The 288,358-nt window shown below is 31.4% G+C and overlaps 3 protein-coding genes and 1 long non-coding RNA gene across 7 annotated transcripts in view; all 4 read right to left on the reverse strand.

Annotated features, from left to right (window-relative positions):
* Positions 1-666: 666 nt before the first annotated feature.
* LOC145319615 (cell adhesion molecule Dscam2-like) lies at positions 667-194,933 on the reverse strand. 4 transcript variants are annotated; one of them, XM_080161875.1, is made up of 53 exons: positions 194,622-194,933; positions 191,738-191,951; positions 167,402-167,508; positions 166,950-167,026; positions 155,221-155,308; positions 154,860-154,917; positions 153,169-153,257; positions 149,358-149,478; positions 146,537-146,630; positions 140,969-141,065; positions 140,354-140,429; positions 126,180-126,271; positions 121,402-121,485; positions 110,586-110,730; positions 107,810-107,869; positions 103,632-103,723; positions 103,115-103,225; positions 100,844-100,936; positions 100,267-100,335; positions 99,344-99,631; positions 95,558-95,677; positions 94,907-95,006; positions 91,637-91,716; positions 89,361-89,605; positions 88,531-88,582; positions 87,500-87,628; positions 84,286-84,332; positions 79,151-79,255; positions 76,604-76,681; positions 71,107-71,183; positions 67,215-67,283; positions 66,875-66,920; positions 66,469-66,532; positions 65,954-66,128; positions 63,436-63,505; positions 60,636-60,705; positions 43,616-43,654; positions 41,720-41,798; positions 39,383-39,459; positions 38,838-38,890; positions 32,225-32,389; positions 23,381-23,451; positions 13,521-13,603; positions 12,734-12,882; positions 12,067-12,349; positions 11,543-11,616; positions 8,747-8,871; positions 8,346-8,422; positions 6,682-6,784; positions 6,221-6,403; positions 2,649-2,727; positions 1,842-1,921; positions 667-946 (listed from the first exon to the last, which is right to left on the reverse strand). In XM_080161875.1, exons 1-53 carry the CDS (start codon positions 194,653-194,655, stop codon positions 832-834), a joined length of 5,451 nt encoding a protein of 1,816 aa, XP_080018001.1. In that variant the 5' UTR covers positions 194,656-194,933; the 3' UTR covers positions 667-831. The 4 variants fall into 4 exon arrangements, with proteins under 4 accessions (XP_080018001.1, XP_080017979.1, XP_080018010.1 ...); XM_080161853.1 differs by having other exon boundaries at positions 94,907-95,009; XM_080161884.1 differs by lacking the exon at positions 99,344-99,631 and adding an exon at positions 99,735-100,019.
* Positions 194,934-233,881: 38,948 nt separating this feature from the next.
* LOC145327534 (uncharacterized) lies at positions 233,882-251,320 on the reverse strand. Its single transcript, XM_080171082.1, has 17 exons — positions 251,228-251,320; positions 250,659-250,770; positions 249,939-250,083; positions 249,592-249,634; positions 248,857-248,934; positions 248,443-248,510; positions 244,651-244,766; positions 244,012-244,111; positions 243,709-243,789; positions 242,897-242,991; positions 241,354-241,493; positions 240,933-241,036; positions 239,320-239,636; positions 237,615-237,709; positions 237,319-237,353; positions 237,044-237,120; positions 233,882-234,067 (listed from the first exon to the last, which is right to left on the reverse strand). Exons 1-17 carry the CDS (start codon positions 251,318-251,320, stop codon positions 233,994-233,996), a joined length of 1,773 nt encoding a protein of 590 aa, XP_080027208.1. The 3' UTR covers positions 233,882-233,993.
* A 4,302-nt stretch (positions 251,321-255,622) lies between these two features.
* Positions 255,623-260,623, reverse strand: LOC145316193 (uncharacterized). Its single transcript, XR_013878497.1, has 3 exons — positions 260,456-260,623; positions 259,822-259,886; positions 255,623-255,742 (listed from the first exon to the last, which is right to left on the reverse strand). It is a non-coding gene; the product is annotated as an uncharacterized LOC145316193 (long non-coding RNA).
* A 26,948-nt stretch (positions 260,624-287,571) lies between these two features.
* LOC145319626 (uncharacterized) overlaps positions 287,572-288,358 on the reverse strand; it is a 6,103-nt gene continuing 5,316 nt past the window's right edge. Inside the window, exon 6 of the mRNA XM_080161896.1 lies at positions 287,572-287,745. Within this exon, the coding sequence (XP_080018022.1) occupies positions 287,659-287,745 (87 nt within the window). The 3' untranslated portion in view covers positions 287,572-287,658. The remainder of the gene's footprint in view (positions 287,746-288,358) is intronic.

The following is a 288,358-nucleotide window of genomic DNA, read 5'->3' on the forward strand; positions in this document are numbered from 1 at the left end:
TCAGCTGACAATAAGCCGCCATTGCCGACATCTGGATTTTATTCAGAAAGTAATTATATACAACTTATTTAATACAATTTTTGTTTTATTGTCCTATGTTTTCTTTAAATTGTAAAATCTTAATAATCATAATATATTTTTGGCAGTATTTTCAAAACTTTATGTCTTTCTCATACTTTTCTTATAAATCATAACATTACTTTTACTAAAAATAAATAATTCTGGCCATTATTTGGCATGCTTTACATTTCTTTGGCATATAATTAACAACAAATTAATATCTTTCACTGGTTATAACTGTTCTTGTTCACATATTGGTTTGAAAATTGATTCAAAAAGCCAATAATGTTATTTTTTCCCACTGATTTTCCTTTGTAAATCTCATGAAATTGAGACACTTTAAAGTTTATTTTGGCAATTTTTTTTACAGTTTATCTTAATCTTGAGTTTTGAGGGGATGTTCAGAGGTTGAACTGAGCCCTGTATCTGTCCTAGACCGGGTTCAGAGGTTGAACTCAGCCATGAACCTGTCCTGGTCCAGTTTTAGAGGTTGAACTGAGGCCTGTAGCTGTCATGGTCCCAGGTTCACAGGTTGAACTAAGCTCTGTACCTGTCATGGTTCGGGTTCAGAGGTTGAACTGAGTCCTATAGCTGTCCTGGTCTAGGTTCACAGGTTGAACTGAGTCCTGTACCTGTCCTGGTCCAGCTTCACAGGTTGAACTGAGCTCTGTACCTCTCCTGGTCCGGGTTCACAGGTTGAACTGAGCTCTGTACCTGTCCTGGTCCGGGTTCAGAGGTTGAACTGAGCTCTGTACCTGTCCTGGTCCGGGTTCAGAGGTTAAACTGAGCCCTGTACCGTAGCGGATTGAACCTGTCCTGATCCAGGTTGTTGGCTGACTCTGTCCTGCTGTCACTGTCACTGTCGTACTCTTCACTTTCACTATACCTGAAATAAAAACAAGGATAAGCATTTCCATCAGGTGTATTGTACAACCAATTATTTTAGCCAATTTCCCTCTACTTGCCCTGTCGAGAACATTTTTAACAACCCCTCATTTAAAAAAATGAAAATAATTGTTAGATTATACTTTATTCAGGTCAGATTATATTGGTGCTGGGTAGCCATGTAGGAGTTCAGTGCTCGATACGCACTTGGAGGGAAAACACCGAATTTTATCATAAGAATAATTCTTTTGATTATTTACGAAATTTTATAAAATTAAGGTTGACAGTTTTTATGCTAGAAATAATTTTCTTATAGTTTGTAATAAATTTATTTTCACAAAAATGACCTAAATTATTATTTTAATCAGTATCCCTCCTCCTCGCCCTACCAATCTTCGCTTTCCTCCCCCCATATTCTAAAAAATATATAAATTTATGTTTAGTTAATATTAGTTGAAAATTATCAGGAATAGGTACAACCAACAAGCAAAAAAACTAAAATAATATTTGAGGGGCAAATGGGGAGGTCGTCAATTTTACTATGTGTTGCCCCCCAACGACAGGTGAAAAAACACGTACAGGTTTCGTGAATTAATTTCATTGTTGGTATAAGCTGGATAATTAAGAGTTAAGCATTATTGTAATTATAGTGGTTGCAGGGATGGTGGGAACATTGGACTGTAAATTATACTGATACTATGAGTTTTATAATCATGTTAGTTAGTTATCTCATTCATTGGCCACAGAACAGACAATTTTGTTTATCCTAATTGAAATTGCACATTTATTTATAACCTATTGTCCTATCTCTTAAGATCCCTGAGTGGTGAAAGGTAATCGACCTGCAGACCAACCCACAACAACTGTTACTTAGCTGCTATAACAGATAAGTTTACCTTCTTCTATGGCCTCTACTGGAAGTATCAGCTCTTCTCAGAGTGCCTCCCGTACTCACAGTACCTCGTCTGCCCTTCTCCTATAATATAATAGAGATTACTTAGAATAATCATTTAATTGATATATCTTTGGAAATGCTCCTCTTAGAGTCCCGATCGGTCAGTAATCCTAGTAAGATGCAAATCCAAAATAATGTTTTTAAATAAAACATGCTAGTAAAGTGGCATAATTTTTATTTTATTGATATAGATAATAGCTTATAACGTAAAATGGCGTTATCCTCTTAGAAATTTTTTTCTTCAATTTTTTTCAATTTTGTACCCCCCCCCCCGCTACCGACGAACAACTATTTTAGGTTAGGTTTTAGGCTAGGGAGCCGAGCGCTGCGGCTAGGCAGGCAAGGGGGCCGAGCGCTGCGGCTAGGCAGGCTAGGGGGCCGAGCGCTGCGGCCAGAGTTCATAGTTCGCTGTCGGGGGTTGGGGGGGGGGGGGTTGGGGGGGTACTCAAATTTTTAATATTGAAAAAAAAATTTCTAAGAGGATAATACTCGTAAAATAAAATCAGATTTAAATCTTTGTTCATTTATGCCATGGAAATTTCATTTTTAATTTTAACATCTTTGGGGGATATAATCTTGGTGGACGACTCAACTCCCAGCCATTTAACCTAAAACATGTCCTAGACCAATACCAAGCATTCCTAGAAATTCTAGACTGTTTGTAAAATATTAATGAATAAACACATACATACTTCCAGCAACTTTGATATAAAATATTTTTGTTGGTGTAAATCTACTAAAACTGTACCTGTAACTGTCTAACCCTAGCATCCGTCATTCTACCCATAGTCCCGCCAGGATAGTCGGTCATCCTCATCGTTTCTTTCCTAAAAAATTTCATCTGATATAATTATCCTATTAATCTGATTTTTGGAACACTATTATTACTTATTACAACAAGGTACAATGGTATAAGCGAAGAATATTTTTAATCAAGTCCTAAAAATGTAAGTATTTCCTTAAACAGTATCCTGTATTTCTGCACTTTTGCTATAAATTGACTTACAATTTCGTTTAGACTTATGCATTTATATTCTGCTTTTTAAGTTCTGACAACCTAAAAATGTTATTGTTCGTTTGTTCTACCGTTTCAAAGCGTCGCTTTTATGGATGTTGTCATTCTTTTTAATACTAGTTATATTTTCATTTTTTGAAAAGTTAAATCTGTTCCAAAATATTGCGAAATATAAATTCTAATCTTTGAATGAAAGATATTTAAATGATATTTAAGATTCAGACAGAAAAATGTTGCTAAAAAACATATGCATATTGTCCGTTTGTTCATATGTGCGTTAGTCCGTAACACTATGGTGGAAGTCTGAATTTATGCTAATGTAGAGATTCCCTTTTCAAATAACATTTAAAAAATCTCACTTATATTGTCAGTCTGCAAGTTATGCTACAAAAAAACATCATTTTTCTCTTATTGAACATATGCTCTGCAACTCACTTTGTTTGTCTATCCATGAGTTTTAAAATGATTCTTTACTTTTGGATGTCCTTGGTTACAATACATACAATATTAGAAAATATGAATGTACAAAAAATATGACAGAGATTTAGATAAGGAAGCCTTTAAGGTTAGCATCCCTTATAACATCAGGGATCTATAGACATCCCTAATGATAATACACAAAATTATCTTCTTCTGTATATTACAATTAGTGGTTGAATCAACCAATCAAATACAGTTAAAGTCCCCAGAGTTGTTATGCCAACGATAAAAAAAATTATTACAAAACTTTGAAGACTAATGTAAAAAACAAACCCACTCCCTTCCTGACATCGTCATTAATTTACTTAAACTAATTTTTCAGCTAATACTATTTTGTAAAGAAAAAAGTATAAGTTCTTTTAGCTATAATTTTCTTTATGAATTGTGATCTAAGTCTCTGTGTATGTATTTCTTTGTATGATGCATCATATGTGAAGAAATATAGCATAAAACCAGGGGTTGGCCAACAGAAAATTAATAAATCCCCCACAAAAATCAAAATGCGCAGAATTTCACCAATGGTATATTACATTTATTTGGGTAAAGAAAGGGTTGTAGATCAATCTAATCGTCATTGATCTCTTCCTCCCTGATCTTACACATACAACTTTTATTTGAATAGATATTTCTATGCCTTAAATATACAAATAACGGGTATAGTCCCTTTCGTAACATCGCACCTTATGGGGCGATTCTTCGTATTTTTCACAGTAGATTTTCTCCTATTTCTAGCCCCTGCGGGGGGCTCTAACCCTGCGGGGTTAATTACCTAACCCTGTGATGCAATCACCTAACCCAATATAACCTAACCTAACCTATAAAAATATATTTTAAAAATACGATGAATCGCACCTTATGGGGCGATGTTACGAAAGGGACTATTCCCCAAATAACACATTCCACTTAGGGAGAGGAAAATGGGCTGTTTATTACACTAGTCCCCAAAGTTTTGTAATAACGTTTTCTTATTGGTTGCTTTGGAAACTTAAATTGAATTTGAATGGTTGGTTCATTAGGTTCAGTGTCCAAATGTTTGAACAACTTATTGTAATATAAAGAAAAGGAAATTTTGTGTATCATTATTTGGGATACTTATAAATTTATCGTCCATTGTCTTGTACATATAAATCCTTGAATAGAAACACAAACAATTTTGCTTGCAACCCTGGCAAATGTAAATTCAAATATACGCTGCAAAACACATCTTGGCGAATAAAAACCTGTGCAAAATATCTTTATGCAAATTTTGTTGCCATTTAAATGGAAAATATAAATGCTTGTAGGGGAAATGTGTATGGAGTAAAGAAAAGATTACAAGATACAATTGATTGAAAGAATTTAAATTTATTCCTTGAATATTTCATTTATTTCTAACTAGAAGTTGTGTTCCTAGTTTTGTATTTTAAGGGTTAGGGAGGGAGCATAAAAATAGCCTAAATCCGTCCAGAGAGATAATTTTAAAATAATTGTAAATTGAGTTTATTTTATGAAAGAAGTATTAATGTTTTAAACATTCCTGATACGTCTACAATATGTCGAATATTATAAATGATTCTTATCAGAAATCTTGTTCAACAATGCAATGATGATAATGAAACTATAATCATTGTGTATAATATCAACAATGAAGTTTGTAGGTATAATTTGGAAATAAACTTAATTAGTCTATGGTATAGTCAAATTGTTAAATTAATAATCTTGAATAATTTCAAAATTATGACTTTAAAATTTTAAAACTATAGGGGAAAGATAAAGATTGTAGATTATTTTTACATCCATTGCCCACTACCTCCCTGTATAGCTTTATGATACAAACAGCTTGGATATTTTGAATTTTAATTTCCTTGGTGTTGTACAACAAAAACAAATGAAAATGTGCAAAGCATGTAGATATGCACAAACACACACACACACACGCACGCACATACACATTACACACACCACACACACCTTCAAATATAGTTTGATAGAATATAAATTTTAGCATGCAAAATCGCATATATGATGATAAATATTGAATTTATGCAAAATTTTGAAAGGTGTAGCTGTAATAAATAAAAGCTCAGCAAGTGTGGTTTCAAAATGGATATAGAATACACGTGGATATTATGACAGGGGAAAAATTTGCGTCAATTTAGGTTGCTAGCATTAATATCACTTAATAGTCAGTTTGTTGATCAAGTAGGAGGGGAGAGGATGGGGTAAATGGAGTGGACGTGGGGATCGTTATTTTAACCAGCTACAAGTTTTTATTAGAGTACATGATAATCTGCTGTGTAAGATCCAGGTAATAATATATCCATAGGTTTTACAGGAGAAGATACAGGAATGAGGCATAGGCGACATTGAATCAAAATTTTGTGTATAAAATTCTTATTTAAGGTGCTGTTAAAAAGTGGGCGAAAGAAAGTATTGTAGAATAATTAAACCGACATTAGGTTTATACCCCCTGGTTTTTTTTAGTAAATTGAGGTTTTAGAAATACAAACCAGAATTTTACATATTTTAAACATATTATAATATTTTAATCAAAAACCTTTTTTGTGTGGAGTTTTCAGTTATATCTGAATTCACTATGGAGATTATAAACAGTATCCGTATTTGCAAATGAATGTCATTGGAACTTTCACATATTGGACATGAACGTAGTCATGTAGCAACATGACAACCATTTCAAAAATAATTTTGTCGACCTTAATGTCTAAGTTAAACCTCTGAGAGGCCCTAACTAAATCTAACCAAACGTAAAGAGTATAAGTATTAATCTAAATATGTTCCATTCTTAATTGAAGGGATATTGCTGCAGCTGTAAAAAGATATTCTACCTGCCCAACGTATTCCGGCCAGCTGGACCAACTGGCAGCGTCTGCAGGTTCGATGTTGCATACGGCGATATCTCATTGGCTGTCTCGGGGATTTTCTCAACTTTTGATCTGACCGCTCGTTTTAGCTGCTCTATCGTGTCCACCTCGTACCCGCTGGAGAATGGTGTTAAGGCTGGAGTTTTCCTAAAATAATGATTTAAATCAAAATGAGCAAGGATGATTGTATGTCTCGCTGTACAGAAATATCTAACTGACCAATACTCTTTACAGTAAAGTCTTATAGTTTCTATTAGGTTTAAACTATTTTTCATTAATTAATCCATAAAAAATGTAGGGAGGTGTCCCAAACCCTTCGTAAAGAAGACCTTAGAGGTAAGTAAAAACAAATATAACTCATTCAAGTTAATTTACTTGATAACCTAACTAAATTGTTGAGCATCTTCACTAATAGTAAATAATACCTTTGAACAGTGGCATAGAACTGTTGATCAATATTTTGTCTGTTTTCCAGAGTTGAAGATTTTGGTATCTCGTCATAACGGCCAGGACGCTTGGACACTTGTTCTAAAGAATAGATATGAATCAACAGTTTATTCTGAACTTTTAACTTATTATATTATGAGACAAGCAGACTTCTGGGCCTCTCGTCCTCCTTTACTTGTTTTTGGCAATATTTTTTCCTCTTACAATTACCAAACTTAGTTATACTAAAAAGTAGCTGCACTACTTAAAAGTACTAATGTTTCAACAACAAAGAAAACAATTTTTATTTCGCAGACAAAAAAGTCACTAATGTCTAATCCTTGCCAAGAAAAAATTAGCTAACTCAGTAAAAGTCTGTGCGGTAGATTTTCAACAGCGAAGCATTTCAATAATTTACAAAAATTCGTGATTTTCAACATTTATCTGAATGAAAATAAGAATTTCTAGCAATCGTAACAATTTTTATAGCCATTTTTAGTAGCCAAGCTACTGCATAATTGTGTTATGTCCTGTCGACCTTCTAATAGACCGAACAACATTACTGTATTTAATACTTCGCTCATATAAATAGTCTTGTTCTTGTTCTTCTTGAAAAGCTTATCAATACAATTAATTTAAAACAACACTATGAACCTCAAAATAACTTAACATGAATTTTTGTGATTGTATCTTTAACCCTATGTCCCTGGGTTGCCAGAAAAATGTGTGAGATTAGTGGAGACCTGTGTACATTAATTTCTCCACTAATCACTAACATTAATCTTTTAGGAAGAGAAAAAATTGTAGGAACTTTAATTACTTAGAATTCAATTGATGTCTTTGTTAAAATACTAACTGTTTCATCCTTATCCTTAGGGGGGGGGGGGGTAAAGGGAGGAAGGCCAGTAAAATTGCCTGAAACCAATCCAAGATATTTATATAGCATTCATGAACGTAAAACCCATTCGGATTTTCTGAGATCTTTAGCATTAGGCATAAAACTTTACTACTTTAAATTAAATAATGTATGAAAAACAGTCATATAAGGGCATGGTTTTAGTATTAGATCCATGTCATTGTCATAGATTAAATTTTATTCTAATAAGACATTCATATTTAGAGTTGAGGTTTTGTGAACTCTAATCATTATCCTCTAGTGCAGAAAAAAGAAAATTCTAAGTAGATTAGCACAGCATTTACTTAAATTTACCAGCGCAGGTTAAGTTAGTTTGTTTTAAGTGTATACTTTGTATGCAATATTAATATTGCAGCTGCGGTATAAAAATGGTCAAATGATTTAAAAATTTCCAATTGAGAATCACTTCAATTTTAATGTACAAATATACCCAAAGGACTAAATGAAACCATAGAGAGAGGTGGCATTGGGCTGTTTATTACTATTTCTGGTTTATTGCACAAGATAAAATTTTACTACATATTAGTGCATGCTGTAATTGTTACCAAAACAAAATATAGGGATAATTAAAACAGAAAGTTTTTTGTTGATCAAATAATAAATGTATTAAGTATTATAACCCAGACAACTACCTGGATCCAGAGTTCGGACTTTTTCGGCAAGGGGTCCACGAGGTGGGGACACACAGTTATCTAACCCCTTCCCCCTCTATTGTTTTACTCTAATGATAAAATTTGAAAATCTTACTTTTTCTAATACAGAAGCAGACGCCAAGTGAAGCCAGAATAAGACAGATTACAGATATCAATATGGAGATAGAGGTCCTGAATTCATAGATAACTATAGATAGAATTACAAGCTGTTTAATTCATTAACTATACCCTCTTAAAATTTAACAAATAGATTACTTTTTCAAACTGTTAGACTTCAAATGAATGTTAGGTTAGGTTTTTAGTCAATTAATTTTATTAGTACATAAATAACTTGACCCTTTTATCAATAGAATCCCAAATCTGCAAAATCTTAAAATATTAATTGATATCAAAATTAAATTTAGATAACATTGATAAGAGAAGTTTGGTTGATTTTTGATTTCCTATTATGTTATTTCCCCTAAAATATTGTTATTATTGTATAGTTATCAATGCCTGAAGCCAAGTCCGGACAGGATAGATGTGAGCCCGCCCCTCTGAATAGGGGTGGAGCCTAGACTGTCCAGGGTCATGAAGTTGTAGACACGTGTAGATGCGCCTGCATGGTTGTGAGCAGTTACCTAAACAAAATAAACAGATTAAATAATTCTAACAAGGAGATTTAAAAAAAGCAAGATAACTTTTAACTAAAGTATACCCGTTAGTCTGTGCGTCAATTATCATCCACACAACTACTACTACTACTGACTGAACCCAGTAATAGTGTCGGACTGATTATGACGTAAAAAAAAATTAGCCAATGAGAGGCCATTATTAACCAATTGGTAAAACTTATAGTGGCCTCTCATTGGCTAATTATTTTTTTACGTCATAATCAGTCCGATACTTTTACTGGGTTCCTACTGACTTTGTCTACAAAGAAGTTGTATCAACTTTTTTTTTTATAGCTAGCCGGTTCTTTTAGTAAGTAGTAGATGTAAAATTTTTCATAGAATTCAGATATGCAATCGGTTTTTTTGTAGACCTCTTATTTTTTAAGTAATTTAAGTTTTTTAAAAAAATAATTAAGTCGGTTTTAAGGTACTAAAACGCAACAAAATAAAAGAAGAAAATGGCCAGTAAGAACAAAAATAGTAAGATCTTTAATTTGACACCTTACTTTTAAAATTCTGTTGAGTAATTATTGAAAAAATCTATTTTTTTAACCTCGGTATAATAAAAACTTTAGACCTAAATATTTTCTCAAACAGACATAAAAAACATGGGTTCATATATACCTTCAGAATCAGAAAAATATTACGAATCCATTGTAAGCAAAATTGAAAAAAATTAAAAAATTAAAAAATTAAAGAAATGGCCAATTATTTTTTTTGTTCTGACAACACTATTGTCTTCCCTTTTTTACCCCCTCTTTACCCCCTCTTTACCCCCTTCCCATTTTTATACTCAATTGAAGAATTAAGACGTTGCCTGTACAATATAATATGATATTTTCATATAATTCCTTTTATTGTAGTTTATATACTATATTGTAAACTTTTTTTTTCAATTTTGCTTACAATGGATTCGTAATATTTTTCTGATTCTAAAGGTATATATGAACCCATATTTTTTTATTTGTGAAATAATAAAATTAAGTTCAAAGTTTTTATTCTCGTGGGTTAAAAAAAATCGATTTTTTCAATAATTACCTGACAGAATTGAAAAAGTAAGGTGTCAAATTAAAGATCTTACTATTTTTGTTCATAATGACCATTTTCTTTCTTTTTTTTGTTGCATTTTAGTACCTTAAAATCGACTTAATTTTTTTTTTTTAAACTTAAATTACTTAAAAAATAAGAGGTCTACAAAAAAACCGATTGCATATCTGAATTCTATGAAAAATTTTACATCTACTACTTACTAAAAGAACCGGCTAGCTATAAAAAAAATAGTTGATACACCTTCTTTACATCTATATAGTATAATACATGAGCTGAATCTTTAAATGTGTAGCCGTTGGCGTGGCTGTAGCCGTGGCCGTAGTCATGGCTGTAGTTGTAGTTGTAGTCGTTGTCGTAGGCGTAGCTGTGGTTGTAGCTGTAGCCGTAGTCGTCGCCACAGTGCTGCTAATAAAACATGGATTTTAAATGATTTTACAGAAGTGCAATACCGGCTATCCTAGAATTATGGATATCTAAAATCTTTTATGGCCCACCTAAAAATAAATTATTTTCATCAAAGAAATGAAATTATATTTTATACAAAATTACTATTTTAATAACACATTTTAAATGTTTGTAATATTTACATATTATTAAGGGCATGAGCCAATGTAGTTGGTACTACGGCTGGTATGGCCTATATCGTGCCGGGGCACGGCACAGCACGACATTGCACGCACGGCCAATTGCCCAGCACGGCTGGACAGACAGCCACTACACACAAGACAAAGGGAGAGTCCAATAAATTCAATATAAATAAAAAAATACATTCAATTACTAAAATTTAAAAAATGTAATCATATTCCAACCTTATCAATAATATTGCAGTAATAAATCCCCAAAAGAATTTAATTTAATTTAAGTATATTTATAGTTTTATCATATTAATTTCCTAAAAACTGTCTCTTTATGTAACACAGGCAACATACTTTATTAGTATTACCCAATACCCATACGTGACGGTTCAATATTAACAAATCATTCCATGCCCGTACGTTATTTTATACATCATATAAATAAACTACATCCTAACTTTTATAATTTACTTTTATTTTATTATTTATAAAAACCACAATTAAAATATTTTTATGATAGTTTTTAAATAAAATATTCCATGCCCGTACAATTATTCATACATTCATTTAACAATTATAATTTACGTTTTCAATAGTTTTACATTAAAATTATCAAAAGCAGCTGTCTTCGTGGCTTTAGCAACGCTTTAGCCACACCAACGGACTGTGGTCACTTTTAGCGGGGTTAACCACGCTACGATTACAACTACGCGTTGTCAATATGATTTAAAGATCGCATTTTTTTTTGTGGCCACGATTACGCATGGTTAATATGATTTAAAGATCGCTATTAGGTTGGTGGCTGTAACTCTGACCACGACTACGGCCACGGCTACGCTTTTAAAGATCCAGCTCAGTACACCCCGAGTCATGGCATGTTCATGTTTTTTATCATAAAATTGTCTATTTTATTCGCTTACTGTTCTTTTTCTATTTAAAGTAGATTTAGGTATTTAACATTAATTCTGGTCAACTGTTTCTAAACTTTAAGAACCTCCCAAATAAAGACATACCTTTAAATCATAGGCAGTGGCTTGATTCAATCCTCTGATGCTGTAGGTGTCTTGAGGCTCCAAATTATTAGTCACTAAAATATTTATCAAATTTGATTTTATGATATTTTAGGAGTGAGGTTTTGACATTTATTGTATTTAAATCACTTTATAAGACACATTTTTACACAGTTTAAAGCTTTTAAAATTCGCTAATAAAGAGAAAAATAATAAAGAGTAGGACTCAATGACATGTGGATAGAGTCTAATCATAAGAAAGATATGGTATTATCAGGGAGTGAAGGAATATTGGACTGTAAATTACAATAGTACCCAATGTTTTATAAATATTATAAAACTTTGGGTACTTTTATTGAATCTTGATTGATTGGTTCATAACTATCAGTGTCTATGCGTTTCAACCAATAACCTAAATAAATAACAGAAGGAGTAATTCTCTTTGTCATAATTTTTGAGTGAAAATAAATTTATAGTCCATTGTATTGTACCTTAAAAATTCCTGAGTACTAAAAGAAAAAACTCACCTACAATCCAATTATCATCCGAGGAGAGTTTATACTCAATAACAAAGTACAAAACTGGACAGCTGTCCTGCTCCCAGGCGTCCAGCAGCAGGATGGCCAGGGTTGAATTCACCACCAAGAAATTTTCGGTTGGCGGGGCTGTCGGCTTTTCGCCGACAGTTTTGGTGTTGATGATTTGGCTGGGGTCGGACTCGCCGATATAGTTTGTCTGGTACATGACCATGTGATACTGACGGCCGCAGTACAGGTTCTGCAGCGTGTCCTCTTCAGCATAGAAGCTTACCTGAAAATTTTATATCTAAATATTTTTGAAAAAAAAATGTTTAAAGACTTTTTGATCAAATAGTAAAGTATTTTACTATTCTTTTCTCATATAAAAATATTGTGTTTGTGGCTTTGCTGCTTATAAATTCTAAGTTTTCTTATTATAGACAGCTTTCCGCGAATATTAAAATAAAAACTTAAATAGCTATAACCAGTTTTGTTGTCCCCGAGAGGCCCGGGCTATTAAACTGATAATATTTTAATGATTTTTATTTTAATATTCTTGGAAAATTGTCTGTTATACGATGCAAAACATGATTTTTTCAGTATGGCTGAACAAGACTAATTCAGCGGATATTAATCGGTTTTGAAGCCATACTGGAAAAACTAATTCGAGTATTACCTTTTTCTCCATCCATTCTCCATAAGTGATCTTGTATCTGATTCTATATCCCACAATTGGGGAGTTACCAATGTCCCCATTCGCCCATCTCAAGGTTATTGAGTTAGAGGTTACACGGTGCACTCGTATCACTGGTGGTCGTGGCGACACTGAAAATAATTATTTACATTCTTAAGTCTCTAAATTTAAGGGGTACATTGTGATAATTGTAACAAAATGAAAAATCAAAGCTAGAGGGAATTATATCACTCTAAAAAAGGAAAACTAATTTTCATGAAATGGCTCATCTTAAGGTCCTTTAGACAAATGTTGTTAAAGGGTTATATTTTGTTGGAAAGTTAAAACTATTCCACAAAATATTGAATTAGAACCAGAATATTTCCTAAATTACTTTTTTTCATTTAAGAATAGCATCCACTAAAGAAAAAATGTTTTGCGTACCAATATTCATTATTGTCACAAAAACATTTACAAGATTAAATTTACACTACATTAACCTTTAAATAATTTACTTTGTTGGGAGCAAGTGTATAACCTTTATTGAGGTTTGTATAAAATTACAAAGTTGTTACAGAGATATATCAAGAACAATGGATCAGGTCTCTGACAAACAATTTTTAGTAAAATTTCTCCACAACCTGCCTCACTTTTTCTCCTCTTATCACCCTCTAGTTTCAGCTCAAAACAAGTTTTAAGTCAACATTATGCATACTAAATATCCAAATTTTTAGCAATTTCAAATGTAATTAATTTGCTGAATTACAGACCCTGGATAATTTTAATTTACCTTGAACTTTAAGGCTGTATGAGATGGTATCCAGGGTATCTCCATTTTCTACCACACAGGTATAGTTTCCAGAATCTTCAGTCCTAAAAATTATCAAACTTAATTAGCGTTCAGACTATCAATAAAAGAACAAAATTGGTAATGAAGGTGTTTTTCCTTATGCCTAACCCCTGTGGAAACTAACTGCAGCATCCTAACCCTATTCATTAAAACATTACTTGACATAGCTTAATGTAAAACATTATCACACAAAAATTTACTCTAATTGCAAGTTATATAAAACTAGGGGTTGGCGACTAGATATTGAAAGAAACCCCCAAAAATTTGTTTTTAGTCAAAATCAAATCTAATACAAATCTAACATTTAATTCTAAATATTTTTTACAAAATAGAGAAATTATTGCTAAATGGCCCAAGTATTCAATGAATTTAAAAAAATGAAAATTATAAAGGAAAATTTTTCTTGTTGTGGTGATATTCTTATTTCGTTTTATTTTATTTGGAAGAGAGAAATGTCCAAGAAATCTTTATTATTTACTAACCCAGGACAAGACAGTTTGTGGTCAAAGGATTATTATCTTTTGTGTTGAGAAATAAACAGATCTATTATCATTCTATTGTTAAAAGCAAATAAACTTTTTATTTATATATTAGATTTGACTTATGGGAAGATTATTTAAAGCAGGAATCTGCAATTTTTAAAGAAACATAAACAAAAAGCATTGCGCAAAATATATAATGATTACAAATATTTTTTTTGTTTTAACATTTTATGCTATTCAACTGCAATTTTAAGAAATGACTTGATTTATCTTCTGCTTGGTAAAATCATAGCAATCCTAAAATACCCAATCTTATTTCTATCCTCCTTGATGTGGCCCAACAGACATAATTGAATTCAGACCAAAAACAAACAATGTCAACCTCATTTTTAGAATTCTTCACACACACCCAAACACACACACTTCAGGAGTGTTAACTAAGGAAGAAGAAATAGTTCTAATAGATACTGAACTTCATACTATTTATAAGTTATTTATTGTCTGTAATATCAGTATAATAAAATCATATAATGTCTTAATACAACTCTAGCAGTTAAGCAGTTACTTATTTTTTGCTTGCCCTGGGGTCTTCAAAGGATTACCTAAACCCAAAATAACCTGGCCATATATGACGCTTACTGAAAAAGAACAATCTGGAAAATACACAGATTTAATTAAACTTTTTATTTCAACAATGAACAATGAATATTACAAAGAAATTACAGATGGATTGTAAAATTTACCACACAAAAGAGGTATATAATTTTCTCTTAACAAAATCCTATTTCAAATTATTAAAAATTTGCTTTAGGCAATATCAGTAAGTTTCTAACCTCTATAGATAACCTTGCCTAAAACAAAGAAATGATAAATCTTTTTACAGCTTGAGAAGGACAGAATTTTGTCGGTCATATGTAAACAAATAACTTTATAGAAAATTTTGACAGATTAGATGGAAAATTAAATTAGAATTCTCACACTTTCTTTAAGATATAAAGTGTGTTACCTTTTTTTATGTTTTATTATTATTTGGCCACAACTTGGTCAAAAATGCTCACAAATCAGACCTTTTTCGACCGAAGATGCTCAAATGGTTCCTTTACAAGACCAATCAATCAGTTTTAAGATATCTTTATATTTCAAGGAAAATTGATGAAAATACTAAAAAACGGCAAATTTGGGTGTTACCTTTTATATGCACAGATACCATAAAATCAACAGGAAAAATACTTATTTTTACTTTTCTGTCATTTTTAAAGTTTGATTCTGTTAAATTGGCTATTCTTGAAGGGATTTGTGCATTGATTATACTGAAACATAATATTGGACAGAAATTAATGTATTTCAAAGAAAGAAATTTTGGAAAATAAGAAATTCGACCTCTATCACTTCAGAGGACAGATGCCAACCTCCAGTAGACAGGATATAGTTTGATACTTGTTAGCAATAATAATTAGCCCAAAAAGTAAAACAAAAAGTTTTTTAATATGGTAAAAAAATGATAATCTAAATCTTAATTTTGGGGATGATGATCTGAAGGACGCTCTTACTGTTGGTGATGATGACCCAGATGGTATCCAAATACATGAGCATTATGACAACTTATCTATTAAACTATGGTCCGATTTTTGTATTTGTAGCATTCTCCAATCAAGAGAAATTCCAAAACATACAATCATGGTTTTTAAATTCTCCAATTCATAACGTAAATATAGTAGTTTTTAAAAGATGGTTATATTTCTTGTTACAACTTTTAATTGGAGGCTGCTACAAATACAAAAATTGAACCATAGTTCAATAGATGAGTTGTCATAATGCTCATGTACTTGGATACGATCTGGGTCATCATCACCACCAGTAAGAGCGTCCTTCAGATCATCATCCCCAAAATTAAGATTTAGATTATCATTTTTTTACCATATTAAAAAACTTTTTGTTTTACTTTTTGGGCTAATTATTATTGCTAACAAGTATCAAACTATATCCTGTCTACTGGAGGTTGGCAGCTGTCCTCTGAAGTGATAAAGGTCGAATTTATTATTTTTAAAATTTTCTTTCTTTGAAATACATTAATTTCTGCCCAATATTATGTTTCAGTATATTTCAATGCATAAATCCCTTCAAGAATAGCCAATTTAACAGAACCAAACTTTAAAAATGACAGAAAAGTAAAAATAAGTATTTTTTCTGTTGATTTTATGGTATCTGTGCATATAAAAGGTAACACCCAAATTTGCTGTTTTTTAGTATTTTCATCAATTTTCCTTGAAATATATAGATATCTTAAAAATGATTGATTGGGCTTGTAAAGGAACCATTTGAGTATCTTTGGTCGAAAAAGGTCTGATTTGTGAGCATTTTTGACCAAGTTGTGGCCAAATAATAATAAAACATAAAATAAAGTAACACACTTTACATTGCCATTTAAATTTGCGGATCATGGAAAGAATACGAAGTTGCCGATTTCATCGTATTTTCACAGTAGCTTTTGAAGGGTTATTTTAGGTTAGGTTAGGTTAAGTAAATGTTAATTATTGCCCCGCAGGGTTAGAAAATATGCCCCGCAGGGCTAGAGCCCCACGCAGGGGCTAGAAATAGGAGAAAGGCTACTGTGAAAAAACGACGAAAACGGAAACTTCGTTTTCTTTCCATGATCCAAATTTGCTAAATATATGAATTCAAATTGAATACAACTTTTAATAACTATTTCAGTTTTTAGCAAGCTAAGCAAAAATTTGACTGCTTCATAATATCACGAATTCAAACTTGGTTACATAAAATAATCTTGGCATGAAGTAAATCATAAATAATATTTGTTTCTGCAACAAATAATTGTTTTCTTAAGCAAGCTTGTCAAAAAATTCAGAGATTTAAGGGATAAGACAATGGGCAATATATGGATGTAATTTCCAATGATGATACACAAAAGTACTCGTGATGTAGATTACAATTTGTGATTTAAACGTTTGGACAAAACAAAATTTGTTAAGAAACCGTTATTATAAAACTTTGGGGACAAATGTCCCCTTCCTCCATGCCAAAAATTAATGTAGTAAAGTTAGTTTGTCCTTGCAACTATCTGAACAATGATGGAATTTAATTAATATCATATCTTTTTTTGCATACTAACAAATTACTATCATTTCTAATAAAAATGTTCAAGAAAATATGCATATTTTTGTTGCATAGTTGCCCTAAAAGTATTTTATTTAGTTTATCCTAACAGTTGTTAGATTTTTAGCCGGGGAGGGCGAGTACATTAGACTGTAAATTGCACTGGTACCCAAATATTCTATGATCACTTTATCTTATAATTGGTTCTAAAACTTTTGGTAGTTTAATTAGTATTTGTTGTTTCCAAACTAGTAGTGTCCAAACTTTTCAACCAGTGATTTTGATCTGTAAAAGAAGGTAATTTTATCAAACCTCACTGGAGATGTATATTAATTTTTGTCCATTGTCTTAGCCTTTAACAGTTAGGGAGTTGAATCCATTTTTATAGAAGCAGAAATATAATCTATGATTAATATTATGGTTTGGACCCTCTAAAACTGTAATCTACCTTTCCACTTTCCCCTCTCTTGGTGAAGATATCTTCAACGCCGATACGATTTTTTAAATTTAAGATTCCACTTTTGCCTCTCTTGGTGAAGATATCTTCAACGCCGATACGATTTTTGAAATGTAAGATTCTACTTTCCCCTCTCTTGGTGAAGATATCTTCAACGCCGATACGATTTTTGAAATGTAAGATTCTACTTTCCCCTCTCTTGGTGAAGATATCTTCAACGCCGATACGATTTTTGAAATGTAAGATTCTACTTTCCCCTCTCTTGGTGAAGATATCTTCAACGCCGATACGATTTTTTAAATTTAAGATTCCACTTTTGCCTCTCTTGGTGAAGATATCTTCAACAAGAGAGACAAAAGTGGAATCTTATATTTCAAAAATCGTATCGGCGTTGAAGATATCTTCACCAAGAGAGGGGAAAGTGGAAGGGTAGATTACAGTTTTAGAGGGTCCAAACCATAATCATAGATTATATTTCTGCTTCTATAAAAATGGATTCAACTCCCTAACTGTTTAAAATCCTTTTTTCTCTCTCTTCAAAAGTTTGTACATGTTCATTCTGGTTTGAACAATGTGCAATGCAACTAAAGTGGTAAAGTAGTTGATAATAATTTGCAAAGGGTTGAAGAAAAAAAAGTTTTGGCGCTAATTTGCCATTCTGGTTTATCCATCCACGTCAGTCAGGGATAGAGGAATAGATGGGGAGGGAGGAGACATTGGGATCTTTATTACACTATGCAGATGGGTGAGGTCCTGACCTCGCTGGGCCTAACCCTTTTAGGCCCCGCAGTACCCAATATAACATAAACAACCAAATGGAAAAGTAACCCACTATATTTTCAACTTATTAAAAACATGAGAGGGAGGGTTATCGGTGCTCAACAAGGTACTTTGTGCGAAACTGCCAAATTTACTGTTCTTTCTGTTTCCAAAATCCAGAGTTTAACTTGGCGTTTTGTTATATAGTTTAGTTATATAGCGTGGCCTTGCGAGATATATATTTCTATTTAGTTCTTATAATCTAAACTTTTCATGCATTCTTTCTTTTCAGGGATAAAGAGATTGGCCATGGAAAGATAAATATTTCTTTCCCTAATTCTGTTATTCAAATGGAGAAAAAAGTGCAATGTGGATGATTTTTATCTTCAAAATTTATAATTTTTTTTGCTTCTTTTAAACATGTCCCTTCTTTTGTATACTTTTCATAATCAGTTTTACATATAATACTTATAGGGAAAGATAAGCCAATGGGCTATAATTTAGTATCTAATAGGTTATGTTCACATGTTTGCTTTTGAAAGCTTGCCATGGATAGGGGTTAGGAAGAGAGGGGGTGGATTATTTTTAGATTATTTTGACTGTCTGGTGGATTTTATGAAGAACTGAAAAGAGGTTTGCACTGAACGTGGACTGAACTGATAGAGCACGGATTAAGTTTTTGTTTGGCTTTTAGCTGCTCTTATGTAACTTTACAGCTATTAGTAAGATTTTCTCTTTTATAATTTGGTTTTTAAAGAATTTTTTAAAAAGTGACTTTAGTAAAGATTGAATAGTTCTATTGAAGTTAAATTTTACAAAAAGGTTCGTTTTTTTTAATGCTAGACTAGTTATTGAGATTTTCAGTTAAAAATGATGTTATCAGTGTTCAATGATCATTATTTATTTATATAAATTTTCTTCACAAGCATACACACGCATTGTTAATTCCAAGCTGAATTTTGTGCAAAATATAAAAATGAATGGGCTTGTTTTTCGTGTTCTGATAAGAACACTCAAAATCTAAAATTCTAGCTTTTTAATTTTGCATGGATGGAGATAAGAATCATAGAAATTTTCAAGATGAGAAGTTTCATTTTTTTTCATGTAATGTATACGTTTTAGATATTTATGATCACATGGGTTTAAATATTTTTAAAATGAGCTTCACAGCTGGCAGTATGATGGTTAATTTGGTATTAAAAACATCAACCTTGGGCTAAATATGACAGGTTACCTAATAACTAATGCACAAGGGAAATAATTTTTTAATTTTTTCTTAGTTGCTGAAAGAATTGAATCATCTACCCAACAAACTTTAGCATTAGGCATTAATCACAATAAATTATGTGACTTTTTCTAAAAGTAAGTATTGACGATGACTGAGAAACTTAAGACCATCCTTTTTTCTCCCAAATACTTATCCAGCTCTTATAATATTTGTATTTTTAAGTTTCAAGGGCAGATTTACATAATAAAAATCATCCCTTAGCTTTTCTTAGAAGAAAAATGCAGTTTTTATGAAGTTATCATAATCTTTTTTAATCAAGATTTATTTAACTTAAGCTGCATTTTTGTTAAAACTTTTTAGTTTAACAGAGCCTTGAGTGTTTGCTTACCCTTGAAAATTAATTTGATATCACGCCTTTTTGCTAATAACTTTTAAATAATATTAATTTTTTTCATCACAAAATTTTGGTTCATAAAAAAATAATGAAAACACCTTTTCTTTTCATTTTAAATTGGATATCCCATAAGCCTTTTTTTTCTTCAATTTCTTGAGATTTTGTTTTATAAACAGCGGACATAGAAAAATTAAATCTTCAAATTATAAAAGATGAAAAAATAGCCTTTTCCTCCAAAATTGATTTTGTTTTTAATTAAAGTAAAAAGTAATATGTATTAGTTTAGCTGTATAATATTAAAGTAGAATACTTTTATTTGTTTACTGCAAATAAAAACTAGGATAACAACATCCAGAAGAGTTAAAACAAAAATGAGAGAAAAATGTTGATAAAAATAACAAAAAGAGCCATTATGGGGAATTAGATGAGGTATTTAATTTGAAATATAAGACATTTATCTCTATTGGAAGCTAAATTTCCATGTTTACCCCATGGATTTAAAGGGATAAGGCAATGGCCGATTAACTGATGTAAGTTACCAATGACAATACACAAAATTACCCCTTAACATTAGATTACAATTGGAGGTAAAAATGAAGGAACACTTAACTTTCAATAAAAGTCCTAAAAGTTGTCAACGAATAATAAAACTTTATTATAAAGCTTTGGGGACTAGTAATAAATAAAGTGAATAAACATTCCAGTGTCCCCTCTCTCTCTGATCTTTACCACTATTTAATGGACGGAAAGTAATTTGTTAATAGTTATGAATAGCCAAAAAAAAAACAAAAAAAAACAGACGGACAAAAAGTAAATTTATAGAAGTAGCACTTTGTCTAAAAACACAGACATGGGGGAAAACTAATTTTACACTGAGCAGTAAAAGTAAACTAGGTGCATGCCTTCACACTTGCCCAGAGTTAGATTTGGGCTTTATTGAAAATGTTAAAGATTGTATTTTAAAATAGAATCAGCTATTTCAATATGATTCTTAAGAATGAATTTGACATAATTAAAAAAAATACATATAGAGATTGGAAAAAAATATGCTGTAGATTATACAAAAAGCAAGATTACTATATTATACCTGCTAAAATAGTTAAATATGATTATCAAATGCTTTGTTTTATTCAAAGTGTCATTAATAATTAAGATTAGTATTTAGTTTGATGCTGATTTTCAACCCATTGAATATAATTCTTAGATGAATTCTAACCCGATTTATTCCTCTTTGTAATAATATAAAAATGTAAATTTACTAAGATAATCCTTTTTTTTTGAAGAAATGTGTGAATTTTGCAGGATATATTTTGTCTGTGGATGTATGTTAGTAAAAATGTTAGCTGTATAACGTGACACACTGACACAAACAAAATTAATTAAAAATTCATTTCATAAAACCTAAATTCAATTTAATAGAGCAAATTTTTTTTTATAAATATTTAATTAAAATGAATAAAGAGAAAGTTTACATGTTACTCAATAAAGAGAAATAAGAACCTAATAATAGCAAACGATAGAGGCTACCTAATTCTTAATCATATTGAGTTCTCAACTTTAAGGCAGCTTTGCATAGGCCCTAGGATGGTTTTAGGCTATTTGATTCCTAACCTATCCCTTCTTGTACATATCTCCTTAAAGCGTTGGACGCAGCCGCCAATAATTATAAATCCTGTCCTAACACCGCTTGATAAAATAGCTACCTAATTCTTTATCTACATACTAGCGGCGGCTCTCCTAGGAACTAGGAGCTCTATAGTCGAAGAAGTAAGAAAAGTAGGAAAATAGCCAAAAGCCAAACTTATATATTATTATTCACTAGCCTAAAACCATCCAGGCTTCCATAAAAAAAGAGACTTCAATCGGTTCAGTAAAAAATCTAGCAGCAAACAAAAAAATCTGGGTATAGTTCCTTATGGGGCGATTCTTCGTATTTTTCACAGTAGCTTTTCTCCTATTTCTAGCCCCTGCGGGGAGCTCTAACCCTGCGGGGCCAATTACCTAACCCTGTGGGGCAATCACCTAACCTTATAAAACCTAACCTAACCTAAAATAACCTATAAAAAGCCATTTTAAAAATACGACGAATCGCCCCTTATGGGGCGATGTTACGAAAGGGACTATTCCCAAAAATCCTTACAACTTTATATAATACCTAGGAGAAATATAATAGTTATATCAGACCCAACTAGACAAAATAGCTTTTCAATATTTTGTATTAAAGTTTGGCATGTGTTGTTAAACTAAACCAAAACTTTTATCCCTTGTCCGTCTAAAGTTAAGTTTTGTCAGGGTTTAAAGGATAACAAAATAATTTAAGTCAAATTGTTATTTATTTAATTCTATTTTTGAAATATTATATATCGCTTTTAGAGAAGTTCATATAACCTCAGGTTAGGAATAGGACTCTTAAATCAAAAGAAATCATATAAAATAATACACACAATAAGAAAAAAAAACAAAATATTTATGAAACCCTTGCCTTAGAAGTCTATACATATAGCAAAGTTTCGTACCTTTAACATCAAGGTACAAAGTTTTGCTAACATAAAAAGTAACTAAAAAACCTAACAATGTCTTGTCCCTTTAACCATGATGAAAAGTTAAGTTTTGTAAAATAATTACTCTAACATCAGACCATATCTCACAGAAAACTTTTTTCATGTTCATATTACTTTTAGTTTTCATTTAACCTAGAACCATAGACGTCCAAGGGGGGGGGGTAATGGGGCGATTACCCCCCCTATTTAAAATTTTAACCCTGCCAACAGATTTCAGGGGGGGTAATTACCCCCCCCCCCCCCAAGCAAATTTTACCCTCGGGGTAAAAAATTTTTTTTTGGGGGGGGTAAAAAAAATTTGCGGCGCGCTTCGCGCGCCATTTTAACCCCCCCAAAATAAAAAGCTTGGACGCCCCTGCCTAGAACGTCATGAATTTTATTTAAAATTTTAACTGGAAAGGTTAATTGTTTATTTCTTATTAAATAGATATTATTTTTTTTTATACTAAATACCCTTTTCTTCATCTACATACTTTATCGAAATATTTTTTCTATGAAAGCAATTTGACTTTTTTTTAGTAGCGAAGCTACTCTATAAATCGAAATGTCCGTCCGCGAGAAACGGAATATGAGAAACATGATTTTCCCGGCTCCTATCCTATATGAGAGCATATTTATGTATTCGACATCAATAATATCAATCATAATTAAATTTCCCGTTATTCCATTTTTTTTTTATATTAATATATTCACTCGTGATTTATTAAAAAGAATTGTAGTTTAAAGTGTGTGCCGGCGTGACTTTCAAGACAGAAAAAAAACCTGACAAAATTCTTGTGCGCGTCCCCTAATTATCAAATGTTACCTTGCTGATTCAATACTGAGTTGACTTGTTCCATACGTCGATGCTTGGTTCACCCAGTTAGCCTCTACTCCCTAAAATGATATGATAATTATTAATTAGTTTCATATGTTCAGGCATGGGTTACCCAGTTAGCCTCTACTCCATAAAATGACATAATGATTATATCATAAGTTCTATACGTTGATGCTTGGTTTACCCAGTTAGCCTCCACTCCCTAAAATGACATAATGATTCATTCTCAAGCTTCAGACGGACAGAGAGCCCGATCGTACGAGCTTGGTTTTAAAAAAAGGAGAGAGGGAGAGACCAATCGTAACTATATTAACATTTATCGGCTATAATTATAGTGGAAGGTTTAATTTATCATCTATTGTCATATCCTTGTTTGTAAGACTATGACGTCACCAAACCAAGAATTTTACTTTAATTAACAACAAAAGTTTTCAAAGAAGAAGAAAATCTTTACTTTTCTCTTAACATTTGAAAAACTTATATTCTTATTTAAAGCTGGATTGGAACTATTTAGGATTTTTGTTCAAAGCGTCGCTTTTCTGTATTTTATCCATCCATTCATAAGCAAAAATCACTGACCGTTTATAAGAGGAGGTCTGAAAAGTCTGACTTACAAAATATAAAATGTTGGAAAACATTATTCTAATTGATTATTTTTGAAATTTAGGAATGATTTGATAAGAGTAGGATCTACTTTCAAGCTAAATATATAGTAATGTGGTATCCGCCTAGGGTAAATGGCAGACACCAGAGTTCGAATAAAGACTACGGCAGTGTGAACAGACGTGGACACCTATACTATAGAGAAGCTACGCTTCTCTAGCAATCACTAAATAATAAACATAGTCTATTCAGTTGTTTCTTTATTGCTGGTCTAAGGATAACTAAACTTGTACAACATAATATAAATACATATGGATTAGGAATAAAGATAGTTAAAGATAAATCATACAGTAAAACATAGATAATTGCAATGGTTAGGTAGATGGCTATCCCTGTCTGGGGCAGGCAGGATAGCCCATGGAACAGCACAATAGGTAGATAAGCATAGAGGGGTTGAGTGGTAGGTCTGGGTACTAAAGAGGGAAGGTTTGATGATTACTTGTGACAACAACAGTCTGTGTGGGGGTGATTCTATCAGGTGAGGGAAGGCTTAGATCCTTTATCCTCAGGGTTGAGGTGGTGCTGATAACTTGGTGGTTGAAGGGGAAGGTTCCGGTGCTTAAGATGGGAGAGGGAGGGGTAACACCCCTCCCTCCATTTGCAGGACAACTGAGAGATGAAAACCAATACCGTTATCTGACATATTTTCAGGTGGCTTTACAATTGTATAATAACAGGATTTAGCTGGGTGCGTAGCATCACTATAATGTCTTGGTTTCTGCATGGTCCAGAGGTGCCGCATACCACAGTAAGTCCAAATATCTGTACTTAAAACATAAAACTAATTTCTATTTTCATTCATAAGCGTGCGAGTGTAAGGGATTTTTCAACACCTGCAGTGAATTAAAATCCAAAAGACCCTCCTTAAGAATTAAATCCCCCTGAAAAAATCCAGCACTCGCAATTATAAATTCCATTTTGTTCTAAAATTCAAGTTAGTGTTATTTATATCTGTATTTACTTCAAAAATTTAAAATGTAAAGATGAAGAAGAAAGGAATATAGTACATACACACAAGCCTGGGCAGATAATTTGGTTAGGGCAATGAACACACACATTCTAATCTGGGAAGGAAGGGACATTGGACTGTTCATTACACTAGTTCCCATGGATTTATAATCAGATTTTCTTGTTTGATGGCTTAAAAACTTTTATTAAATTTTGATTGACTTTGACTTTTAATCTATAGAAGGGGATATTTCATTTATATCAACAATGGGGATGTACATTGATTTATCGCCTATTGTCTTATCCCTTTAGATCTGTGCACTTTAAGACATTCTAGATGAACACAATCATAATTTACAAAAATATATTCTTATATCTCAGTGCAGCTATTTTATAGATAATGTTTGTCTTATTAAGGGCCGGACTTCCAAGCTTTTTATTATTAGGGGGAGGGGGGAGAACAAGGATATCTAAGATATTGGCAGGTAATAACTAACACTCACACATATATTATAAATTTACAACCCTTTCTTCACCTAAAATCAAATGAAATAAGACAATTAGGGGAATATTTTTACGTATCGTATTATAGACAGCTCTCCGCTGATAATAATATGCAATATATGCAAGATTAAAGCAAGTTTTTTTAGCCCCGAAGGGCTATAGGCCTGGGCTAACAAAAATGGTATTAATATTATGATCTTCATTTTAATATTCATTGAAAGTTGTCGTAATACGATGCTATACATGTTTTTTATTATGGCTGAGAACCGGTTCTAACCCAGCGGATATTAGTCGGTTTCGACGCCATAATGGAAAGATACTGAACATATTTGTAAATAATGTTTATGTAAATAATATTTTATCTGATATAACTCAAGATCAAAGAAAACTTCTTCCCTCAAAGCACACAAATATAAAAACAAATATAAATACACAATATTTATAAATGTATGTTTTTTTTACATAAATTAAAAACATCAAATACACATGAACTATTAAGGATTTTTTGTCAGTCCGTAAGGATCTTACCAACCACTAAAACGAATAATATTTTTGCTTTAAGTAAGCTTTACAGAAGTCCCTGAGGTCCCTCTTGGGATATTTTTGGGACTTTTACTGTTTCCTCCCACCCTCCTTTCTAAAAATTGTAAGGGCGAAGCCGCTAGATTGATTACCTAAAGTAGTTTTAATATCTGTTGCTTATTATATTCAGCACTGGTCGCCGGAAGGGAAAAGCAGTTTTTTGAAAGGGGCTATCTGAGATTATTACAGATTCTGATTTATACATATATAGACAAATAAAAAATGCAAAAAACGAAATCAAAAGCGTTCCTTCTTGGGAGAAAATCCGGGAAAAAGATTTTAGCTATTTTTAACCTAAAATTCACATTGGGAATCCTGCAAAAAAATATACAAATATATTAAACATGTCATTGCTCAGCACTTAGAAGTGGTAGAAAAAAGCTATGTATACCATTGGAAAGCTTATAACCTCTAGTTTTCATAAAGATATAAAACGTTTTTGTACTATTATTAGTTTTGAGTTATCCTCTAAAGTATACTCAAGTTTTAAACATGCAGTTTTTTAAGGAATTTCAAGTTTGATACTAGTTACACAAACCTTTTTAAAATTATATTGCTTAGCACTTAGGAGTTATATAATTATTTTATATAGGTACATTTATATATTTTGTGTAATTTCAATTTTAGCTTAATTAAAAATTGTCGTTGAAATGCGTATAGTTGTAGTAAGAACCAAGGAGGGAGGGCGGAGTTTATACACTTATAGGTAATGAAATGCAGTATAAAATTTTGCCCTGGATGTTTTGGGCAGTTGTTATAGTTATTAACCTGATTATTTTTGTAAAATTACATGATTAAATATACCAGTAAAACTTTGAAAATTGAATTTTGGTACTTTACTTCTAGGGGCTAATGGGGTAACCCAGCCCCTAAGACACTAAAATCTAATGTCTGAGCTTATTTTTTAGAGATATCAAGCTAATTTTTTTAATGTAAACCTTTTTTTGCATAATTTAGCTAGGTAGTCACTAAAGATTTCATTTTGGAACTTTCCTTCTTGGGGCTAGTGAGGTATTTCACCCTCCAAAAACACTTATATTTAAGACTTGAGGTTTTTTTTAGAGATATTAATCTGATTTTTTAATGTAAATTTTATCACATAATTGAGCTATGTAGCAACTAAAGATTTCATTTTAATACTTTCTTTCTTGGGACTAGTGGGGTGAAACAACCCCCAATTATTAAGTTATAAAATACAAGGAAGGGGGGGGGGGAGTTTATACACTGAGAGGAAATGAAATTTAGTATAAAAGAGGATTATCTTCAAACAAGAGCAAGTGATTCTAAGCATCATCCAGCATTGACCAATAGTATTTTTTTAGTAAATATACTAGGTTTATGTTTAATATTTGCTTTATCGACCAAAAAGTTAGGTTTCACCATGGTTTTATGTGAAAAAAACTTTGAAATGTTAAGCATTGTTTGGTATAATATAATCAAATGTTTTGATGAGTTCAAACTGTTGTTTAAAAGCTTTGACACAAAATAAATTATTGTGATTAAAAATGTATATTTAGAAAAAGGGTTTGTAACTTGTGAACAGTTTAATTCATGTACTTTTGCAATTTACAACATTTGATGCTTTTCTGCAGTCATAGACGTCCAAGGGGTGATTACCCCCCAAAATGAATTTGGGGGTGCACCCCCAAAATTTTGGATTTTCAATTTTTACCCCCCCCCCAAATAAAAAAAATGCCTCTATGAAATAAAGATAACCACCCCCAAAATTTTTATTTTTAAAATTTTACTCCCCCCAAATAAAAAAGCTTGGACGACTCTGTCTGGAGTGTTATTTTATTTTGTCCTTTGAACTCAACAAAGCATTTGATGATATTGCTTTAAAAATTGCTTTACATTTCATAGTTTTTTTTCATATAAAACCATAGTGAAACCTAACTTTTTAGTCAATAAAGCAAATATTAAACATAAACCTAGTATATTCACTAACAAAATACTACGGGTCAATGCTGGAAGATGCTTAGAATCACTTGCTCTTGTTCGTGGATAGTCCCCTTTTGCTCTGAATGTTTGGGCTAGTTGGTATATTAACCTGATTATTTTTGTAAACTCTTTTATATGATTAATTATCAATAAACATTAAGTTTGACATTTTCCCTCTAGTGGCTAGTGGGGTAAAACTTTCCCCAAAACTACTAAAACTTTAAGTTCTTGGCTTTTTTAAAATATTGGGCTGATTTTGTTAATGAAAACTTTTTTTCTTCAATTAACTTAACTAAATAATCACTTTCAATTAGGCACATCTTTTAAGGACTAAATTTTTTTTTCTATGATGTGAAATAAGTTTTTATTAAAGTTCAACATGAAATCTTTGAAAATAAGCTCAGAACTCATAATTTTTGTATTTTGGGGGTGTTTTACCCCACTAGCCCCTAGAAGGAAAGTGCCAAAATCCATTTAAAGAGTTTTACTGGTGAATTTAATCATGTAAAAGATTTTACGAGAAGAATCTGGTCAATAACTAAAACAAAAACAACCAGGGCACAATTTTATACTGCATTTCATTTAGTAGTGTATAAACTCCCCCCCCCCTTGGTTCTTACTAAAAACTATACACATTTCAAAGCTTAAAATGAAAGTACCTAAAATATAGAAATATATCTATATAAAATAATATATATAACTCCTAGGTGCTAAGCAATATAATTTTAAAAAGGTTTGTATAACAAGTATCAAACTTAAAATTCAAGAAAAACTGCATTTTTAAGACTTGTGTATACTTCAGAGGATAGCTCAAAATATAGTACTAGTTATATACTTTTATGAAAACTAGAGGTTATGAGCTTTCCAATGGTATGCGTAGCATTTTTCTACCACTTCTAGGTGCTGAGCAATGACATGTTTAAAATGTCTTTAAATTTTTTTCAGGCTTTCCAATGTGAATTCTAGGTTAAAAATAGCTAAAATCTTTTTCCCGGATTTTCTCCCAAGAAGGAACGCTTTTGATTTCGTTTTTTGCATTTTTTATTTGTCTATATATGTATAAATCAGAATCTGTAATAATCTCAGATAGCCCCTTTCAAAAAACTGCTTTTCTCTTCCGGCGACCAGTGTCAGGGAAGATTATTTTCCTTTCATTTTTTGGCCAATAAAAAAATAATGTTTCAATTATTGACTAAAACTTTTTCCTTTGAAATAGCAAAAAATGTTAAGATTTTATTTTTTACTTAGGTACCATTTTTAATCTATTCATATGCTATATTTAGATAATAGATATATCAGAATAAAAAAAGTTTATCATGTATAAAAAATGAATATATTATTCAAAAATAAATATATTATTCAAAAATATTTGGAGAGTATATGTTTATAGAACCTTTCACCTTAATTAATACATATCTTCATTAGATACCAGAGCAAAAATAATTAACAGTCCCAAAGGGAGTATATCAGGGGATTATAGATTTTTTTATTTTATTTTCAAATTAAAAATTTATTCATTGCCCGCTTGTCTGTCTATCTGTGAACTAAGTGAACTTGAGCATGTTATAATCATTCTATTTCATACTTTGTATAAAGATTCCAAAAATAAAAAAAATTTAATTATAAATTGATGCAACTCTGTAATCAAAGACAGAATGTAAGTGTGTCCTCTAAAACCTTATTAAGATTATAAATATATCAGTATTATTTTTTAAATATTTATTCATTTAATTATGAGGCTTATAATTATATGCATCACGTCAAATCTTGTACATGAATTACTATTTAGAACACTAGTCACTTCGCCCTTAGCTTTCAGAGGATCGGTATAGTAATAAGGGAAATAAATGAGTCAGAAAAATGTCAGAAAATCTGTATTGATATGATATGAAAAGGACAAAATATTAAATCAGCACTAAATTAAATAAAAACAAGGATGTTTATATCCAAGAGTTGTTTGTCATATTAAAATAACACGTTGCAATATTTTTAAACAATAGTATATGTATTTTTATATTATAAAGATCTTAGAGATAAATAAGATTACCCTTTATAAAGAAAAAATTTATTGTGTAAAAGCTTGACCATTGTTTCTTTGTACCACCCAACTAAGATTTAATATAACCCTAAAAGTCTTTAAGTCAAAAGTAATGCAGCAAGTCAGTTCAATTTTCATTCAATTGACCTAGCACTCAATTTATTTGGACAGTTATCGTCAATTTGTCATTTTAAAGTATTGGTAATATAAATTAAACATTATTAGAATTTAAGCTGAGCGACGTTCTGAATTTAGAGAAATGTAGAGTAGCTTCGCTACTTAAAATGTTTTGGTGATGATTTTCTTTCATCTTTCCCTCGCATCAACTTATGTTTACCAGGGATGGAGGTGAAAATAGTTAAAATAGTCCCCAAAGTTTTATAATAACAACTAAGGAGACTTTTATCAAATTTGATTAGTTAGTTTATTAAGTAGATCGTCCAAACGTTTTAATTACTAATAGTAATCTAGAGAAGGGGTAATTTTGAGTATCATCATTAGGAATGTATATCAATTTATCGGCTATTGTCTTATCCCTTTAGATCCCTGTATGTTTACTCAAGACTTAATAGGAAACCCTAATCTTGTTAATTCATATATTTACAGACTAATAACCCTCTTTTCATCCGCCTAATATGTTTAGGTTTTTCATAAATCCAGTAAATATACTGATTTAACTGTAGGAATTTTTAATTTTGGAGTTTTAATTTGAGTTTTGGTTTCTTACCACTATTTCAAAAGAAGTTGTATCAACTTTTTTTTTTATAGCTAGCCGGTTCTTTTAGTAAGTAGTAGATGTAAAATTTTTCATAGAATTCAAATATGCAATCGGTTTTTTTGTAGACCTCTTATTTTTTAAGTAATTTAAGTTTTTAAAAAAAATAATTAAGTCGGTTTTAAGGTACTAAAACGCAACAAAATAAAAGAAGAAAATGGTCAGTAAGAACAAAAATAGTAAGATCTTTAATTTGACACCTTACTTTTAAAATTCTGTTGAGTAATTATTGAAAAAATCTATTTTTTTAACCTCGGTATAATAAAAACTTTAGACCTAAATATTTTCTCAAACAGACATAAAAAACATGGGTTCATATATACCATTAGAATCAGAAAAATATTACGAATCCATTGTAAGCAAAATTGAAAAAAATTAAAAAATTAAAAAATTACAGAAATGGCCAATTATTTTTTTTGTTCAGACAACACTATTGTCTTCCCTTTTTTACCCCCTCTTTACCCCCTCTTTACCCCCTTCCCATTTTTATACTCAATTGAAGAATTAAGACGTTGCCTGTACAACATAATATGATATTTTCATATAATTCCTTTTATTGTAGTTTATATACTATATTGTAAACTTTTTTTTTTCAATTTTGCTTACAATGGATTCGTAATATTTTTCTGATTCTAATGGTATATATGAACCCATATTTTTTTATTTGTGAAATAATAAAATTAAGTTCAAAGTTTTTATTCTCGTGGGTTTAAAAAAATCGATTTTTTCAATAATTACCTGACAGAATTGAAAAAGTAAGGTGTCAAATTAAAGATCTTACTATTTTTGTTCATAATGACCATTTTCTTTCTTTTTTTTGTTGCATTTTAGTACCTTAAAATCGACTTAATTTTTTTTTTTTTAAACTTAAATTACTTAAAAAATAAGAGGTCTACAAAAAAACCGATTGCATATCTGAATTCTATGAAAAATTTTACATCTACTACTTACTAAAAGAACCGGCTAGCTATAAAAAAAATAGTTGATACACCTTCTTTGGAGTATATGTTGATTGAATTCTTTTGACGATTAGGCATATTATTTTATATCGTTTAGATCATTAGGGACATGTCCACACACATCCTGCTACTATTTATAATACAAGAAGTGTTTTCAGGATAAATCTAGGATAAATCTAGGATTTCCGTATTGAAAATAAACATAATATAGTAATATCTGAATGGATATATTGACAGGGGCAATTTAGCTTTCAAATATGGATCTTATTTAATGGTCACTTCGTTTATTCAGAAAAAGGGGAAGGGATGCGGTACAGGGGGTTGATGGAGGAATACGTTATTTCATTCAGCTGTGAGCATCTCTTTATGAGAGTACATAAAAATATGGTGCAACATCTAACTAATAATATATTGATTCATACCTGGAAATACCATCTAGTGATGGGTGTGGGAGTGCCAACATGCCTGCAGGGCAGGTACACAGGTGTCCGCCAGGGCAGGTGCACTGTCTCTCCCAGGCTGCTGATCTGAGGCATGGGGTTCATCACCGGCGTCTTGGTCACTATTTGGGAGCTTCGCCCCTCGCCCTAATAATAAAATACATAGGTTAGTAAGTTAAATTAGCTCTAACCCTACAATACAATATAACCTAACAAAAACTTCCAAAAGTAAAACACACAGATACAAAACCTTCCCATTTACTTTTATTGAAAAAAATAAGTGGGGAGATTCCATGTGCTTGACTAGGAACTTTGAGAGGATCCATAAAATAATCCTATAGTAAGACCTAGCTACTAAATGTATTGTTTTTGTAGCATAGCTACTCTTTAAATTAATAAAGTACATTTGTCTATTAAGACTTTCTCTTCATCTTTGTAATAAGGTTTAAATCTTTACCTAAACCATTCCAAAGCATATTATAATTGTAGAAGTACAACACTTTAGGGGGAATACCTTGACCCAACAATTAAAAGTTCAAGAAATCAAATGGTCTTTTTAAAATCAATTAACAGCTCCAGTCCAATCACACACAGTTTTGCGGCTACCTTGCTCTTATGAGTATGAATATGCATATGGAACATATGTTGAACAAATCTATTTACATTTCTACATGAATATATGAAGGCAAATGATGAATTGCTTGCTATGCGGCTATTTTTTCACAAAAAAACATATTAATATTAATACGAATACATTTTCTTTGTAGGAGTATAAAGGGGGCAGAAAAATAGCATAAAAACATACCAACGCTTTAAACTGAAAATAAAATAGCCTAAAACCACCCAGAGACGTATGTGAAGCTTCCCTAAGAAGAACAACTCAATAAAATCAGTACTTCTAAAAAGACCACACTACATTATGTATTTATTAAGATATACTGGTTTTCTAATTATAATCAAAAATATAATTTCATGTTAAATAATTTAAAGATAAAATTAAAAAGAATTTCACATAAAATTCGTTTGCTTCAAAGACCTCTTATTTCTTCTGTATTGACGGACAGACAAATATATTTATAGAGCAGCTTTGCTAATAAAACATATAAAACCCAGTGAACACCATTGTAATGGAATAAATATATATATTGTGTATGAATAATAATATTATGTCTTTACCATGATTGATCAGTATTTTATGCAAGTCTATATCATAATTGCAACATTTCACCAAAAACCGAAGGCCAGGGCCATTACAATGATTTTATGATTTTATTTTAAATTGTCTGTAATACGATGCAATAAATAATTTTTCAGTATGACTGAGAAACGGTTCTAATCGATATAGATCGGTTTCCAAGCCATACTAGAAAGATAATTGTTAATTCTTTAATTTTCTACAACAAAAAGGTTATGAAACATACAGCCAGACAAAAATAGATAAAACTTAATGTGATGTAAAATAAAGAGAGAGAGACAACGCTGTTCCCCCAAGTAATCAAAATATTTTATTTTAGCAGTAAAAAACTGAAATGGGTGAAGTTTAGCGCAGCTAATATAATACTAAGGTAAGTCCGTCCGTCATTCCGTCTGTCATAAGTGTACTTTAAGTTATTTACAAGGTTTTTTAGTTTGTTTAACTCAATTACATTTTCATAATTTAACGATCATGAAAATTATGTTTTTAAAAAACAGTTTACTGCTTTTTTCTTGTTTATTATCGATTTTCTGCGCTGCTTATAAACATGATTGTCCTTATTATTCAACTTTGTAAGATTGTGTGAAATGAAAAGGTTTACATTTAATTGACCAATGATAGGCTAGTAGCCTAGTATGACGTCATTTTTTATTGGTACAATAAAAAGCTTTCTCTTTTGAATTTTAAACAATTAGATATTAACAAAGCATTTGATAAACATAATTTTGATTCTAACCTATAAATTTTAGAGAATTTTTTCTATTTGATTTATAGATATTTAGTTCTAAAATGTCTTGATTAAATTGAAGGCTAGCGTGAGAGAGAGTTGAGAACCATATGGAAATGAAGAAAATTCATTAGAACTGACTTATATCCGCACTTTAAGAGGAATTAATCCTGCCGAGTTTTAATTAAACTTTGGTAATGGGGTGCTAAAGTTTAAGGGTGATTAAAGCCTGGAGCTCAACAGCTCATACAAATGGATATATTAACATTCTTCAAATATTTGTAAAGAGAGACTTTTCTACATGTAGCGTTTGTCAGGACGTTTATAAGTATAGTATATTCTTGTTGGATATATTAATTAACATTCTTAAAATAATTCTAAATAGGAGTTTTTCTGTTTGTAGCGAAAGTTCGTAAATTTCATAATACACAGTAGCTTGATGTCTGTCCGTCTGTCCGCCTGTCCCTTAAGATCTCGGTAACCAATGAACCAATCGGATTCTACAGGGTGTCCCACTTAAACTGTTTTTTTTTGAAACGCTTATTACTCCCTTAATATTTGAGCTATCTTCCTAAAATAAAAAGTATTTGGCAGACTACTAATGACCATTTAATGATATAGTGATGAAAAATCCGCAAAGTTGACAGAAAAAAATCTACAAGGTAATACATAACAGGCTGATTTTAGTGAATATAAGACTAATCCACAAGAAAATTATGCCTTAGTTAACTTTAAAAGCAGCTGGTGGTCAAACGGTGGATCACAAAGACTTACTCAAGACATTATAAGAACTGGCATTGTAGTCTAATAAAAAAATCTGGTATATTTCAGGTTTTTGTGTGCATTTAAAGCGAGCTCACATGAAAGATTAACAATATTATGCCTATTTTTATATATTGTTCATTTATATTACACTTCAGATTCTTTAATATTGAGAATTTCTAGTATGCCATGTCAAGATTGTTCTATTTTTGTGCTTAGAAAGTCTGAGCGACTAGCAGTTTGGACCCAAACTAATCTTAAAGTTCACAAAGCAAATATTTTCTTGTGGGTTAGTCTAAATTCAATAAAATGAACCTCTTATGTAATACCTCGTAGATTTTTTCCTGTTTATTTTGTGGATTTTTCATCATTACCCTATAAAATGGTCAGTAGTAGGCTGCCAAATACTTTTTATTTTACTAAGATAGCTCAAATATTAAGGGAGAAATAAGCGTTTAAACAAAAACAGTTTACGCGGGACACCCTGTACTTTTCAGGGTTTATACCTATTGGTCCTGTGGTGGTTTTAAGCTATTTTAAGCTAACAAAAAATCCCCCTCCCCATTTTTTTAAAAAGAATTTGCTGAAGATTTCCTTAGTCCTTTTACGAATTTCGCCTTAATTTTTTTAAAATCACCTCTTGGGGCAAAGCCCCTAGAGGCTAGAGCGAAGCCGCTAGTAGTAAATATTGCACTAGGATTTGTGTAACTATTAAGTATATCCTTGTTTAAGAAAGTCAGTACATAAATTTTATAGCTTAAATGTCCTAATCTCGCTTAACAAGGAAGATTCTATTGGTTCATGGAATGTTCATGATCATTTTAAGAAAGGTAAACACACCCTAATAAAAGAAATCGTCATTGAAATCCCCCCCCAAGATAATAAGTTTATTTACTTTAAAAAACTAAAATATAAACCGGAGGGTCGACGCAATCCTCCTTCTTTCCCTAAATTGCCCTTAAAGGCCTCTAGGGGCAAAACCGCTGGTAAATAAAAGGTCTGTAATAGTTATTTCTCGCATTATAAAGTATTATAGACAGCTTTCCGGCACCTCTGGGCTAAAAAAACTAGTTTTAATCTCATAATTGTACATTTCTATATTCGTAGAAAGCTGGATATAATACGATGCTAGACATAATTTTTTCGTATGGATAAGAACCGGTTCCTATCCACCGGATTCGAATGAATACGAGAAAATCTCTTACAATATCTTTTGGTCATATATTCTAAGAATAGATAGAACATCAGCAGGTGGCAGATTAGGTTTTTTTCAAGTAGCGAAACTACACTATAACTTACTTTGAGGAAATTTCAGATTGTCCGTCTGTCTGTCTTATTGTACAGATTTTTAACAGCACCTTCTCTTCTCTTCCATTTCTTTTATTTATAATTTCATAAGGTAAATGCAGAATATGATATATACTTCTTAAATTTTAAAATTATCACAATGGCCAACTAAAATATATTGAGTAAATATTCTTCGATGCTTTGCTACATGAAAGTTGTCATTCTTGTTCATTTACTTCTCTTTTCTCTAACATATTTTTTAATTTAAATTTTCAAATTTAATCTCATATAATGAGGGGGCGGATGATTTTAACACTGTTTTCTACTGTATTTTAACTCAAAGATTCAACAGGATTTGATATTACTTTTTTCCCCGCTAATTTGGAACTTTAAGTTATATTTTTATTTAGATTTCAAAAATAGAAAAGAATACTAATAATTGTAAAATATGAATATTATATCAGGCGAAAAATTGTCTTCAATTTAGCTTGCTTTTTCACCTGTCTTTTATTGGTCTGGCCGTTCATCTATTAGGAAAGTAGTTGATGGTGTAAAGAGGATCTGGGTAAATGGGGGATATCGTTATTTAAGCCTGCTACAAGGTTTACTTTATGAAAGAATAGAAAAACTGGTTTAACAATAAACCTATTAGAATGCTTTAATAAATGAAAAGTAAAAAAAATATGTGAAATCTTTTCAGCCATGAACATTTTAATTGTCGATGTACGAATATATTTAACACCAATGCAATGGATATGGGATTTACGTGAATTTATTGACAAGGAAAAATTTGTCATCAATTTAGCTTGTTCATTTGTTTGTAAGTTCGTTCATCCAATAGGAGAGGAGGGATGGGGTAAAGGGTTCATATTGAAGGTATTGTTATTTTAGCAAGTTGCGAGTGTTACTTTAAATACATTAAAATCTTGTGCAACATCCAAGTAAAAATATATCGACTGCAAGCCCAATAAATCATAATTTCAAAGATATAATGTAACTCTATGTTTCTTATCCCTTATTCCCTGTTTATATATGATGCATGTATGTGTGAGAAGAAAGACAATACCAGTCCAGGGATCTTATAGGATAAGACACTAAATGTTAACTTTAGGTGCATACAATATTACACCTTTTGTTTTTAGTATTATTGGTTGAAAAGTGTGGACACTTTTAATAAGAACCAAAAATCGGGAATAAGTAAAAGTACCCAAAGTTTTAAGATCAAATATGAGGGGGAGTAATTATAAAACTTTGGAAATCAGTACAATTTACAGTCCACTGTACCCTCCCTCCCTGACATTATTCCTTGGGATATAATTTTGTTTTTAAAATTACTTTGTCGGCCATTTCATTCCTACTTTGCTCATACTTTAGTTTTAATGAAAGTCTGTGTACTTATATGGGATAAAGAGATAGTTCAATACTGGATAAATTCATCTTAATTATTCACCCAATAAATGCAGGGGGGAAGGGGAATTGGGGTGTTTATTACACCAGTCCCGAAAGTTTTATAATAAAGTTTTCTTATTCATCAGGGAACTTTTATTGAATTTGGATTGGTTAAATCAAAAAGTATAGTGTTCAAACTTTCAACTACTAATTGTAATCCACAGAAGGGGTAACTTTGTGTATCATAATTGTGGATGTACATCAATTTATCGGCCATTGTCTTATCCCTGCTAAAACCCTCCGTAAGATAAACACAAGGTTGTGAGACACAGGAAGAGATTTGTTATGCAAATGAATAAAATTATCAACAAGACTTAGCTCCACTTTTTGTACAGTGTACAACAAATCAAAAACTAATTGTATAGATTAAAGTATAGAGGGGGCAGTGTTAAATAACTTAATTACGGGTTGGGGACCCTATGCCCACTTTCAATTAGGTCTTTGAATATCAGCCAATAGCGTCAGAAATATTAATACAGCGAAGTCACTGCAAAAAGGTTCGCACCACTGGAACCAGATTGTTGTCTGGGTTATACATCTATATTCATACATTTATTTATATAGTATTATGTTTTATGTATAAATATTTTGCGTTTAATAATAGTATTAGATGCTCTAAAACTTATTTATCACTTTATATTGACGTTCTATCCGTTTCATACAAAGTGATCTAAAGAGATAAGACAGTGACCGATAAATTGATTTACATCCCCACTTAATCAAAATTCATAAAAGTCCACAAAGTTGTTAAGCCAACGAATGAGAAAACGTTATCAAAAACTTTGGGGTCTAATGTAATAAACAGCCCAATGTCCCCTCCCTCTCAGAAAAGACAAATTCTACTGTACAATACTAGGAAATGAACCTGTATGTGTATGTAAATTAACTTGATGGTAAAGGCAGTAACCCTGAACAGTACTGCACTGTACAAAGTATGCTGTACGTACAATACTAGAAAATAAACCTGTATGTGTATGTAAATTACCTTGATAGTAAAGGCAGTCACCCTGAACAGTACTGCACTGTACAAAGTATGCTGTACAATACTAGGAAATAAACCTGTATGTGTATGTAAATTACCTTGATAGTAAAGGCAGTCACCCTGAACAGTACTGTACTGTACAAAGTCTACTGTACAATACTAGAAAATAAACCTGTATGTGTATGTAAATTACCTTGATAGTAAAGGCAGTCACCCAGAACTGATGTTGCACTCCTTCCCGTAGACCTAAAACATTCATTATCTTAAACCAAATGTTTTTTTTATGCATCAAAAACTGTATTTTCATGGTTATTTGATTGGGCTAGGTTAAGCAAAGTTTAGATAGCCCCGCAGGGATACTATTATTAAGAGTGAGGCCCTGATGGTTTGAGCACCCTAAGAAGCTTTAAAGATATTTTGTTAAAATAAAAATAAAATGTGATGGGGTTCGGTGGTTAAAAAATGGGTTTAGTGAAACTTAAAGCATTATTTAGAATTATGAATTTTAAAACAATTTATATAAATTATAAGGAAATGTAATTATAACAAATTTAGGGTATAGTCCTTTTCGTAGCAACGACTCTTAAAGGGCTTTTCGTCGTATTTTCACAGTAGCTGTTGATATATGACAATGAACGTTCAGCCGTTTGGCAGATAAAAAATAAAAGGTTTTAAAGTTCATAAATGTTTGGATCCAATTTAATTGTTTTTATTTTATGGTAAATTATAATTTATTACCTGTTACATCAAAGGTGTTAGAACTGGCTGGTCTATCATATTTTGTATGACTCTTCTCTCGTCCGAAATGAATCTCCCTGAAAAAAAACGATGTTTATTGACTAATAAAAATAAAACAAGTAGATATTTGTGACAAAATCTAAAGTTTCTGGAAGGATAGGACAGTGAACAATAAATTAATATACATTCCCATGATATAAAAAACTAACCCTTCTGTATATTAAAATTATTGGTTGTAAATTTTAAGATTTTCTGGTACCAAAATCCTAATTTTAAAATGTCTCCTCGCTCAGGTTACAAATTTAATCGTATCTGTCTTACTTTTGGACATTTTATATGTGAATCACACATAATCTCATCCTTGTTTTTCAACATTTGTTGGATTGCAAAGCTTTGAAATGGTTGTGCTCTAAATCAGGGCTCGGCAGCCTCGCGTCAGCAGCGACATTGACTCAAATTTAAACCCGTATGGGTGCATTGATTTAAAAAAGCTGAATTACCATTTTTAGGTCATGTATAGACATCCAGCTGATTTTTTAAATTGTAAAATGTTGATTTCTGTGAGGCTTAAAGGCGGCTGACGCGCAGCTGCCGAGCCTTTTCTAAATTGATGTTATGAAACTTCACTTTACTTTACAACAACAAGTATATAACAACAGAATTAAAGTATTTCAAAGTGGGTAGTACAGCAGGGATATAAAGGGATAAGACAATGGCCATAAAAATGATGCACATCCTTATTTATGAACACAAAATTACCCTTTTAATAGATAACAATTGCTAGTTGAAACATTTGGACATTCAACTTAATAAACCAACCAATTTAAATTCAATAGGAGTTCTCAAAGTTGTTAAGTCAACGAATAGGAAAACGTTATTCTAAAACTTTGGGAACTAGTCTTTATGGGTAGTACAGCACCCAGAAAGAGTTAACGCGGGAATGGAGATTCCAACGAATGGTGCTCTTATTTTGAAAGTAATTTGAAAATACAGGGAAGGGAATAGTTTTTCTTCATGACTAACTAACTCATTATAATTAATAAACAAAATTGTTGTCTAGACTTAAATGACAAAATATTTCTCCATAAATTCTAAGCTTAATATCCCTGACTATATATAAATGAAACTCTGTTTGTATAGCCTACATAAGAGAGAAATATATATATACTATAAAGTACATATAAGTTTGGAGATAACTTTACTGCTCAAGTTGAAGATGCTTAGTTTATTTATACTTTTTATATACATTTTAAAAATAATTATAAAAAGGGAAGCTTTCCTACATTAACAGATTTTTATATAATATAAATGCTAAAGAGTATTATATATTATTGTGAATATAGCCTACATAACAGAAATATATGTATATTCATATATTATGAAGTACATATAGGCTTGGAGATAACTTTACTACTTAAGTTGAAGATGCTTAGTTTTTACTGTGTAAATTATTTATAAAAGCAAAGCTATTCTACATTATAAGGGTTATGTAAGGACAAGAAAATAGTAAAAAATATTGCTTTGAAATTAATTTTATATTTTGGGCAGCTTATATGAGGGCTTATTTACAAAAAAGGATTTAAATTTGTTAGAAGGTACATAAATAAGATCAAAAAATTATCTTTTAAGATACTTCCCCCCTTCCCTCCTACAGGATAATCTTATAAAACTAACTATCTTTCAAGAAGACACAGTTTTAGTAAATAGATTTGTTAATACCCCATTGAGGGAGATAGTATACAACTTACTTAGACATAAAATAGGATAACATGTAAAAAAGTAGAGGTATAATTTAGAACAGTTTGACTTTTGTAAAGCGTTTAATAAATTCTGAATTCTTATGGGTAATTAAGCATTATTAGATCTTAAACTCTGAAGCACAAATAAACTAAGAAGAAAAACAAAAAAGAAAATAATTGAAGTTATAATATTTTTCTTCTAATTTAACAAAAGCTGTATTGTTTACTGGTGACTGCGCCCCTAGCATGTATGTGCTTTGTATTCGGTTTAGTAAGAATGGGGCAGAAAAATAATCTATAACAATCCAAAGACAATTATCTGAAAATGAAATACCCTAAAATCATTCAGGAATCTAAGGGAAGGTTCCCTAAAATGGAGAAATATATCAGTTTAATGGCTACTTTTTATATAATAGTAAAAACATATTTAATAGTTAATAGTTAAAGAGTGGCTGTACTACTTATAGACAATTAAAATATTACCTTTGATAGACTCTGTATTTAAGAATATCTCCATTAGGATGGTAAGGGGATGACCAACTTACAACAACTATAGTTATAGAGTTGCTGTACTACATATAGACAATTAAAATATTACCTTTGATAGACTCTGTATTTAAGAATATCTCCATTAGGATGGTAAGGTGATGACCAGCTAACAACAACAGAACTTCCACCTGTAATTATAATTTATTATTAGATTTTATTACAAGCACGGGGAGAAAGTCGCTAAAAAAATCAGCATGTGACGTCATAAAAAGGAGAGAGATGAAAGAAGAAGTGAAAAAGAAAACCCCTAAGAAGAAGATGGATAACCCCTCATTTTTATGCTGATTTTTTGAGCGACTTTCTCCTCGTACTTATTAAAATAATCATTCTATTCTAATAATGAAAAGTGCAGCTATAACAATAGCAATATAAAGTGTACGATAAATTTATATACATCCTCAATGATGATAAACAATTTACCCATTACATAGATTAAAATTTCTAATTGAAAAGTTTGTACTAACCAATCAAAGTTCAATAAAGAACTCAAAGTTTTTAAGCCAATGAATGCTTTAACGTGGTTATAGAAAATTATAAATCACAATCAAATATTCTCTTCCTCCCTGGGAATAATACATTAAGAAGAAAGATAATTTATAGAAAAAATTTAATTAATTGTTAGGAATCAAACGATCAAAGTAATAAATATCTAAAATGCGTTGTCAAAAAAGATCACTGAAATCTCAACAATTTACTTAGTCAACAACAGAGACGAAAAGACCATTTCTATCTACTAAAAATCTATAAAAATCAAAGCATTTAAAAAGGACATACTTATAAGAATCTGTACATATACAGAATTCTTAACCTTCAACTATACTTTAGTGTATATAAGTATTTAGATAGAATACATTCATGAATTTTTGCAATAAAGGTTGTAAAATGACTCGTTATTATTAGGGCAATGCTTTGGCTATAAAACGGGCCTTATTCCATTACATATCGAGAAAAAACGATTTATTTTTTCAATTTACAATGACCTACTCCTCATTTTTAGGTGGTATTTTGTGCCCTTGTTAGGTTGTAAACATTAGGGAGAAAAAGGGTTGTCGAATAATTACCCTCTCTCTCAATGAGTTAATACTTTGGACAAAAGTTGAACAATGAATAGATGAAAGTTGATTTTGGCGTCTATTTACAATTATATGTATGTCCAAAATAGCTTTGAAACTTAGTTTTAACACCTGTAAGAAAATAATCCTAAGCAACCATTATCACATATATGTAGCTGAAACTCCACTAACCTAACTTTATACAATTTCAAGTATTTAACTTTCTAGCTGTGTTGCTAAAGAGTTTACTTGCCGAGTTCAGTTGCTGACAAATAGATATAAAGTAGTAATAGTTATTTCTCGTACCGTATTATAAACAGCTTTCCGCGGATATATAATGTACAATTATAAGATTAAAACTAGTTTTTTTTAGCCCCGAGGTGCTTAAGGCACCGGCTAAAAAAACTGGTTTTAATCTTATCATTGTACATTTCTATATTCGTAGAAAACTTGATATAATACGATGCTAGACATAATTTTTTCGTATGGATGAGAACCGGTTCCTATCCACCGGATTCGAATGAATACGAGAAAAATTTATAAATTCTTTAATAAATCTAATTCTATTTTAGATGATGAGATTGGTGTTACTTTTATTTAATCATAAAAAGTCAATATTTGGAATTTAATAAAAATGTTAATAAATTTACACTTTACTTTTTTTTACCCTTTACTGAAGTAATCAAGAAACCTTGGGGGGGGGGGGAGGGGACAGTGGGCTGTAAATTATACTAGTACCCAAAGTTTTATTGACACTTTGATATTGGTTACTTGATTTATTACCTAAAAGTTTATAACAATCCAATCTATGATTCTAATAAAGAGAAGGGGAAATTTTGTTTATCATCATCAATTGTATTATAACAAATTACTACAATAATAACAAATTTTACCTGAAACTGTAACTTTTATACTCTTGGGCGGTCCAGGAACTGAAATAAAAAGAATATAATTAATATTGCGCAGCCATTTCATACTTAGGGTATGTTCGCACGTCACTCTGTTGCAATATTAATCCTTTAAATGCCAAACGTCTAACTATGTTATGAATACATTCTGTTTTATTTTATAACTTTTTTTCCTTTTCATTTCTGCCACTTTGGATGTCTTCTAAGAGAGACTTTTCAAGATTTATAACAAAAACTAATACATAGAAACAAACCAATCTAAATTCAATGCCAAAAGTTGTTAGGCCCACGAATAAGAAAACGACATTATAAAACTTTGGGGACTAGTGTAATAAACAGCCCGATGTCTCCTCCCTTCCTTCTTACTTGCTATCAAAATTTGAGGTTGGTCGGAGATGATTTAGTTTGGTTCTACTCACTTTAACAAGATATTTCACTTTACACATCATACTGGATGTATTATTACTTGGATCTTACACCAGATTTTTATGTTCTCTAGTAAAGTGAAAGTTGTAGCGAGCTAAAATAACGATACCCATCATTCACCCCCTTTACCCCATCCCCTCCTCTCCTACTGATGAACGAACTGACCAATTAGAAAGTTCCATGTTAGCAAATTAAATTGACGACAATTTTGTCATAATATCCATGGATAATCTATATCCATTCACATTATAATAACCTTTACAGGGATACAGGGATAGATAAATTAATATTACCTGTAGTTTTTTTAAGTAAAAATATTATTTTAATAGATTTTAAATACTTGATAGAAAAAAGGTTTGTAGATGAAATTAACAGACAATATTCTCTTACTCCCCCTTTTCCTTTATACACTAATCTTAGAGTCGGGAGGAAGAAAGTTTTTACCTCTCTTAAAAAGATATTCTATTAAAATTTGCAAATGTTGATTATTCTTTTTATCCACATATTATATACCTAATGTAATTAACAGAATGGTGTTATATAGTAAATATATGTCCTAGACCTAAAATACAGAGGGATTAGACAATCGACGATGAATTTATGTACTTCCCCTATGATCATGGACAAAATTACCCCTTCTTTAGATAAAAAGTATTGGTTTAAAGATTGGACACTACTAGTCTGGAACCAAGAAATACAATTACCCAAAGTTTTTGAGCCAATGAATAAGATGAGGTTGTTAAAAAGCTATGTGTATAAGTGTAATTGCCAGTTTAATATAAGAAAATAATCCCAGCTTCCCAGCAGTCTTATCTGTACCTCTCATTCGCTTTACTTTGATCAAACTTATCATACAGATTATGTACTTAATAGGACTTCTAGAAAGGGAGAGGGCATTGGCTGATAATCAAATCTCCTTCCCAACCATTACAACGTGTCGATTAAACAAACAAAATAGCCTAAATTGATAAGAATAGTTATTTATCGACTCGTATTATAGACAGCTTTTCGTGGACAATTGTCTGTTATACGATGCTATGCATAATATTACAGTATGGCTGAGGACAGTTTCTAATCCAGCGGATATTAATAGGTTTCGAATCTATACTAAAAAAGAATTAATTAATTTTGCCTTTTTAAAAAATCAAAATTATGTTTAGACTTTTCTGGCAATATAAGAATTTTCTGTAAGTAAAGCTTTTATAAAAATTTAAATAGAAAAAATAAATTTTAGTCAGAGTTTTAAAGAAAAAAGTTGAGAATCAGGAAAACAAGAAAGTTTGTATGAAATATTAAACACAATGTACCAAAGGTCCATTACCCCATAAAGAAGTTCTTATGCTCTGAAGTTCAGTGATTCATGGAAATATGAATTGAAGATAAAACATTTCTCCTTATATTTAAAGGAAAAATTTGTGCAGTTAAAAACTTAAAGGCCGATTTTTAGGAATATCGTTTAATATCTTTCATGGCCAGATCTCTGACACACCCACACAATACTTTGAGCCCTGCTAAATTAGTTTATTCTCCATTATCCAATCCATGTATCCCTGAATATATAGAGGCGTCATCTCTGACACACACACAATACTTTGAGCCCTGCAAAATTTAGTTTATTCTCCATTATCCCATCCGTGTATCCCTGAATAGATAGAGACGTCATCTTTGATACACAGACAATACTTTGAGCCTTGCAAAATTTAGTTTATTCTCCATTATCCCATCCCAGTATCCCTGTAAGTATGAGGCGTCATCTCTGACACACACACGACACTTTCTGCCCTGAAAATTCATCGACACAATCTTAATTTACTAAGATAATGGGCATAATCCTGTAGGCTAGCCTGAAGTTAAGGTTTTATAGTTCTTACTTAATCTTTTATGTTTATGTTAGGCCAAGAAAACCATAACTCTTAGGCTAGCCAAAGTAATTTAATAGGATTTGGCTCAATAATTCAAAATTCTTTCTCAATATTTACAATTAGAAAGAAATTTTGCTCGGGCTTATCAGTGTAGAATTTATTCCCCAACTCTGTATTCTAATTATTTAAACAATTATGAAAATTTATATTTACAATTATTTACAAAAAGTATATATTGTTTTAACCCCTTACAGTCGGGCCCCTTGCCGCACCTTAATCAGTCAGGGGGGGGGGCGTTCAACGCCCCCACCCCCATGTTACTCAGTTCCTATTAAAGCTAGAGGGCTAAAATTTTTTGTGTAAGTCCCCTGTGTTATGATGAACTTCCGACCTTAAGTAAGTCAAGGTCAATTTTCGCTTCCTTCACCCTTTTATTTAACAACCTTTGTTTTTAGGTCCTTTTTCAAACGGATGTAATTTTTTTATTTTTAAAGCTAGAATAAAATTTTTTTTGCAGAAAATGTTAATCTTTATGTAAATTTTATATTTCAAATATCAAAATATAAATTTCAGCGGCCGCAGCTGTACTTGGCAGCTGCCAGCCGCCGCAGTCGGCGGTCATCGGGAAAACGGCAGTGGATCTTTATGAAATTTTAATACGTTATGTAGACATGTGAGAAAAGCTTAAGTTTAAAATTTGAAGTCTCTAAGTCAAAAATTGCGGCCACAGGAGCCATTTAAAGATTTCTGGAGACCTGGAGGATCAGGAACTGCAGGATCATACCTGGAACCTGAAATTGACTTGAACACCTGTATTTAATATTAGGATGTACTACTAGAGGATATTTTAGTATTTTGGTAAGATAAAATGCTTTGTTTTAGTCAAAAAAATAGTTTTGCTCTTTACCTGGATGACCTTGCCAGGTTTGCTGGCATCCTGTGCCCGCCAGGATGGAGATATTCAAAAAATTCTAACTCTCGGTTATGTGTCATACCCAAACTTAAAAAGTCACGCAGTTTGGGCTCTTTATCTTTCACACACAGAAAAAGAGATAGAAAAAACCGGATGGGGGGGGGGGGCGTTTAACGCCCCCCCCCCCGACCGTAAAGGGTTAAATGCACAGTAAAGTTGCATGAAGTAAGAAAAAAATCTTGTCTTATTTGACTAGAGAATGTATAAATAAGTAAAGCATACTTTGTATCTACATGAAAATAGATTTGAAGGTAAGATTGATGTTGTAAGGTGATGTTGCCTGCCAATACACTCCCCCCGCCAGGTTCTACTCCACCTCCCGCAATCCAGGGAGGGAGGGGATATTGGATACAAGTCCCCAAAGTTTTTTAATCATGTTGGCTCAATAAATTTAGGGGCTTTAATTGAACTTTGATCGGTTGGTTCATTAAGTTGAGTGTAAAAACATTTTATTCACTAATTGTAATCTACAGAAGGGATAATTTTGTGTTTAATTCTTGGGGTATGCACATCAATTTATCGGCCATTGTCTTATCCCTTTAGATCCCTGTTCTTAATCCCTACTCCCATACCTCATACTTACCCCAGTAGATTATCTCCCCCCTTCCCCCTCTCTCTCCACAAACCAAAATCTAAAAGGATATTTCCCCCCCCCTTTTTTTTTTAGTGTTAAAATCAGGAATGTAGGGTAGGTCCAATTAGTCAAATTGTAATTTTTAACAAAGCGTTATTTAATAAGATTTAATTATTATCATAATATTGAGCTATACAAAGATTTATAAGATAACAATTATGTCTGTGATTTTATTATTATAATTATTGGCAAATAAATCTACAACCCATTCTTCCCCTACTATTTACAAGTTCCTAGTAAAGCAAGATCTGTAAAACGATTTTTTACATTTTTCTTTAATTGGCCAATTAACGTATTGGGAATCTTATCAAAAGTTTCAGTTGATCTTATGACAAAAAAAATAGTTATCTTTTCCCGTATCGCTTTGAAACCGAGTAATCCGGTGGATTGGAACCGGTTCTCAGCCATGCTGAAAAATTATGTCTAGCATCGTATTATATCCAGTTTTCTAGGAATATAAAAATGTACAATCATAAAATTAAAACTTTTTTTTTTAGCTTCGGCATCTCGGGGCAAAAAAACTGGTTTTAATCTTATATTTATACATTTCATATCCGCGGAAAGCTGTATATATCAAATATATATATGGTTGAGATAGATTTATAACTGTTAAAAGTGTATATATTACGATGCGAGAAATAACGATTCCCTTTACTCTGTGGTAAAGACATAATCCCATATCTCTTTTTCCCAACGCCACACTTGCTAACTATCCTGGAAGACTTTTTTTTGCATTTATTGCAGGTGCTATTCAAGATCACTGTCTTATTTTTTAATAGGTGTTTAAATCTATAGAAGAAAAGATATTTTAAAGCTTTTTAAAAAAGTTTTTAAACTCCGTTTTTTTTACAAGGTGTGATTTCTTTTGGGAGGGTGGAAGTACCTTCATCTAAAAATAGTTAAAAACCTTCCCTGGACCTATAAGAAGAACTAAAATGGTCAAGCAGTTAGCCAGATCTTAAGTCACACAAAAACAGACAATCAAGCACACTGTGGGCTACAATTGAATCAAGACAAAAGTAAGTGCCGAGCCCTGGGACCTATGTAGGGTGAAAATAGACATCAATCCTTGATGATTCCAGGTGGAGACAAAATATTTCAGCGGGGTCTTTTGGTTTTTTTTCAATTTTAAGTTCTGAAAAAAAAATGAAAAAAATATGAAAATCTTTAATAAAAAACAAACAAAAAATAATTTTCAATATTTTTTTTCACAAAAAGATACAAACAACTTATATAAATACTATAAGCTTTAAAAAAATCACAATTTTCAAATTTAGACTTTCAATAAAAAGATTTGTAGAAAAAACCTAACAACAAATTCTAACATATTTCTGATCAACATAGCAATAAAACATCTTTTGCAAAATCTTTATCATCAAAAATAAATAGCACTTACTAAAGACTTTTTTTCATTTAAACTTATACTTTTCACATTAATTCACTTTAAAGATTGAATTTTTTAAAAAGAAAGGTTGCGTGATTTTTTTATTCATAATTAATTGCCTAATTTTGAGATTCAGATAAAAAACTTTACTGCTTTATATCATGGGATACTCTACTAGCAGCGGCTACGCCTCTAGAGGCATATGAGGCCCTTAGGTTGGGGGGGAAGACGAACCCCCCCTTACAATTACAGTTTTTTTAATGAAAAAGTTAAAAACATTTATTTTTGAGAGTTAATTCTCTTGGGATAGTGATGGTACCCTTCCCCAAAATAGTAATAAACCTTACCAGGACATATAAGAAGCTACCATGTAAAGGAGAACCATATTGGTTCAGTGGTTAGTGAGATCCCTTGGTGCACAAAGACTCACATAGAACCTGTTACTTTATTATAAAGATACATATATACACAGAAACTCTACAATCAGAGTATGTCCGTTTGTTCATCCGTCTGTATAAAAATATTACAGAATATATTTATTTGGTACTAGCGGCTACGCCCCTAGAGGCCTTTAGGGGCACTTGAGAGGGGAAGAAGTGGTTGAATTCTACAACTAGATTTTTATTTTAGACTTAAAAAGAAAAAGTTATTTTTTGTGTGTGAAATGGGGTCCTTTTTTAGGGGTTGATTTCTCCTAGGATGGTGGAGGTACCCTCCCAAAAAAAAGTTATAAAACTTCCAAGAACCAATGAGAAGCTACATAGAAAAAAAAGAACCATTGATCATTGTTAATTACTATTCAGGGATCTAAAGGAATAAGACAATGACCGCTAAATTGATTTACATTCCCAAATATGATACATGGATAACCCTTCTGTATGTTTCAGTTAATGGTTGAAACGTTGGGCACTTAATTTAATAATCCAACCAAACAAAAATCGCAACAAGTCCCCTAAGTAGTTAAGGCAACGAATAACAAATTGCTATATTAAACTATGGGGACTAGTGTAATAAACAGTCCATTGTCCCATTTCGCTCTGATTAATATATCTTTGCATCTGTATATTACATTTGCTATTTTCTTTATTTGTATTCTTTTAAACTTAACAGCTTCACTAATTATGGATGTTGTCTTTTTCCCTTGTTAAATCCAATTACCTAATTCTGGATATTCTTTGAGGTTGATAATTACAATTATATTTTATTAAAAGGAAAAAGAACAATTTAATCAAAATTCAAGATAAAAATTATTTTATCACTAGCGGTTTTGCCCCTAGAGGCATCTAGAGGCCCTTGATAAGTGGGGGGAAGTTGACCCCTCCCCTACTTTCAGTTATAGTATGTAAAAGAAAAAGTTTTTTTTTAAATGTTGGGTAGGAACTCATTTTTTTCTAAACTCAAAACTTCTCAGGACCATGAAAAGCTGGAACCAAAAGTAGAACTACATCAGTTAAGCGGTTACAAAGAATCTTCGGTACCGACAGACACCCTCACACACACACAAACAGACAGACACAGAAACTGTTACTTTTATATAAGGATTAATAGACACTAAACTACTCCTTAATATGTTGATCCTATCAGTCCAAAAGATAGGTCAATAAAGAAGAACTAAATTGGTCCAGATGATATTTCTCTCACTGCTTTAAAGCACTATTTATGATACAAAATAGATTGATGTCTGTTTGTCCATCTTTCTGATGCTTAAGAACTAATATGGTTCTTTTTTTACTTTACTATGTAGCTTCTCATTGGTCCTTGGAAGGTTCATAACTTTTTTTGAGAAAGAGAAGAGAAATCGCCCCTTAAAAAAGGACCACAACACACAAACAAAACTTTTCCTTTTTAAGCCTAAAATAAAAATATAGTTGTAGAATTAACCCCCCCTTCTTTCCCTCTTAAGTGCCCCTAAAGGCCTCTAAGGGCGTAGCCGCTTTAGCAAAAAAAATATATTCTGTATTGTTTTTATACAGACGGATGAACAAACAGACATACTCTGATTGTAGAGTTTCTGTGTATATATGTATCTTTATAATAAAGTAACAGGTTCTATGTGAGTCTTTGTGCACTAAGGGATCTCACTAACCACTGAACCAATATGGTTCTCCTTTACATGGTAGCTTCTTATATGTCCTGGTAAGGTTTATTACTATTTTGGGGAAGGGTACCATCACTATCCCAAGAGAATTAACTCTCAAAAATAAATGTTTTTAACTTTTTCATTAAAAAAAAACTGTAATTGTAAGGGGGGGTTCGTCTTCCCCCCCAACCTAAGGGCCTCATATGCCTCTAGAGGCGTAGCCGCTGCTAGTAGAGTATCCCATGATATAAAGCAGTAAAGTTTTTTATCTGAATCTCAAAATTAGGCAATTAATTATGAATAAAAAAATCACGCAACCTTTCTTTTTAAAAAATTCAATCTTTAAAGTGAATTAATGTGAAAAGTATAAGTTTAAATGAAAAAAAGTCTTTAGTAAGTGCTATTTATTTTTGATGATAAAGATTTTGCAAAAGATGTTTTATTGCTATGTTGATCAGAAATATGTTAGAATTTGTTGTTAGGTTTTTTCTACAAATCTTTTTATTGAAAGTCTAAATTTGAAAATTGTGATTTTTTTAAAGCTTATAGTATTTATATAAGTTGTTTGAATCTTTTTGTGAAAAAAAATATTGAAAATTATTTTTTGTTTGTTTTTTATTAAAGATTTTCATATTTTTTTCTATTTTTTTTCAGAACTTAAAATTGAAAAAAAACTAAAAGACCCCGCTGAAATATTTTGTCTCCATCTGGAATCATCAAGAATTGATGTCTATTTTCACCCTACATAGGTCCCAGGGCTCGGCACTTACTTTTGTCTTGATTCAATTGTAGCCCACAGTGAGCATCATATTACTTTTATAAAATAAAAGGAGCGAGCAAAGCTACTAGTTAAGCAATGTCAAGATGCATCTTTATTCTTTATTATTTGTATTTAAATCTTCATATGTCTCCTTTAAAATTATAACTCTCGTAAAAAGTATTAATACATCACAAAAAAAATTTCCTTAAATTCAAACTGTGTTTACTAAAAATGTTGATAGGTTGATAAAGTTAAAATTATACAAAAATAATTAAAATCATCTCAATTTTGAATCTAAATCATGAGTCCGTATGCATCCATAGTTGTGTTTTCAGAAAAGTATATCAATTTCGCCTTGCATACATTTTTTCATATATTTTCTAAATACAATATTTGTATTTCTTCATATCTATTGGCCGTGTTCGATTAAATACTATAAATAGTAATCCTATTCATTCTTACTTCAGCGATTGTTGCATTTCAAATGTGTTTTGAAAGTGTAGATAACAAAAACTACTTATAATTGGATCTTACACCAGATTTTCATGTTCTCTAATAAAGTTAAATTCGCCTCCCTTCCTACTGTATGAACGGACTGACTAATTATTGACAGGAAAACAGCAACCTAAATTGATAAATTTTTCTTTATCATAATATCCCCTTATATTCTACATAATTCTTATAATAGATTATTTGAATTTTTTATGTGTAACTTTTAGTCTTTACATAGTCTTTTGATGTATATTTCTCTCCAAGTTTATAGAAAGGGTATGAGTTATGACATTTAGAGATTTTAATTATGTACTACTTGTGAGTATTATTAAATATTGAATTAAACTTGCTGAACAAATACCCCTGTGCCTAGAAATGATAGTGTATGAGAAAATTCTTTGTGGATGTAATGTAAAACACTTCTTGTAAAAGCCCATGAAACAGGGATAAAGGGATAATTAATGCAATTTAAAAATATATAATAATACACTTCTTGTAAAAATTCCATGAGACAGGGATGAAGGGATTAATAATGTTATGTAAAACACTTCTAGTAAAAAAGCCCATGAAGCAGGTAAGAAGAGATCAGTAATATAATGTTAATTATTTATTGAAAAAAGCCCATGATTCAGGGAGAAAGGGATTCGTAATGTAATGTAAAACACTTCTCGTAAAAAGACCACTAACCATGAAGGAAGTGATCAGTAATGCAATATAAAACACTTCTTGTAAAAAGCTCGTGAACCAAGGAGGAAGAGATCAGTAATGTAATGTAAAATACTTCTTGTAAATAGTCTATGATAACACATGTTATTTGCTTCTTACTCTATTTATTTTCTTGTCTATGTGATTATTCTTTGATCCATGGCGTGGGAGAAATATTTGCAGAAGAACTAAAGATGAGGATTAATGTTTCATCTATAAATAGAATTTAACAAACATTTAGGTGTAATATATACCCATGTATGTATTTTCTAATTATTTCTATATTTATTTACTAGAATGCATTGCAGACTCAACTAAAATATATAAAATTTTAATTTAGTTCTTCTATATAAAAGATCAGTAAGGAAACCACCATTTTTACTAAAATTCCCTCTTCAGGACCAATCCCCCCCCCCCCCGCCTTATTTTTAAAGAGCATGGTTAAGAACCCTCGTAGGGACCGGTCAGAAGAAAACAAGGATGACAACATCCATAAGTAGAGAAGCACAAAATTTCGTGGATAGGACTGACGGTCATTGTTGTTTTCTTCAAACGACGGGAAATTTAATTTTGATATCTTTAACTGAAAAAATTTTGAAAATCGATTAATAAACACCAAAGATATGGGGGAAAATGTAAAAAATATAAAATAGCCAAAAACCTGCAAAAAAGGCAGTCTGACCGTCATTGTTGTTTTCTTCAAACGACGGGAAATTTAATTTTGATATCTTTAACTGAAAAAATTTTGAAAATCGATTAATAAACACCAAAGATATGGGGGGAAATGTAAAAAATATAAAAATAGCCAAAAACCTGCAAAAAGGCAGTCTGACCGTCATTGTTGATTTCTTTAAATGACCGGAAATTTAATTTTGATATCTTTAACTGAAAACATTTTGAAAATCGGTCCATAAACACCAAAGATATGGGGGAAAATGTAAAAAATATAAAAATAGCCAAAAACCTGCAAAAAGGCAGTCTGACCGTCATCGTTGTTTTCTTCAAACGATGGGAAATTTAACTTTGATATCTTTAACTGAAAAAAGTTTGAAAATCGGACCATAAACACCAAAGATATGAGGAAAAATGTGGAAAATATAAAAATAGCCTAAAACCTGATAAAAAGCAATCCGACCGCCATTGATGTTTTATACTTAATTGTGCTCCTTAATAATGGGAATGTTGTCAAAAAATTTCAGCTTTCTATCTTTTATAGGAGCTGAGTAAATCCCATTTCCCCCATAGCGTTACGGACGGACTGACGGACAAAGTGAATTATAGAGTAGCTTCGCTACTAAAAAAATATCTTTTCATTTTTAAATCTAAAATAATATTGGGGGAGGGGGTTTACTGTACTCAACCCAGAGTCTTACTGTGAAAGTAACAAAAAAACTTTTAACATAAATCAAATAATCATGATAATCGATCTTTTGTTGGTTAAAATGTATTTCATCAATACAATTTTCAAATATTTGATAACAATGCATATTTTACTTACTTTACTTTCTGTTGAAGGCCTAAATATACATAGATTTAAAAGCCATTAGCGTGTCTTTGCAAACATTCTTTTGTGTGCCTGCCTTAGCATACATGTTTTTCAGGGAAGGGGACAAATAATAAAAAAAATAAATTAATTCATATTAAAAATTAAATTGTGCAGCTACTATTTTTAGGGATTGTCCAATGTCCATAGGATTGTTTTGTGATTACACAATAAGCTTATTCTTTTTTTTTTGGTTGGATGGTTTTAGACTAGATAAAAAACTATCCCCTTTTTCCTCTCCCTCCTAATTTTTTCTCCTTGAAAAAATAATATATATGCAGGTGATAATTAAACCCTTGCAGTTGCAAAGCCAATGGACAAAACAAATTTAATTGAGAGCGATTTAATCTAGTTATCATGACCGTCCATGTCCCTGCTAGTACTGATTTATAGTATGGCAAAAGTAAGATAAAATATTGGCATTGAATATGAGCCTCAATACACCTTCCAAACTACAGGAATATAGGACAGGACAAGGGCAATAGAAAGATGAAAAATTGGCATTGAATATGAGCCTCAATACACCTTCCAAACTCCAGGGATGTAGGCCTATGACAATGGCAAAAGTAAGATGAAATATTGGCATTGAATATGAGCCTTAATACACCTTCCAAACTACAGGAATATAGGAAAGGACAAGGGCAATAGAAAGATGAAATATTGGCATTGAATATGAGCCTCAATACACCTTTAAATTACAGGGATACAGGGGTGGTACAATGGCAATAGAAAGATGAAATATTGGCATTAAATATGAGCCTCAATACACCTTACAAACTCCAGGGATGTAGGCATATGACAATGGCAATAGAAAACAAATATTGGCATTGAATATGTGCCTCAATACACCTTCAAATTACAGGGATACAGTGATGGTACAATGACAATAGAAAGGTGAAATATTGGCATTGAATATGAGTCTCAATACACCTCCAAACTAAAGGGATGTAGGCATATGACAATGACAATAGAAATATGAAATACTGGCATTGAATATGAGCCTCAAAACACCTTCTAAACTTCAGGGTACAGGGATGGTACAATGGCAATAGAAAGATGAAATATTTGCATTGAATATGAGCCACAATACACCTTCTAAACTTCAGGGTACAGGGATGGTACAAGGGCAATAGAAAGATGAAATATTGGTATTGCAAATTTGCCTCAATATACCTTCTATTTTCTATCCCTTATCCCTGAATTTACACAAAGATTGATGAAACTGAAGGTACTACCTTTTTACCATGGAATATGGTAGAAAATAAGCAAGTAGTTTATTTTAATGAAGGCTGACATTAGTTAGAGCATAATCACATGTTAGTTTTAAAGATTTGATTATGTACTTTAAGCAATCGATGTTTTAAAAAGATTGAATTGATTTATTAAACTTTCTAGGAAGATTTTATATTGGAGATTTTTTTTTATTCTTCAACTGTTAAAAAAAGAACACAGAAATTCACAAGCTTCACAATTGCAAAGTCTATTAATCTATGAGTATATCATATAATTTTATGTAACTTTCCATAAAGTTTACTTAAAACTATGTTTATTGAAAATAAAGAGTGTTTAAAGGAGTTTTATATCATAGAAAAGTTAAATATATCAATTATATGAACTAAGTTTTTTCTTTCTAATTTGTATTTACAAGGAAGAATTTTCTAATGGTTTTATTGGCAATGTATTTAAACAAGACATTATGAAAAGACATACTATTACTTAAATCTGTGCATATAATAAATTTTGTTCTAATAGCTTGTTAAAAAAATAAGATATTCAGCATAGTTTTGACGAGAAATTTAAAATTAGGGAAAAAAGTGGTTTCTCCTAAATTGTCTCAAAGATCTGACCCCTTTTTTAAAAAATGGTTTAGATAAAGAAAGAACCTAATTATCAATAAATTTTTTAAATAAGTGGGGAGGGTGATTCTATGACCAATCAGCACTTTTAGGATAGCACTAAAAATAATCCTTTAACTGCTCAAATTAGAGAAGTTTAGTCTTTATAATTCACAAAACTTTCACTCAACTAAACTTTGTTTTAAAGTTATTCAAGAAAAACAAGGATGACAACATTCATAACTTATACCAAAACTAATAAAAAGTTTAGAACAAGAACAGCTAAACACAGACGAATAGACAAAGTGGGGTTTAAGTAGATCATGGGAAAAAATTCACAAGAAGATTATTATGAGTTATGGAACACTATCATTATTATTCGTTTATCTTACATTGAAGCCGAGTAAATCATATCTATCATATCATAACGGATTGAATGATTTAAAAAGTAGCGTTGCTTCTAATAAATGATACACAAATTCTTCGCTTCAAAATTGATTTTCCTAAAACCATTAGTTAGGCTCAACTTTATGCAAGACAAAAATTCGATAAAAATAATTAATTTCGATTTTGAAAAGTAAAATTATTTTGAAATTCTTTTCTGTCTTTCTGTCTTTCTCTTTCTCTCTCTCTCTCTCTCTCTCTCTCTCTCTCTCTCTCTCTCTCTCTCCTTCTCTCTCTCTCTCCTTCTCTTTCTCTCCTTCTCTCTCTCTTTCTCTTCTTATCTCTCTTATTCTACTTTTCTTTCTTTCTCACTCTTATCTTTAAGATTAGAATTATCTCTCATTCCATTTTTTACTCTATTTATCTAACTATTTATATTTCTTTTTCTTTTAATATCTCCCCCCTCTCTCTCTCTCTCTCTCTCTCTCTCTCTCTCTCTCTCTCTCTCTCTCTCTCTCTCTCTCTCTCTCTCTTATTATCTATCTATCTATTATCCTCATGAATTGTCTATTACTTGGCTATATAACATTAGTAATCTAGTTATTGGCCACTAACACTCTTTATTCCTTTTTAAAAGCGAAGTTTTTCTGTAATCAAGGTCGGTCCGTCCGTTAGTCCGTAACGGTTGGCTCTTTCCGTTAGGTATGATTTAGGAAGCGTAGTAACTCTTTAATCGTTACCTTAAAGTTCGTACGTCCATTTGAAGCATGCTGATTTTTTTCTCTCACTTTTTAGCGATTCTTAGGAAAACAAGGTAAATTATTATAGGCGAGGCTATAATTAATTCCTCAAAAAGAAAGTATGTCCTTTTACTGTGTCCTATATTTGCACAATTTTGCAACAAATTTATGTACTTAGAAATTAATATTCTGCTTATTAAGTTCAGACACTCTACAAGAGTTATTGATCGTTTGTCCTTCCTTCTGAGTTTAGAGCTTCGCTTTTATGGATATAGTCATCCTTGTTTATTTACACTCTCTATTTCTCTTTCTCCTTTTCTATATCTATTTCTCTTTACTTTTACCAGGATATAAGGTAATTAATATATGTTAGGGGGAAGAAAGAGTTGTTGATTAGTTCAGCAGTTACTTTATTCTCTCTTGATTTAAAAATAATTCTTCATTGGCAAGTTTTGTCAGTAAGATATATTTATCATATTTTCAGCCATTTAAAATTATTAATATCTTCACAATGATATCAATGAATTGGGAGGCACAATACTTTTTTTTATACAGATGTAATATCCCTCTTATTTATTTCCTACCCACCCTGATTAAAATGTCTCTCTTGAGAATGTAGATAGAGGAAGTGTGTGTTAATGTGTGTGTTATCCAGGGTTGTTAAGGGATAAGACAATGGCAGATATATCAATAATACCCTCCAAAATAGATAAACATGTTAGTGGAAAAGTTTGGATACTGCTAGTTTGTAACCAGCTTCTACCAATCACGAAACCTATACGTGTTTTTCAGCTGTCGTTGGGAGGCAACACATCGTAAAATTGACGACCTCTCCATTTGCCCCCCAAATATTATTTTATATTTATTTTGCTTGTTGGTTATACCTATTCCTAGTTTGTAACAATTAATCAAAATTAAAAGTAATTAAACCATAAAATGGGAAAGCTTGTTTGTAAAACTTTGGGTACCAATATAGTTTACAGTCCAATGTCCTCTCCCTCCATGGTATGTAAGAGAATTAGATTAGGTCAAGAAATTATGCAGGGATCATAGCGGTTTCTAAGGACTTTACAACAATTGTATAACATTACCTTTACAGGCAGTATAGGTAGAAATCTAACTGTGAAATCAAAATTATATGATCATTAGGAACCACCCAAAGTGTTGATTTTGTGTGCAGTGCAAATTTGATTTTAGGCTTAACATACATATCAGGAAATAAATATTTAAAACTAGTTAGAAAAAAGTTAAATTACATATCCTGATATAAAAAATAGTAGGTTTTTTTTTGTCTGAAACTTATTTTTTTATAACTACTGTAATGATTAAGTTTTCCTTTTTCGGAAAGCTTCACATAGGACCAGGGATTGTTTTAGTTTAAAAAAAAAATATTTTTATGTGGTTTATTTAATTTTAATGCTGATAGACTGTTACCTGATAGACTGCATTTACCCTCAAAGATTTTATTTTGCATATGGAGATTGTAAAGGAGTATGCTTTTTTTCCTTTGCAAAACCCATGCAACGCCTGTACCTGATGTATCCTAACCCTGCCAGACAACCCTTAACTAAATATGACCTAGCCTAACCTGACATAAAGTAAACAAAAACACAAGAAAAACTACCCTCATCTCTTATTAACAATCTATTTTAAAATAAACAAAGGGAGGATTTCAGTGCTCCACAAGGCACCTTAAGGGAACCCGCCATAATTTCTATGAAGAAATGATAATAATTAATAGAAATTTATGGTTTTCATTGATATTATAAGGTTGAGATAGTTGATAAGAAACCAGAGGTTATGATTAGAAAAGAAATAGGAACTAATGAAAACTTTTGTACCCCAACATTTTTGGCAGAGGGCCATTTGCGAATTCCTTAGTGAATATGGTACAATCATATTACAGTTCATCACCGGTTGTCTAAAGGAGATATTATACTGTAATATTAATTTTATAGAACCTATAAAAGCTTCCTGGTACAACAATAAAGCATATGTAACAAGACTAAAGGGTGGAAGAGGAATTAATGTTAAAACAAGGAGATTAATTTTCATAACATTCTTTACCAGCTATTATTTTGTAGTTGTCTTCTAAAAGAAAGAAAAAAAATACTGCTGATTTTAAGTTAAGTTCTAAAAAAGTTGTCGAGAAAATATTTTGAAGTATGGCTTCGTATTATAGACTGATAATTGCGTGTGTGCATAAATTCTTTTAAATATTCATTATATTTTAAAGGCACAATTAAGTATTCAATTTTCCTTAAAAATGTCAAACGAGAAATAGTGGGCGATTTATAGATGCATGGAATACTAATTAGGAGTAGTGACTTTATTTCTTGTGGGTATTAAAATAGGTATGTAAAGGCACTATTAAGTATTGAATTAACATAAAAATATAAAAATGAAAAAGAGTGAGTGATTTTTAGAGATAAAGAATACTTATTGCGTGTAGTGACCCTATTTCTTTTGAGTACTAATAGGTATGTAAAGGCACTAATAAACGTTGAATTACCCTTGGGAACCAATTTATAGGGCTTAACACAGTTGGGCGGTTGACATTATTCTTCTATCTTGAAATTTTTTATCCAAAGAAGTAATGTAGAATATATTTTTTTTAAACTTACGTTTTAAAGAGTTATTTGATAGCCATTATCGTCAATAAAAAAATCCACAAAAAATGTACAGGTCATTAGGAAAAGATACACTTTTTCATCCTATCAACTCTAAGAGTTGATAATTAATACGGCTAATGAAGATAGTTAGATATAGTTAGAATTGATAAGAATAAAGGAAAAAGAAAAAGTAGTGTAACTTATTTTTTTTTACATGGTTTAAATATTTTTTTGTTGTTCTATTAATGGTCTTATGAAATGAAGAAAATAAGCCATTAATCATTAAATTCTGATAACTATAAGTAGGGTAAAAAAAGTTCTCTCACTTTATTTACGTTGCCTTGAAAAATCTCTATAAAGACATACTTTTCTGTTTATTGTTTATATCAGGGTGGTCTTTAATGGAGTGTGTAAAGGTTTCAACATCTACCCCCCCCCCCCTCCCCCCTAAGAATTAAAATTTGATTTGAAATTCAGCTAAGTAAGCAGTAAGAAGTTTTACCATTTGTTTTAAAAAACCTCTGAAATTTTGTCCATTAACTAAATCCTTAAAAGATTAAAGATAAGAAACTTACCGTCCTGTTCTGTTGAGCAGGTTACTGCCGCTGAAAATTGTCCGTCACCGGCAGCTGTGTACGCCAATACCTGAAAATCAAAAAGATAAAATGGTTAATAGTAAAAGAATTATATAAAAGCCAAATTTCGAAAAGCAAATATCTTAAATTTTCAATAGTTTATTTAATATTTGAAAAGTTTCGTCTATTTTTATATTTTTAAGTGCGTACATTTGTTGTCATTTTAAATGACAATCTTTGAGATACCGATATTTATGTTGCTGCACTAATAAAATGTGACACTGACTTGAATATACGTCCAAGGGGGGAGGGGGGAGTAAAGAAATGTTTACCTCCTTAAAATTTTTAAAAATACATTAGATTACTCCTATCAAACCTTTGATACCCCTTATTTTACCCCATTGAAAACAAAGGGCTTAGACTTCCCTGCTACCCAGATAAAAGACAGGTATTGTCCTAAAATATCCATATTTTCACAACCAGTACATTTACCATGTACATTTACCCAGTGAAGGAGGGGTTACTGGGCTGTTCATTACACTAGTACCCAAAGTTTTATAGTAAGGTTTTCTCATTTGTTGGTTTAACAACTTTTCGGGACTTTTATTGAATTTTGATTGGTGGGTTCTTTATGTTGGATGTTTAAACGTTTCAACCATTAAGTGTAATATACAAAAGGGTAAATTTTATGTATCATCATTTGGGATGCACATTAATTTATCGGCCATTGTCTTATCCCTTTAGATCCCTTACATATACCACGACCATTTAATCAAAAAATTGGCAGAGAGGTCATACTGTCTTTATAGAAATTGGTTGACCTTACATAATAATGGATACCACATTCATTTTACATTTAGGTTGATTAAAAGGCTTTCTTAGGAATTAATCTACTCTCTTTTGTTAACCATAGGTATTACACAGTCACATGATTAACGAAGTAACACGTAGCACAAACGCTCATTGTCGGAAAGGAGATCTCGGCCTAAAACTTTGTCATTACTACAGATTTATAGATGGTTCCTTCTGCTGCTATGTCTGGTGCGCAAGATAAATAGTTAGAGCAGGTGATCGCCTTGACTTAAAACAGGCGCAACTCATTACCATGTACAATAAGGACTTTCAGACAATGGTCGTGCAATCAATCGCTGATTGTCTGAAGGGCATTTGGCCATATAATCATGTACTTCAATAAAGCAAGAGTTGGTTCAGACATAAATCAAAATATCCAGTTCTCATTAGTCTACCTTAAGGCTAGCTTAATTTTATTTTTATTTTTTAAATTAAACAAAGATAAAATCATATGTTTTTGCATGTTATGGCTGGCCATATACGAGATTGTTTTTCTTTAAAATAATTGGCCTTGAAAAACTAATAAACATACATAAAAATAATTAAGCATAAAAAAGCAATATATTCATTAACACCATTAATAGAAAACACAAATGGATTTATTATTACTTGGATCCTACATCAGATTAGCATGTTCTCTAATAAAGTAAAACATGTAGCTAGCTTAAACTTCGACCCAATCCCATCCAGCCCCTTTTGCGGAGTGGATACAAAACGGCGAATAAAAAAACGGCGAAATTACAAAACAGCGAATGTTACAAAACGGCGAAATTACAAAACAGCGAATGTTACAAAACGGTGAAATTACAAAACAGCGACTGTTACAAAAATATAACTATGTAGGTATTTCTTTAATTTATTATTCAAACAAAGAGAAAACAAATTATACATTAAATCAATGAACAATTTATGTATCCAAAAACAAAAAACAAGTGAATTTTAAACAGTGTCCTGGTTTCCAAATAGGAACTATTTCATGTTTTCTGGCTTATAACTCTGGAAACTTGGAGCGAGCCAGGGCATCCTCCTCATTCATAAACCCACGGATCACTGAGTAGATAAAGTGGTTCATTTTTCTTTATATATAAAAGAACAAAAATTGGAAGATTTTCTTTAAATTTTTTTTTTTTGATTGTAGATTTTTTTATAAGTCCTATTTATAGTATATTATTTTTCGCTGTTTTTTCGCCGTTCTGTAACATTCGCTGTTTTGTAATTTCGCCTTTTTGTAACATTCGCTGTTTTGTAATTTCGCCGTTTTGTAACATTCGCTGTTTTGTAATTTCGCAGTTTTGTAACATTCGCTGTTTTGTAATTTCGTCATTTTGTTTTTCGCCGTTTTGTATCCACTCCCCTTTTACTGGATCAATGAACTGTTCAATAAATTATGTCCATTTTAGCAATCTATATGACAACAATTTATCCCCTGTCATAATATCCACGTATATTCTATATCCATTAAAACACATTTACTCAAAGACCCATAGAAATATTTACAAATGTAATAATTGTTTTATTATAATCAATTTGTTGTATTCATTAGTATTTATTGGTATGAATACAAGATTAATTGAATAATTTATATTTGTTTATTAATTTTATTGCCAATGTATGTTTCTTAATAATTATTTTCTTTTATAAATATCATATTGTATCCTACAAGTTCAGCACCCTATCCTCTAAGAAATTTAACCATAAGAAGTTAAATATTATCTTTTAATGGATATTGAATACGTGGATGCATTGACAGGTAAGAATTGGTCGGCTGTTTAGGTTGCTAATTTGGACCTTATTTATTGGTTAGTTCGTTCATTCAGCAGGAGAAGAGGGGATGTGGTAAAAGGGGTTGGATTATTATTTTGGCCAGCAGGGAGTATCACTTTATTTGAGTACATGATAATCTGGTGTAAGATCCAAGTAATAACACATTCATTAAACTAAATAATACCTGTATACTATAATTCGTCATGGGAGCAAGGCCTGACAAAGCAGTAGTAGTTCCTATCACGGCACTCAATCTAAACAGATACATTTTAAATATATAATAAAAAAATTAGTTAATGACGACACATTCTCATACTATAAATCCAATCTAGTTGCAGTGCCCTTATCCTCTGGGGACACAATGTATTTTTAGAAAGAAAACCCTGCCCATTCACATTTGGTGCAGCTGTTAGCGTGATCTTAGCGGACAGACAAATAGAACCTTACTAATTTATATTATTGTAACGTTAAAAAAGAAAAGGATATAGTCCCTTTCGTATTTTTAAAATAGGTTATTTTAGGTTAGGTTAGGTTATATTGAGTTAGGTGATTGCCCCGCAATTGGCCCTACAGGGTTAGAGCTCCCAGCAGGGGCTGGAAATATGAGAAAAAGCTACTGTGAAGAATCGCCCACTTAGGGGCGTTGCCACGAAATGGACTATACCCAAAGAAAATAATTGTAAAAGTATATATGAGTGTAACTAAAATTAACAAAATACAATAAAATATACATTTTAGAAAAATCTTTAGAATTATCCTAATACTATTTATCAGCTGAGAAAACTTGTAAGCTTCTTTTTCAATATCATGAAAGAGTACAGAGATGACAAATATACTTTTGTAAAAATATTCTCAGCTATTTAAATAAAAATTGATAAGCAAATTGGAAGCTGAAATATAAAAGATACATTGTTATTAGAGCTCATTTGCTTGATATATACGTAGACAAAATGACCGAAAGTAGGCATCACCTCCAAAATTTTAAAGTGAATTTATCTATATAAAAGGATTGTGTTTTGTTGATATAATAACAGTACAAATACTAAATTATGTTTCCCTTTATCCATGCATATTAACAGAAGCTAGCGAGGATTTAAAATTATGATTATTTATCCGTTTATCCGTGCATATTATCGTAGGTAACAGAAGCTAGCCAGGATTTAAAATTATGATTATTTATCCCTTTATTCGTGCATATTATCATTGCTAACAGAAGCTAGCCAGGATTTAAAAGGATGATTATGTATCCCTTTATCCGTGCATATTATCATTGCTAACAGAAGCTAGCCAGGATTTAAAAGGATGATTATGTATCCCTTTATCCGTGCATATTATCATTGCTAACAGAAGCTAGCCAGGATTTAAAAGTATGATTATGTATCCCTTTATCCGTGCATATTATCATTGCCTACAGAAGCTAGCCAGGATATATTATCATAGGTAACAGAAGCTAGCCAGGATTTTAAAGTATGATTATGTATCCCTTCATCCGTGCATATTATCATTGCTAACAGAAGCTAGCCAATATTTAGAAGGATGATTATGAGAAAACTTTTGATATGTGTTGACATGTGGTTGAATTATTATTTCCGCATAAGAACCCATTTTAACATTCACAAAAATAATAATCGCAAAACACAATAATGTTAAATATTGTCATAATCATGGAAGGGGACATTGGACTTTAAATTGGTACCCAAAGTTTTAAACCCGCATTATATGATTCATCGGCTTAACAACTTTGGGTACTTTTATTGTGCTAGACGATGGTTCCATACTATTAGTGTTTGAAATTTTAATCTACATCGGTGGTAATTTTATTTAACATAATAGGGGATGTAAAATGCATTTATATAGGGGCTATTTTATGTATTGTAATTTTGGTGTACATCAAAACTCAAAATGCTTCACCTCATAGCAATTCTTGATAAATAAGCACTTTTGATGTTGTTAATATTTAAAATTGTATAAAAACCGGTTATCTGATTTCTATCTAGAATAAGTCGATATGATAATTTGACAATGATTTTTGCAAATTCTAATAACTAGAACACAAAGAATTATGATTTTATTTTTGGGTCAGTTAGCGGATATGATAGCGCACTGTTGACATTTCAGGGAAAGTTATATAGGAAATAGGGAAGGTAGACATAAGGAAGTAATACAAAATTCAGGGATTTTAAATAAAAAGACAATGGACGATAAGTTGATGTATGTACAATTACGATTAACAAAATAACCCCTGACGTAGATTATATTTATTGGTGGAAGAAAATAGACAATTAATGATCGTACAAATTGAGATTAAATAAAAGTGCCCAAAGTTAATCCCTCGAATGAGCCCAAACATGTTTATAAAACTTTGGAGACCCTGGTATAACTTAAGCCCAATGTCCCCTCCCTCCCTTTGAAGAAAATTGTAATAGAACTTTTTAGTCAAACTTTTCTTTCATTATCAGATCAACATGTGAATAAAAGGCGTGCAGTAAGGGGTAGGGGGGGGGGTGTTAGCCTTACCCACCCTTTTCAAAACAAGATATGAGGAAGGACTGCATTCACTCCAACATGAATTTAACCCCCTCTTCCTATCCCGAAGAATCGAAGTGCACGCCACTCGATAAGACTGTAATTATCATGTTACTTTCAATGTTTAATTGTTTTGAGGAAAAATTAATTCTGGATACAAAAGATAAATTTTTTACCTGGCTGTATTTAGCCTAGCTGGTACTTCATTCTGTTCTGGAAAAGGCACATAGAGGACTCGGTACCCACGGATTTGACCGTTCCAGGTATTGTGGGGCGGAGCCCGCCATTTCAGGTGTACACCAGTTGAGGACAACGGCAGGCATTCAACTCCTTCAGGTGCACTTTCAGGGGCTTCAAATAAAAAAATATCATTACAATTTTTATTAAAAAATAATAGCTTTTTTCTGTGTGTTAGAAAGAAACAACCACACTCAAAAACAGAAATTGTTAGTGGACATTCGATCCTTCTCTAACACCCCACCGAACTTTTCAAGGAGGCCTACATGTAGTCTTACATCTTACATGACATGTAATTAAACCCAAAAGAAGATTTTGTTCTTTTTGTACAGATTGAGCTTTAGTTTTCTAGTAGATTCTTATTTTTGAGATATACAGAAGCACTGGCGTGCATAAGGTTTGGCTAAATGGGCGAAGAAAACTTAAACAATAAACTTAAAAATAAAATATTAACCTGCTTCTTGTGTTTGTCCAACAACAATATCAGATAAAGGTCCTTCTCCATGCCTATTCACAGCCTAAAAAAAAAAAAAATATTTTTGATAATTCTAAATCCTCAAAAGATTAACTGAAGTTTGCTGATCAGGGACCTAAAGGGATAAGACAATGACCTATCAATCGATGTACATCCCCAATGATAATACTTAAATTACCCCTTTTTGTAGTTTTAGTTTAATTAGTGGTTGAAACAATTGGACACTAAACTTAAACAATTCAATCAAAATTCAATAAAAAACCCAAAAGTTGTTAAGCCAACGAATAAGAAAACGTTATTATAAAACTTTGGGTACTAGTACAATCCAATGTTCTCTCCATCCCTTCTTGGTTTTACATTATCTAAAAAATGTTCAATATTATACCTGTACAACGATCTCATACTTGCTGTATTTTCTCAACCGTCTTATCCTAGAAGAAATTAAACATAAGGATAATTTGTTAGAAAAGGTCTTGTAAAGATCATTCACAAAAAGCATTATATTGACATTATTTTATCAGTAAGGCTTCCAAACCGACTAATTTATATTAATTTGTATTACAGACAATTTTCCACATATATTTTTAAAAATCATAAAATTAATACCAGTTTTGATAGACCGAGCCTACGGCTGATAAAATTGGTTTGAATCTACTATTTTTTTTGTATTAATATCACCGGAAGCTGTCTAAAATACGATGCGATGAAAAACTATAATAACTTACTTGAATCTATGCCTAGTTTTATCCCAATGGTATCTGTCAACATCAAAGAACTGATATGGTGTATCTCTCCTGAACAAAAAATGAATGTAAAAGTAAAATAGTTTTTTACTTAGATTCCAAAGCCCAGACCTGAAAAACTTCAAAATTATTTGTGTAAAAAAATGTATGATGCCTGTCTTTGTGTATATCACAATAGACATTTTTGTTCTCCTTAACAGGAAGGATTCTTATAGATCCTGAAAAGTTCTTAGATATTTGGAGCGGGGAGGAGGGGACATTGAGCTGTTTATTACACTAGTCCCCAAAGTTTTATTAAAACGTTTTCGTATTCGTTAGCTTAAAAACTTTTGGAATTTTTATTGAATTAGGATTGTATGGTTCATTAAGTTAAGTGTCAAAACATTTCAACCAATAATTGTAATCTACAGAAGGGCCTATTTTATATTTAATTATTTTGGATGTACATTAATTTGTCGGCCAATGTCTTATCCCTTTAGATCCCTGTATTTGGAGGTATGATAGACTAACCACTCTTCGATAAAATATCCCTTGAAATTATTTTTTCAAAGAAGAGCTTTTTATGTTTATTTAAGAATCGAACTCTACTACATCAAGTCCAGACTTTGATCAGACTTTGAAATTCTGAATCTTTTTCCGTTCAAAGTAATTTTTACATTGACAACTTTTAAACTTAAAATTTTCCCCAGGGAATTGAAATATAAATATCCTCCAAATAAAGTTTTCCAAAGATTTGAAAATTAAATTGTCAATAAAAAATCTGTAGTTGAAATCTATTTACTTAGGCTAAAAACGCCTTTTATCAAGTAGAAAAAATAGTATTTTTTAACAACTTTACATTAACAATAACAATTAAAGAATGGTCAATATATCCCAATAGATAAATGGATTGATTTAGTTTTTGCATGGTTTAATTCCTATTTTATCTATACGTCAATTTATCCATGTATCTGCAAAGACTTTTTTTCACAATGTTCCATGGCAACAAAACTTTTTTGAAAAACAATATTGAACTTTTTCTTCTTGTAGATACTTTTACAATAATATTTCTGACACGGTTTATCTATATAATTTTACATTGTAGAAAAAGTAGCCACGGCCGCACAAACCTGCTATACTAAATCTAGTAAGTTTTAGCAATGGATATATTATTACGTGGATCTGACGCCAGATTTTTATGTTTTATAATAAAGTCAAAACCGCAGCGGGCTCAAATAACAATTCCTTTACCTATCCCTATTACCATAGTCCATTCCCTCCTACTGGATGAACGAATTGTCCAATAAATAAGTTCCTTGTCAGCAACCTAAGTTGACGACATAATATCCATTATATTCTGAATCCATTTTTCTAGCTGCTAAATCCCAATATTTGAACAATCTGTAGATAAAACAGCTACTGATATCTGCGAAAAGACAAGGAAATTCACAACATCTTAATTTTTAAATAAACCACAACTAAGCCGCTTTTTCTCAAACTAATTCATAATTATGTAGCTAGGCAGCAATAAAAATTTGCAACTGCCGAGCCCTGACAAACATTTCTCTCCAATTTATCTTATTCTATAGACCTATATATTTATATAAATAATGTAATGCTTGTTTCTTATAAACGGCCAAAATTTAGCAAAAAGCGGGCAGATAAAAGTATGTACGTATAAAAAACAGATGTCTGTATATATTTTCCCTAATGTATCTTAGAGTAAATGTTCATGTTATTCTTCATTATGTGTAAAATACAAATTTCAAGTATCAAAAAAGTAAACATCAATAATATAATTTTAAGCAAGCTAACCGTGACCTAGATTTAATAAAGATGCGGTTTAAAATTTTCAGAGAACCTAATGTTTTAATGGCTAGACACTTTGCCCAAAGCCTGTCTTTTTCGTCTAAATCCCATACACTATAAAAGAAACCTTTTAAATGTTAAGAGCATGTTTTAGCAAAATTTGACATTACTTTAGAGTAAGACATCTGTCATACAAAATGAGGTTTGGGTTAGGGCACTCCTAACATGGAGGGATTGGAAATTAGATTGTTTATTATGCTAGTCAATAACGTTTTCTTATTCGTTGGCTTAACAACTTCGATGACATTTATTGAAATTTGATTGGTTGTTTTATCAAGTGTCTCAGGGATCTTAAGGGATAAGACAATGAAAGATACATTTATGTACATTCAAAATGATAATAAACAAAAATACCCCTGTTGTAGATTTAATTATTCGTTGATAGGAAACTGTTGGTTTGAACCAACCAATCTAGATTTAATAAAATTCCCACAGTTTGAAACCAAAGAATGAAAGACATTATAACAGAACTTTAGATACCATATTTGTATATAATTAAATGGTGTTAACGAAAATTTTAATAATAAAATGCCCTTTTACCAATCAGTGTATGAAAATGTACCTCATAAATCATATGAGAATAAATTCTTAAATTTAGATTTTATCGCTTTTTTTACAGTATATTCAGGCAATATTAAACTGTATGGGAACAATAGAATACACATGGTCAAGCCTTTACAGTCATAAAGGGTTAGCAAATCTATCTTTATATGATATACCTTTTATACAGGCTCTAAAGGGTTAAGACAATAGAAGAATCAGAAAGATTTTGTCGACTTACATTTCAAGGGTTTAAGTCATAATTACTATACTAAAAACTTATCTTTTTAAGGTCGATATTTAAGCTCTTAAATAATAACCTACATTTTAATAAAAAAAACATGAAACTATAAACTGTAATTTATTTGTTAAATGCGTTTTAAACTTGAATTTTTAAACAATGTCTATAACAAAGATCTTCTCGGCTGCTTACAATTTAGATAACTGAATATTAATCTATATTTTAAGCACATATAAGACATTTATAGATAAAACAATCCATAAACTTATCCACTTATTACTGATCTTCATAGATGGAAATTATAAGATTTTACTGGCCTGTAAATTTTCTCCCAGGGTCAATAAATTCTCTGAGAGAGAAAGGATAGTAAGATGTGCCTATTTAGTCAGGGATCTTAAGGGATAAGACAATGCCCGATAAATTGATGTACAACACCAATAAGGCCACACAATGTTTCCCCTAAATTATACAATTACTGTTTGAAAAGTTTGGACACTCAACTTAATAAACCCCCAAAAATATTAAGTCAACAAATAAAAAAACGCTATAACAAAACTTTGGATACTTTGTAATAAACATCCCAATGTCCCCCCTCCCTGCTACTTATAGGATGAGATATCACACATTTTATTTTCTTTCCCATACTTTTACTTAATGCTGGAGGGTGCAATTTTGTGTGTTTGTTTGTGTGTGTGGGTGTGTGAGTGTATGTGTGTGATTGTGTGTGATTTGTGTAAAACCAAAGCTTTTAGCTAAAGATATTGCTATGCAGTTTATATCTGTATACATTTTTCAACCAAATATTTTTAAATTTATAGAATACTATTTGTTTGGTAAAAAACAACAATTTTTTCGCACAAACTTTTCATATATTTTAAAATTTTAGTAATATTGCAAAATTAAATTTTTTACCTTAATTCAACTTTTAAGATATTCAAAATAAATTAAAGAAAAACTTACAGACACACATTCAACTACCATATTAATAAAATATTTGTCAGTATTGCTTCGAAACCGATTAATATCCGCTTAATTAGAATCGGTTCTGATCTTACTAAAAAAACATAGCGTACTACAGCCAGTTTTCTACGAATAGTAAAAAAATAACAATACTCAAACCAGTTTTGTTACTTAGGGCCTTCGGTGCCTCCTGGCTAAAATACCTGTTTTTAATCTTATAATTTTTATTTTAATATCCGCGGAAAGCTGTTTATCAGACGATATGTATACATAACTAATACTTACCCAAATTCTCTGATGCCAATGTTATATCTGATAATAGTTCCATGACTCATTTCTTTATCCGGCTGATCCCACATCACCTAGAATAATGGATTTATTATTATATGGATCTTACACCAGATTATCATGTACTCTAATAAAGTGAAACTTATAGCTGTCTAAAAAAACGATCCATCCATCCACTTTCCTTGCCCCATTGCTTCCCCTCCTACTGAATGAATGAACTGACCAACAAATTATAGCATGTGAGCAACCTAAATTGACTACAAGTTTTCCCCTGTCATAATATGCACGTATATTCTACATCCATTCCTAGAAAAAAATAGTAAGTATGTTAAATGCTTTGTTTAAGTCTAGCTGTATTAAATTACCTATTGAAAAATTATTATATTCTTTTATAAATGTGTTTCTGTCCTACTATCTTTAAATATTACTCATCTCTTTATCAAGCAATTCCCACACAAGTATATCGTAGAATGCTTTGCGTAAGTCTAACTGTATTAAATTACCAATTAAAAATGCTTATATTTTTCATAAACAGGTTATAGTCTATGTATGCGTGTCTGTCTGTCTGACTATCTTTAAGAATACACTTTTTTGGTTGATCCCACATCACCCACAAAAATTAAGAATAAAGTCAATGCTGTGCTAAAGTCTAGCTGTATCAAATTACCAATTTAAAAAAGAAATTTTTATATTCTTTTTATAAAAGAGGTATAGTGTAAGTATGTGTGTCTCTCTGACTGACTATCTTCAATATAAATTCTAAATACATCAATGAAGGCCACTTAATGTTTTTAACAAATAATTGTTTAAACTAACTGAATTAACAAGGAAAACTAACTTATCGCCATTGTCCACGTTTCCCTGGAATTATAATCCAGTGATCATGACCTACTAACTGTCAGTGTCAATATAAATTAGGTTTCATTCAGGGATACGGGGATAAGACAATGGGCGATTAATTAATCTGATCCTTAATTACAATGTAAAAGTTTGGCTGGTTTTGATGGAAAGATAGGCTTAAAGAATAACTTAAATATCGTTGACCTCTCCCTCCCTGGGTCTAATCTTATTACTGAAGATATAAATCCGACATATAATTCAGTCAAGAAAAAAAGAAAATATAATTTTTCTTCTTTTCATTTTTTATTTTTAACTGATGTTTTGTGCCTTTCTTAATTGCAATTTTAAATACCAGAGTCAACAAAAGAATTTTAACAAAGGTGAATTTACTGAGCTGCTATGTTTGATAGTAGTATGATGTCCTAAACCTGTATTTTCATTAAATGCATTATCCAGTGCTCAGATGATAAATTTATGTCAGAAAATATGAATGTTCTATTTGTTTTGAGTTTAAAGGTACATTTTTGCTTATGTTGAAGATTTAAATTCAATCAATCCCAAAGGTATAGGTTCACTGACGCATACAATCACATTAACATAGTTTTTCAAATTTAAACGAAAAAAAGATTGACAAAAAGTTTACTTTTTTGGGGGTAGGTATAATAATTATTTCCAGTCCAATGTCCCCTTACTACATGTTCAATGATTATAGTGGTTTAAAAATAGGGTATTTGCGGTTATGATTATTTAATAATGCGGACATCAATCCACTTCAGTCTTACAAACAATATAAAATGTACAATATGATAAAGACAATTAGTTCCATGAGTAGGGCAGCATAAAAAAATCACTATTCTTAACGTGAAGTAACAGGATGTCTGTCTGTCTATTTGTACCGAAGGATCTCGCTAACCGCAGAACCGAAAACCATATGAACCATATGGCGGCGACAAAAAATAATTTGGTAAACAGCTGATTTTAACTTAGATTGGACAGAAAAAAAAAATATGTTCCCCTAGCCGCTAGTATTATATAAAACAAGTAATGAGAAGGGAAGGGAAGGGGAGAAAGAAGGAAATAATGAGATTGAAAGTAATAAGGAAATAGGAGAAAGAGAAAAAGAACAATGAGAAAAAAGAGAGAATAGAAATAAAGACCGACTATAATGAGTTATAGAGAAGCTTTGCTTCCAAAAATATACATTTATATTTTATCTTACGTACGTAAGCATGTTTTAGAAAAAAAGAAATATGTCGGATATTCAGTTCAAAATAAAGTGGATATGTTGACCTTTAATAGAAAATTTCTTTATTACATACATTTCCGAAAATTACGAATAATATTAATGCTTAGTTTTTTAACAAATATATTTACAATTCTTTTTTACATTATGTGCAACCAACGGCTGCGCCCCTAGCATCTAGGAGCTCTGGACTTATTTGAAGCTTGCATAAATGAAGAACTCAATCTGTTCAGTAGTTTTCCGAATTCTTAAGCAACACACAAAAATAGCCATACTACTTATGGAATAGGATAGACTTAACTATCATTGACGCTCAAAGTATAGTCAAATATTCTTCAAATGCCTGAAAATGTTGTTAAAAGTAGAACAGGATAAAATTTACATTAATTTATCAACGTTATGGTTCTTGTTTAAGCTGTCCTTTCCGTCCTAAACAGGGACAAGGACAGGTTTTTACCTATTCATAAAATTGTTGTGTCCTTCAGGATTGATAGGGCAAAAAAGTATGAATTAAAATAATCATATTTCAAGAGATCTGAAGGGATAAGACAATAGGCGTGAAATTTATATACGGGCCCAATGAATATAAACAAAATTACGCTTTCTGCATAAAAAAAAATATTTGCTAAAAATTTAAAGTTTTGAATAAACCAATAAAAAATGTTATTAATTGTTATTTCTCCTTATCTGTCTCTTTACCAAGATCTTTCCTACTTTTTTCTTTTCCCGACAATAATATATTACATAATCATAAATAAATAGTACATACATACATTATAAGTAGACATACATATTTTTTCATGCGAAACTACTTTGTAAGTTTAACATATTGATGGGCCGGATATGAAGATTTGATACTGATTTAAATGACAATACAGCCTAAAATTATAAGCTTAGAAACTATATAAATACGACTCAAAAGACAATAAAAAGTAATTAATTCTCGATAACTATGAATAATTAAAACATTGCTACTTCTAAAATTGACCTGTTGCATGTCCATATAACTTTGTATTGGCTAAAAAACTTCGCTGTAAAGAAAATAACTCGTCTTTGTTTCCTTATGTGGTTATTAGACAATAGCTAGACATATCTATCTACGTATGGTATTGATAAGATATTGCTAGGACTTAATCAAAGAACACTTATCTAGTATGTCTTTTCATTATATAACAAGGATGCTAACTTTCAAATAGTTGATTTTGTTAGATTATAATTGCCAAAAATAGAGCCAGCAATGCCATAAATTACTATAGTTACTTGTTACTAGTTGATTTTAAGAATTTATGTTTTAATTTGCAAAATCTGTCCAAGAAGTTACAGGTTTTGTAGGTTGAGATAATTGGTGGAAGTTTTGACACTTCTAGCTTACCCAATCAAAATTTAATAAAAGTCCACACAAGTTTTGAAGTCAACGAATAAAAGAATGTGTTTATAAAACTTTGGGAACCAGTAAACTTTACAGACCAATGTTCCTTAAATTTGTAACTTTCATTTTAGTTTTAAACGATGGTTTATAGCGAAGAATCTCCCTGATCCGATATGGTTCTCCTTTTAAGTAAAGCTTCTTATAGGTAAAGAAAGGTTTATAACTATCTTTTTTGGAAAGTATCTCCTACCCTCCGTGCAAAAATTGTACCTAAAAGAATATATTTCCCCCAATTGTTTTTCTTTTTCAAAATAAAATTAAAAGTAACAGGTCGAGTTCCCCCACCGCATATTCCTTCATTGTCCCTAGAGGCCTCTAGTGGCGTAGCCGCTAATATATTAAAAAGAACAAAAAAGAATTATATTAGCATAAACTAATTATGATAAAACATGTATTAAAAATAATAATAATGAATACTTATGAATATGCTAAATAAATTACTATTAGGACAATGGATATATTTTTACTTGGATGTTACAACAGATTTTCATGTTCTCCAATAAAGTGAAACTCGCAGCGGGCTAAAACAATGATAACTCCAAACACCCCCTTGACATCCTTCCCTTTCCTACTGGATTAACGATCTGACTAATAATTGAGTTACATGATAAGAAATTAAATTGACGGCATTTTTTCCCCTGTCATAATATCCACGTATATTCTATATCCATTATTAGGATAAGCAACCAGGGGTAAAGGATAAATAAAATTACTACACCTGTTAATTATGTGCAACAAAGGTTTAAAAGAAATATATAAAAGGGAGGGAGTGCATATTGGACTTGAAAAACTTCTAGTACCCAAAATTCTATAAGCTCATTCGTTTATTGGAGTAAAACTTACAGTACTTTGAAATAATCTTCAAACCAAAGGTGTTCAAATTTTTCAACATGTAATTTCAATATACTAAAGTGAAAATTATGTTTATCATCAAGGGGGAATATAAATCAATTTATTATCTATTAGTATAAGATCGCCGACGAGTATAGGATAAAATATCTTTTGTGTGCATAATTAAAATGATATTTTTATTAATGTAATTATCTTTTTATTTCCACAAATAATATTTCTATATATTCCTGCATAACTGGTGAAGAATAATATATGAATAACAAGATCGATTACTTTCATAAAAAGCAAAAATAAAAATAATAATTTAGTTTAAAATACTTTATCCCCCCTCCCCCTACCATCTACTCAATGAACAAACTGAAAAATAAATTTTTTTCTATGTTAGCAAGCTAAATTGACGACAATTTTTCCCCTCTCTTAATATTCGCTTAATTATATTCTAAATCCATTCATATTATTTACTTCAATAGTTAATAACATATTAAGTGAAACGAAGCTCTATGGAAAAAGACTTACTTATTTATATATTATTATACTAAAGACCTTGGAATATTAAGATAAGTAATGAGAAAATATTATAAGCAAAACCAGTAACCTTGAATATGTATAATACAATAATTTGTAGGCATATCTCTCCAAAGAGGTATATTTACATTTTATGAAATTACTAATCAGTTTTTTCATATTATTTCATTGAAAAAATTAACAAGCGAGTCTGTCACACGAAGGAAGGGAACAGTGGGTTGTTTATTACACTAGTCCCCAAAAATTTATAATAACATTTTCTTATTGATGGGCTTAACAATGTTGGGGACATTTATGGAAATTTGATTGGTTGCTTCATTCAGTTGAGTGTCCAAACGGTTCAACTACTAATTGTATTATACACAATGGATAATTTTGTGTATCATAATTGGAGATACACATTAAGTTATACTTAAGTTTTTTCTAATATATACCCTGCCTACCTCTAGTTCTGTGAGGGAGAGGGGACTGATTCTGATATTTCTGGCATCTTAAAATAATCTAGAATACAATCCCCTACATACCTCTAGTTCTGTGGGGGGAGAGGGTCTGATTTTGATATTTCTGGCATCTTAAAACAATCTAGAAAACAACCCCCTACTTACCTCTAGTTCTGTGGGGGAGAGAGGACTGATTCTGATATTTCTGGGCACGCCCTCTGGTCGCTCTCCATCCGTTATAAACTGAAATAAAATAAAAACTGAATTAAAGCTTAGAAATTATAAGAACAAAATATAAATTACTTTAACAGACAGACAGACGGACGAACAAACATTAAGCCATTTTGTAATATAGATATTTATATCAAGAACAAATGAGGGAACCAAGTTAAAAAGTATTAAGACTTTTTAAAAAATCAAATTAAATCTTAAGTCTCAGAGAAGAACACGTATTTACATTAAGGCTAGGCATAAGCTTTAAATTAAAACCCCATTTGTGTGCTTAAAATTCCTTTTACAAATGGATTGTCTGTTTTTGAACACGCGGCTGCCGAGCCCTGTTTTAAATGGAGACCTGATTTTGGTATTTATAGTGTTTATGATTTATGTTGAAGACAGAATTTCAAACAGATAAAGAGTTGGAGAGCATTGAGCAACAAGAAAAGAAAAGTATTTATATTTACAAAATGTACAAAATACGGATGCCAAATTTAAGTCATCTGCTAAATACACCCGGAAAAGGGTCAGGTTAGGGAAACAGGATAAGAAGTCAGGGAGGGAGAGGACATTGGGCTGTTTATTACATTAATCCTCAAAGTTTTATAAAAACGTTTTCTTATTCGTTGGCCTAACAACTTTGGGACTTTTCTTGAATTTTAATTGGTTGGTTTATTAAGTGTCAACCACTAATTGTAATTCATTTTAGGGGCAATTTGGTGTATCATCATTGTATATTAATTTATAAGACTTTGTCTTATCCCTTTATATCCCTTCTTAGAAGTATTAATGGGAGAAACATAACGAATACAGGAATAAGACTTTTGACTATGAAATAAATTAAGAATTCATTTGTTGTTTAAGTAAATTTTTTTTATAGTTTTTTTGGGGGTGGGGGTAAGAGATAAGATTTCAATGCCATTGTTCTTTCCTTCCCTGGTAAAACCTTCATTCATGTATATTTAATCAAAGCCTGGGATAAAATAATAAAAAGTAGGGTTTTATTCTTTAGTCCATTTTAATAAATTTTGTATTACATTGCAGTTTTGGTGATAAAAATAATTTCTAATAATACTACATAAGTAGAATTAAGTGAACCCGTACTTTGATATAATATTTAATGTATTTTAAAGCCCCTTTCCAAGCAATAAATGTACAAGACAAGATGTAAAATCCAAACAACAACCTGCTCCAAATGGCAAGGACTATTTATGTCTGTTAGCAAATTGCTTTTGTAGGGACCCTGAAGGGATTATATTTCCGACGCTATTGGCTGATTTCAAAGACTTAAAAAAATAGGGATAGGATCCGTGCCTTGAGGGGAGAGTTACATATTGCTCATGGTCTTTATATTCTGTTACTTTTTTACTCTTTTTATTAGAATATCAGGTATAAATATAAATTTTATATTTGACACCCTTAAGAAATTGTTCCTTGATTCTCAGCCCCTCGGAAAAGTTTTCCAGCATCAGCCAAGAACTTTGTATGTGTCATCTTTTCCGCAAAAATATCCATGTTTTTTATAAGATTACTTTAGCATACCCACCCTCACATGCAATTTTAGTTTTAAAAAGAAAAAGGAAAAACTTGTTTCTTTTGGGGGGTCAATTTTTTCTATGGGGAAGTTACTTTTAGTACAGTGGTGTAACCCTTACTCAAAACCTAGCAGAAGCTACATCCTTCGTTACAGACAGACAGACAAACGTACATCCTTCTACTTTAGAATATAGATTACAGGTCTTACCAAAGATAGACCTAATTCTTAAAATGATAATTTTATGGCGTTAGTTACTATGTAAATTTTGCGTGAGCAAAGTCACACTAAACTTTGGGATAAAATTACTTCAGATTTTACATCCATTACAATTTTTGCAGGGTTAAAATAAAGTTTGCAACCTTACAATCAAGGGTAGACAAGGATAAAAATTAATTAGGGATCATTAATAATTTTTTTTAGCTACAATTAAGCTATAAATAATTCATCTACAACAAGCCCAGAACAGTATTGACGAAGTAAACCAGTCAAAGATATCTAAAACAACTAGAATAGTGTTCTTGTGGGAAGGTATTGGGCTTTTACTGAGAAGTATATATATCCTGTTATATAAAGTATATGTATTTTGCCTGAAGATTTCAATAACTAATAAATAAATTTAGATCTTCTTTTTATGAAAGCTTTACATAGGTCCCGAGAAGGTTTTAGGCTTTAGGCCAGTAGTTGCTAGTGGCGCAAGTAAATATATATAAATAAATTAAATAAATCTCAAACTGGATAATTAAATCTTACGAAAGTTTTGAATGTATATTTAGAATCTTCTTATTATTTTTCTGCAAAAGATGAAACAATTGTATTCCATAAATAAAATGAGAAAAAAATAACATATAATATTATTACAAATGGAGCCTTTGCTCCTTTTATATTAAAAGGCTTCCCTTAAAAGCAAAGTTTCATTGTTTAGTATTTATATGTTATGATTAAGTTTTTGATGACAATACCTGCAGAACTCTTCCTTCCTTGCTGCGTCCCAGCTCGTTTTCAGCAAATACTCTGACTTGATACAGCATGGCTGGTCTCAATCCAGTTATCAAGGCTTCTTCAACCTAAATATTAGTTATTAGTTATCAGCAAATATTCTGACTTGATACAGCATGGCTGGTCTCAATCCAGTTATCAAGGCTTCTTCAACCTAAATACAATAAATGATAGGAACCGGTTCTCATCCATACGAAAAAACTATGTCTAGCATCGTATTATATCCAGCTTTCTACGACTATAAAAATGTACGTAATCATAAGATTAAAACAGTTTTTTTTAGCCAGTGCCTTCGGCACCTCGGGGCTGAAATAACTGGTTTTAATCTTATAATTGTACATTTTATATCCGCGGAAAGCTGTTTATAATACGATGCGAGAAATAACTATTATCGCATCGTGTTATAGACGGCTTTACGCGGATATCAAAATTAAAAATTTCCCGAGTTGCGGAAAACCTGGGCTAACAAAACTTGTATAAATTCTTATTTTATTTTAATAGTCGTAAAAAATTTTCATCATTACGATGCTATACATGATTTTTCGGTATGGCTGAGAACCGGATATTAATCAGTTTCGAAGCCATACTGGTAATATATGTGAATATATATAGACTAAGAATCACGTAACATACTTCATAGGCGTCCAAGGGGGGGGGTAATGGGGCGATTACCCCCCCCCATTTAAAATTTACCCCTACCCTGGGGGTGCCGTAGGCACCCCCAACATTTTAGGAGGGGGTATTTACCCCCCCAAACAATTTTGGGGGGGTAAATACCCCCCCCAAAATAGAAAATCTCTAACAAAAAAAATGTCTAATACTAAATTTTTGATAAAATTTAAATTACCCCCCCCCCAAAAAAATTTTACCCCTGCCAACAGATTTGAGGGGGGGTAATTACCCCCCCCCCAAGCAAATTTTACCCCCGGGGTAAAAATTCTGCGGGGGGTAAAAAAAATTTACGGCGCGCTTCGCGTGCCATTTTACCCCCCCCAAAACCGAATTACCCCCCCCCTTAAACAAATTTTACCCCCCCCATTTAAAATTTACCCCTACCCTGGGGGTGCCGTAGGCACCCCCAACATTTTAGGAGGGGGTATTTACCCCCCCAAACAATTTTGGGGGGGTAAATACCCCCCCCCAAAATAGAAAATCTCTAACAAAAAAAATTTCTAATACTAAATTTTTGATAAAATTTAAATTACCCCCCCCCAAAATTTTACCCCTGCCAACAGATTTCAGGGGGGGTAATTACCCCCCCCCCCAAGCAAATTTTACCCCCGGGGTAAAAATTCTGCGGGGGGTAAAAAAAATTTACGGCGCGCTTCGCGTGCCATTTTACCCCCCCAAAAACCGAATTACCCCCCCCCCCCTTAAACAAATTTTACCCCCCCCCAAAATAAAAAGCTTGGACGCCCCTGACATACTTTATGAAATTCTGACCTATATTCAACTGATTACAGTATTACATAGTTTTAATCAAATTCAAATATTCTCATTTAATTTCAACATTGGAATCAGCCATTGCTAATTGAAGTTTGGAAACATTTCAGATTTTTAAAGGAGATTTTGATTTTTAATCTTGAAATTATTTCTAATTTTACAATATAAACTAAATGAAATCTTGTTTTAGATACTCTAAACAAATGATGTATAATAAATAGTATCGGCGATTTCCCTTAAAGTGTTTAGTCGAGCAAAGAACAATCATGTAAAGAATCGTTAACAAAAATTTTCCACGAATATTAGGATAAAGAACAATTACCAACTTTGTTATTCAGGGACTTTGTACCATCGGGTTTAACAAAACTGGTTTTAATAATTCAGTTCAGTTCAGTCGCGTCTCTCTTTTGGACTGTGGAGTCCAGAGAATACGGCCACCCTGCTCCTCCATGAATTCCTTTTTTTGGCAAGTGCTTCAGCTTCTCCCCATGTTAATTTCAAATTAAAGAGGTCCTTTTCAGTGCTCCGCCTCCAGGTCATTTTTGGTTGTCCCCGTTTACGTTTACCAGTGGTGGGGTTCCATTTTAAGCACTTTTTTGGAAACCTATTTTGTTCCATTCTGAGCACATGTCCTAGCCATCTTAGTCTTTTAAATTTCACTTCTGCTTCAATACTATTGCACTTGGTCTTAGCATACAGCTCAATGTTTGATATTTTGTTTGGCCAGAATATTTTGCAAATTCTTCTTAGGCAGCTATTGTGAAATGCATTAAGTTGATTTGTTTCAGTTTTCACAGTTCTCCAGCATTCAGCTCCATAAAGAAGAACTGATTTTACATTACTGTTGTAAAGTCTGATTTTTGTTTTCAGAGCAAGTTTCTTTGAATTCCAAACGTTGTGTAGACTGTTGAAAGCAACCCTAGCCTTATCAATCCTGGTTTTAATATCAGCTTTTGAGCCATTTTCACTGCTGATAACACTCCCCAAATAGGTGAATTTGTTGCTTTGTTTCAATTGTTCACCATTTATTGTTATAGTTTGATCAGGGTTTGTAGGTATATTCATAATTTCAGTCTTCTTGACATTAACAAAGAGCCCGACTTGTCCTGCGTATTTGACTAGTCTATCAGTCTTAGCTTGTAGATGTTTAATTGTTTCTGAAATCAGTGCCAGATCATCAGCAAAGTCCAGATCTTCTAGGTGTCCTAGTATGCCCAGCTGGAGACCACGTTTTTTGTCCTCTGTGGTTTTCTTCATCACCCAGTCAATGACCAATATAAATAGAATAGGTGATAAAATGCATCCCTGTCTAACTCCAGTGCTTATTTTAAAGAAATCAGATGTCTTATTGTTTCCAACTGAAACACAGGCTTGAAAGTTGTCATAAAATTTAGTTATCATAATTATCATCTTTTCAGGTATACCATAACTTCTTAGTATTTTCCAGAGTGTTTGTCTGTGTATGGAGTCAAAGGCCTTAGAGAAATCAACAAAATTTACATGGAGTGGCTTGTTAAATTCAACACATTGTTCAATAACTGTCCTAAGGGTGAAAATTTGGTCAACACAGCCTCTTCCAGCACGGAACCCAGCTTGTTCTTCTCTTAGTTTATTGTCAATTTTCTCATCAATTCTGTTTAAAATAACTTTACATAGGACCTTGCTTGGGATAGAAAGCAGCATAATTCCTCTCCAATTATCACAATTGTTCAAATCTCCCTTCTTAGGTAGTTTTATGATTATACCTTTAGACCAGTCAGTTGGTATCTTTTCTTGTCTCCAAATTTTATCAAAGAGATCAGTCAGAGTCCTAGCAGAAAGATCTATGTCTGCCTTAAGCATTTCAGCAGTTATCAAGTCAGGTCCAGGTGCTTTGTCGTTCTTTAGACTATGTATAGCAGCTTTAACTTCTTGAATAGTTGGTGGTCTTGTGTCTATGTCTATTTCATGTCCTGGTTCTGGTTCAGCAGTAATTTCAGGTTCAGGTCTGTTCAACACTTCTTCAAAATGCGATTTCCACCTTTCAGCAACTTCTTTTTCTGTAGTGAGTAATTTACCATCTTTAGCCTTGATAGTTTCACCACTCTTTTTGTTATATTTACCACTTAATTGCTTGGTTATGTTGTATACTGTTTTCATGTTACCGAAGTCAGCTGCTCTCTGGGCCTTTTCAGCCAGATTATCAATGTAATCTCTCTTGTCTTTCCTTGTGCGCTTTTTGACTTCTTTGTCTTTAGCAGTATATTCAGCTCTTAAATTGCCCATGTCAGCCAAATGTTGAGCATTATGAATTTTGTTTTTAAGATTCTTTCTCTCTTCTATTTTGTTCCATGTTTCTTCAGAGATCCAGTCCTTTTTCTCTGGTTTCTTGTGTCCTAGGATTTCCTTAGCAGTAGATTGAAAGTTTTCTTTAATTGAAGTCCATGTGATCTCAGTCTCGTCATTTAGGTCCTCTAAGACTTGAAATCTATTTCTGAGTTTTAAGACAAATTCATTCTTTATCACTGGGTCCTTTAATCTTGAAGAATCATATTGTCTGCCAATCTCACTCTTTTTATCATGGCCAGTACGCTTCAGCTTTAATTTAATCTTACTGACAACTAGTTCATGGTCACTGAATATGTCGGCTCCTCTATAGCTCCTACAGTCTTGCATTGATTTGACCCATTTTCTATTGATCATAATATGGTCAATCATGTTTCTTGTTTGTCCATCAGGTGTTGTCCAGGTATATTTGTGAATGTTTTTGTGTTGGAATAATGTACCTCCTACGACCATATCATTATTTAAACAGAATTCAAGTAAAAGTTCTCCATTTTCATTTCTTGTACCTATGCCAAAGTGTCCCATTGCATTTTCCACTCCAGTCCTGTCAGTTCCTACTTTAGCATTCATATCTCCAAGAATTAGACACATGTCATGTTTGGGTACTGAGTTTCTGATTGATTGCAGTTGATCATAAAACTCTTGTTTTACTTCTTCACTTTTGTCATTTGTTGGGGCATAGCATTGGATAAGGGTCAACTTGCAGTGCCTTGATTGGAATCTAGCCTTAATTATTCTGTCATTCATTTCTTTAACTACTTGGGCTGTTTTAGTTGACTCATACATTGTTCTAACATTCCAGGTTCCTATCTTACAGCTTTGCTTAGAACTTATTGGTCCTGTCATCAAGTTGATAGCTTCCTTTCGGGTTTCACCATCATCTTTCATATTCTCAGTAAACTGAGCATCAGTTCCAGCAGTTCTTGTTTCATGCACACCTCTGGCTGTGTTAAAGCCATAAGTGTTTGAGGTTTTGTGGGTGGTTTCGCTAACTGTGATGATTTTTACAGGTAGGATAGTTAGTCCTACGCAAACCTTTCATATCCCTGGAAGGAAGGGTGACTGGTAAGGGGAGGGACGTCAATATCCCCCAGTACTTCAAGAATTTCAAAATTTCAATATCTGCGGAAAGCTGTCTAAATATATAATACGATGCTATAATTAACTATTATAACACATAAAAAATTAAAATTACTTATTTTTAAAGAAGGTTGGAAAAATTTTCTTAAGTTCCATACAACTTTTCATATGTCCAAATAAGCAATGTGTTAATAAAAATGTACCAATCTTGAAAGTAATCTTTAACAACCTAGAAATAAAAAAAACTAACCTGTCCGTATAAAGTTTTATCCTTGACCGTTGCAGAGTCCCAGTTTTCTAAAATAAAAATACAAGGAATAATTTTACTTTATTTGTATTCAATTGCACAAATTCGCGGATTTTTTTCCTATGCAAAAAGCACAGCTTTTTAATACTTTGTCTACTCTATAACTAATATTGTTTGTACGATCGCAACAATTTGAAATTTGGGTTTATGACTTCGACTTTCGAAATTTCTTGTTAGGATTCTCTAGATTAATGAGCATCTAGTTCAAAGAGCAATTCTTTTACATATTGCGAAGTGAAAGTTAGTATAAATATGGTATATTTTTCTAATGTTTATTTTAAAGATATCATTGGCCGAAAGATGTCTACTATTTAACTCAATTTCCAGTAAGGCTTCGAAACCTATTAATACCCACTAGATCAGAACCAGTTGTCAGCCACACTGAAAAATCATGTATAGCATCGTATTACGAACAATTTTTCTCGAATATTAAAATATTAATCATAATTTTCTTAGTCCGGTCCTTCGACCCCTCAGGGATAACAAAATTGGTTTTCTTATAACATTTCTTTTTTTATTATCCGCGGGAAGCTGTTTATAATACGATGCAATAAATAACTGTAATCAGTCGGATTATGTGCCCTTCTGTCAAAATTAATTTACTCGTATTCTATATGGGATAATCTTCTGAAACTTTGTATGTCTGTCTATTCTAATGCCTATTGATTTCTAGGCTGTGGTGCTTATGAATATTATTATCCTTGCTTAAATAAATATACATTTATTTAGATAGAATGAAGAAGGATAGCTGTCAAAATGTTATCATTTTTCCAGGGACATAGTCATTAAACTGCTAAAAACTGCAATTTTTGTAATGCTAGGAAATTTTTTTTTATTGCTAACAAATGACAAAAATATTATAAGTAAGAATGGTATAATTCATAATTGTTTAGAACTTTTTCTAAATATTTTTAGTACAAAATCAATAATATTGTATAAAGATTCTTTCTTTTCTTTAAAACCCTGGTCGTTTTTAATCTTGAGATATGGATGTCTGTTTATGGGACAATTCGTTAGAATTTAATGTATTTAGGGTAATATTATATTCAATGTTTTCCTTTCGATGCAATGCATAACTCATACAGGGTGTTATATTGATTTTGATATGATACAAAATTCCAGGAAGGGACGGGACAATGGGCTGTTTATTATACTAGTCTCCAAGGTTTTTAATAACGTTTTATTATTCGTTGGCTTAACAACTTTGGGGACTTTTAATGAATTTTGATTGGTTGATTCAATAAGTTTAAAGAATGTCCAAATGTTTCAACCAATAATTGTATTCTACATAAGAGGGATTTTTGTGTATCATCCTTGAGGATGTACAGTAATTTATCCCTGAAGGATTCAATGTCCTATCTGTTATTTGAAACACATCTAATCTAGGCACCCCAATTAATAAACAAATCTTAACAAAACTTAGTGAAAATATGTAGAATGTAAAAAAAATCTCTGCATGAAAGTTTCAGCCTATTATCATGAATAGGAATTGAGAAAATCACTAAAACTTGAAAATCTAGGAATCGATCTAGCACCCGAAAATAACAGATATATGGACAAAACAATGTATAGATTAGATGGGCATATGTCATAGGAATCTTCACTAAAAATTTCAGCTGTCTACCTTGAATAGAAGTCGAGAAAATTACGTTTCCCCCATAGCGTTACGGACGGACAGACAGAAAAAGTTAATTATAGAAGAGCTTCGCTACTAATAAAGTTAAAACACACTGTATTTTGCACATTAAGATATGCGTTGTTTTTACTCTACTTATCTTTTGGCACTTGATGTGAGAAAAAAAGACTATAAATTAAAACAGAAGAGTTCTGATAAAAAAGTCTTATTTTAAGATTATTTTAAACATTTTAAGGTCGGAAAAATTGACTTAAGAAGATATATTTCTTTTTAAATTGTCACCTGGTATACTTTTTGCAAAACAAAACTTTTAATAATTTCAGTTAGATTCATGAAATTGAAGATCCTTCCAAAAATCGATGTTTTCCCTCAAAGTGCCTTGTTGAGCACCGAATCCCCATCCATTTTAATTAATAATTAGGGGGAAGGGGATTGGTCATTTTTTCCTTTGTTTAAATACTTTAGGTTTGGTAAATTTGGTACTTAGTAGTCCTGCATGATTAGGGCCCCTGCATCGGTTGGGCATATCTCTTAAAATTATATTTAAAAAATGGATGGAGTGTAAGTGCTAGACAGTAATTTGAGTAAGAGCACCAAAACATGTTGGTATTATAAGGTTTTTTTTACTTCTACAAAAAGTTGGTAGCAATCTTAAAATTCTGCACAAAAATTTCAGACATGAACCCTTACTAGTTATAAAGAAGCTACGCTACGACTCTTATAATTAATTATTATCCCTTTCTATTGTTGACATTGAGGCGAGGGTAAAAGTTAATTAAACTGTAATTAAACATGTTGAGTGTATATTTAATGTATTACATGCGGCCAAATTTTGCAAATATACTGCAACACACAAATAAACTTAGGTTGTATGGTTAAGTAAATATGCGAAAAAGGTCCATTTTTGAAAGAAAGTAAAATATTGTGATACTAATTCTCATATATGGGCGTTCCAACGCATGATAATATGTTTTTTTTTATCGCATCGTATTATAGACAGTTTCCACGGATATTAAAATGAAAAATTATAAGATCAAAACCAGTTTTGTTAGCCCTTAGGGTCCGAAGATTTCTTGACATACTGGAAAACTAATTGCACAGTATTTTCTCTACTAAAAAGGTAAAATTAAAGGTCTTAGCGCAATTTTCATTTTTAAATTTATCCATAATTTGTATCTGCATTTAAGCTTTCAATAGTTTGATAGGATATCTACCAATTTAGCTCTTTTACCTATTTCTATGTAAATGAAGGATGCAATATATACATGAAAAAATTACTTGTCATTAATGAACAACTTTTGCTTGCAACTATTATTTTTATTTGGCTTGCTTACTGTTGATGTGAAATAGTTTTATGTTTATCTAAAATCTTGTAATAATATTATTGTATGACTCCTGAGACCGCAAAGTTAAAAGGATCTCCAAAATGTTTCACCCAAAATTTACGCATTTGTGTAAAAAATCTTTGAAACAATTTACTACCAAAAAAACATAAAATTATGCATAATGGAAATCACTTACCATGTTGATTTTTCCATTGGACAGTGAACTTTTCAATCTTAGGTTTAGCCTGGCTGACCGACCAGGCTATTCTGGCAGTCCTGCTGGTTACACTCGACAAACTCAGGTTTCCTGGCGAGGCTGGGGGCTCTAAATATTAACATTGTGACAATTATATATTTTAGCTACTCTATAATTATGTCTGTCTGTCTACTTGTTTGCTTTTTTGCTTGAGGTTTTACAGCTATTAAACATACCAATACTTTTAAACAATAGTAACACACAAGCAAGGGAGATGACATTTGTCTGTAAATTACTCTGGTATCCAAAGTTTTATAGCCACGTTATCTTACTGGTTGTCACAAAAACTTTGGGTAATTTATTGAATTTTGATTGGTTTGGTCCAAACTTTTGGAAACACATTGTTTATTCTACAGTAGAGGTAAATTTATACATCATCATTGAGATTGCACATCAATTAATTGTATGCTTTGCAGGATTATTAAACTTTAATGACAGATTATAAAAGTCATGATTTTCAAAAATCTGTCCTACACACACACACACACAAACACAAACACACATACACAAAGACAACACAAATTCAATTAAATTCAAATGACAAACAAGCTTAAAACTTTTATTATTAGGTTGAAAACTTTTCAGAATTCAGAGAAATAGAGAAATAGGATCTCATTTACAGTTTTGTTTTGCTCAATGGTGACATGACATTTTTAAAATTTACAAAGAAAATCTTAATCATGAGATACACGTCTGAATTCTTTTATGTGTAAAACTTTCGCATAATATCACAAATATTTCATATATACTAAAAAATATGATAGATAATAGAAGCAAATGTAAAAGAGACACAGTTTTTGCTATATTAATTACTAGCGGCTGCGCCCCTATCATCTATTGGCTTTACATTCGAAAGGATAAGAAAATACAGAAATTAGTAGCTTAAAACCCCTCTAGGATTAAAATCTAATAGTAAAATAGCATAAATCCATACTATAAGTTTAATATAGTCTTTGTAAAAAGTGACTTACCCCAAACTTGAAGTTGAATATGGTAGTACGATTTTCCAAATGGATTGTATGCCTAAAAAAGTAAAATGAACAACAATAAGCATTTAAAATTAATTTGTGTATGTCAGAATTTCTGTTAATATGAGGACGAGATTGGATTGTACATTTTATTGGTTTTCAAAGTTTTATAGTTCTCTCATTCGCGTGCGTATAAACTTTTATAAAATCGTGATTTAATTTCACAAATTAGGAGTGTACAGATTTTTTCAAAAATAACTTTAATCTACAGAAAGGATAACTTTGTTTATAAACATTGATTGATTGATTAGCCATAGTCTCTTAGGGTTTGGACCTAAGTAGTCATGGAGTAGGCTGAGACACTTTTGTATAGCCACTAGGGCTATCAAGCTCCACGTTCAAACACATTATGACTTGACCCGCTATCTCATGAGAGCTACTCATTATTACCTCACCCTCGCCAAGTATGGCAGGTGTCCCAAATTATGTCACCGTAATGAATGACGCTCTCCGCAGAGGAGCTTGGGATAAGGGTAGTACTGATATTATGTACTTGACTATTAAGTATTCAAACTTACTCAATAATCCCCTTCTTACACAACCAGGGGAAGTTGCATGAATGTATTCAGCTGAGAAATTCGAGTTGCCACATGGGGACTAGAACTCGAACTCTCATCATCGTAACTCAGTGCGTTACCACTGAGCTACGACACCCCTTGTTTATAAACATTGGGGATATATTGTATAACAAGTAAACGTCCATTTTCTTAAGAATCCTGGTAATGACAAATTGCGTTTATTGGCAGATAAAACTGGATGACAACACTCTTTACCTGACACTCATATCTGCCAGAGTCCGTCTGTTTCGCATCACTGATCTCTAGCCTGCTGCCAACCTCCCCCACCTCTCGCACCACCGTGACCGTCGTCCTGCCCGGCTCCACCCGCAAGTCTGCCCCGCCCTTGCGCCATGTAATGGAGATGGGCTCGTCGCCACGCGCCCGACACTCTAGCTGCACGGATTTGCCCTGGTGGACGGATAGCACGCCCTCGCCATCCATTACAAATCGGGGTGGGGCTAAAATACAAAATAATTTGTCAACTAAAATGCTTAAATAGTATATTAATATCTTTATTTTGGATTCAAAACCGATAAATATCAGACGGATTAGAACCAGTTCTCAGCCATACTGAAGCATAGCATCGAATTAAAGACAATTTTCAGCAAAATAAAAATGAAAATCATGAAATTAATACTATTTTTGTTATTTTAAATTTTAATATCCGTGGAAGGCTGTCTATAATACGATGCTTCTGGTTATTAAAATATACATAGATATGAAAATATATCTTATAATTATAAATAGATGATAAGCATGAAATATAACAATACTAGAGTTGGCTCGATATAATTATCTCCCTATTGGCTAGTTTTCTATAAGCATATCTATTTCTCAATAAATCTATTTTCCTCACCCGGCATTACTATCTAAAAGAAAGTAAATATTTAATAACTTTAATGATTTTTAAAAGATTTTTTTAAATTATATTTTTTTTTTACATTACCATCACCAAAGGGTTAAAGATGATGATTACAATTTTAGTTTAATATTTGAACACACAAAATGTCGCCACAATCGAATTCTTTTAAAACATAGTTTTCTTAAATTTATCATATTATAAATTTAAATTTTCTTTTTTATGATTAGAAATTAAATACATCAATATAAGGTAAATAGCAACATGAAATGAAAAAAATGAATTTATTTTTAATAAAGTAAAATAATGGGTCTTATCGTTCTGGGCAATGAGAGTTTATTATGGATTATTGGAGCACTATGAGTTTTAATCATATATTCCTTGGAAAACTTGAGCTCGTTTATAGACATTTATTTCCTATATAGATCTGACATGGATCTTGAAGCAATTAAGCAGGCCGTTTTGTACATGTTAAAAAAAAGTAATCGCAAATATACTTAGTAAATAAATGCTAACAAGCAAACCAATTAGTACAATAATAATATCAATTTACGTGGACAAGATCCTTTTTAATATATTACGATTTTTATGTAACACATATATTTTTAAAAACGAAGCTTTTCTATAAGTAGGGTCGGTCCGTCCGCCCGTCGGTCCGTCACACCCGGATAGCTTTTTTCCGGTAATTTAGGCATGTTAGAATTGTCCTATCGATTTCAAACTTTGCATGGTTTTTCTTTAGTAGTTAGGTACGATTTATAAAGCGTAGCAACTCTATAACAATTACAAAAATATCCGTACGTTCATTTTAAACATGTTGATTTTAAAATTTTTTTTAACAACAAATTTTTATGTGATCTAATCATCCCATTGATCTGATTTTTGGTATGTTGATTCCTGGGACAACAAAGTTTAATGTTAAAGGCGAAGCAACTCTATAATCAAGTCCTAAAAATGTAAGTATGTCCATATACATTATCCTGTATTAAGAAGTTTTTCAACAAATTTACTTACAATTTTGCTTCGACTCTTATACATTTATATTCTGATTATTCAGTTCTGACACTACATAAGTGTTAATGTCCGTTTGTCCTACCGTTTCAGTGCTTCGCTTTTATGGATGTTGTCATCATTGTTTTTTTGGCAATTAAAAGAAATTTCTTATAATTTATGAACAAAAATGCTATGACTTTTCAATAATCTAAACTATATTATTAAGATGAGGGAAATGCCTTGGCCAAGACACAACTCATTACTATGTAATGTGTTTAACCCTTAACAATCGGGCCCCTTGCCGCACCTTAATCGGTATTATCTCAGTTCCTATTAGAACTAGAGGGCTAAATATTTTTTGTGCAAGTCCCTTGTTTGATAATGAATTTCCGACCTTAATTAAGTCAAAGTCAATTTTCGCTTCCTTCACCTTTTTATGTGGCATTTGTCTATGTCTAAAAGTATTGCCTCGCAACTTTATGTCTAACCTCATGCAATATGCTTTTTTAATAGGCGTTAAGTAAGAATATTTCGAGTCTTCATTCACTACTTTTTCAAAACAATCCTGATCAAAGAGACTGATCTTTTAAAAACTCGAAGAGAAGCACTTTTACTATAAATACTAAATAGTTCTTACCATTAATGTTCAGTTTGACAGTTTTTGTAATGGCTTCGCCCACTCCATTTTCAGCAGAGCACGTATATTCGCCTTTGTCTCTGTATTAATTTATCATCATTTAGACTTTGTTTACCTTTCTGTGGACAATTTAAGTACATATATGATTATCTGTCCGTTTATTGGCGTGAACAGGATTTTGCCAACAATACACCCAACAATTTTGACACTTTCTTTCAACCAAACTTGGGGGAAGTTTGAGTTTTAGAGGAGTGTAATTTTATTGTCAAGGAGATTGGATATACTCCCCCCCCCCCAAAAAAAAAAATGATGTCCATCCACCTTCATACATAATCAAACAAGTGACTTTAAGGGGGAGGTTACTATTTTAATTAAATTGGCTGTTTTAGATTGGTGTTTCGGGGGGTTAGTGTAGTATACACACATCGAATGCAATAAACATTTTTTTTAATTAACTAAATTAATTTACAAATCATTTTTTTTATAAATTTTAAAATACATAATTGGGTTTCTTTAAATTTACGTCAATATCAAAATCCTTTTTAAAAAATCTAAAATCAAAATGTAAAGAAATATTTCAAATAAATTTTTTTTTATATCTTTTTATTACAAAAGAATTTTTGAACAAAATATTTAAAATTTTAAGATAAAATTCCACGCAAAATCGGTTGAGGGGGGGGGGGGGGAGGGGGTATGATGGCGGGTTCCGGATTTGTCAATTTTGTACTCTTATGTTATACAAAACAAAATCATGTTCATAATAGTAGCATGCGGCTGGGGGTATAGAGAGGTGTTAAAATTAAAATTTGTAAGGTTTACTTCCTCTTTTTTCACCCCCCCCCCTCAAGTAAAACGCTGTGCAAGTCTTAATTGCACACAGACAGACGAAGGCATATAAAATTCTTTAAGTAGCTTTAATTACTTGTTCTTTTGTCAAAGTACAGTCATAGTGTATTTAGTATGAGTACAAAAAGTACAAAAAAGGAATAATTTTGAAGAGAAACAGAAAATGAATGCATATTCTAATGAATTTTTAATTAGGAAGGGATCACAGAATTTTAATCAAACATTTAGTTTTCTATCATAAAAAATCTATTTATTAGTTAAATAGATTTTTTCCTTTTTTATACATGATTATATAAAATCTAAACAACTGCAACTAGAGAACAGAAAACACAAAATACTATTATTTTAAATGAAAATGCTTTATAAACTATTTACTTAGAGTAAAAACCATGACACTTATGTTCATAAGCAGCACAGCAATAACAAGCTTTTTAAAAGTCATTTTTATTAGTATTTATTGACCACTGACTGTGACTAGTTAGGACAAACACACTACTTATGGAGTCGTTATTCAAATATTAAAACTATTTTATTTTTTATCAATACTATCTGCTTCGCCTCTAGTCTTTAGTTACAGAGAGAGTTAGGAAAATAGCATAAAACCGCTCTTTTAATTGATAAAGTTTTCCAGAAAAGCAAAACTTCATCAGATTAGCAATAGCCATATCCAATATCTTACACTTAACTTCTTTTTATTATAGAATTAATCAATATAATTATTAAGTCCTTGTTTAATTACTGAAAAATACTGATAATTACACAATTAAATCATTATTTCTTCATGTTGACACAATGCCAACAAATTAATGGTTATTTCTAAAAACTTTTCCGAGTCTACAATAATATAAAAAATCAATTAAGAACATTGGGTTATATTTCTAGTGTTATTCCATAAATCTATAATTTTTAGAATGCTTTTATTAGGTATCGGCAGTCGCGAATTGTTAAAAATTGCTGCTTACACAATACACATTTATGAAGGATTCGACGGCTGCTTAACACTTTTAGTCGTAAGGCTTCGACTGAAGATTCTCCTAAAATTGTTGGGAATAAGTAGGGCTGCTGAACACGACTGCGGTTAGGGCTGCCGAGCCCTAGTTGTTACTGCATTGTTTGGCAGCCAAAATAATTTCTATTTGAAAATTTGCAATTATTGGAAATGTTTTTGAGAGATTGTAAAACCTATTATCATTGTTCCTTAGTTTCCGCAAGAGTTCATTCTAGCCAGATGACATAGGTCAGCATAATCAATAGTAAGGCAACATATAATGAGAATAAAGAACCCTTTAGCCTTTCAGGAAGAGCTCTAGTGGAATGGAAAATAGCTTAAAACCAGCCCAAACTAACTATAACACTCCACTTACAAATGCAACCAATCCGGACCAATCTAAGATCTTTAACTTCAGACTAACTACTTTTTAGTATAAAATTTGAACTGACAAAAATTTGGACAATAAAACGAAAATATGATTTATGCGAATATTATCGTACACCCCTATCAACACAACACACAATGATTCATCAAATTTAACCTTCCCTTGTTAGCTATTTGTTGCAATAATATTTTTAAAGGCGAAACTTAATAATGATTAGGTCCGTACGTCGGTACGGCAGAACGGTTGGCAGCTGGACATGAAAAATTTGTCAATGTATTTTGTAATATTCTGACGTTTTTTTTGTCCATTTTCAAGCAAATGCATTATTTTTTGCACTAGGCATTCAAATTTTATTGTAATTATTTTAAGGTTCCAGCTTTTTGGCTATAAAAACGGTAGTTTCTTTATAATTCCTATAATTCAATATTTGCGGAATTCTATAATACTATGAGATAAATAACTATTCTTATCCTATAACAAAAGTTTCTTCCTTGATGATGATTAGTAAAATTATTTTTTTTTGTAAATAAATTATTGATAAAATCATCCTTGTATTGTTTGCAACAATTTACCTTTACTGTTAACTTTAAAATGACAAATTTCATCATGAAATCAAAAATAATTCTTTTTTTTATAACACTTGAAATAAATTGAAATATTTTCAAACTATTAGCTTGTTTAAGAGCTCTAATGTTAATGTATTATGAATTTAAAACGGCGAGGGAAGTTTTATCTGATGAAAAACATGGAACAAATATAAACTTGGATATGCATATTGTTTAAAAGGCTAATGGATATCGTTAATAGGATTATTTCCAGTATAGCTCCAAAGAATCAAAACAAATTAGTATTCGCTGGATTAGAACTGGTTCTCAGCTACATTGAAAAAAAAAACATGTTAAGCATCTTTTTTTAAGACAATTATCTACATAAAAATCTTTTGCCCCTCAGGGCTAACAACAATAATTTTTACTTTTACTTTTCGCGGGAAGCTATCTATAATACGATGCGAAAAATAATTATGTTTTTGAGTCTAAATGATAATTTCCTTAGGGATGCTCTCCAAATGATAAGAGTTCCATTCTCCAGAAGTTTAACATCCTCTCCCCGCGTGGATAGCCCCGTCAGGCTGTAGGTCTTGTCCTCACCTTCTAGCACAGAATTATTTAGCTTTATTGTTACCATGAAAGACATGTCCCAAGAAGTTTTTTTTGAAATAAAAGATAAATAGGATGCATTTTTGTTTGTACAGAAATTCTCGCTAACCGCTGAACCGATCGGGTTCTGCTTAACAGGGTAGTTTTCATAGGTCCCAGGAAGTTTTATAACCCCCAACCTCCCAAGAGAAATCCCCCATAGAAAAAACTGGGTGTGTTCGAATCCCCCCCCCCCAAAAAAAAAAAATAAAAAATGGGTTTTGGGATTCAACTCCCCCCTCCTCAAGTGCCTCTAGTGGCCTCTAGGGGTCGTATCCGCAAGTATCCGATAAATTAATCAAATCTGAATTGTTCTTCATCATAGTATTTAAATATTGTAGCATTAGTTTCTCAACAAACCTCATTCTAAAGATATCAAAATCTAACATTAAAACTAATATTGTTTTTCCTTTTATTTACAAACATTTATTTTACCTAAATTAAGGATATTTATAATTTTATTAAAGATCCTAATGCTATGAAAAAAATCTGTTGTTCCGCACCTGATTTAACGGTCCACTTGACCGTTGGGGATGGGACGCCGCGGACCATACAGTTGAAAGTGACCGCCTGACCCTCTACAGCTGATTGGGTCACTGGCGCATTTACCCAGGTTGGAGGCACTAATGGGCAAAAGTGGTATTAGTATTTTTTATATCTTTTTTGATTATCTCTCTAGAACTTTACTAAATTTAAGCATTAAAGATTTTAATAGATATGTATAAAAAGTAAAAAGTTTTTGATCTATTAATGGTTACAGTTTAGTAAATTCTCAGTTTAATAACCAAAATCTCTTCAAAAACATTAAAACATTTAATGGCATTTATATAAAAGTTTTAATAAACATTTTTAAAAATGTTAAAGTTATAAATTACATAACAAAAATTTTTTAATAGGGTTTTTATAAATGCCATTAAGTCTAAATTTATATTTTTTGATGTAGAAAATTTAATTAATATCCATTAAGGTTAGTTTTTAAATATTTGTATTTCGTAATCCTTAAAACAAGTTTAATTAAGCAAGACTTTCCATAACTCTTAAAAAACATTTCAGGAAGCAAAGCCATCTCACAACTAACTTCGCCTGTATGTCAGTCTGTCGGTAATTATAATTTGATTTCCTCTGAGGCTGAGAATAGTCAGTTTTTTTGTGAAGAATCCACAGCAAAAAAAGGGGTTTCAAATATAATATATTGTCCTTAATCAAAAAGTAGATGTGATTTAATAATATTTATTTCCCAAGATTTTCTACTATTGAATGTGTAATATTAAGAGTTATAGTTTGTCTTAATTCCGAGTTTAATTTTTTTAACAACCTTATATATATATATCAGTGAAGTTAATTAGATCAAATTAAATCTCTTGAAGCAAGTCTTTCATGCAATTAAAAATACCTTTTCTATGACCTTATTTTATTTAACTGAAATCGAAAAACTTCTTTTTAATTGTCAACCTCACCTCTTGACTAATTAGCTTAGGATTTACAAGTATTGAAATTTAATCACACATAAGACTTGCTCATACATTAGGGGATCCACGGATCTTTGTCATATTAGAGTTAAAAAACATGATCACCAAGTATAAAGGATAAATGCTCTACATTTGGTAGGGTTTTATAGATCCTATTTGTTTTAATTTCCAGTTCAAAGTGCTTAAGGGTAATTTGATTAGCTTTGGAACCTTAAATTGGACTGGTTTACGTTCTGCAAGGCCAAAATCCGCGGGTCCCCTAACATTCGTACATACATATTCTTAGCAAAATTTGTGCACAACTAGCAGTGGGGTGTGTGTGTGATGTGCGCTGTGCTGTGCAATTTTGTGCTAAAATATAGTGCTACATGCAAACTTAAGTTGGTGCAGTAATTGTGCAGATAGGCATCAAATATAATCAAATATACATACATAAGATATGTACCAACCAATGTATGTATGCAATTTTCTTCATATCAGAGACAGGAAACATTATTCACTAGTTGTAAAAGACTGCCAAGATTTTATTTGTTCAGGGAGGAGATTTAAAAAATGTCAAAAAGGAATTTCTATGAAAGGATAACATTCCCCTTCCCTCAATCACCCCATTAAAAAAAACTTTGATTAAAAAGACATAACACATAATTGGAGTGGAAATAAAAATGTTCTTATTCAAATGATTTTATTTCATTTTTTTATGGACATTAATTTTCCTTGTCTCTGATGAAACGGGCCTATAGGGATGTTCACTTTACACAGTTACCTTTCCATGGACCCCAAGTTTGAACTATTCGAAACATCTCAAACATTTCATTTAGCTATAAATAATCAGTTTAGCCCCCATCCCCACCACATACAAAAATAACATTTTCCAAATTAGGTAATTTTACAGAGTACAAACTCGAGTCCCATGGAGGAGTGTTTAGAGGAAATCCAAATTGTTTTAAAGTATTTGACTATATTTGATTGGCCTATTTGTGCGTTATTGGGTTAATGGGAGAACCTGTTAATAATTATTGCGCCAAAATTTTCACTGGCCACCCGATACAACATCTTATAATAAATTTGTGTTATCATTTCATTTCAAGTGCAAATTTTGCTGTTATTCCGTCTTTTCATATTTTATTAAATGTTTAAAACAAGGATTATTATTTCCACAAGTACCGCAGTAATATCAAGTTTAGCCAAATTTGTATAGTGTACATAAAGAATTGCGTTTAAATAAATCACAGAATACGAAATGCTTTTATATTCTAAATTTTTAAAATCCGCATAAAAATTAGAAAGTTTAATTGCATAAGTAACTCGGTTATATGGACGGACGACGTGTTAATTAAAGATTCTAGGATACTTAGGATCTATTTGTTTATTCTCATTATGATTTTTCGGGGAGGGATGGGGCATTTGGCTGTTTATTACACTAGTTCCCAACAATTCTTACAATCAGTAACATAAAAATTAAAATTAAGTCATGGGTAAACCTACAATAGTATCTATTATACAAATGTAGTGCCATGATCTTCCTAGTTATATTTAATATCTTATTATTGCTATTGTTTATTAAGAGATATAAGTTTTCCGGAATTGTAATGTAGGGAGTAGATTTGAAATCTGCATCAAATTTTAAGGATTTTTTTATAAAATTCGTTTTTTGTATAATTCTTTATCTAAAAGTGGAAATACAAATTAAGTTAATTAATTTCGGCATCTGTGATTGGTGGATTTAAAAAATCTGCGCTCTGATTGGATGTCGTACATCATTCAACCAATTAGAGCGCAGGTAGTTTAAAATCCACCTATCCTATTGGTCAAAATTAATTAACTTAAAATGTATTTTCGCTTTTAGATAAAGAATTTTACAAAAAACGAATTTTATAAAAAATCCTTAAAATTTGATGCAGATTTCAAATCTACTCCCTACATTAAAATTCCGGAAAACTTATATCTCTTATTGTTTATTCAATGTAATGAACTTATACAAAAAAAATTTGTTATAATAAGTGGAATTAATAAATATCTATCTAATATTGTCTTATTTGTTGGCGAAACACCTTCGGGGACTTTTACAGAATTTTGATTGGTTGAATCATTAAGTTAAGTGTTCAAACATTATGGGAAATTTTGTGTATCATTATTGGGGATGTACATAACTTAATCGGCATTGTCTTATTCCCTTAAGATCCTTGATAATTTTGTGTTTTAATGGAATATTTAATTAAAAATCTAAATAGTTAAAAAGCAGGTGAAGTGAGTGTTCAATTAACTCAAATCAATTTTTGGATGTTTCTTTTAAATTCTACCGTGATTAGTGATAATAACTGTTTAGTGTTCTAGCAAAAATTAGTAATAATTAAAAATAGACATTGACGTTTTAATTGCTTGATTTTTTATATTTATTTTGGTGTTAAAAATCCAAAGATTTTTTATCCAAGTTTTTTTAAGCTAAAACAAACTGATATATTAGAGCCAAAAAATGAAAAGAGAAAGAATGAAAGAGGACATTTTAGAAACAAATTTTAAGTTATAGACAGAAATGTTCAAGTAAAAACTTATTTCTGGAAATAGTTTTGCTCTAATAATATTTTGACTATGAAAAAAAATTTAAAAATTTAAATATAAAGAAAATTAAATTGACAGCCATAAACAAAGACAAATTAATTGACAGTCATAAGTGCTTTAAACCCTAAAGTATTTTTATTTTTATATTTTGTGAAATGTAACTTTTTTCTAATGTGTGAAAGGCGCTTTTTAAAATCAATGACTAGAAGCTTTCTATTCAAAATAAACGATCTCCCATTGGAACCCAAGTAGTGTACTCACCTTTGACGAGCAGCGTGGCCGTCTGGGCCACCCTCGCTACCTCGTTCTTCACCACACAGGTGTAGTTGCCTGAGTGGCGGGACTCCAGGTCGGAGATTGCCAGCATCGAGGTCAACGCGTCGATCCGCGTCACCCGCACCGAGTCGTCGAGGCCGAGGTCCTGCCCGTCCCGGAACCACGAGACGAGCAGCGGCGGATCGCCCTCGACGACAAAGCAGGTTTGGCGGATGCCTTTCGAGCCCTCGACAAGGTCGCCCAGAAAGCTGAACGGTTGGATTCTTGGTGCGACTAAATAAAAATGTGCTGGTAAGAGACAAAAAATATACAGGTCATCTCCGTTACAGAGATATCAAAGGACATTTAATTGCTCCATGGGAGGTGGGGCACAAACCTTTAACATACAGGCTGAATGATATAGAGGCTGCGCCTGCAGCGTTATGAGCCCAGCACGTGTAGTTGCCAATGTGCGCCTCGCGCACCCTGTTCATCCGGAGGATGGAGTCGTGCCCGACCCTGTTCACCTCGGCGTCCAGGGACCGGGACACGTTCTCGCCGTCCTTGACCCAGTGGATGATGATGGGCTCATCTCCCTCGATGACGGAGCAGAGCATGGAGGCGCGCTGGTGCAGCGTCAGAGATCGGTCAGTCTGACCGGGCTTCTGGATTTTAGGCGGGACTAAAGAAATGTTAGTGTATATTCATAAATTTACAGATTTTTTCCCCATTTTTCATCTTTCTCTCATATATTTTTCCTTTAAAGAAATGCATTGAAAAATATTTCTTGGTTATTAAATTAAATTATAATCTTTAAAGGGCATTTTTAACTGAACAAATTGAAAAACTTTCATATTATTTTTTCTGAAAATTATTTTAAAAACAAACAAAACTAAACTATGCGGAGTTATTGTAGCTGTATAACCTACCAATGACCCTGAGCTTAGTTGACTGTGTAGATGCTTGTCCTTGTCTGTTAGCTGCTGTGCATGTGTACGTTCCTGTACAGCAAAATACATTTTTTAAGTAATTGACCAAAAAGTCAAATTCAATAATATTATCCAATCGGGAAAAGTTTTTAATATAACTAGCGAAGCAGGAGCAATCTATTTTGATAGTAAGTTAACTAAAACTTGTGTAAAATGTAAGACAAAATGTATAGACTAGCTACTATACCAAAGGTCCTTTTTTCACAATCTGTTTATATGTTTATATATTAAGTTCCTTTACCCTGGGAGGGAGGAAACATTGGACTATAAATTATTTTAGTTTCCTAAGTTGACTTGAACTTGAATCTTGTAAGGGATATTAAAACTTTTTCACCAAAAATTTTAGTTAACAGAAGGGTAGAGAAATACATCAATTTTTTGTCCATTGTCTTATCACTTAAAGATAATGTCCTTTTTTACCTATATTTTAGTTCCTGAAGATTTATAATAATTTAGGTGTGTGTGGGGGTAGGAGGGTAATAAATGGTCCAAAATAACAGACTAATGTATTATTGTATTCCTGTATCCGCACTGGAGACTGGGTTGATGACCATTGTACCATTCGTATACACACGGATTTTACCCGCGTCAGATCCAAGCTCCTGACCATCTAAATATAAAACAGAATAGTTATTCATTGCATCGTATTAGAGACAGTCTTCCGTGGATAATAAATTAAAAGTTTAAAGATTAAAACAAGTTTTGTTAGACCCAATGGGCCGAAGACTCGGGCTAACTAGAAGTGTTTATGGCAGGTATTATCAAGGTACATTATGAATATATAACTTTCTACTATAATCATTTAGATTATTGTGCAACCTCTAAAAGGCAAAAAAGTTTGTACATTTACAGAAAAAAGACATATATTATGGAAATAATATTCACAGATTATGAAGAAAATTTTTTTTATATTATGCTATGGTAATTTAGTTATATCGTTATTTTAGCCAGCTACAAGTTTCACTTTATTACAGCATATTATAATCTGGTATAATAATAAATCCATTGCTATGATAAAATTGGTTTAGGATAACAAAAACTGTGAAAGAAATATTGGTCAATGCAATTATTAAAGACCATTTTTCTTGAAAGGGTTAAGGCACCCTCCCAAAAAATAATTATCTTCTCTAGAACTACAAAAAGCTTCACTGTTGTTGTAAAACTAAATGGATGTATTATCACTCGGATCTTTTAACCCATTCCCTTTCTCCCACTGGATAAACAAACTGACCATAAATTATGTTCATGTTAGCAACCTAAATGGTATGGTAAGTGATATAATAACACGACACAAGATAATTTGTCACTGTTCTTGGTTTCTAATCAAAGGGAAAGAATAAATTTGTATTGCAAGAAAAAGTTTCGCATTTTTGCATCACTCTCTCTTTCTCTTTTTCTCTCTCTCCCTCTCTTTCTTTCATTCTCTCTCTCTCTCTCTCTCTATCTATCTCTTTCTCTCTCTCTCCCTCTCTTTCTTTCATTCTCTCTCCTCATCTACTTATCTCTTGTTTCGCTGTTTCTCCCTCTCTCTTATTCTCTCTTTCTTCCTTGTTCTCCCTTTTTACTTTTTTCTCTCTTTCTTTTTTCTTATTTCTCGCTCTTTCTATCTTTCTATTCTTGTCTTTTTTCTCTTTTTTTCACTTTCACTTTCACTTTTCTCTTCATCTCTTTTTATCCTTATTAAGCAACGGATAGGTAAAAGTATTAATTATATTTGCTTAATCATTATTTTGAAAATCTAGAATTTTTTCTGATTTTGTACAAGATTATATTTAATAAGATAATTAATATCATCAAATCAAAATTATTTTAGAACTTGTCTTATATATATCATCAATTTATGGAAGTTGATAAAAGCACAAATAAACAAATATTCGTTAAAAGATTCATATCTGATAAATTATTAATGTCATTTGAAGACTTGATAGATTATAATGTCAGTTTAAAAATTTGATTATTTCATACTTTCTCTCTGAACTTTCACAAACGGACAATCTATTTACTATCAAATTAAACAGTTTTTTCTAGTTGTCAGAGAAGGGGAAGATGGCGGTTTCCTTTAAAGTACCTAGTCGAGCACAAAACCCCTCCTCTATTATTACCAAATAAATTGAAATTTAGACAGTGGGATGGGGTCTTTTGTTTGTTTATTACATAAGGTCAGGTTAAGTTAGGTTATAATAGAAACCGCATGTTAATATCGGTTAGTTCTGCAGGGCTACGGCCCTCGAAGTGGTTAGACATGAGAAAAAAGTACCTCCCCCCATATTTTTAAATAAGAGGTTGGAGGTTCAGTGCTCGATGGAAACTTAAGGGAAAATACCGGGAAGGTAGTTTTTGCAATTAGCAATGAAAGTTTGCTTGGAGGTCAATTTTTGACAGCTGGCTAAATTAGAATATATGTGTGTTAATCTATCTATCTATAATCAGGGTCCGTCGGTCCATACGTCCGTAAGGTTACCCCTTTCGTTAATTTTGACATGTTAGAATTGTCCTATCGATTTCAAATTTTAAATGATGACAATTATGTACGATTTAGGAAGGGTAGCAAATCTATAACTGTACCAAAAAGTCATAGGACAATATGGTAAAATATCATAAGCGAGACATCTCTGTAATAAAATACTAAAAGTATTTCTTTTTACCGTATCCTGAAAATACACAATTACAAATTAATGTTTTGCTTTTTAAATTCTGACACTCTACAAGAGTTATTGTTCTTTTGTCAGTCATTCTGATTTTAGAACTTCGCTTTTATCAGATATTTAAAAGATGTTTTTAAGCTTACCTTTAGACCAGATAATTTTATCCAGAGGATAGCCACTAGCAGGACACATTACATACACGGCACGTCCAACCACTGCTTTTACGTCAGGCATTGGATGTACATGAGGGGGGCCTAAATAAAGCATAAATAAAGTCTTTAATTTTGATAGATTAAGTAAATATGATTGATATAACATTAAAACTAATCTTTATTTCTTTTATTTCCCCAAATAATCATAACCTTCATTGTGAAAATACCCGTATTCTCCTTTAGTAGGAGTGCAAACTTTCCAAAATAGTAAAATACTGTGCTTGCCACTAAAGATACCTTACCATTAATATTATGCCTAGAAGAATGGACAGACCTCCAAATTCTTTTATTGACACATGAACTTTCTTTAGATGTAAAGTAGCGACGATAGTAGTAATAGCTAACTATAAAAAATAATTCTAAAAGATAAACATACCTCCATATACTTTTTATTGGCGTATGATCTATCCCTTGTTGTAAAGTAGCAACACTACTAATAATAGCTTACCATAAATATTAAGCCTGGCAGAATGAACAGCCACACCAGCCCTGTTCTTAGCAGTACAGGTAAATAGACCTCCATCCTCCACCATGGCAGAACTATGGGCGCGTTAATCATCAAATTCAAGTACATCAAATTAAAGAAAAATTAAATGCATAGTACATGGTGGATGCATAACCAAAAATATCTTTTTTACACTCCAAATTTTTTTTGTTATTTACAACGTGAAAGCGCCAATTTCAGAACAAAAAATGACACACCACAATAAATGTATAATCCAGACAACTACATGCCTGACGTAATCGAGACCCTTTTTGTCTGCTAGCAAATTGCTTTATGTTTTTTTTTGTAAGCGAATTGGCTGTGTTAATATTTCCGACTCTACTAGCTGATTTAAAAGTCCCCTACAAAATCGGGACAGGATCCCCACCCTGTAGGCAGAGTTATTTACAGCTCATATTGACCCCTCTATTCTTTTTCTTTAATCCCACCCCTCAAAAAAATATATTTAAAAATGTAATAACCACATCAGTCCATAAAGCTTAAATACAGACTGACAAAAAGTAAATAATATACACAAATAGTATTTTCCAAGTTATTTTAGTTTTTCTATATAATTGTAAGGTAAATAAACAGTACTATACATACACTCATTCGTAGGGATAGGACAATGGTAATGAAATAATTGTTCTCACAATTCTTATGAAATTGTGCCTTGGATACATGATAAGGAATGCGGTGAAAAAGTTCTTATGATTAATTTTCATTGTCATGTCCCAACCCTCCCTGAACAAAGGTAAATAAGTCTCCCGACCTCTTTGCCTAAAAAAGTTGAGAAGCTTACTATAAAATGGTAAGTATGGGTAAACTTATATTTCATTTGTTGCAAAACCTATTTTTAGGAATCTTCTTTTCAAGATATGCTGTTTAAATTTTTAAATCAGATTCCATAAACAAAAAATAATTTACTCGTAAAAATATTTGTTCATTTGTTTGTCTGTAGTTTTGTGTGTTCCCCAACTGACCAATCAACATAATTAATACAACAGAAATATTCCCATACTATGCTAGTCTAAATTCAGATCCCTAACTGACCAATCAACATAACTAATACCACGGAGATATTCTCATACTATGCTAGTCTGAATTCAAATCCCTAACATAACTAATACCATGGAAATATTCTCATACTATGCTAGTCTAAATTCAGATCCCTAACTGACCAATCAACATAACTAATACCACGGAGATATTCCCATACTATGCTAGTCTAAATTCAGATCCCTAACTGACCAATCAACATAACTAATACCATGGAAATATTCCCATACTATGCTAGTCTAAATTCAGATCCCTAACTGACCAATCAACATAACTTATACCACGGAGATATTCCCATACTATGCTAGTCTAAATTCAGATCCCTAACTAACCAATCAACATAACTAATGCCACGAAAATATTCCCATACTATGCTAGTCTAAATACAGATCTCTAACTGACCAATCAACATAACTAATGCCAGGGAAATATTCCCATACTATGCTAGTCTAAATACAGATCCCTAACTGACCAATCAACATAACTAATGCCACAGAAATATTCCCATACTATGCTAGTCTAAATACAGATCCCTAACTGACCAATCAACATAACTAATGCCACGGAAATATTCCCATACTATGCTAGTCTAAATTCAGTTCCCTAACTGACCAATCAACATAACTAATGCCACGGAAATGAGGAAAACTTTTAGTAATATTCAGGGATAAAGATAGACAATTATTTTTGTTAGAGTAAATAAGGGATTAGACAATGGACAATAAATAGATGAACACCCCTAATTATAATAAACAAATAATCTTTTTACAAATTTAAACTGGTAGAAAAGTTTGGAGTTTGCTTGTTACAACCCAAACAAGATTCAATTTAAGTCCCCAAATTTTTCAAACCAACGAATTGAATAACTTGTTTATTAAACTTTAAAATTTAATCTACAAAAGAACTACTAGGGTTGCATATAATTTTTTTATTGAACAATACTTTACTTTGTTTTTGATAAAAGAGTTTGGCAACGATTCATTTAAAAAATAACCACTTACACCTCTTTTTCTTCAAATAACTATCTTTTTGCCCCTGACTATTATTACACTTAACGAACCATTAAGTTAAAACATTACAGACATTTACTCATTCTATTCACATAAAAACATAGTATTACCAATGTAAATATGCAAAATTACTTCTGTTAGAAGTGGAGCTACTCTACAAGACGGTATATAAGGATGTATTTTAAATAATGATTCTGAGGACGATAAGGACCTATATATATATATATATATATATAAGTGATGTCTTTAAAAATATTCATGTAATCAAGCAATTTTAAAACTTATAACTAAAGGATTTTCGTTTTGACTTCTAGGTAGCTTTTTCAGTTGAAACTACAGTTGAAATAATAGCAATAGTATTTGTTAAGTGGGTAAAGTAAAAAAATAGAGAGGCAGGGGTTAAGTAACTGTATGTTCACGGGGTGGGGATCCTGTGCCAACTTTCAATTGAGTCTTTGAATACTAATCAATAGTGTCGGTAATATTAACACAGATAGGTCGCTAAAAAAGAGCAGAACGCAATATGCCAGCACACTAAAATGGTCCGCAACACTGGATCCAGGTATATATCTGAGTTATATATCTATACTTATATTTTCATTATTTTATGGATAATATCATCCCTGTTATATTAAATTGCATACTTTTATGAATGCATGAATGTGCAAACATATTCATTTCCATATGAATGAATACTTTTATACGATTTTTTATAAGTGGGTACTTTAAAGTTGTACAAAAAAGGTTAATGTACTTTTATGTGCTTCATTGTTTTTCTTATCACAGCTACTTAATATCAGAAAGTAATTTTGTGTCGATAATAAAATAGAAATTGATGTTCTTTTAAACCGTCATTCTATTTAAGCAAAATAATACAGATGCCTCAAGCTATTTGAAGCTCTTCCAACGGAGTGAGGACCCTTTGTCAAATTTCAATTGAGTTTTTGAATATTAGCCAATAGCGTCGGAAATATAAACACACTTAAAACACTACAAAAATAGAAAGCAATTTGCTCGCAAACGGAAGATGTCTCCAATGCTTGGGCCAGGTAGTAATTTACATCAATACACAATACACATACATTTATTATACTCAGAGATTCTAACTTTAATGTCTTACACATAGGTAAACTATAATTCCAATTGTTTTTTACTCAAGCAGTTATAATTATATAAGTCTTTTATAGCAAATTTTAGTTATTCATAAAATACACAAGACTATAGATGGCAACATTAAATAGATGTTAGTAAATTGTTCTCTATTTCTGAATAAAATGCTAACCCAGGAAAGACTAACAGAATAATATGAAATTATATTTATAGTAGCTTCGCTTCTGGGAAAACCAAAATAGAAATAAACACTTATCCTTCAATTAAAGTGTTATATTTTTATGTTTTTCCCGATATTATAAAAAGGTGTTTTTCTTGGAAAATTGGGACTCATTATCGTTCATTAAATGTGCCTTTAACGTCAAATAATTGATTTTCTTTAAATATATATATTTTTTGACTAATTAATTTATACAATTAAAACTAATTCTTTAAAAGGGTTACTTAAATCTTTGTTTTCAAAAAAATAACAGTCATTAGAGTAAAACAATATAGTGGGAAGGGGTTAAATAATTGTAGGAACCAAACCCGAGGACCCTGTGCCAACATGTCTACATCTATATTTATAAATTTATTTTATAGACAACTAAATCTTTAATTGCTAGGTATTTTGCATAGTTTGAACTTGCATGTAGAAAAAATTATTTGACGTGATTCTTACGCAAATTCGTATATTGAAACAGGGGGCAGTCGCGTCGGGTTCTTAGACCTCTACATGCACCTTGAAATATAATCCGCGCTTTATAACTGCAATGTAAAGAGTCCAGCCCGATAGACAACCAACCCTTTGATTGCACTGTCCTTGACTGGAAGTCTTAACTGTGCATGGTTATGATTTGCGTCTGTTTTTGAGCCAAGACATTCACCTACTCGAAACTATACATGTCACGCGCTTGTCATAGCAGCAGTAGGTACTATTTTAACGTCTCTAGTATAAGCAGGACTAAGATATTTGATAATTTCCTGATGTTGACGTGGCTGATAACTTCGCTGTGTGGTGATACATACTGTCCAATCATATACCTAAAATTAAATTCTATTATATAAAGTAGTAAGGTTTTTTTGTCTTTAGCTTCAGATATTGATAACTATAGAACCGATTGAGTTCTCCCTTTTAGGAAGGCTTCGCATAGGTCCTTTGATGGTTAAAGGATAATCAAATTTTAATTTAATATTTAGACTGTTTCTAGTTTAATTGAAAATCAGCGTTATTATTAATTTCTTACCAAACGCGTTGATAAAGTCAATAAAACATAAATTGCAAAAAAAATCTTCGGTTTAACAAATTGTATATTGACTATAGTGTTTTCATATATAGGAATTTGTTTTATGTAGAAATATAAATTTGTAATTATTCTTTGTAACTCATTGAACAACATTGAACAGAACACATATATATGTATCAGATGTATCAGGGGCATAGGCATAGGACAATGGACGTTTAATTATAATTCCAAATGTTTTCCCCAAAAATTATTGATTTTAAGAAGAAATAAAAGTACAATAATAGAAGGTGCACGAGCTTTTTGTAAGTGTAATTCTAACCACGGGATGAGTATCGAATTTCAATTGAGTGTTTGAATATTTGCCAAAAGTGTCGTAGATTTAACACAGCCAAGTCACTACAAAAGAGTAGAAAACAATTTGGTAGCAGGTAGTTGTCTGGGTTATACATCTATACTTATACATTTATTAACACAGATAGAGATTAAGAATTTGATGTCTATTTTCCTATTCCTGTATTCCTGCATACATGTACAAATGATTAATAATTGTATTTCTACTCAGACATAAAAGGATAATGATGTTCATGTTTTTTAGAACAAAACATAAAATATCCCCCGCCCTTGATATAACTAAGCACTATCCTTACAATTCACTAACCTAACATAAAATAAGTAAAAAATCTAGTGGTTCATATGCATATGCAATGTGGGGGGAACAACTTTTTTTTATATATTGAAACTTATACTGATAAATTGACTAAATAAGATATCCCATCCACCCTTGTTTTAACTTTTAACAAGGATGATAACATCTATAATAGTGAAGCTCCTAAACGGAAGGACAAACAAATATTAATACGTTTATACTGTCAGAACTGAATAATCAGAGTATAAATAGATACTTGTAAAAAATTATAATTAAATTTGTTACAAAAATGAATAAATACAGAATACAGAAGGATATACTTTCCTTTTAGGAAATGATTATAGATTGGCTTTTGATAAAATTATCTCGGGCCCCTACAGAGTGCAGCTTTCCTGCGAGACAATACCCTAAATTTTAACTGACCTAAGTAAGCTTAAAAACTTATTTTCTACATTTTTTAGTATAGTTGATACTCTTTTATCTCTGGGGCTTTGTGTTCTATGAATATTAAAGTCTCTCTGTTGATACAATTATTCAATTTATTACAATCATAATTGTTCCTTTGTATTCTAAACCACATATACATATTATACACATACATATACACATACACACACCATAGATAAATATAGATGAAGGTTCAGGTATATGTTGATACAATTATTCAACTTATTACAACCTAAACATTACATAGATTAATTTAGATGAAGATATATTTTCATATATTCTATAAAATTAATTACTCAACACATACACACACACACACACATCTATACCCACACACTCACCCTCACAGAAATCCTCACACCCATTCAAAGAACAGGACAACTTTACATTGAATTCAATAATTTGAGAATGGAATTATTATTGAAATCTTATTATAAGTTTGTAAGGATTCTGGGCTGCTCAGGGAATGCGAGGACATTGGACTGTAAATTATTCTGGTACCCAAAGTTATATAACTGCGTTATCTTATGCTTGGCTCAAAAACTTTGGACACTTTTATTAAAATTGATTGTTTATTTTCAAACTAGTAGTGTCAAATCATTTCAACCAATAATTGAAATATACATAATTGGTAATCTTGTTAAATCTTATTTATAAATTTATCGTCCATTGTCTTATCCCTTTAGATCCCTGAGTCGACTGGGTGTGTGTGTAAGTATTGGAGTAGTAAAAGAGCAGTATTTTTTATTAAATCTTTCATCCTGAAAACCTTAAAAATATCTTTAAATGCAACATAATAATAACTTTTCCAAAGCCTTATGTTTCAAAGACCTTTAATTGCTGTATTTAGAAGCTTTGAGGCTAAATTAGTCCTTACTTTTTCCACAACAAACCAGTCATATTATTTTTTCAATACGATAAATAGAAAAGCTAAATATTAATAGTTTGGAATCTTATGTTTAATATATTTTGAGTATTTTATGCTTTTAAGTTTTCTATAGCTAAAGTGACAGCTCTTGTCTAACTCTAACGCATATGGTTGAAATCCTATTAACAAGTACCCCTCAATAGATAAATTGGAAATAGGATGTAGGAAATATACAAGCAGATTTAACTCAATAAAAAAGTATAATCTATATTTCAAATATTTTTGTTAAATACTCTAAACAATTTGATAAGATAAGCTTAGCTATATTCAAGTCTTAAAATGTAAGTATGTCCGTATTATGCATCAAATCAAATAATTTGTGGTTAGATTTACTCAGATTTTTTTTGTTTAACACTTTTAATTTTTAATTTATCATGCGTTGTTATTTTATTTTTGTTAGTGTTCATTTGTAGAACTGATTGTTTGACCTTCGCTGTTATAGATGTTGTCACCTCGTTTTTTTACCATAAAATCAAAAAAACTTTAAATTACCTCGGGGAGCTTGGAAGCTCCAGTCCATTTTTTGTCCAGGAAATTTCCGGAGGTGGAGAGCCCTTTGATGAACACTTGAGGCATACCGGAGGTCCAGGTTGGATAGTTTGCTCAATAAATTCGTACACCAGGTAGGGCTCAGCATCTGAAATAGGAAGAAAATTTTTTCTAAAAATTGTTGCAATAATGAATATATAGAATATATATGTGGATATATTGACATGGTAAAATCAATTAAGATTGCTATATGGATCTTATTTATTGGTCAGTGCGTTCATCCAGTTCGAGGAGAGGAGATTTGGTAAAGGGATTGGATGAAACGTATAGTTATTTTAGCAAGCTTTTAATTTATTACACAGTACATGAAAATCTTTACAACGTAATAATATATTGATTATTGCAAACTTTGCTTAAGTGGTGATGGGTTTGAATCTAGGCAAAAAGCAGCAATTTTTACATAAATTCTTATTTTAGATTTGTAACATTTATTTTTTGTAAAGGGAAATATCCTATCACATAAACAGGTTATTTAGCTTATTATAATACCTAGATAGAACCAAAAAATCGAATGATATCTATCACACAAATTAAAACAACGCCTGTCTGTCATTCTAGAGCTAAAGATATGAAAAACGGCTGGTCCAGTTGGATTCTATTCTTTTAGAAATATAATTACAAAATTATCTTAGGTGGTAAAGATTAACCTACCACAAATTTGAAGGTTTAAAAAAAGCCCCTAGAAGCTAGAAGCGGCGCCACTATCCCCTACAAAAATCTAGAACTTAGCATATAGGTAGAAACTGACCAGAAATTAGCATAATATTACAAATGCAGCAGAATATTTGATATAATTTTATGATTTATATTGCAGATTATGTTAATATTCTGGAACTAGAAACTATATATATATTAGTTGACCCACGGATTTTAACATGTTGGGGAATAGAAACCGAGTCACTTAATATGAGAAAAAGAAAACTAGTTTCCAATAAAAACTTAGGCTTCTAATGTGGAGCCCTCATTTGATTTGTAAAGTTTTGCTTAAGTTAAATATACTTGATAAAAAAGCATTACATTTCAATCAATTTATACTATTTTTCATTTGGTGCTTTCGCAAAAAGAGCCTGTTGAGCACATCCCTCTTATTTCTTAAAAAATAACTTAAAAATAGAGGAGGGGGGCAATGCTATAATGTACTTTGTGTAAAGGGTCCTTTCATTTTCTTGGGTCTGGTTTTACTACTTCAACATGACAAAATTCGTCGGTTTCCTAATATACTATACATACTACATTACATATAATATTATATTACCTTAATAAAATGTCCGCAAAATACATTGGTTTCGGGGATTTTTACCATTTATTAATTATATTTTTTAAAAATTTTATATTATATTATTAGGAAATAAAAATGTATTAAAATTGTACTCATATAAATAATATTGAATTTAAGTATTTAAAATTAATATTATGTATTGTTAATGCCTTTTAAAGTCTTTTAGTTTGATTGCTTAAGAACCCTAAAACGGCAAGCCATTTTGAAATATTCTATCCTTAGAATATCTCTCTGTGCTGCAATAGGAAAAAAACACATTTTCTATGCTGATGAACTTATAAAAATTCTTTTTTTTTCATTCACTCTTCTATCAGTCTAATAGTGTATAGAAGAATTTTGTTAGACAGAATAGTCTTTTTAAATTTTTTTATGATGTTTAAATAAATGAGTTTCTATTTTAAAACTCTCTTTGTCAGTCGAACTGTCTGATTCATTAATTCTAAAAGTAACCGATAAAAATAACATACATTACAACCAGAAAATACATGTACGTAATCAAAGACGCCCAAAGATAGGGATAAAGGGGTGTTTACCCCCCTCAAACTTTAAAACCCTTCACTTTGCCACCCTTTAAATTTTGAAAAATAGACTTGATAACCCCCGCAAACCTTTGGAAACCCTCACTATACCCCCCTCAAATTAAAAAGCTTGGATGTCACTGCATGTAATCTTAATTTGTATTGTGCATGAAACTCTAAATGAACAACAGTATAAAGTAACCAGGAATAAAGAAATTGAACTATGAACCCAAAGTTCTTATTATCAAGTACTTTTATTAAAGATTGTTTAGTTGGTTCAAACTACAATTGTCCAAACATTTCAAAGAATAATCTAAATCTACATTAGGGATAATTTGATTTATCAAAATTGGAAATATACATTAATTTATCGTCCATAGTGCCTTTTCCTCAAATTCAATCTTCTAAACATAAGCTAGAGATTTAGATAAATGTCACAATTTGTAATTAATTAACAATATCTAATAAAATTGCCATTTCTATTGTAAATTACTTTACCAAAAGCTGATCATAGTTGTTCTAAAAAATACACTTACAAGTTACATTTGTTAAAGTATTAATTTAATTTCTGGTAAATTTAGCCAAACTACAATTTCCTTTCCCCCTGACAAAGCGTAAACTCTCCACAATACAATAAAGGACTTTATATGAATGTTCTCTATGTTCATCAAGCAGCATAATAAAAGTATCAAGAATTGTACAGCAAAAATAAAGATGAATTAGATATTATACAGTTAGAATAAAGTAATCTATCTATGATATGGCATAATTATGATGCATAGACGAACAGGCTAACCATGGACATATCTAAATATGTACTTTAAAAATAAGACAATAATGTAAGCATTTCGAATATTACTAAAAAGTACTTGGCGACCAACTCTCAATATTTTAACATAATGTACAAATCCATTTATCTTATAAGTCTTAGCGACCAATTTCTTTCGCATGAGGTTTGATTAAAACACTGTACAAAAGCTATAAACAAGTCTTAGCGACCAATATGTTCTGTATGCATGTCTATTTATATGATGGCTAAATATAATAGGCTGTACAAATCTTTATAGTAAGTCTTTGCGACCAATTTATTCTGTATACATGACCAATCATGTAAAGTTAGAATATACTACACTGTACAAATACTAGTATCAGATCTTGATGACCAATTTGTTCTGTATGCATGAACATTCATATGAAGTTAGAATGGAATAAACTAATTAAACACATAAAATCAGGGAAGAGGAAGGATAGTGGAATTTAATTAATTAACAACCTTTCATTTTACCTAATGTATATAAGCTACAATGGCATAATTAAATCTATATAATGATTTTTGGAAGACTAATTAACCATCGATTGTCATACCCTTGTCTTCCTACATATATTACACATTATTTCATTTAGTTTATGCGCTCAAGGTCACGATGAAAGCTTGTACAGCAATGTTTAGTTTTTTCTCAATTATTTTTCTTCTTAAAACCTAATAAAAGACAAATATTAATCAATAAAATGATATTTGATAAAAAAAAAGATACATTATTTGACTAAATTAATATTAAAATACATTGTGTATCATGTTCATCATTTTGATATTGGATTGAAAAAAAATCAGTGAAGCTCAAAATGAAATGCTTATATTATTAAACTTACAACTTATTTATAATCAGTTTTTTGGCTGTTTACGTCAAAAATAACTTTTACTTGGAAGGCCTATTTATTTGTTTCACTATGAAGATTTTTTATCCTTTTTTAAAATAAATGTGTATTTTCATATTTCATATTTGTAAACTTTGCAGTAATCGATATATTATTAATTGGATGTTGTACAAGATTTTCATGTACTCTGAGGTAACACTTGCAGCTGGCTAAAACAACCATTTACCCTATCCCCTACTGCTGGATGAAAGAACTGGCCAATAAATGGGGTCCATATTAGGAAGCTAAATTGATGACATATTTTCCCCTGCCAATATATCCACGTAAATCCTAATCCATTTTTGCAATATTCAATAAGAACAAGTGAATCCATTAATAATTTTTGCAGCACAAAAACTGCATTCACTTAATAATGAACTCAGCGATAAAAATGAGCAAAAAATAATGTCTTACATGTGAGGATAAAGGCATATGTTTATTTGACCCCAAAAGGATAAGATTTTTTTTACATTTTAATTTTCGTTTCTCAAATTTTGAAATTCCTTTACAAGAAGAAAAGTTTGGGACATTTTAATTCAGTGGTAAGTTGCTTTAGCATTTATAGAGTAACTTTAGTATTGAAAATTTTATATTCTTTTGTCCCTGATAAAGTTTTCTGGGCTTAGCTTTGCTTGAGTTTGGATCGGAGATTAATTCAGGGTTCAATTTTGTACAGTACAACACAATTTATACAGATTTACTCGAAATTTAAAAATTTTGTATGATATAATTATAATATTCATCTGATTTTTTATTCCTAAAACAACAAGGTACAATATTGTAAGTAAGGTATCTTAATAATTGAATCCTATAAAAGTTAAAGTATATCCCTTTACTATATCTTATATTTACGCAATTTTTCAATTCTAAGTACAATTTTGTTTAGACTTACAAATTAATGTTCTGCTCATTAAGTTCTGATACTCTAGTTGATGTTCGTTTTACCTTCCTTCTGATTTTATGATGTTATCATCCTTGATTATCATTATTTATTAATTTTTCAAACTTGCGTGCAATATTTGGTCTACTGGGTGTCTGTCATCTTGTTTGTTGTAAGAAGAAGAAGCTCTTACAATGAATTATTACCTAATCTAGGTATTCATGTATGCCGGGGATCTAGGGATAGGACAATAAATAGCTCATAAATTATCATTGTCATCAAATTTATGTCTGTTATGCCCTGCCTTTATAAGCTGATTTATTACTAGAAAAATTATCCTAAAATTGATTTAATTCAAATTGTCGTATCCCCAAATTCCTGCATTTATGCACATATATTCCATCCTATGGTACTATTTTAGTCACAGCACTTTGACTAAATTTTATGCTTCTAAGATATTCAATTATTAAAGTAAAATAATAGAGGGAGCTTGAGCTAAATGTAACTCTCCTCTCAGGGCAGGGGCCCTGTCCCGACTTTTGATTGGGTCCATGAATTTAGCTTAAAAAGTCGGAAATATAGAAAAAGACGAGTTCCTACAAAAGGACAAAAAGCAATTGCTAGTACACGAAAGGGGTCTATGCCACTTGGGACAAGTAGTTGTCTGTATTACACATCTATACTGATACATCTATTATTCAACGAATATTAAGTTTTCACAATTAAATAGACTTTTGATGATTACTAAATATTATTTTCTAAAAAAAATGTAATTTTAAGAAAATGTCTTTAAAAGGTTTCTACTAAAAATTCCTGGAGCATCCTTCTTTATGTGTAGGAAAATTATGTATACATGAATATTAATGGATACAAATAGGCTTAGACGTACAAATTTACATTGTATCATACATTAAAAATATAAAGTGCGTGACAGTATACTTTAAAATCTTCTTTAAAAAAAGAATATTTTAATTTTGTTAGTTTCCTATTGGTCCTAAACAGGTTCAATGCTGTTTTTTTAAGGTGGGGGGAGATACAAAATATAGAATCTCTAATAAGTATTCCTCTAAAAAAGCATTAAAAAAAGAATACTGTCGTTTCAAGTAAAGACATACAAACCTTAAATATATAGAGATTATATTGCCCTCTAAAATCACATCAAAATTAATTAAAACTATCAAAAAAAGAACCATTCTTCTAGCCCTATTATAGCCAAAGTTAGAGGTTTTGCTAACTTACTAAGACCGACATACTAATGAGACAGAAGTGTCCTAGATTGATTAGGATCGGTTAGACGATTTTTAAACTGAAAGAGTTTTTTTTGCTGGCATACTTAGACGGACGGATAGACGTAAGGTTATCTTTCTTTTTTCTGCCCTACTTTATTTTCTCCAGTTGTGCTTGTTAAAATATTATTAACACAAACACCATACTAACCCTAACCCATGTTCGCTTTTTGGTTTAATTTCTCGCATCGTTGGTTAAAGAACTCTAAGTATTTCCTACCATTTTGTGTATCATGTAAAAACATACATTTTTAAAGTCTATAATGATGCGCTAAGATTAATGAATATAAACAGGACAGTTTATAATGGATGTAGAATATACGTGGATATTATGATAGGGAAAAAATTTAGTCTGCTAATATGGTCAGTTAATTCATCCAGTAGGAGGGAAGGAGATGGAATAAAGGGGGTGGAAAGAGGAAATCTAAATTTTAGCATGCTGCCTGTTTCAATTTATTAGAGAATAGAAAATCGGGTGGAAGATCCAAATAAAAATAAATCCATTCGGACAGTTTATTCAGAATTTTATCTTCCGAGCTTTAAAGTTAAAAAAATTATTTCTTTTCTTCTACTTATGATTGTATAATGTTATATAAGATCTCGGAAACAAGCTGAATAAATTTCTCTAAAATTTTCAGATAATGTTTGTTACGGTCCTGATCATTTAGAGGTATATAACACATAAAAAAAACAATACATGTAAAGAATAACTTTAATTTTCACGTAGCAGTTCTTAAAATGATGTTCTATTAAATATAATATGTATATTGGTTTCCCAGATTTTACAGGACACGCACAATCAGGTAGACAGCCTATTACTTCAGTTAACAGAAAATGTTCATGGAGTATCTTTTAAAGAGTAGATTAAAGTATATAATATTCCTTATATGATAAATTATGTTATAATATGTTAAAATATTGCTTTATCATCCTTTTATACATGTATGAATAAATGTTTTTGGCCGCTATGCATTTTCAAGTATTGCGTATTACTCTGTTTGATAGTTATCCAATAGTTCGTCCCTATTTTCAATTAGTTTTAAAATTTACTAAAATCTAATTTTCTGAATATTTAATAAAGAAAATAAGATATTATTAATTTCTGACAGAAGTCAGTGGGTTAAATAATACCATTAAACAATAAAAATAACATACTGTTGTAAATTGTTACCTATATTTAAGGACCTTTCTTTATTACCATAAATGTCACGCTTCTGACATAGCGCCAGAATAAATTTTTTTAAAGACAGGTCAATAATGAAAACGTCCAACACGATATCCAGCGGGTGCGCTATGACACACTATCTTTGGAATTTATAAAGACTCTTACCAATGCTGCACTTCACTTTGATGAATCTTAATTTTGATGAAAATCTCTAAAGGGGTAGTTTCACGAAATGCATTTGAACTTTATTTAGTGAACCGCATATTTTTTGATAGTTAATGGGTTAAATTATATTTATATGGCATATATTTGAAAAAATTTTAATTTTCTACCACGTAGTTTTGAAAATATCAAGACTTGAAAATCGTCTTTTTGTGATATATACAATTTAAAAGACAATTTTCAAGTCTTGATATTTTAAAAACTACGTGGTAGAAAATTGAAATTCTTTCAAATATATGCCATATAAATATAGTTTGTCCAATTAACCAGGAAAAAATATGCGGTTCACTAAATTAAGTTCAAATGCCTTTCGTGAAACTACCCCTTTAATTTGATTTTGAATTATTCTGGTTTAATTCAAACTCTTATTTTCCCCACAAAATTTTAAAATTCATTCAACCCTTTGCTTGAAAATCTATCCTTTTTATTTTTGCTCTCTCTCTCTCTCTCTCTCTCTCTCTCTCTCTCTCTCTCACCCTATCTATGTAGTCCAGATAATTCAATCAATTTTGTTTGATGGATTTTCAATCCCAAGTCTTTTGTACTAGGCCGCACACTAGCTTGCAATAAGACAAAGCTTGTAAAATCAAAAACACTTTAATTTACTATTTTTCCAAACATAAAAAGCTATACTTCAAATTAATTAAAAAATGAATATATTTAATATTTTCGACACTTTAAGTGTCATAAATGGTGTTCAAAAGCGCAACTTATTATAACGCACAGTTCAACCATACAGATAAAAGTTGTGCAATTAAATGGTTTGTTGTCTGCATTGGATTGTTGAACACTAATGTCAAGATCTGGCTCTTACTTATAACCAACAATCCCCCATTATTTTGCAATAAAGAAATAAAACAAGCTTTCCGTCTAAGTCATACAGACAGACAGACAGGCCACATTTGAAAAAAAGTCCTTTTTTAATCAATTGTGATTTAATGAAAAAATAGAAAAGGTTTGAAGAAAAGTGCTTGAATTCTTTTCCTCTTATTTACTTAGGAATAATTTAACAAATTTTAAGAGGGGAAAACTGAAAGGGTTAGATTTAGTCTAAATTTGATTTCTACTCCTTTTGAATTGAAAAGTGGTGAAAAACTCAATTTAAATTCTTTAAATTAAGGTAAGAAAATATTTAGAGGTTTATATTTAATTCTAATCCTAGTTAAATTTTGATTCAGGCCTGATGAAGGTTTTTTTTCTTTTGTAAATGTTTAACCTTGTTTATATACAATTCTTTTATCATGCCTAACTTCCACAGAAAAAAGTAAATGATATAAAAAAGTCCGGGAAATAAAGCAACTTATATAAAAATTTAAAAATAGAAGGAAAAAAATCAAAAAGCAATTCACTTTGTGTTAATATTGAAATTGCTTTACTTAATGAAATGTACAAAAATTTTTTTAGAAATTGTCTCTTACTACTTATGTAATATAACCGTTTCGAGATATTTTTTAACTTTAAATTCTAAAATTCTTGTTTTTGATTTGACAGATATCATTTAACCTTCAAAAAGAAATCCATGTAAAACTTAAACCTATTCCATATTGTAAATGTGGTCTTGGATACAGAGATAGGACATTGGGGGAGAATTTAATCTTCCCCCAAATATTTTTTGGGGAACTTTTTCTTTTGGAAGAGCATAATCAATGGTAAAAGAGTTGGATGTAGATTCACTTAAGTGTGATTGTCATATATCTGAGTCCCTGGGTGGTATGTATTGGAAGAGTGGTTTGCAAAGCACTCAAAATGATGACATGAATCAAAAGCCTTCGGTATATCCACAAACCTTATTATGTTGGTCTACACACACTCACACGCTATAAAGGAATACAAAAATAGTACACACACACAGATACACAGACACTCAAAATACACATAGAAATATTTTTCATCTAAATGGAGTGAAATTTAGATAACAAAATGGATAAATAAAACAAGGAGAGTGGCCTTCAAAAGGAGGGGAGGAAGGTGAGAAGGACAGTTAGATTAAAAAGACAGAGGGAAAAGATAGAAACAGGGAGATAAAGAAAGGGGAAAAAGAGAAGTTAAAGGGAAATGAGAGAAGCATGAATGGGGATTGCCTTTAATAAGGGAAGGTAAAAAAATCTTTGAAATAATGACAGACAGTCAGACATTAATTACTTGTAGGGTAGCTTTTCTTTTAACAATAAATTTACTTGAGTATATAAAAATTTGTAATTGATAGTATTGCATGATATAATAATGTAAAAAATGAAATATTAAAATACAATATATTGTAATTGCACATAAAATATAAAAATATTTTTATAAATTGCAAAATATTCTTATATGTATTTTTAAAATCACACTGCAAAACAAAAGTGCTATCATTAAAAAAAACTACAAAGATATTTATAGAAAAGTTTTGCTACAGAAGTATATCATTTTCAGTAAATGTCAACCTAGAATTTCCCCCCAGGATTCTAAAGGAATAAGAAAATGGCTAATAAATTGATGTACATATATCCCCAATGATGATAAACAAAATAAAAATAAACAAATTTCTGTATATTACAATTAGTAGATAAAACGTTTGGATACTTATCTTATGAACCAACCAACAAAACAAAATTCCGTAAAAGTCACAAAAGATGTTAATCTAACTAATAAGAAAACGTTATTGTAATAATTAACCCAATGTCCCCTTCCTCCCTGAGATGTATCACAGAGTCAACCTAGAATTTCACCCATACGGGGTGTCATCTATATCTACAGAACATCTATTAATTAGTTTATGTTTGGTTAAGTTATGTTGGTTAAGATTTCAAAAGAACTAAACCTCCAAGGGGCTAGGATCTTGTTATCTGTTAATGGGTGTAATCCCGTAGGGTTTTATTATAATGGTACCCTATTCAAGGAGGGGGGGGACATTGGGCTATTTATTACACTAGTTCCAAAGTCGTAAATTAACGTTTTCTTCTTTGTTTGCTTAACAACCTTGTGTGACTTTTATTGAATTTTGATTGGTTAGTTCATGTAGTTGAGTGTCCAAAGGTTTCAACAGTAAATTGTAATATACAGAAAAGGTAACTTTGTGTATCATCATTGTGGATGTACATCAATTTATCAGCCATTGTCTCATCCTTTTAGATCCTTGAACCCCATAGCACATATAAAGATGACAATAATAATATTTTACTACAAAGAGAATAAAGGAATAACACAAAAGGCAGTACAAAAGTAGTACATTGACATACATATTCATATTTATATGGCTTACTTTATACTTTATATTTTTTTACTGAAAGGATAGATCAATTGAATATAGAGTAATCTTATAAAAGAAAATATAATATTTAAATTTATTATAATGAAGAAGTATGGCAATCTATATTAAATTGATCTTTATCTAATTGCCAGTGTTACATACCACTATTAACATAAACACACAATTTTGCTTTTCTTTCCATATAACTATCCTTGCTCTATCCCTTCCTATTTAGCCCAGTGAGAAAGGGCACATTAGATTGTAAACTAAAATGGTACCTAAAGTTTTCAATGCTCATTTTCTTATTCCTTTGCTTAAAAACTTTAGATACAATTATTTAATATTGATTGGTTTGTTAATGTTCAATCTTTTCAATCTTTTATTTTAACCTTCAGAAAGAGTAGTTTTGTTTTTCATCATTAGGGTTGATATGAATTTATCGTCCATTGTCTTATCCCTTGTCTTAAGTTATATATGTAACTAACCTCCAAGTCTAAGTTCAGCAGAAGCTTGTAGTTCTAGGTTAGCTCGGGTCACAAAGCACTGGTACATCCCATAGTTCTCACGTTCTAGAAATATAAATAGGTTAGCTCATGTCACAAAGCACTGGTACATCCCATAGTTCTCACGTTCTAGAAATATAAACGGGTAGCCCAAGTCACAAAGCACTGGTACATCCCATAGTTCTCATATTCTAGAAATATAAATAGGTTAGCTAGGGTCACATAACACTGGTACAACCCATAGTTCTCACGTTCTAGAAATATAAATAGGTTAGCTCGGGTAACATAGCACTGGTACATTCCATAGTTCTCACGTTCTAGAAAAATAAATAGGTTAGCTCATGTCACAAAGCACTGGTACATCCCATAGTTCTCACGTTCTAAAAAAATAAATAGGTTAGCTTAGGGCTTATAACACTAGTACAACCCATAGTTCTCACGTTCTAGAAATATAAACGGGTAGCCCATGTCACAAAGCACTGGTACATCCCATAGTTCTCACGTTCTAGAAATATAAATAGGTTATATTGGGGTGGTAAAGGTGGGTGTTGTTTTTTTCCCTTTGTTTACATGAAAGGTTTTATACCCTTAGCAATTTGCTGTGCCAGCCATTTATTCAAAATAAGCAATGATAAGAAATATAAAAAACCTCTATGGCTTTTAATTTGCTATAATACTGGGAGCGATTTTCAGAAAAATCCAAATTTCCAAGAAGGTATTTTTTGTTATATTGTGGGGGTTAAAGTTGGGATAAATCTTGTATTAGGATCTAACTTTAAAAGAATTGTATATTAAGGGGGGGAATGAAAAAAGTTGATTGATTAAAATAGACCCAAATCAATGTTTACCAAAATCAAGGTTCCTATTCTTTTATGTTGATTTTGGCTTTTTTATTATTTAATAAATAATAAAAAAGATAAAATTAAATTCTGTATTAAAATATCCTGACTATGAATTGTTAAAAAATTGAAAGAATTGTCTAACAAATATCTGACATGCAATAATTTTAATACATTATCTAAAAAATATTTTTTTTTCATTTTTACTTGAAGATAGTTTTAAAACGGTTCTTCTATTCATTAAAAATGTTAGTATGGCTTTTTTCTGTATAGTTACTTTTTCCATGAAAGCGAAACCCTTAATCATAATCTACATAAACATAATACAATACAAGTTTTTTTTAAATGTAAATTGCTTCTTCGCTTGTAAATTAATTACAAAAACAAAGTATTGACTTAAGTATACATAAATTCTACCATATTTTTAGTAGCGACTACTCTATAATTTGAAATGTCCGTCTGTCCGTATGTCCGTCTTAGTTTGGGGGAAACGTGATTTTCTCGGCTCCTAAAAAGATAAAAGGCTGAAATGTTTTGACAACATTCCCATTATCAAGGAGCACAATTAACTATAAAACATCAATGGCGATAGGACCGCTTTTGTATTTTTCACATTTTTCTCCATATCTTTGGTGTTTATGGTCCGATTTCCAAAATTTTTTCAGTTATAGAATCAGAATTAAATTTCCTGTCGTTTCAAGAAAACAACTATGACGTTCAGACTGCCTTTAAGCAGGTTTTAGGCTATTTTTGTATTTTTCACATTTTTCTCCATACCTTTGGTGTTTATGGCCCAATTTCCAAAGTTTTTCAGTTTTATATATCAAAATTAAATTTCAAGAACACATCAATGGCGGTCAGACTGCCTTTTTGCAGGTTTTTTGGCTATTTTTATATTTTTCACATTTTTCTTCATATCTTTGGTGTTTATGGTCCGTTTTTTTTTTAAATTTTTGTAGTTAAAAATATCAAAATTAAATTTCCCGTTGTTCTGAGCATCCAGTATGTAATTTACTTTGACCGTCAGTCTGTTAGTCATAGTACTGAAATATAAATTAATATTAAGAAATTAAAAACAAATGTTGAAAAGGTTTCGTGATTTTTTCCTAATATACATGCTTATTTAATTATTTATGCTTCGCTACTTATGGGTGTTGTCATCCTTGTTTCTATATATCCTCATGCTTATAAATAAAGTTGCATTTAATAACAGACATTCATACAAACTCAAAGTGTAAAAAAGCTTTTCAACTAAAAAGTAGAGCACAAAATTGAAGAATAAAATTGAATCCTATTTTATTTTGTATCTCTCAGTAGCAAAGCCACTGTAATGTTAATATGTCCGTGCGTTTTTATCAAGTCGGTTGATATGCTTGGTCGATTTTAATGGGAAACGTCTGAATAATTTGTGATAATCCATCTTGTTACTTGGTCTTCCGTCCGTACAAAACGTAGCACTTTATGACACATTAAACTTAAAGATTATTGACCTGTTTGTATTTTTACAACGCTTCGCACTATATTGTAATGTATGATGTCATCCTTGTCTATTTTGTATTTGTTCAGTATGAAAGAGGTTAGTGAACCTTACTCAAATTGCATTGTAAAGCAAAATATCATTTGGAATTTGTATTCTAAAAGTTACAGGTGTGGCTCTGACATAGCAAGATATCATTTGAAATTCGTATTCTAAAAGTTACAGGTGTGGCCCTGATATAGCTAGATATTTTAAAACAAAATATCATTTATAACATGTATTCTAAAAGTTGCAGATGTTGCTCTCTCATAGCCAGATACCACTTAGAATTTGTATTCTAAAGGTGTGGCTCTGTCATAGCTAGATCTTGTAAAGCAAAGTATCATTCAGAATTGATAGAGCATACTAGAAGCAGAGTTAGGTATTGTAGAACAAAATATTTCTTGGCAGCCTTTTCAATATAAAGTATATAAGTTCATATCTATCTAGCTATTTTTAAGCAACACTAAAGTTTTGAAAAGATGTGAACTTGAGTTCGGAATACATCTTCCTAACAAAAGACTTTGCCATGGATTGGGAGATATTGCATATTTAAAAATTTATTTTGTTTATCCGTACGTCCGTTCGTCAGTCATTTGCGCTAAGGGAAAAATGTAATCTTTACAACTGCTAATTAAAGTAAACTGCTGATTTTGTGAACTCACAAAACGCATGATTTTCTAAAGGTTCTGTGATTTTCTAAAATTCATCATATACTTTTGAATTTTTCTTTATCTATGACAACTAAACATCTTCTCTATTACTCACTATGTTTGTTTGTCCATCCATGGTTTTTGTGCTTTACTAATTATGGAAGTTGTCATCCTTGTTTTATAGAATTGTGTTTGTACTTTCCCTATATTCCTGAGTTTGTAAAGTTCCAAGTATTTATCAACTAAATACTTTTTAGTATTCAGGGGACAATTTTCAATATATAGACTTCTTTTCAACAAGAAATAAAGATGATTTTTTCTATTTGTATTAAATATAAATGGGTGACTTTAATATTTTACAAATAAAATCTTTTTACTAGAATCATATGATAATAAAAATCATAGACACATTTTTAAAATAACTATATTGATTCCTGGGTATAATTTACAAATTTTTAATAAAAAACTTCCGTTTGTTGATTAGTTAGACATTTAACATTTATTATTTATATGCATGTAGTTCTCATAATTTGAAAAGGTTGATTCTTAGGAAGATTAGGCATTGTATGACAAGCAGAGCATCTTTATAATCAATAAGATATATAAGTTGGAAAGAATTTTAATGTTAGAGGGAGATTTGAAATCTGCATTAAATTTTAAGGATTTTTAATAAAATTCGTTTTTTTTTTGTATAATTCTTTATCTAAAAGCGGAAATACAATTTAAGTTCATTAATTTTGACCAATAGGATTAGTGGATTGAAAATTATCTCCACTCTGATAGAAGAAGCTTAAGTGTCGCACATCATTCAACCAATTAGAACGCAGGTAGTTTCCAACCCACCTATCCTATTTTATAAAAAAAAATCTTTAAAATTTGATGCAGATTTCAAATCTCCCTCTAACATTAAAATTCATTCCAACTTATATATATCCTAATAATCAAGTCTAAAAACGTTAATGCATTGATATAAAATCTATCGTATTTCAGCATTTTCAACGAATATTTATTGTTTATATGAAAACCAGGGAAAACAAAACTGGCATTATTTTTATGATTTTATTACAACATTCGTAGAAATTGTCTGTTGTAAGAGTCTATATATTATTTTTCCCTATGGATGAGATTCCTTCTTAATCCAGCGGATATTATTCGGTTTCGAAAGAAACATTCCGGTTCCTTAGCATCAAAACTCAAAAGTAAAGTCACTCTAGATTTTTAAATGTTGGCTGTATTATATTAGTATTGTCCAGAAAAACAATTCTTTTTGACAAAAATGTTGCTAAACTATAACAAAATCTAAACATTTATTCTTTTCCCTAAACAGAGAACTATAGTGAAAACTAGCCAAATTGAAGGAAAATGGGAAGCAATTGATAAGATTGGTATACTTATTATACAGAGGGAAGAAAAGAAAATTTATTTTAGAGCCTGCAATATAGAATCACTTTTAGGGTTTATTGTATGAATTTACATCACATTTATCTCGGCAGACAACAACGAATTTTTTCTTTCACCATTTTATAATTTGTTTATATGTTATAATTAATAGAAATGAATTATAATATTTCTTTTCTTCAATTCAGAGCAAAATAGTATGATAACATGGTAATTTATAATGTTGCCAGGCATTAAATATGTTACCTATATTATCAAATATCTTTAGACTTCGTCTGTTCTGAAAAATACTTAGGGAAGATAAGCATTGTAAAAAACATGAATTATAATGTTGCTACGTCTAAAATATGTTACCTATATTGAATATCTGTAGGGTTTGTCTGTTCTGAATGATGTTAGGAGACGGTACAACCAATTCTCCATCTTTTCTCCAGATTATTGAAGCTCTAAAAACATACATTTAAAAATATGGATTCATTAATACTTTGATCTTACACCAGATAAACATGTACTAAAATAAAATGAAATCTAAAGCTGGCTAAATAATAATCATTTTAATTAAAAACTTTAGTTATAGAACAGATTTGCATGTAAAACCCGAGGTATCTGTATTCTATTGTAATGTAAATGAAGATAGAATACGTGTACAAAAGTTTAAACTATTTTATACAACATCTCTCAGCGGTATTGGTGACATGTATTTAGAAAATTAGATAATATCGAAGCCTTTTAAGCTATACGATAATATGGCAGTATTAGTGATTCAATTGTGAGAAGGCAGAAAAAAAGCCTCAAATCATCTGGACATGATTTTTTTACTTCGCGCTCTCACACAAAGTACTCTGTTGAGCTCTGAAACACCCCCTCCCACTATTTTAAATAAAATCTAATGTAAGGGGGGAAGAGGGTGTTCTTTGTTTGTTTGTTTTTTACTTAAGTCATGTAATGGTTTCTTATATTGGTTACTTGGTTGTTAGTTAATGCACTGCAGGTGTATAGGCCCCACATGCTTAGAGCCCCCAGATAGGCATTGGAAAAAAACACCAGCATTCAACTTTTAAAAAAATAATAGGGAGGGGAGGGTGCTCGACCTTTTAGTTTCCACAGCAAATATCAACAGCTAAATTGATAAATGTTTTTCCTAATATAGGTCTTACTCTGTGAGCACGTATATACAAAGTTTAAACTGTTTTCACCTATCTTATATTGCCCAGGCCCCAGCATTACAGGGATCCAAAGGGATAAGAAAATGGCTCATAAATTGAAATACATACTCAATAATAATGTACAAAGTTACCCCTTTTGTAGATTACAATTAGTTGTTTGAACGTTTGGATCAAATTCAATATAAGTCTTCAAAGTTGTTAAGCCAAGGAATAATAAAACGTTATTATAAAACTTTGGGGACTAGTGTAATAACAGCCCAATGTTCCCTCCCTCCCTGCCAGCAATAGCAGCCCAGACAAACTTTTTTTGCTGAGAAAATAGTTGATCCACTTTTTACTTCCGACAATTTGAATGCATTGATCCATCTTTAGTTTTTTTTTCCAAGGATTGTAGGATTTTATAAACCAAAGACAATTAAGTCCATGTAAAGTAGCCGCAACGAACTTCGAATATTATCCTATTATTAAAGTAGTACAGTTTTTTTCCCCTTAGCTTAAGATTTCTATAACTAATAACATAATGAGTTTTTTATTTTAGAAGTTTTTAAAGTTTTAGGAGCACCGTTAGTTGTTGAAAAAATAGAAACCGGTTTGAAGTGTTTGAAGTGTATGTGTGTTTTAACTAAGAAATATATTGACGGACTGTCCGATACATCCAAGTTGTATAATAACTACGCTACTTCCAAAGAAAATGTTATTTTCCCTTTTATCCTTGTGTTTGTATGAGATAGAAGTGTACGTTTTTATTGTAAATTTCTCCTGTATTATATAATACTGCACTATTTCAAGGAACTATACAATTTCATTCAAATAGATTCCACAGAAATAATGGATAGATTGGAACAATTCATATTCTATAGTAAATAAATCAAATATTTTTATGTCTTCCGACTTCATTTAAATCATAAATGTAAATTACGCTACTGAAAATTTTAGTAAGGGACAGGGGGCCTATCTTAATAAATTTTACCAATGTGGAAATTAAAACATTGTTTAACCCTTAACGGTCGAGGGGGGGGGGGGGGAAGGGGCGTTGAACGCCCTTCATCCGGTTTTTTCTATCTCATTAAAGAGCCCAAACTGCTTGACTTTTTAAGTGTGGGTATGACACATAACTGAGCGTTTGAATTTTTTGAAAATCTCCATCCTGGCGGGCACAGGATGCCAGCAAACCTGGCAGGGTCATCCAAGTAAAGAGCAAAAATATTTTTTTGACTTAAACAAAGCATTTTATCTTACCAAAATATTAAACTATCCTCTAGTAGTACATCCTTATATTAAATACAGGTGTTCAAGTCAATTTTAGGTTCCAGGTATGATCCTGCAGGTCCTGATCCTCCAGGTTTCCAGAAATCTTTAAAAGGCTCCTGTGTCCGCAATTTGTGACTTAGAGACTTCAAATTTTAAGCTTAAGCTTTTCTTACATGTCTACATGATGTATTAAAATTTCATAAAGATCCGCCGCCGTTTTCCCGCCGACCGCCGACTGCGGCGGCTGACAGCTGCCAAGTACAGCTGCAGCCGCTGAAATTTATATTTTGATATTTCAAATATAAAGTTTACATAAAGATAAACATTTTCTGCAAAAAAAAATTTCTTCTAGCTTCAAAAATAAAAAAATTACAGCCGTTTGAAATTTTTAAGTAAAAAAGACCTAAAAACGAACCCGGTATTAGTGTCTTAGAAATTATCTTAGTGACGTAAAAAAAATAGGATGTGTCGATACTACTAGGATTTTTAAGAATTGTTAATAAAGGCCTGAAATCAAGATTTTTTGTGCTTTTAAAAAATATTAAAAATATTTCTAAAAATTATTTTTGCTCACTTTTAAAAAACAAAATCAACTTTTTTTTATTTTTTTTTATAAAATTATCTTTCAAAATTGAAATAAGATCTATCAGCTGATATTGTACTTCTTACATAACTCAAGAGTTGACTTACAATGTGTAAATATTTTATAGATTATTTAGCAAAATAATAAAAAACCTATATGTAATTTCGTGATTAATAATTGGCTTAATCTTACATTAAACATTGAATGATTTTAAATAATTTTCAAATATTTGCTTTTATAATTATACTTATTGTATAAACACCTCATAAGTTAGCGCAAAATGCTATATATTTTATCACATATGAGCTATTTTTTAAGCCAGCTTTTTAGTCAAAATTTCAAACCAATAACAATTAAATCAAAAGATATTAGGTTAAAACTATATATAAACGAGAGTAAAGAAATAAGATATTGCTATCAACAACAACAAAAAAGGGTTTTGTCTAGTTTTTGGTAAAAATAACGCATATTTATCATTTTAAATTAAAGCTATCTTTTCAAGATTACATCTATAAATTCGTCTGTATTTTCTAACTTATACCTGTTACCATGAAAAATCAATTGATTTTCCATAATAATTTTATTTCTATATTAAATTTAGAGACAGCTAATTTTTCTTTAAATATAATGAGATGTTTATCAGAAATTTTTAATTAAGCATAATAATGTATATAAAAAAAAGACAATTACGAATAAAATTAAACAATCAATTATTAGATTATTTATATCAATAAATTTAACGGAATTTGAACGTAATTGTTAAAAAAGCTAGCTTAAACAGTTTTGCCATTAAAAAATAACCTTCTTTATGAATGGTACATTCTAACAAGGGTAATGATATCCAGTAGAGCAACATATTTAACAAATATGTCTTTAAATAATCAGTCTATTTAACAAATATCTTTTTAAAATGCATAAGTTATATTACCTCTCACAAGATTGTTTAGTCCTTTGACACTGTACATAATTATTATTTGATTGATCTATCCTTAATTTTTATTCATATTCAATTTTATTGTTTGTATATAAATATTTAATACCTGTATTATAATACGGTTATTATTTTTTTTTTGCTATGTTTTTATAAAATAAATATCTAAGCAAATGTTACCAATTCTTATAATTATCTGGAATTGAAAAGAATTACTTTCATTCGGTTGCTAAAAAGAGGAGAAAAAGAAATGTATTGAGTCAGATAGTAGCCTTAACCTGTACAGCTTTACATTTATTTCATAGATAAATTGAAATTGAAATTAGATAAAATTATTAATTGATTTTAGATTATTAAACAAGACATGTTAGAATTATCCTATCAATTTCAAACTCTTCATGATGATTCCTATGACAGTTAGGTATAATTTAGAAAGCAACTCTATCATTGTTAACAGAAAGTCAGTACGTCCATTTAAAACATGCTTTGTGTGTTTTTTTGGCTGCTATTGAAGAAAAACAACTGAAATTTTTAGTGAAAATGTCTTTTAAGGGGTGTTTTAATGTATTTTTTTTTACAGTAGCTTTTAATGGATTATTTTAGGTTAGGTTAGGTGATTGCCCTGCAGGGTTAGGAAAATGGCCCCGCATGGATAGAGCCCCCCCCCCCCCCCGCAGTGGCTAGAAATAGGATAAAATCTACTGTGAAAATACCAAGAAACGTCCCTTAAGAGGCATTGTCATGAAAGGGACTATACCCAAGATATATGTGCATCTACTTAACGACTTCCAAAATTTGAGTGTGCCCTCAAGTAATCACCCCTTCCCCCCCCCCCCTGCATCTACTCTATACATTATTTTGTCTGTCTGACTGTCGGTCATGCTTAAAAAACCTTATTGTTGGAGAAATGTTATTTTCACGACTGCTTTTTTAGATAGCCAGCTGTAAGTTTTAGTCAAGATACCTTATATTTATACAGATCTGCTCCATATATTTATTGTCTGTCTGGCTGACAGATATACTTAAAAGGACAATTTAGTTTAAAAATTAAAAAATTTAAAAAATGTTGGTGGTTTTTTTTCTAAGCGCGTGAGGGTGAAGGTACCCTATCCTAAAATAGTTATAAACCTTCCCATGACCTATGACCTATGTCCCTGCAAAGGAGAAGCATATTAGTTAGGAAGATCCTTCCATATAAATAGACACACACACACACAAACATTCTTTTACTTTGATATAAGGATTAGCATTTTGTTACTGTATCCTATTACTAGCGGCTACGCCTTAGAGGCCTCTTGGGGCACTTGAGGAGGAGAGAGTCCAATTTAATAAACCAATTTATTTTTCTAGATTTTAAAAGAAAAAGACAAACAAACCAGGGATAAGGGATGGGAAACGTAGGAAAATATTATTTCAGGCCTATTTCAAGCCTAGGCCTATTTCTAGCCTAATAAACCAGTTTTGGGATGGCGCAGTGCTTCGTATAAAACGCTAATAAAAAAGCTGTGTGTGTGTGTGTAGATAAAGTATAGAATCAAATTCAGGTAGCTAGTTTAAAGTAAAAAACATAACTTTTTATAAACCTATATATTAATGGCTTTTGTTAAAATGAAGTTTTTTCTCTCCCAAAATTTTTTTATCTTTTACTTTGGTAATTTGAACTGTCAGAAAGCTATCGTTGGGTTTCCCTCAGATAGATTTTAGTTTGTATTATTTGCATTTTTATTAATGAGTAAAAATTTTATTTGAAAATTTCATTGCTAATTAAAATTCAAAATAAATAAATTAATATGCACTTGGGTAACATTCTATCAAGTATTCTTTGGGTAGTGATATATTTGTACTGTGTTGTATTGTGTATTGTACATATATTAGGGTTAAAGTGTTGTATCAATTTCGTATTAAATTTTTAAAATTCAAAATACAACATCTAATTTATAAACTACCAAATGAAAATTCGTAGCTACCTCCTTTCCAAAAAATAATCCCGTTATTTTTGTTTTTTTCTATATGGCCCTTTTTTAATGTTTAACTCTAAGCAGATTTAATAATTAAGCTAATGTGATCTAACACCATTTATATTTATTTTTTAGTAGCAGACGAAATCATTATTTTTTCTAACATTGTCTGCTTCTAAAATTTTCGCCAATTGGTGATTGGTTGTTAAAAACAGGCCGATTCTTATTGGTTTAGAGCTATAGCTACTTGGGAGCGTCCGCCAGTTTGATAGTAATTTGTAATAGTTGCAATATCCCTTTAGAATCTAGGCCGGGACCTAATTAATGGCCAGGTTTCCTATCCCTTATCCCTGCAAACAAACAAACAAAGAGACAGACAAACAGACATCCTGTTACTTTATTATATCCTATTATATAAATTAGTAAGCTAAGCTTTTTTTGACTGTAGCAACGGATCTTGTTAACCGCTGAACCTAAAGGGTTCTTCTTTACAGTGAAGCTTATTATAGGTATAGAGAAGTTTATAACTACTTAGGAAGAGGGCTCTCCACTCTCAAAAAAAAATAACACTTATAAAAAAAGTACCATCTCCGCAATTTTACTTCTTTGTTTTAAAACTTAAATTGAAAATTGGAAGAATGAACTTTCCCCCTTACCACCCTAAAAGCTTCTAGTGATGTTACTGCTAGTGATAATATATTATAGTTTTTATCAACATAATATGCGGATTTTAAGAAAAATTTAATCAAATATGCGGACTTTTTTCAACCTTTTTTTGACAACATTTATTAGACATATTAGAATTATACTATTGATTTCAAATTTTGCACGGAAGTATGTCCTTTTACTGTATGCTATATTTACGCAATTTTGCAACAAATTTATGTGCAATTTCATTTAGACTTCAAAATTAATATTCTGCTTATTAAGTTCTGACACTCTAGCTATTGTGCGTTTGTTCTACCTTCTGATTTTTGTGCTTCGTTTTTATGGATGTTGTCATCCTTGTCTAGAAAATACAAATTTATTAATCTATGGTAGAAAGTACAGAGAGTATAAATTATTTCCTACATTTTCTTTATCAATTATCAATTATCAATCACCTCTATTATCCATCTCTTTTTTAGGGGTTACCTTTCCCACCTCCCCTCTAATCCCTCGTTTTTAGTTACGTCACTAAGATAATTTCTAAGACACTAATACCGGGTTCCTAAAAACAAAGGTTGTTAAATAAATGGTGAAGGAAGCGAAAATTAGCTTTGACTTACTTAAGGTCGGAAATTCATCATAGCACAGGGGACTACTAATACAAACTTCTTTTAAGGATTAATAATGTTATATCTTTTTGACTTTTCGTCAACTAAAGGTTGGTTATTACAGATCTCCCTTATCCCTGAAAGGAATATATGTAACTTCTTGTTACAAGAGAACAAAAGAGACCTACCTAGTTTCAATTCAAAATAATGGATTCTTGCAAAGATAACTTTCAAAGAGAATATAACACATTCTTCTTACAAGTTTTTTTTTGTAGCAAAGCTACAATATAATTAATTTCGTCAGTAAGTAAAGCTATGGGGGAAATGTAATCTCATCTTTGGTTTTATTAGACTTTATACAGAGAAAGCTAGTGTAAAGATAAAAAAGTATATATTATTCTCATTTATTTTAAAAAATTAAATTACTTAGCTGGGATTTTGGTTATACAATAACTAGCGGCTACGCCCATAAAGGCCTCCAGGGGCGCTTAAGTTGAAGGGTAGGTCACAACCCCAGTTTTTTTTTAGTTTTATATTGAAAAATGAATTTTATGGGTAGTTTGATTTATCCTAGGAGGATTGTGGTGCCCTCCCCAAAAATAGTTACAAATCTTCCAAGGACCTATTAAAGCTACAATATAAAGGAGAATCATATTAGAGCGGCGGTTCGCGAGACAAAAATCCTATTACTTTTACACAAACCTATTATGGTAGTTGGAAAGAAAAAAAACACTACAAACTCTAAATCTATTGATCCGTCACTATTAAAAATAAAGTTTCTTTATGACACTGTCAAGTTTGAAGTTTTGCATTTTTTTTGTCTCTCATTTTAATATTCCTGATAGAAATAACCTTGAACGTCAATTAGAAATTATACAGTCCTTATCCAGAACCTTGCAATGTCTTGAAGCTTATATTAAAATTCATCCTAACGACTTACTCATTACTGAATGGATTAATGATTATCAGCACCAATTTATTAACATGTGTAATAACTTTCCACCTATAACATACTTTCTAAGATATGATTCCCTTTATGAATATGATGCTATCCTTGAAAGTTTACTTAATACTATTAAAAATACCACTATCTCTTTTCAAGCAAATTATCTGAAAAATTTAAGAAAGGAAAAACTCTTACTATCAAATGAACTTGCAGTATTGCGCAATAGCAACAAATTTTTTACCCATCGCTTTAAAATAGTTGAAGAAAAGTTGTTACACATGGAGCATCAAGAAAATCTAAGATATATTGAAGATAGTAGATACTTCTCTATCCTAAATTGCGAAAAACCGACAAAAAAATTTTCTGAACTTTTAAAAAATGAAAAAAATTATCATTCGCTTTCAAATATTAGGGACTATGATGGTAATGAGATAAAGTATGATACCGATAAGAAAAAGTTTATTTCTGACCACTTTAAAAAACAATTTAGTACACCTGCCTTCTCAGAAATTTCTATATCTGATTTTTTAGGTTGCGATATTAATGACCCCTCGTTAAACTCTTATAAACTTAATGCTGATGATAGGGATAGATTGGAACTTCCAATTGATATTGCTGAAGTAGAGGAAGTCCTAAAAAACGCAAATCTTAATAGTTCTGTTGGTCTTGATGGTATTCCTATGAAAGCTCTTGTTGTTTTTTGGGAGCTTATAAAAGATATTACTGTTCTTGCTTTTAATTCTATGTTTGATAAATCTAAATTAAAAGGACTGATGAATATCAGCAAAATAAAATTAATTGAAAAAGGGGGGGACAAAGATTTTACTAAAATTGGTAATTGGAGACCTATTGGTATTCAAACTAGTACATATAAACTTTACAGTGGTGTTATCAACTTAAGACTGAACTCAGTTATAGATAAAATTATTCATCCCTCTCAAAAGGCTTATTCTAAAGAACACTTTTTACATGAGTGTCTTATTAATATCTTTGAAATGATATCTAAATCAAATGCTACCCACTCCCCTCTAGCATCTTTAATCATAGACTTTAGTAAAGCGTTTGATTCAATTTCTCATTCATATATAGAATCAATACTCAAATTTTCAAACTTTGGACCAAAATTCTGTAGTCTAGTCTCTTCAACTTTAAAAAACCGTAAGGCATGTATTTGGACAGAATTTGGTATAACACCAAATTTTGATACCGTAATAGGAGTCATTCAAGGTGATCTTCCCTCTCCAAACTTCTTTAAAGTTGCTGTAAATCCTTTGATTATCAAACTTTGTAAATCAACTGTTGTTAAAATACCTCGTGAAATTCCATATCGCTTCGACAGGAACACACATAAAGTCCCAGTAGTGAATGCTTTCGCTGATGATATGCAAAATTTTATGTCTCCAAAACCTAATGTCCTTCAAGAATGTTATAATATATTAAAGAACTTTGGCAAACTCTCTAACCTTAGAATAAACAACAATAAAACTACTATTGTCATTACTGGGGGTTTACCAAGCTTAGACTTCTTACGAAAAGTCAATGAACTTAATTTCACTTTAACAGATGAATTCTGCATCTTAGGTCTAAAACTCCATAAGTCTCTAGCAAATATTAATAATCTGTGGGAAAATACTCTTCTTAAAATCTGTCGGATTAGGAATTTCTGGAACATTTTCAACCTAAGCATACCTGGTCGTATAAATATTATCAAAACATTCTTCTATTCGCAGCTTTCATTCTTAGGAGCAATTTTTGAACCACCAGAAAATTTCATTAATGAATTTAAAATATGTGTCATTAACTTTTTAAAACAGGGAGGTAAAATTGCTAAAGATAGGATTTTTTTAGAAATTGATAAAGGTGGGCTTGGATTAGCAGATCCTTATGAATTCATATCAAGTTTAAAAGTAAATGTCTACATCAAAGGCTTGAAGTCCACTGATAGTTGGGGCTTGGAACTTAAATCCTTTTTAGCAAATCCTCTTGTCTCCTTTTCTACTCAAATTAATATAGTTAATAAACCTACTAATCCTATACTTTATAATCTGATCAAAGCTTTCATTAGATTCTGTCAATATTATTGGCTTTACCAAGGCAACATTCTAAATGCTCAAATAGTCGACAACTTTTTCTTTCTAGATGGTAATAATGCACAAATAAATAACTCTTTCTTCAACCCTAACACTTGGAGGCGTTCTCAAAACAATATTCAAAGTCTTGTAATTGCTGACTTTTTTGAGCCAAATGGAAATCTTTATAACTATGATGACTTTTGTCTAACAAACTCTGTCTTTATCACCCCAAATGAATTTATTAGGTTAAAGTATACACTTAGAGCGGCCATCAAAAAAGGCAGAAATAAAATTAATCTTCCATCCAATTCTATATTAACATTCCTTGCTAACCCCAAAAACAGAGCAAAAGATTATAGGTTATATTCTATTCCATCCTCTCATAACATTCAGAAATGTAAACCTATGAAATCCAGATATTTGTGGGCTGAACTACCAATAGATATTGATAGAGAAAAATTTTTTTACCCTATGTGGGGAACATCTTTTCTCCCGATGAGTATAAAAGACTTTGCTTTTAAAATAATAAACAATCAACTTAATTTTAACGCCAACCTATCAAAATTTAGTACTACAAATATTGATCCCTCTTGTATTCAATGTATTTTATCAAATACTTTACCAGCCCCAAGAGAAACATCGCGTCATTTTTTTCTTTTTTGTCCTACAAATGTTAGAATTATGGAAACATATTTTAATAGTTTTCTTCAAAATCGATTAATTGCATGGGATTCATCCTTTTGTTTGCTTGGAGCTCATACAAATTTACCCTTTTTTAAAAAACTGGTATTAAATACCGAAATAATCTTAGTTTCTTATTTTCTTTATGAATGCAGGAAAAATAAAATCACTCCCCTTTTTAACAACCTATCCAATTTTACTGATCTATACAGGGAAACCTTTCTAAAATTTCCAAAATATTTGAAATGCTGGCAAAAATGGAACTCTACCTAAAATATGGATACAAAAACTATTAAGCACTTGTCAATAACCCTTTTACATTCAGGTGTCAGAACTATTGGTTTTTCTTCTAGAAGTTTAACAATATTTTCTTTTACAGGTTTTCCAGAGGAGTAAAAATGCCTTACCCACACCCTTTTACAGAAAATGTTCAGTTAAATGCATTATCCTTTCATCTCCTCTTTTTTTTTAGGAAATGGTGCGAGTAGAGGATTCCAGGGAAACCCCTACAGACCAGTTAACACCTACAGACAAGCTCACTCGTATGGTCCTGCGCACCCCATGCCATCCCACAGCAACCCTCGCTACAGGCCTCCCTTCCCTATCAACTCTCCCTCTCAAAGGTTTAAAAGTCCCTTCCCTTTAAATAGAGGTTTAAAGAGATCAAGCAGCCCTTTAGTTTTGGATCATAGTAAAAAAAGTAAGGTAAATAACAATGCCGTCAAACCTGAGTTCTGGGGCGTACAGAGCATTTGTATAAAGGAGGAAGGTGGGGAACTTTTTGTCTGCAACTCCAGGTCAGCCCCTCCCTGCTCCCCTATCCTGTCTTCAGATCCCCGTTCATCAAAAACTGCTATTTCTCTCCCCTCAACAAAAAAGTTTCCCTTCTTTGACAACCTTCAAAGTTTCTCATTGTCTTGTTCTTTTTTTGGAAATAACTGTACTGCTTGTAATCTTCTTAATGGTAATCATTCAATAGCCAAACAAAACGTGTTTCTTTTAGGTGACCAATTTATCCCCCCAATAGTTGGAAGTCAAAAAGAGTGTGTCCCTACTATTAGAATAAGTAACCCTACCTTTGAAACTCTTAAAGAGTCCTTAAGAGCACAGAAAAAAAACGGGTTGGGTAAAAATGAGGGAGGGGTTGCCCTGGTATCCATTCTTTCTTATCTAATTAATGTTGGGGCCACTGAATATTTATCTAAATTGGGTGAATTTTCTGAGTGGGTTAAAGCAGAAATGGGATGGGAGGTTGTCCCGTTTGTCACCCCCTACCCCCACGGATTCCCTGAGCACGCCCTCATTACTATTCAGCAATTTTTGTCTGTAATAAAAGCAAAATTTTTAGGCGATTTTATGGGTGGTGTGGAAAACAAATTTTCAATGTGGAAACCTTTCTCAATTGCTTGCAGGGAATTAGGTATGGACAAAAAAATCTTGCCTGTCCCCCCCATCTCCTTTATCAAGAATAACAAAACAATCACAATACAATGTGATAGTGAAGTTTTCTTAGGCTCTACCAAACCAAATACTTTGATAGAATCTACTTTTCTCCCTTTACTTTTTAACCAATTGCGTTGCGTATCTCCCCCTTCCTCCCCCCTCACTATCCCAAGCTCTGACGCCCTCTTGGGTGGTTTCTCCGGTAGTACAAATACCCCTCCCATAACTAAAACAAAACTTGTTCTTTTGGGCACCTCAATTCTGAAAAACTGTGTTGAAAAAATTAAGGATTCTGCAACTAACTCGGGTTTTGACGTCATTGATTTATGTAAAGGTGGAGATTTTTTTTAACAATATTAAGGGGATTAAATTACCAATATCGTCCAATTCAAATGACACTTTAGTTTTACTCTTTTTGGGAAATCATATTTTTAGCAAAAGTAACCATTTCAAGAAAGATGGTGTTTACCATTTGGAAAACCCAAAATTTTTAACGGACAAACAAATTAATAGTCTTATTGCTGAAACTTGCAATCTTATCTCAGATATACAGTTAGGTTTTAAAGGTAAAATAAAGCTGTTTGGTCCTTTGCCTCGTTTTTCTCGCAACTGTTGTTCAACCCTTCACCACCTTATTACCCCCTCCTTCCCTTTCGATTCCACGGGGGAATATCTTCTTTATTTAAATAAATTTATGGCTTTTCATCCCCTGTTAAAGATAGAGAAAGTTGAATTCATCCCCCCAACTGCAATTTTTGGCCGCACCCTTCCTGTTCCATTCACCCATGACCTGGTCCACCCCACAGTAGCAGCCACGAACACCCTATCCTCCTATCTCAAGACCATCAGCATCAAGCGGGTCACCTCTCTACCTGTCATCAACAGGAAGGAATCAGAATCTTTCTACAGCTGGGTTACAGCCTTAAAAAAACCAACCCTGTATCACACCCCCTCATTCTGCTCAACTATGATCCCAACACCAGCCTGCACATCATCACCCAGTAATCAAACACGGACCTTGACATCAGGCACCTCAACCAGTACCGTCAATATAGATGACTCATCACCTTCAACACCTCAAGCATCACATATACACCACCCGTCAACTTTCCCCGATCCTTCGCTGCTTTCGGACGATGAAACCTCCGATATGGAGCTAAGCAAAGAAGACCTCGCTGCAGCATTGGCATCACTAGACATGTCTTTTGACTAAAAATTAAACTGTAATTTTAAACTGTAATTTTAAAAGTTATTCAAAGGGGACTATCCACGAACTCCTCTTTTAAACTCAAAAAAATCATATTTTCACTGTATGAAACCTTGTATATTCTTATATTATTATTTAATTTTTCTTTGTTGTGAATTATCAATAAAATACATAATAATAATAAAAAAAAAAAAAAAAAAAAAAAAAAAAAAAAAAAAACTTTTACATAAGGATAAACATTTTGATTTTATTGTTGTGCTCAGAGATCATATGTTCTCATTTCTGTAAAAAAATTACCTTCACAAAATAGTTTGAGAAAAATGGATTTATTATTACTTGGATCTTACACCAGGTGGACATGTACTCTAATAAAGTGAAACTTGTAGCTTGCTAAAATAATGATCCTACCCCCCTACTCAATGTACGAACTGACCAGTAAATGATATCCATGATAGCAACCTAGATTGACAAAAAAATTTCCCTGTCATAATATCTATGTATAGTCTATATATATTTTGAGAAATATGATATGAAAAGTTTTGCCATAAAAAGTTAGATAGCTCCGACAATGTTGGTAAATAGCAGAGATTACAAGTTCAAAAGTGAAATTATCAAGTGAATAGAAATCTGCTGAATATACAACTTTTTTAAAACTTGAATTTCAATATGAGAGAAAAAAACAGTGGAACCTATAAATTAAGCTCGCACATAATTTTAACCGACTTAAGAAAGGGCTTTACTTAATCTGGAATATCCAAGATTCAATGATGTACAAGGAAAGCTTTTCCAGAGAAAAAACCGTGACAAATAAGTCTTTCGCGCATTTAAAGGTTCCACCGTTTGGATGTTAGCAGCCATCAGAGTTTATAGATTTTTGAAGTTATTCGATACCAGGAACATCGCAGCGTAAACTGCATCAAATCAACAAAAAGCATTCTAGCCTTGCATGAAGGCCAAACTTTGGGGGCAGATTAATAATTTGTAATACTTATAGGATTTTGGGGGAAAGATTCACTATTTAAAATCATATTCACCTGTCCCTTTCTTCAGTTAAGCATTCCAGCCTCGCCTGACGGCCAATGTCAATCACTTGTTCAGGTGGCACAATATCTAAGATAAGATTAGTTTTAATTTAAATTTACGCCTTTTAAACTAAAGGTCTTCAGGTATTTTTTTTAGATATTCTTGTGTGGAAATGTATAGAGAACAAGGACTAATGCTAATTTAGATGATATATTAAGAAATAAGAGCTATAGATCCTAAACTACTTTTTAAGGGGTCATGCTGTATGTAGACAGAAAAGAATTGAAATTATTAGATTACTTAAAGCCATTTTCTTTAGATAAAATTAGATAAAAAACAGAAAAACTTTTCCAGTATTGCTTCAAAACCGATTAATATCGGGTTCTCAGCCGGACTTAAAAATCTAGTATAGCATCGCATAACTAACAATTTTCCACGAATATTAAAATAAAAATCATAAAATTAATACCAGTTTTGTAAGCCTGGGCCTTCAGCCACTCGGGAAAAACAAAAAAAGTTTTAATCCGCGTAAAGCCTTCTATAATATAATACTATGCGATGAATAACTGTTAGAGACCATCTTAGGGATTAAAAACCTGTCTTTTTAGAATTCAACTCCAACTCACCAACAATTAAAGGAGGTTCAACTTGGAGATGTATTGTAACACTGGTCTCTCCAACTTCATTCCTAGCTGTACATCTGTACTGTCCACTGTCTGATTCCTAAATAATATTTAGTTAGTTGAGTGAAAATTGAAAAAACATTATTGAAAAAGCAATAAAAAAACAATTGATTAGTTTTATTTTAATTAATATTTAATATTTGCAAATGGGTGCATTCCCTTAAAGTTCCTGTCAAGAACTGACACTCCCCCTTCCAGATATCTTAAAAATAAAATTAAAGTAATGAGGGGAAGGGGGAGATTTTTTCCTATGTCTAACCTTGTAAGGAGCTCTAATCCTAGTACAATTAAGTATTTGAAATAAAGGGGGAATGAGAGAGAATCATCTTTTTTTTCAAAAAGAAAGTATAACAAGGATGACAACATCCATAAAAGCGAAGCTCTGAAACGATATGACAGACGAACATTAACTTTTGTTGAGTATCAGAACTGAATATACAAAATATGAAATTATAATATTTGAAAAAAAATTATACTTAAATTTGTTGCAAAACTTCTTAAATACAGAATTCTGTTTAAGGACATACTGACATTTTTAATACGTGATTATAGAGATGCTTCGCTCATAATCTTGTACCTTATTGTAATAGTAATCAGTAATCAAAAAATCAGATCAATCGGATGATTTTATCACATAAAAAATTGTTATTAAAAATCAACATGTTTAAAATGGACGTACGGACATTCTGGTAACGATTATAGAGTTGCTACGCTTTTTAAATCGTACCTAACTACTACAGAAATCACCATGCAAAGTTTGAAATCGATAGGACAATTCTAACATGCCTAAATTAATGCATAAAAGCTAACTATCTCGGACGGACGTACGGACGGACGGACGGACGTACGGACCGACCCTAATTATAGAAAAGCTTCGCTTTTAAAAAGAATAGAAAAATAAATTAATTAAGGCAAGGAAGAATTTTAATTAAATTATCTTATGCACAATTTGCAGGGAGGGAAGGGACAATGATGATTAACTTATTCTACATTTGCTTTGCCTCTTAAATCTTTACCCAAGATATAATTACATACATAGTTACGGGGGGGAGGGCGAATCTAATGTCCATCGCACTATCCCTGGATCCCTGGTTATGCATCTTTGATCCCACAAACGGATATCAGAAATCATATATTCATATATACATACATATATAGTTATAGATTATTATAGAAATGTGGATCAGTAAATAAGTTAAGAATTGTTTAATAAGATCATTAAAGATTATAAGATGATATAACATGTACTTCTTGTATGTTTTATTGAAACCTTAAATGAAGAAATTGTCATTTTTTGCAACATCTAAGCCTAAAGTCTAAACGCCAATAATAATTTAAATGTAATCCATTTAATTCAAAATGCGAACATTTAAAAATATTAAAGCGCTTAAAGTAATGCTATAATTTTTTATTGAATTATTGAATATTTATAAAGTGAAGCAAGATAAAAATCATGATGCATACAATTTTTAGCTATTTTATCAAATGTTTTCCCCTGATAAATTATAGAATACTATAAACAATAAGTTTATATTATATGCATCTGAAACAAAACAAATTAGTAGGCCTCCACAAACAAACTTTAACCCTTCAAAATTTGGAAATTCTCAAATATTTTCAAAAGATAAAAGAAACAAGTCATAGAATATAATTGTTGTAGAAAATTGTCTATACTTTATCACATTTTCCCCCCATGGCTCTATGGACGAATGGACGTTAGTGAAGATTATCTTTTTTAAAAGAAGTTTCAGAAGCCTATCGAATATTAGAGCCTATTAAAATTATATCATTGCTCTTAGATCAGGAGCACTCAGAATCTCGTTTTTTTTGGATGATATTTTATGACGATTTAAGTGTTAGTTCTAGGCCCCATTTAATTCTAATAAATCAGGTGAATTTTTGACATTCCTTGTAAAGTTTCCATTGTCCATCATAAATTGTTTTTATGACTTTTATGACCCAAAATGAAATACCTAAACTGACTTCTTATTAATTAATTCAATGAAATGAAAGGAAAATTGGTAAAATTCAGACAGGCAAACTTCAAAGGCAAAGCAAATAAAGAAGACAAAACTCAGTAAAAGAGACAATATTTCTTTAGAAAACCCATTGAGGGAGGGGACATTTGACTGCTTACTACACTAGTCCTCAAAGCTTAATAATAAAATTTGTATTCGTTGGCCCAACAACTTTGTTGTTTTATTAAGTTGAGTTTGCTAACGTTTCAATTCCTAAATTTAATATGCAGAAAAGATAATATTGTGTATCATCATTGGAGATGTACATCAATATATCGGCCATTGTCTTATCCCTTTAGATTCTTGAGAAAACCAATGTTTATGTTATCCATGTATTTATTTCTAAACTAAACAGCTAAACATATAATCCATCCTCTTTAAATCTTTTGGATGATAAAATCTTACAAAAAAGTTTGAACTGTTGCAAAATATGATTTTAAATTAAAGATTAAATTGCTTTGCCACTGCAACAAATTATTTTACTATCCACGGATAACTGTCTAAGAAGAGATGGGATACATAACTATATGATTTTTTTATCTTTTAAAAAAAAGCTTTACTAAGTGTTTCAAAAATCAGCCATCTGACGTTATAAAAATGAGTGATTATCTATCTCTTTTTTAGTGGTTTTCTTTCCAACTTCTCCTTTCATCCCTAAGACACATGTTAAAGCTTCTTTTAAAAATATGACATTGATGTTTTACTTGTGTCTGTCTATCCATATATACTTCATATCTTTCTGTGTATACTGTATACAAGTGGTAATGATTATTGCACTCTTTATATTAGCGGCCATACTGAAAGGAAATAACCAGAAATGAATATGGACATTATGTATACTAATATATGTGAATATGTACAGACGTACAATATAAAGTTTACATACATAGATACATTTTTTTAAAAAATATGTTGAAGTCCTGTTGTCTCAATCCAATTCAGATTTATTGCCAATCGATCTCTATTATTTAAATCTATTGTATGTATGTATATAGGCTTTAACATAATCATTAAAACATCTCATCAAATCATAGCTAATGATACTCTATTATTTACTTCTATTGGATGTATGTATACAGGCTATAACATAATCATTAGAAACATCTCATCAAATCATAGCTAATGATACTCTATTATTTACCTCTATTGGATGTATGTATATAGGCAATAACATAATCATTAGAAACATCTCATCAAATCATAGCCAATGATACTCTATTATTTACCTCTATTGGATGTATGTATATAGGCTATAACATAATCATTAGAAACATCTCATCAAATTATAGCCAATGTTACTCTATTATTTACCTCTATTGGATGTATGTATACAGGCTATAACATAATCATTAGAAACATCTCATCGCATCAACAACTTATTCAACATGTATATATTAGAGAGGATATCTAAAACAGGTTATGTTCAAATACAGAAACCTGACAATAAAATATGGAAGATATAAAAAAAGAGACAAAGCTCTCGAAAAATATGCATTATTTTTTATATAAGACACTCTTTAATTGAAATTTGACCCATAAAGGCAACTTTAATTGCCTATATTAAGTCAAGTTGCATGTATTAACCTTTCCGTCATCATACTACATATAATTATAATTTTATGGTAGGGCTTTATACTCAAACATGGTCGATTTCAGCGGTCCCTAATATATGTATATTCATGTATATATAAATGTATTTGTACTGAAGATAAGGGGAAATAAGATTATATAAGTTGGTCTTTTTTCCTGATTGTCTATACTATTAACATAACGAATTAATATCAGATGTGTTTTTGCCATTTTTTATCTGAATAATTTATTCTTTTTCATTGATTTTATAATTTTTTTTCTAGTTTTATCCTTATAAAAAAGTAACAGGATCCGTGTTTGTTTGTCTGTACCGAAGGTCTACCCGATATGGTTCTCCTTTACAATGTAGATTCAGATAAGTAACATGAAGGTTTAAACCTATTTTGAGGAAGGGTACCACCGGCACCATCCTTTTCGCACACTGTTCTGGGGAATCAGAGCTCCTAGATGCTAGGGGCGCAGCTACTATGTTGTTTTATAAAGGGTTAGGTTAGGGAATTATATATCAGTCGCTTTTTTTTACTATTTTTGGTTTATTTGATGCAGACCTTTAGTTTTTACATCTAGTATAAAATGTGATTTGTGTAGGTTTGACTTTAGCAAAACAATTGATGATCTTTTTGTCCTTGATTTTCAGGACAATTGAGTATTTTCTTTCTTAACATTATTGCAAACCCAAAAATAAAGCAAGGGTAAGAACTTTAAACAATAAACATATACTTCAATATAATTTATATTTTTAAAAGCTAAGATTTTTTACATTTACATATGTTAGAACCATTCAACCGATTTCAAAACCATTCACATGTTTCAATAACAATTTTCAAATTGAAGCAATATTGCAATTATTGTTTGAAAGTCTGTCTTTAAACCTTTTTATTATTTTTTCTCAAATTGGCAATTTCTAGGCTATGTAGACAAAACAGGATTATAATTAAGCGCTTTAAATTTATATTTATTATTGCAAATTTGTCAAATATCTGATTTGTCAACATTCGCATTAATGGATGTTTTCATCCTTGTTGATAAACCCAACCCGCTGACTGAGTGTGCTTTATCGTAGGGAGGGAGAGGACATTGTGCTGTTTATTATACTAGTCCCAAAGTTATATTATAACGTTTTCTTATTCGTTGGCTTAACAACTTTGATTACTTTTATTGAATTCTGATGGTTAGTTCCATAAGTTGAGTATCCTAACGTTTCAACCACTAATTGTAATCTACAGAAGGACATGTACATTAAATTATCTGCCATTGTCTTATCCCTTTAGATGCTTGACTATATCGATTGTTCTGCACAAATATTTGCCTAATGTCTTGTGGAAGGCACAGTCAATTGAACATCATATAAATGAACTGGAAGGATTCTTTTTTTAAAGTAGCAAAGCTATTCAATAGTTATTAATAAAAGTCTGAAATAAGTTTAACTGCAATTTAAAATCAGTAGCTGAAAATTTCTTTATGAATGTTCATCTACACAATAACCCATTTAATCTGTTTGTTTGTTATGATGCTCATAAAGTTATGTTTATAATTGTTATATTTATTTTTGATTTGCTATTATGGCTATTGTTATTCTTATTTTGGTAAAAGTGAGAGAGGGGAAAAGTAAGATTAATACTCTGCTGGGTCACTAGTTAGAGGAGAATAGTCGGTCTGGGTCTGTATTTGTCTGAAGTTTATAACTAAAGTAGTTTATAAGTATGGTTTTATTTAAATACTTTGAATTAAGAACTATAGTTATATGTTTTTTTTTGGATTATTCTAATAATTTGATAGCTCGTATTTATGGTTAGTTTAACTCAACTGCTATGTAAGATAGGAGTCCGAATTTCGAGTATATTCTTAAATCTATTAAATAGAGGATAACAATTTACAAAGTAGCGCAGCAATAATTAATTACCTGGGTGTCCATAATGACGAGAATGTGGGAGGCTAAGAAAATTCTTGATCCTTGGTTCACTGGTTGTAACAGGTTACTTCGCACATTAAACCAACTATAATAGATAGATAGAGAGATAGATATATTTCTAGATATATAGATAGATAGATATATTTGTAGATGTATAGATAGATAGATATTTTTGTAGATGTATAGATAGATACAGAATAGCAATGTCCAAAGTTTTCTACCATTAGTTTAAATCTTCAGTAGGTAATTTTATTTATCATAATTAGAGATTTTATCATCCATTATCTCATCCCTCATGATACATGATTGTACGAAATCATTTATTTTGCAAGGCTTTTTATAGGAAATAGGTTATTTAGGCCAATGACCTAATAGTAATCAGGAATAAGATTGATCTTTATAGATTGTAAAGGCTAAAGGGTATTTATAAGTCTTTATTAACACAGTTTTTGTGAGGATTCCGCCCAAATGTATTCTATAAATTTTATTTCTAATACTTAGAGTTCTCATAATTTTACAACATACAAATTGCAACCAAAAAAAGTAAATTGTAATACAGTAAAAATAGAGAAAATCTCAATAAAAATTCTGTAATTTTTTTTATATGATAATTTTAAAGGGATAAGATAATAAACGATGTATACTTGATGACGATGTGCTAGTTTTTATCAACCAATTAAGATTTGATCAAAGTACCTTTAAGACGAATATATAAAGAACTTTTGTATAAACTTAGATTTCTAGTCCAATGTTATGCACGATAGCAGTAGGAGAGAATGTAGTACATATGTATATATGTAGAAAGTGTATATTCTTTATGACGATCGGACATATATTTCAGTATAGCCACGCTACTGAAAGGTTAACTGTCTCTGACATACAGACTTGTGTTATGTACTTGCTGAGAAGTTCTTTATCTTTATTTTACATAAGATGCATAATCATATAACATATAGATTTATATAGATTTTCTATCAACTGTCATTGATAGAGAGATATTAAAAATGACTATGATTCGTTTTCCCTAGGGATCTAAAGGGATAAGATAATGGCCGATAAATTGATCTATATCCCCAATTATGATACATCAAATCACACCTTCTGTAGATAACAATTAACCCAACCAAACAAAAATTGTTAAGCTAAAGAATAAGAAAATTTTAACATAAAACTTCTGGGACTTGTGTAATAAACAGTCATTCTTCAAATAAATATTTTTGTTTACGTTTATCCCTGTAAATGATAAACGTAAAATATAAATGTAATATGACATTATCATACTGAAGTACATTACATATAATATTGATAAGAAAATCATCACTTATTATATCTTTATGTAACTTGATCAGACAGAACAGTTCAATAAAAAAAATCTTAATACAGTTTTGTTTTTTTACATCGTGAGTTTAAAAAATAAAACAGTAAGTATCGACAACTAATTCCTATATGAAGTACTAGCGGCTTTGTCCCAAGAGGTTTGTTAAAACTAATTTTTCGTATTTTAGATTAAAGAAAAATTTAAAAAAAAATTATTTGGGGGGGGGGGTTAGGGGGGCTGATATTTTTCATTTTTTTTGGGGGGGGCGTGAGGGTGTCCTACCCCCCAAGATAATAGTTATAAACCTTCCCGGGACCTATGAGAAGCTACCCTGTAAAGGAGAACCCGATCGGTTCAGCGGTTAGCAAGATCCTTCGCCACAAACAAACAGACACACAGACAGACATCGTTCTACTTTTTATTATAGATATTCTAAGCTGTTATCAAAGATAGACTTCTAATATTGAAGATTCATGACCACTGAAAGTCTACCTCACAACTATTTAAGTTATTCTGTCTGCCTGTTATGCTTAGTTTTCTTTCTATCTGCTAAGCTACTTATGTTTATTGTTTTACATATGGGTGTTATCATCCTTGTTAAATTTATGCATTATATCTAGAGAAAGAACTGTGCTTCTTAAAGTTTAAGCGTGTAAAACCCCTCTTCCGCTAAAATTAAAACTAGGAAGCCCCTCCCCTGCTTTAAACCCCTCAAGCTATACACCGCAAAACCCTGTGCACGCCCATATTTACCTGAGAGAAGGTGGTGGGAATGACTGTATCCTGCAGGACAGTGCCGCAGTGTCACTCTGCTTCCTGTGCACGCCCCTAGTTGAAAGTGTTACCTGAGATGAAGTTGGTGGGTATGACTGTATCCAGCAGGACAGTGCCGCAGTTTCTCCCTGCTTCCTGTGCACGCCCCTAGTTGAAAGTGTTACCTGAGATGAAGTTGGTGGGTATGACTGTATCCTGCAGGACAGTGCCGCATTTTCTCCCTACTTCCTGTGCACGCCCCTAGTTGAAAGTGTTACCTGAGATGAAGTTGGTGGGTATGACTGTATCCTCAGGACAGTGCCGCATTTTCTCCCTACTTCCTGTGCACGCCCCTAGTTGAAAGTGTTACCTGAGATGAAGTTGGTGGGTATTACTGTATCCTCAGGACAGCGCCGCATTTTCTCCCTGCTTCCTGTGCACGCCCCTAGTTGAAAGTGTTACCTGAGATAAAGTTGGTGGGTATGAGTGTATCCTGCAGGACAGTGCCGCAGTTTCTCCCTGCTTCCTGTGCACGCCCCTAGTTGAAAGTGTTACCTGAGATGAAGTTGGTGGGTATGACTGTATCCAGCAGGACAGAGCCGCAGTTTCTCCCTGCTTCCTGTGCACGCCCCTAGTTGAAAGTGTTACCTGAGATGAAGTTGTTGGGAATGACTGTATCCTGCAGGAAAGCGCCGCAGTTTCTCCCTGCTTCCTGTGCACGCCCCTAGTTGAAAGTGTTACCTGAGAGAAGGTGGTGGGAATGACTGTATCCTGCAGGACAGCGCCGCAGTTTCTCCCTGCTTCACATTCACGTAGAACTCCTGGTCAGACATCTGCTCCGGCCGCGAGGGGGCGTTCAGGTCTGAAAATAAAGAATCTTTATTTAAACCTCTAAAGCAGGGTTGCTGTACATGAGACTCAAACGCCAGGTCCAACAACCCAGGATAACTAAGGGGTTAGGGGAGCCAAACACAACTTAGTTAAGTAACACAACAGACAACATTTTTTTTGATTGTACGACCTTTGTTTATGAAGTCCCAACTGTGCATGGTAATAAGTTGCGCCTGTTTGGGCCGAGGCATTCCTCCAAGTCAAACTTATGTACCAATTAAAAATGTGAGAGAGTTAAAATTAGGGATTTTAAAGTTTTTAGGGGGGTAAACATTCCCCCCCCCCCAAAAAAAAAAAAAAACTCCAATGGTCCAAACCAATTTTCCTATAAATCTTAGAATACAATCAATCATATTATAAGAATAAAAACACAATGGAAATTAATCCCCCAACATAGAGAAAATTAATCCCCCAAATATTATTTGCATATTAACAATAATGAAATAAGATAAGAAGATAAAGAAAAGAGGGAAAAATGGTGATTAATGAAATATTAATTTAGGGAGGGAGGGAACATCGGGTTGTTTATATGCTAGTCCCCAAAGATTCATTATAACGTTTTCTTAATCATTGGATTGACAACTTTAGGGACTTGATAGGTTGGTTCATTAAGTTGAGTGTTAAAACGTTTCAACCACAAAAAGAAGGGGTAATTTTGTGTATTATTATCGGAGATGTACATCAATTCATCGGCCATTGTCTTATCCCTTTAGATCCCTGCATTAAACAGGAATAAGGTTCTACAGTTTTAAATGATACAGTAATATGTTGAAAATTTGAAAAAACATGAGTCAATTTTAAAAAAAGCAGCCTCTCAGATCAAAATAAAGTACAAAAAAGTATTGGAGCCATCATACAATATAACGTTGGCTACAAAACTTTACGAACCAGTGTAATTTACATCCCAATGTCTCCTACCTTCCTGAGTGTACTCGAATAATATCATGTAATATATGCATATAATCTTACAATAGCCAAGTACATCTTCATAAACAAAATAGGATTTAGAAAAGAAAACAATTCGATCATACTTCTATTGAAGATAGATATTTATTATTTTATTGTTAATATTCCCTTAACCAATTGATATGTATATTATAATTGTTTTAACTCGTTTTTAAATATAAAGTTTATTGGAAGAAAAATTAATGTGACATTTTATTAATCTGATTTCATTAGTAAATAATAGGTAATATTTAGCCAATATTTCTGCATGTTGAGACAAAACAATATAATATTATTAACTATGTCCTAGTGGATGGGGGGGGGGGGGGGGGGGGCAATACCATGTTGGCAAACCAGACAATATCATTATTCATAATATAAACCCGGGATATGTCAATAAATACACACACACACACACACACACTGACTTACATATACACACATATATAGCAGGGATCTAAAGGGATAAGACAATAGTCGACAAATTTATGTACAACCCCAATGATGATACACATACCCCTTCTGTAGCTTACAACAAGGGCTTGAGTTGTTTGAACACTCAACTTAATAAACCAAACAATCAAAATTATATAAAAGTTCCCTAATAGGTTGAGCAAAATAATAAGAAAACGTTAGTATAAAATTTTGGGGACCAGTGTAAACAAATTAATGTACCCCTCCCTACTTGCATATAAAATACACACAAAAATTTGTGTTGGGCCTTTCAAGAATACGATAGATCAATTCGATTTTTAGTTCGGAGGTTAATTTATTTATGTCTATTACTTTTTTCTAGGTTTAGTTCATACAATATATGTATATTCAATGATATAAAAGAATATCCATAGACACAGTGTTTCGCCCTTTTAAGGCTCATCAGTATGGCTCAATTCATCAGAGTTAATTTTGCAAGTGGAGGGGCTTGAACAGGGAACCCTTAGATTTTCAGGCCAACACCCTATCCATTGAGCTATTACCCTATGACGAGTAAGGAATTAATTTTCGACCATAAGATGTTTTGCAAATATGTATTTATATTTGTCTGTCCATTAAGATATAATTCTCCATTGAACATTGCATTATATTTAGCTTCAAGGAAGCTTTATATTGTTCCTGGAAAACTTCCCTGCATTCTATATGTAGGCCTGTATATTAGTTGTGTACATAATATGTGGTTAATAGAGGACCTCTAACATGTGACCTCCTGTTAAATTCAGAAACCAGATCACAAAATATACAAGATTATTTTTCATGAAAAATGATGCCTTTTTTAAAATTAAAATAAGATTACTGTCCTGTCGGACAAACAAATTGACAGGAGGGTCTGTAGAGTAATAGATTTAGACATCAAGTAAGTGGTGTTACCTTTTTAATATTTTTTTTTATATTTTGTAGTCCGGTTTTTGTAATAGAACATGGCCCATTTCTTAAATGCTGTATTGTTTATTCTATATTTGTTTACCATATTTAGCACTATTTCCTCATCATAAAAGGCTTTCTTGTGCCTGTCAATATTCATACTTTTTACAGAAAATATTCTTAATGATAATTTGAAGAATAAATGTATAGGTATAGATGTATAACCCAGACAACTATCGGATTACAGTGGTTGGGACCTTATTCGTATGCTAGTAAATTGCTTTCTGTCTTTTTGTACCGACTTGACTGAGTTAATATTTTCGACTCTATTTGCTGATTTTCAAAGACCCAATTAGAAAACGGCAAAGTGTCACTACCCCGTAAACATACAGTCTATTAACCCCTATTTCTTTACTTTATTAATTAAAAGATGTTTTGTGGGAGGCATTGTATGATTGTCAAGCATAGCCCTCCTCAATCTAGTCAAAAAATATCTTACAAACTAGCTTTTTATAATTAGTGGTATCAGATAACTTATTGGACACACAAACATAAACACTTCATGTTACTTTAGCATATAAAATAGCAGGAAAAATATTTTGAAACTTTTTCAATTGTTAAATTTCAGGTTTCACTTTACCGCAAAATCTTAACTCAATTTTAGAGCAAAAAGTATTTTAAAGATTATAAATGATTGAATTTATGTCAAAAATGTCAATATCTGACCTACTTTTAACAGATTATATATATAGTACATTCTTCCATCTAATAATAGTGTGTGTTTTTTAAGGAACAAAAGTGTATCTTAATTTAACCCACTTACTATTGACAGAAATTAATAGTCAATATCTTTTTTTCTTAAAAAAAACTACATATTGATTTTAAAATCATATATGAAACACTTAGTGCAGATTACACTTTCTTTCCAAATAAATACTGCAGTTTCCTACTTAAATTAAAAAGACAAACATACATTATCTATAATACAAAGTAGAATGATGTCTGTTCGTCCGTCTGTCTGTCCGTATATCCCTTAAGATCTCGGTAACCACTGAACCGATTGGATTCTACTCTTCAGGGAATATACCTACTGGTCCTGTGGTGGTTTTAGGCTATTTTCTTGGGGGGTTTTAATTATTTAAAATAGTGGTGGAGTGGGGGATCTTCAGGTAATAAAAGGTAATTATACCTTTTGGGGCAAAGCCCTTAGAGGCTAGGGGCGAAGCCGCTAGTCTTCTTATAAAGTAGCTGCACTATTACCTCTGGGTGTAAGATGAAAGGGTAGATTCTCCTGGCTAAGAGCAGGCACATATACACTTTGTATAATATAGAGTAGCTGCGCTACTGACGTACTTACCTCTGAGTGTAAGATGAAAGGGTAGACTCTCTTGACTAAGCCCAGTTTCTGTGTTGCGAACTATGCAGAAATAAGGGTGGTGGGCATGTCTACAAATTTTAATCAAAATCAATTCTGCATAATTTTTTGCTTATTTCTCTTGTTTTTTTCCAGGTAGGGAGTTTTTATTAGACTGTGAATTATACTGGTAACTAAAGTTTTAAACAAAACACTTGTTATTTTAGCATATATTATTAATAAATCATTGCATTTTCCCCCAAAATCTTGTCTTATTTAATCAATTGTTTTTAGAATCCATCAATAAAAAAGGGAATTCTGCAACTTCACTCCAAATGAACATAGATTATGGATACAGGATAAAATTGTCCTGTCAAATTAAAACTTTGCATTCTATTTTGAAAGTTTTCCAACCATTACTAATTTTGTAAGTATATTTTACACAAATTCATAATTTATATTGAGCCGGTATTTTTGAATAGTAATATATTACATTCAAGCAATATCTCTTAACTAAGCAGTGGACAACTTTTGTTCGAAAAAAGGCTTATCCGTATATAAAAGTAACAGGGTCTAAGTCTGTTTATGTTTGTCTTTACCGAAATGCCTCTATAACCACTGAACCCCTATGGTTCTTCTTCACAGTTTAGCTTCTCATAGGTCCGTCCTGGGAAGGTATGTGTTCGCATACAATTAAAGAAACTATTCCCATACTTTCTACTCATAGTTGTATAAAAAACTTTGTTTGCCTAATGATAAATTTAATCAGGTATGAATGGACAGGTATCCTTTGTTTTCCAGTATTGTGTCCGCTGGATTAAAACCGGTTCTCAGAGATAGAGAAAATTACGTATAGCATCGAATTGAAGAAAATTAACACCATCCTAGTTAGTTCGGGCCTTCTACCCCTTGGGGCTAAGAATATGGTTTTAATTCTATAATTTTTCATTTTAATATCCGCGGAAGGCTGTCTATAATACGATGAGATAAATAACTATTATGATACAACAATGTCATATCATCGACATTATGGCCGATAGTAGAGTACCATATACCTTAATTTTATTTTATGAAATGGATGTATTATTACTTGGATCTTGGTTCCATGTTAGCAATCTAAATTGACGACCATTTTTCCTGTCATTATATCCACGTATATTGTACATTCATATATTTATCCATAATACCATGAACATTTTACATATTACTATTTAATAATGCTTTGAATTAGTAATTACATAAAAGTAAAAGGAAAGGAAACTTTTTACAAATTTAAAGAGAAAGGACAATGAACGATAACTTTGTTCATTCCCGTACTTCATAAGTGTAAAGAAAAAGCTAAATAATTATTTAACCATTCTTTGCCATTTCGCCTATCATGAATTTGTAAAACTATTGCTTATTACAAATGTAGTACCTATAATGAGAATAATTATGCATGAAAATATGTATGGAAAAGCATTAGGGGAGGCTGTAAAACTTGCGAAAATGTTTTTTTGTTGTTGTTGTTGTAAATAAATGAATTAATTTCATTTACACCAAACAAGATTTCAAAGAATACTAGATAACTAATAAAAGAAAGTGTTTTAAAGTTTTGGGTATCAGTATAAATTACAGTTCAATTTACCCTCCCTTTCTAAATTTTACTTGTATATGATGCAATAGTCCTTGTTTACTATAAAATTGATTTATTCCTGTAGTCTGCAGATGTTATGTGAAGCTCCCCATTTGGCACCATCACCAGATCAAGACCTTAAAAACATGAAACAAGTCTCATTTTGTTTCCACGGTAAAATTATTTTAGAGGCACTGTAGAAAATACTCTAAAAAGTAAAAATAATAAGTTTCATTTTCTCATTGGCTGCCGCAAACAATCCGCCATTTTCAAATTTACGGAAATTGTCTGCAATTATTTTTCAGAACGACTGAAAACTGGTTCTATTCCAGCAGATATTAATCGAATTCAAAGCCATACTGGAAAACATATAGAAATTATTTATTGTGAAAATTGCCAAATAATGAAAATGCAGATATGATTAGAATTATCTAAAGTACCTGAATTCCAATTTTTAGTTGGGTATATGTAATTGTTACCAAACTTCCATGACACTACTTCTGTCTGGTGCCGTAAGGATACTGGAACCTGAAGTAAACATATAATTGATTTAAGATCTAAATTCTTTAAAATGTCGGGAAAAAATGTATTAAGTAACTATCTGGATCCAATGTTCTGTGGGGACCTTCTTATTCTGCTAGCAAAATCTTCTCTCTTGTAGCGACTTGGCTATGTTGATATTACCGACGCTATTGCCTGATATTCAAAGAGCAAATTGAAAGAGTCTACGGGGTGGGGACATGAAGTTATTTATCCCCTTCCATCTCTATATTTTACTTTAATTTTATAAAAGAAATCCCAAATAACCATAGGGATGTTGTATCTGGCTATCGTTCTTAATATCAAATCTGAGTTAAATAAATACTAGTAGGTGCGTCACTAGCATCTAAGTGCTTTGTATTCTGCTAGGGGTAGGAGGGGATAGTAAATCATCGTACCTATAAAATCAATTTACTGAGATCTAAAGGTACAAACAAACAATTATCCTTACTACGTTGTACGTATTTTTTGATATAAATACAGCTACATTTTGATTTTATTATCTAAATAAACAAATTTAAATCTTTCATACTAAAGTAACAAGAGGTCCAACATAGAACAAAGGTCATTTTTGAACATCAGGAAATATGGTGTTTTCCCCTTAACAAGCAAAATAAGGTTTTATGCATTTTGCTGGTTCAGCATTGCTAACAGAGATCAGGGAAATGTTACCTAAGCAAATTTAAGGGATAAGATATTCAATGGTAAACAGATGTACACCCACAATTACAAAAAAAATTACTTTTATTAATTAGAATCATTGAAACTAGCTACATCGAAACTAGCAGAATATCCCATGATCACAAAAGGTTATTAAATTTGTAGTCTTAATGTTCCTTAGTTATAAAAGCAATTTCTTTTTTTGTTTTCGCTGTTTAATCAACTATTTTCTGTTAGCAACGGTTTTTGACCTTTAAATGCCTAAAAACTAAACTCATAAGAAATAGGAAAAGAAGCATACTTAAGAAACTGACCCAGCAGATTAAACCGCCTCTTTAATGCCAAAAAATCGACTTTTGGTATTGATCTGGGCAGGTTTTAGGCTATTTGGTTGAGGTTAGCTCAACCTCTACACGTTATATGGCCATACGTTTCTTCCAAAATTTTAGTTATGAAATACCCTAATAGGCTTCACCAATTTTGCCAGATCTCTAGCAAAATGGATTTTATAAAAGAATATAATTGAATAGAAATATTGACATGTTTCATGCTTTTTTTTCAGTGCAATGCATTTTTACCACTTGCAATATCACGCATGAAAGGGATCGAACTTCGGATTTTTTTCAATAAATATCTAAACCTAATATATTAGAATAGTTGTAAACTTATTACATTTTCTGAATATATCATACGGAATTCTATAAAATCAAAAAAAGCTTTTATTGGATTTCATTAGGTTGAGTGTCCAAACGTTTCAACAATTAATTGTAATCTACAGAATTGGTTATTTTGTGTATCATCACTGAGGATTACATCAATTTACCATCCATATTCTTATCCCTTTAGATCCAGGGCTTATTGGAAAAAAAACTTGTAAATGTGATAATATTCTATACATATCCCTTTAATCCCTGATGGCAAATATTTTTATATTTGTATTATAGGTAAAATGTAATATTGTCAAATTGCATTAAAGGGTAAAACCTATTGATATTGGACAGCCATTTCAAATACTCATTTTTTTAATGTTCTTAATTTATTATTGTTTTTTTAAAATAGATTTACAATTTATCAATATACAGGTGACTTTGCAATTATAAAAAAAATTATGTATAAATCAGTAATAATCGATATATTATTACTTGAATGTTGCATCATATTTTCATTTTCTCTGATGAAGTGAAGCTCGCAGATGGCTAAAATAACAAAACCCCCCAGCCACCATCTTTACTCCAATCCCTCTCATTTTATTGGATTAAAGAATTGACTAATAAATGAGGCTCATATTAGCAAGCTATGACATATTTTTGCCTGTCAAGATATCCACGGACAGCCTACATCAATCTCAGTTTGATCTAATTTGAACAATCTTATTCATATAATTTATCATTTACACACAAAAAAGGTTACATTCCGTATGACAAACATAACTCGATGTACATACTATCATTTAATTTACAGTCAATGCCCTGCCCAAATATTTTCAAATTAAACTTTCTTGTATAAAATAAATTTGTACTTTCACAGTTTTACCTAATATAAAGAAAATCTAGGAAAAGTTCAGCCTTGAAACAAAATGATAAACCCAATCCCAGGAGAGCAGAAAGAATGCCATTTATATAAATGTAAAGCCACTGACTGTATTTTATCAGGGATATAAAGGGATAAGACAATGCCCGATAAATTGATGTACATCCCCATTGATCATACACAAAGTCACCACTTCTGTAGATAACAATTAGTGGTCAAAATGTTTTGTCACTCAACTAAAAAAACAATCAATCAAAATTCATTAAAAGTCCCAAATGTTGATAAGCTAACAAATAAGAAAACGTTATTATAAAACTTGGGGGACTAGCGTAATAAACAGCCCAATGTCCCCTCCCTTTCTGAATTTATATAAATGTAAATCCACTGACTGTATTTCTGTATAAAAAATGTGGCATATTGAAAAGTAGGGCATTCTCAAAACTGCAACTCTGTTAGAATAGTATTAGTAGGTGTGCCGCCATTTCCGTATTAAAGAACGAAACCTATGATTAATATTATTTTGCTGATTTGGACAAACCAAGATTTTCGTGAGTAAGATAATAAAATTAATATCATTTTAGCTATGCGTTTGAAATCTCAAAATATTTTTAAAATGCAAGCTATTTCAAAATAGCTAAATACATTTTTCTATTACTATTATTTGGTATTTTTAATTTCAATATAATTTTAGCTAAAGGTTTCAAACATTTGATTCCCTTATCTTTTGAATTAATCTGTATAACAAGGGATGTTATTAATTTATAGGGAAGTGGTTCAGTTTTTGGTTTGTTTGTAACTTTAGTTCATTTTAGGTTAGGTTATATAGGGCACTGGTTTTCCCCACTTGTTAAAGGCAGATAAATCAACTTAACCCGCCTCTGATTTTCAATTCATTTAAAAAATAAGGGCAGGGGTTTTGTGTTGGATAGGCACTTAGAGAGAATTTTAATTCTCATAATAGTCTAGATATTTGGTGGCGTCTATATTAAACTGATCTTTGTGTGTAGGTGATTGCACATAGTATTAGTGGTATAGACCAGAATATTCTACAGGAATAAAGGGAATAGTTAAAAGACAGATATGTGGAATTTATTGTAAGGATTCCATTGGCTATCAGGCATATATACTCTGTAGCTCTAAACTATCCTAATAAAAGTTGGCCCTAATAATCATAAAGTCGCCTTAATATTTACAATTCTGGTAATTTTTTGGATATTTCACTCCCCAAAAACATGTTAGTTGCTTAAATACCCCATTATTTACCATTTAGAAGGCCATTATTATTATAAGTTTGCCTTTAAATATGCATAATGGTGGCTTTAATTAGAAGCTAAGATTTTCTGGCTTTTATATAAAATTAGCCTTTGATTTGGATAATGTATAATTCACTTTATTCATATGTTTTGTATTTCTATTCAAATCTTGTTGCTATTATAGTTTATTGTTTAAGAACAGCCTATTGTCTATCCCCCGTAGTCCCTGTGCATATGCATCAATACAATCAAAACAGTGGGGAAACAATATTTGGGGGGAAAAGATACATTTATTTCAGGCTATTATAGGGGAAGGCAAGACATATAGGTAGCATTTCCCTTTCATAAACATAAATGGTTTTGGCTTTCTTTAGAGAATATAGGCCTGTATCTTAAGCTTTATAGCTGGCCCAGCAGCCATATCAGATTACATTTTTAAAAAGTGCATTTTACACAACTTTTTCTATCTTTTATTTTTCTAACTTTCCTTTTCAATATTTGTTTTGATAGATTTGGGGTATCTAAATGTTATCCAACTTGTGACACACATAATAGTTATTTATCTAATCGTATTACAGACAGCTTTTCGTAGATACTAAAATAAAAAATTCTAAGATTAAACCAGTTTTGTTAGCCACAAGGGGTCGAAAGCCCGGGCTAGCAAAACGGGTATTAAATTAAGTTTTTTTTATTATTCGTTGGAAATTTTCTGTTATACTATGCTATACATAATTTTTCAAGATGATCTGGGACCCGGCTTTAAATCCATAACAAACCTATAAATTGCATTATTTCGTAAAAAAAAACCTAATGGGTAATGTCTTTTTAACTTTTATAATTTTAGTTTGCAATGTACTCAATAAGAAACAAAATATTATGTTGAATTAAATGCAATTGCTATTTCATTTCATGATATTTCAAATTACAATTTGATTTGAAAATAATATTTTGCGGCAAAGTTGTTTATTCATGTTTTTCAAGCCTCAAGAAAGTTTTTATTGTTTGCTTTTGATGGTAACAAATTTTAATTGTTAAATATAGACTATTTTTTGGTAGTCAGGAAGGGAGGGTACAATGGCATAGAAACTATTGTACAGCCATTTATGTATCGCAAAATTTAAGGAAATGAAAGTTTAGCACATAAAATTTGGCGGAAGATTAAATAATCGCCCATTATCCAATCCTTGTAACCTTGTACATGAAGGAAAACACAGGGACATTGGGCTGTTTATTGCTCTAGTCCCCAAAGTTTTATAATAACTTTTTCTTTTTCAATGGATTAACATTTTTGGGGTTTTTATTGAATTTTCATTGGTTGGTTGATTAAGTTGTCTAAACGTATCAACCACTAATTGTAATCTACAGAAATATTTTTCTCGTATTCATTTGAATCCGGTGGATAGGAACCGGTTTTCATGAATACGAAAAAACTATGTCTAGCATCGTATTATATCCAGTTTTCTACGAATATAGAAATGTACAATCATAAGATTAAAACCAGTTTTTTTAGCCGGTGCCTTCGGCACCACGGGGCTAAAAAAAACTAGTTTTAATCTTATAATTGTACATTCTATATCCGCGGAAAGCCGTTTATAATACGATACGAGAAAAAAACTATTTTTGTATCATCATAGCGAATGTACATCAATTCATCAGCCATTGTCTTATCCCTTTAAATCCCTGGAAAATAAACACAAGCAATAGCAAATATGTCAATTTTGACACAAGTGTTAAGAAAATGCTTGCACATAAAACCAATTTTTGAATCAAAAACTTTTTACTTGAGAATCTACTCTTATCGTTTGCTTAGAAGTCATTAACTAACTTCTCAGTGTGGCATTAAAATCCGCTGTATTAAAACCGGTTCTCAGCCATACTAAATATTTATGTATATTATGCTTTTTTACCCCGAGTCTTTGGCCACTCTGGGCTAACAAAACTAATTTTAATCTTATAATTCGGAAGACCGTCTGTTAGTCTGTGATGCATTTTAAAATATGACTATTTAATATATAATTTATCATTTGCTGCTATGGAACGAATATTCCTTTAATTTACAATTTTTAAAATTTACATCATGTTATCTGTTATGTTACTCCAAAATATTTTTAACAAACCTAATTTTAATCTGTTTTAACCTTGATAGAACATATTACATGAATTGCTGTACTTATATTTTTAGTAGCAAAGCTACTCTGCGATTTTAAATGTTCATTTGCCCTTTCTGTACAGCTGTTTTTTAGTTGGAAATGAAAATGGGTAATTTCATGCTCTTGAGAAGTATTCATTAATAAATTTGTTTTGGTAAAATATATCTGTCTTATAATCATCAAATCTGTGAATTATTTTAAAGCATCTTTGGCTACTCTTTTCATTTCAACTAGGCGTTTTGTATTGTAAGGAGGAAAAAGTGCCAAAAATAGACTAAAACCATACTTAAATAAAATAGCTGTATACAATCGCAAGACTTGTGTGAAGCTTCCCTAAAATTGAGAACTCATTCGGTTAAGCAGTTTTCAAAATATTACGATCTACATAAAAAAAAACCTACAAGAATTTTAATGAGATTTTTTTTATTTATATACTCAGCTTAAACATGTTTTTGTCTTCCTTGTTAATATATTTATATATATTTACCCTAGTATGAAGGTTATTTAATTTTACTACCATTGGTCGGCAAAATCTATTATTGACATACATTTTACAACCCTGTAATATTTATTAATCCATATTTGTTGTATTACATTATTTGTATAGCGTTACTACTCTTTAACTTGACTCCATTTGTCCATACGTCTGAAAACTTTAGAAAATATGACTTTAGCTTTATTCTCCCCAAAAATAGACATACACCTTATCGGGACCTATAAGAAGCTACATATTGAAAGATAACCCAAAGCACTAAACCAATAGCCGTCTCTGATTCTTTGCTGAAAAAAAATGTTGCATTATCCTATTATATAAAGTAGTAAGCGTTTTTTGTCTGTCCCGAAGGATCTCGCTAACCGCTGAACCGATATTGTTTTCCTTTACAGTGAAACTTCTTATAGGTCCTGGGAAGGTTTTAAATCATTTTTGGGGAGGGTGTCTTCACCCCCCTCCCCCCCCAAAAAAAAAAAAAAATTTTACTCTTTTAAAACTCAAATTTAAAATGGGATGAGGTCGACTTTTCCCCCTCCTAACTTAAGTGCCCCTAGAGGCTTCTAGGGGGCGTAGCCGCTAGTATTTATAAATAGAAATGTGTATAAAGTTTAAAATAAACCTTTTAAACTTAAAATTCCCCTTGATGAAAAAAACTCGATATATTTGATTTATTACCACAAGCCCTTTTGTAATATTAAGATTATTTTATGTAAAACTCAAAACATGTACTCATAACCTTATCAAAAAAGTAACAGGGTGTATGTGTGTCTATGTTTAGCAAATAATCTGGCTAACTGACGGACCGATATGGTTCTCCTCTAGCGGCGTAGCCGATAGTTTACATTAAAGAAAGAAAAAAAAACAATAGCATAAATTGTCTAAATACTAAATAATTTGAACTCATTGCTAATGCACAAATCACAGGAATATAGGGATAGGATAATTGAAGATAAATTATATTCCTCCTAAGCGGTAAGTTTGCAAAATTATTGGGGGAAGAAAGGGTCGTAGTTAACCTACGGAAGATGGGATACACCACGAGATCTTATTTTGGTGTATCTCTAAATTTTACTTAATGAAGTGCATGGTTATATGGTTAGTAAACGTTCTTTAGACAACAAACGCTTTGATTGCACGACCTTTGACTGGGGTATTAAAACTGGTTTTAATCTTATTTTTTTTTAAAATTTTAATATACCCGAAAAGATGTCTATAATACGATGCGATAATTAACTATTCCCTCTCTGGGAGTCATGACAAGGCTGAAATAATTAGCAATGCATCGTTGCGACCTCAATTTTTTTTTGCACTAAAACTGAAATTGGCAAACTGTTTAGTTTTATAGTGCTTTGTTAATTTTTGCAATAAACAGTTTAATACATATTTAATATCTATTATGAATGAAAGATATGATAAGATTTTAAAATAGTTATTTATCATAAAATACCAGTTTCTATTTTTTTAAATAAAAAGCCTACTACATAACCTCGAGTGCTTTATGCTATTTTCCATCGCAATGAAACAACCATCACAAAGGTTACTATTAATTGTAGGCAAAACACTCCCCCCAAAATGGTTATAAAATTTCCAGGATATCTGAGAAGCTACATTGTAAAGGTGAACCATATCTATTCAGTGGTTAGCGAGATCCTTTGTTACAGACAGACACATAGATAGACACAGAATCTGTTACTTTTATATAAGGATGAAAAAATTGCAATGGAGCATAAACAATGTAATAAGTTGAGATACAGCTGAGCTGTTTGAGTGAACGTTAAAATTTTGCAAGGTCATACTGTTTTTATTATTTATCAACTTCTAGGCAGATATGAAGGGACAACTTTTTCTTTATATGATTTTTGGGACTATAAACTATTTGTTTAACACAAAAAGCATCTTTCATTATTGGTTAAAACAGAATGAAATGTAGAAAAAAAAAACAATGTGTATTCTAATTTTTTCCAGTATGGCTTCGAAACCGATTAATATCCACTTGATTAGAACCGGTTCTCAGTCATACTGAAAGTTCATGGAAGGCATCTTATTAAGACAAATTTCCGCAAATAATAAGATAAAAACTATAGAATCAACAAAGATGGTTTTAATCTTATAATGATCCATTTTAATATCCGCAGAATTCTGTCTATAATACGAAGTGATAAATAACTATTTAATTCTTTTTTTATCTGAAATTTTCTAAAAGACTAACTAAAGTTCTGCTTAATCTGCACAATCTATCTTGTTAATGTATTTATTATTACTTGGATTTTGGACCAGATTATCATATTCTCTAATAAAATTAAACTTGTAGCAGGCTTAATTAACGATACTCTCCATCCCCCCTTTTATCCCACACCCTTTCTTTCTACTGGGTGAATGAACTGACCAATAAGTGATGTCTATTTTAGCAAAATAAAATGACGACAATTTTTTCCCTGTCAGAATATCCACGTATATTCTACATCCATTTCTATCTCATTGTAATTCTTGAAGTGAATTGTATCATTTATTGAGATTATTTTGTCCGGCTTTTCATTCGGTGATTAAAGAGTTACTTTTCTTCAGTTACACAAAGCTCGTCTGTTTGTACCATGGTTCAGGGATAGGACTTTTGATGATAAATTTTTGGTATACTGATTCCTGGGACAACAAAGTACAATTTTATAAGCGAAGCAACTCTATAATCAAGTTCTAAAAATGTAAGTATGTCCATAAACATTATCCTGTATCAAGCAGTTTTTCAACAAATTTACTTACAATTTTGCTTTGACTCTTATACATTCGCATTCTGATAATTCAGTTCTGACATTATACAAGTGTTAATGTCCGTTTGTCCTACCGTTTCAGAGCTTCGCTTTTATGGATGTTGTCATCCTTGTTCTATTTCGTTTACTTTCGTTATTGATTTTCACACAACAATTCTTGATGGTATGTAGCCAAGCATAGTTTAGATCTAATAGCCGAGGCTAAAATTAGGTTTAATTTTCAAAAATTATTTAGATGCCAAGAATTAGGTTTGTATGAAATCACCACCTTAAATTTCTCAAACTTTGCAACTAAATAAAATTAGTCACTATAATGAAAACAAATTTCTCATGAATAGAATAATATAATGTTTATTATTATGTATTATCTAGTTTATCTGTATTTCATTGATGATCTTTCTCTATATCATCTCACTACAAACATCATCAATATGCACAATAATCAAGAATAAAAATATTATATGTTAGAATAGAATATTTTCACAAGTGTCAGGAATATTAAAGTATGATAAATTAGAAAAAAAACCTAAATAATTTCTATTTTCAAAGATATAAAGATATGGTGCATAATTAGTAGATTTGATAATTATTTGATAAATATTGCATGGATTTTAGGGATAAACAATGAATCATAAAATTATATACATCCCCCATAATAATTAACAAAATTACCCTCCTATAGATTACATTATTGGTTTAAACGTTTAAACAACACTAGTTTTGAACTAACCAATCTAAATTTAAAAATTGAAAATTTTCTGAGTCATCAAAAATATATAAAACGTTGGGTCCCAGTGCAATTAAAAGCCAAATGTGCCCTGCTTCCCAGATGTATTGCAGATTACATTACGACGTTTAAACGGACTGACATACCTTAGTTATAGTGAAGCTGTGTTACTAAAAACAAAGGACCACCGGAATTATTTTCTATCAATTGTGGAAACATTTGTAATGGTACACTAGCTACAAACATATATTTTCACATTATTGTATAATTTACTCTGTCTGTCGGTCTGCCATTCCGTCAGTCCGTAACGCTCTATTGGAAGTGTGATTTTCTGAAGATAAACAGATGAAATTTCAGTAAAGATACCTATGACATATGCATATTATCTCGATTTCTTATTTTTTTTTATAACATCTTCTCTATGACTCAACTTGATCTTTTGGCTGTATAATGATTAATTTGAGCTTTGCTACTTATGGATGCTGTCATCCTTGTTTCATTTATAACTTAGTAAGACTTGAAAGGAATGGTGAAGGCTTAGGTCTATAAACGGATGCAAATAATGGCTTTATTTAGGTAAGACCAAAAAGCAACGAAAATTAAAGACTGTATATCAGTAATTTTTTTATCTTGTATAAACAATAAGGTGTAGTTTTATAAGAGGTCGAAAACGAGTCGATGGGAAAATGAGGTTATTTCTCACCCCAATGTAATAAACAATCTATATATGTATATTGAGTGATCATGCAGAGTATGCAGAATAGAGCACTTTTTTGGCGATGCTTCGAAGGCTTATAATAAGTAGAAAACCATTATGAGGTAAACAATATATGAAATGAAAAGCAGAACATCTTTGAAAAATTTGTATCATTTCACATGAAGAGCAATAGGGCTCTAAGAGATTTTATATTTTTACAATGAATAGTAATAGTTAATTGTAAATCTATTCTTTTAGTCTATTGGTTGTAATATAAATGCATGTTTTTATGAAGACCATTTGCACATAAAACAGTATTAGGCCTCTAGTGCATATATATTGAATCATATATATAGTGCAATACAAAAATAGTCTATTATAAATCTCAATCTAATTTTACAATCTCAAGTAATCTATTCTTTAAGTCTATATATGTAATATATATATGCATGTTTTTTCTCTTCCGATGATTTGCACATAAAAGAGTGATAGGTCTCTGGAGTATTATAGATCTCTATAAAAGCATAAACAAGTAAATAGAAAAATAGACTATTATGCAGTTTTAGTGATTTGGGGGATATCATTGGCATATAAATCAATTTCGTTATCCTTCATTCATTTTACCCTAATGTTCTACAATTTCTAGTAAAATACTAACAATAACAATATAAACAATACTAAGATAATAATGGTTGTACCTGACGCTTTAGTATTCTAGTATTAAGCCTGACAACAGCTAGTAATAATATTATACAAATTCTAAGATAATACTGATCATACCTGACACTTTAGTATTTCAGTATTAATCCGGACAACAGCTAGTAATATACTATCCAAATACTAAGATAATACTGATCATACCTGATATTTTAGTATTCCAGTAGTAATCCTAACAACAGCTAGTAACAATAAAATCTAATACTAAGATAATACTGATCCTACCTGACACTTCAGTATTCCAGTATTAAGCCTGACAACAGCTTGTAATAATACTATCCAAATACTAAGATAATACTTATTTTACTTGACACTTTAGTATTTCAGTATTAAGCCTGACAACAGCTAGTAAGAATACTATAAACTACTAATACTAATTTTACCTGACACGTTAGTATTCCAGTATTAAGCCTGACAACATCTAGTACTAATACTATACTATAAACTACTAATACTAATCCTACCTGACACTTTAGTATTCCAGTTTTAAGCCTGACAACAGCTAGTAATAATACTATCCAAAAACTAAGATAATACTTATTCTACTTGACACTTTAGTATTCCAGTATTAAGCCTGACAACAGCTAGTAATAATACTATCCAAATACTAAGATAATACGAATTCTACTGATCTAACCTGACACTTTAGTATTCCAGTATTAAGCCTGACAACGGGCTCCCCGACCACTTGTACCAAAGTACTGCTCTCCACAACTAAAACAAAACAGCAGTTATTGTCAATAAATCTCATGTAATGACAATTTGTCAGGTATTTTACTTTCTGTTTTTATGTTATTAAATATGTATGTAAGTTCCTTTATAGATATACCAATTCAGAAGATTTTTTCTAAAGATTATAGCATCTGGCTATTAACAAAAGATTAGGAATGTGCAGAAAAGTAGCCTGAAACCATCATTAGGCTGAAATAACCTAATCAAACATTCGTCCAAAGTTAAATTTCCCTAAAAAGGATAACTCAATCGGTTTAGTAGTAAATATTAAGCTAAAGAAAAAAAAACTTAGTACTTAATAATAAAGGATATAATCGTCCAAAGCTACTCTATAACTAGTTTACAATTAAGTCTCACCAGGTCTGATATGAACTAAAGAGGATATGATGGTGCCATAAGGATTGCTGGCACGACATCTTAACTGCAGGTCGAGAACATCTAGATCTCGTGTCTCCCCACCAAATCTAAAACAAAATGATTATTTATTGTCATTTATTGGTCAGTTCATTTATCAAGTAGGAGGAAAGGAAATAGGGTAAAGGCGAAGATGGGGGTATTGTTATAATAGCCTGCTGCGAGTTTAATTTTATTAGAGAACATGAAAATCTGGTATAACATCAAAGTAATAATACATCCATTAATGTAATATATAAGTAGGTATACAATGTCCCTTATTTCCTTTTTTGGAGGAAGGGGGGGTTCCCTTTAGATAGTTAATTTACCCTTCCGAAAAATATCCAACCAGGCCTTGTTTAAACAAAATTTAATTATAAGGATAAAAGCATAATTAGTATTAAATGCATAATCTAATAGTACTTGTTATTTTATAAATAACTGAAGACTATAATCTGCAGAAAATGTTTTTTTTGAGTTCATTAAGTGCAAATTATAAATTAGAAAAAATAAAACTTAATTTACATTAATTTTCATGGGGGGGGGGGGAAGTTCTTCAAATAATCATTTTTCGGTGGGGGGGGGGGGGGGGGGTGGCGAGGGTGTAGAATGCCCCATACATTCAAAATATTTTTGTAAAGATTCCTTCACCAATGAACATCAAGACTTTTTTTTGTCTATCAGTCCGTCGGTAGGAATAAAATTCACGTGGCTGCAATATAAGATAAAAGGCTAAAACTTTAAAAAAGATTTCTCTTGCAAATGTGATACTACCTTATAAGTAGTTTATGTTGGTCAGTAATGTATTTTAGTCTTTACTTACCCTATTACTTAAGTCTAAATAGTGTTTTTAGGACATTAAACTTTTTATTACACTAGTCCCTAAAGTTTTGAAATAAAATTGATTGGTTGGTTTATAAAGTTGATTATCCAAATGTGTAAACTACTACTAGTAATCTACAGAAGGGTGAATTTGTGTATCAATATTTGGGATGTAAGTCAATTCTTTGGGACATTAGCTTATATATTTATATCCCTGGCTTTGTGCCGTACCCTTTTTTGGTGTCATGTTAAAGAGTCATTATTACATAAATCTTTACATCAATTATTAATGTTTATGTGGTTATCAAAGACAGGAAAAATATGCTAGAGAATAAACCTAATCTAAAAAGTCTGTCTGTCGATCTGTCTGGAATGAACTTAGAAACTCAAAAACCGCTGAACCGATTAGGATTTTTGGTTCAGAAAATATACATTCTTGTCATTTCATTGTGTTTTCTTGTTTGAGGGGGATTGCGGGGCAGTATGTAATAACTATAGTCTTTAAAAAGATGCTTTATCTGCCTTATTTTAATTATAATCAAATTTAATGTGGAAGGGGGGAGGGGTATTTTCTTATTTTTGTAGGGTTTAAAATATTTGTAAGTATGAATAATATAGATTTTAAATCATCTACAAAATGAGCTCAGAAACAATGGCATCAGTAATTTTTAATGTATAGATCTTTTTTATTTTTCAGAAAACATAACCTTGCCATTTATAGTAATTTAGTAAGGAATATTAACTTTGGCGAGCCATAATATAATGCATGTCTCACATTATAGAACCATTAAACATTGAACAATTTTTATACTTTTAACAAGTACAATTATGTCAATAAGTATATCAGCAAAAGAAAAATAATTAAAAAGCTTTATTATTAGAAAAAAAAGTTAATTAAAATATTATATTTAAAATTTTGGCAATCAAAATATCAAAACATGATTTAATCCTTATCTAATAGTAACATGATGTCCGTCTATTGGTAGCGAAGGATCTCGCAAACCACCAAACTGTTATGGTTCTCTATAACAGTTAAATTTTCTATTGGTTCAATTAAAATTTTTAGTAATTTTTGGGGAAGCCAACTGTACCCTTCAAAGAGGAATCGACCCAAAAAATTGACCATTCGTCAATTTTGGTTGCTAACATGGACATAATTTATTAGGAAGTAAGGTGTTGAATAGGGGGGAATCGTTATTTTAGCCAGCTAAGTGTTCAACTTTATTAGAGTACATGATAATCTGGTGTAATATCCAAGTAATAATAAATCTATTGACTATACACTTTTCTTGCCAAAATATTCTACACGTAAATTAAAGTAAAAAGTGGTGTGAGTAAAAATACTGGCTACGGATTATAAAAATGGGTTAATTAATCTGGGTTAATCAAAATCATTCACATTAAAAGCAAGGCTACAGGGATGGGTCAATGGGTAAATTATCAGTAAAATCATTTTACAATATGGCTTCGAAACCGATTAATATCCGCTGAATTAGAATCGGTAATTAGCCATATAAAAAACTCATGTATAGCATAGTATCATAGACAATGTTTTGCGAATGATGAAATAAAATTAAAACAAAGGCCCTGGCTACCAAAACTATTTATTATAGGTTAGGAATGAGGTAAATACTAATTTCAAGTGTCCTTGATTTTGCTGAAAAATCAATGATTTATTTAGCAAAAAAGCTAAAAGGCTCTATAGGACAATTGTTTAACAATATTTTAGGAAGCCTTACAAAGTGTCTAAAAAATCAGCCATGTGACGTCATAAAAATAAGGGTTTTCTTTCCACTTCTCCTATCGTCCCTCATTTTTAGGACGTCACATGGCTTATTTTTTAGACAATTTGTGAAGCTTCATTTGTTCTCGTTTTTTAATAAATTTTATATTTACTTGTCTCTTTATCTGAGCAATTAACCAGTTGATTAACTGTGTTGGAAAATTGTGCACTAGATTAACAGTAACTGCTAGTTTTTCACAAGATTTGTATTAGGTACAATTTTTAGTCTAGTTACCTTTTTTTTACTGTCAATGACATAATATTTTGTTTCTTTCACAAAAATTGTTGTTTTTCCCCCTACACCTTACATTTACAGGGTATAACCCTGTGGGATCATAACTAATAACTATACCCGCGATACCCTAACCCAGTGGGGCTTGCAAATGCCTTCAAAAACTAAGGAGGTTATGGGGCACGTACATCGGGTTTTGCTATGAGTGCTTAATGAGGTACTTTGTAAGATATGCAACATAATCATTGATAGCTAAAAATTATTAAAATTATCAAGTTGCATAATTAAAAACACTTAAAAAGCTTCTAAATATAGATTTACATTTGAAAGGGGATTTTTACCTTTTTTTGCTAAATAAATAAAAAAATTTCTAATCCTTACCTAGGACAAAAATGTCCATAAGAAGCACATAAAAAATACATGGAATATTGTTTAAGCGCAAAGAGAGTTGTGTACTTTGTTAAAGAGAGAGAAAAAATACGTTTTTTATATAAAATTTTTAGTTATAGAGTAGCTGCACTCCTAAAAATAAACTTGGCATACATCAAGATATTTAAATATGAAAACTCATGCTAAAGAATCTTTTAAATTGTTTGCATTTGTTCTTCAAAGTTAAGAGGCAACCTTCCAACTTCCCAAGAAAAATATTTTAAACTGTTTTAATTGGTAAGGAAGACAAGAATAAAAACATTCAAAACAAAACCAAAAATATAATTATAATTTTAAAAAGCAGAGGTTAGAATTTCAAATAAATAAATTTAAATCGGTATGTCCCTAAATTGTCACTTTTTCTTGTTTTCTTTTCTAGGTTAAGATATATTTTCATCCCTTCAATATTCAAAGTTTCTTAAAGAGCCCCGCATTGTTCAAAATGGTCAAAGAAAAGAGTTAAATAACTAATTGCAAGAACATTTTATAGTGATAAAAAAGCATGGATTTTAAGAAGAATTTTATATACATGTTAAAGTTAATAAATATCAATTATAATTCTCTAATCCCATTCTAAATTTTCCCTCTTACATATTTAAAAATGTATTAACATAATTAAACATTTTTAAGCAAATAATAACAAGGTTAATATGATCAAAAAGTACCTTAGCAACAATAAACTAAAGAGGAAACAAGGATGACAACATCCATAAGTAGCGAAGCTTATAATTTTCACAAAAAAAGGAAACTTTTATAAATTATTTTATGAATTAGTTAGGTATATAAAAACAGTTAAATAATACAGCATAATTCACAGAAAATTTGAAAAAATGTTCAAAAAACTTAAAATTGAAAAAATATAGGATAGTGAAGATATAGAACCTTCTAGAACAATAAACATTTTATAGAAACCTTGAACACCAAAGATTTTTATTGAAACTTCTACAAGAAAGTATTAACTAATAAATATTATCCATCAAAGAATTTTTAAAGAAACTTCTAGAATATCAAAGACTTTCCATAGAAACTTCTAGAATATCAAAGACTTTCTTAAAAACTGCTATGAGAACATCAAGGAATTTCATAGAAACTTCTAGAAAACCAACAATTTTTATTGAAACTTCTAGAACATCAAAGATTTTCATAGAAACTTCTAGAAAATATTAAACCAATCAAAATATCCTATTATCCCCAATCCCCTCACCCCCAAAAAACCTATATATTTTAAACGTTTTTATCGTGAATTTTCTAGAACATACTATATAATTGCTATAAATAGATCACAGTTTACCCTTTTTAATTAGTTCTAATTATAGATTTAGTGATCATACTATACCAATAGTCATTCGTGATTTAATTAAAATTAAAGTTAATTTTACCAAAAAGTAAATTAATGAGAGTTACAAAGTGAATAAAAGTGATTTATAACAATAGGGTAAGTAAGGAATATTTATATATTATTTATCTATAGTTGTTTTTATTGTTAAAATATTTTTGCTAAAAATTACACTTTAAGATTTTTAGGGAGGGGAAAGATTGCTATAAACAATTTGCGAAATAACACATTGAATTTGTATTTGTCATGAAAATTAACATTGGTATACTTGTCTGAAGTAGATATGGCTTATGACAGCTTTAAATAAATTACATTATGGGGTATATTTTAACTAATAATTTAGTATTATGCCGTTTTTTCTATGTTTCATTTGACAGATTTATTCAACATATTCCTTACAATTTTTTAGTTAAATATTGTTGAGATATAATAGACAATACTAGTGTTCAACCAAACTAAAAACAATTTGATTAGTGATAATCAAGCTTAGTTTAGTATTGAACATTATAATTATTTCTCTATATTGGAGACAAGTATTTGTGATATAAGATAGATAACTCAAGGTGAGAAAATTACTTCATGTTGAAACCCTTATATTTTTTAACTGTCGGCATTAGGTATGATTATTATGCAATTTATACTTTTTATTAATGGCGACTAGAATATGTCTTTCAACACTTGCCTGAAAAATATTAAAATTTTGCAGAAAACAAATAAACAGTATTAAAAAATACATTAAATTGCGCATTTCAATACTTATCTAATTTAGCAAGTATTCCATGTTTTACTCTACTTTTTTATGTTGCTCTATTTTCAAAAGTGAAGCTGTTCTATAATTAGGGTTGGTCCGTCCGTCCGCATGGAATGGATAGCTTTTTTCATTAATTTATGTATGTTAGAGTTTTCCTATTGATTTCAAACTTTGATGGTGATTCCTGTAGTAGTTAGGTACAATTTAGGAAGCGTAGCAACTCTATTATCGTAACCAGAATGTCCGAATGTCCATTTTAATCATGTTAAAATTGATACTGTTTGGCAACAACTTTATATGTAATCATTATCTGATTAATCTGATTTTTTGAATACTGATTTCTAGGGCTTCAAAGTACAATGTAAAAAGTACAAAGTACATTTTTGTTTCCACTTTAAACAATTATATTACGATCATTTCTGATACTCTTCAAGTGTTAATGTTCGCTTTTCCTACAGTTTCAAAGCTTCACTTTTATGGATGTTGTCATCCTTGTTTTTTAATAATACTGTGCGTTCAAATTGTTTTAATATTTACTTATTAACAATAAAATCAACCCTGAAAAACGGTTCATTGATTTTAACTTCTTTTAACCCTCATATTTTAGAAATAAATTTAATAAACAAATATTCAGTTGAGAAATGGCTGATCAAGCAGTTGTGAGGTTCTTAAATAAACATTTTCCAAATGAGCCTGTTACAGTCCCAACATTGAAAACAACAGGAGATGGGCACTGTTTTCTCCGTAGTATTCTACAAGATGTCTTTATTAGTGGGTATGTGAGTGGAAATGAGTCTCATTTCAAACATATATTTTCCACAGAATTTATTAAAGAGGTGGAACAGGAGCTGAATTTGACAACTCCATATCCACTGGTTCAATTTAACATAGATGATTTATCCGAATCATCTACAAAAGAAGATGCAGAGCCTTTCCTAAAAATATTACGATTTGCCCTCATAGACAAAGCAAAAGTGTTTTTTCGTGAAAACAATATTTTGTGTCTGTCAAATGAAAGAGAGTGGGAACTCCCCAAAAAAGATGATACCAATTGGCTTTTTGATTTACTGATTTCTTTTACAGCACATGTCATTAAACGTCATTTGTTGATTTTTAATGAAGACTTAGGCAAGATAGTTTTTCAAAGTGGAAATGCTCATGATAATAACAATGTCGTGAACAATACTCCTATACTGCTGGCAAGAATTAAAATAAGCAATACATCATTCCACTATCAAATATTGAAATCAAAAAATTCGCAATACTGGCTTTCTTATGTGTACAGAGAAATGAAATTACCTTATAATGAAGAAATTATTCAGGAATGTTTGAGACATATAATCTTTTTGATTTTATTTAGGACATAAGGACCATTTACCTTATAATCATGAAGGATATAGAACATATATTTGTTTGAAGAAAAATTAATTTTTCTGTAAGATGGGGGGGGGGGGGGCGGTTTTTTTTGTTAACAATATATTTTAATTAGTTCTTTTTTTGAAGTATTTAAGTTTTCTTTAGCTGGCATAGGTTAATTCAAAGCAATTTATTATGTCTTTTACTTAGAATATCAGTATCAATCCTAATATGCTCCCAGTTGAAAATCATAGCAAGGATATTGAAATTCAAGATTCTGTAGGAAAACCAGAAACATGTCGGAGGTGTTTTGTTACACTAACGAATATTTTGGAACATTTAAAAATTAACAAGAACTGTTCTAAATATTATTTTATCGAAGAACAGAATGAACACAAAATATCATTAGAAGTTCAACAGGAAAATATGCTAAAGATATTAAAGACATTAAATATTTTTCAAATGGATCATGCAGGTGTAAAACCTGACCTTTATGTCTATTTATTCTATCAGCAATATATCATTTCTTTATTAAAGTAATTAGATCTGAAAATTAAAAAATATATTCTCAAAAAAGTTTATTGAATTTCATGAAGGAAATAGGATTAAAGAATAGTTATTTATCGCATAGTATTATAGAAAACTTTCTGCAGGTATTAGAATGAAAGATCTTAAGATTAAACCAGTTTTGTTAGCTAGACCCCAGGGGATTAAGTCAGGGCAATCAAAACCTGTATTTATTTCATGATTTTATTTTAATGTTTGTATTAAATTGTCTGTAATATGATGCTATTCATGATTTTTCAGTATAGCTGAAAACTAGTTCTAACCCAGCGGATTATTCTAATCAGTTTCAAAGCCATACTGGAGAATTATTTACATAATACCTTCTAGTTTTTAGCATAAATAATTACTAGACTAAGTGCTTTAGTAAAAAACCTTCGAAGGATCTTGTTGAAGACAAAAACCAGGAAAGCTTAAAATTTAAAAAAAAATTTCTATAGAAACAACACTTTTTTATGTTTTGAAGCTCGAAGCTTCAAATTTGGGGTATTGGGTCTACTTGTGGCAGTCTTTCTGCAGTTAGAGTAGGCCTCCTATAAGTAGTAAAGGGTTATGGCATTAAATGTTTTAAAAAATCTTTTTAAATATTTTAAAATTAATATGTTATTTGAATTATAATTGATTCTTTACAAATCACGAAAAAGCAAACATTTATAAGCTTTTTTACAGTGTTTAAGTGACAACATATATTCAACATGTAAAGGTTGTTGTACAAAACAACAAAAACTTTTTCAACACTTCAAGAGTTCTACTGCATGTAAAGCAAAATACACATTTGATGAATTGAAATCTATCAAAGAATATAATATCAAACAATCAAAAAAACTATACAAGGAATTTTGTTTCACTTAAATAATTTGATACAAATGATATCAAATGCTTATATTTTTTAAGTCTTGCACATTTAAAAAACTTTTTTTCATTAATAGTATGAACAATTGACCTTGAAAACTTTGGGCTTCAAAAAATTGTATATCCGTTTCTTTAACTTTTTTAAAATTTGGCAAATCATCCTCTCAGTCTGAACAGTCTGATTTTGCCATGTTTCACCATTTTTGTTTTTGTTTTGCTAATCAATGCAGTAATTTGATGGCTATCTATTTGTGTAATTAAATGTCTATCTGTCATAAATGGATGTATGTTTGTTTGTAAATATGATATTTAGGTCATTTAGCTTTGCCTTTCTAACTTTTATAATAGACTAAATTGAACGAAACAATATATTAGAGGAATGAATCTAGTGAAAAGCATAAAGATAATGATAAAGCTGTGTTATGTAATGGTTGCGGTAGAAAATTCAATCAGCTCAACAAACATTTGAGATACAATTTAAATTGCTCTTCATTTTACAGCACTGAAATAATTCAGGATCAAATCAAAGAAAAAATGAGAGTATCTAAAATAAAAAGTAGACAAAATCTAAAAAGTGTTAATGAAACAGAATACAAAAAACGTGAGTGTGCTTCTAAACTTAGAAGTAGACAAAATCTAAAAAACAAAGACTATGAGACCTACATTGAAAATATAAGAGAATCTAAGCAAAATAGTAGATCTAATATCAGAAGTTTAAATGAGACAGAATACAAGGAACGTGAGTGTGCATCTAAACTTCATAGTAGACAAAATCTAAAAAACAAAGACCATGAGACCTACATTAAAAATATAAGAGAATCTAAGCAAAATAGTAGATCTAATCTCAGAAGTTTAAATGAGACAGAATACAAGGAACGTGAGTGTGCTTCTAAACTTAGAAGTAGACAAAATCTAAAAAACAAAGACTATGAGACCTACACTAAAAATATAAGAGAATCTAAGCAAAATAGTAGATCTAATCTCAGAAGTTTAAATGAGACAGAATACAAGGAACGTGTGTGTGCTTCTAAACTTAGAAGTAGACAAAATCTAAAAAACAAAGACTATGAGACCTACACTAAAAATATAAGAGAATCTAAGCAAAATAGTCGATCTAATCTCAGAAGTGTAAATGAAACAGAATACAAGGAACGTGAGTGTGCATCTAAACTTCACAGTAGACAAAATCTAAAAAACAAAGACCATGAGACCTACTCTAATAAAATCAGAGAATCTACACAGAAAAGTAGATCTAATCTCAGAAGTTTAAATGAGACAGAATACAAGGAACGTGAGTGTGCATCTAAACTTAGAAGTAGACAAAATCTAAAAAACAAAGACTATGAGACCTACAATGAAAAAAACAGAGTTGCCAAAGTAAAAAACAGAAAACTCAAAAGAGCAGCCAATCCAGAAATATACAAACTTTATGAAGCTCAATCCAAACTAAAATATCGCAAATCAAGTTTGTTAAATTTTTCTCTATATGACAGATTTGTTGCATTTAGAAAATCTATTCAATATGGAAGAAAACATAAATGTGAGTCCTGTCATAGAAAGTTGCATTTATCAAGTTTATCATTAGTTAACAACTCCTGGATATCTACTGTAAATGATTTAACCAACTTGAGCTGGTGTACTGAACATTCTGATCCTACCAAGTTAGTGGGGAAATATCTCTGTACTACATGCTCTTTAAAGTTGAAACTTGGCAAGATTCCTTCTATGTGTCACAAAAACGGACTAGAACTATTTGATTTAAAACCTTATCCTGAATTGAATGTTACTGAATTAGAAAATAGCCTCATAGCCCGCAATCTCATATTCCAAAAATTTATAATTTTACCTAAGTCAAGAATGAAAGGATTACGAGGTAAAATTGTGAATATTCCAATTAATGCAGAAGATGTAAACAGCACAATTAAACGCTTACCTAGAACACTTGACCAAGCAAGAATAATTCCAATTCCTGAAGCTAAAAGTAACAGAAGTATTGAATCAAATATTATTCCAGTCTCATTCAAAAGAAAACTAAGTTTCAAACATGGGTATCTTGAGGCATTTATAAGTGTTACTAGGATAAAAAAAGTCATAAGAACACTGAAACTCTTAAAAAATCCTTATTACACTGACATACAGGATATTGATTCTGAAACATTTGAGAAAGAACTTTTATTCTCAAGGTAAATCAGGAAATTCAACATATTTTCTTAGTATTGCATAGAAAAATTAGAAACTTAATTGTGTTTCATTATTATTTAAAAATTGCATAACAAAGTCATTTTAGTAAATTTTTCATCTCAGTACACAATTAAACTTTAGTAGGTTTTCCAAATAAAGAGAAAAATATTTTTGATTTCCACAAAGAACTTGCTTTCTTTGGCAAACATTGTAAGTCCATTTTACTTAAAGGAATTTTTTAAATTTTGATATGCTCACTAAAAACTTAGATAGAAATATCTTTATATTGACTGATCCCAAAAATTAGCACATTTTATGCTTGATTTGGAGCTAGTCTAAACAAAAAGGGGATTATCAAAGTGATTCTAAGCACCTACCAGCAGTTTCTAAACACTTTTTTTTTGGTGAATAAACTAAGGTTATGTTTAATATTGTTATTTAGATTTACAAAGTTTAGTTTTACCATGGTTTTATATGAATTAAACTTTGAAATGTTAGACAATTTGTGACTAAATATCATCAAGTGTTTTGTTGAGTTCAAACTGCTATAGCACAAAAGTAAACTTTTTTTATGAAAAATGCTAATTTAGAAAAAGGGATGTAATATTGTAAACAGTTTTATTAGTGTACTTTCGTAATTTATAGCATTTGGTTATGTTTTGGTATATTATTTTATTTGAACTTTTGAACTCAACAAAACATTTGATGATATTTTGTCAAAAATGATTAACATTTGAAAGTTTTGTTTATAGAAAACCATGGTATAACTTATTTCTTTAAGTTGATATAATGATATTAGACATAACCTTAGTATATTTACAACAAAAAAAAATTGCTAGAAGCTGCTTAGAATCACTTGCTCTTTTTCGTGGAGAGTCCCCTTAGGAGACAAAAATCACACAAATTAGCACATTTTATAGTAAATATCTCATTTTCTACTTTGCAGTCATTGAGTCATGATAAATACTCTATAGAAATATGTTGAAATTTTAGTAGCAGTGATGATGATTCAGATTTAGATCCCACTTATAATCCTATTGAAGAATCATCTTCGGATTCTGATTATGGAAATGAAAATATTACTACAAATGAAATAAAAAACCTAAACCCAAATGAAAATGTTGATCCAATAGGTTAGTTTACTTCATTTTTTTGTTTTTCATTAATTATCAAAATATGAAAGGAGGGTGAAAGTCTGTCTATCTATCTTTTGTAAACACTTTGTATAAGTTGTAAACAGGTGTTGAATGTTGATGTATGTGTACCATAGCAACAATTGTTTCAAATATTTCCATTAATTTAGGTCAATATAACTTTTCAAGTGATGAAGTAACTGCTCTAATTGACGACTTTCCTGAAAACTCTACTACCAATGAAAAATTGTCTTTTGCGCCGGGAGAAGGAAAAGTTCCTACCAATATAATTCAAGAAAAAAACTGGGAACCTAAAACTTTTCCTGGATTATTTCCAGATGGCAAAAACTCATTAGATACTGAGCGAAAAACAAAACTGTCAGCTCAAAGTTATTTTTGTCAAAGAATTATGAATTTTGACAATCGGTTTGCATTAAATGCACAGTATTTATTTGCTGCTACAAGTTTCATTGAACAATTACAAATCCAACGAAATATCAACATTTCTTTCCTGCGTGGGAAAAAGATATTGAATTCTAATAATATTGCAACATACCATCTTGAAGATGGTTTTAATGTATTAGAGAATGTAAAAAACACTCCTCGATATTGGAAAAAAATGAGGTTTGTGCAATATAGCTATTTATAAAGTGGAAAGAATTTAAAATGACATAGTTAAAAAAGATTTTATCAATCCTTAATTATGAACACTATCTGAAAATTCTTGTGTAGTTTCATTTTTTTTATAAAGAATTTCCAACTACATTAATCCTGTCTTTGCCCCACAGTGCAATGTTTCTGAGAATGTTGACAATAATTAAACTGTTTGTTATTGTTTAATTCCTTAAACTTTACCAATCATCATAACTGGTAACTTATAACATTAAAATTAAGAGTAATAACCAAATTGCAGTCAATATTTTGCTTTTATTCTACATATTGCACAAATATTATAGGTATGAATTAATGGGTAGAATTGAGAATCATGGACCATTTCATTTTTTCTTCTCACTTTCTTCAGCAGATGTTTTGTTTACAGAAAATTTTGTATCTCAGCTTGAAGATTGTCAAATAGAATACCAATTTTGCAATGGAAAAGAATTTGTTTATGTCAATGGAAAGCCTTTGGAAGATTTTATGAGTGAAAACATGGATGTATATGAGTTTGTTAAGAAAAACTTTGTTAATTCTACACTTAACTTTCAACACAGAGTAAAGAATTTCATTAAACATATTGTGATGGCACCAAGCAGTCCATTGAAAGTAAAATACTATGGATACAAGGTATGAAATATTTAAAAAAAATTTCTATAAATTAGAATTAAGGAAATAAAAACTAACCACCCCTCTATTTAAATATATTCTGAAGCAAGTCGAAATGTTTATAGTTATTACACACACACACACTATAAGGGAAAGCACCAACCTTTAAAATGGTTGCCATTTTTTTTATTTTCATGATTTAAATAAAAAGTTAAAAGCTGAAACAATTAGAATACTAAAACATTAATTAACATTTCTTGAAACATTTAATTACTATGCATAAAAAAGAGCATGTAATTCCAAGCACCTTTCAACAGTGATTCTAAATGTTTTTTGTTGAATATACTAGGGTACTGTATAATATCATTAAATTGATTTAAAATCAATGGTTTTATATGAAAAAAACTTTGAAATATTTATAATTTTTAGCCGAAATATAATCAAATGTTTTGTTGAGTTCAAAATTAACATTTTTCATTAAAAGAGTTTACTTTTGTGTCACAACAGTTTGACCTCAACAAAACGTTTGATGATAAAGAGTAAAAAATGTTCAACATTTAAGATTTTTTTCATATAAAACCATGGTGAAACTTAACTTTTTAAAAGGATAAAATGATATTATACATAACTCTAGTAAATTCACCAAAAAAAACTTAGAATCACTTGCTATTGTTTATGCATACTCCCATTTTTTGATTTATTAAATAATTAAGCTGCTTTTCTCAGGTTGAATTTCAGTCCAGGGGTTCGCCCCATATCCATGGCATTCTCTGGATAGATTGGGAAAATTTGGAAAAAATTGAAGGAATCAACAATGTGTGTCTAATAAAAAGGGCGTTTGAAAGTATCAAAAATGACAATTTACTAACACACGAGGAAGAAAATGCACTCATAAACTTCATTGACAAACATGTATCATGTGACAGATATAACCCTCTTAGTGCAGATATAACAAATAAAGTTAATGTACACAGGCATTCTCGTACTTGTCGCAAACATGGGACAAGTTGTAGGTTTAATTTTCCACGTTATCCTACACTTAAAACAATTATTAGTGTACCTGTTAGAGTGTTGGAAAAGGATGAAAAGAAAAGAAAAGAAATTGTGAAGCAAAATAATGATCTTTTAAACAAAGTAAAACAGACTCTAGAAAATGAAGATGCAATGAAAAGTATTAATCTGATAGAGCAAAAACAATTTGAGAACTGCAAGCTTTATCAGAAATGTGTCCATAGGCTTTCTTTAATGTTAACAGAAAAACAGCAAAAAGTATTGCTGAGCAAAAATGACTTTGGAATCTTGAACAAAACTTTAACATGGAACTCTGATATTATTGAATTGTCAATGGCAGATTTAGAAGTTCTGGTTGAAAGTGAAATGAAAAATTTAATTGAAATTCGTGAGATGGAAAAATCTATACTGAAAAAAAGAATGTTAGCTTTATTAACAAAATCTAAAATCAACAATGACATTCATGATGATGAACTTTTACTAGCATATGAAAATGCTTTAAGAGTAAATGAAAAAAGCTATTCTGTGATTATTGAAAGAAAAACTGATGAGTGTTACATCAATAATTTCAATAATGAATGGATAAATGCATGGTCAGCAAACATGGACCTACAGCCATCATTAGATTTCTACTCTGTGATAACATACATTTCTGAATACTACAGGCATGTTTAAGTTTAATTGATATTTCTAAAAAAAACTTAAATTAAACAGTTTTCATAAGTACATAATTAAATATAGCTAATCTACAATTAGGGACAGTACACCTGTCTCTACATAACAAATAACTCATATTAGATAGTATGTTAAAAATGTCCCATCAATTTCAAATTTAGTACATTAATATTTGGATATAATTATGCTGAATTTTTGTTCACATTTCCAAATAATGTTGAATTTGTTGTATTATGTTTGTTATTCTAACTTTTTTTGTCTGATTTTATGGATGTTGTCTTTCTTGTTCATAAAAAAAAACATTTCTGAATTCATTTTATGCAGTTAATTTGGTACTTACTGATAATATTTTAAAGAATTATTAAGAGAAATCTCTTAAGCAGTTTTGTGTTTAAAAATTGCCTAGAAAACCCAAATTTATACTTAAACAATAATTACAGCAAAGATGATACTGGCACTACTGATGCAATTAAAGAAATGTTAAAATGCAACAAGAATAAAGAGTATCAAGAAAAGCTAAAATTAGTGGCCAATACCTTTCTCACCAACCGTCAAATAGGAAATAATCTACAACTGAAAATAATATACAGCTGGAAAATTTTCTTCTTCTCATATTTATGTCTCCTCAGCCATACTATGTAACAACACAAGACATTTAAGTTTATATTTCTGCTGCAACAGAAAGGATAAATAAGTTTTTTGGGTAAAGGGAAAATTATATCTATGTAATATTTGTCTTTGTAATTAACACATAATTGATTAGGGGGAAAGTGGTTAATTTATAGAAGAATGTTGATATTAGGATTAAATATAACAAGAAAATTCAAAAATTTTTAGTTGTGATTATAAATTAGGACCCTGTGAGGCAGTGTTTCGTCTTATTCCATCAATGAAGTTCAGTTATTTTAATGTTGACACAATTTTCATTTCCTCGGGGTTAAAGGAAAATCAAAGTAAGTTCCTAATGAAATCAGAATCAACAGATGGTGCTGTCCAAGTTGAAGGTAGAGAAGGTTGGTTTAAGGAGAAGGTTTCTGGTTATGACCGTTATTGTGCAAGAGATATTAAGAATCAGCCTTACCTTCTACAAATGAGTTATAGCCAGTTTTGTCAACGGTATGCCCTGTATAAATTTTCTGGTGAAGAGCCTGAGATTGTTGACAATAAAAAAGTTGATGAAATTGATATTGCTGAGGGTAACTTTATAATAACTGATGAGCTTCCAGAGGTAAACAAAGCTTTCTGCCTGCCTAAATTCATAAGAATCAATTCAACTACTTCAACAGAATATGTTAAATTAAGATCACCTTTAGTTATCCGTTACCACAAATATAACAAAATCACTAACCCACATGAATTTAAATTATCCAATCTTCAGTTGTTCTATCCCCACAAAATTGAAGATGAACTTGGACCATCCAATTTGAATCTTTGTGATAAATTGTTTAATGAAGTAAACAGTAAGGGTGTTCTAAAAATTCATGCTGTAAAAATGCAGTTATTAAAACATTCACTTGAACTTCAAGAAGCTTACCAAAAGGCAAAAGATTTCAATATAGGCGACATTCTTGACCCTGAGAATCAACTAACTGAATTGGAATGTGCTCTTGAAGGTTTTACTGATGACCCTTTAAATCTTCAAACTGAATTACAATCTGAAAATATTCAATCAAGCAGTGATCCATTTAAAAAAGTTCAACTTCTATCAAAGGAACAGTTAAGAAATATGTATTTGCAGTGTGACCAAGACCAACTTCTTGTTGTAGATATTGCTACTACATATGCCAACTCTTTGAGGAAATCTAATCATGGAATAGGTATTCCAGATAAAGCACCATTAGTTATAGTGAGTGGTGGAGCTGGTACTGGCAAAAGTCATACAATAAATGTTTTAGAGCAAACTGTTGAAAGAATACTTAGAAAGGCAGGTGATGAAATTAACTGCCCTTATATTCTGAAAACAGCTCCTACTGGTGTTGCTGCAGCAAATATCTCTGGAACAACTCTTCACTCTGCTTTGTCATTTAGTTTTGGGTCCAATTATGAGAGTCTGGGTGACAAGAAACGAGACATTAAAAGAAATGAACTTAAAAATCTCAAGTTTTTGATTGTAGATGAAATCAGTATGATAGATTCTGATATGCTGTATAAATTGCATATACGTTTAGGAGAAATCAAAATGAAACCACATGAACTATTTGGAGGAGTAGCAATTTTCCTGTTTGGTGACCTGCTTCAATTACGTCCTGTTAGATCCAATTACATCTTTGAAAAACCTAAAAATCATAAATTTACATTTACATTCTTAAATGATTCAATTTGGAGAAAATTTATGCCTGTAATTCTAAAAACAAATCACAGACAAGGTGAAAATAAAGTTTATGCAGAGGTACTAAATAGAATTCGAATTGGAAACATTCTTAGATCTGATCTCCAAACATTGAGAGAAAGGGTTATTGAGAGTTCTTTTGATGCAATTCCAAAAGATGTATTGTTTGTTACTTCCACAAATGCCACTGTTAATGAATTCAATGAATATTGTCTCCAAAGGCTACATGGTGAAGAAAAACAGTCGCTTGCTGTTGTGGAAAGGTTTGACAAAGAAATCAACAATCCTAAGCTGGAAAAAGGCACTTTGAATGTAAAGAACACACCACTCAAACATGATTTAAGATTTAAAATTGGTTGCAAAATCATGTTAACCTACAACCTGGATGTATCTGATGGATTAATTAATGGAGCATTTGGTACCATTGTTGATTTTGAAGAGCAAAATAATAAAGTTATTACAATATATGTGGAATTTGATGATAAAAATGTAGGAGAAAACCTAAGAAAAGATTCGAGATATTGTAATCATTCACACAGAACACCTATCAAAAAAATTGAATTCCCATACAGAGAAAATTCCTATGTCTCATCTGGCAGAGTAATACAATTTCCTCTGAGATTAGCATTTGGTTCCACCATACATAAGATTCAGGGACTGACTTGTAAAAAGCCTACATCTTTAGTTGTTGATATCAAATCATCACTAGAAGCAGCTCAATCTTATGTTATGTTGTCTCGTGTCCAAGAACTTTCACAAATTCTTATTTATGGAGAATTTGATGATAAAAAAATCAAACACTGCCCTAGAGCATTAGAAGAGGTGAATTATTTAGCTGACAATGCCATGACCTCCTTTACAAATGTAGCTAATGATAGTTTTATATTATCATGTCTCAATGTTTACTCCTTGAAGCGAAACATGGATATTCTGAAACAACAATTGCACAATTTTTCAAAGCAAATCATAATTTTGCAAGAAACATGGTTGAAAACAAATTTAGGAAATTATTTGTTTGAATTTTTTTATATTTTAATATGTAATGGAATAGGCAGGTCCAAAACAAATGATTTGTAGAAAAAAAAATTATTGTTTTACACTTTGAAGAAAAATTTGCATAGTTTTAGGTTTTATAGGAAAGCTTGTAAGAAATGTACTGGTTTTAGACTATGTGAAGTTTAGAAACGCCCATTCAGCCCCTTAAAGCTAGGGACAAAGTCACTAATTAAAGAACTAATATCTACTGTACATATTTCAATAACTTAACATTTACAAATAGTTTATTTTTTTGTTTACCTTATACATCCTTGCATTAGACTTAAAAATTCAAACCAATTTTTTTAGTGGAAAAGAGCTTAGAAATTCCTGGATACAAATTATCTTTAAACAGTTTATCAAATGGTAATGGGATTGCAGCTTACCTAAGCTGTGCTTATACAACAATTGTTGACATATGTCGAAATTATTACCAAATTTCTGCCTATAGGTCAAATGATAGAGTAGTTATAAATGTATATTGTTCTTCGAAAGCTAATCATAATTCTTTTTTGGATGACCTATTAGGTCTTATAAATAACAATATTTCTGATCATGAAAGCATAATTATTGCTGGAGACTTTAATATTTCTTTTTGGGATAAAAGAGATAATATAGTGATAAAGAAACTGAAAGAAAATAACTTTAGTCAAATAGTGACCAAACCAACACACAACCAAGGACACCTTCTTGATCACATTTACATACGAAGTACCAAATGTCAGTTACAAGTTGTTCATCAATCAATTGTATGGTTTGACCATGATGTACTGCATGTCATTTCACAGTGAAAGCTGTAAGTTATATGTCCCCCGTGTCAAAATAAGCTGGACATAAATAACTTACACGGGAGATGTACGAAATGCTTAGAACTTACAGTAATAAAGTTGTTCTGAGAATTTAGTCCATTTCCTGACCCCTAAAACTACGACTTAAATAGATGTAATTTCAACAGATTTCAACATTAGAAGACAAACAACAAATTAATTTCTATCAGGTATGTATTTTCTTGTCCTAATGTATATTGAAGTAAAAAAATTGTTTGTATGTCCATTTAGATCTTGTTAAACACTGAACGCTTATGTTCTTCAATGTTCCTTTCTTTGCTCCTTTAATGGTTTTAGACTATTATATTACTAAAAAAATCTTTTAGGATATTTTTATTCCTTTTTTTCGAAAACAGAGCACTTAGATACTACAATTGTATTCAATTTGTAAACTTTTCTATAATTTTGATTTGATTATTTATATTTTGTAGTATGACTGACTGAAATTCAAAATAAATATCCCAAAAAAGTTTTAAAATTGGACCAAAAACACCAAAGATATGGGGAAATATGTAAAACATATAAAAATAGCCAAAAACCTGCTAAAAGGCAGTCTGAACTCCATAGTTATTTTCTTAAAACGACAGGAAATTTAATTGTTATATCCTTAATCAAAAAAATTCGGAAAATTGGACTATAAACATCAATCAGAGATATGAAAAGATGGGAAAAATTTAAAAATAGCCAAAAACCTGCAAAAAGACAGTCTGACCTTCAAGGTAGTTTTCTTTAAACGACAGGAATTTTATTTTTGATATCTATAACTGAAAAAATTTTGGAAATCGGACCATAAACACCAAAGGTATGGAAGAAAATGTGAAAAATACAAAAATAGCATAAAACCAGCTTAAAGACAGTCTAACCGTTATAGTTGTTTTCTTAAATCGACAGGAAATTCAATTTTGATATCTTTAACTAAAAAAATTTTGGAAATCGGACCACAAACACCAAAGATATGGAGAAAAATGTGAAAAATACAAAAATAGCCTAAAACCTGCTAAAAAGCGGTTCGACTGCTATTGATGTGTAATAGTTATTTGTGCTCCTTACTAATATGAATGTTGTCAAAAAATTTCAGCCTTTTATCTTTTATAGGAGCTGAGAAATTCACGTTTCCCCCAAACTAAGACGGACAGACGGACAGACGGACAGACAGACAGACGGACATACGGACAGACGGACATTTCGAATTATAGAGTAGCTTCGCTACTAAAAAACATATGAGAATATAAATATAATGCATATAGTTAATTTGCATACTTAATTTTAAAATCCAACAATAATTTCCCTAGCACTACACTTTCATAGATTTGGATAACGTATTCAGCGAAACAAATATCTTAGAACTGGTTTGATTCCGTTTGAAAATGTGCAGATTAACCTTTTCTATAATTTTTATGAAAGTTTCCGATTCCTCTCCTCTAATTAGGATGGAGAATAAAGCTTATTTTACCCTTTTGTCTTCTTGATTTTAACAAAAAGCAAAACTATGCACATAATAATTCAAAGAAAGAAAAATTCATCTCCATGGTTCAATCATTGTACCCCGGAAGTTCCTGGTGCAAAAAATGTTAGACTTTTTCCTCATGTGGGACATGGGTTAAACAGGGATAATGACATAGACGTAAAAAAGTGGAGATAAAGGTATGTTTACTCCTACCAAACTTTAAAATCTTTCATTTTAACCTACTTAAATTTTCAAGAAATACCTTTAAAATCCCTCATTTTACCTTCTAAAAGAAGATAGCTTTGACGTTCCTTAATACAGGGATGGGAAAAGAGAAGTTAATTTAATCTTGATCCAATATACTATGAAGAAGAAAGGATTGGAGATTAATTTTAAAGTTTCTTTCCTGTGGGGTTAAGAGAGGGCACAGTGTTTAATTAACATCTTAATTTTAAATTAACATTTCATAACAAGAATAATTATATCTATAAATACGCAGCAATAAGAAGATAATAAGAACATTAGTTTAGGAATAACATATGATGATATTTTCGATGGTTTGCATTTAATTTGGCAAAATTTTAAAAATCTACCAATTAGCAAAGAAATCAAGTATCAGCCACAATTAAGCAATAGAGTAGATTTGCTATTTATATCAATTGTTATAGTAGAACGACTTAGCTCAACTTCCCGGTGGGGGGTGTTTACATCCCCTATAAACACGTCATTGGAAAAAGATACATTCCTCATTTTTCACCCCCTAAAGGTTTTACACCATTTGCTCGCAACTGTTATAAAGTAGCTACTCTTAGATCCTCAATTAATATTCTATAAAACTACATAAAACTTTTTTATTTGATTTGCTATTCAGACGAGCGAGGGATTTCTATTTAAAATGTATTTTGTTGTAAAGGAGAGGGATTGGCAGCCGTACAATTTTAGTTCAGTTGGCAGATAGGTGGCTTTCTGGTAGCTGTGGGTTTTAGTTGCTTAATGCTTAAAATTGTATAGTTGTATAGCAGCTGCGACTATTGCTACACATAACCAAATTTCTGCCGATTTCAGATTGCTGCAAAAAGATCAGCTTTCAGCTTTAATATGATTGCGGCTGTCTAGACTTGTTAGAGAGAGGGAGAGAGTAAACAAATTTTATACATTTCATTAACATAAATTAAGATAATTACAATTTCATTACTTAGAAGGAGGAGAAACATGGATAAAGAGTGGGAGAGAGTGGGAGAGAGAGAAAAAGAGAATGGGAGAGAGAGAGAGAGAGAGAGAGAGAGAGAGAGAGAGAGAGAGAGAGAGAGAGAGAGAGATAGAGAGAGAGAGAGAGAGAGAGAGAGAGAGAGAGAGAGAGAGAGACAGAGAGAGAGAGAGGGAGGAAGAAAAAATATAAATAGATAGATATAATGGAAAGATGATTTAAAAAAGAGATTGGAGAGAAAAGAAGAAAGATAAATGGAAAAAAACTAGATTATATAGAGCGGAAGAGAGAAATATGCAAAATAGGAAATAATTAATTAACATCGATGGCTTAGCGAGCCAGTAGAGGATAGAAGTTCAGAAAACTGAGAAAAAAATGAATTAAATAACAAAAAGTATAAATGTGGTCATAAATTTTACTCATTTTACAGATAAATTTGTAGTGGACTAATTTAAAACTACATATTTTGAAATCAGAAATTGTATAATAATTATTTATCGCATCGTAAACTAGACAGCTTTCCGAGTATATTAAAAAGAAAAGATTAAATCCAGTTTTGTTATCCCGTGGGGCAGAAGGCTGAGATCCGGTTCTAATCCAGCGAATAACAATCAGTTTCGAAGAATAAAAAGGTCCCTCAAAATATCAGTATGTTATGTGAATAAAAAGGATAATTATCCATCTCTTTTTTAGATGTTTTCTTTCCCACTCCTCCTCTCCTCATCCCTCATTTTAAAAGCTAGTAAAAGTGACGTCAAAAAAATTAACCAATGAGAGGCCATTAAAAATTTTACCATTGGTCAATTACAGTGTATACTGGCCTCTCATTGTTTAATTTTTTTGACGTCATAATCTGAGTCAGCCAATTTTACTAGCTTCTCATTTTTATGACGTCATTGAGGGACTTTAATCGCCTTCCATGCTATAAATTAAATCATTGATCTAAAACTGGCTTTTAACAAATTTATCGACTGACTTTATAGATAAAACCATATAACTTTATAAAACATCAATAGAACTCTGTTTAAGGTAATACTAATAAGTCATGCTTAAATGCTAGTCGAGAAGAACTTTTTGTTTTGCAGATTTTTTCCCTGTCCCCGCATAAGACCCGGGAAGCTATGAAGTTGTGCTGTTAATTGAAATTGACTTAATTTATTGCCTAACTGATGCATTTATTATTCATAGCTATTGACATATCACTTCCGCATTAAAAATTTTTTATAAATAAAGATATTTTAAGGATAGATGTTATAAGTATAAAAGTATAACCCTGGCAACTACCTGGCCAAAGCTGTGAGGACCTTTTTCATCTGCTAGCAAATAGACTAGGTTGTTTTTATATTTCCGACGCTTTTGGCTGATATTCCATGACCCAATTAAAAGTCGGCATAGAGATACATATAGCTAATACCTTCTATTCTTTTATTTTAATGATGCTAATAATCATTGAAAGCACAAAATCATAATAATAAATCCAAGAACATATTATGTCACAAGTAAGTTTGATTTTAGCTAAATTGTCTCTTTGCAATAATTACATTAAGCGGAAGTGATGTAACACTACATAGCTATGCCAAAATAATTCCCAAGAATAATCATTAATATTCAAAAGAAAGAGTGTTGGAAATTTTTTTATGCATAGTTGTACATTTTATATAAGCAAAACTAGTATACACTTATTCCTTTTGAGGCCTCTGAGGTACTTGAGTTCTTAAGTCAAGGGTGATTTCTGTAAGAAATTGGTAAAATGTGCAGTTAAATATTTAAAAAAAAAGAAAGAATGGTTAGACTTTTATATTCTTATTCATTTTACTAAAAATAAACTATTTTAAATTCTTCCTCCCTACAATGAAATTCCAAATGCAATTGCATTGAAAGTAGATTTTGTAAATCTAATCAATTTCCAATTTAGATATATGCGCCTGGCTTTACATATACAAGAGGCTGTACAATACAATTAGTTTAAATGGATAAAGTGGAATGCCCTTTAAATTTATTTGGGAGACACAGTTAGCTTGAAGTGGAAGTAAGGAGAAAATCTAAACAAGAATATTAAACCTTATTAATAAAAACTAACTTTTCAGTAAAGCTTAAAATATTCCGCCACTCGGGGCTAAAAAAACGGTTTTAATCTTATAATATTTTATTTTAATATTTGCGTAAAGCTGCCAGTAATATGAAGCGATAAATAATTATTGTATATATTTATAATTTTGCCAAGGAATGTCTAAAAATGTAAGAAATTCTGACTAATCAAAGCTGATTTCTTATTAAAGAGACTTTATATGGCTGAATGTAAGATTCAGTACTAAAATCTGTGAAGTAGAGGTGAATAGATGTTTCAAAAATGTATCTTATTTTTATTTCTCAAGTCTACTTGAATAAAACAGTGGATGCATTCAGGGTTTTACAGGGATAAGATAATGACCAATAAATTGATGTATATCCCTAATGATTATTCTTCAAATTATTACTTTGTTAAATTACAATACGTGGTTAAAACGTTTGGACACTGAACGTAATGAACCAATCAATAAAAGAGTGCCTAAAGTTGTTAAGCTAACGAATGAACAAACGTTAATATAAAACTTTGGGCACTTGTGTAATAAACAGCCCAATGTCTCATCTCTCCCTGGGATGCACTTAATTGATGAAATTGGTCTCTTTATCCTACAATGTCTAGAATTACATACATACGAGACGAAATAAGCTAAACCATTAATGTTTAATGGGTATGCACAGATTGAACAAGGAAAAATAAAAACAAAAATAATTAAATAGCTGCCCACTAATTAAGTTTAAGGATTCTTAAACATTCTTTATAGTTTTAAAATCAGCCACCTATTCTAACATAAAAACTGTATGCGTTCATAGCTAGCTTATTGCAAAAAAATACTTAAATAGCCGAACAAGAATTCATTAAATCTTAGAGTATATTAATAATAATTTTTTGAAATTCAAACTTTTTTTTGCAAAATAAAAATTTGAAATTCAAAAAACAAAGTGATTTCACGACAGTTTGATTTAAACAAAGCATTTGATAATACACTAAGATAATACTCACCTAAAGAATTCAAGAGTTCCATTACTATGGATCTTATACAGCCTGGGATCTATAGACAAGGCGCCTCCATCTCTTGTCATCCACTCTACACTGGGCCTGGGCTCCCCCTTCACAGTGCAGTGCACAGTGGCCCCCGTGCTGTTTGTGTAGGTCAGTGAGGTCGGTAGTGGCCGGGAGAAACTTGGCCCATAACAGTTTGCGCGAACAAAAATACCTAAAATGTATTTTTGTTATTAATTTTGATATAATATTATATGCCTATACAGGATTAAAGTAACAAGATGCCTATATTTAAGTAAGTATATATGTTCGCAAAGATATCATAAATGGCTGGAAAGAATGTTAACCTAATAACCCAATCCTAAGAAAAGACATAACAAGACAAAAACAAAATATGAAAAAAAACTAAAACGGTGTATATCTGTCAGAATTTCATCTTGTAAGCAAATAGGATAGAATAACATAATTGTTCATGTTTTTATTAGATATTCAATGTTTTCCTAACAGAGTACTTCTCTCTGTGTACATATAATTACAAAGTAGGGTGCTCCAATTCTTTATTTCTAGTATAACTTTACTTCTGTATGTGTACTTATAATTACAAAGTAGGGTGCTCCAATTCTTTATTTCTAGTATAACTTTACTTCTGTATGTGTACTTATAATTACAAAGTAGGGTGCTCTAATTCTTTATTTATAGTATAACTATACTTCCATATGTGTACTTATAAATACAAAGTAGTGTGCTCCAATTCTTTATTTCTAGTATAACTTTGCCTTTGAAGTTCTGTTCATCCGGGAAGAGGGAACAGAAAAAGGAAAAGGGGGTGGATGGGGTGATCTTTATTTAACTACATTATAGTACATGATAATCTGGTGTAAGATTCAAGTTATAATAAATCCATTTTACTACAATACAAAAGTTTATTCTTCCCATCTTTGTTCCCACTGCAAATGCATAATTATGTTATAACCTAAGTATTGAGTGATTATCAATATTCACAAATTAAGTCAATAAAAAGCAGCAGCTCTCATAATACCGTTAGCATTTAAATATTAAGAAATGATACTAATTAAGACATTTAAAAAATTGTTTGAAATGTTAAGCCATCTGATATTAGAGCTACAATTTTATGGATGTTTGTGTGAATGCTTGTATGTAAATTCATTAAGTAATAGTTCCAAACTTTCAAGAAGGCTCTGAACGGGTTTTAGTCTATTTAAACGAAACAGTGACAAGAGGTAGATCAAATATCAAAGCTAAAAATTGAATAAAGTTTGTTATCTTTATTTGTTATCATTTTATCTAATCAATATCATAAAAAAGTTGGGTACGCACGGTAAAGGAAAAATTTATACAATCAATTTATCCCATGTCATACTTTAGCAACATTTTAACGTGTTTAATATTTTAAAAGTAAATAAAAGTCAAATATTTATAAATATTCCCCCCCTACACTTTTTCTATATAATTCAGTATGGTTTTGAAATTCAGCAGATACTCCAAGGGTCCTATCTCACTAGAATGGTAAGTATGATGCCAATTTTCAGCTTCGTGGATTTTTAATATTTTATTAATAACACAATTTTCTTTGGTCCAATTTTTAGACATGATAATTAACTTTAATCGTAAATTTAAGAATTAAGAATAATGTTATCGCTATAAAGAATTAGCAACTCTATAATCAGAAGGTAGGCATGTCCATTTGTATAATCTTCATGAATAACAATAACAAGCAATTTTATAACCTATAAACTACAATTTTATTTATTCAGTCGTACTAAAATTATCTGTTTCATCTATAATTGATAATGTTTGTTTGTTTAATTATGGCATTTGTTCAGCTTTGCTTTTATGTATGTTGTCATCCTTGTACTATTTATCCAAAGAAATAAAACAATAAAGTTCTCGGTAGTAAATAAACTGAATTTAGTGAAAGTTTTTTTTTTATGGTTCAACAATTTTATTTTTATAATGTAAAGTTTTTTTTAAGGATACAGGGATAAGTAGAAGGGAAATAAATTGCTTTTTCTAAGATTTAAAATAGGGTACAAAATTATTAATTAAGACAACGGAACGGTGAATAAATTGATAACCAGTATGGCTTCGAAACCGATTAATATCCGCTAAATTTGAACCGGGTCTCAGCCACACTGAAAAATCGTATATAGCATTGTATTACAGACATTCTTTAAACGAATATTAAAATAAAAATCATAAGATTTTCACCAATTTTTAGCTTGGTGCATCTGCACCTCGGGTTTAACAAAAATGGTTTTATTCATATTATTTTTCATTCTAGTTTCCGCGGAAAGCTGTCTATAAAAAAAAACAAATATAATACTCTTTACTTCAAAAGAAACCAGCAACGAAATATCAATAAATCTTCTATTTACATATCCGTGGAATCCTGATTGTCTCACTTTTTGTTTTATTGATATTACTACGAATTGGCAGTCATAGTATTGTAAGTAATTTTTTGTTGGGAGAATTATTGGATAGATTGATAGACAAAAATAGGTATAAAATCAAATATTAATATAAAGTACATATACATTGCTAGATAAATTATTTCCCTGGGAGGGAGATGACAGTATATTACAATAGTTTCCAAAGTTTTTTTTTATTTGGCTCAACAACTTTGGGGATTTTTATTGAATTTGATTAGTTGTTTCATTAAGTGAGTGTCCAACCACTAATTGTAATCTAAAGAAGTGAATATCCTGTGTCTCATCATTGGGGAAGCAAATCAATTTATCGGCCATTGTGAATTGTGTAATGCCTTTAGATCTCTGATTATTTCCACATTAAACTCAATAACGATAAGCTAAGTTCGGACATATCCACTGTATAGTAGCTGCGCTATTAAAAATATAAATCTTACCTAAAACAAGAATGGAAGTCTTCCAACTAAGCATAGCTGACTGCTAGAGGCTGCCTAGCAGCCCCCTTCAGCTTTTAAACCCTCCAGAAGAGGCTCAAATTTTCAGCTATAGCTGAATAATTTTCACTTTATAATTGAATCACTGTTTGTATAATTATATTCCAAGAACTATTGTGAATATTCCCTTGGTAATTATTAATTATATGGTGTATTCTCCATCTTAATTATCACTAATTATCATTCATTATCATTATTACTTGTTATTGGTACATTCTTCTTCTTTTTCTATCTGCATTTTTTATTTCATTATCTGAAATTAATTACCAATTATTATATCTTATATTATACTGAAAATAATAAATAAAGACCATTTCCAGGATGGCTTAGAAACCTATCAATTACCTCTGGATTAGAACTGGTTCTCGGCCATACTGAAAAATCATGTATAGCTTCGTATTACAGACAACTTTCTACAAATTTAAAAATAAAAATCATAAAATTTCCACCCCTCTGAGCTAAAAAAAACTGGTTATAGCCCGGGATAACAAAAATGGTTGTAATCTTATAATTTTTAATTTCATTATCCACGGAAAGATGTTTATAATACTAAGCAAAAAAAATCTAAAATAAAATAACAAAAAACGTATAAGGTTTTTCTCAATTTTTTATTTAATTCTAAAACGTGTAAAATATAGATAATATATTAAGAGAAGGTATTTGATATTTTTGTTTGCTATAAAATATTTAAAATTCTTTTCCGTGGTACATTATGTATGAAGAACCTCTCTTTTTTTTTACTTCTCAATAAAATAAATGTATTTCTATATTTTAGAAGTCCATTCTTGTAATAATCGGCCTATACATATTTCTCTTCTCCAACCTTCTTCCCTCAGTACAAAAAAGCCTAAAACACACCCTGGACTAATAATAAGCTTTCAATAAGATTTTAAAATAGTCATTGGATCTTATTGGACATACTAAAATAAATACATCATACATAAAGTAGCAAAAAATTAATTCATTCGTTTAAAGATGATAATCTTTTAAAGCAATCTTTTATTTAAAAATCTTTTTTTCTGTGTATTTGAAATAATTCTTTTATCAAAAGAGCTTTTTTATTATATTTTACTAGCTTCTATTGTTTTTTTAACATTATAAAGCCAGGGATCTAAAGGGATAAGACAGTGGCCGATAAATTGGTGAACATCTCCAATTAGTATACACAAAATTAACCTTTCTCTAATTAAAATTAGTTTTTAAAACGTTTGGACACTTAACTTAATTAACCAACTAATCAAAATGTCCCCAAAGTTTTTAAGACATTGAATGAGTATTTTATTATTGGGGACTAATGTAATAATCAGCCCAATGGCCCCTCCCTCCCTGTTATAAAGCAATGGAGTGCACTACAGGAAGAGTGTTGAACCAAGTTATAAACAATAAAAACAAAATTATAATTTCTCTTTCCTGTGTAGTCTAATCTAACTTTGTGGTGCCTTTAGTTGTAGATTTTAAATTGTATTGTTTGTACGCAAAATAATATCTTTTGGTACTTAACTACTTTACAAGTCATTATTGTTGTCATGTCTTTAACCCAGGAATCTGAAGGTATAAGACAATGGACTACAAATTGATGTACAACCCAAATTATGTTAAACAAAATTACAACTTATTAGATAAAAATTATTGGGTAAATAATTAGACACTGTATTTTTTATAACTCTACCATACCTACTATACATAGGAATAAGAACAGTTGTATGCATTGGGTTTTACCAGGGGGGGGGGACCCTCTGAAATTTAAGGGGTCCTTCTTCTTTGACATCCCTCTTAGCTGTTTTAGGGGAGGGAGGTGTTTCAGAGGTTGTAGACCCTTATAGTTGTAGAGGGATAGACAGCTATATAGGGGGTTAATATCCACCCTCTTTAATTTGCCATATCTACATCAGCCTTTTAAACTCTTTTAATAAGAATAAATTCTACAAAATAAATGTATAAAACTTCCAACTACGGAAGCCAAAGTGAGAGTATGAACTTTATATTTTGGTGTCAAGTGGGAATTTATATTTTGTTCACCCTAGATATGAACAATCGATTTATTAGGACTTGGATGTTGCATCATATAACCATGTATTCTAATAAAGTGATACTCGCAGCTGGCTAAAATAACGATAACCCCAATCCACCCCCTTTACCCCATCCCCTTCCGCCTAGATGAACCAACGGGCCAATAAATTTGGACCAATGTAGATATCTGAATTGATGATAAATATCCTCCAGTCAATACATCCACAATTTCTATATCCATTATATGAACATGAACAAAGAGGAGGATGTCAATTTGTCAAAGTAAAAGCATATTCTATATATTTTATGTATATGTTACAGGGGTAAATTTAAAATATAAATGTACTTATTTACAAAAAAAAAAATAACTAGTATTATGTTAAAACCAGTTGTTTTTGGCTTGAAACAGTAACCTGTAAAATTATTAAAGATTGTAAATAAAAACAAATAAAAGTTAATCATACAAAGTCAAAAACCAATTGTTTTTTCTATCTTTTTATTATAACATTTTTGAAAAAAATGTCTTTTGAACAGTTGTATTTTTTTTTACAAGATTTACATATGAGGGAAAATCTTCTTTTCCTTAAATCTGTAAAATTACACCATCTTATTAGGGATAAGGGTTATTTGATCCATATATCTAAATAGAGATAAAATACACTTTTTATAAATCTTTTATGATCGATAAATGTAGAAAGTAGTATACAAACATGAATATTTTACTTATTTTGACTGATACAAAAGAAAAATTTAATATATGTATGAAATTTTTTGATGAGCCTTTATGGTTGAACATTACTCTTAGTCTGTTTAATTTACTGTTCTTGTGATTTCAGCAAATTGTTGTAATATTGTCGAAAATAGAGTACTTCTATTATAACAAAATAGACCTATTACATGGGTATATTTTTAATCATAAATTCATTAAGAATATAAAGACTGAATAAAATATATTATAGAGAAGGGAAACTTGAAACTTGAGTTTTATTTCGGGGGGAAAAAGTATGGGTAAATTTTCCTAATAATAATATGAATATTTAAAAAAAAACATTTCTAAAAAAAGAACTTACGTTGCAATATATATAATATTGAAGGAGATGAGTAGAAGATATTGGTTTCTAGTATTACTATGAGGATAAATTTTGTAATTAGAATATGTCAGTTGTTGCCACTTAATCGGTATGATTATATTTATAAATATATTAAAATTTGTTTCTATAATATTAAAGTAAAACAATAGAGATGGAAGGGGTTATATTAGCCAATAGCCAATAGAAATATTAAACCAACCAAGTCGCTTTAAAAGAGCAGAAATAAATTTGCCAGCAGACGATTAAAGGTACACAGAAAGTTGTCCGGGTTACAGGGGCGTCCAAGCTTTTTTTTGGGGGGGGGTAAAAAATTTTAGGGGGGGGGGGTAATTCGTGTTTGGGGGGGGTAAAATGGCGCGCGAAGCGCGCCGAAATTTTTTTTACCCCCCCCAAAATTTTTACCCCGGGGGTAAAATATGATTGGGGGGGGTAATTACCTCCCCTAAAGTCTGTTGGGGGGGGGGGTAAATACTCCCCCCAAATCTGTTGGGGGGGGGTAATTACCCCCCCCAAACTACTTTACCCCGGGGGTAAAATTTTTGGGGGGGGTAATTTAATTATGTAAAAAAAGCACCTACCTAATCTATTAAGTTAATAAGTACTATCCTATAACATAAAGTAGTAAGTAAGGTTTATTTGACTATAGCTTCAGATTTCATTACTTTTAATACTGAGTTCTCCTTTTTAGGAAAGCTTCACATAGATCCCATGATGGTTCCACACTATTATAGGTCAATCCTTTGAGTGGTTTTAGGCTATTTTTCTCCTCCCTTTTTACCCTTTAGAAAACACGAGTTCTTAGATGCTTAGGGCGCCACTACTATTCAAATATATAGTAGTATCTCATTCTTTAGAACATAAAAATACAATAATTAACTCACTAACCAATGAACCAATATGATTATACTTTAAAGTGAAGCGTCTTATAGGTCCTGGTAAGTTTTATAACTAGTTTACTCCCTCCCCCCCCAAAAAAAAATTTTCAGTAAAATTTTTTTTTAAGAACATTCAATTTGGGGGGGGTAAATACCCCCCCCCAAAAATTTTTTTTAAAGAACATTTATTTTGGGGGGGGTAATTACCCCCCCCCCAAAATCGTTTGGGGGGGGGTAAATACCCCCCCCAAAATCGTTGGGGGTGCCTACGGCACCCCCAAGGTAGGGGTAATTTTTTTTTTGGGGGGGTATTGTTCACAAAATTTTGGGGGTGCCAAATGGCCCATTACCCCCCCCCTTGGACGCCTATGCCGGGTTATACATCTATACTTATAGAATAATAAAACAGTTTGCAATTCTTTTGACATTCTTTTTATCCAAGTAATATTTTGAGTATTTTCTATGAACTTACCTAATAACATGTTATATTCATGGTACTAATGAAACACATCAATAACTCTCAAAATATTCATACATATTCAACTATATTTATATAATATTAGTAGCACAACTACTCTATAGCTAGGTATATTATATTCATGATGGTAATGAAACACATCATGGTGATTGCTGTAGTATTTAGGCAGCTCTATAATGTTACCAGAATTTCTGTAAGTCCAATTAAAACATGTTGATTTCAATTTTTTAACAGCTATTTTATTAGGTGATATAATTATCCTATTCATCTATTTTTTTAATACTGATTCCTAGGGCAACAAAATACAATGTATTTAACAATTCTGCATCATATTTATTTACAATTTTGTTTAGACGTATACATTTATATACTGCTTATTCAGTTCTTTTTGTCCTACCTTTTCAAAGAATCGCTTTTTTTGGATGTTGTAATCCTTGTTTCATATGTTAATCATGGATATAATCGTTCTCGTTGTATACTTGAATACAAGTTTTTAATGGTATTTCTAGAAAAGAAAATAATTTAGGATTTTTTATCATTTTTGCATCGAAAACTGTAGCATATATAATATATATGTAACAAAACAAGGATGACAACATCCATAAAAGCGAAGCACTAAAACGGTAGGACAAACGGACATTAACACTTGTCTAGTGTGTGAACTGAATAATCAGAATATAAAAGTATCGAAAGAGTCGAATCAAAATTGTAAGTAAATTTGTTGAAAAACTGCTTGATACAGGATAATGTTTTGGACATACTTACATTTTTAGGACTTAATTATAGAGTTGCTTCGCTTATACTATTGTTCTTTGTTGTCCCAGGAATCAATATACCAAAAATCAGATCAAACGGATAATTAGATCACATAAAAATTTGTTGTTAAAAAAGTAGAAAAATCAACATGTTTAAAATGGACATACGGGCATTCTGGTAATGATTATAGAGTTGCTACGATTTCTAAATCGTACCTAACTATTACAGGAATCATCATGCAAAGTTTAAAATCGATAGGACAATTCTAACATGTCTAAATTAACGAATAAAAGCTATCTATCTCGGACGGACGGACGGACGGACGGACGTACGGACGGACGTATGGACCGACCCTAATTATAGAAAAGCTTCGCTTTTAAAAAGATATGTAGTATTTCAAAATAACTTAGGTGTACTTTTCTTCCAGTTAGGTATTCCTATTCATTTCTCCTATTACATCTTTTGTAGCTATCTAATTATCTAATATCAAATATTTATATAGGTTTTAGGTTAAATATAAAAATCAAATAGTCTAAAACCATCCTGGAACCTATGTGAGGCTTTCTGGAAAAGGAGAACTCATTTTAATACTTCAGACAACAATTAACGTTAGTTCTTTACATAATAGGATAAGCAACATAAGAAAACTCAACAAATAAAAGGTTGTTTTACAGTTCAATGTGATACCAAATATATACGGAATCGTCCTAAACTACCAAAACTTTCCAAATCTACCAGCAATAATCTAAACCATAAAAAATGTACTAAACCCTAGTCAGATGAAAAATGAAGGCTCCACTTTATAATAAAAGAGGACAAATGTAGTGTGGTGTCAAGCATATGAGATGTGGGTAGGGGTTTAAAGGGGTGGTTGGTTGAACCACCTGATCAGGGAAAAGGGATTGCTCATATTAAGAAAAACTATTTACCCTTACTTTACGCAAACTATACCTTGATAAAAAAGTAAGCTAATTTATCATTGATTTTAACTGTCAGTACGTTGGTAACACTCTGGAAAAATACGATTTTCTCGGCTGCTATTAAAGATACACATCAATAAATTTTGGAAAAGATACATTTTACCAATAAACATCAATTACATAATATATTAAGTCCATTGATCTTTCTCCAAAAAACATATAATACTTATTTTTTTTACGACAAAAAGTTCCTTCAGTTGAACCTTCTCTTGTCACTTTATTTAAGTTTATATCCAGCATACATTTTATTTGGTTTAATATACCTTTTTCTCGTATTCATTCGAATCCGGTGGACAGGAACCGGTTCTCATCCATACGAAAAAACTATGTCTATCATCGTATTATATCCAGCTTTCTACGAATATAAAGATGTACAATCATAAGATTAAAACAAGTTTATTTAGCCCGTGCCTTCGGCACCTCGGGGCTAAAAAAAACTTGTTTTTATCTTATAATTGTACATTCCATATCCGCGGAAAGCCGTTTATAATACGATGAAAGAAATAACTATTATCTTCTTATCAAGAGAGATACAATGGACTAAACATTACGATAGTACCCAAAGTTTTATAACCACGTTATCTTTCCATTTTCTTAATCCCCACAAGGTATCACACCCATTGACACACTGTTCTCGCCACTCTTTAATATTGCTGGAGTACTTATGGAGGGAAAAAGTAAAAGTGTCGAACTATGACGTCAGAAAAAATTAACAACTAACCAATGAGAGGCCACTATATATTTTACCACAGTGAATACTGGCTTCTTATTGGTTAATTGTTAATTTTTTCTGACGTCATAGTTCGACACTTTTACTGTTTTCTTATGGAGAATATTGTGCTTGTTTTTACTTTGTATAAAGCTGAGTGAAACCTAGAATCTGCTATGTAAGGATATACTGGTAAGAAGCTTAGTAAACCACCAATAATTCTGGGATTAAATACTCCATATACTCTTTTTAGGTTTTATAAAATGAAAATTTTTAAATATCCTAAACGGGATTGCACTAAAAATAACTTTACACTCATATAGGGTAGGTTGGCAGTCATAATGTTTTATATCTATAATACAAAGTGGCTTGATGTCCGTCCGTCCATCCGTCTGTCTGTAAATTAATATCTCGGTAATCACTGAACCGATTGGATTCTACTCTTCAGGGAATATATCTTCTGGTTCTTTGTGGTTTTAAGCTATTTTCCTGGGGGTGGGACACCCCCAACCCCCCTAAAAAAACAAAAAAAAACAATTTTTTTAAGGCAGTTAATTTACTTCATTTTCAGAGGTACTTCATTTTTTGTTAATCACCTTTTGGGGCAAAGCCCCTAGAGGCTAGGGGCAAAGCCGCTAGTATGTTTTAATTTGCCTAGGTCACTAAGTCAACAAATTAAAATTACATCACTGATAGATATAATAACTCAAAAGCTTTCTGAATTTTTTTTGCAAAATAGATTTTCAAGTATGGCATCGAAACCGATTAATATCTGCTGGATTAGAACCAGTTCTCGCCGAACTATAAAATCATGTATGCCAACGTATTAGAGACAATTCTACGAATTTTCACCACTTCGAGGCTAGAAAACTGGTTTCAACAAATGATTTTTTTAATTTAATATCGGCGGAAAGCTTTCTGTAATACGATGCGATAAATAGCTATTACCTGGGAAACTTTTTAGCTATTATCTAAATAAAAACTGTAGTTAAATATTAAATTGTATAAGGTAAAAACAAGTTACTATTGTATAGTGTGTTTCCTTTAGAATATATAAAATAGTAAAAAAGAATAGAGAAAAGCCTTTATTTTAAAAAAGAAAAAGTCTGAGGAAATAAATAGAGTCACCACAAATAAGTTGACTATGGGCCAACTAAATAGATTTTGTCACAAAACTGAAAACAGTTTACAACAATTTTGCTGAGTTGGGAATATGGAGCAAACACGAAAACTTTTATTATTTTCATATGTGATTTTACATATGGTATTTTTAGTAGTGAACCTACTCTATAATCTATTTTGTCCGTCTCCGTAATACTATTAAAGAAATTATATTTACTCAGCTGCTAATAAAGCTAGACATATGGTTTTTCTTATCAACATTCCTTTATTATAGGGCCTATTAGAGCATATAGCAGTCAGAATGCTTTTTAGCCGCTTTTTTAGATTTTGTGTTTTTGAACTGATTTTTAAAACTTGTAACTTTGATTTTAACAAGGTTAAATTTTTTTTTAACAAATTTGTTAACAGCAGGGACCAGGGAAAGGACAAACTTATCAACTTTTTACTTTCTAAAAATAGCAAATAAAAATCTAATATGAATTAACAATTAACAAAATATATTTAACGTTCTATTGTTGTTTTAGTGATTGCCTTTGCTGATTTACATTCTGGAAAAGAAAGTATTTTCAATTTATATAATTTTCCATTACTCCCTGAAAATTACATATTCCTAAACAAGGAACAATGTCTTCTGAAGAGGTTTGCAACATAATGTGTAGAATATTATGATTATATTTGGTGTTATGGGCCAAAAAATATAATTTCCAAACGGGTATTGACTTTAGAAAATGAATACATAAAGAATAAAAGCAATAAGCGATAGCAAAAGCTGCCCAAACATGATAATTTAAAAAATTCAATTTTAAATTAATTTTACATAATAGTTTCAGTCTAAATATGATGAAAAATTAGAACAAATTACCTATCCAATTTGTAACCAGTAATCATATTAAAGAAATATGCAAAAAAAATTTCTTATTCAATTACTGTTTTTCTTTAATTATCAAGCAAATATATTTATAATTAGGCAAAACTTTATTCAAGAAATCTATAATTAAAAATGCACCTTTTTGTTAAACTATTTATAAAGTATGTATGTTGGTTGAGTAGGCCTGTACAATTCAAGTTTTGTACTAGGCTAAAAAGGAGATTTATAGTAATATAAACTCAAATGATGACAGCTAAGTGCGAATTTATCTTAAAATAGTTCATTAGCATCTTTGAAACTTAATCATACAATATTTATAAAAACTAATTCGTACTTCTTAAAATAAAAAAAAACGAAGCAGCAGGTTTCGTCGTATTTTCACTTTTCATTTTTAACTTTTAATAGATAATTTTATGTTAGGTTAGGCTAAGTAAATGTTAATGATAGGGGCTAGAAATAGGAGAAAATCTACTGTGAAAATACGACGAAACCAGCTACTTCGTTTTCTTTCCACTGTCCGGTTTGTTGAACCATTTTCTAAAATATTACAAACTCTATAGGAAAGATTTGATTTTTCACTAACTCAATCCCAGATATTGCTATAACTTGCAATTCTGTGTAATAATATTAAGCCTATAAAAAGATTTATAGTATAAAGAAATTGGGGAGTACTATAATTGTGATCTTAGCAAGGCCCTAGGTCAAACATACAAAATGCAAGATTTTGAACATTATTAAAGAAAAGGCATTACTGACCGAATTTAAATCTAAATTTTAATGCAGAAAAATCCGCAAATTGGGCAGGTCTAATGTATAGTATATTAAATATAGAATATTGAAGATAGAATTCACAACTGAAAATATCAATATTTGCATAGCTAGGCGGGCCCAACCATACACAAAATAGATTGCTGTTAGTCATGTTTGTGAATTATACTGTTTTTAAGATTTGTTCGTAGGTTCTTTTATTTGTTTGTCCGTTAAAATCGCGCTTAACCATTTTTAGAGAAGCTTCACAGAGGTCCCAAGAATAGGCATGTCCGTTACAGCAAGCAATGATTGTCAATGTTTGAATATTAAAACCATAATAGTGATTTTAATTCCCATGCATTACTTATAAATGTTTCTAGCGATGAATTATCAAATAGTAAGAGAAGTAAAACTTTAAGTCTTTTTAAGAACGCCTGTAGTCCTATTTAAATGTTTGACACTTAAAATTTAAAGAAACATAACATATTTTGGGTATAGTGCCTTTCGTAGAAACGCCCCTTAAAGGGCGATTCGTCGTATTTTCATGGTAGCTTTTCTCCTATTTCTAGCCCCCTACAGAGGGCTCTAACCCTGCGGGGCAAATTGCCTAACCCTGCGGTGTAATCACCCAATCCAATATAACCTAACCTAACCTAAAATAACCAATCAAAGCCATTTTGAAAATACGATGAGCGTTGCCACGAAATGGACTATAACCCATATTTCTTAAGACAAATAAACTATACAAAACCTATAAATAAACATTGACTATCCCTAAATCATATTATATAGAATATAAAATATATTTTCACATTATTATGGAGTGTAGTTAGAAATTGTTTGCATAGCTTGCTTTGCAAATAAGAAACCTTAAATGCTTTTTATAAATAATTATAATATAAGCTTAAGAAAATATAAACGTTATATGTATATTGAAATTTTTGCAAAATTGATTAATTTAATTTTTTTATTTAGATTGTTTATATTCCTACTGAATCAAATTTAAAATGGTAAAAACAAGAGTATGTTTTAGTTTTTTTCCCCAATGGAGTGTATTCTAATTCAGTGAAACTTGTATCTGGCTAAAATATCAATCCCTTCTTACCCCCATTCCCTTCAATCCTTCTGGATAAACTAACTGACCAATAAATGATTTCCATGTTAGCAACCTAAATTGAAAACAATTTTTCCCCCGTCATAATACCCACGTATATTCTACATCCCTTTTAGTCGAGTATTTTCATCTAATTAAGTCAATAGCAGTTCTAAAAAAAACTTTGGCAAACATTTTTAAAAGCTTTTCTATAATTGATGCCTATCCTCTCCGTCCGCCCGTAACGGATAGCTTTTTTCGCTAATTTAGGCACGTAAAATTGTCCTATCGATTTAAAACTTTGCATGTTGATTCCTGTAGAAGTTAGGTACGATTTAGAAAGCGTAGCAACTCTATAATCATTACCAGAATGTCAGTACGTCTATTTTAAACATGTTGATTTTTTTCTTTTTTAATAACAAATTTTTATGTGATCTAATTATTCGATTTTTCAGATTTTTGGTATACTGATTCCTGGGGGGAAAAAGTACAATATTATAAGCGAAGCAACTCTATAATCAATTCCTAAAATTGTAAGTATGTTCATTAACATTATTCTGTATCAAGCAGTTTTTCAACAAATTTACTTATATTTTTGCTTCGACTCTTATACAATTATATTCTGATTATTCAGTTCTGACACTATACAAGTGTTAATGTCCGTTTGTCCTACTGTTTCAGTGCTTCATTTTTATGGATGATGGCATCCTTGTTTTAGTTTAAAATACTATACAAAAAATCATTTCCACAACTATTATTTTATTTTTGACTTCCTGTCCTTACATATTGGTGGCTCTCAGTGGTAAGAATATTTGTCCTCTAGGCTACAAAACTTTTACACTTTTGGTTAATGATAAACAACTTTTTATTATGTAATACATTTTTACTTTTACTTCATAAAGTTAGTTAGGATTACACCATTTTTTTATTGCACAGGTACTCTATAACTAGTTTGTGTTCATTCAAATAAACGAACAGCAACCAAGTATAGAAAACTTTTAGCAGTATGGCTTAAAACTGATTAATATCCGGTGGATTGTAAACGGTACTCGGCCAAACTGAAAATTCGTGTATAGCATCCAATTACATAAAATTTGATTAAAATTAAAATCATAAAATTAATAAATGTTTTGTTAGCCCAGGACTTCGACATCTTGGGGTTAACACAAATGGTTTTAATCTTTTTATTCTAATATCCAGGAAATAAAGTCTATAATACTACTTTTTTTTACAAAATATATCGGTATATTCTTAATAATTACAGGTTAGCATCACTAACACACGCAAACAATAAATTTTGTTAGCTTGTTGTTGCTTCGCTACTTATGGACTTAAGAAACTAAATTTATGTTGTACATCTTTTTAGTTGATGTGTGTGACCCAGTTAGTTTACAGTACAGTCTTAATGACTTCACTAATTAAGTTAGATAAACTATTGTTGTACTTTACAATTTTTACAAATAATTCAATAAAAATATGATTTTTGTTGTTGTATTGTTATAGGTACTAACTTCTATGCCCCTGTTTTGAAGGGGCTCTGTATTGGGACAAAAAAACGTTACTAAACTATCCCTAGTCTTAAATTTAAAAAAAATTCATACTAATTCAAGATTTAAATCAAGCTACTCTAAAATTGGCAACTAATCAGCGAGACTTAACCGTACAAACATAAAACAACACTTCTTATATTAAAGTACGAATTGATGCAAAATTTTAACCAAAATTTTTATTGATGATTTCTTAAACATTAAAAAATTAGAACACATTTTCTAATAACCCACTTGATATCAGTTTAATAATACTTATAAATAAAGGAGGGTTTTAAGGCTTAAAAATTGTAGTAGAACGGTAATATTCACTAAATATGTGTATTTCTTTTTGAAAAGAACTATAGACAATTTATTTTTAAAGTTAACTTAAATTTTTGTAATTCTACTACTGTTTTAACTTAAAACTCACAACCTTTACAGATTTGTAGCGCAACCTACTCTCCCTTTCTCATGTAAATCTTATTTTGGATAAATCTACTCTTGTTCATAGTATAATCCTAAGTTTTTATGCTATTTTTAGCTTATTTGTAAAACTTTGCGAACCAAACTCAGTCTTGTGTAGTTTCAGGATGCCCTCAATCCTGCGAGAGAAAGAAAGTAGAACATGAATAATCAAGTCTATAAGTAGCGCAGCAATAATATTAATACTGAAAGTAAATCCTTGAATAAAAGATAATTGTTATTAAGCTCATTGAGTTTACTGTAAGTAATAAAAATTCTATTATATAAAGGAGTAAGTTTTTTTTGTCTGAAGCTTAAGACTTTAATAACTACAAAACTAATTGTATTCTTCTTTTTTGAGAAGCTTCATATAGGTCCTAAGATTGTTTTAAGCTATGTTTCTGTCACAATGCTTGCCCCCTTTAAATGCTACTAGTGCATCCGCTAGTAATTTTTAAAAAAAAATTCACTTTTTTATCAAAAATCTTCTGTAGGGACAGACTATTGTAGCAGATCAGTTTATTAACAAACTTTATGGGAGGGGGAGACATACGGACAGAGCCTTTCTACAGAGTAGTTGCGCTACAAGAAAAGAGAACAAGAAAACATTTCTACAAATTTGGAGAGGAGATATTGTTCTTTCAAACAAAGTTTTTAAACATTTAATTCTGGCTTCAAACTTTGATGAGGATTCTAGTTTGTAAAGACTAATTTGAATTCGCATTCAATCCCCTTAATTCCAGGGAGGTTATGGACATTGGGCTGTTAATTACAATAGCCCCCAAAGAAACATTTTCTTATTTGTTGGTTTAACAACTTTGGGGACTTTTATTGAATTTTGAATTAGTGGTTCATTAAGTTAAGTATCCAAACGTTTCAACAACTTATTGTAATCTAGAGAAGGGATAATTTTCCTTAAATGTGACATACATTAATAAATTAGTCTTCCCCCATTATATCGAGTAAACTTCTGGCTTTTGCAACTGGTAAATATAATGGGGAAAGAAAGAGTTGTAGATCAATTTGTGCCTTTCCCTCTCTGAGCTTTAAAAAAAATAAGACTTAAGCAAATGGCAACAGAAAATTATAAAATAATGAAATTGTCAAGAACAGCTGTATCCATGAATAGGAATAATGAAATAATTTTAAATGGATTATTTTAACTGAATAATAAAAAAGATCTCATTCTAGGTATTAATATAAGTGATTTAAAGAGAGAAGACAATGGCCGATAAACTGATGTATATCCTCAGTGCTTATACAAAAAAAAATCAAATTATGATTAGTGGTTGAAACGTCCCTAGTTGTTAAGCCAACAAATAACAAAACACTATTTTAAAACTTTGGGGACTAGTGTAATAAACTGCACAATATCCCCTCCCTCCCTTTTTAAGACTTAGTATTATTTTTTTATTATTTGTATTTTTTTTCAAAACTTTAAATGTAAGGAAGTTGTAAAAAAATGCTTTCTTATAAATAGTTTTTTAATGTGATGAGGTGGACAAAAGGACATATATCAGTGCAATTAAAAAATGTGTCCCTAATTTTAGTGACTATATTCTTTCTAAAAATATTTACAAAAAACTGAAATAATACTTTCTTTTTCAAAATGTTTCCAAGTTGCAAAATATATTTTTGTAGAATCTCGATCAATTAAAATCTTAATGAAGGGATTAAATAAGTTTTAAAAGCTTAAGGTAGGCAAATTTTCTTTAATTTATTTTCTTTATTTCCTTCTTTCATTTTTTTTACTTAAATCAAATGTTATTACATTTATAGATATGACCTTCTTTGCCCTTTAGATATAAGATTGACAAGGAAGTCAAATTCTAGAAAAGCGAAGCTCAATAAATCAGGCGGACAAACTAATATAAAGTAGTAAGATTTTTTAATAACTACAGAACTGTTTAAGTTCTTTTTTTAAATAACGTCACTTAGGTCCCTGATTGGTTTTAGGCTAATTATTTTTTAGACAAGGTTTGAATGGTTTTAGGCTATTTTTCTTCTTCTACTATCACTTCTTTTACAGAGCTCCTAGATATTTGAAATTTTATGAAATTGTAGAAAAGCATCGCTCCTAATTTATACAAAAACATATTATCAAAAATATTTCATTTGAACTTGGTTTAAAAAAAAAATCTTTTGGCGTTTTATCAGCTTTTTTATGATAATGTAATCCAAGCCAAAAATCTTATTTAATCCCTATAGTGCAAGCAAGCCTTAGTTAGGATATTCATCTCATTTTGGAATATCAAAATCAAATCTCTCAATGTAGAATATAAGGGTGAATATTAGACAGAAAGAGATAGAAGGAGAGAGGAGATAGAGAGATAATAGTCTAAGAGAAATATTAATGGTAAAATGAAGTATAAACCCTTCACTTGAATAAACCCTTTATATTTTAAATATTGGTTCAAGAACAAAATTGAAAATCTGCACTAAAATTTTTAATTTCTTTTTCACACATAAAGTCATGAGCTTAATAAATGAGTAATATACATACATAAATTTATTCTTTTTTGTCAAAGGTCCCTTTACTTAACGAGAACAAAATAGAAATTTATTTCTATCCTATCTATTTCATTAACTTATAAATAAATGTATTAACTATGTAAAATAACAATTTTAATCAGTTTGACTTTTGCAAAGCGTTTGATAATATCACTTAGTGCCAAATGTGGGTTATTGAAAGAGCACTTAATATGGATCTACTCCAACCACTTTCTATCAACAACTGGTTTCAAAAAGCACTCAAAGAATAAAGAGAGAGAGAAAGAGAGAACGAGAGAGATATACAGAGAGAGAGAGAGAGAGAGAGAGAAAGAGAGAGAGAGAGAGAGAGAGAGAGAGAGAGAGAGAGAGAGAGAGAGAGAGAGAGAGAAAGAACCATTTTTTCGCGGGTAACGAGTTTAGGGGATGGATGGTTTTGAGAAGAATACTAGTGGGGTAATACTATCCCTAGGGAGAAAAATAATGAAAAAGGAAGATACTAAGAGAATAGTAAATCTAGGGAGAGAGGGGGATATAATGCAAGGGGTAGTGTGAAAATTGTAGTTTTGTGGGGAAGGTTAATTTCGAGGTTTCCCCTTTTACTCACACACACACTCACACATGTATTTCTCTCATACATTCCTCATTTTCTCTCTTCATTTCCACACTTTCCTTTTCTCTCTCTCTTACATTTTTTTTCACTCTTCCAATTTTCATACTCTCTCTCTCGTCTCTGGGCTAAGTGAGAATGATATAGTCTGCAAGTTTCGTCGATTTTTTTTCTTGCAGAATTTCTTTTCTTCATGAATTGCTTAATACTTTCACTAATCTAAGAAGTATTTAATTGTAGTGCAGCTGCTCTATGCTTATAATTTGTCCGTACGTCTTGATAAAGGGTATTTTCTACGCTCATATTAGTTTGAGTATCTAACTCTGGGTGGTTTAATGATTATTTCGTTTATGATTTTTTATTTGAACTTATTCTCAAAAATATTTATTTTTATCATAGTTAAAGGGTGGACAGCGTAAAGTGGGCTGTGTGACGTTATAAAAATAGGTCTAAAAATCAAGGATGAGAGGAGAAATAGAAAAGACAACCACTAAAAAAGATATTGATAATAGACGTATTTTTATGACGTCACAAATAACACTTTCCGTAGTCCCGTTCTTGTGAGGTAGAGACAATTAACTGTATATAAACTTTCTGTTTACTAATAATTTTAATTTACAGAAAAGTTAGTTTTTATTATCATAACCATTAAGAGTATCGTTTATTTGTTAGCCATTGTCTTATCCCCTGAATAATTCAATTCTGTTTTTCAAATAAAATTAATTGTTGTTGCGCTACGTATTCCTATAATTGTCCTTGTTAAATGGAATCAACAATTCAAGAAATGGTTTATTTATAGTTGATATTTGATAAGGGGACTAAACTCTAGAAAACTTTAAGTATTGATCCAGAATTTCTAGAATCAATTTAACTTTTTCTAAAATATTTCATGCCAAGGGTTTACAAAATGTATTGATTTGTGTAAAAACAAGGGTGACAAAATCCATAAAATCGAATAATATTGTACCTTGTTGTAATAGGAATTGATACTCAAGTAAATCAGATGAATGGGATAATCATAACATTCAAAAATGTTGTCAAAATGTAAAAAAAATTAGCATGTTTTAAATGTACGTCCGAACTTTCTGATAACGACTATAGAGATGCTACGCTTTCTAAGTCGTACCTAACTGTTATAGGATTCATCATGCAAAGTTTGAAATCAATAGGACAATTCTATCATGTATATATTAACGAAAAGAGCTACCGTTACGGACGTATGGATGGACGGACCTAATTATAGAAAAGCTTCACTTTTAACAAGTACACTCTTATCCACACAAAACAGGCTAAATCATTTAAACAAGACTTGTCACTATAAATTAAAACATATATTTACTTGTTTTTCTTAAAATTACATGAAAATTAATACAAAATTCATATTAATTTTAAGGATCAATGAAAATTAAAATACAATGATAAAACGTTTCACATCATGAAAAGGGGAAAATGGATTATTATTCCAGTAATTTAAAACAAATTAAATTTACTTTTTATGGCTTCTAGACACTTAGTATATTCTTTTAAAAATTGTATTTATACAAAAAAGCCAAGAAATTTTGTTAAAAAGAGCGAATTTATTTTGACATAAATAACATAGAGCATTGATATTATACCATGCATGTAACGCTGTTTTGATAACAAATCTCTTGTAAGATCATATCATTGTATTTACTTTTGATTCAAAATTAATTTTGAATTCTGCGGGGTTGTAAAAACTCGTAAAATGCAGTGTGATTTAAACGGATTTAGGATTAGATGAATTTAGAGGGGGATATTAAAAAGGGCGCAAATGCAAAAAAAGGATTAAAACAAGGGTGCGAAATTTCAGATAGTTTTAATGTTTAGAGTTAAAAAATTATCCCCTCAAATTAAGTAGTAAGTCTTTTTTGTTTGTTTCGAAGGATCTTGCTTACCACTAAACATATATTGTTCTCCTTTACAGTGTAGCTTCTTATAGGTCAAGGAATGGTTTCTAACTACTTTTGGAGTGGGTATTTCTACCCTCCTAAGAGAAAACACCCCTAGAAAAAATTACCCCACTCAAAAAAATCTTTTTAAACCTCAAATTAAAAATTGGTATCATGGAAAGAAAACAAAGTCATTCCTAATTAGGACAGAAGTCACTGGAAATTGGTCAAAGGAAGGCTACTTATGTCCTTCATCTAACAAAAGCTAACTTAAGGGAGGTGACTTATGTCCTTTGTCTGACAAATTCTTACATTAGGAAGGCTGCTTATGTCCTTCATCTTGCAAAACTTAGCTTTTCTGTCCTTCACATAGCAAAACCTCACAAAACATAGCATTTCTGTCCTTCACATAGCAAATTCTTGCAAAACATAGCAAATTCTTGCAAAACATAGCAAATTCCTGCAAAACATAGCATCTATGTGCTATGTTTTGCAAGAATTTGCTATGTGAAGGACAGAAATGCTATGTTTTGCAAGAATTTGCTATGTTTTGCAAGAATTTGCTATGTTTTGCAAGAATTTGCTGTTTTACAAGAATTTACTATGATTTGCAAGAATTTGCTATGTGAAGGACAGATAAACTATTTATGCAAGATTTTGCTATGTAAAGGACCAAAAAGCTAGGTTTTGTGTGGTGAAGGGAGGCTACTTATGTCCTCCATCTTGCAAAATCTTTGTTAAGGGAGACAAGTTATGCCCTTCATCTAACAAATTCTCACATAAGGGAAGCTACTTATGTCCTTCCTAGGAAGGTGACTTCTGTCCTAATTAAGGAATGACTTTGTTTTCTTTCCATGATCCAAAAATTGGGATGGGGGGATAGTCGCTTTACCTCCCTCATACTAAGTGCCCCTAGAGGCTTCTAGGGGGCGTAGACGCTAGTAATTTATTATTTTTATTTGAATAAAAAAAACAATTTTTAATTTTATCAGGGATCTTAAGATATAAGACAATGGACAAAAAATGTATATGTTCCTATGGTGATACTCAATTTTTTTTCTTTTTAGATTAACCCTATCGGTGGAAACACTTGGACACTGAACTTTATCAACCAACCAATCAAAATGTAATAAAGTGCCCATAGTTTTTAAGCTAGCGAATAAGAAAAGGTTTTTAAAATACTTTGGGTACTAACGTAGATAACAGTTCATTGTCCCCATCCTTAATTTTCTATATTAAAATTGTTGTTGAGGGGTACAAATCAATGTTTTTCACGTAATCTTCTTTCATTTTAACCTTGTGCGGTTTAACTAAGAACAAAAAACTAAGGACTAACTACCTAAAACCAATATTACAAACTAAGCCATGTGTAATAAGGTCATTTTTATAAAAAAATCTATAAAATGACCTATAAAGATGTAATTTACGGAATAAAATATGCCATATATGCTAGTCCGAGTTTTAAAAATCTTTATAGTTGTTAAATCAGTCAAAATTACAACTATATGACAAACGATGTAAAAACAAATCTGTGCATGTATAGAGTGGATATAATTATAGAATATGTGTGGATGTTATGACAGGGGAAAAATTGTCGTCAATTTAGGTTGCAAACAGATACATCATTTATTGGTTAATTCATTCATGCAGTTAGAGGGGAGGGGATGGTATAATTCCAGTAACAAGTTTTACCTAATTAGAGTACATGATAATCTAGTGAGATATCCAAGTAATAATAAATCCATTACATAACAAGGATGACAACATCCATAAAAGCGAAGCACTGAAACGGTAGGACAAACGGACATTAACACTTGTATGGTATCTGAACTGAATAATCAGAATTTAAAAGAATTAGAGTCGAAGCAAAATTGTAAGTAAATTTGTTGAAAAAACTGCTTGAAGCAGGATAATGTTTATGGACATACTTACATTTTTAGACTTGATTATAGAGTTGCTTCGCTTATAATATTGTTCGTTGTTGTCCCACGAATCAATATACCAAAAATCAGATCAAACGGATAATTAGAACACTTGAAAATTTATTGTTAAAAAAGTAGAAAAATCAACATTTTTAAAATGGACGTACGGACATTCTGGTAATGATTATAGAGTTGCTACGCTTTTTAAATCGTGCCAAACTACTACAGGAATCATCATGCAAAGTTTGAAATCGATAGGACAATTCTAACATGCCTAAATTAACGAATAAAAGCTATCTATCTCGGACGGACGGACGTACGGACGGACCGACCCTAATTATAGAAAAGCTTCGCTTTTAAAAATGTGTAAACTTTCTGAATATTGCGAAACTTGTTCTGTTATATGTGTTCAGTTCAGTTTGAGGGGTTTGCACTTCACTTCCGCATAAGAAATCGCATATTAAACAACATGATTAAACAACATATTAAACAACATGAAGTATAAGTCTATTGAATGTAGGAATCAAGCCCCGTGGAGATAGAGCACCCAATAATAGCTGGATATAAAAAAAAGGAGGACGAGCGGGAGAGAGGTATATAATGCTTTGGTTTCTTAAGATCTTATAATATGGTAAGTTTTTTAACACCAAATGTTCAAAGAAGCAACAATAAAATGTTATTTTATGGTCCATAAACAATTTTATTGAATTCACCAGATATCTTCATTTGAGAATCAATTTTCTGTAATTGAACGAAAACAGTAAAAATGTAGAACTATGACGTCAGAAAAAAATAACAATTAACCAATGAGAGGCCGCTATATATTTTACCACAGTGAATACTGGCTTCTTATTGGTTAATTGTTCATTTTTCTGACGTCATAGTTCGACACTTTTACTGTTTTCAATTGAACACCCTCCTCAGTTAGAGGACCCAAGTTTAGTTTTCAAATTTGAGTAACAAGTTGTAAGTTTCACTACTCGTATCCTGCTCCAAAGTATTCAAATGTTAGGTGTATAAATACACGTCAAAATAAAGAGAAAAATTTTTATATAGCCATATTCCAAAATTTTTATTTACAATTTTTACCCCCCACCCCCAATAAGAATGCTTGGATGTCCTTGTTTAAGGTACAAATTATAAAAAACCCAAATGGTAAAATGATTACCATAAATAATTGTTATAAATCCATGTGCCATCTTTTACACAAGTTATTTACTGGCTGATTTGGTAACTGTTTATTGTGTTTTATATAAAAGAGATCATGAGCGAAATGTCTTTATACAAAATGAATATTAAAATTGTGACATTATAGTATTGGTATCAAATTATATTCGTATTAATCTATTAACTGATAGATATAAAAAGAGGGCCTTATTAAAACAAAATAATAAGTATTTTCATAGGAAAGGCGAATTATGAGATGTTGGCGTTTTCTAAGATATGTGTTTTCTGATTTAGGCGTTTTTAAAAAGTTTTAATATTTCATCTAAAATAGATCAATTGTGTGAATATGTCAATCCTCTATGATAACGAATCATACATCCATTCATGAAATCTGTCTGTCTGTCTGTCCGCCAATATCTGGAGAGAACGTTCCCAAATATTATTATAGATTTTGTTTAATTTATAACTTATTTTTTTAAGAACATTGGTTGATTGTAGTGTAGAGGACATATTCAATTCATTTCATGTCCTTACATTTCAGTCTGATAAGAATGGATATACTATTACTTGGATGTTGCGTCAGATTTCCATGTACTCTGAAAATGTTGCTCGCAGCTGGCTGAAATAGCGATACCCCCCCTTCACCCCCCCCCCCCCAATGCAGGATGAAAAACTGACCAATAAATATATGACCATATTAGCAAGCTAAATTTACGACAAATTTTCCCCTGTCGATTAATCCACGTATATCCCATATCCATTCTGATAAGTGTAAGTAATTAAACATAGAAATACAATTTCAAATTCAAGTCCAAAATACGCAGAACGGCTAAACGTCTAGACGCATCAACTACGTTTGTTCATCGTTATACCTGCATATAAAATTAATACATTTAACGCTCTAGTAAGTAGCATTAATTTGGCCATTTAATTTTTAATTCAAAATCAATTTGTATTGGAATGTAACCAAAGGGAAACGGGTAAAAATTTTTTTGGGGGGGGGTGTATAGGAAGTAGGTTGGAAGAAAATTATATTTTTATAGAATATACGAGGCCCTTGTGTATAATTGAGTGTTCGATTTTTTAAAAAAATGTGTGTAGTCCTTAATTTGACTTGATCCAACTTCTCTCATTAACATTAAATTATTTTAATCAAAACTTTGAATTTCAAACCTAGTTTGCTATTATTTTCTTAAGGCGAAATTGTAATATACCTAAAAACAAGAATGCAACATCCATAAGAAGCGAAGCACAACCATCATGGAATTTACAAACAGATGAAGTGATTTATAGAGCAGTTGTTTAGTTCTCATAACAATGAGAAAAATATTATGAAAAAACGTCAAGAAAATCACGAAACCTTTGAAAGCATGACCGACAGACAGACAGAAAACACAAAGTATATAATAGATGCGCATATATCATAGGAATCTTCACTTAAAATTTCAGCTATAGCGTTACGAACTGACTAATAAAGTGAACTATAGAGTAGGTTCGCTAATAATAAAGGGCTATTAATATGAAAATGATTCCTTGCTTGATATTTGAAAAGAATATGTATGGTTCATATGCGAGATTAAGTACCGTGCTTATACATTATACATACTATGTTCTTTTCAGACAAAGATATCAAGGATATAAGCTGGCTTTTTTATGGTGAAGCTTCTTTGTAATGTGATGAGAGGGGACACTAGAACCCAAAGTTTTATAACTACGTATCATATTCGTCGTCTCAGAAATTAGGGTACATTTACTGAATTAATTTTGATAGGTTAGTTTAAAACTGTTTAAACGTTTCAACCATCAATTTTAAACTGCAGATGGGCAAATCTTGTTTATGTCTTTGGGAATGTATATCATTTTATCGTCCATAGTCTTGTCCCTTTAAATTTGTAGGTTTGTAGTTTGTAGGTTTTAATAAGCAAGCAGAACTAAAAAAACAATGTGATCATTAAGAAAATGAAAACATACCCTATAAAATTCACAAACATCGATTTTTGTATAGATACTTTACTAAGGGTACAGAGTATAATACAGGGGTTACAGTGATCAGAAGTGATAAAATTATATTATAATGGATTTATTATAACTTGGATCTTACACCAGAAGATCATGTACTTTAATAATTTAACATTTGTAATTGGCTAAAATAACAATCCACCCCCTGTACTACATCTGATAACTTGATGAAAGAACTGACCAATAAGTGATGTCCAAGCTAGCAACATAAATGGACAACAATGAGAGATATGAGAGGAAAACCCCTAAGAAAGAGATGGAAAATCCCTCATTTTTTATGACGTCACATGGCTGATTTTTGAGACTTATTATAAAGTTACTACCCACGTATATTCTATATCCATTGATATTTTCCCTTAATATGGAAGCTAAGGGCGGCGAATGATAAATGATGGCCGTAAATAGAGACTACTAGAGTCTACCTGACTAACAAAACTATATCCATACTTAGGCTTAACACAATGTGATAAACAATGAAATAAGTTGATGGTATGACTGAAAATTTATAGAGTTTATTGTATATTTCCAGAAAATATAGGACTTTATTTTACACTATTATTATTTTTTTCATTCCTAAAACTGTGCTTTTTAAGGTTTTTTTATTATAAAATTATTCAAAATTGATCAAAAAATTTCCAAAAAAAAGGATTAAACTTCTCAAAAATTTGTTTCTCAATATATATGATAGTAGAAATATCTATATCCCAAAATATTAAGGGGGGGAGGAGATATTAGGCTGTATAATTTACTTGTCCCCAAAGTTTGGCTAAACGTTTTCTTATTTGTTGCCTCATTAACTTGGTGAATTATGTTGAATTTTGATTGGAAGGTTGAGTATCTAAACGTTTCAACCACATATTATGATCTATAAACGGGGTAATTTTGTGTATCATCATTTGAATTCTTGTACACAGTGTGTTATAGATATATGTACATAGGAGGAACAGAAAAGATTTGTTAGTATCGTTAGCATTACACATTGCCCGCGGTTTTATTTATCCTGAACTATAATATATTCTTATATTTGTGGTCATATTATTGCAGGATAAATATAACATGTGGTTAATGGTTTTCCATTAGCATTTAGGTTTCATAATGGTAAAAGTATTCATTAATATTGCCTTCCAATATCACAGGCATGGACCAAGTTATTTTCCTCCAATTTCGGAACCAAAACACTTCACTTTCACTTAAACACGACCTCTCTGAAGTTACAAAAATTCTTTGTTATGATATCTAAGGTAAGTTTAAATGACAAAACATGTACAACCATATATACATATATATTAAATTAATGAAGTTTTGTCTTTATTATTTTGTTAAAGATAATTGTTTTGAACAATTTTTTTTTAACAGTTGAATCACATATAGCAAATTTGTGTAATTTTAAAAGTCTACTTTTAGATATTAACTTTGCTATTTTATTTTTTTTCAACTTGCAAAAAATTGGCATTTATTAGTGTACTTATTTAGGTATCAGGTTTACAGCTTATTAGCTGCTAATAAATCTAACAAGCATCGTATTTCTCATTGTCAACTAGATGTGTTTTTCCATGTAGAGTGAACAAATACAGGAAAAGATCAAATATTTATAATTTGATCTTATACAGAATATTTAGAAAATAGCCTCAAATGATCCGAAGCTTCACTTCAATAATAACATAACCTAAAACCATCCTAAATCTTCCTTAAAATGGGTAACCCAATCAAATCAGCAGTTATTGAAATCTTGAGCATCCGACAAAAAACCTTATGAATTAATTAATATAGTACTAGTATCCGCCCCTAAGATGCAAGAGGTTATTTGGGAGGGGGGGGGGGTCATTAAAACCACCAATCACATTCGTAAAGCTTCCCTGTAAAATACACCTAATTTAGACAAAAATAACTACTTAAATTTCTTGACCTGATAAATTGCTGACCCTAAAAAAGCTTTGAAATAAAGCATACAAATCCTCCTTGGTGAATAACACCATGGGCAATTTTAATGATACAATTAGCGGATATTGGAACATTTAGGTTTAGCACTTAATAGGTTGATATAATTTCATGTTACTTTATTATTCTCTTGTTTGAGTATTAAGAGCGATGTTATGGCAGGTATTGTATCTTAACCAATTAATTTGGAAAATGTAAAATCTCAGTGTATTCATTTAAATATTCACTAGCGGCTTCGCCCCTAGCCTCTAGGGGCTTTGCCTCAAGAGGTAATCAAAAAAGATTAAGGTGAAATTCGTAAAAGGACCAAGGAAATCTCTTGCAAAAAAAAGGACCAAGGAAATCTTCTGCAATAAAAAAAGGACCAAGAAAATCTTCTGCAATAAAAAAAAATGGGGGGGGGGGATTTTTTTGTTTTTGGGGGGGTTGGGGGTGTCCCACCCCCCAAGATAATAGCCTAAAACCACCACAGGACCAGTAGGTATATACCCTGAAGAGTAGAATCCGATCGGTTCAGTGGTTACCGAGATCTTAAGCTTCAGACGGACGGACGGAAGGACGGACAGACAGACATCAAGCTACTTTGTATTATTGATAAATAAGCAAGGAAATTGTAGCCAAATTATACAATTTACGTTGTGAATTAGAAGAATATTATTATTAAAAAAAAGTAAAACAATTTCTCATCAGGTTTCAACTGTATGTCAAAAATTTATCAGTAAAGTATCTGTTAGTTGATTGCATAATAGTTAAGTGCTGTTTTTCTGTAACAAGAAATTTTATAATAGACAAGGATTGCAAAATCCACAAAAACGAAGCTCTTAAACAAGACGTTAGGACAAACAAATCATTAACACTTGAGTGCTTAATAATGCCTAGTTTAACGATAATAAATTTTAGGAAAGCTTCGCCTTCAAAAAATTAAGTAATTTTAAATCTTTAAATTAATTTCATCAAAAATTGTAAATATTTGACATCCAAATAATTTTTATTGAGGTATAATTAAGAAAGAAAAATAATTAGGGCAAAAATACATTACTTTAGAAATTATATAACACAGTTTATGTAATTATGAATATTTCATTAATGGTATAACACAATTAAATCAAATAAAACACATTTTTAGATACCTAAATAGAAAAGAAATAATTAATACTAGTGGCTTTGCCACTTGCCTCTAAGAGCTGAGCTTAGCTAAAATATAGAACCTATTTGGATCAGTAGCTATAGAAGATCTTAATGAACATACAAATAACATTTCGACAATAATTACCAATAGGTAGTTTGAAGGTATTTTTTGAAAAACTTATACATAAAAAGTTTTATTGTATAAAGTATTAAGATTTTTGTTTGAAGCCTAAGATTTCAATAACTACTAAACCGATTGAGTCCCAAGAAAAAAATTAAGCTATTTCATTTAGAATGTTTTAGGCTATTTTTTTAATCTTCGAATACAGTGCCCCTAGATTGTAGGAGCGCAGCCACTAATAAAATAATTTTATACAGACACTGTGATGATATGTCTAATGTGTCTAAATGTGTAGATTGTAACAGGAAGGGAGGGGACATTGGGCTGTCCCCAAAGTTTAATAATACCGTTTTAAAATTCTATGGCATAACAACTTTTGGGACTCTTATCGAATTTTGATTGGTTGGTTCATTAAGTTCAGTATCCAAAAGTTTCAAATCCTAATTGTAATAGAAAAAAAGGGTAATTTTGTGCATCATTAAGGATCAATGTACTTCAATTTATCCATCATTGTCTTATCCCTTTAAATCCCTTAGTATTGTATACAGTTTTACAACCTTTACTATATAAAATACTATATCTGATTGTTATAGGTCATGCAATACAATCACTGTAAACAAAAACAATAAGGTTAAACCTTCCGGCTTCGTAGGAGCGCAGCTATTCAATAATTAGGACATGTCTGAATAAAATTCTAATTGATTAACCTGATGTCATGGAAACTTAAAAAATAAGAGATAACAAAAGCATTTCATGGAAATTTATACTTTTAAATTCACAATACTAATGATAATTATAAATGAACGGTTATTCCTAATTTTTCCCCTTTCAGTAAAACTAAGTTAAACTTTTCTTCTTAACTTTTACTTAGAATTTTCCCCTTTTTTATGTTTTATATCAACTTTAATCTTATATCTGATTTTTGTTATCAATTACATTTAATTATCTTTATTATTTTACATTTTTCATTATATTGTTTAACTTGCTGCTTAATATTAAAAGAAAAATATGTTTTTTAAATGAAATAAGATAATGTAGAACTTACATTTTGTTTTGACCATAAAGATGTTGTAATTTGTGACAAAACTGGAAAGATAATTTCATAAAGCAATTCATCTACAGGAATATAAGGAAAAGTGGGTAAAAACAAAATGTTTTAATATTGATAAAAAATAAATGTGCAAGGACAACTTATCTTGAAACATTTATCTAAGTTCTTAAAATGATCCTTATAAGTTAGGTTAGGTTGAGTAAATTTAATTTAGTTAAGTAAGTTTATCCCGATTCAGAGGTTATAGTTGACTGCAGAAACTAGAGGCTTTGGCTTTATTTGTAAATGGAATCCTGCACGGGTGGAGTTCCAATGTTACAGTTGAACCAAGTGTCATTCTAATGGGAAAGATCTATGGGATCTACTTAAACATTTAAATACCAACAACGGTTTAAAAAAAAGATCTTTACATTGAACAAAAATCTGTTCTTTTATACTTTTGCCTTAATACTTGGTCTTTAGCTGTTTTGTTACTAATGGAAAAATTGCATTTTGCACTGAAAGCCTTAATTTTAAAAGAACACAAGTATGTAGGAATTTTTAGCCGCTTTTAAAGCCGCTATTGGCAGCTTTATGAAACTCGTAACAAACAGTCAGCAGATTTTTATAAACGGATAATTAAAAGAGTTGGTTTATTGAATTATTAGCTGGATAGATCTGCAAAATTACTTAAAAGTCTGCCTGTTCTAAAAATCAACAAATTCTGTAAAAGTATAGGTTTGTAAGAAAGCTGACATAGTTATTGATTATTATAAAGTTTTAGGCTATTTCTATGACCCTCCCCCTAATCTTCTACTTTTACAGAGCCTCAGTTGTCATGGGGCGAAGCAATTATCTATAATGCTAAATGTTTGTTTGTTGTACCAAAGGATCTCTCTAACGCTGAACCGATTAGGTTTTCCTTAACAGAGTAGCTTCTCATAAGTCCAGGGAAGGTTTATAACTATTTTGGGGAAGCTACCAGAAACCTTCCAAGAGAAATCGCCCCTAGATAAAAAATTACCCCCTCCCCCCCCCCCCAATTTTTTTTAAAAAAACTACAATAAAAAATGTTTTTTTAACTTTTTTTTAAATCTAAATTAAAAAAATGGGTTCTGGGATTCAACTCTTCCTTCCTCAAGTGCCACTTGAGGCCTCTATGGGCGAAGCCGCTAGTCTATCATAAAGGTAATAGAACAGCTGACGATCCCTGTAAAAATGATGGGACGTCTTGGCTTGTTGAAATATCGTGAATGTGTGAAATAAAAGTGGATGCAATTTGTCAAAGGATGCTTCACATAATAACAGGGAATAAGGAATAGGCAGCTAAGTAATACAAATATTTTAAAACCTGTAATTCTTTAACAAAAACCTGTTGATTTTCTGGGAATGAATGACATGTTTGGGGTTCATTGTTTGCTGTTACTAATAATGAATTCAAAATTCTTGCTACTTTTGCAAAATAAAGTAAGTGATTGTCTTTACTTTTGTGTTAACATTATATCTAGTATTTTAAGCATATCCAATAGGAGGGAAGTAATTGAGGTAAATGAATTGGATGGTGGTGATTGTTATTTTAGCCAGCTATAAGTTTCACTCTACTAGAGTACATGATAATATGGTTTAAGATTCAAGTAATAATATTTCCATTGTTATTAATAATTTCTTCATGTCAACAATGTTTGTAGTGAGGTTCAATCTATATCAAACCATTTTATTTTTTGCATTTTGTTCTCATTTATATATTTGGGAATAGTCCCTTTCATGGCAACGGCCCTTAAGGGGCTATTCGTCGTAATTTTAAAATGGCTTTTGATAGGTTATTTTAGGTCAGGTTAGGTTATATTGTGTTAGGTGATTGCCCAACAGGGTTAGACAATTGGCCCCGCAGGGGCTAGAAATAGAAGAATCTGTAGAAAAAAAAGAATCGACCCTTAAGGAGCGTTGCCACGAAAGGGACCCATATAATGTAAATGGAATGAATACCTTAGTGGTTTTGGTAGTTTTCAAAATCTTAGCGGATTAAAAAAAAAACACTAATTTACAACCTTTACAATCTATAATACAAAGTAGAACGATGTCTGTCCGTCTGTCTGTCCGTCTGTCCGTCTGTCCGTCTGTCCGTCTGAAGCTTAAGATCTCGGTAACCGCTGAACCGAATGGGCTCTACTCTTCAGGGAATATACCTACTGGTCCTGTGGTGGTTTTAAGCTATTTTCTTGGGGGGTGGGACACCCCCAACCCCCCCAAAAATGAAAATTTACCCCCCCCAAAAAAATACTCCTGGTGCTGCTGGTGCAGCTGGTGCTGCTGGTGCAGGTGGTGCAGCTGGTGCTGCTGGTGCTGGTGCAGAAAATTATTTTTTTCTAGGGGCAAAGCCCCTAGAGGCTAGGGGCGAAGCCGCTAGTGTAATCTATAATACAAAGTAGAACGATGTCTATGAATCTGTCTGTTTGTCTGTTTGTTTGTTTGTAGCGAAGGATCTTGCTTACCGCTGAACCGATCGGGTTCTCCTTTACAGGGTAGCTTCTCATAGGTCCCGGGAAGGTTTTTAACTATTTTCTTGGGGGGTGGGACACCCCCAACCCCCCAAAAAAATTAAAAATACCCCCCCCAAAAAATTTTTTTCTTCTTAAAACTAAAATTAAAATAGTGGGATCGACTACCCCCCCCCCAAAAAAAAACATCCCCCCTGCCCAAATTTTTTTTTAAATTTTTCTTTTAAATCTAAAATACGAAAATTGGTTTGATTAAACCTCTTGGGGCAAAGCCTCTAGAGGCTAGGGGCGAAGCCGCTAGTGTAATATATAGTACTATCACTTAAATTTTAACTTAAATTAAAAGGGGTCGGCATCACAAGCCACACATGGCCGCACTGTGCTTAGAAGCCTTAACTGCAATCATTCACAGTTATGCGGATTTTGAAAATTTGCAGCTACAGACACCTTTATCAACGCAACTTTATATATTAAGCTGTAACCGCAGCCACAAAAATTGAAATTAGCGTCCGACTAAACATAATTTTCTTTGCTGTCTATTTCTCCGAAAAGTTCTACCTTTCTCACTTTTAATCTCATTCTCTTTCTTATTTCTATCTTTCTTTTTATGTCCAAGTTTGTGAGAGTGATATAAAACCCCTGGGACTAACACTGTAAACAGTCAGAGTGATTAAACAATCTTCTTTCCCTACTCTTGAAAAACATTTTTTTTTCTCAGATGCGTGTCAACTTTACAAGTTTCTTTATCAATTCTATAAAAATCGACAGTTATATAACCCTTTATCTTTAAACGTGTACATTTTGCGTATTACCTAAAAAATCTTCTTTTGAAAATTGAATAAAGCAAAAAGAAACATGCTTTTTTCCATTATTTAGTTCATCAGCCTATACTTAAGACTTTAAAATTTACTTAAATTTGCTTAATATTAGGTTAAATGTGTTTATATAAAATCAAGAAAAACTATTCATCCTTTCTGAGATAAAATAATTAAGGAATCTTGATATGTAATAATCTATTCTTAGCTCAGCACACAAATTTTACCCTCAAATATTTTTACAAACTTTCCACCCAAACTTTTCCTAGAATATATTTTTCATTATTTTTTTTAGTACAGAAACAACTCCACAAGTATCATGTGAATGTAAATAGATTATACGGGGATATTGTGATAGTCAAAAAAAAGGGTCGTTAATTTAGGTTTCTAACATAGACATTATTATTTGGTCAGTTTGTTCATCCAGTAGGATGGGAGGGAATGGTGTAAAGGGGGCAAAAGTTGATACATTCTTTTAGCCCAGGGATAAGGGATGGGAAACGTTGGAAAATATTGTTTCGGGCCTATTTCAAGCATAGGCCTAAAAAACCAGTTATGGGATGGCGCAGTAGTTCGTTATAAACGGCAATGAAATAGCTGTGTGTGTGTGTGTGTAGATGAAGTATAGAATAAAATTCAGGTAGCTAGTTTAAAGTAAAAATAAAACTTTTTATAGGACCAATATGGCCAGTGTCTTTTATTTGAATTATGTTTATCTCTCCTCAAAAAAATCAAATTGTTTACTTTACTAATTTGAATTTTTCAGACGGCTTAATGTTGGATTGGCCTGAAACAGATTTTAGAGTGTTTTGTTTGAATTTTATTTATGAGTAAAATTGAATTTAAAAATATTATGTTATCATTGCTTACTAAAATTTAAAGTCAAAAATAAATAAATCAAAATGGGTTTTAATCTTATTATTTTTCATTTTAATATCCGCGGAAACTGTCTTCGATATATAACTACTACAGAAAAAATGATGATGAAATGCTTTTATAAAAAAAAATTGAAATAATCGAATATATTTTGTTTTGTGTTTTTAACCTGAATAGTGTAAAAATATAAGAAAAGAAAATTGAAAAATTCTCCGCAATTTAAAAATATTGACTTCACCTTTGTGGAACATAAAATAAATAGATGAAGCCTAATATTTCCACCAGGGGTTAATAGTGGTAAAGGTTAAAAAGAATATCTGGTTCTTTCACATAAAGTGCCTGACGGGCACTGCCACCCTTTCCCTTATTTAAAAAAATGGATATTATTAATTCTCTATGCTTAACACTGTTGGGCCTATAACTCTAAATGAATAAACCCTGTGGGGCTTCCAAGCACCAAGTTTAACCTAACCTGAACTAAAGTGATATACATACTAACGGACAACTGGTTCTTTTAATTCACATTTTTGTTCCAAAATAAAAAATTTGAAACTTTAATTTTCCATTTTTTGTATAGAAAATTATTATAACACTTTACTTACATTTGAACAATGATTGGGAACTACGGTCACTACCCAAATTTCTAACTTTTTGAATAATAGTTGTGAATATTGAATGAAGAGTTTATCTACTAGTACCTAGAGGGGTTAAAGGAACCTTTAAATAATCTTTTATTATTTTATGAACAGATCATATATTTTGCAAGAATATTTTGTAAATTAAAAAAAAAGTTGTTTTTATGCCTTTATCTTTTTGCTATCAAAAAAATACCAGAAAATGCACGTTTCTTGTCAGTCCTAATCAAACTGGTATCTTTAAATTAAACCAGCTTGTCTAATTCAATTTAATTACCTGCTATGTTCTTTACGGTTTAGAAAAGTTTTTTTTCATTTTTCAAGACAGTAACCAGCTTTCAAGCTTTTAGCTAAATGTCTTGTTTAATTAAATTTAAAATTGCCTTTGTTTCCTAGAAAATGCCGACTTCGATAATTTTTTTAAATCATTTTTCTTCCAAGAAAGCTGCTTTATATATTCACATTTTCATCTTAGGTAAAAAATTCCAGGTATGGAGGGAACGTTGGTCTGTTAATTACACTATTATAACAACATTTTGTTTATCGTTGGCTTAAAAACTTTGGGGACTTTAATTAAATTCTTATTGGTTGGTTTATTAAGTTTAGTGTCCAAACTTTTGAACCACTAATCTACAGAAAGGTAATTTTGTGTATCATCGTTGGGGATGTACATCAATTTATAAGCCATTGTCTTATCCCTTGAAATCCCTGGTAAAATCCCTACTAAACATTTGTACATGCAATAAGAGGGGTCAAGAAAGGCAAGATAAATAGATATGAAAAGAATAGTATAGGTTAAAAAATATCTCTTGTTAAAAAAAATTTATTAAAAATCAACAAAACTACGAATTTTAATATTAATCTTTTTGTGGCCTGTAGTGTTTGGGCAAGAAATTCCAAAATCATCTTGTTCAAAAGTTTTTTTGTGTATTACAAGTACAAATTTAAAAGTTTTATAGAAAAAATCTTCAAAGTTATATTTAGTAAATATCAGGGTGGAGGAGGATTATTGATGCCGCTCAAATTTATTATAATTAGATATTTCACTTCATTAGCATTGTCATTCTTATAATTTAAAAGATTAAAATTCAAAGACATTTGTTTTCATTCTTATTTTTGACATCTATATCGAAACAGATGATCTAGTGAAACATGTGTATTCTAAGAATAAAATGATAAAAAAAATAAGTTGTGTTTCTATATATTAGAATAGTGATTCTTACCCCAAAGTTCCTAGTGAGCAAAAAACACCCTTTAGTTAAAAAAAATAAAAGTACCAGGGGGTTCGTTCCTTCGTAATGCTTAATCCCTTCAGGAGGTTTTTTTTATCTCTGTTAGGCTAACCTACCCCTTAAATAACACAACCTAAGGTAAACAAAAAATATCACGCCCCATATCTAAAATAAAAATGGAGTTGGGTTTTTATTCATGTCCTCTCCCTGTATCTCCTTGTGTAAATGTACATATTTATTTGGAGAAAATTCTGAACTTTTCCTATCTCTGGAGTGAAAATAGCCTTGACTAGGTTGTCAATTCATAGAGGAATCTTATAAGATACCAAATAAGTACATTTCAAAATTTGCATTGTAATTTTTGCATCATCTGGTGAAATTAATAAATGGTAACATTTCTATGATCTTGACCAAAAAGCCCTTTTATACCTTGTTGATTTTAATAAAATTTAAAATCAAATTGTATGTGTTGTCCAATTGCTATACCTTTTGAAATTATGATTTATAGTACAATTTATTAAGCGATATATACATCTCAAATTAATTGCAATCCATAAATGGTTGTCCGTCTGCTTTGTTAGGCTTAACTTCATCAAATTGATTATATTGCCCTTATATTTGCTCTATGGGCATAGGAATGAGTTTCTAGTTTGGTAACTGTCAGCTACACTGACAAATTGGGCTTCACAGCCGCAACCGCACATATATGGGCATTAACTTTTGCAGGCCAGATTACTGTCTTTATTAAACTCAAATAAATCCAAATCTACCTAAAATTCGCATCACAGCAGTTTTCAGGTAACTAAAAAAAGTTCTACAAGGCTCTGGTGTCAAAAGTTAAAAAGCACAGGGAAGAAGGGGGGGGGGGGACATCGGAGGGTAAATCATACTGGTTCCAAAGTTTAAATTAAAAACATGTATTTATTTGTTGCTTAAAACTTTGGGTACTTTTATTTAATTTTGATATGTTGGTTCAAGCTAGGATTGTCCAAACTTTTTAAAATCCAACTATTTAATTCAACAAACAGGGTTAATTTGTTTATCATCATCTATAATGAATGTTAATTATTTTTCTATTGTCCTATCCCTTAAGACTCATGATAAAATATAATAGATACAAATAACCCAGTCAATGATGAACAAAACTTTTTACTCTCATTTGAACTTTTTTCTGAGGTTTTCCCTATATGTATATTGTGGTGGTTTTTCTCAAAGTGGCGAGCGAACAAAGAACCCCATCCCCCCTTCCGTTATTTATGAAATTGTTTGAAAATAAGAGTGGGGGTATTTTTGTCCTTATGCCTAACTTATTCTATCATAAGATATCAAAGCCTGAAAAAAAATACTACCTCCGTATTTTCAAAATAAGGGGGAGGGGGGTTTCTTAAAATCCAAGATATAATACAATACATATCTATAAATTATTAAAAAAAAATAGTTTAATTTAAAATTTGTTTTAAAAGTAGATAAAAATAATTAATACATAAAAGTTTTTCATGTTATAAAAAACCCAAATGATCTTGTTCCTCATGATATATTATCTATTTCTCATTGTCCAAAGTTAAATGAATGTAAGACAAGGAAAGAAAAGAGTAAGACAAACAGTTTGGCTGCCAAGTATACCAAAAATTACATATTCATCACTAGGAAAGAAATGGTTTGCTGGGCATCTTTCATTCATTTTCGATATTTAGATGATAATATTTTTTTATCGCATCGTATTATAGACTGCTTTTCGCGGATATAAAAATTAAAACCAGGGACCGAAGGCTATTTAATAATCGAGGAAATGTCTGTAATACAATACTATGAATGATTTCAGTCATACTGAAATTATTTCTACATAAACTAGATGTCATAGGAGTCTTAACTGAAAATTTCAGCTGTATATATTAAATAGCAGCCGAGATAATTAAATTAAAGACAAAGTTGATTATAGAATAGCTTCGTCAATAAAATATTAAAACTTTTAACTAGTGCTTCGCAAAACAAATAAAAACATTAGATAATGGGATTGCATTAGCCCATAACATGTACTTAAACATTTCATTTTGGACTCGCAGTCAATAATCGTGCCAGGAAACAGTTGGTTGTCTGTTGAGAGTTGATTTATATAGTACGATTGACGTTAGGACAAACTGAATGACCTACCCTGGATAACCCAATCAAAAAATGTATTAGTAACGATGTAAAACTCAGACAACTACCTGTTTTCGTCTGCTAGCAAATTGCTGTATTTCTATTTCCGACGCTATTCAATGATATTTAAAGACCCAATTGAAAGTCGACACAGGGTCCCCACCTCTTGGGCTACATATAGCTCGTGCCCTATCTATTTCTTACTTTAATACCCAAACTGTTAAACTTAAATGTGACTGTAAGAACTATTGCTATCATTGTTATTATTTTTTTCTACATTAATTATCTCTTTGATCCCTGAAGGCCATAAATACAATGTAGGTAAAAATAATAAATGTAGCATTGAAACAAAAATAAAGGAAAGGTTTAACCCGTAAGTTCATGGGATACAGGGATAGAACTTTGAAGTAAAATTAATCCTCTCCCATAACTTAAAATAGATGTTACAATTAATGGGAGAAGAAAGGTATGTTTATTGATTTAAATGTCATTTTCCTCTTCCTCCCTGTTGAGTTCTAAATTACAATGCTGACCGTTTTCCTTTTGTTAACACTACCTTCCACATACATTTTTATGCAATAGATTTATAGAATAGATTCGTAATTCCAATTTATAGATATAAATATAGGCTTAATGGCCATATTTGAAACATCACTTAATGACCTATCTTGGAATAAGCTTTTGCATATTTGTATTTTGGATACCATTATAATAAATAAGGATGGCAAATTTTATTTATCAAAACTGTTAGTGCTAATATTTGTATACCAAATCATCCTTAACGTTATAATGAAACAAAATAGAATAATTATAAAGTTAAAATAGACTGATTTAAATAATCACACGGGTACCTAAATAATAGATTTTTAATTTTTGTTAACCCCAAAAATAGTCTGTAATACTATGATATACATAATTTTTCAGTATGCATGAGCCGTTTTTAATTCAGCGGATATTAATCGGTGATCAACCATCTAATTTAATAACTCTATTCTACAACTCATCCCTGCTAAGTCAGCTCTCTTTTGTTTTCAACAACAAAAGGTTTTGAACAAATACTAAAAGGGGTTTTCATTGTGTGCCCATCATTATTGCCTATAATTTATTAGTAGCGCAGATACTATACAGCTAGAGTTATGATTTCCCCAAATGATGTCCAATTGCCATTCATAAAGAGTGAAATGATAGGTTTAGTGATATAGATATAATAAATTATTTAAAATTACTAGGTTTTGATTGTTCTGGATAACACTCTACTGTTATTTTTAAGTGTCCTGCTGTCTTTTATATTATTTTCTACTCTAGGATATAATTGTCCTTCTTTTTGTGTTTGATACGAACTTACGAAGCCTCATTTACTCTTAATGATTTTTTAGACTTGTAAAATGCCTTTGATAAAATACTCATTGGTTAAATACAATAAAATAAACGGTAATGTCAAAAGGGTTTTTTGTTTTTTCCACTTTCTAAATATTTATTTTTAGGGACCCTAAGCATATGCTCTATACTATTGAAAACGTCTAAAACATTCTTCATCCAAAGACGAATCTCCTATTTACTACGTTTCTAGGTCTGTGAGAAAAATGAAAAAGCAAAGTAAGAAAAACTTAATTTATTATCTTAAACAAACATTGTAAATTAGCCCAGTTCACAAAAGACAAAGGTCGACCTCTGGAAATTTTAGGTCGACCTATAGAAGCTTAAGGTTGACTGATTTTATAAAGGTATTTGTGGGTTGTACTTGTTTAGGTTGACCTACGGTAAAAAAATCGGTCGACCTTAAAAAGTTATTTGTGAACTGGGCAAATGATAATCATGATGTAAATTTATTTCATGATAAGTAGAATATGATATAGAATAAACCAATAAAACTGGATTTAATAATCTTCCAATTTTTATTTTACTATCCGCAGAAAACTGTTTACAATACAATGCGATTAAAAGCTATTCTATTACTGTTCGGACGTCTAGATATGGAAAAGCTTAATTGTGATATTTCTAAAATGTTATGTACATTGTACATATTGTACATTGTTTATGTGTAAAAATATCATGGACAGAAGCATATTTTCTAAAATAAAAAAAATGCACAGTAAGTAACAATAAATTTTTCTAAATATTTTCCTTAGATGTTTCAATTAGTATCAGTAAAATTAGTATTTGAAAATATGTAAAATTTTAGTTGACTACAATTAAATGCCAACATGTTTTAAATCTTAAAAACCCAAAAAGAAACAACATAAATAAAAATAAAGATTATTATTACATACAAATAATTATATACATTGCGGGGAAACCTTATGAAGGGTATAAACCTTTAATTTCCTTCTTCAATTATTCTTTTAAAAAATTTAGGATTTTGCTAGTCTTGATCTACTTTTTGATGCTGTGAGTATTGGTGCAAAAAATATGACGTAACAAAAAAAATTAGCCAATGAGAGGCCGTTATTGACCAATAGTAAAATTTATAGTGGCCTCTCATTGGCTATTTTTTTTGTTACGTCATATTTTTTGCACCAATACTCACAGCATCCTACTTTTTTATTCTCTTATTCTATTATGCTAAATCTGAAATAATAGTAATACTGTGGTATTTGGCATCCCTGGGCCATGCTGCATGGCAACCTTGACCCCGACTCGTAGGAGGGCTGAGAGCCCTCCCCCGAGTAACGGGGGGATGGGTACACCTGACCCCTCCCCCATGCTTTAAAATTGATTATAGTTTTGACAGCCGCATTATGGTTAATCTGAATTGTTTGGTTCCCCACCCCTTTCCAGGGATGGGGGATAATTGTTGTCCATTTTGTTTATTGCATGTATATCTATATTTAACTTTTGATTTAGTATTAATTATTCCAATCTGTGTATTGATTATTTGTTGTATTATAAATCAGTAACCTTTAGACTCTGAATAAAGTAACATCTCAGTAAATTCTGTTTGTTATTTGGTGATATCTAGAGAAGCCCAGCTTCTCTATAATTATACGTGTCCACGTCTGTTCGCACTGCCGTAATCCTGAACTTGGGAAGCGGCCGATAAACCGAGGCCGCTACCACAATACTAAGGGTCGAATGCACAAACAAAAGAAGGATTCTACAGTTACTCTTGCTAATGGTATTATAAATCACACTAAACTTGCTTAAGCAAAGAGTTAGTTAATGTTGAAAACTTGAAAAGTTCCCTTTTGGATGATATTGAGTTCGAGCCTTAACCAAGTCACGACTGAAGACTTTTATAATAAATCCTGTAAACCCTTGTCATTGACAATAAAAGTAAGGAAAGACGGATTGCCATAGCCTGTAAATGGGCAACACAAAATGAATGGTATTAATTTTCAAAGACATCAAAAAAAGGATTGATGTTAAGTACATTTTAAAAAGCTTTTCTATTGGACAAATGATATAAAATATACATGAAAATTATGACAGGTATAAAATTATCGTAAGGTAGAGGAGGGGCAAAGAGGGAGGATGGGTGTGACGCTTTTTATTGTAGCCAGCTTTAAGTTTTAAGTTTAGAGTACATTATAATCTGGTGTAAGATCCAAGTGATAATAAATCATTTAATCATGGACAAAAGTGTCCTTGTATTAATGAAATAACAGTACAACCCTAGAATCCGCCTAATATGAGATTAACACATTAACTGTCCCCACAATCACTCTGCTAGATATTGGAAATCCATACATAGCTGATTTCCATCATTTTTGCAATATTCATTTTTTATTTACAGTAAAGGATACATGTATAAATGGATAATCTATTTTTAACACATAAAACATGATTTATAATGATTAGCTTTCCTCATTTCGTATGTATGTAACGTTAAGCAAAACTCAGTGAGGTTTTAAAAATCCAGACATAGACAATATCAATATATACATATACATGTATTATATTCAACAAAATCATTTCTTTTGATTATAACCATGTTTCTAAAATATTATTAACTTAAAAATAAAGTTGATATGTTTACAATAGCAAAACTTTATGTTTAAGTTTTAGTATCATATTTTTCTCATTTCTGTCATAATATCACAAGCCTCTACTTGGACCACGTAATTATTGGACATCCAGTATAGCGCTGCCGTCCCATGTCTCAAGAAGGTAGACAAACTCAACATCCATCATACATCCTATAATAAAAATAAGAATGACAACATTCCATAATAAAACAAGAATGACAACATCTTATAATAAACAAGAATGAAAACATCTTATAATAGAAACAAGGATGACAACATCCACTATAGCACAACAGTCCAATGACTCAAGAAGGTAGACAAACTCCAAATCCATCATGCATGCTATAATAAAAACAAAGATGACAACATCCTATAACAAGAATGAAAAAAAATCCATATTCATATATCCTTAATTAAAAAAGGTTGCTAAGGAACAGTACGTAATTAGTTATGAAGGACCTGTACTATATAAGATTAACTTTTACCTTATATTTTGATTTTATACCCGTTTCCTTTAAATGACAAATCTATGATATTCTAGATATAAACAAAAAAAACAATAACATCCATAAATTTGATCCATAGAAATAAATAATTTTATTAAAGCAGTCTAATATATCACATACATACTAATGACAAATCGATTAGTAGAATCTTTAAAAAAAATGACAAGATATTTTGTTAAGTAACTCCACAAGAAAGTTTAAGTACAATATGAAATGGAATAGAGCTCAGAAAATGTAAGTGAATAGGGCAACCCCTTTTCTGACAATACAGGTATCAGTCAGTGTGAAAAACATACTGACATAAATTAGATATACGTAGAGTAGCCGCACTGTACTGTAATGTAGCATATTGAGAACATATTATGAAATAGAATAAAGCTGAGTATTATGTGCACTCTTTGTGTTTAATTCAATTCTAATCCTGATAATAGTATAGATATCAGTTACTCAGTGTGACAGACAAATAGACAGACTATAATTATAGAGTATCTGTACTGTAGATAATGTAGCATATTGAGCCCATATTATGAAATGGAATAAAGCTGAGTGTTATGTGCACTGACTGTATATGCATAGTGCAACTTTAATTTTGGTAATACAGACATTAGTTACTCAGTGTGACAGACAAGACAGACAGACTATAATTATAGAGTATCTGTACTGTAAGTAATGTAGCATATTGAGCACATATTATGAAATGGAATAAAGCTGAGTATTATGTGCACTGTGTATGCATTGTGCAATTCTCTTTTACATAATAAAGGTATTAGAAAATATTGGTAAAGAGGGAAAGTTTGGATATTTCTCAGATAAATCTTTTAGTATTTTTCTGCCTCTAATTTTTGCATGGCCCTCAAAATTAGTTTTTTGGGGCCTAAAGTCTTTTTGCTTATCTTATTAAGAACAGGTTAAGGCATATTTAGATGATTTTTATTTAATATAGCAAATTATCGGTAAACAACTAACTACTGCCGATATGGATAAATTATATAATCAAATTTTAAATGTTTGATAAGCATTCAGTAAAAAATATTGCTATTCTATATCACCTAATTTTTTAACTTTATTATACAATAGTGCATATGAGAGATAAAAGGGAAAAAAGTTAATCTCCGGATTTTTTCATCTTCTACATATAGGATTTGTGTGTATGTATGTACCTGGAGCACTCAGTAGGATGATATTATGACATATGGCGCATATATGTATATGATATTATGCATTTGTTTTCATATTTATATACTGCATGAAGTATTTTGAATATAATCTTTTAGGGTTACTACAGATGAATGAATAGTTTTTATTTAACTATTATGTGATTATTCTGAAATATATATGTATTTGTTGTCACATACACAACCCATAGAATTATCTTTTTTTGATACAGTCGCAAAGTTTGCACCTATGGCAACAGATTTTCTAGGTACTGCACAGCTGGTTTAGAAATTATGGCAGTTAATTAATTGTCAGTGTAGATGAGAGCAAGTCGATTGTAGGGCTTTGCAGCTGCCCATCAGCCACCTGGAATCCTCAAAGAAATTGTCGTTTTCTAATTTCAGTTGGATGTATAACCGGTTCAATCCGTTTGATAAAATTGAATAAATACATGATGTATAAATATAAGGCTAATGTGCAGCTTCCAAGCTTAGCTTGATTGTCATAATTTGGGATATCTTAATTACAGAGAAGGTAGAGGTTCTTTTATGTAAATAATATATATAATGACTGACTCAAATAAAAAATAGCTGACAAGAATCTCATCTATCTTCACATCTATTATCAGACAATTTGTAATTAAATCCAAGTTTTTGTTGTGTGCTACCACCACATAATGAATCTGTTTTTGCTGCAAACCTTTGGGATTTGTGTCTTTTCCACGCCGCATATTTTCATAACCGCAAATGTTTTTGCAATTACAAAAAAACACAATAACAAAAAATTTATTGATGTGAGTAAAGCAAAGAAAATTTTATTTGCAATTCTGGTCATTTAAGTATGTCCTTTTGTGAAAGTGAAAGAACACTTTTGGATCAGAAAATTTAAGCAATTGATATATTATTACCTGGATGTTGTACCAGAATTTCATGTATTCTGATAAAGTGATTCTCGCAGCAGGCTAAATAACCCTTTAACCCCATCCCCTCCCACCCTTCTAGGTGAACTGACCAAAAAATGAGGGTCATATTAAAGTGGGGCCAGCATAATTGACGACAAATTTTCCCCTGTCAATAGATCCAAGTATTCTATATCCATTGTTGTAGCACATGTATCTTTCTAATTGTTCATCATTAGGTTGTTGCAATGATCTCTCCGTGTGTTCTATAGTAGCCAAGCTACTCTATAATTCACATTGTTTGTCCAACGCTCTTCCTTCATACCGCTGTCGGGAAATATGAATTTCTCAGCTGTTATTTGAAATAGACAACTCATATTTTTGTTTCCTGTACCAATGAGCATTAGGTATACAATTTACATATGTCATGTTTCAAAAGAAATTAATACCTATTTTTAACATTTGTGATTGCTGAGCTTTTATTGCATATTCTATTTATCTTTTATTACAATTGAAAATCTGCTTTTTGTCCATCCACATACAGGCAGAGCCTTAATATTGTAGCTGCGCTACAAGTCATATTATTACCGTCAATATATTCATCAACGTCAACTGTACCACTACGATCCTTGTCCAATGTATCAAACAGCTCTCTTGCTCGCTTTCTAAAATCATCAGTGATATTAAGACAATGAAAATAAATTTAAAATTTAGATTTAAAAGATTATTGGTAGAAAAGACTTGTCCCCAAAATATAATGTTAAGTTAACAAAAGAGAGGTGCTTGTAAAACTTTAGAGTTCCCTTCTTCCCTAAAAATCATAAATAGTTAAATTCAACTTTTTTTAATTTAAAAGTTCTTACTTGCAATCAAAAACTTTGCAATCTCTTTCTGGATCCTAAAAATAAAAAATCTAATATTCTACATGTGATATATTATCTGGGATCTTAAGGAATAAAACAATGGAAGAATGTACATTCCCAGTAAAGGGACACAACATTGCCCTTTTTTAAAACTACCAAGCAATCAAGATTTAAAAACTGTACCGAAGGTTTTTAAAACAACGAAAGAGAGAACATTTTCGAAAAACTATGGGTACCAATTAAATTTACAGTCCAATGTTTACACCCTCCCAGCTATATTTTTTCATAATTTATACCTTTATAATATCAGCAATATTGAGGGTACTCATAAATTTTCTCTGGTCATCCATTTTCCCTGCATTTGCTTGGGCTTTTAACTTCTCTATGATACCTAGAATACAATGGACAATAATTGTATTTCTGCCTATAGTTGCTGGTAGATGTTTGTAATAAAAATGTTTGTATAAAATTAGTTATTTCTTTCGTCGTATTTTAAACTGCTTTCCGCGGATATAGAATATACAATTATGAGATTAAAACCAGTTTTTTTAGCCCTGAGGTTCCAAAGGCACGGGCTAAAAAACTGGTTTTTATATTATGATTGTACATTTTTATATTCGTAGAAAGCTGGATATAATACGATGCTAGACATAATTTTTTCTTATGGATAAGAACCGGTTCCTATCCACTGGATTCGAATGAATACGAGAAATAAACTACAGGGTGTCCCTCGTAAACTGGTTTTTTTGAAACGCTTATTACTCCCTTAATATTTGAGCTATCTTCGTAAAATAAAAAGTATTTGACAGCCTGCTACTGACCATTTTATGGGGTAATGATGAAAAATCCACAAAATAAACAGGAAAAAATCTACGAGGTATTACATAAGAGGCTAATTTTATTGAATTTAGACTAACCCACAAGAAAATATTTGCTTTGTGAACTTTAAGATTAGCTAGGGTTCAAATGGCTGGTCGCTCAGACTTTCTAAGCACAAAAATGGAATAGCCTTGACATGGCATACCAGAAATTCTCAATATTCAAGAATCTGAAGTGTAATATAAGTGAACAATACGTAAAAATAGGCATAATATTGATCTTTTTTGTTAATTTTTCATGTGAGCTCGCTTCAAATGCACACAAGAACCTGAAATATACCAGACTTTTTAATTATACTACAATGCCAGTTCTTATAATGTCTGGAGTAAGTCTTTGTGATCCACCCGTTTGACCACCAGCTGCTTTAAAAGTTAACTAAGGCATATTTTTCTTGTGGATTAGTCTTATATTCACTAAAATCAGCCTGTTATGTATTACCTTGTAGATTTTTTTCTGTTAACTTTGCGGATTTTTCATCACTATATCATTAAATGGTCAGTAGTAGCCTGTCAAAAACTTTTTATTTTACTAAGATAGCTCAAATAGTAAGGGAGTAATAAGCGTTTCAAAAAAACCAGTTTACGAGGGACACCCTGTATATTTTACTCACAGATTTTAGAAAAGGATGCCAATGGTAATAAAACTAAATGTATGATCATAGAATGGTTATGATTTCATTTAACCCTTAACGGTAGAGGAGGGGGGTAAACGCCCTCCCCCCACCTCCAGTTTTTTTTTTATCTCATTTCCTGTGTGTGAAAGATGGAGGGCTATAACTGAGTGACTTTTTTAATATAGGTATGACACATAACTGAGAGTTAGAATTTTTGGAATACCAAAAAAGGTGCGGCAAGAGGCCCGACTGTTAAAGGTTAAACTTATGAACCTTATGACGCTTCTCATAGATCTATGGAAGGTTTACAACAATTTTGGAGAGGGTACCTCTCACTCCCTCATTAGAAATCAGCCCTGGAAAAAATTCACCTCGGCCCCAAAAAAATATTTTTCCTATAGTTTTTATTTTATTTTTAAAACTAAAATTGAGAGTGGAAGTTCGATTTATCCTACTCCCCTTCCCTAAAGTGCACCTAGAGGTCGTCAATTCACTATTAAAATACTTACTTGCATGTTTTCTAACTTTCAACGAATTTCCTGGTTCATCCTTCTTTCCGGCAAGCTTCGGGGTCACAACCATTTTAGCCTTCACAATAGAACCTAAATCTAATCCACTTTTTTTCTTTTCTACGTCAGCCACAGCAGCTGCTGCTGTGAAAGTTGACAAGGTATTAACAGCTGCGCTGTTAGTTTTATCATTAGCTTTAGCAGCCTCTGCAAGACTGCTTTTCTTGGCGGCCATTGCTATGTTACCAAACGACAGCTTTTTGGAAGATTTTTTGTCGGCTGCTTTGGTGGTTAGTTTGTCACCGCCTATTATGGGCCTAAAATAAATAAAGCAAGAATGAAAACATCCACATGTAAATTTGTTGCAAAAACTGCTTAATTTTAGGATACTGTTTAACCCTTACAGCTCGGGCCCCAATTCCCACCTTAATAGATCGGGGGGGGGGGCTCCAAGAGCCCCCCCCTCTATCTCGGCTCCTGTTACAGATAAAGACGTAAAATTTTTTTCTGGTGGTTCATGTGTATTTTTAGAGAAAATTACTTTTTCTAGTCATAGCAGCCAGGCCGCTCCTTAGCCGCTTTTTAGCGGCCAGCCGCTAAATTTTAAAACAGCTGTAGAGCGGCAAATTTTGCAGCTAGGATGACCAAATTTTAGGACGAACTTTTATTTTTCATAACAAAAAAAATACTTTTTCTGATCATCGCCAAAAAACGGCAAATAACGGAAACCGCCATTTTCGGCGGTTACGGCGGTAAAACGGCGGTTGGCGGCGCCGATTAATATTTTTATCTGTTTGATGTTGCTCAAGGATTTACCAAAAAAATTTATAGGACTCTAGCTGTAATAGAAGCCACGATATTCATGATATATGTCTGTAGTAAAAGCCGGACAAAAATCGGTCATAAAGTCAGTCAGGGAGCGGTCAAACGGTCATAACACATTTTTTCTCAGAAGGTCATTGATATCTAAGTATTCACCAAAAAAATTTTAGGTTTCTCCTTATACACAAAAGTCATAATGTAGAAATTAAGATTTTTTTTATAATTTTTTTCTAATTTTGGTGCTACCCAACCGACTTTGACCGGACACCACGACCGACACAGACCAGATATCCTAATAAAATCAACTCTTGCCGACGTATAATTACTAAACTTAAAAAGTCATGAAGTCACAGCACTCCATCTTACCTACAAAAAAAATGAGATTGAAAAAACTAGAGGGGGGGGGCTCTTGGAGCCCCCCCCCCCCCGATCTGTAAGGGTTAAGGAGATACTTAAAATTTTAGGAATTAATTATAGAGATGCTTTGCTTATAAAATTGTATCTTTTTGTAATAGAATTCAGTATTCCTAAAATCAGATGAATATGATAAATACATCACAAAAAGAATAAATGTCTTAAAAAGTTAACAATCGACATGATTAAAATTAATAAAAGAGCTAACTGTTTCGGATGGACCGTCCATTATTATATACAAGCTTCACTTTTAAAAATATATAAAGGTTTGAAGATTTAATACTTTGAATTTGTATTTCTAAATAATATATTTGTATCTTTAGATTTATAATAAAGGATCTACTTAGAGTTGAAAACATCAATAACATAAAACTTACTTTAGCTTTTTAGGGGATATGGGTGTGTTACTAAAAGGAAGCTGGTTATTGCTTGGTTTGGTTACTTCTTTCAGTAGGGATAATGTAGGAGTGGGTGAGACAACCTAAATAAGAATTAGAGCTGTTTTATAAGGAACTAGAAGCTTAGGGCTCTGTATTCAAGACTTAAATATAAAAATAATATAGCTGTAAACCATCCAAATTCCAAGGACATTTGTGAAGCTTGTGGAAAATTTCATTGGTATGGTATGAAATCTTAGGCTTTATAAACAAAATTTACTACTTTATATACTAGGATATGTGTCTATCAATAAGCAAATTAGTATTTAACCACTGTATGCATAGAGAAATAAAAAGCGAGAAAGTACAGAAAGACATCCCAATTTTTTTTTATTTGGATAAAAAATATTTGTAACTGTACCTTAATAGGTTCAACTTCCAAAATAGTAGATGCGACAACACCTTTCTTTCTCTTTGCCTCCTTCTTTGGTTTATTAACTGGAGGTGGCATCCAGGCAGGTGGAGGTCGTAGGCCAGCCTTTTGCTCTCCTGGCTTACCTGCTTCAATGGATATATTATTACATGGATATTATTATTAGCTGGAAGTGGCATCCAGGCAGGTGGCAGTCGTAGGCCAGCCTTTTGCTCTCCTGGCTTACCTGCTTCAATGAATATATTATTACATGGATATTATTATTATCTGGAGGTGGCATCCAAGCAGGTGGAGGTCGTAGGCCAGCCTTATGCTCTCCTGGCTTACCTGCTTCAATGGATATTATTATTAGCTAGAAGTGGCATCAGGCAGGTGGCGTTCGTATGCCAGCCTTTTGCTCTCCTGGCTTACCTGCTTCAATGGATATACAGTGTGTTTTTTTTATGAGAACTTTTTTGAAATCAATTTTACCCCACTTATAGTTATCAGAATTTAATGATTAACGGCTTATTTTCTTCGTTTTTTATAACCATTTTTAGAACATCAAAAAAATATTTCAGTTTTTATTTAAAAAGTACAGTAAAACCAAAAATTCAAAACTTAGGTGTCAACACCTAAAAAAGGTTTAAGCGCATTTTTCTTAAGCTCAAATCTTCTACCCTTTGCAAGAAAAAAATTGTATTTTCAGCAGTCCACTTTGGGGGGCCAGTACTCCCTCCCTGGTTGAGATATGGCCTACAAACTTTAATATGTTCCAGTACATGTCCCCAAAAGTATCTGTATTGATTTTTAATTCTGTATCTCAACTTTGGAGCGTTTTGCAGCCAGTCTTGCAAAGGGTAGAAGATTTGAGCATGAGAAAAATGCGCTAAAACCATTTTCAGATGTTGACACCTAGGTTTTGAATTTTTTTATTTTACTCTACTTTTTTAATAAAAACTGAAATATTTCTTGGATGTTCTATAAATGGTTACAAAAAAAGAAGACAATAAGCCATTAATCATTAAATTCTGATAACTATAAGTGGGGTAAAATTGCTTGCAAAAAAGTTCTCATAAAAAAACACACTGTATATTATTACATGGATATTATTATTAGCTGGAAGTGGCAACCAGGCAGGTGGAGGTCGTAGGCCAGCCTTCTGCCCTCCTGGCTTACCTGCTTCAATAGATAGACATGATATATCTAAATAGTCCATCTTAACCCAAATCTTCGTCAAACTTAAAAATTTTATTTTATAAATATTTATTTATTTTTTGCATTATTCAAGTTATATAAGAGACATAATTTTTCGAGAGTTTAATCTCTAGAAAGCCAATGTTATCGTAAGGATTTTAACTATTCATAACTAACTTATTATAGGTTATGTCTAAGAAATAAATTTTACCAAGAGCTTTTAGCGACTTTTTTCTCCCATTAGCTGATTTAGAGATTATTCTCTAGATTATCTCTAATATTAATAATTTCCCCCATAGTGCCTAGTTAACACAGAATCCCCCCCCCCTTATTGGTAACAAAATTTGCAACTAACCATTTTCTTCAATTTTCTTAGCCATATCAAATGGTGAAAAAGATTCCACCTTTTCTTCTTTAGGCTTTTCTGGCTTGTAAAGTCCTGCCCTTTCCCTGAAGAAAATTATATCATGAAAGAAACGTCATATAATTTTCAAACTTTTGAAATAAAATTTCATTTGAAAGTAGCCATTATGTTAAAGAATGTTTTCAAGTGTTCATTTTGTTATTCCCATAATATTTAATATACAATATACATCTAAAATAAATTTTTCTTATGCATTTTATTAGGTATTCCTTCAAGAAAATAGTATAAAACTTGTTATGTCTTATTGTGAATCTTTCCTAAAACCGCACAGATATCCTTATAATAAAGTAACAGGATGTTTGTTTGATTGTATGTACCAAAGGATTTCGCTAACCGCTGAATCGATCTGGTTCTCCTTAACAGTGTAGCTTCTCATAGGTCCCGGAGAGGTTTATAACTATTTTGGTGGAGGGTACCACCACCCTCTTCAGATAAATCGACCAAAATAAAAAAAAAACACCGCCCTGCGGACATTTTTGCGATGAGCTAATTTTAAAATCGATTGAAAAAAAAAATAATTTTACGTGTCCCTAGAGGCCTCTAGGGGCGTAGCCGCTAGTATAAAATATACAACTAAAATATGCAGGATATAAGTTAAGCTTACAATCACTGTATAATCCATATGGATGTTAACGATAACCCGCATCACAAACCTTTACCTATCCCATCCCTTCCTAATGAACTGACCAATGAAAGAGTACTATGTTATGCCAACCCTTTTCCCAGTGTCATAATTACTGTACCTTAGTAATAATTGTCTCTGAGCTTTTTTCTGTTGTTTCCTCTTCTTTTCTATTTGCTCAGGACCTGGACCCATTGCTATCCTGATTAGAAAAAAAAATTCAACTCAATTATCAAAAACCTTTAATATATATATCTTTTAATAAGTCGATTCTATACTAAAAACTTTAATCATGTTGGTAATGTAATGGTAATGTCGGAGCGTAATTTTGGTTATTAGAGAATGCATCCTCTCATATTATTTATTCTATTCTTTTTTAAATCCTTTGAAGAGAGGTTCATATAATAGAATATTTTGAACCTACATGCAAAGTTTTCTAAAGATATCCTCCATTTCATCTTTAGTGATAGATCCACTCTGATCTCTGTCATATAGCTTGAATGCCCATTTCAACTTGTCTCTTGCTAATATATTTAAAAATCAATAAATGTCATTAATGAAAAAGAAGTATACAGTGAAAATTTCGCTATTTTATATGATAGACTAATAATAGAATAGGATAAAAGCTATATGATAGCACTGTTATATAATTCAAAACAACGTTATTGTGGGGTAGACTATTCAGTCATTATTTTTAATAATCAGGAATAATTTAGTTCTGATATAGCATAAAGAAACCAAATGGAAAAAAATATAAAGAAATCCCAAAAAACAAGAGTAGTTGAAGTTCTAAAAAAATTTGGGCATAGTCCCTTACGTGATATCACCTCATTTTTTCATATTTCACAGCTGGTTTTGATAAGGTGATTGCCCCGCAGGGTTGGGCAATTGGCCCCGCATGGTTAGAGCTCCCCGCTGGGGCTAGAAATAGGAGGAAAGATACTGTAAAAATACGATAAACACCCCTTAAGAGGCGATGTCACGAAAGGGACACTACCCAATTTTTTTATTACTTTGTTAAAAAAGAAAGAAATTGTTTTCAATCAATCAATCAAATTTTTACCAGTTCCTTTCATAGACATAGAAAAGGCCATGAGAAGCTCATTGAATCCAACAACCCCTGTGTCCATAGGATCGAATACCATGTACAGGTTTTCTGTTACCAGCTCTGGATTAGACCTAAATAACATTTGTGTTTATATATAATAGCTTAGGGAGGGTGCAGGAAGTGGGGCTTTGACCTCCATAATGGATGGGACAAGAAAAATCCATCCCAATCTAATTTTAAATTTGATTAAAAAACTGTTTGAGGAAGAGTTCCACCACAGACATCTGATTAGGTAAATGGAAGGAAAATATACTCGATAAAGTAAAAATATTATGATATGAACTTGTGTTAAAACAAGATTGACAACATCCATAAAATCGAAGCTCTGAAATTGAAGGACAAACGAACATTAACACTTGTAGAGTGTAAGAACTGAATAAACTATTAATGAATATGTCTATACAAAATTATAAGTAAATTTGATGCAAAACTGATACAATACATGTTACTGATTAAGGACATACTGACGTATTTAGGACTTGATTATAGAGATGCTTGGCTTATAACACTATACCTTGTTTTAATAGGAATCAGTATTTAAAAAAATTAGATCATTAGGATGATTTAAACATTCAAAAAAAAAGTAAAAAATCAGCTTGTAATAAATGGACGTACAGACTTTCTAATAACAATTATATAGTGTTGCTGCGCGTTCTAAGTCGTACCTAACTGTTATAGGAATCAGCATGCAAAGTTTGAAATCGATAGGACAATTCTAACCTGTTTAAATAAACAAAAAGAGCTAACTGTAACGGACGTACGGACGGACGGACAAACACTAATTTAGAAAAGCTTCTCTTTTAACAAGTATAACTTGTATAAAAGCTTATATCTATAATACAAAGTAAAATAATGTCTGTACGTCTGTCCCTTAAGATCTCGGTAACCACTGAACCGATCGGATTCTACTCTTCAGGGAATATACCTACTGGTCCTGTGGTGGTTTTAGGCTATTAGGGGGTGGGACACCCCCAACCCCCCAAAAAACAAAAAATCCCCCCGCCATTTTTTTTTTATTTTTAAAAATAGTGGTGGAGTGGGGGATCTCCAGGTAATAAAAGACGTAATTATACCTCTTGGGGCAAAGCCCCTAGACATAGGCGTCCAAGGGGGGGGGGGGGTAATGGGGCGATTACCCCCCCCAAACAATTTTGGGGGGGTAAATACCCCCCCCCCAAAATAAAAAAAAATTTTTAATACTATATATTTAATAAAACTTAAATTACCCCCCCAAAAAATTTTACCCCGGGGGTAAATTTTTTGGGGGGGGTAAACTAAATTTATCCCTGCCAACAGATTTCAGGGGGGGTAATTACCCCCCCCAAACAAATTTTACCCCCGGGGTAAAAATTTTGGGGGGGGTAAAAAAAATTTGCGGCGCGCTTCGCGCGCCATTTTACCCCCACCAAACACGAATTACCCCCCCCCTAAACAATTTTTACCCCCCCAAACATAAAAAGCTTGGACGCCCCTGCTCCTAGAGGTTAGGGGCAAAGCCGCTAGTGCTTAATAAATAAATGTAAATAAATATTAGTTATATTTATAACTGATGAGGATGTAAAGATCAATAAAATAATATCTAAAAATCTCAATAAAAATAATTTCAAACAACTTTTGATTCAGCCACGATTGCCTTTTTTTAAGTTTGATTATTTAATCAAAGTAATATGTTATAACTAAAAAGTTAAAGCATAACAATCTACTAAGTTTTAAAATAGATTTACACTTCTTTTATATCCAAATGGATTAGATTTTTTTCTATAAAGAAGTTGTATCAACTTTTTTTTTTATAGCTAGCCGGTGCTTTTAGTAAGTAGTAGATGTAAAATTTTTCATAGAATTCAAATATGCAATCGGTTTTTTTGTAGACCTCTTATTTTTTAAGTAATTTAAGTTTTTTAAAAAAATAATTAAGTCGGTTTTAAGGTACTAAAACGCAACAAAATAAAAGAAGAAAATGGTCAGTAAGAACAAAAATAGTAAGATCTTTAATTTGACACCTTACTTTTAAAATTCTGTTGAGTAATTATTGAAAAAATCTATTTTTTTAACCTCGGTATAATAAAAACTTTAGACCTAAATATTTTCTCAAACAGACATAAAAAACATGGGTTCATATATACCATTAGAATCAGAAAAATATTACGAATCCATTGTAAGCAAAATTGAAAAAAATTAAAAAATTAAAAAATTACAGAAATGGCCAATTATTTTTTTTGTTCAGACAACACTATTGTTTTCCCTTTTTTACCCCCTCTTTACCCCCTTCCCATTTTTATACTCAATTGAAGAATTAAGACGTTGCCTGTACAACATAATATGATGTTTTCATATAATTCCTTTTATTGTAGTTTATATACTATATTGTAAACTTTTTTTTCAATTTTGCTTACAATGGATTCGTAATATTTTTCTGATTCTAATGGTATATATGAACCCATATTTTTTTATTTGTGAAATAATAAAATTAAGTTCAAAGTTTTTATTCTCGTGGGTTTAAAAAAATCGATTTTTTCAATAATTACCTGACAGAATTGAAAAAGTAAGGTGTCAAATTAAAGATCTTACTATTTTTGTTCATAATGACCATTTTCTTTCTTTTTTTTGTTGCATTTTAGTACCTTAAAATCGACTTAATTTTTTTTTTTTTAAACTTAAATTACTTAAAAAATAAGAGGTCTACAAAAAAACCGATTGCATATCTGAATTCTATGAAAAATTTTACTTCTACTACTTACTAAAAGAACCGGCTAGCTATAAAAAAAATAGTTGATACACCTTCTTTTAAATATATTTTTTCCAGAAAAGAAAATTTAGTGAAATTGAATATATTTTATGTAATACGGAAATGATAAGATCCAAAATAAAGGAAATTGTAAATATCAAGATAATGGTATTAGGCCAGGGATACAGTGATATGTGAGTGATAAATTACTCATGTAATAAAATGCGCGTGACATTATTAACAGTAGCAGATCAAGATATTGTCAAAACTTATACTAAAGTAACAGGATGTTTGTCTGTGTGTGTATTTGTGTGTCTGTACCAAAGGATCTCGCTAACCGCTGAACCGATTGGGTTCTCCTTAACAGGGTTGATTCTCATATGTCCCAGGAAGGTTTTTAACTATTTTGGGGGAAGGTACCACCACCCTCCCAAGAGAAATCAATTGAAATGAAATGAATTTAAGAGCTGATAATATGGACAAATTATTTCTCAAATTAGATATTAAAATAAATTAAAAACATATAAATGCCACTAGAGGCCTCTAGGGGCGTAGCCGCTAGTCAAACATAAAGGGTGTGTAAGAAGTGCATACATGGCATATTTTTAAAATTCAAAATTATGTACGCATAGAAATTTTAAGATATTAAATGAAAAAAAATAATAAATTATTACTTTAAATTATTTTATTATTAGTTATGCAATTTTAAGCATTAACCCTTAATGTGCTTTTTTAGCCTTAATCCCCCAACCTTCATTTTAAAAAAAATGTTTGTAGTTTTTTTTCTGTTTCTGTAACATTTTTCTACTATTATTACAAGCCGCACAATTTAAGTTTTGGAAGTTTTTTGCACAACCTTTATAGTAAATACTTAACTTAAAAAAAACGTCGCTTGTAATCTTAGAAGATTAATTTACCATGCATAGCCCCATCCATACATACTGAATCAGAAAATATTTCTTGGTCAGATTATAGTGTTGATTAAATTACTGTACATCCCTGAAATCTGTGTATTACATTACCTCGGAAAATGTTTTCTAACAAGATTGTAGAGCTGATTTTGGTTCATATAACCACGGGGGAAATCATTCTGAGACACAGATCAAGTCACAAATACAGGTGCATCTGTCTGTCCGTCAGTCTGTCTATCTGTATACTACAAGACTGTAGAGTTGATTTTGTTTCATGTAATCACGGGGGAAATCATTCTGAGACACAGATCAAGTCACAAATACAAGTGCATCTGTCTGTCCGTCCGTCAGTCTGTTTATCTGTATACTATAAGATTGTAGAGTTGATTTTGGTTCATATAACCACGGGGGAAATCATTCTGAGACACAGATCAAGTCACAAATACAGGTGCATCTGTCTGTCTGTCCGTCAGTCTGTCTATCTGTATACTACAAGACTGTATAGTTGATTTTGGTTAAAATTACCACGGAGGAAATCATTCTGAGACACAGATCAAACCACATATACAGATCATCCCATAAATACAAGGTTGATCTGTCTATCTGAAGATTAAGATTTCAGTAACAGCGGAAATAATTGGGCTCTACTTTTAATGGAATATACCTAGCTAAACACTACATAATGCAAATAAACAATAACAATAGACAAGTAATGGCAAGCAAAACAACCGTAAAATTAAATATATTGAGGATTAATGCTAGCTGCGCGATTCCTGTACCTTTGAAAATTATATTTAGGTTTGTTCAAAAGATATCTAGACGTTTGATCAACAGCATTCTTAAAAGTTATTAAAAAAGAGGATTTGAAAATATATTCTTGACTTGATTCCTTAAAACTATTCCACAGTTGTACAATCTGATACTCTGTAAACTGGGTTTTCTAAAACATATAAAAAAGGGTTAATATCATACTTTTACTTTTCTGTGTAATATTTTCGATGGGATAGTTAACAGCTTTTTTCAATCAAGATTCCAAGAAAAATGTTAAAAAGGCATTATATTGTAAAACCATATAGATGAAATGTTATTCGTATTTGCTTTTGTTATTAAAACTGTTTTGCAAAGATTGTAAAAAAATAAAACTTATTTTGAAATTATCAATAATAAAAAATCCAAAAACTTTCAAGTTATATTTGTTGAAACCTTTGTGCTCTACAGGGAAGCTTTAAAACTTTTCTAGTTCTATAAATGAAATTTTACCTTAACAAGATTATCAATATCTTCGGTTGGTATTTCCTCAATCCTTTATTTGAATAATTTTAAACTTTTACTTTAAACTATGAAATTTGAAATGGATATTGTACTATAATTTGAAACAGCGGAAAGCGTCATGTGTGACGTCATAGAAATACGTCTATTATCTATCTCTTTTTTGGGGGGTTTCTTTTCCAGGGGCAATTACAAAATTTTGCCGCTTCTTCAATAAATAAAAATTAGCAGCAATTCTCTACTCATCTAATCTATAACAGAAAAAACTTCTCTATAGATTGTTATTGTATTAGCCGTTTATAAGATCTTATAACACATAATGATACACACATACATACATCCAGATACTTTGATAAAGAAAACAAGACAAAATGAGTTTTGTTTGAATATAATAAAATATAAATATGAGACAAGTGTAATTAGAAAAGTTTTTCCTTTGATTTTCTGCTTTCCTGTAGCTACTGTTTCGTGTGTCTGTTGAGGCTAAAATATTATATCATATATATATTTTGTCATTATTCTCATAAATGTATTACGAGTTTGATCATATTACTGGCGGTTGCGCCCCTACAGACTTCAATAGCAGAAAGGACAGGTAAATCGACAATCCCTTTTCATAGTTTTAAGCAGATTTTTTTGGGCGACTTCCCTTGTGACGTTGGAGGTATATTCCCCCAAATAGTTTAAACCTTCCCAAGACTATAATGAAACTTAACTGTAAATGAGAAGCATATCGTTCAAACGGTTAGTGAGATCCTAGCAAGACATAATTACATCCTGTTACATTTATATTAGGATATTAAAAAAATACAAAATAAGTGAATGAGGATTATCATCACTATAATACTCAGTCCTGTAGAACAACTTACCTGGAATAACTCTGATATCCAGATTATCATCACTATCATACTCAGTCCTATAGAACAGCTTACCTGGTATAACTCTGATATCTGGATTATCATCACTATCATACTTAGTCCTATAGAACAGCTTACCTGTAATAACTATGATATCTGGATTATCATCACTGTCATTCTCAGTCCTATAAAACAGCTTACCTGGAATAACTCTGATATCTGGATTATCATCACTGTCATACTCAGTCTCATCATCATCATTGGTCTCATCATAACTAGTTTCTGTCTCTTCACTGCATACTGTAGACACATCCTACAGAAAACAGAAACAAAAAAGGTTAACATTGAAGTAAAATAGTAGAGAGGACAGGGGTTAAATAACTGTATATTAATTGGTTTGGGACCATTCACAGGACGTCCTTCAATAGGGTCTTTGAATAGCGTTGAATATTAACACAGCCAATCGCAACAAATCGCAGGAAGCAATTTGCAATCAGACAAAAAAGATCCCCAACACTGAAACAAGGTAGTTATAGTAGTCTGGATTATATATCTATTTGTATACACTTTAGATTGGATTCTCCGAGGTCATGTGAATTTTTACTAACATTTCAGTAGATTATCTTTCAGAAAGCTGGAAAACCAATATTTAAAATAAAATTTAATTAAACTAAGTGAAATATGATTTACTTGATTAATATCTAAATAAAATTTGTAGTGTTTATTTGACTTAAGAAAAGCGTTTGACACCAAACTGAATAGAAAGTTACCTCAATTTGTTCCATAACTCTGAGAACAGCCTCTTTGAACGATGGTTTGTAGCTGGTCATGCTACTCAAAGCTTGAAGCTCAAAGTAATTCATTTTTCGCTTTGTAGTCTAAAAATCTACAAAGATATTCTACATGTATAGCTTGCAGTGCTTTACAGGTAAGTTTTTATATAGGTATATTCTAATTAGGTGGTTTTACTCTATTTTCAAAATATTAAAGCCAATTCAATTTACAGGTAGTTTCACCCCTTGACTTGTAAGAGTGAACCAATATATAAACTTGATATAGTTTTAAACCTGATATGGACTAATTCTAGGCTTTACTGATTAGCCTTTTACAAAATTATCCAGCTAATTCAATTTTTAACTAATGTTTAAAAAATACAGATTCCCACTGATTTGTTATAAAATAGCAAAGTTGTTTTTCTTAACCTTTAGATCTCATTATTACAGAACCGAATAGGTAAGCTTCACATAGATCATGTGATAGTTTTAGGCTATTTTGTTAAAATTTTTAAATATTTGTAATACTAAAAGTCGTAACTGTCCTTGCTTACTACTCATTCTCTGAAAGTCAGTTAGTTACTGAAGTTAATCTCCCTTGGGTTGTTGATAGTATAGTTCTTTGCTGTTATTTAATTAACAAACTAACCACAAAAGTAATTCTCATAAAAATGCAGCCTTAGTCTATTACTGTAATAAGATTTTTTGGTAGTGAAGCTACTCTAAAAGTAATTTACGTTGGTTGTTTTGACGTTGTAATTTTTTTTATATAAAAATTGACTTGGTATTCTAACCGTATTTACTAGTTGATGTAAATGTTCAACTAAAAATTTTCGTGATTATATGTATAAAATAAAAACAAAATAATAATAATAATATTAAAAGATATGATAACAAGGATAACAACGTCCATAAGTATGGAAACACAAAAAAATAAAATACTAACGGACAAAGAGAAATTACTGACAGAGGTGGATTCGTAAAAAACTTTTTGGCTCGCTGCCTCACTAAAATTAGTGAGGCTCGCTAAAAAAAAAATGTGAAAAAAAGGCATAAAAAATCTTCAAAATTAAATAAAATCATGGCTAACTGCCTCACTAATTTTAGTGAGGCAGTAAGCCAAAAAAGAAATTTAAAGAATCATCCTCTGCTGCTTGCTCATGTCATATAAGTTCTTTACAAAAAATCGGCCTACACCTTTCATAGGAGCCAAGAAGCATGTACGTACCCTAAGATTTATCAGACCTACCAGCATACAAACGGACATTCCGAATTATTGTGTAGCTTTTCCCCTAAAAATATTGCAAATAACACCATTACAAGGTTGATTAAAAAACAATAACTCTACAATATGCGGTTGGCAAAAAAGATAGTTATTTTTTTACAATTAAAAATACAACAAATATTGTCAAAAGTTAAGATGTTTGTTCATTACAAAACACGTTTAAGATTTATTTTTAGCAAATTATAGTGAAAGTGTAATACACTTTTGTATTTTAATTTGAATCATTTGGTGAGAGATTTTTTGATTAAAAAAAAACAACTTTAATTTACTATTTTATCTTATTTGAGTAGGTCGGAAGTTGTAACCTAATACTCAATATTTTAGATTTAGCGGTCGCCCCAACACAAACTGCTCCTACATCAATCTGGCCTAACTTAAAACCAAGTAACGCCCGTTAGTTTTTAGTGCACGTTTGATTATTTCTTTTGATTATATATCGTTGCCACTTAATAAGTCTCTGGGGTTCAATTATAATTTGTTGCCTGGGCTTTTTACTCTTTTTTACCAAAGGTTGTGGCTTGGGTGTCGTGAATACTGTTAGGAGTGTTTACTTAAGATCTAAAAACAGGATACTGTAAAAGCTAGGACATACTTTCATTTTTAGGATTTGATCATAGAGATGCTTCGCTTATCATATTGTACATTACAATCCTAGAAATAATTTTTATGATTTGATCAGAGAGATGCTTCACTTATCATATTGTACATTGTAATCCTAGAAATCATCCTAATGATTTGATCATAGAGATGCTTCACTTATCATATTGTACATTGTAATCCTAGAAATCATTTTTAGGATTTGATCATAGAGATGCTTCACTTATCATATTGTACATTGTAATCCTAGAAATCATTTTTAGGATTTGATCAGAGAGATGCTTCACTTATCATATTGTACATTGTAATCCTAAAAATAATTTTTATGATTTGATCATAAAGATGCTTAACTTATCATATTGTACATTGTAATCCTAAAAAATCATTTTTTCAGATGAATATGCGAATTATGACATACATAAAAATAAAATCATAATGTTATCGATGAAACTAAGGACTTTCTTGAGACGATTTCAGTGTGTTGCTATTATGCTTCTTGTAAAAGTAACAGGATCTGTGTTTGTTTGTGTATGTGTGTACCGAAGGATCTTGCTAGCTGCTGAACCGATATGGTTTTCCTTTACAGTGTGACTTTTCTTAGTTCCTGGGAAGGTTTTTAACTATTTTGGGTAAGGGTACCACCACTACTACTAACTATGTTCTTTTGCTTTTCTTTTAAAACTAAAATTGAAAGTTTATTGTACCTATGGAAGCCTCTAGGAGTGTAGCCGCTAGTATTATAATAAGGAAACATTGTTATTTCTGTTATTTATTCTTGTCGCTTTTAGTATGGAATCTTTGTAAACGAGTTTATTCAAAGAGACTAATTAAAAATGACGAAAAAATTATTTCATTCATTATCCCAAAATTTCATTGTGATAATTAGATACTACGTTCTTTATTTATGAACAAGTAGTTACGCCCCTAGAGGCCAATAACAGCACTTTAAAAACAATATTTAAGTCGAGAATAGTTATTTCTCGCTTCATATTATAAACAGGTTTCCGCAGATATAGAATGTACAATTATAAGATGGATATAATACGATGCTAGACATAGTTTTTTCGTATGGATGAGAACCGGTCCTTATCCACCGGAATCGAATGAATACGAGAAACAATTTTTCTTTTTTAAGATCAGCTGTTTTTATTCATGTTTTCTACGCTAGTGGCACCGCCTAGACGCACTGTGAAATATGATTTGGTACTGCTTTTCTTGGGGGGGATTTCTCTTGAGAGGTTTTGGTACCCTTATACAAAATAATTATAAACCTTCCCAAGAACCTATTAAAAGCTGCAATATAAAGGAGAATCATTTAGATTCAGCGGTTAGCGATAACTTTGGTACACACATACAGACACATACCCTGTTACATTTATACAAGGATAATTATAAACTAACATTGTATTCAATATACAAAAGCCAGTTCTTTACTAGCATACAAAAAAAAACTATTAGCATTTTGAAAATTTTAGAAAATTTTTCAACAAAAATAAATCCTATGTTAATAAATTGAATTGTAGAAAGTAAAATGTAAAGAAAATCAAAGTAGAGATTTAAAGATGTTTACAACGTTTGAAAAACAAATGCAATCATAGTATTTACTCTTTTACTACAGTTGCAATTGAGAGAGAGAGAGAGTTGTGTGGAAAACAGCTCTATACCTATATCAAATTTATATTTTTAAGGCATCTCAAATATTCTAATAAAGCTCTAAAGTCTAAAACCATACCTGAACTTATTTACCAAAAAAATAGCCTAAAACCATATCAGGACTTATAAGAAGCTTTACTTTAAAGGAAAACCATATCGGTTCAGTGGTTAGCGAGATCCATCGGTACAGTCAAAAAAGCTTATTACTTTATAGAATAGGATAAACTTCTCATGAACATATTTACTTTTGTTTTGTAGTAAGAATATTATTTTGGAATCATTATATACCGTTTCTGATCAATTCAGCTATATTACAAACTGTAATAACAATTTCTTGTAATATTTAGAACTAAATTACATGTCATGACATAAAATAAAAAGAGAAATCCCTAAATTTTAGCCATCAACTTTATGTAGTTTTTTTCGTTCTTTGGAAGCAATTACTCTTGTTATTTACTGTTTGTACTAGTATACATATGTCCCTAGAACAAACTATTCCTAGTATTTGCCAACCATAGAATACTAGAGATGAACAGTGATGTAGCTTGTTATCTACTCTTTGTACTATCATACATATGTACCTGAGCATAGAACAAACTATTTCTAGTATTTGCCAACCATAGAATACTAGAGATGAACAGTCATGTAGCTTGTTATCTACTATTTGTACTATCATACATATGTACCTTAGCATAGAACAAACTATATTAGTATTTGCCAACCATAGAATACTAGAGATGAACAGTCATGTAGCTTGTTATCTACTATTTGTACTATCATACATATGTACCTGAGCATTGAACAAACTATTTCTTGTATTTGCCAACCATAGAATACTAGAGATGAACAGTGATGTAAAATACCTGTAAAATACCTCTTATGGGCGAGGCTGACAGCCCGAGACCAAAACCAGTCCGAGTCCACCAGCCCAGGAAAACTAAGGGGAGCAGTAGTGTCCCCTTTTCTGTCCATTCACCCTAAATAATTTCAGTTTAGTCTTGATAATCTTTTTAGGTTTACCATTAACGTCACCCTTATATCCCCGCTAGGGCCGCAGCCCTTAGAGGGATTTTTATGGGGTGAGTTAAAGTTTCCCCTTCTCTTCATTCCTAAAATGGTTATGATTAGTATAGCTGTGTGCAGTCTTCCTAAAACTAGTTTCTTAAGAGTTAGTAGGGAAAGATTTGGTGAAAGCGTACAAATACAGGAGAAGTCATACGCGCACTTAATTTATCAGGGGAAAGTTTTCAGTTGGAGGTAAAACATCAGACTGTGGTTTTAAAATGTCTTTTAATGCAAATATGGAACTTTGGATTGAGATGAGTAACCGTTTACAAGGCCTACGAGCGGCTCTGATAGATAAGGCTCGGACTGACGATAATGATGTTAAGAGAGAAGTTGCGAAGAGTCTGTACAATAATGGATATCTAACCACCCAGCTTGAGTACAGCCGCCCAACCCCTGAGCAGCCTGTGGATGCCCAGGCTGATGAGTTGGCAGCACTCCAGCATGAAGTTGATATGCACGAAGCCACCAGCATTGCTATTTAAGGCTTTCAGCCTTAAGTACCTAGTTAAAACTGATTAATTATTAAGATTCAGATTAACTATCTAATTTTATCATGAAGAATGTTGGAGTCCTATCTATAATTTAGAAAATCTACTCTAATAAATCTGATAAAACCTAATGTTATAGTTTTTAATACTTTACCGCGACCTGTTAAGCAGTTGGGTGTTTGTCTGTCAGTTTCACCTTAAATGTTTTAATCTTTCAAGTCAGATATTTATAGTTAAATAACTATAATTTAGGTGTAATTTTATTAGAATATCCTTAATTTATTCGGCTAGGTTTTAGCCGCTTTAAGTTTGCAAGGTTTTTGCAAGTGTAAACCAGCTAGTTTTCCTAGCTTATATCTAATATTATTGCTAGGTTTTTGCAATGCCTTTTGTATGTGAGTCGTAGTTTTCCGTGATTATTAAATTTTCACCTAAAGATATTTGGCTAGGTTTTAGCCATTCCGGACTTGCAAGGTTTTTGCAAGTATAATCTTAGCTAGGTATTCTAGCTTTCGTTACCTAGGTATTTTTGCAAGGTTTTTGCAAATTATGGTCGACTAGTTTTTCTAGTCTTACAATATTATGGTTTTCACGCTATTTTTATTCTAAATAATCGAACCTACGCGTCGCCTTAATGAATTTAAGTACGTTATGAAGGTTAAGGGTGGGGAGATCTATAACTCGCAAGAAAATATGTCCTAGATGTTGTTGTCTTGCATGGCTGAAGGCTGGGCATTCTGTTAGGTAGTGTTCTACTGTTTCAGCATCATCAAATTCTTCACACTGTTTGCAGGTAGGTGCGGCTTCTATCTTCATGTTATTTAGGTGATAACCAAGTGTTGCATGGCCAGTATAAATTTGTGTGATCCTGTTCATCATCCTTCTTGGTTTAGTTATCAGTTTTCTCCACATGCCGTTTCTGACACTAGGTAACATCATTTTTGTTTGTCTACATGTTGTGATCTTCTCCCATTCTTTCTGCCAGTTTTTGAGGGTGAAGTTCTTAATTTCAGCTTTTATATTTGCGTCTGAAACAGGGATACATTCTCCAGGTGTGTGTATTTTCATCATTGCTCCCATTTTCGCTTTTCTATCGGCCACCTCGTTTCCAAGGTGGCCTTCGTGTCCAGGTACCCAGGCTACTAGCACTCTGTTGTCTTCTCCAAGTTTGTTTAGCAGTCTTTTAGTTTCGAAGATGACTTTGCTTCTTATTTGATAATTTTGAATTGCTGTTATAGCAGAGGTGTTATCTAGGTAGAAATTTACCGTCTTATCCTTTATGTTGTTTGATATGAGTGTGAAGGCAGCTTCTGCCAGCGCTAACAATTCAGCCTGATAGACCGTCGTATGACCTCCCAGGTGTTGTGCTCCACTGATCTTCAATCCTCCTCCAGTTATAATGTAGCCAAATCCTGCTCTTCCTGCCATCTTACTGCCGTCTGTGAAGAATGTGATTATTTCCTGGTCCTTTCTACCTGGTTTCAGATTGCTTTCTCTAGCCTCTTGTCTAGTGCCGATTTTTGTTTTAAAATGTGTTGGTACAAATTGTGTGTGTACCATTCTGTCTCTTGGTAAAAAGATTGTTTTAATGTTCTTTGCAAGTTTGCGGATAAAAACTGCATGTGATTTTTCACTGACTATTTCAGCCTGCTGCACTGTCCAACCGTTGTTCCATATCAGTCTCTTGTAGGTGTTGATACTTTGCGCCGATAGGTGAAAGACTATAGGTTCTAGTCCCAGCATCACTTCCATCCCCGCCGTGGGGGTGGACTTCATACTGTTGAGTATGGCCAGACATCCTTTCCTTTGCACTCTCTCCAGTCTTTTCCTATTCTTCCCATTCAGTTTACCTGTGATACCTTCAATCCGAATCATGGCTGCATACGTCAAAACCCGCCTCACTACCGCTGTGTATAGCCATCTGCATATCCTTGGGTTCAGTCCCCAATTTTTTGATACCATCCGTCTGCAGTACATCATGGACATGGTTGCTTTGTCTGTAATATTTCTTATATGAAGATCCCATTTAAGATCACTTCTGAATGTAACTCCAAGGTATTTCATACTGGATACATACTCCAGCTCAGTTCCATACATGTAGATTTTTGGTAGTACAGGATTTTTCTTATTGGTGAACAACATCAGTTTTGTTTTGCTCGCTGAAAAGCTAAGTCTGTGGTCTTCAGCCCATTTCTCCAGTATGTGGATGTCTCTTTGTATGTTTTGTGCGCAGGATATTTCATCCCAGCCAATTGAGATGTCCAGTATGTCATCTGCAAATATGTAGAGATCTGTTGGATTTCTCTCTGGCATTCTATCACTCAGGTTCTGCTGATTATTATTCCATAGGTGAACGCTTGCTACGGAGCCTTGTGGTGTGCCTCTAGTTGTTTGCTTTGAAACCATGACGTCATCATGCATGGCTGTTACTTTTCTATTTTTAAGCATTGCCTCGGTCCACATGACAGTTTGTCTTGATGCCCCCATCCTTTCCAGGTTATGTATCATCATATTTATGGAGGCGTTGTTGAAGGCGGCGTCGATGTCTGCGAACAGAACAATCGCACACTCGCCATTCAACTTTGCCTTCTCAATTTTCGCCACTACAGCATGGAGACAGTCCTCTGTGTTGGTGCTTTCCTTGTATGAGAATATTTTCTTGCTAGTTTTAGATCTGATATGATTTTCACTAACTTCCCAATAAAGTGTTCTTTCTAAACCCTTTAATAGGAAGCTAGAAAGGCTAATGGGTCTTTTAGATTTGGGATCAAGACTGTCTTTTTTACCAGGGTTATCAATAAACGCTACCCTGGTATCTAGCCAGGTTCTTGGGCACTTACTTTCCCTCACGCTTCTACGCCACATCTTCACAATGTCCCCCCCAATGATTTCAATGCCTTTCTGTAGATGACATGGAAACATGCCATCCATGCCAGGAGATTTAAACGGTTTAAATGATTTTAATGAATTAATAACTGTTTCAATATTAATAACTTTTTCAATATCAATAAAATTATTGTTATTACTATGGTCATAAGGCTCCGTATGTCTGTCATCTTGTTCGTCAGGAAAATGTGTATTTAATAAAACATTTAAGGTGTCCTTGATGTTTTTTATGTACTCCCCATTAGGTTTTCTCACAGTACCCAGCTCTCTATTGTTGTTCATCTTCATCAGTTTCTGTATCCTGGCTGCTGCGTCAAGCTTATCCATTTCCTGGCACATATTGTACCAGGCTTTTTTCTTGGCTGATTTAACTAATGTATCATGCCTATTTCTAACCGCCCTATATTCTGCTGCTCTTTCTTCATTATTAAATCTACCTACCCTTCTCCTATGAAGGTTAACTAATTTTTTACTAGCCTCAAGGTTCGAGCTCCACCATTGTGGACGATTTTTTGTTCTTTTTTTAACACTAGGACAACTATCATTGTAAGCATCTATAATATCATCCCTGAGCTGGTCTGCAGCTGTATCTAAGTCTACCAAATCTACATTACCTCTTTTATTCCGTTTTTCTTGTAGAATCTCCTTGTATTTCCGCCAGTTGGTTTTCTTTATACATCTAAAATTATCAGAGTTATTTATGTTAACATTTTCAGTTAGTTCGAAATCTAAGTACGCATGATCGGAAAAGGATTCAATTTTGCTGACTCTCCATCCAACGACCCTATTAATCAGAACGTCCGAGACAAAAGTAATGTCTAAAACCTCGCCTCTCAAGATGTTAGAAAAAGTTGGTTTGTTACCTTCATTTAAAACTATAAGGTTTTTTGAAATTATGAATTCAAGTAAGTCTTCTCCCCGCTTTTGGGACTCTGACGAGCCCCAACTCAGATGTCTTGAGTTTACATCTCCCCCAATGATAAGTGGTAAGCTATTAACTCTGGCGTATTCAACCAGTTCTATTAATTTTTTGGCGGGCGGCGATTTTTTCTCCGCCTCTGGTTCACCTGGACAATAAATAGAGCAAAAGATTATTTGTTTATTATTAAACCTGAAAAGAACAGCTGTATGATCTCTGTCCGTGAATTGGTTAAGTTGGCAACCCCTAACCTCCTTGCTGGTAGCTATGCAAGCCCTATTATCATTATCTTTACTACAATAAATATTAACATTGTGAAAGAATTTTACCTTATTATTTGAAATATACGGTTCTTGTACAAGGATAATTTGTCGTCTAAATCCTGTCCGTTGAGCATGTGTTGTCGTCATCATTGTATCCGTCCGGTCATGGCTCCCAGTTAGCCTGGCACCACATTGAACTGTAGCAGAGACAGCCCGGTGGAGGTTGGCCTGGGAGATTGGTGTGTAGTTATTTGTCAGCACTGGGTTGAGCATTTGTCTCAGGGAGTATGCTCTCATACTTCTTATATGCCTTGTCTCTCAAGTCCTCCTTCACCGCGGTGATCATTCCACCGTCAGATAGGAAGACATATGACATACTGAGCTTCAAGCGGCCTTTTAGCCTGATGAGTTCCTTGAACAGCTTCTCATCCACCTGCAGTCCAACTGTGAAGAAGCCATTCTCCGTGTCTGACAGCTTGTTCTTGGTGATCTCTGTCACCTTGAAATGATAGTCCCTTGACTCTCCGGTCTCAGGGTTGACATATTTGTCCTTTATGATCTTGTTCCACAGTTTTATCTTGATCTCCATTGTTGTCAGATCCTCGCAGAAGAACTTTGTATGGATCTTGCCCTTCATACTGCGGTATAGTCTCTCCTGTGGCTTGTAGATTATAAACCTTATGCCCATATCCTTGATCTCCTCTGTGTGAGGGTCCATCCTTCTTATCTCGTTCTGGACAAACTTGGCAATTACACGCAATCCAGCCCGTACGGTTGTTGATTCCGCCAAAGATTGAAAGATCAAAGTCTTCATTTCCATTTGTCAGAAATTCACAATACTTGTTGACCATGGTAGTGTCCACATGGTCAAAAGCTGCCTGATCTATCGCTATGCTGTCATCATCGTAGCGGAATTCATAGATGATATTATCAGCTGCCAGGGTTGCATAGCTAGGTCTGCTATGAACTTCATCCATCACTTCTTCTTCTATGAGCTTTGTGATAGATGGTCCACCAGTAGATTCTTCTTTTGCTCTCTTGAGCTTGTTGAATTCAAAATCTCGCTGTTTTTTCGCGGCACGCTTATCAGCACCAGTTCTCCTTCTTTTTTCCTGAATATCAGAGATATTATTAGGGTTTACATTCTTCTCTTTCTCTTTATTCTGTCTTTCAGTCTTTCTTTTATTTTCTCTGCTTTTGACCACAATGAAAGGTTCATTGTCATCATCATCCTCATTGTCCATGTCGAGTATAGCTGGGTCTACGTAAGTAATGTCCTTAGTGTTTCCTTCCATGTCTAACTTACTGTCATTTGCAGTCCAATTAAGCTCTGTTATCTCTTTAGTTATCTGCAAGTGTCCAACCGTCTTTCTTATTTCCTCTTTCTGATTGTCTTCCAAGCTCATGGCACTGAGCTCAAGACTATCATCCTTGATCGATTGCGCGTCATTGTTAAAAGAATCATCATCAATATCGACATAATCATCATTAGTAGCATTGGTTCTCGTAGACGAGTCCCTATGTACATTCTGAATTTTTAAGTTCTCAAAGTTCTTGCCTTGGGTCCTTTCGTTTCCGAAACCCCCTGGCATTACCTGTACAGTAGCCCTTTCAACGCCTTCCGCCTGCTCAGGATCACTTCCGGCGTGGGTATCGGTAACCATCGGGGATGTTCCGCCCCTAGAGACCTCGCTGCCGCTACCACCGACGCGCCCTCCATCTCTGCTTGTTTTCTTGGCTTGATTCATTTTTAAGGAAGTTCTGCAAGATTAATTTATTTTTAACCATAGGCAGTTAATTTAATTAATCTTGGTGAAGAAAGGAAAAGAAAGTAGAGGGATAGATGGAGGAAATGACAAGAGTCTGAGATCTTATGCTACATGACAAAAACATTCTACTTGAGTCTATGAGCTTAAGTTAAGTGAAGTAAGTAAGCTATGGAATAAGAAAAGAAGTTAAGTTTTGTCCTAATAAAAATATTAAAAACTGAAACCCTGACTCACTTTTTAAGAATAGTCGCTACTAATTAAAAAGTTTAACAATATATTTACTATTTTTCACCATTGTTTAATAAAATTTGAACTTGAACCTAAAAATTTGCGGTAACCCTTAATCTAAGTTTACACAATGGTGACCCTAGCGACTCCTTACGGCAATATGTGTAACTACTTGAGACAGGGTTGCCGTCAATCATAAGCGTTGGTTGTACTTTTTATTTTTATTTGTTTAGCTGACTTAATTTTGCTCTTGTTTGGGAGGGTAGAAAGTAAAATTTTAAAATAGAAAAGTTAACATCTCTTTTTGTGGGAATATTTGTAAGAGTACCATTTTTGGGGGAGAAAAGATGTGAAAATTTTCTAAGTAGACAACCAGTGGTACTCAGATATGGCGACCGTGGTATGACAGTAATTTTCTCGGAAATCACGCAACCTCGTTCCTTATAATTAGATCTCTCAATTATTCAGATAATCTAATTATAAGTTTGGCCCTAGTTCTTCTTAACCTAATTGAGAGATGTTAACCCCTAGCTTAATTTGACTACTTTACACTTGTAAGGTTTGTCGAGCAGCGTCTACACACCTTTTAGTTGGGTCCCCTGGACCGTAAGCCCCCATGCCTCGACAAGGCTTGGTGTATCTATGACCCTCTCTTAACCCACCTAGACTGATGCTCCCTTTCGAGCGGCTAGGCAAGGGAGGGCACACGGGAGAACAGTGATGTAGCTTGTTATCTACTATTTGTACTAGTATACATATGTACCTGAGCATAGAACAAACTATTTCTAGTATTTGCCAACCATAGAATACTAGAGATGAAGAGTGATGTAGCTTGTTATCTACTATTTGTACTAGTATACATATGTACCTGAGCATAGAACAAACTATTTCTTGTATTTGCCAACCATATAATACTAGAGATGAACAGTGATGTAGCTTGTTTTCTACTATTTGTACTAGTATACATATGTACCTGAGCATAGAACAAACTATTTCTAGTATTTGCCAACCATAGAATACTAGAGATGAACAGTGATGTAGCTTGTTATCTACTATTTGTACTAGTATACATATGTACCTGAGCATAGAACAAACTATTTCTTGTATTTGCCAACCATATAATACTAGAGATGAACAGTTATGTAGCTTGTTATCTACTATTTCTACTAGTATACATAAGTCCCTGAGCATAGAACAAACTATTCCTAGTATTTGCCAACCATAGAATACTAGAGATGAACAGTGATGTAGCTTGTTATCTACTATTTTTACTAGTATACATAAGTCCCTGAGCATAGAACAAACTATTCCTAGTATTTGCCAATTATAGAATACTAGAGATGTACAGTGATGTAGCTTGTTATCTACTATTTGTACTAGTATACATATGTACCTGAACATATAACAAACTATTTCTAGTATTTGCTAACCATAGAATACTAGAGATTAACAGTGATGTAGCTTGGTATCTACTATTTGTACTATCATACATTTACATATGTACCTAAGCATTGAACAAACTATTTCTAGTATTTGCCAACCATAGAATACTAGAGATGAACAGTGATGTAGCTTGCTATCTACTATTTCTACTAGTATATGTACATATGTACCTGAGCATTGAACAAACTATTCCTAGTATTTGTCATCCATAGAATACTAGAGATAATGACCATATAGCTAATTTTCATTTAATAAAAATACCAATGTATGTATGTATGTTGTGCCAGTAAGTTCAAGATCTTGAAGCTACTGTGATGAACATATAAAGGTTTCTTCTTCCCCATGAGTTTCATGTGTGTTTTCACAGACCTGCTTATCGGCCTTGGTTTCCACATTTTAAAATCTTATCGTCAAATGCTTGCACCAAAGATTGCTTTAAAAGATTACAGTTTATAACAAACTTATCTCTGATAATGTAAATGACTTATATGACAGTAGTATTCTAGTTCTATGTAGCCCTCCCCTTCCAACCTCTTCAAAATCAGCAACAGGATTCATATAATTCTATCCAAGAAAGGTTTCCATGCCTCTTCATGAGTAAGTATTCCATGGAATCCTTTCCCTCACAAACCCTTTCGAAATCAGCAGCAAATATAAATCCTATTCTATCCAAGAACTTAGTCGTCCCCTTTTGCAGGGTTAAGGGTATACTGAACTAGTTCTGGATTTATTGCAGTACACTGGTACCTAAAGTTTTATAACCACAATATCTTATTTTGCTCAAAAACTTTGGGTACATTACACAATTTTGATTGGTTGGTTCTAAACTAGTAGTGTCCAGACTTTTTAACCAACAATCTTAATCAACAGAAGGGATAATTTGATTTTTATCATTTCCTTTGTGTATAAATCTATAACCAGTGCAGCTTATAATGCCTATAAAAATGACGTCATACAATATAATTGACTAATCATAAAATATATACATATATACTGGCCTATCATTGGTCATTTGTATTGTATGGTATCATATTTTATTAGCACAATAAGCTAAAAAAGTTAAATAGATCCTATAATTATCTTATTTTGCTATCCGCGAAAAATAAATACAAATTTTAGGTTGAATAATTGTTCCTTTTTCCACAGGGCTCCCCTTTGAAAGCTCAACAAATACACTTAAACTTAAAACTGCATCGAAATTAAAGTTTGAACATTAGATAATGCCTGATTTTGTTTACACATACAATCAAGGCAATCTTAGTATCGGTGATCCTCTATAACTAGGGTATTCTGGCAACGTTAGCCTTATAATCAATTCTAAACGTTGGTTATTATTTGGTTCAAAAGCTTTGGCACTAAGCGATTAATTGTTTATTCAGTTTTACTCTTAATAAATTCATTAAAAGTATATTTAAATATGATTATATATATTAATTTAATATCTGTAAAGGGGATAAAACCTTTTTTTCATGGAATAGCCTAAAACCTACCATGGAGTAGCTTGTTTAGTTGTATTTTGCAGCAACCTTTCTCCTTTTTCTAGCCCCTGCGGGGCAATCATTAACATTTAACTAACCTATCAACAGCTACTGTGAAAATACGAAGAAACCCACTATTTCGTATTCTTTCCACCATCCAAATTTTTTCCTGAAGATTATAGAACTCTTGAACAGCTGTTAACGAAGTCTTCAAGATGAATATAGCATTATATGCTTGTTATTGCTGTGCTAATTTTGTAAACAACTTTCCTTGTTTGTGTACACATGGAATCAAGAGAATTTGTTTTTACATTTTTGTCCTTGCACTATATTTAATTTTCATATGTTTGCATTTACAGTTACGGGTGCTTTCCCGTATGATTTCTTTTAACCCCTCCCCCACCCCACTTTATATTTAAAATAAAATAAGGGTGCTGGTAGTTTATATTGTACAATCTTCGGAGGCACAAACACTGCTGGGCCTATACCTGCGGTACTCTAACATTGTGTGGTTAGCCAGAACCAAAAAAAATATAACCTACATATATTAATCTAAACTAAAGTTATAAAAAAAAACTATGATAAGATAATTAAGAATAATGAAAATAATAAATAAAAATGAAAATAAATGGTTGGGGGAGGGACCATTGCGTATACAAATAACAAAAGAAAGTAAGCAAAAAGTAAAATAAATGAAAAAAAAATCAAAGAGAAAAAAAGCAAGAGTAGGGACCGTAAAAAGTACGTAAGCGAAAAATAAAAAAATAAAGACAATAAGAAAACAATTAATGATACAAAAATGTATATCTCTTCCCAATTATACGGTTAATATTTTTCTTATTTCTATTATTTTTATTGCACTTAAGAGGAAACAATAACAAATTAAAAGCCACAATAATGAAAAACAATTAAAGCAAATAAAAAATATATTTCTTCAGATTTTTATTATAGAGTTGCTTGCTACGCTTCCTAAATATCACATACATGTTATTGAAACCGATATTAAAATTCTAACCTGTTTAAATAAGCGAAAAGAGTTAACTGTCCGCTTTTAAACATAATATCAATTCTTCGATTGCTATGTGTATAGTTTAGAAAATGAGCCGCAATGTTGAACTGTGCTTTTTTGTGTAGTTGTTATTTTAAGCAAAGAGTAATTAACCCAACTGCTCAACCGTTGAATACAATAGAGATCAGGTATTTTAAGGGATAAGACAATGGAAGATAAAAGGATCTACGTGGATATTTTGCCGTGGAAAAAAATGAGTCAATTAATGTTGCTAACAAGGACATCATTTATTGGTCAGTTCAATCATCTAGTAAGAGGTGATGGGGGGGGGTCGTTTTTTAGCCAGCTACAAGTTTCACATTAGTACATGATGGTGTAAGATCCAAGTATTAATAAATCCATTGTTCCCTCCCTCCCTGAAAACAAGTACATCTGCTCAAGTGGCATAACTACTCAATAATGGGTAAATAAACTACTTAATACCTAGATTACGTAAATATTAAGGTTATAAACATAATTGTTTTCTTTGGCATAAAAATATTTTTATTAAGTAAAATAAATACTTGGTAAAAGTTTGGCATTCATAGGGTTTTATATGGATTAGGGGGTGCAATAGATAGATCTTTGCTTTTTTTGGGTGCTGACACTCCCCTACACCCACATTCTAAACACATAGGTATTGTGAATGTGCTAAAGAAATATTATCCAGAATAATCGCTATTTATAAATAAAACTTTAAAAGTGAATCTTCACTATAATTAGGGTCGGTCCATTCGTCATCAGATAACTCATTTTCTTTAATTTTAGATATATAAAAATGGTCCTATCATCCCATGAGTAATCCACCCAAAACTATAAGATTGATTAATATGCACTTATGCGAATGTCAACTTCTTGTATTCCCTTCCGACTTAAGACCTAACATAGTATTACTTGTACATATAATTATGAAGGGAGTAGGATTGACAAGATTTATATGAGACCAGCCTAACAAAATTTCTCTAGTAATGTCAACTAACAAAAACTACATATATTCATTTAAACTTTATACTATTTATTATCTTATGCATGTAGCGAATTTGTCCTAGACCTAGCCGTAATTTAGTAGTCTTCTTTTCAAAAATAACTGCAATCTTAGGCCATATAATCAATATCTTAACCCTTTACAGTCGGGCCCCTTGCCGCACCTTAATCGGTCGGGGGGGGGGGGGGGGGGCGTTCAACGCCCCCCCTTATTATCTCAGTTCCTATTAGAGCTAGAGGGCTAAATTTTTTTGTGCAAGTCCATGGTTTGATAATGAATTTCCGACCTTTTATAAGTCTAAGTCAATTTTCGCTTCCTTCACCCTTTTATTTAACAACCTTTGTTTTTAGGTCTTTTTTACTTAAAAATTTCAAACGGCTGTAACTTTCTTATTTTTGAAGCTAGAAGAAATTTTTTTTCCAGAAAATGTTTATTTTTATGTAAATTTTACATTAGAAATATCAAATATAAGTTTCAGCGGCCGCAGCTGTACTTGGCAGCTGCCAGCCGCCGCAGTCGGCGGTCGGCGGGAAAACGGCGGCGGATCTTCATGAAATTTTAATACGTTATTTAGACATGTAAGAAAAGCTTAAGTTTAAAATTTGAAGTCTCTAAGTCAAAAATAACGGCCACAGGAGCCTTTTAAACACAGGACCTGCAGGATCATACCTGGAACCTGAAAGTGACTTGAACACCTGTATTTTATATAAGGATGTACTACTAAAGGATTTTTTAGTATTTTGGTATGATAAAATGCTTTGTTTTAGTCAAAAAAATATTTTTGCTCTTTACCTGGATGACACTGCCAGGTTTGCTGGCATCCTGTGCCCGCCAGGATGGAGATATTCAAAAAATTCCAACTCTCAGTTATGTGTCATACCCATACTTAAAAAGTCAAGCAGTTTGGGCTCTTTATCTTCCACACACAGAAAATGAGATAGAAAAAACCGGATGGGGGGGGGGGGGGCGTTCAACGCCCCCCCCCCCGACCGTTAAGGGTTAATTATATTAATTTTTTTTACTAAAGCAGTATTTATTATAATAATAGCACATAATAACACAATCAATTAATTTAGTTACCAGGCTTATTGAACAAAAAGGTCATATCGTACTTGGTCTAAGTGAGCGGCTATGAAGACACCAGCACCGCAGGCCTCAGGAGAGCACTCCCTAAGCAGACGGTTGTCTTGCATTTGTCATCAACATTGTAGAACTTAATGACGGTTAGCTTGACCTTCCTGTGCTTATGCTTGATCTTCTTGGGGATGGTGTATTACGCTTTTTACTATCACCTCTCCGTCTGAGGACCAAGTGAAGGGTAGACTCCTTTTGGATATTATAATCACACAAGGTACGTCCATTTTCTAGTTGCTTGCCAGCTAAAATAAGTCTCTGCTGGTCGGGGGGATTCCCTATTAGTAGCTCAATGTTGGGCGGTTTCACACAAAGTATCCTATTGATCACTGATAATCTCCCCCTTACTTTTTAAAAAATAAATATAAAATGATGGGGGAGTGATATCTTTTAGTTTACATGTTTATTACTCTAGGTAAGGTTAGGTTATATTCGTTGAACTTCTAACCTCTGAAAAGATTGGCAATTTCAATTTGCAAATTCTGTGGAACAGATTGATTGGTATAGCTCTTATACTCAACTCAAATGGTATTATTTATCTTAATAAGAGTTTATTCCCCTCTCTTTACTGTTGTTGAAGGGTGTGTATTCACTTCTGCAAAAGTTTCTAAATATCAAAAGTTATCAAAGCAGTGTTATCTGGATGGATAAAGTTTGACTTGGATCTTACACCAGATTTTTATGTTCTCCAATACTCAACTCCCCCATCCACCTCCTCCACTCCCAACAGCAAGCTAAATTTTTCACTGTCATAATTATGCAAATATGATAATTTACGGAATTGCATGCACCCCCCCCCCCCCCTGCAGCAGCTCATTTCTCTGTTATTTGTCAACAACTTATAGATGTGGTTTATATAGCAGGTATAAATGGATAGGTGCATATACAAGTGAGAGACAAATATAGACCTTTTTACAAATTGAAAAACCTAATCAATAAAAAGGGTTCAATTAAATGTGCATTGTAAGGAATTAGTTCTTCTTCTGATTAAGTACATACTTGTCCTACCAAAAAACTAATAAACGAAAGTAAAAAATAAATTACAACATCTAACATGTATTCTAATTGGTATGAAAGGACAATTAGATATCTATGTATCTATCTTAAAACAATCCTAAGACTTATATTCAAAAAATAGCCTAAAAGATTTCCTAAAATGAAAAACTCAATGGGTTCAGTGGTAAGCAAGATTTTAACAGACAAGCAATAATATGTGTATGTGTTTTACATCTATACAATAAAATAAACAAAGTATACACAGACAAACCACTACAAAAAGTGTATGTAAGGTTAACCGTTTCTTTATCCATGTAAGTTAGTATTGATATTATTAATATTTGTTTTATATCTATTGAATAACATTAGCAGGCCATTTACACAATGCACCATAAGTTATTCGCCATTCACAGAGAACAGCAATCACCATTAAAACCAGGGAGGTAGTGGACATTTGGCTGTCTAATACACTAGTTCCCAATGTTTTATATGTATTGGATAACATTAGTAGGCCATTTACACAATGCATCATAAGAATTCTGCATTCACAGAGAACAACAAAAACAATTTTAAAAATTTGCAAATATTAAACCTTTTTTGGAAAAATTAACAAAAGGTAAGATGAGGTATATCAAGATATACAATAAACATTTAAGAAAGTGCAGAATAAGGTACTTTACCTTTTTTTATAGCTTATTGTATACTAGCAGCTACGCCCATTCAGGCCTGTAGTGCCGTTGAGGTGAGGTAAGGTGAGACGGACAAAGACAATTTTTAGTTTTAAAAAGAAAAGTTTTGGCACTCTTGTACTAAGAGAAGTCCAGGAAGTCATCAATGTCACCGCCTAGTGACACTTTAGAATCTTGGCGATATCTCTTCGAAGGATGGTGGTACCCTCCCTCAAAATAGTTATAACCCTCCTTCTCAGGGCCTATGAGAAGCTACCCTGTAAAGGCGACCATGTCAGTTTATTGGTTAGCAAGATTCATCGGTTTAAAAAGACAGATAGCTCTTGTGCGGGTAGATTGCAATTATCCACCTTGTTCTTGGAGAACAGATCAGAGCAGCTAGAGTAGGAAAAAATTCTACCTGTATCTGTAGCTGGGTTCTATCAAAATCCCTTTATCAATCTGTACTGTAGCGGGAGGAATTGATGAGGATAACCTAAAAGGAGAACGGCTAAGAACCTGCTATTTGGATGTAGCCAGCTTAGTTCTCTAGAGAGCCGGCAGACATTATAATTAAGCGGTCTGACAAAAGTGAAAATCCTGTTCCACCTCGAAATTACAATATGAGCCGCAGTTAGCTGCAGGCAACCCTATTGTCCTTCTCTGGTGACCTGAGAGTGTACATTACAGCTATTCTGTTACATTATTATAAGTGTGGTAGTCGGCCAGACAGACAGACCTTTCCTAGAGTATGCTTTGCTCCGTGTCTACCACTAACACCAAGACGTTAATCCCCGGCTTATCACAATTCTAGCCAGCCCATTTTGCCATTGTTTGATCATCAGAGAAAGTGGTCAACTTATCTACCGCTGATAACGGGAGGGAGTTGCCCCTCCCCTTTACATGTTCTAGTAACCTACCCTTTTCTGGGGGACGTCTACCTTACCCCCCTACCGGAGCCTACCCCTCTACTATTCACCTGGCTGGGGCTCCCCCATCTCCTCTACACCCCTTCTCTACCTAACCCATTTGTAATCTGTTTTGTATATAAGCTATTAACTTGTTGTATGTGTATTCAGTTCAAATATATCTTTCAAACAGTAACTACTTGTAGTACTTTATTGATAGAATCCTTAAGGCTAGGGGCTCTTTTGAATCGAACTCGCGTTGTAGGGTTGAAACGCTTCACCCTACCACATAAGGACTTAATTAAATATAGGTAAAATGTTCCCTGTCGCCGAAGCCAAACCACTTTACATGTCGTTATCCCAAGAATAACATATGCTCTATGCAAATTTATTATCATTTTATCCATTAGATTAACAATAACAATTATACTATTTGTTAGATTAATCATGATAATTGTGCAATTTGTAAGATTGAAATGGCTTTATAGAAATGCCTATAGAATGTTTTAAATTTAATTTATTTTATTTTATTTGGTATATCTTTAAAAAAACAACGATGACAACATCTATGAAAACTAAGCTCATAAACTTATAAAGTTATGATAACCGTACTAACATCTTTGCTATGATAATAGATTGCTTTATATATTCACTAGCCTCTAAAGGCTCTGCCCCAAGAGGCGATCAAAAAAAATAAAGGTGAAATTCGTAAAAGGACCAAGGAAATCTCCTGCAAAAAAAAAGAACCAAGGAAATCTTCTGCAAAAAAATGGGGGGGAATTTTTTTGTTAATGGGAAGTTGGAGTTGGAGTCCCACCCCTCAAGAAAATAGCCTAAAACCACCAAAGGACCAGTAGGTATATACCCTGAAGAGTAGAATCCAATCGGTTCAGTGGTTACCGAGATCTTAAGCTTCAGACGGACGGACGGACAGACGGACGGACGACCAGACGGAAGGACGGACAGACGGACGGAAGGACAGACATCATTCTACTTTGTATTATAGACTATCGTTAATTTTTTGTGCATGACCGACAGACTGACGGACAAAGTAAATTATACACTTGATGCATATAGATACAGGAAATATTAACTAAAAATTTCACCCGCCTATCTTCAATAGCAGGCGATAAAATCGCATTTTTCCCGTAGCGTTAAGGACGCACTGACGGACACACAAAGTGAATAATAGAGTAGCTTGCTACTTAAAAAAAAAGATGAAGGCTTTACTATAACAATGACTGTTACGTTATCAATTGTTTTCATAAAGTCAAAACTACTTAAAATACAATTTTAAATCTTATAGAGTGAATATTTTACGAATTGACGTATAAGTGAGTTAATAGTTGAATTATGAATAGGATCATTGGCCAGGGGAATATTTTAAAAAGGTTGAGTTTCAATACCAAAAATCGTATGTCTAAAATCCATTATAGACATATAGGTAAAATATTGAAATTAGCAAAAGATGAAAAACATATAAATAATATTATTTGGATACTATCCTCTTAAACAATACTGGCTTTCATTATAATCTTTGCATAAACATTTACTGTATATTTTCTGCATATAACAAGAAAAATGTTATTCATAGAATTTCAAGATAACAGACCAACGGAATAATTATCAGTTCCTATCAAAGACATTAATTTGTTGTAAAATTGCTTCATTAATACATGACTTAATATTATAATTTCATCAATACTTAGTTATATGATTACTAGTTTCTTAACATTGTGCCTAACTCCTAGGTATCAAATATTTCATAATAATTTGGGGCAAAAAAGTTAAGGAAATTTGCAAGTTTTAATTGAATAGACTTTCTAACACGTAGTATCAATATATATTCAGAGCTAACTGTAGAATAATTATTGCATCGATTATAAATGGCATTCCGCAGATAATAAATAGAAATTTTAAGATTGAAACTAGTTTTTAAGCCCCGAGTGGTCGAAGAGGTATTAAATTCATTTTCAGTATAATATTCGTTGACAATTGTCTGTAATACGATGCTATACATGATATTTCAGTATGGCTGGTAACGGGTACTAGTCGAGCAGATATTAATTGGTTTTGAAGGCATACTGTAGAAAAGATTCCCTTTTAAAGACTTATTATTACCTTGTCCCAATTTCTTTTTTTTGGCGATAATAATAATAATGTATGTAGGGTGTAAAAATAACAAAATGTATATTTTTCTTGCTCTGTGGACAAGATAGATGATCAATAAACAGGTTTAATATTTTGTACTTTCACTTTTTTTTTTCTTAAACATTCAAGGATTCTTCTTTTGGCATCTTAAGGGTTTGTCACGAGTCCTCAAAAATAAAAATTTATTAATTACCTTTCCCCTCGTCTAATTTTGTGGATAAGATTCTTCCTTTTGGAAGGTAAAAATGATTATCTTTCATATTAAACATAATCCGTTGAAGTACTGCAAAATTATAATATTGCATTATTAAAAACTAGCGGCTTTTGGCATTATTTTTGTATTACTAGGGGCGAGGGAGGGTGTTGGTACACATCCCCAAAATAGGTATAAAACATTCCAAGAAATATTAGAAGCTACATTGTAGACGAAAACCCTATCGGTTGAGTGGTTAGGAGAACAGAGACAAACAGACTTTTTACAAAATGTACAGTTGTCAGGTATTGATCCTTGACATAGAAGAAGAGACACTTGAGCGTGTGCCAATACCAATGATAAGTTTTCATAACAAAGATAGGGATAACATGAGCAGGAGTTGCCAAACTTTAATTTTATTTAATTTCAAATTTACACTTCATTTGTTGCGTCATAAAATCACAAAACCTTCTGATTCTCTATAGTGAAAGTAGCACAATGTCTATCTGTCAGTCTGTGTTTGAAATATAACTGTCAATTTCAAGTGGGTTGCATCTGGTAGATCCTTTACAATTTTAAAAACTCTTTCAAGAACTATTATTAAGTAGGACAATGAAATTTTAGTTTTAAAAAAAAAAAAAAACACGTAGGCTTAAATCCTAGGGACTTTTATTATATATTGGATGGTACGCGCTTATAAGCATTCGAACTTTACTCTAATATTTTTAATCTATAGTATGGGTAATTTTGTTTATAATAACTAGGGTTTATCATGCATTGCATTGTCTGGGATTTTTTTTTATAAATTTGGGAGTACCACCACCCTCCCATGAAAAACGCCCCTGGAAAAAATTACCCTCCCAATTTTTTTTTTAAATGTTGATTTTCCCCCTTCTCAAGGACCCCTAGAGTCCTTTAGAGTCCGCTAGTTTAAAAAAATATTTATGGGATTACCTTTATCTGTGTTGGTAGCTCTATCTGTAGAGGAATAAAAGAGAGAGAGGATAATCAAATATTCATTATGTCAATGTCAATATGAGGGAAAAGAAAAAAATATAGGAAATTGTAAGAAAAAAAGATAGTAATAGCATCTGATCATATCTTATTATATACAGCTTTCCGCGGAAATTAAAAAATGCAAAATTATATGATTAAAGCCAATTGTTAGCCCCGAGAGGATGAATGACCGGGTTAAAAAAACTGGTATTACTTTTATGACTTTTATTCTATTGTTCGTAGAAAAGTGTCTGCAATACGATGTCATGCAAGATTTTCAGTATGATGGAGATCCGGTTCTAATCAAGCGGATATTAATCGGTTTTGAAGCTGGTCTAGAAATTGTAAGTAAAAGATGATAAAGGGTGTTCTAATCTTTTAGAAGTATAAGTTCATATATCAGATAAACCCTTAACCTCTTCTTTTGAGGTAAACAATCACAGACTCTTTGATTTCACGACCTTTCTTCGATAATCGAGGTAATGTTTTTTGAGTTATTGCTATTTGAGATTCACTTCTAACAAGGCATCCTTTAAAACGTCTTTATTATGGAGCATTTTGATCAAGGATTCGAAACTAAAACTTCCTCCAAAAGCTAGTGTGGCATTATTTTACAATATCCTAAATAATGCTTAATTAAAGTTGATCTATGATTAAACTTGTGATGGGAGGGGGAGAGAACTACATGGCAATTCCATTTATAGCTTTCTATTTCATATGTACATTTATATCAGGGATGGAAAGGGACATTGGTATTCACTTTAGTCCACAAAGTTTTATATTGACGTTTTCATAATCATGGGGTTAACAACTTTTGGGAATATTGTTTGGTTAATTGATTACGTTTCAACCACTAATTATTATTTACAGAAGAGGTGATTTTATGAATGTTAAATTGGGATATACATCAATTTATCGGCCATTGTCTTATCCATTTAGATCACTGACATTATATTGTCTAGGATATATACCAATACTCTAAAAATGAAAGGACAATCTCTAGAGACTATCACTGCAACGCAATGTGTATGGCAAAAATTGGTTTAATAAATTATATTTCGTATAGAAAATCAACCTTTTAATTGCACGACCCTTATCTGGAAGTTCTATTTGTGATACACATTTGTACTTTTATTAATGTATATAGAATGGCAACACTTTTTATCAGGGACGTCCAAGATTTTTATTTTTAATAGATTAAATTGAGTGGTTTGAGGGGGTAATCTAATGTATTTTTAAAAATAATTTGAGGGGGTTAAAATTAGAGGTTTTAAAGTTTTAGGGGGTTAAACACCCTTAAACCCCATCCTTGGAAACTATGCTTCCTTTATGATAAGACATTTGCGTATACGCCTCTAAATACGCTTCAAATAATAACACATATAAAAATGCATGTAAAAGGTTTTGTATTTTTTTTCAATAAGATTATTCTTTATTCATTAATACCCAATATTTGCTCTTTAAATAACTTTATCCGTACTTGCGTTACATTCTTTTTTTGTAGGCTACGCTACCTTTGACATCATAGTTATGAATCTTCACAGGACCCATAAGAAGAAACATTATAAATGAGAAACAAATTGGTTAATCAGTTAGCAAAATTGTAAAGTAAAAACAAACAGAAAGAAATCATGTTACTTTTATATCAAAATGTATGGCCAATTCCATGCATTATGGGTAACTGGACAAAGTGTCTAAAAAAATTGTCATTTGACGTCATAAAAATGAGGAATTATCTATCTCTTTTTTAAAGGTTTTCTTTCCCACTTCTCCTTTTATATCCCTCATTTTTATGACGCCACATAGCTGATGTTTGAGACATTGTCCAGTTACATGTATAGTCAATTATATGAAACAGTGTACATACGTAAGCTTTTTGAGAAAGGAAACCCCTAAAACAGAGATGGATTTAGACGTAGTTTTATGTCGTTACACATGACTTTTTCCATATCTTCTTTATTTAGAAAATTATTAACATAAATAGATTACTTTTTTAGATATTTTTAAGCGTTATAGTAATAGAATTACGAAAAAAATGTGTAAATCAAAAGCATAATCATGAATATAATATAAATAATAGTGTCCAAATGAAGACAAAAAGACTGATAGCAATATAGGACCAAATCAACATTGCTTAGATATTTAGACGCAAGGACGCCCAAGTCTTTTTATTTGGGGGGGAGGGGGGGCGGGGTAAACAATTTAAAATTTAAAATTTTGGGGGTGCTTACGGCACCTCCAAATCAATTTGGGGTGGGAGAATCACCCATTTACCACCCCCTTCCCCCCAATAGGACGTCCATGTTTAGAATTTAGCCTTTAGGTTATGTTGGAACATCCGAACATACCAAACAGTAGCTGTGCTGGCTTTAAACAGGTGTTTCTTATCAATACAAAAAACTTCATGGACTTTATAATCCAAATTTACGAATTAAGGTTTTGACGTCATCTATTCAATTTCAACAATTTATGTGTAATAAAAATATGTGTTTATTATCAAAATAGGCTTATCATTTGGGGGTTTGTCCAAACGGCCGTCTGTATGTTCGAATATAATACCGGAAAGCGACAAGCGTAAATTATGGGACGTTATTATCATTTCAAATTTTTTTTAGAAATCCTGAATTGATAGGAAATACCTAAAATAAAATGTTATTTTGAAATAATCATAGTATTTGATATAGTAAATTAGGGTTTTTCTATCGTAAATTTTCGACATTAAATCGTATAGTAATTAAACAAGGATTGCAAAATTCATTAAAGCAAATCTCTAAAACAGAAAACTTAATAAACATAATACAAATTTGGAAGTTTGAAAATTGCGTAAATACAGAATACTGTAAAAGGACATACTTTCATTTTCAGGATCTGATTAGATAGATGCCTCGCTTATAATATTGTACCTTGCTGTCCTAGAAATCATTGAAATCAGATGAATATGAAAATTATAAAGTTGTTTTACATGGACTACATATGGACTTTCTGGTAACAATAATTGAGTTGTTACTCTTCCTAAATCGTGCCTAAATGGATAAGACAATTCAAAAATATCTAAATTAATGCAAAGAACTTGGTATTGCACAATCCATCAATTGTGGTTTTTATTAATGTTGTATTCAAATTAACCCAATGGAAATAATGAAAGTAGAGCATTATATGGAGTACATAAAGACTTTTTTCTAAAGATATCAATTCGAGCAACATAACATGAAGATTACAGAGCTTTTTAAGCAGAGAGTATGCTGTGCTATTGATAAATATTTAGTTTTCAAACCACATACGAGTATAAATCTTTTAATTTGGTCCTGTGTAGTTTTTGTAAAGCTTTTTGCAATCCTTTCAACACACACATACAAAATTGATTTCCTACAGAGCTGGATGAGATTGGAAAAAGGTTTTGATAACGAAGCAACTCTATAATACCAACAGTCTTACCGTACCTATAAATTACCCAATTAGGGCAAGGCTGCTGATCCATGACACTCTATGGTCCAGTTCAACAACTCAGGATAACTCCTTTTGTATCCAAACACATGGGATATTAGGTTAAGTAACATCCATGATCCATCTGTCCATTGTTATTCACCTTCTATTACTTCTGATGAATTAAATATTTTGTAGACTTAGATAAATTTAGCTAATTGCTTATTTTGCTGACTTTGCCTGTTCGTATGTCCGTTTATTACGACGAGGTATAGAATCTATTAATAAATGAGTTATTTAAGCAAACAAAATTTAGCATAAATGGATATTTAAATCCCAAGGTATTAAATGATCGAGCGTTAGCTCATCATTTAATACCGAGGGATTTAAGTATCCATTTATGCTAAATTTTGTTTGCTTAAATAACATTCTATTGCAACAAAAAGGTGATGTTAGCAAATAATTTCTTGAATAAAATCATAAAACGTTTTTTCATTTAATTTTCATTTTTTTCACTGTTGTGTTTTTATTTGACATTAAAAATAAAAATCATAAAAAATCTTCCAAATCAAAGAGAAAAAATCTTTGAATTATTGGTCAATTTAGTTCAAAGATTTTTTTATTGTAAAAAGTTAATTTTTAAAAAATATTTTAGAAAAAAAAATCTTCTAACAAAAAAAAATTATCATAATCCAAGATGGCGTCAATACATGTAAAATAATATTTTCAAAACAAAAATTAAAACTTGAATATCTTTTTTTCACAGATTGAATTTCAAAAATCGGTCTGACAGTTTTTCCAAAGTCAGTCACTGGTCGCGGAAGGAAAAAGCACTTTTTTGAAAGGGGCTATCTGAGATTATTACAGATTCTGATTTATACATATATAGACTAATGAAAAATGCAAAAAACAAAATCAAAAGCGTTCCTTCTTGGGAGAAAATCCGGGAAAAAGATTTTAGCTATTTTTAACCTAAAATTCACATTGGCAAGCATGCAAAAAATATAAAGACATTTTAAAAATGTCATTGCTCAGCACCTAGAAGTTACATTAAAGATTTCATTTTAACACTTTCTTTCTCGAGGCTAGTGGGGTAAAAAACAACCCCAAATTGTTAAGTTATAAAATACAGGAAAGGGGGGGGGGGAGTTTATACACTTTTAGGAAATGAAATTTAGTATAAAATTTTCTTCTGGATGTTTGGGCTAGTTGGTGTAGTGATTAACCTGATTATTTTTGTAATCTTATATAATTAATTATCAATAAACATTAAGTTTGACACTTTTCTTCTAGTGGCTAGTGGGGTAAAACTTCCCCCAAAACTACCTAAAGTTTAAGTTCTGGGCTTATTTTTAAAAATACTGGGCTGATTTTGTTAACCCATTAGTGACGAACCGGCTTTTAACGCCCAGTTCCAGAAAATGCCAAAAAAAACTGGTTTTCAGTTTCAGGATTGAATCATGCTCGCATGAGCCTACCCTTTACTGCGCTGTATTTCAATTCTCCCCAGAGAGAAGCGTTTCTATCTATTAGGTCGGCCACAATCTTTCATCGAAAATTGGTGAACCAAAAAAAACAAGGTGATTTAAAATACCCCTTCTAACTTTTTTGTTTATGAAGTAAAGTTAGTGATTTTTTTCGTGAAATTTAAAGCTTATTGGCAACTACATTCATTTGTGAAATCGTTTTATTCAAATTATTATTTTTTATATGATTTTTTTATCGTTTAATTATGTTCTATATAACTCCGGTTCGGCGTGAGTAAAAATACCCGAAAGTTTTATTGCCCTGCTCAGCATGAGTAAAAATACCCGGTTTTAACTTTTCAACCATTAGATATATTAGATATTTTTTATCATTTATTATTCTCTTCAAATGTAAAAATTTCTTTATTTCCCAATGATAAATATAATTGATAGATAGATAAATAAAAGGATCGATAGATAGATAGATAGATAGACTGATATATAGGGATAAGACAATGGCCGATAAATTTATGTAGATTCCCAATGATAATCAACAATTGTTAGATAGATAAATAAAAGGATTGATGGATAGATAGATAGACTGATATATAGGGATAAGACAATGGCCGATAAATTTATGTAGATTCCCAATGATAATCATCAATTGTTAGATAGATAAATAAAAGGATGGATGGACAGATAGATAGATATATCTTGGTTTAGACTTTATTACATAAATATTTTTAAGGGGTGGGGGGGGGGATTTTGTTTTTTTCTCTCAAAAAAAAACAATACTATTTTAAATTTTGATTATCTTGTCATAGCCCTACAGGATGGGGGCATAACACACGAAAATTCAATTATTATTACTGGTAAATATGATGGTTTTAGGCCATTTTCATTATCTTGTCATCGCCTTCAGGATGGGGGCGTAACTAACCAGTATTCTATGTAAATTTGATGGTTTCAGGCCATTTTGCTTATCTTGACATTTCCCCACAGGATGGGGGCGTAACTAACCAGTATTCTATGCAAATTTGATGGTTTTAGGCCATTTTTGTTATCTTGATATTACTGTATTATTCTATTCTTTTGTTTGTAATATTTTTTAAATACTTTAGGCCAAAGATATGTAATAAGTCTTTTCTAGTCTTTCCTTTATCAATAAAAATTATATTTTTTTTTATATTTGTCAATTACTGATACTACTAGAATAGTTGCTACTCTATAATTCACTTTGGACGTTCAAAAATTACATTATCAATATCCCTCCCATTATTATCAATACAAATATTAGCAAAAGTTTTAAAACTTCCTTGAAATGGGCTTTTTTAACCGAAAACGGCAGCACCTATAGCCAAAATCTTAAATGTGATATAAATTGTTTTGTATGTTAGTTGTATCTATCAATTACATGAGGTTATGTAGTTTTCAATTACGGATCGTATCAAAGTTCTAAAAAGTGTTCATCTCACTTTAGGCGTTCAAAAATTACATTTTTAACTTTTTGGGCCAAAAAACCGGGTATTTAGGTCGCAAACGGGCTTTAATGCCGGGGGAAAACACCAAAAAACGCCAAAAACGGTTATTAATACCGAAAGGTTTTTTTACTCGCGCCGAACCGGGTTTTATTGCAACTTTCCTGTGCACGCCACTAGAGCAAAACAAAAAAATTGGAATTCCGTTTTTACCATTATAAAGCTTCCCTGAGATTTTCAGCTCGATCGGTCCATAAAAGTGGCGCTCGGCACTAATGGGTTAATGAAAACTTTTTTTCTTCAAATAACTTAACTAAATAATCAAGATTTCAATTAGGCACCTCTTTCAAGGACTAAATTATTTTTTTCTATGATTTGAAATAAGTTTTTATTAAAGTTCAACATGAAATCTTTGAAAATAAGCTCAGAACTCATAATTTTTGTATTTTAAAGGTGTTTTACCCCATTAGACTCTAGAAGGAAAGTGCCAAAATGAAATCTGTAATAAATCCTTAGTTCAATTATGTGAAAAATGTTTACATTAAAAAATAAGCTTAATGTCTTCAAAAATAATCTCATATCTTATAACCAATCACATCGTAGAACCAACTTAAAAAAAATAACTATAACAACAAGTCCAAAACAGCCAGGGCAAAATCTGATACTGACTTATGATTTTAATATGTTTTAGGAAGCCCCAAGAAGGAAAGTGCCACATATGGCTACATAGTTGAATTATGAGAATAAATTTTAAGTTAAAAAAATATCTTGATATCTTTAAAAATAGGCTCATAACTTTAAATTTTAGTGTTTTGGAGCCCCAAGAATGAAAGTGCCAAAATGACTACTTTGCTAAAATTTACATTTAAAAAATTAGCTTGACATTTTAAATGTCCAAAAATGTTAACATTAAAAAAATTAACTTAATGTTTTTGAAAATAATCTCATATCTTATAATTTCAGTGTCTTGGGGGCTGTTTTACCCCACTAGCCCCTAGAAGGAAAGTGCCAAAATTAAATTTTAGAGTTTTACTGGTGAATTTAATCATATAAAAGATTTTACAAAAAGAATCCGGTCAATAACTATAACAAAAACAACCAGGGCAAAATTTTATACTGCATTTCATTTACTAGTGTATAAACTCCCCCCTCTCTCCTTGGTTCTTACTAAAAACTATACACATTTCAAAGCTTAAATTGAAAGTACCTAAAATATACAAATATACCTATATAAAATAATATATATAACTCCTAGGTGCTAAGCAATATAGTTTTACAAAGTTTTGTGTAACACGTATCAAACTTAAAATTCAAGAAAAACTGCATTTTTAAAACTTGTGTATACTTCAGAGGATAGCTCAAAAACTAATAATAGTACAAAAACGTTATATACCTTTATAAAAACTAGAGGTTATGAGCTTTCCAATGGTATGCGTAGCATTTTTCTACCACTTTTCTACTAATTTTATACTGCATTTCATTTCCTATAAGTGTATAAACTCCACCCTCCCTCCTTGGTTCTTACTACAAACTATACGCATTTCAAAGACAATTTTTAATTAAGCTAAAATTGAAATTACTTAAAATATACAAATGTACCTGTACCTTTATAAAATAATTATATAACTCCTAAGTGCTAAGCAATATAATTTTAAAAAGGTTTGTGTAACTAGTATCAAACTTAAAATTCATGAAAAAACTGCATTTTTAGAACTTGAGTATACTTTAGAGGATAGCTCAAAAACTAATAATAGTACAAAAACGTTATATACCTTTATGAAAACTAGAGGTTATGACCTTTCCAATGGTATGCGTAGCATTTTTCTACCACTTCTAGGTGCTGAGCAATGACATTTTTAAAATGTCTTTATATTTTTTGCAGGCTTGCCAATGTGAATTTTAGGTTAAAAATACCTAAATTTTTTTTCCCGGATTTTCTCCCAAGAAGGAACGCTTTTGATTTCGTTTTTTGCATTTTTCATTAGTCTATATATGTATATATCAGAATCTGTAATAATCTCAGATAGCCCCTTTCAAAAAACTGCTTTTCCCTTCCGGCGACTAGTGCAGTATGATCTATCGAATGAAAAAGGTTTGAAACTGATAGAACATTTCTTTATACTAAAACATATTTTTTCTCTTGTTTTTTCCCACACTTCCAAAAAATGAAATTCAATGAAAATTAAATGGTTCCCACACTAAAAAAAAGTTCCCACGGGTCCTAAAAATGAAATTAAATGAAAAACATATGTATCATTTAAATGAAAATTAAATGGTTCCCACGCTCAAAAAATTTTCACACACATGAAATTCTTGAAAAAACCTAATTAATTGAATATTTAAACAAACTGAATATCGCGTTTTTTGCAATGGAATGATAATTGACACTGCATAATTGATTGTTCTGTCACTTTATATATCTCAGCTAGGATAATTATGTACGTTGTAATCCTTGTTTTTTTTCATATTTATCTTTGTTTATCCTATTTGGTCAAGGGTTATATCCTGATAGGTGAAAATGTTTGTGTAATTGTTAGGGGTAAAGAAAATATTATTTCAATTGTTTTACTTCAAATTTTTCCTTAAATTAAAAATATTAATTGAATGTACACAAATAAGTTGGTTCTTTAATATTATTGCCCAACTAGCTTCTGTGCCCATATTATCTACTGGTACTGTAAATAGTCTAAAACTATACCATGACTCAAATATAAACTAGGATAGACTAGTAAAGTAGTACAAAACTTTTGTCTAAGGAAATGAATTGGAGGCAAAAAAATTTTCTTCAGATTTAATGCCCCTTCTTTAAAGAAGTTTTAATATTTGTTTTTCACATGAAAAACTATAAGATTTGAGCCAGTTTGGTTAGACCCGAGAGGACAAAGGCCTGGACCAAAAAAATTGCTCTAATTTTATTATTTCTATTTCAATATTCGTGGAAAATTGTCTGTAATACGATAATGTACAAGATTTTTTAATATGGCTGAGAATCGGCTCTAATCCACCGGATAATAATTAGGTTCGATGCCATACTGCAAAATTTATCAATATTTTTTAACTTGTAAAACATAATCCTAGTTAATGTTATTGATAATTATATGTCCTATTTCTACATAACACTTGGCAAAAGAAAATATATAGGATCATTAATACATGATTATTTATGTATTTTGCAAATACAAAAAGTACATAATATTGACAACGATGAAAAAATAACAATAAATTGAAAATTGTTTTGCTCAAACATTTATATGGTTGCAGCTTTAACCGAGAACTGAATTAATTTGATAATAAAAATGTGTTAGAGTTTCGTGATTTTGGGGTTCTTAAAGATAACCCTGTTATCTGAAAACCAAATTTTATCAGATACTATTTGTGGCAAAATTTATCCTTACCCCTCCCTCTTAACAAAATATTTTTTAGGAGCAAGGTCTATATCAAATTAATTCAGTTTACATAGGAATAAGATTACCCATAATAAAAAAAATTTTCATGAAAAAAATGAACTCGGGTAAATTGTCCAATGTCCCCCATTTTAAAAATAAAACAGAAGGATTTTCCTGAGAAAAACATTTCAACAAACTGTAACTTTCTAGTTACTAAAAGTAAGAGAATGTTTGTGTGTTTGTGTCTGTGTGTGTCTCTGTGTGTACCAAAGGATCTCGCTAACCGCTAAACTGATAAGGTTCTCCTTTATATTGTAGCTTCCCCCTCCTCAAATGTCCCAAGAGGCCTTTAGGTTAGTGTTAGTACAAATGAAAACAAAATAATTACGTATCAACTATTTTTATGAGCAAAGCTTTTCTGTAATTAGGGTGGGTCCGGATTCCCGTATTAGTAAGGTACGATTTAGAAGCGTAGCATAGCATCATTATAATGGTTACCAGAATGTCACTACATCCTTTTTAAACATGTTATATTTTCTTAACTATTTTATGAACAAATTGTTATCTGATTGCTCTGATTTTTAAAATACTTAAATACATTGATATTCTAATTATTCAGATCTGACACTCTACAAGTGTTAATGAACTTTTAATCTACAATTTCAGAGCTTCGCTTTCATGGATGTTGTCATTTTTGTTATTATTATTTTTCCTTGCTCTATCTTTTAACCTCTATTTTCTTTTTACAATTAGGAATCATTTCTGTCTGTATAATATAAGATATTAATCTTTTTCTCTAAATCAATATTGATTATCAAAGATAATATATCTTATTGTTTTTTTATCTAAGATCTTATTTTAATCAGAAATTTAATAAATGCTTTCAGAATAGATCATTATCTTTTTGTTACTGATTTTAGATATTTAGTTATTTTATTCTAATGATAAATAGGATTTCTGTGTGTCTGTACATTAGGATCTTCCTAACTGCTGAACCGATATGCTTATCTTTTACAATATCGCTTGTCATAGGTCATGGAATCCAGGTTATAACTATTTTAGTGGTGGATACCATACCCACGAAATTTTTTCCAGTACCAAGGAAGGCCTCTAGGGGTGTCGCCGCAAGATTCAAAATAAATAAGTCAAAAGTAAAAAGTCTTTTTACTTTGCATTTCTCCAAAAAGATTTGTTGGAGGATCTCCATAAAACAACTTTATTGATTCAGAGTGTATATACGTTACACGTCTAAAAAAATAGAAAACCTATGAAAATAAAATAAAGTGTAATTATTCTATTTTTATTCCATCTTTATGTATCATTTTTCCTTCAGTCGCGTTGTAAATTTATTATTTAATTTGTATAATCACGAAACCTCTCACAATTAGTACTTTCCACAGTACTTTTCTTTAATATCTGCAGTAGTGGGCCAAAAAGTCGTCAAGTTTACAGTCCAAAAATTGCAATTTGGTCGCAGTTGTAGATGAATTAAAAATAGTGCAGGCGACTACAGCTGCAGATTTTTTTTTGTTAAGAACTGCTGAAAACGGCTGCAAAACCGTTTGTCCGTCTGTCTGTACAGCTAAAGGGAAACTTAATATTCCTTTAGGATAACCCTGACTTTCTTGTTTAATCAAAATATATAAAGATATTTTAGCTTTTACAATCCACACACTAGGTAGAGGTAAGTCTACCTGGGCCTTCATTAATCTTTAAAAGAAAGAGAAAGGATTAATTTGTTAATCCCGGGTTTAGCCACAATAACAATGGATATGATATGCGTGGATTCTGTCTTTTATTAAGGTTGTTACTTTAGGGGCACGTAATATGTTTTAATATTCATATTTTTGGAGATTTCTCTTGGAAAGGTGGCGGTACCCTCCCTCTGTGAGAAGTTACACTGTAAAGGAGAAGCATATCGGTTAGCGATATCCTTCAGTACAAATAGACAGGCAGACATACTGTTACTTTTTTATAAGGATATATAAAATCAATGGGATGACTGAAAGGATTTATTGTCCGTACTTACTGTAAGAGGGGAGGAGATGGGTTTAAATTGGCCAGCCGGAAGGACAATTTAATAAGAGAAGGCGAAAACATTATGCAACATCCAAGTAATTATAGATCGATTACAATATCCAACACCCACAAATTGTACATCGTGAAAACTCAAATCAATTTGCAAATATGCATTCCTTCAATGTGTCTTTCGAGCTCTGAGGTCCCTCAAATTATTTTTCTTTTAAATCATAATAAGGAGGACTAGTTTTATTTCTTTTATTGAAATTTTTTTTTGCAATTTGATTAACAAAGATTACTTCTGTTGAAAAAGCAACCTGTTCATATTATGTAGTTTATCTCTTTGGTAGCATGGCTTTAAAAAATTATATAGTTGTTAAAAATACTTATCAGTTGATTTGAAATAAGAAAAAAATTAAAATTAAAATTTGTGTTCTGTACTTAATTCGAAGATTTTTGCCATAACATATTTTATTGACATTGCCTTTATTAACATTTAAATAGTTAAAGTAATAAAAAGCTATAGTAAAATATTTATAAAAATATAATGCCATAGAATCAAAAAAGTCTATTCAATCAAAATTAAACTTAAAGTTGGGTTTATAGTGTTACCTTCATTAATCAATAACATTATAAAGCAAGCTCACTCAATTGTAAATTAAAGAGTAATTATATACATGATAACCCTAGAACTCATTTCTTGATTTGAAAGGTATAGGAACAGGTGTTTTTAATCAGGGATCTGAGGGGATAAGACATTGGCCGATAAATTTGTGTAAATCAAAATGATGATACACAAAATTCACTATTCCGTAGATTACAATTAGCAAATGAAACGTTTGAACACGTAACTTAATAAACATCAAAATTTAATAAATGTCTCCAATGTTTTTAAGCTAACGAATAAGGAAACAGTATTATAAAATTTTAGGGACTAGTGAGATAAACCGCTTGATGTTCCTCCCTCCCTGGTTTTTAATGGACATAATTGTGGTCGTTATTTACCTTTCTTTATTGCTTATTTGCACTTGTTTAGTTTTTTTAGAAGCGCAGCTTCTTTTCAATTTGTGGAATTAAGCTTTGTCTATTGCTTATCTTAAATTGTTTAAAGGTTGTATTGATGCTCTCATAAAATGGCTAAAGCACGGTAGCCAAATATCAAATTTATGCTTTACTTGGGGGGAATATTGGCATACTCTGCTTTACTTGACAAAATTTTGGCACGCTCTGTTTTACTTGTTGTGTTTGGCACACTCTGTTTCACTTTTTGTGTTTGGAACACTCTGCTTGACTTGATCCAATTTAAAACCTACATGATTATTTTGTTTTTAAATATTTACAGCATAACAGATGTGATAAAATAATTTATTGCTTAAATTTTTTTTTATATTTGACATGCAATGCAATTAATAATTTTAAAACTTAAATAATTATTGATTATAATATAAACTAATTCAAAACTCTTTTAAATACAGGAAACAAACTTCTTATATTACAAGATTATCCTAATGCAGTAAGAGCCTGGGCCAACTTCTCAATCTCAGCTTTGATGACATCCTCTGTCTTTCCGGTCAACTTAGCCAGTAACTAAAAAATGTATTTCATTTAAAACAAGAATAAAAAGAAATACTTTCGAGCAACCAATTCTACCTTACTCAAGTAATGATAGGACATCCGACGTCGGCACGTTTTCTCATTCGTTGGCTTCAAGTTCAATTTTTAATGCACTGAAGGGGTAGTTTTATTTATCATTGTTGGGAATGTGCATCAATTTGTCGTGCATTGTCGTATCCCCAAACTTACTGTACGTTAACGAACACTTTAAAGAAGTCAAACTGACTCTGGGGCCCCTCTAGAGGAACTTTTTAAAGAAAAAGTCACTTAATAGTTATAAGAATCTTCACTTTAAAAGAGAACAATACCGAAAACTAATCTAATAAGGACAGACACACAGTTAAGACATCTTGTTACTTTTATATATACTAGCGGCTACGCCCCCTAGAGGCCTCTAGTGGCACTTTGCATGTTTTTTTTTATTTAAAATATCTAATTACAGAAATAATTGGTTTATGTTTCGTTGGAGTCTCTTTTTCGAGAGGGGTAATTTTTTTCTAGGGGCGATTTCTCCTGATAGGATGGTGGTACCCTCCCCCAAAATAGTTATAAACCTTCCCGGGACTTATGAGAAGCTACCCTGTTA

Source organism: Acartia tonsa, chromosome 1 (assembly GCF_053477335.1).
Source record: "Acartia tonsa isolate MP-2025a chromosome 1, ASM5347733v1, whole genome shotgun sequence".
NCBI classification, from domain to species: Eukaryota; Metazoa; Arthropoda; class Copepoda; order Calanoida; family Acartiidae; genus Acartia; species Acartia tonsa.

Excerpts from the sequence above, each read along its gene's own strand:
- LOC145319615 (XM_080161853.1), bottom strand. The coding sequence starts at position 194,655 with ATGCTTAGTTGGAAGACTTCCATTCTTGTTTTAG. Across the intron at positions 155,309-166,949 it reads CTGGAATACTAAAGTGTCAG|GTTCCAGTATCCTTACGGCA; the intron begins GTTAGATCAGTA and ends TGTTTACTTCAG. Across the intron at positions 12,350-12,733 it reads GAGAATGGATGGAGAAAAAG|GTAAGCTTCTATGCTGAAGA; the intron begins GTAATACTCGAA and ends TAAAATTTTCAG.
- LOC145327534 (XM_080171082.1), bottom strand. The coding sequence starts at position 251,320 with ATGAATTACTTTGAGCTTCAAGCTTTGAGTAGCATGACCAGCTACAAA. Across the intron at positions 250,771-251,227 it reads GAGTTATGGAACAAATTGAG|GATGTGTCTACAGTATGCAG; the intron begins GTAACTTTCTAT and ends TGTTTTCTGTAG. Across the intron at positions 234,068-237,043 it reads CGTTGATGAATATATTGACG|GATGTATGATGGATGTTGAG; the intron begins GTAATAATATGA and ends TTTTTATTATAG.